General features: G+C 41.1%; 3 protein-coding genes and 8 long non-coding RNA genes across 16 annotated transcripts; 6 read left to right on the top strand and 5 right to left on the bottom strand.

The window, feature by feature from the left end:
* The first annotated feature begins 9,634 nt into the window (after positions 1–9,634).
* LOC146760691 (intestinal mucin-like protein) lies at positions 9,635–11,650 on the top strand. The gene is made up of 3 exons (XM_085550044.1): positions 9,635–9,968; positions 10,846–11,029; positions 11,461–11,650. The coding sequence occupies exons 1-3, from the start codon at positions 9,762–9,764 to the stop codon at positions 11,544–11,546; spliced, it is 477 nt and encodes a 158-aa protein (XP_085406170.1). The 5' UTR covers positions 9,635–9,761; the 3' UTR covers positions 11,547–11,650.
* A 2,496-nt stretch (positions 11,651–14,146) lies between these two features.
* On the top strand, positions 14,147–19,821 carry LOC107314573 (uncharacterized). The gene is made up of 7 exons (XR_014947047.1): positions 14,147–14,246; positions 14,572–14,627; positions 14,723–14,815; positions 15,196–15,324; positions 15,947–16,076; positions 17,885–18,013; positions 18,929–19,821. It is a non-coding gene; the product is annotated as an uncharacterized LOC107314573 (long non-coding RNA).
* Positions 19,822–22,089: 2,268 nt separating this feature from the next.
* LOC146760690 (uncharacterized) lies at positions 22,090–23,215 on the top strand. Of its 3 annotated transcripts, none has more exons than XR_014947041.1 (4): positions 22,090–22,177; positions 22,291–22,344; positions 22,725–22,772; positions 22,880–23,215. It is a non-coding gene; the product is annotated as an uncharacterized LOC146760690 (long non-coding RNA). The 3 variants fall into 3 exon arrangements; XR_014947042.1 differs by having other exon boundaries at positions 22,857–23,215; XR_014947040.1 differs by having other exon boundaries at positions 22,725–23,215.
* A 20-nt stretch (positions 23,216–23,235) lies between these two features.
* LOC146760689 (uncharacterized) lies at positions 23,236–27,360 on the top strand. 2 transcript variants are annotated; one of them, XR_014947043.1, is made up of 5 exons: positions 23,236–23,324; positions 23,476–23,560; positions 23,639–23,768; positions 25,043–25,108; positions 26,898–27,360. It is a non-coding gene; the product is annotated as an uncharacterized LOC146760689 (long non-coding RNA). The 2 variants fall into 2 exon arrangements; XR_014947044.1 differs by having other exon boundaries at positions 25,043–26,070.
* LOC146760688 (uncharacterized) lies at positions 24,852–29,934 on the bottom strand. Of its 2 annotated transcripts, none has more exons than XR_014947046.1 (3): positions 29,734–29,934; positions 25,921–26,056; positions 24,852–25,082 (listed from the first exon to the last, which is right to left on the bottom strand). It is a non-coding gene; the product is annotated as an uncharacterized LOC146760688 (long non-coding RNA). The 2 variants fall into 2 exon arrangements; XR_014947045.1 differs by having other exon boundaries at positions 24,852–25,079; positions 29,734–29,924.
* A 13,046-nt stretch (positions 29,935–42,980) lies between these two features.
* On the bottom strand, positions 42,981–52,733 carry LOC107307926 (uncharacterized). The gene is made up of 6 exons (XR_014947039.1): positions 52,638–52,733; positions 49,797–51,647; positions 47,660–49,612; positions 45,523–47,475; positions 43,343–45,338; positions 42,981–43,164 (listed from the first exon to the last, which is right to left on the bottom strand). It is a non-coding gene; the product is annotated as an uncharacterized LOC107307926 (long non-coding RNA).
* A 5,665-nt stretch (positions 52,734–58,398) lies between these two features.
* Positions 58,399–69,021, bottom strand: LOC146760687 (uncharacterized). Its single transcript, XR_014947038.1, has 4 exons — positions 68,906–69,021; positions 62,929–63,194; positions 61,236–61,326; positions 58,399–59,949 (listed from the first exon to the last, which is right to left on the bottom strand). It is a non-coding gene; the product is annotated as an uncharacterized LOC146760687 (long non-coding RNA).
* Positions 69,022–77,492: 8,471 nt separating this feature from the next.
* LOC107314549 (mucin-5B) lies at positions 77,493–117,355 on the top strand. Of its 2 annotated transcripts, XM_015863887.3 has the most exons (47): positions 77,493–77,645; positions 79,160–79,415; positions 80,529–80,643; positions 81,943–82,030; positions 83,217–83,350; positions 83,682–83,907; positions 84,680–84,805; positions 85,670–85,787; positions 86,758–86,896; positions 87,533–87,634; positions 88,002–88,071; positions 88,330–88,467; positions 89,142–89,306; positions 90,094–90,188; positions 90,965–91,091; positions 93,973–94,225; positions 95,137–95,189; positions 95,570–95,670; positions 95,973–96,124; positions 97,280–97,418; positions 98,477–98,587; positions 99,343–99,522; positions 99,921–100,157; positions 101,050–101,206; positions 101,415–101,543; positions 101,979–102,063; positions 102,287–102,324; positions 103,057–103,212; positions 104,288–104,380; positions 105,102–105,343; positions 105,670–105,847; positions 106,102–106,352; positions 106,745–106,928; positions 107,436–107,628; positions 108,483–108,661; positions 109,173–109,242; positions 109,375–109,496; positions 109,860–109,891; positions 110,333–110,510; positions 111,223–111,327; positions 112,164–112,204; positions 112,772–112,894; positions 113,796–113,891; positions 115,089–115,217; positions 115,690–115,729; positions 116,333–116,456; positions 116,982–117,355. In XM_015863887.3, the coding sequence occupies exons 1-47, from the start codon at positions 77,564–77,566 to the stop codon at positions 117,154–117,156; spliced, it is 6,327 nt and encodes a 2,108-aa protein (XP_015719373.2). In that variant the 5' UTR covers positions 77,493–77,563; the 3' UTR covers positions 117,157–117,355. The 2 variants fall into 2 exon arrangements, with proteins under 2 accessions (XP_015719373.2, XP_015719374.2); XM_015863888.3 differs by lacking the exons at positions 77,493–77,645; positions 79,160–79,415 and having other exon boundaries at positions 80,538–80,656.
* LOC116653475 (uncharacterized) lies at positions 91,064–189,475 on the bottom strand. Its single transcript, XR_004307363.2, has 5 exons — positions 189,284–189,475; positions 169,031–169,175; positions 165,364–165,544; positions 162,635–162,766; positions 91,064–91,183 (listed from the first exon to the last, which is right to left on the bottom strand). It is a non-coding gene; the product is annotated as an uncharacterized LOC116653475 (long non-coding RNA).
* Positions 179,329–223,866, top strand: MUC5AC (mucin 5AC, oligomeric mucus/gel-forming). Its single transcript, XM_085548424.1, is given in 50 exon segments — positions 179,329–179,441; positions 181,240–181,311; positions 182,948–183,019; positions 183,388–183,649; positions 183,932–184,046; positions 184,477–184,567; positions 184,972–185,084; positions 185,620–185,836; positions 186,173–186,298; positions 187,157–187,274; positions 187,858–187,996; positions 188,820–188,930; positions 189,329–189,398; positions 189,815–189,952; positions 190,037–190,201; positions 190,957–191,051; positions 191,902–192,028; positions 192,511–192,766; positions 193,021–193,070; positions 193,730–193,830; positions 193,959–194,110; positions 194,716–194,854; positions 195,351–195,464; positions 195,790–195,969; positions 196,444–196,683; positions 197,266–197,422; positions 197,950–198,078; positions 198,415–198,556; positions 199,938–199,981; positions 200,081–200,281; positions 201,392–212,494; positions 212,968–213,170; positions 213,627–213,801; positions 213,954–214,204; positions 214,488–214,671; positions 214,982–215,177; positions 216,200–216,378; positions 216,605–216,674; positions 216,980–217,080; positions 217,446–217,477; positions 217,755–217,932; positions 218,593–218,697; positions 218,879–218,913; positions 219,282–219,404; positions 219,517–219,615; positions 220,343–220,471; positions 221,205–221,262; positions 221,792–221,894; positions 222,506–222,683; positions 222,685–223,866. Coding segments are annotated over 50 exon segments (17,571 nt in total). The 5' UTR covers positions 179,329–179,368; the 3' UTR covers positions 222,745–223,866.
* Positions 192,518–213,670, bottom strand: LOC146760686 (uncharacterized). The gene is made up of 3 exons (XR_014946431.1): positions 213,583–213,670; positions 193,893–194,107; positions 192,518–192,643 (listed from the first exon to the last, which is right to left on the bottom strand). It is a non-coding gene; the product is annotated as an uncharacterized LOC146760686 (long non-coding RNA).
* Positions 223,867–224,705: the final 839 nt, after the last annotated feature.

The following is a 224,705-nucleotide window of genomic DNA, read 5'->3' as shown; positions in this document are numbered from 1 at the left end:
CATGCTAGGGTTTCATGCACAATGCAGACCTTCAGCCAGTGTTTTAAAATGAGCCCAGAATCCATGGTGAATGCTACTCTTCAAAAGTTGTTGCTTTTTTTTCCTCTGTGTTCAGGGCTTCAAAAAGCAATGTTGTGGGCAAATGAATAGTACTTTTTCTTGCTGATCTAATTTCCTTGAACTCAGTTGTCACAAATATTTTTCAGTATTTGTGTATGCAGACAACAATGAGCTCTTTGTCTGCACATAGGTGGGAAAAGGGTTGCCTCAGTCAGCGTGCTGCTGAAGATGCAGAGACTTTCCTTGAAGACAGCATGGCTGTCACACAAGTTAACTACATCCACCTGCCAGGAGCATTCATGAGAATTAAACCACACTTTGTTTTGAAGGTGGTATTTTCTTTCCTTACAAAACTTCACTCAACTGAATCTTTTCCTTGAAAGTGTTGTGCACCCTCTCGAGGGCAGGATTTGCTGCTGCAGCTGATGTGAATACTGTTATTACACTTAAACGTTTGGTGTGAGTACATCTGCTTGGGCATCAGGAAAGCTTCCTGTGTACCCCAGAATGGTAGCAGAAACAACTGCGTGTGTTTGATTTAAAGCAAAAACAAACCCAAGCCTTGAGGTGTTGATTTGAGAATAATTAACAGTGGTAGGCATTGCAGGGAATTCTAACTAGAAGTCCTTCTCTGATCAGATAGCTGCTTTGAATGCACCAGGCTTCCTTGTTGGATAATCTTCTCTGTGTTCCCATAGAGAATCCCAGAGCTGTTCCTCCAACCCATGCCTGCTTCCCAAGCTGAGCTCGTGAAGCACCGTGAGAATAAGCCTGGTTAAAGGCTTGGGTGAGGGAGCGTGTGCTCCAAGGGACCACAGAGTGTAAACTGTCTATCTCAACTCTCAAGAACCCTGTTACATTTTGCCTTTGGTAGTTGTGAGGCAAGATTTTATGCACACAGAACCCACTTTGTGAACAAATGAGCAGTTGGACTTCTATCAAATATTTTTTTCAGAATACATTATTTCTTAGCAACTGCTTTATGAGTTGAAGGATGCTGCATCTTCAGAATGAAATAAAGCTTTATTTCTGACACATACACAGCATATGATGAAATGATGGAAAACAGTAATGTTTAATTCTGGATCCTGTGTTTTCCATTGAAGGCACAATGTTTAACACCATCTATCTTCAATAGCATCTGCTAGTAACTCCTAGACTCTTCTTACAGAACACTGCAGCATATGTTTTCAAAGCCATCAGCCTCTGAAAATGTAGGAGATGCCAGAATTACAGATGTTCCTACCACAGCAGAGTGACTTTCACCTCCTCTTCCCTATTTTGGCAGGAGAAGCATTCTCATATTTGTTGGATTCTATGAAATCTGCCTCAACTTTTCTTCAGTCTTCCGAAACCAATGGCCGTTAAACACTGCGGAGCATCTTCCAGTGCTTGTGATTCACTGATTAGATGGACCCATTCCCCTGAAATTTTTTCTGTTATGCGACTTGAATTGCTGTATTTCTTTGTTACTCAGTATTTCACAGAGTGACAAGCAGCACTGATGTGAGAAGGCCATCTTTTCCTTCCTAAGTCTCACTTCACGTGCAGCTAGCCATGCCCTGGTTGGTCCTTCAACACAGAAATCATCTAATTTAGGTTGGACTGAATAAATGTCAATTTCCTGCATCTCAGCAGTGACAAAGGCAGCCAGAATCTGTGACTGTTTGAAATTGCACCTTATTTCTATTAGGGATGGAGAATTTAATGAAACCGTTGAGCAGATGAAGCATTAGAGATCTCTTTAGGCAAAATGAATGGCTTTCACTAGTGCTGCTCTTCAGAGATGGAAGGGAACAAGTAAATTGGAAGGCATAGTGCTTAATCTCATCATTTCATAAACTGAAGGTTTTCATGATTTGTTAGGTGAAATTATTTGTGTGGGAAATATGTAAACAACAGAAGAATATTTCAGTCAAGTGTGCTATTTAGTTTTTAGAGGCATTGTTACTTATGATCTTGACGAGAATGATGGATGTGCTCAAAAGGGTTAAGCTGAAGCTACTATAATATGATCCACTTACCGAGATCAAGTTGCACTGGAAATAAGGGAAATGAGTGGAAAGTGGAAATTACTGTGCGCTTGAAAGTATTAGAGTGATCTAACAAACATGCCTTCTGTTGCACTGTCAGGGTCATTTCTTCTGCATCTTCTTTGAGCAGCAGGGAAAACAGGATGGAGTACATGAGCACTTAATGGAAGCTACAAAATCTGCTTTTTGGTTTCAGCAAGCGTGAAACTTCTTTGATTTTTTTTTTACTAAATTTGGCAAGTCAGTGCATCGGTCTAGCACTGCCAGCATCTGTGTCTCCCATTAATGATAAATATAAGATGGTGACTAGTGACAATGGAGAATAAATGTGAGCTACATAGGAGGGCAGGGTGAAGGTGCCCACAGATGAGCTCAGCGTATCTACCTGTGGCAGCATACGCAAATCCTGCCTGCATGGTGATGGATACAGGTTATTAAAGCAAGCCATTAACAGTGGTAGTGTCATGTTAAATTAACTGAGCTGCAGACTGAGCAAAATGTATAGGAGTATATGTTACTTTTTAGAGATACATACTTCAGCAGAAACTGCATGTGGAGCCTGTAGATTTGACTACCTGAAATCTATTAATGCAATCTTGGATTAAAATTATCAGTAGAATAGGATTATGAATATAACAGGAGGAGAAGGGCTGCTATTACAAGGGAAAGAGGACCAGGATGAGATGTTCTGCTATTTAGCAGGATTTTAATATATTTGTATAATGGTGAGAAAGTGAAATGTTTACAGGTTCATATATTCTCTTTATCACAACCCCTTCCTCCTCCTTCCTTGCCTATGCAGCATCTGACTTCTTTGCAACAGTAGACGATTTTACCACAGGCAATGGTAAGCAAAGTAGATGGGTGTAATTCTGCATAAATATGCTGCAAGTCAAACATACAGAGCCATATTTTAGATAAAACTTAATGCATCACAAAAATATTCTACCTACCACTGCAGATCATGTTCTTTTATTGCAGATAACTCAGTTGTGGTTTGTTTTTTTTGGTTTTTTTCAGTAATTCCTAGATATCTTTAGAATTATATTCTTTCTTTACTGATACTGTTCTTTGAAGCAAGTCTCCCTTCTTTTTGCCTACTCCTTTTCTAGAGAAGCATAAATGGTGGCTCTGCTTTTAAGGCACCTAATCTTTCCATTTAAGCATGTGTTATATTTAAAAAGTATGGGATTATTCTCTCCTTTCCCCTCTGATCACATCACAGATGGGTTAAATGCTCTCGTCTTGTATGAAAACTAGTTTAGTTTCATTAATAATGACAAGCACCAGGTTTACAGTAGTTTGTTGCATGGGATCACACAAAAATTATATGTGATGTAGATCTGGTCTCATCTTAGACATACCAGATTAGATCTAAGTGAGGTGTCATGCCTGAGACATCTTTTTGTCACAGTTCCATTGAAAGCAAAATGTCCCCATCACCTCCTTCATTCCAGCTCACACTGAGCGTTTTCTCTGGTATTACTGGTTTTACAGTAAATTACCTTTAGGTTATTGTTTGCTCATAATTTAATGTGGAGAGAAGTATAGAAGTAGATTACAGGAGATGATGATGCTGTCTTTTGAACTGTTAGAACTATATAAGATCAGTGAATCTTGGCATCGTTTGGTTCCCTGTTTGCTTGCAAAATTAAACCATCTCTGTATGAAGTATGTAGCCACCATAATAAAAAAAAGAATTTATAGAAACGTTCAGTCAGATTTGTGATTAACAGTTCTGCTTTTAAGAACTTTTGGGAATATCTGAGTCATCTTTGTTTTTGCCTGTCAAATTACTGGCACATGGAGGATATTAATGATTACATTTATTATGCATTTCCTCTGTTTTCTCCCGCTGTTTAATTTGTTTTGTCACTTCCTTGGCTTCCATGATATTTTATCCCTTTTATTGTCTCTTTCTAACTTTATGGCCAACTAAAACATTAGATTATGGCTGTGGAGATCTAGCACAGATGGTTTAAATCCTGGCTGGAGGGCATGGATGGGGAGTGGAGAGCAGGAAGGCTCGCTCTCAGACAAAAGACTGCTGAGCACCTCCAGGGAAGCGTCTCTTTCCACCCAACCTTATGTAGTCCCAGCCCTTTTCCAGGGCACTGGGAAGAGCAGGACAGGGAGACATACCTCAGTTGTTTTTCCCTCCTTGGGCATTCTGCCTTTTCACTTACAGAAGCACAATTCAGTGCCCTTTCCACCCTTATACAAGCTAATTCAAGTGGTTCTAATGAGAAGAACCTCTTAATGTTGGGAGCAGAGGCAGAGCTTGTATTTATGTAACATCTCCTATTAACTGCTCCTGCAGGTTTGCCCCTCTGGCAGGTGAAGGTGGCTGTGAACTTAGATACAACCTTTTATTGCACATTCAGGGCATCATGCACTCAAAGCTGTGAGGAGAAGTTGACAAAAGTTGCTGATATTTCCTCAAAAAAAAAAAAAAACCCGCAACATTTGTCTTTTCTGATGTGCATTTGGAAAAAGAAAAACCCTTCATGTACCTTAGTTTAAAATCATAGTTCATCATGTTTTTGCTACTGTGAGGTTTGTTTCTTTAGTGAAATAGAGTCTTACTGAATAAGTTAGGAGGCGCGTTTGCTTTTTTGCTGTGATTTTGCCAGCTGTCCTCAGTTAACATCAAGAGAGCTGAGTTACAATCAGCCACGTGTGTGCCACATCATTATGTGTTTTCTGCTCACTTTCTTGCAGCCAGACATCCCCTCAGTTTCCCAGGGCTGTCTGATCAATTTATGTTTCTCTAAGGATTTAAATAAAAAAAATTTAAGAGAGTACTGATTAGTTTCCAAAAGAGAAAAGCAGCTTCAAGGAACGTCTGTTTCTTCTCTTTGGCAGACTGAAATGTTCTCAAAATCAATTGATAATGTGACTTTATCATAGAGTCATGCATAGAGTGTTGTGACTGAGGTTACTGAACTGTATTATGAGAAGAATCCCGAGGTGTTTTTTTTTCTTGAGAAAACTCAAAAACTACCTTGAAAGCCCACTTTGTTTCTTGGTAAGATTCCTGACAACATGTATTTTTCCAGTCCTGAACAGTAGCGTTCTGTAAGTTTTTTTGGAGGAAGGGTTGGAGTATGTTCTGCTGCTGCCTGGCTGAGCTAGCTGTAGTTTTGAAGTGCCAAAATGTGGCAACATCTTCTGCCAGTAATCTGTTTGCGTTGAATTAACAGGGAATATTCTCTGTCAGGAAAAACAAACAAAGTAAAATGCAGCTGTGTGCTGCATTTCAATGCCTCAGAATTGAAATGCTCAACAAAATTGTTCATGTTCCTGTTCGAATGCCATGTTGTTGTTATGGATGCTGGAGGAGATGAATCAGACAGCTATCAGACAGGGTGTTTGTTAGTATGCGAGGTACATTTGACTTTTACATAACTGTTCTTCATGTTGCATGCTGTCTGCCGTGTGTCTGATGGAGCCATAACAAATTGTCCTGTGACAAGCTCAGTTTAAGCCTATTTGTACTGCCCACCTTTGCTTCTGTCCTCGCACAGTAGCATCCAACCCCTCAGCTCCTGCTTTCAACTGAAGCCAGAGCTGTACCCTGAGCGCATCTGCTCCAAAGAAATTTTTGCAACAGCACAACTGGCAAGAAACAAGCTGTGGAAGGTACTACCTTTGGGCCACCGTCCTTTTTTTGCTAGGCAACATTCTGTGGTATGAAACAAAAACCTGGGGAGCTGTTTCAACAGCTAATCATGTTGATCATCAGTGACCTTAACAGTTGCATCTCCCAAAATGAAGTCCATTCTGTGTATAAATCCTTCCAGCTGTGTAAAAATCAGACCTGATCTTCAGTAGCTAAGAAGCTTCTGCTGGCTCTGATATCTGCAGGAACAGCAACAGTGGAAGCACCGAAAAGCCAGAAGAGATGGTTTCACATGCAACAGTAAATCAAGCAGTGATTCCGTCTCCTGAGAAAACACAATGGAACAAAAAGATACAGTTTCAGAAAACGAAATCACAGAAGTATCCACAAAGTGCAGGTTTACAAACCAGCACTTGGAGGGCTGCAGACAGATTTATTCTGTCCTGTAGGTGCAGAACTCTTTCTTCTAGCGCACTGGATGATACAACGGGAAAAGATCTGTAATGGCAAGCATGTGTTTAGATTCTTAAAAGTAAATAGCATTGTACGTACTCATAAAGCATTAAACCACTCTGAGGGTGTGACTGTCAGAGGGTGAGTCTTACATGTGAACTTTTAGCAAATTTTCCCTTCGATGCTGGGGACATTTTCCATCTTCTATTCTTCTTTCCCTTCTGGTGTTTTTTAATGCTTCCATGAATTTCAGATGAAGTCTGCTTAAGTGGTGGACATTTGTAACGTGCATGGGGACAAATGGGGAGTAGCACGATCATTAATCACAAAGCATAAGCCCTGGGCATGGAGTCAAAGTGCGCTGTCTGCCAAACAGGCTTCCACAGATTACTTGATAATGATATTAAGATTGATTTCATAGCGCTGCTCTTGTAAGTGATGTGAGCTGACCTACTTTTAAAGGGGGTTAATTTGCAATTTCACTGTAGCAGATAGAGATGTTGGTTTTGTAATGCAGTTTACTAAAAGGATTCAGAAAATGCACAACCTTAGCCCTCTTTGGGAAAGAAAGTATCATCTGTTTATATTGTCAATCCTGTTTTCTGCAGAGGGAAATAACTGGGGGGGAGATGATGTTTTCAGCCATTATTATTGTTACTGAAGCATTGCCTGAAGAACAGGAAGGGTGGAAAGACCCATTGCACTATGCTACATTACATGCTGTAGGACAGTGCCTGATGCAACCTACTCGCCTAAATGAAAAGCTGGAGGAGAAATGATGCGCCCTTTCGAAATGAGGCACAGAGGCAGGGAGGGAGGGGTGGTCCTCACAGTGATTTCTGCTCTGCAGCCCAACTTGTAGGTGGAAGCCTGGCAGCCGTTCAGAGCAGTACGAGCACGGTGACCTCAGATGGGGCTCCCTGTCCCCCAGCAAGCAGCCTCTGAAATCCAGGCTGGGTCTAAGAGGCTTTTGGAAGAAGCTTTTGGGGGTTAATTCAAGGAAAAAGGAATTAATTTTAATGAATTTTCCAGGAAACAATGTAGCACAAGAATAAGCAGTCTGTTTTAACTAGAGATATGTTCTGTGCTGTCATCTCTTTTTTTGTTGTTGATTTCTTGTTACTTTAGCTAAAAATAGGAAACAAAGATCACTGCTGTGGGACAGAAATGGCTGAGTTGTCCTAAGTCTGAGAAGGGAGTCTGGTTTTGGATCCTGTAGAAATGAGGGGCTCTGAAACGTGCATCTAGGAGCAAGCAGGACTTCAAGAAAGCAAATGACGGCTTGTGCATGCACTTAAGCACATCGTGTATTGGCAGAAGATGGGCATGCAAAGCTCCAGGTACACTTACCTGCTGCCTTAGAACAACTGCTAGGCCACAGCTGGTTGCAGTACTGAAAGGGACAAGCTGGTCTTGCCCACCTGCCCTGTTACACCCGAACTGTAAACCTCAAAGGGAAATGGAGCATTTGGAAGGAACGTTACCACAGCTGGTAGCTGTTTGTCAGGTCTGTATGCTCACAAAAAGAGTAAACAAGCTCACAAAAATGTGTCACTGCTTCATGATGCACATTGCGCTCTTTGTGCATTCTAATTGCAGATGGAACAGTCGTACCTTAATTAGAAGAGCAACGCCTGCTGTAGGTGGGAGTTAGTTTGGTAAACGTTACTTGTAATAGGATGCCTTTTTCACATCCCCAGTGACAGGTGACATTTTGATTTTTAGTTTAATTGGCAAAAGCAAAAATTAAAAATGGTGTAGCATCTCCTTTATTTTGAGAAAGGATGCAGATTGTTCTGCTTCCTTAGGGCATTTTTTTTTTTCCCACTGCATAAGAACAGCCAGATTGCTGCTTTATTGACCTGTCAAACTGCTTTAATTGTAGAATGTATCACAGGGTGAAAAGGGAGAAAAAGATGCTTTTGAAAAGCTCACAGAAAATTAGATGAAATGTTTTATATCTTTAAACTGCAGTGAAAACGTTCCTTAATCTGTATTTCTGTTCAGGTTAAAGCAGTTGGTGGCGTTGGGCATGTAGGCTCTGCTATTCAGCAGGCTTTGGTTATTTTGTATTTTTTTTTAAAGATAAACCATCTTTGTTGGCTTCTAGTGCCATCTGGTGGACTGTAAGTTTATTTCTCTGAGTATGTGAGGTTTGCCGAAAGATTGCAATCCTGTATGCGCATCCACATGCAAATTTTTCAGAATTGCTCTCTGATTTACACTGATTTACGCACCCATCCAACGGTATTTATGGTTGTTTCTGTCATTTCAGGTAGGTAGAAATTAGAGTTTAATGCAAGTTAAACATAAGTAAAGCAGAAGTAGACTGTATGACGAAAGTCTGTAGCTTCCCTTATGGCACAATCCCATATCTAGGTACTCTTTGCTCCAAAACAGTTCTTGTCACTACACCTGCGGTTGCTGACACTGAGGGGAAAGCTTCCACCCACCCCGACAAGTGGTCTACTAATAGTAACAGATACTTGAATCTTCATACATTAGGTTGCTCAGTAAAATCTACTTGTGTGCTCTGGATAGGTCAAGTCCTGCTTCCCTTCTAGCCAGGGGTTATTTTCTCATGGCCTTCCTGTTTACTCACTGAAGTGTTACACAGCTACTGTATATCTGCACATACTTCATACATTAGGGAGAATCCACCGTTCTGCTGACTCCTTCACTTCCAACTCTCTACAAGTTGCTTTCTCTTTCTCACTGAAGATTTGGTTTTCAGGAGGAGGCTTTTTCTCGGGCACCTGTGATAGTTTCATTAACTTTTCTGACTGTAAAGCAGCCTCCCTTGCTTTTTCATCTGCTGTTTGGTTTCCCTATGCTTCTAGGGAATCTCCTTTTTAATATTCCTTTATATGGACTACAGCAATCCTCAAAACCTGTCTGATTCATTCTTCGTGTGCCAGTTCCTTTCCTCTACTGTTTATCAAACCTCTCCCTTCCCAAATTTTTCCAAATGTATGTACCACTCCACATGCATATCTCAAATCTCTATATATACTCCCTTGTTTCCCCTGCAACAGCCTTAGAGGTTGACGTAGGGCAAACAGTTCACAGGTTTGAGCCAACCAAATACTAGGCAACTTTGCATTTTTGCTACTTTCCCTTCTGCTCCTTCTATAACTGCATGAACATTGCACTGCTTTCCCTTTCACACTTTAGATGATCCATCTATAAACAGAATTTCTCCTTCATTCAAGGGTGCATCCTGTAAATCCAACTTTATTTTTGTTTGAAAATTTATTAAGTCTAGGCAGTTCTGTTCCACATCGATGGTGTTTTAACTTTCCTTAATTAAGAAGGAAGCAGGATTTGTGATTGAGCTTATAATTATAGTCAGATTATCTTTTTCAGTCAATACTGTTTCATACTTGGTCATTTTTGGTAAGTTCTAGAAAAGTGCTCGTTCACTGACAGATATACTTTAAATATTTAAATTCTTAGAGTACATGAATCCCACACCTACAGGTTGTGTTTGCAGTCCGATTGGGTTATGGATGTTACTGTAAGTAGCTAACCCGGCTTTATGTTTTTTGCAGGTTACTGCACTGGCTGGGGAGACCCACATTATATGACTTTTGATGGACTATACTACAGCTATTAAGGGAATTGCACGTACGTTCTTGTGGAAGAGATTGAAAAAAACAGTTGACAGCTTTGGTGTCTTCATTGATAGCTACCACTGTGATGCACGGGATGTCTTTTCTTGTCCACGAGCACTTACTGTGAGACAGGAGATTCATGAAGTGCGTGTTGTAACGGTGAAACCAAATACCATGGAAGTAGAGGTACTGGAGAAATTTGCCTCTGAATTCTTGAAAGAAATATTAATAAATGGTCATCTTCATAACTGTAGTCACAGCACTTGGAGAATATTGAAAATTGAATGTGTATTTTAGATTTTAAACCATTTTGGATTATTAACTTGTACTGCCCTGAAGGGATGCTTTTCTGAATCTGAATACTGGGAAAAGTTTCAATAATTCTTTCTTATTATAGATTTTTGCATTATGTTCTCTCTGAGTGAGTGTGGATGAATTGCTAAGAGTTAAAGTTATAAAATAAATTAATTTAAAATTTGTATTAGAAAGGAAAAGATTAGATTTTGATTGGGAAGATACAGTGTAAACTGCAATTAAAGAACTGCACTTAAGCATTTTGGAAAACAACCATTACTACCTTTGATTAGTGTTATTTCTTAAATTTTTCAGACACTCTTAGATGTGTTACTGATAAATATTGTTCACGACTTTGGGGATTCAAATTCGAATGCAAAGTGCTTGTTTTTAGACTTGACTTATCCATTTTTCATTGAACAGTACTGTGTAGGAATAGTACAAATAAGGTTGATGTAAATGCATCATATAAGAAGTTTAATAGTATCCTGGACTGCATTAGGCATTATTTAATGCCCTAGTCACTCTAGTAAATTAGTACAGTGTTGAAACTCCCAAGTATATTCTGATTTATTAATGGCTGACAGGACTTTCTGGCCTGGAGAAGGCAAGTTTGGCTTATCACATTATCACATTTTGAAAAACAGGAACATTTCTTATAAACTGAAGTCTTTTCAATTTTATCCCCGATGCAAAGTAATGAATAGTCGATTGTTTTTTAAAGTCAAATTACATGTTTGTCTCTTTTTTGTTTTCTTTTATTTACCAGGTGACTGTAAAGAAACAGGCTGTGGCTTTGCCTTATAAGAAATTTGGCTTAAGGATCTATGAGTTGGGCATAAATTGTGTAGTGGAAATTCCTGAACTTAAAATGAATGTGACCTTCAATGGCTTGTCATTTTCTATCAGAATGCCCTACACCTTGTTTGGAAACAACCCTCAAGGACAGTGTGGTAAGGCTTATTCTTATGTATTTTTGTGCTTTCAGAAAACTCTGAACATTAAACTGTGAAACCATGGCAGATCATTGGCAAGTTGTTGATCCCTCCAAACCACAGTGTTCTCCAGGCCTAGTTCCTACAAAAGCACCTAGTGTAACAACAGGTCAGCCTTGCAAAGCATCTTCCCTTAGTGAACTTCTTTGGGGAAGGTAGGCATGCATTCCTCTGGTGTTTATAAGCAGTATTGGCAGATGAGAGGAGAATATTTTAAAATTCACTGGAAGGTTACAATCTAGTCAAATGCTCTTTGTGGAAGTCTGTCAGTAATAATCCTTTTTCACATCTCCTAAAGTGTCACTTTTGTCACAATATAATATGCTTAGCACACTGGAGAAATTACATGTATTTCACTAACTAATAATGATGTATGTTTCTGTTTTTAGTGTGTTTGAGAAGTGTCACGATGTTGTTAAGCCTGGTTAGTGCTATACAGCTTGTGTTTTTGATAGCTGTGTACTTCCGGACTTAGACCTGGAATGCTCAAGTCTGCAGATCTACGCAGCTGTCTGTGCCGATCAAAATGTCTCCGCTGATCAAAATGTCTGCATTGACTGGAGAAGTCATACCAGTGGTGTTTGCTGTAAGTGTCTGGTCATTATTGTGAACTGTTATGGAATTGTTCTTGTATTTCAGCTGTTCCAGTTTAAACCACAGGAAGCCAGTGCGAGCAGCAGCGGTAGCTGCTGAAGCTTGCGAGGTGCCTGTGGGGCACAGGAGGAGCTTTCTGAGCCTCTGTGCTCCTCAGGCTGTGCATGCAGAGGGGCTGGCTGGCACACAGCAGGTCTAAGGAGAGGGCTAAGAGTGTGGGAATGTTGGCTTTCCCAGCTGTCAGTTCGCAGGAATCTGCATAGAACCAGCTCCGACCGACGAGGCTTTCCAATAGTATCTTTTGGGATGTCTGTCTTCTTACTGAAGTGTTACGCAAGTAGGAAATGCATAGGCAGTGGAGCTGATGTCACATGCCTTGGGGAGAATACAGGGCCAGTGCCTAGATGGAATTAGGAAAGCTAAGGGATAGTTAGAGCTGAATTTATCAAGGAATGAGGAAAAAGATAAGATGGGCTTCTAAGGTCAGAAAAGTCTCACTTTTTTCTGGTAATCACCCTTGTTGCATTTCTCTAGTCCTTGAACCTCAAGGCAGGGACTGGGGTATCAAAGTCATTCCTATTGTGATAGACAAGCAGGCTTGAGACCATCTGATGAAAATGTATCCCAGAGGGAACTGACTGATGTAGCTGCTAAACCACACTCCCTCAGATTTGAAAAGTCACTGTAGTTAGGTAACGGAACAGTGCTAATCAGTGGTATAGATAGTGGGATTGAATGCACCCTCTGTAAGTTTGCAGGTAATACCAAACTGAGCGGTACAGCTGATGTGCCAGAGGGAAGGGATGCCATCCAGATGGACCCTAACTCGCTTGAGCTGCGGGCCCGTGAAATTCATTGAGGCCAAGTGCAGCATCCCATATCTGGGTCACAACAAAATCTCCAGCATCAGCACAGACTAGGTGATGGAGTGCTATACCTGGAATACTGCATCCAGTCCTGGAGTGCCTTTTATGTGAAAGACATGAGCATGGTAGAGTGCATCCCGAGGAAGGCTGCATAAACGATTGGAGGGTTAGAGCACCTCTTTTTTGTGGAGAGTCTGAGAGAACTGGGGTTGTTCAGCCAGGAGAAGAAGGCAGTGGGTAGATCTTATTGCAGCATTTTAATAAATGAAGAGAGTGACTAAGAAAGATGGGGGAAGACTTTTAACCGAGACCTGTAGTAACAGGACAAGGAACAATAACTTTGTAGAGCTAGATGTAACTGTGAGCAAGTCACCGAAGAGTTTATCAGATTCTTTGATAGCCCTTATCACTGTGAAACCCTGGAAGACCAGACTGTGAGACAAAGAGCAAGCGGTGTCTGTTTGCTTTTAAGGGTGGACAGGAGGTTCCATTGATATGCATTGTTAATCCTGTTACCCTTAACAAACCTTTCATCCTTTATCACTGTTGTTTGGGAGAGGCTGGGACCAATTAACTGATTAGAGGAACTGTTAGAGGTACAGGGATGTCTTGTCTGTAAGTGAATGGTATATAAGATGTATGTTAAACACAGTAAAGACACACGATTTTGGTGCTACAAGAAACTAAGAGAGCTCTCTAACTCGACTGTGCACCGACAAATTTTAAACTGAAAGAGGGGAGCTGTAGAGTGTGTTTAATGAAGAAATGCTTAATGATTAGTATGGCAATATAGTGGATCAGGCTACCCAGAAAAGTAGCGGTTGCACTATTGTTGAAAGTGTTCGAAGCTGGGTTTAACGGGATGACTCGATCTAGTGAAAAATGTGCCTGCCCACGTCAGGGAATTGGACTGCATAATCTTAAAGGGTCCCTCCTTCCCAAACCATTCTATGTTAATGTCATAGTGATAGGATATATTTCTTTCTGAGCTATTAAGATGTCAATAAATCAGACCAAAAAAATATTGTATTCAAGTTACTTTCAGGTGTATTTTTAACAACAGAAGTAATAAATGAGTCTGCAAAAAATATACATCTGTTTACAGTATCAGAAAGACCTGTATTAGATGTGTGTCTCTTTTTCACACAGTCAGCTATGTATTTTGCAGGTATTGGCAGATGACTCATTAATTTAGTGTAATCAGAAGAGAATGGAAGGGTAGGAGTACATTTCTCTTGAAGAAGTTGTACAAAAAAGACATACATTTTGAAAAAAAAAAAAAATAACTGAGATATAGTTTCCTGGCTTTATTTCCTTAAATATCAACAGTGGTGTTACGTGGCAAAATCGCACGAGTCTGATATCTACTTAGCCCCTTTGCTACGTGTGCTATGCAGTATTTCAATAAAGAAATGTGAAGTTTAGTTCAGTATTATTTACCTTCATAAACAGCTAGACAAATATATATTTCCAGTGATGCTCACGGTGGTTTCCTATTCCATTGTTTGGTTTTGAGGTTTTTGGGGAATTCAAAAATGTCTCTCATGTTGTATCTCATTAATTTGTAAGCCTTTGTTTCTGTAAATTTATAGCCTAATTCCTGAGACTTCAATGATAAGTGTCATGATCGCTCCTGCACTAGTGAAGTTAACACCAGCACTCAACTGAATGTCATCTCCTGTCAACATATTCCATGCAACACATATTTTGAACCAGTAAGTGACTAATGGTAAACTAATAAAACTAGCAATCAAACATAATACCCGTGTCCATAAAAGATGCTACGGTCAGTGAGTTGCATATGTTATGTATTGGGGGCAGAAAGCGAGAATCCAGCTACAGCGTGGACACCAACTGTCCTCGAGTGATCTATTTTGTGTAGTTTGATAGTATAACCAACAGTTCAGCTCAGAAGGTGTAGTTAAGAAATGTCTGTTGTAATGCGTGTAATGTCTGTTTTTTGGCGTGCTTACCAAGTGTTTAGTTTTTTCCATTTGTAGCCTGTTTTGTTGGGTTTTTTTTCTTCTTTTTTTTGAGTAGTCTAACCCAAGAAAGCATCATTCCAGAGTATGCTTCGAGGCATAATCTGTTAACAGGTTAGTGTGTTTTCACTTATATTTCCAATTTTCACTTATATTCCACAATTGTATTGGTGCTGTCATTTTTATCTAATTTTAATATCTTTGGATAGGAACGGCAACACATAGAAGGTGAATGTTGTGGTAAATGCACGCAGACTAAGTGTATTATACATACATCCCACAGTTCCAGTCTCATATTGAATGTAAGTATGCTCTACATGTTACCTCTTGAAATTTTGTCTGTTAATTAGTTTTTGTGTACTGAATAATGTTAGAAACACCTGCACGTGAAACAATGTTGTTGCCACTATTTAGCTTTCCCTAGGGCAAATCCATGGGCGTCGATGACTTTGTATTGTTAGTGTGCTTTAAGTGCTCCAGGTGTTTTTTTATTTAGGGGAAATCTCACAAGATTCTCTCTGCTGGTGGCATAATGCAATGTACACAAAATTCTGTATTCAAAATTGCTCTTAACCTAAAAATAATTGACTGGGAAACAATATGGAAATCATTTTCAGAAGTGAGAAACATTTGTCTGAGTTTCCTTCACTTCTTCCTATCGCATTTTGTATTTTACTTGCAGCCTGGAGACTTCATAAGCGATCCTTACAACAACTGCACCATTTATGGCTGTACGCGTCCCGAGTACCAGCTTATCTCTTCCACATCTGAAATTATGTGTCCTGCGTTCAAAGAGGAGAACTGCAAATCTGTAAGTAGAGATGGAAAATATTCCCTGTAGGTAATGCATAAATTGGTTTTGTTTATGTCAATCACCTGATAGAACAATATCTCATTGACTATGACAATTGTCTCCAAAGTTTCCCTGTCCCACTGGTGTAGATTTCTGCTTCACCTATGTGCAGACCTACGGAGCATATTAAATAAGATATTTAACGGAGAGTTTATGATTCTTCTGTCATTTCTGTCTCGTTAGCCAGAAAACTGGTCAGAATTCAGATGAAAGTACTTTCTGATTACTTCGTGAGAGGTTTTTGTGTTCTTTTAGGGAACAGTTACATTCTTACCTAACGGCTGATGCAGAACTTGTAAGTATGTTGCTGTACCTGAAATAACAGTACAGAAAGCTTCTTAAATCAGACCATTCAGAGTATTCTCGCAGAGGCAGATATGTTTGTATTTAAATAGATGCACCCGTGCTTATGTTTGTTACTGTAAGCATTCAGTGCCCAGTCTGACTGGGAGGGTTTAAACTGAAGCAGGAAGACCTCTCGAGACAATTCGTTCAGTGCAGCAGCAAAGCCTAGTGCACTGAACTTCAGGGACAAAATGGAGCTATTTCACTGAAAGTATTTTCTGTTCTTTCCCTTCAGGCATACCTCTGGATAGCCCCGCACCATCCTCTGTCCGTGAGAGAAGAGACTTCATTGTCTATAAGAACTGGCGTTCTCTGGAGAGAATCATCCTGACCGTATGTGAAGGAACGTGTGGAACTTTCTCACCGTAAGTAAACTGACCAGATGCTGAGATTTGAATTCTGCCACTGACCTTGTGTATGTAAAAGGAACAAAAGAATGTTAGACTGCAGAGTAGCGGAAGACTTAAAACTGCCAGCTCCCAAACTCACAGGCACAAAATCATTACATCTCCAACTTGGCAATTGATTCAATTTAACACAAAGCAGAAAATGGTACCGGATCACACTGGAAATAAGATAGATATGGCAAGTTCTATCTGTGTTAAGAGACAAGTTGTCTTTCATTTGTGTCAGATTGTCTTGGATACAAGTAACTGCAAGAGAATATGAATTATTTCCTGTAACGTGAAAGAGACTGGAGAGCAACAGATCTTGATGTTCGTAAGCTGACGAGCTTCCTCTCAAGATTTAGCATATAAAATTATACATTGACGTATAAAATGAAATAGACATGCATCTTTTATAGAAAGTTTCAAACATGCACAATATTTAGAAAGTAAAGAAGTGAGATAGCAAATGCCTTAGGAGTAATGTCAGTGGAGTGATTTCATCGTGTTACATCGTGAAAATCTACAAGTGGCTAATGTGACATGTGATATTGAGCTATTAAAGCACATTAGAATATTATATTTCTAAATCCCCAAACTGTCACTCGGTGCCTGTTGCCGCAAATACCGTTGGGCACCTTACATGATAGAAGACTGGCCTTTACTCAGAGATTGTACCCCAGTTAACAAGAGGAAATACATATCTGCGTTTCCAAAGTAAATGTCAAAGTTTACATGGCCACTCTCTTTGCTGTGCACATCTTGCAGACACTTCTTTCTTGAAAATAATTTATCTCTGTCAGGAAAGGAAATAATGTCACTCCCTCTTCCTGGCATGCAGTAGAGAAGGAATTTGTAGGGGGTGGTGACATTGTGTAATATTGCTTTTGCACAGATAAGTGAGATGGCTTCACGTTATATTGCTGCAGTACTGTAAGCAGAGTCATTATCTTGCCATGAAGATACGGGGCTATTTAGTTTGAGCGAGTCATGTAACTGTACTAACGTCTGTTACAAATTTGCCGGGGCAGAAACTGAAAGCATCATAGCTGCTGTAGTACATTCAGTGCACCTCACTAATGCACCCAGGTAATACACCAGGTCTTCTCACCTTAGCATCTCATAGATGTGAGCCGAGCCTCAGGCTGGCCGTTTGCTTTTATTTCCTCCTGCTATTGCTGTGAACAGTTAATGACGCTGTCTCACCTGGTGGCTGATTTATGTGATATTTCTCCTCTGGTAGCTCTCGAGCTCTGTATCTGCTCTGTTTCATCTTTTCTTTCCTTGAAAATTTATGTTGCGTTTGGCTTCTCTTGTGCTAATTCACAATTTTTAGGCTTCCGCTTAAAAGGCAGTTGCCATGGGGAGGTTTTGCTGTTATCCATTAACCTCTAATACGGAGATTATTTTCCTCTTTCAAACTATTTGCTTTTCTTCCATTTGTTATCAAAAGAAGCTGAAATAGTGTAAAACTGTTTTACTTTTCTTTATATTTAATTCCACCTATATTACCAGATATATGCTGTGGTGTATCTTACCATTTCTGTTCATACCTCTCTATTTATTCTGCCACCAGCTTGTGCTTCTTTCCACATAGGTGACCAGAAAAGGGATTTTGTGGAGGCTTGTAGCGAGCGAGCTGGGTAGATGGGAAATAAACATCTCAACACTATCAGATCGATTCGGGTATCCCAGCCCTTTTACCAAGGACTGCATTACTATTGCATTATTCTGTGTGTGCTGTCTTATTATGTTATGATTTATTTATTCTTACTATTGTTTTTCAGGTTGGAAAGAGTTATAAAGCACCATATGACAACTGTACTCAGTACACACACACTGAATCAGAGGGACAGTTCTCCTGGACTAGTACAGTTAAGGTCTGCCTGCTATTCGAGGAATCAAATTGTGTCCCAGTAAGTATTTCAGAACTTAAAAAAAAAAAGCCTCCTGAAATGAGTTCTGCCTTTGCTCTGTGAGCTTTCTTTACCCTTTCTACACTTCTTCTTGACCTTTTTGAGTCGATCATCCTATTTGAAGAAAATATGCTTTTCCTACTCTCAATGGACCATCCAGGGAAGCATAACAAAAGTATCTGTGAGCAGAGCACACGCTTCTTGTGAAGTAAAGCACTAAACAATTTGAAAGAGATGAGTAGCGGGGCAATGACAAAGCAGGATTTTTCAACAATTAGGAAACATTAGAGTTATAAAATGAAAGTGAACAAATGATAAGTTATCACGGAGCCTCAGGGGAACTGATGAACATTGTCTTGTGCTATGTGTTGTGCCATTAAGCAAAGAAATAGTAGTTAAATGTGCAATAAGGATCATTCATGACATGCCTTTTAGACTATTTTTCTCCCTCCCCTCTTCACTTTCTGGCTTGCAAATGTTTTAACATCTGTAAGTAGTAATGAAGATACAGCTGTTTTGCACGTACAGCAGAGTCACCAATTGTTTTATAATGTAGCTTTTGTAGGTTGCCAGTCACACTATCGATTATACAAAAAGAGATTTGATTCCTTTAAATGATTTTGTAAAATTTCACCTGATTTTAAAGTTTACTATCCCCTTTACTACCTGCCATTGTCAGAGGTAACATAGCACTTCCGTCAGAAGGATGGTCTGTTTACTTAATGTATGAATAATGAATGTTAAGTTGTAATAATAAAGCAATAGAAAAAAATATTAAAAAATGTTAAAGATAGAATCTGAAGTTAGCCATTGCTATATAGATCCCTTTTTTTTTTTTTCTTTTTTTTTTGTATCACAACATTTCATCATTAATTGTCTGCCCTACTTTAAATATTTATTTGAATTTTTCTACAGATTCCTGAAGGTGGCTTGAAGAACTGTGTATCCCAAATATCTCATCTTAGAAGCCAGTTACTCTGATACCTACCGGATATCTTTAGACTTCAGGTTATAAAGTGCAAAAGAGAATGAGAAACAGGAGATCTGGCAGGTGACTACGCCTACGTCAGGTAGCGGACTAATGCCTGGAAATAAAGCGCAGGAAATCACTGCCGACAGTGACTGGAGTTTCTCACTGTGTCGTCAAACGTGTGAGAAATGGCACAGGCTGGCAAAGAGACAAGGGGCTATCTCATCTGGGCTGGACGTCTGTGGTCTGCTCACTGCCACCCAGAAGCGCACTGCTGTGCTGCGCAGCAGTTCTACAGCACTCCGGTGACTTTCATGTGAAGAGCAAACTATATATTTAATGTGTTAATTATGTTGCCTACTGAATTTACAGATATGTGTATTGTGAAATAATATTGTGTATATATATATATACATACATATATATATATATGGTCAGGTTTTAATTCTAACTGTAATATATGGTGCTTTTGTATTGTACTGACAACTTCAAGTACTGATGTGTAAAGAGCAAGATGCCTTGTCAATGTTGCCCCATGTTGCCTTCCTTGCAATTGGATCCTTTACACTGAATTGTCATCATTTCTTTGTGTGTGTTTTTTTTTGTGTGTTTTGTTTTGTGTTGGTTTTTCATGAGTCTGTTCTTTTTTAATGTAGTTTTTGTGTGTGTGTGTGTATGTTTTATATTTACTGAAGTAAAGGTTGTTTTTGTGTAAACATTTAAACTTTTCAAAGGAATAAAATAAAAGCTAATTTTGTTTTCCAAGTTCTCTGTGTTAAAACATACAGTAGCAAGTAATTGGTTTTGTTAAATAAATCAATGAGTTGTTAAATGCGAACGCGTGGCTGTTTTAACGGGGAGGGGAGAAAGCCCTGCTGAAAGCGTATCTGAAATCCCAGTCGCTGAGAGCAGCCGGTGTTTGCAAACCGTGTTGCGTCAGGATGAAGTTTGGGTAGTACTGAATCAGCACTAGTCTGGTTTTAGAGTGTTTTTTTTTAGTTCCATCTTTTCATCAGCTGTCACGTACCTTATGAGGCTGCATGTTTGGGAGAATTGAGATGACGTTGTGAAAAGGCCTGCCGACGGCCACGGGTCGCTTCTTCCATTCCTCATCGCCTCTGCTCTTTCGTTCTCTGGACCGGAGTCAGAAGTGACAAATGATCATCTGGCTTGTGAATGGCAGAAATGAAAGCGGCTGCCAACCGTTTTCATCAGGCTGGGCTGTGTCTTCCTCTACATAGTCATTATTTAAAAGTCAGATCATTTTTTAAAGAGGGGCTCGGGATGGGTAAATTTTATGGAGTGCCGAAGAACCTGTCGTGCCGCAGATGATTTTTCTGGGATATTGTTTCGATAGACAGGGTTGAATCTCGAGTCCCGAGGGTGAACCTCTTTCCGAAAGCGGAGATCGGACGAATTTCCGAGGGGCCGGCTCGGGTTTATTCGAGGATAAATGCGGCAGGGGAGGGGCCGGGGATGCGGGGGGCAGCGGGCGGAAGCGGGACGGAATTAGCGAAGTACGGCGGTGCGGGGAGGCAGCGCTCCGCCAGGGAAGGCGGCGACATCGTCAGTTTCTGGGTGAAATACACGCACGCCCTGCGTGGCGGCCGTGGACCAAAGATGACGTGTTCCTCCCGCCGGGATATTCACTTGTTACGCACGAGTAGCATCGTCCATCCCACTCACTTCAGGCTGTAGCGGTTTCCAGCTTAATTGTTTCGTAAGCACAGATTTAGAGAACGGCAAACCTTACGGTATCGTTTAAGCTTCACGCAGATGTAATTGATATTTTACTACAATATGGCCCAAACTGTCTTTCCTGAGCTCCGAGTAAGAATTAAACTACACAGCAGCTGTGGAAGAACACTCTATCAGCACATCTGTTATGTGAGGGAGCAGTCATCTCAGTATTTCACGTGCCTCACCATAGCGTTCGTTTGGCTACCGCATAACACTTGATCCAAGCATTCCTAAAGTAGTGGGCGGAAACAAATTAAAAAGACGAGGTAGTGAGAGAGAAACTTTGCCGGAGCGAGAGAGCGCGGCCCCGGCCAGGGAGGTTGTGGATGCCCCGTCCTTGGAGGTGTTCAAGACCAGGTTGGACGGGGCCCTGGGCAACCTGATCTAGTAAAGGTGTATGTTCGGTGGCCCTGCCAGGCAGGGGGTTGGAAATACGTGATCCTTGAGGTCCCTTCCAACCCGGGTCATTCCGTGATTCTGTGATTCTGTGAGCGGCCGCAGCCGCCCGGGCCGCTCCGTGCCGGCTCAGCGGTACGCCTGCGCCCACTTCGTCCACCTCCGCCGAGCACCCCCGTTCGCTCAGGTCGTTCGTTTAAAGCTGTGACAGAGCGCTCTGACGGCACTGCTTTATACAATATATTAACTCACAAGTCCACTCTGAAACGTAGCCGAGCAGACGGCCGGTTTGATCTAAGTAACAGGTAGTTCGGCAATAGCTTTGCAACGTATGGCGCGCCCTCAGCGGGATCCGACGTAAAATATACGTGTGTCAGCGTGCAATAAAAACATTCACAGTTTTACCATCGTAAGAACTGAAAATGAGCGGAGTCCAACTTTCAGGAGTTTAAATTAAGAACGAAATGTCACGGAAAGTGAATTTGTTGACAGAAGTCTGTACAGAGTCCATGTGTCTTTAACTGGAGATAACTGACATGTCACCACAAGCATTGCAGTTGGTGTTTGTGACACACGAGCCTAATCCCAAACGACACCGTAGGGAACAGCTCGCAAAGCTGCGCTTCAGATTTTACTTGACAGGAATTTTCTCCAGCACATCACCGACCCACCGGGGAATCCGTCACATCCCCGCTCCCATGTTTCCACTGCTGCCTTCAGCCACATTTTCTGTGTCAGATACCAAGTATTTACTGTTTCAACAAATCTTTGTTTATTTTCTTTTTTCTTTTACTTTTTCAAGTGCAATTCGGATCCTTAGATCAGATCTGTTGTCCACGTGTCGAGCTGTCAATTCCCCCGGCCGGCGCTAACGAGGTAAGTACCGCCAGGTGCCGCGGGGCCGCGGCCGCCCGGGCTCAGCTGCGCCTCGTTGGCGGCCGGGGGCGGGTTCCGGCCCGAACGCCTCTTAAGCTCCTCCCGAGGCCGTAGGGAGCCATCAGACGGCTCCGGGATCTCATAGAGTGCGGACGTCGGCGTGGGCTCCGCTCCTTCGTCAGGTTTGGGCTCTGCTGGGGCTGCGGAGCACCGCGATGGGCTGCTTTTGAAACGGGTCCTTGGGATTGGGATTTTTCTTGTAACGTTCTCTTTGTGTTGTGCCGTTTTGTTTCAGGTTGCGGTGGGACGTTTCCCGGTGAAGATGAACCCGATCCGGTGAGCCGTTCAGGTAGGAACGGGACCGCGGACGCGACGAGCTCCGGGGAGCCGTTCGGGGCCGTCCGGCCGCAGCGGGAGCCCGCCGGGCTCTCCCCGCGCTCCGTCCGGGGTCGGCGCGAAGCTCCCCCGGCTTCTCGGAGCCGGGTTAACGTCGTGGCCCGGCGGCCGCCACGTTTTCGGAGCGGGCCGCCGCTCCGTTCTCCGAGTCGTAGCGGGGTCCCGGGGCGCTTTCAGCCTCCTCCGGCCTTTTTATCGAGGGCTTCGGGTTCTCTCGATGTCATCGGTAGGAGCGAGCGAGACGGGGTCGTATTCTTCCAGCCTCGGGGCGGCTGGGAAGGTGAGGGTGCAGCAACGCAAAGCGCTGCTGAAACAAGTTTTCTTCTCTTTCAGGCCGAGCATCTCGTCAGCCCGAAGCGGCGAGCGTTCAGAAGCCGCTAGGTAAGCTCTTTATTTTGGGGTCTCTTGTCAGGCCGCCTTTCGGCCTTTTTAGTTTCACCCCCTGCCCTTTATTTGTAACTTGAGGAGCGCGATCTCTTTCCCATCAGGGAGACGCGGCGGCACGGCTCGCACGACCGGACCGCCGTTGAGGACCACTGTGCTCTTTTCCGGAACTCTTTAAGCTCTGCCTAAGGATGAAGGAAGAAGTAGGGGAGCCCCGGGGCGCCTCACCCCAGTCGAGGCGCTGCCGGAGCTCGTATTCCCGGTCTAGGAAGGGCTCGCGGGCGATGCGGTGAAGTTTGGGATTAGACCGGGAAGACACAAGGCAGTAAGTATCTTCTATTGGAGCACCACATCCAAAGGGCTTCTAAACAGATCCCAGGGCGTGGAGTCAACCACCTCCCTGGGGAGCCTATTCCAGCGTTGAACTGTCCTTTGGGTAAAGTAGCGTTTTTTGTCTTCCAGCGTAAAGGTACCTCGTGGCAAGAGGAGGTCTTTATTTGTCATCTCGTCACCGGTGAGAAGAGACTAGTCAGTAGCCCTGCCCTCACGGTAAGCACCTCGGAGATAGCAGAAGAGAGAAGTATCCCCTTAGCGTCTTTTTCCCTGGATCGTAATGGGCTAAGCCTAGGCGTGCCGAGGAAGCCGGCAGAAGCGAGTATGGAAGAGCTTCGCGTTCCGTCGTTTGCTGTCTTTGTTCCAGGCCAGGCGGGCGAGGACGGAAGCACAGCGCGAGTGAGAGCGGCCTTCAGGGAGGGCGAGAAGGACAGGCGGCGTGACAGCAGCCGGTAGGCGTCCCCTTCCTTTGGCGGCACGGTGTCGGGACGGCACGTTCCGGATGTCATGTTTTGCTGCTTTTATTACAGGCTGAGCGCTGCAGCGGAGCATTCGGCAGCGAGGACGAGCGAGCCCCGCGGCCCGGCTGTGGCAGCATCCCCTCAGCAGCAGTTTGAGGAGCAGAGTCGGCACGGTCTGGATGCGTCTGCGTGGAGTCAGGTGTGTGTCTTTGAGTAGTTCGGGGTGTGTTGCCTTTGGCTGTCAGGGGATGATGTGGTTTGGTTTTTTTTGTTTTTTTTTTTTTGAGCGTGATGGTTTGGTTTTAAGTTGGTTTTATTTAAGTTTGTGTAGTTGGTTTCTGTAGTTGGTTTTTTAGTAATTTGTTGGTTTTTCGTAGTTGGTTTGTTAAAGCTCTTTTTTTGTGTTTTTTCTTAGTTTTTTAGTAAGTTGTTGGTTTTTGTAGTTTTTCAGTAGTTGGTTTTTTAGTAATGTGTTGGTTTTTCTTAGCAATTGGTTTTCTGTAGTAGGTTTTTTTTAGTAAGTTTGTTTTCTAGTTTTGCTTTTCTCAATTGAGTTCTTGGTGTTTTGTAGTTGGTTTTTTTCTTGGTGTTTTGTAGTTGGTTTTTTTCTTGGTGTTTTGTAGTTGGTTTTTTTCTTGGTGTTTTGTAGTTGGTTTTTTTCTTGGTGTTTTGTAGTTGGTTTTTTTCTTGGTGTTTTGTAGTTGGTTTTTTTCTTGGTGTTTTGTAGTTGGTTTTTTTCTTGGTGTTTTGTAGTTGGTTTTTTTCTTGGTGTTTTGTAGTTGGTTTTTTTCTTGGTGTTTTGTAGTTGGTTTTTTTCTTGGTGTTTTGTAGTTGGTTTTTTTCGTGGTTTTTCTTAGTAAGTTGTGGGTTTTGTAGTTTTTTTTTAGTAACTTGGTTTTTCTTAGGTTTTTGTAGTTTTTCTTGGTTTTTTTTGTGACTTTCTCTGTAGTTTGTTTTTTATAAAGTTGTTTAAGTTTTTCTTGTTTTTTTTTCCTGGGGGAGAACACAACTTGGGCTGAGTCTAGACTCAGCCTGAGTTGTGTTCTCCCCCTTGTAATGGTGCTGGAGGCCGGATTTTGCACTATCTCTAAAGAGATATATTTTTTTTTTTGGCGGGAGGGTGGGCATGTCAGTTGCATTTTTTTTGGGGCCCCGCTTGGGGGCCCCTCCCCCCGGGGCCCCTCCCCTTGCCCCCTTGGGGCCCCTCCCTCAGCCCTCCCCTGCCCCTCTGGGGCCCCTCCCTTGCCCTCCCCTGTCCCTTTAGCCCCTCCCTCGGCCCTCCCCTGCCCCCTTTGAGACTCCCTCCGCCCCCCTGAGTGTGGTGGGAGGCTAAGTCCCCCTGTCCCCCTTGGGGCTCCTCCTGAGTGGGGCTGTGATGGGGTGGCCCATCCATGGTGAAGGGGTCTTCTGTGGGACTTGGAGTGGCTCCTGGGTGGTGATGACTCCTTGGTGGTGGTGGTCTTGGTCCTGCAGGAATGAGCTGGAGAGAGGAGAAGCTGGGTTCTGTATCCTGCTGAAGAAGACTATTACAAGTATCAGGTAAGATCTCTTTGGAATGGCTCTGGCCTTATACATTAGGGGGTACAGGGAATTTCCTGGTTACTAAGGTTTGGGGAAGTGGCTGGAGGTGAGCTAGACTGAGCTGCTTGCCACATATGTTGGTCCTGTGTGTGTGCTATGGGTGGTTTTCACTATCAACACTCTAAGTAGGCTGAGTGATTATGAAGGAGGGAAGCTGCTATTATGTTCTCTAGGGCTTTATTGTCATTTCTTCTTGGCAAGAAAAAATATAACCAAATGGGGAAATAAATAGAAATGCTGGTGAAAGCTGATGAGAGCTCTCTGAGGCCAAATGATTTATATATTAAAAATTTAAACTATCTCTTTGGGCAGAGTTTTACTTGGTATGTAAGAGTGTGCCCCCTGTACAATGTGCTGAATTGCTAGATGGGGGACTTAAAAAGATCTGGATTTAAATAATGAAAAGCTAGCTCTCCCTCAATAGCTTGTCTCCTGCTTCATCTTCTTACTAGAGCAAAACTGTGAAGGACACCTTCAGGATAAAATTCTATTCTTATTTCAATGTGTACCTCTAAAATACTGATAACTAAGCTGATTTCTGTGGTTTGAAAAGTTAGTGATAATTCCCTTTTGCAGAATTATTGGCTCCTGAAGGCTTTTTGGTGGGATTATTTCTGATGCGAGCGCTACTGTTCTGTGTTGCCTGTGGGATCTGAGATGCCTGAGACTATCTGCCCTGTAGTGGAAGGGCTAGGCTTAGCTCACTTGAGGGTTTGTGGTGGAGTGGATACCTGTCTGTCTCTAACTTAAAACAGTAATTCCTTGCATACCTCACAAAGATGTGGATGTGCGGTCTCTTTCTGTGCGTTGGCCTCGCTTGTTTGCCGCTGAAGGTTTTCATCTTGGGGAATGTGAAGAGGAAGAGGGATGATCCCTGAAGCAATTGGCTCTTTGGCACTGCATGCTCTGTAAAAGACAAAGTGAGACTGAAATCATTAACAAATATTTTTACAAGTTACCTATGGCATAGATACTGTGCATCAGACTTGCTTTGTGCAGTGTAATGGCTGACTGTGTTGCCAGTGTTTGTGTTGTTGTAGCTGTATTTCCAGATAGAATTGTTTCTTGAGCTCAGTATGGCTCAGTGGCTGCCTTGTTTTACAATAAATAAAGAAAAAAAAAAACCAAACTTGTTTTATTCTTTTGTTTTAAAAAAGAGCTCACTGAGAACAATCTCTGCTTTCTCACTAGGTAAACTGAGCTAGTGCTTCAATGCGTGACCCTTTAAGTCCAACATTGAAGTTAGTGCCTGTGAACCTTTGTCACATGCTGAGACTTAACTTCAACTATACAAACTTAACTATAGAAATGCATCATGCTCTGCATTGTGTGCTTTAACAAAAGTAATAGAACTGCACTGTGGTTCTGCCATACATGAATATACTACACACAAGCATTTCTATCTCTATGAGAGTATGTAATTATTAATTGGTTTCACTTGCAATTAGTTAAGGATCTATTGCTGCTGCCACTAAAGTGAAACTTGTGGGTAATTCAAGGGAGAAATTTAAGGAAGCAGCATCATATGTAACTCAAACACGAGTGACTAAACTGCAGCACAGTTTTGATGAGTTACAGGGTAATTTTACTCACTAATTCCTTATTATGGTGGTAGGCAATTGTGGTGTTGCTCTCTGATATAAACAGAATGGGGTGTTATTTTAAATAGGGATGTCTAAAATGTATATTACTGAGAGAAACTTTATGGATAAGCAAATCCACTAATTAAATGTCTTTCTGTTTATAGAAATCCAACCTGGTTGGAATGGACATGCGACTCCTACTTCTATGTGAGATTGCCCTGACTTCAACTGTTCAAGAAGAGAGCTGCATCCAAGCGCTTTGTGAAGTGTGTCGGCCCTGGGCTGTGACTGCTGCCTCGAGGAAGCCTGTTCTGATATCTCAGCCTTCCTTAGAGTGAGCTTTTTCTTCATTTCCAACCTGTACCTCCTTTGACCTAAGAAACAAAAGCTGCCTGGGAAAAGAAGGAAACCCCACCTTGCAAATGCTCCCTTTCAGCTAAGTTGAATGGAAGGAGTTTGAGCCCTTCTTTGGATGCTGCCTCAGAGCATTATTGTTGTCTTTTAATTATGTTCTGTTAATATAACAGCCATTTATTGACTTAATGTATTAGACAGCTGAGGTTAATGGATGTATTGTTGTATTGTTCTAATAGTGGAAGGGAATAAAACCTGTTGAATTACCCTGAACTTGAAGAGTTTTACACTGTGTATCATTTCACTGATCACATTTTCTACATACTAACAATATTATTATGCATAATGGCTGAACAACAACTTTGGGTTGCAGCTATACAAGCCTAAAACTGCCAAAAAAAAAACCAAACACACACACAAAAAAAACCACTGAAACACCACCTTTCACACTCCTCTGGGGGGTCATAATATGTTTCTTGAGTGCCCGCATTCATAGAAACCGGTCCTTGCACTGTCTTCCCTTCCAAACAGAGCTACCTGCTCTCCCTACCCAGTCACTTTAACTAGAGGCCCAGACTGTACAATTGTATCCCTCAGCCAGCAAAGACAAAAAGGGACTTCCTTTCTCTTTTTTAATTTTATGATAAATTGGAAACAAAAGCCCTCATCCCTTAGTGCACGGGAGCTAAGCAAGAACAAATGGCATTAGACAGTGAGAAGCTTTAAAAATCTAACCTAACTTTTGTCCTATAATTGTATATGTGGAGTAATAAACCTTCATCAGACAGCGAGAAAAAAAATCTTTTCCACTATCTATGCTCACCTGTGGTAATTACATCCACACTAATCTCCCTTCCACACCAATCTAGGTTACTGAGCAGAGAAGTAAAGCCTTTACCCCCATACCCATGCAATTAATGTCAAACTAAGGGGATTTTTTTTTCTTTAAAATTAGAAGAAGAAGAAAAAAAAAAACCAAAAACAAACAAACAAAAAAACATTACAAGGGCAACAGGAGGTCTTAAACTACTTTACCTGCATTAGGCTTCCTCTGCACTTTGTAGGTTCTTAAGGACTCAATGCACAAAAAAAAAAAAAAAAAAAAAAAAAAAAAGCCAGCAGAAGAAGGAGAAAAAAAGTAAGGGAAGAGCAATGCTTTAGAATTCATCTTTGTAACTGCACCGATCTGCTGCAGAGAACATGATCCTAGAAGAAGAATGCTCATCTGTCTCCAAAGATTATATAGGTTCACACAATAACTCTGCAGAGGAGGAATCTCCCAAAAGAGATCCTTCCTCGGTGGGGGTCAGCCTTTCAATGAGGCTTAAGAGAAGTGGAGCTGAATCCAGCTCCACTCTTCACCTGCGCTCCCGAGCCTGACCCGATCTCTTCTTCCAGGTGCTCTCTGGCTGGTTTGGGCCCTGACTGCAGTTCCCTTACAGTCATGGAAATGTTACTGCTTACAGTATAAGCTATTTAGACTGAGACACACTGTCTTTTTAAATTTTATTAGATGTGCCCCACACTTTCCAGGTCACCAGTCTCAAGACTTCTCAAAATAGCACCATCAGTCACAGTGTGTTGTTTTATGTTTAGTCACACTAAAGCAATATGTTAGCCTCTGTCAAGTCATTTTGAAGGTGTATGTAATTTATTTTGTTCCTAGCTGAGGCATTAAAAAAAAACCTCTTCACAAATCTTCATTCAACAAGTCTTACTTTGGTTTTCTTGTCTTTTTTCTTTTTATTTTTTTTGGCTTATTTTGTATGTGTGTGTGTTTTGTTCTGGCTCTTTCCCACCCCCCACCCCCCCTTTTTTTTTTCTTTTTTTTTAATAATAAACTATTGTGGTTTTTATAAGATGTTGAAATTGTCTTGTTTGCAGACATCAGACAGAACTACTTCCCTGAGGGAAGATAAATTGCTCATCCTTCTTGAACACTACAATAAAGCAACAATAGTAATGTACAGTTGGAAATAGTACAAGAATGGTGGAAAAAAAATAGCCAGAGATTATAGATTATAAACAACTCACCAATTCAGAGGCCTTCGGTCTAGATGGAAAATGTTGAAGCTCGTCACAAAAACACCACGAAGGAGCCATCTCCAAAAGAGATGCTGCCTTAGTGGTGGTCAGCCCTTAAATGAAATCTAGGACAGGTGGAGTCGAGCTGAATTGCCTCCACCCACGTTCCCACAGCTGACCCGACAATTGCCTCGGGTGCTTAATCAAAGGTTCGGGCTGTGAATACCAGTTTCCTATGCACTTCTCAATAAGTTTCCCCTGACATGAAATCCCATAAACTTGTCTAGCTTTGCAAAAACACACAAGAATGGGTCAAACAAATTCTTAGATAGAAAACCTATTTCACCAGTTGGTACTGCCTCTCCTAACAAAAAAAGTTGAGGGAACCGGGTTAATTTATTTCAGAGGGAAAAAGGCCTCATTGCAGGCTTCTAGCACTTGCGAGGAGATTATAAACATGAGAGGGACTTGCCTTTATGTGGTCTGTGTGTGTGTAATGCTACGTGATACAAAGCACAGCAGTAAGAGCGGCACAACAAATTCCTGGGCTGCAACAAACGAGAGCGAGCCCAAACGCGGGAGCTGCCACAGATGCAGAAACAAAGAAAAAAAGCCGCTTACCTTCGCAAAACCTCTACAGAACCACGATCTCAAGTAAGATGCTCTCACCTCCACCGCCGACCCTAAAATGAGCTCTGCGAGGCGGTGGATCCTCGCTCCACCCCTTCCAGTCACTAACCTGTATTGCGTACACCTGAGCTGCCCTGGGTTGGCCCTGCCTTCCCACCAGGTGTTCGATCACGGCTTCCAGCTGAGCCAATTTTTTTTTTCTTTTTTTTTCTTCCTTTTTTTTTTTTTTTTCTTTTCTTTTTCATTTCTTTTTCTTTTTTCTTTTTTTTTTTAAAAAAAACAATCACCGTGTATGACTGCACACACACTGTAAGCCCTTCCTAAGTTAAGAGCGGAGCACTGACGTGGTGTCACGGAGTTCTCTTTACAGCTCGCTCCGTGACAGAGGGAACAAACGCAGGGAAACAAGGAACAAAGGCACCTCCCTTCTCGAACTGCGCGGTGCGGCGCGGCAAGGGAATGATTTGAGAACGAACGGCAGTTTAATAAACCCAATATCACTAAACAATAACGAGAGAGTTTCAACAAGGAGACAACCGAGTCCCAATCTCACCGGCGGGATGTCGGAGGGGGAAAGTTCCGACCGCGCCGACTCCTCGCAGCGAACTGGGCGAATAAAAACCCCGTCCCCGCCCCGACCTCCCCTCCGGTGCAGTCCCCCCCCCGCCCCCCCGGCCCAATTAAGGCGGCCCGCATTAAAAAAAAAAAAAAAAAATCCCCTTAACTCCCGTTATCCCACACGGTGCTCTGATGTCTAATAGCAACATCAACCAAATTACGAAACCCTAAAGTGTGGTTTTTGATCTGGACTGCTTTAACTGCTACCTATTACTTACTCTAACAGACAAATGACAAGAAGCACGGATCTGTTCTATCTGGCAGTACCTAAAAGTGAACTGGCTTGTATCACGACTAGAGCAAATCTCAAACCTGCATTTGGTTGCTCAGTTTCTTTCCAGTGAAGTGGCCGAGTGTCCGTGAATGGTTGCTGATGCTGCGGTGAGTTGGCCGCGGCTAAAGGACGCGCTCCCGTCTGGCCGTTCTCTCGGTGCCCCTCTTCATCGAGAACTAAAGGTGGAAATCTCTGACACCGAAAGAACGCGGAGACAGATCGCTTTATGATTCTGTCCTGAGAAAAACAGACTCGGCTTGTGAACATTATATTTGCTGACAAAATAAACAATTACTGATTTGAGTAGTGGGAAATAATAATTAAAAACATAATAATATTCTTTGGGTAACACTTTTCTTCTCCCTATTTCCTGGGCTGCAGTTCTCACTAAGGACCTTATTATCGTAAGCTATGGGTCGTGGGTTGTGCTGATACCTTTTTGTGACAGAGTAGACAGTGAAGGACTATGTCGTGTTTTCTCTCCATTGTTCCTTCCCTAATTTTGTTTCTCAAGTTCTCTCAGCTAAAACATACAGTAGAAAGAAATTTGTATTGTTAAATAAATCAATGAGTTCAATGCGAACGCGTGTCTGTTTTCACGGGGAGGGGAGAAAGCCCTGCTAGAAACGTAACTGAAATCCCAGTTGCACAGAACATCAGTTGTTTGCAAACCGTTTCCCGTTTTCCTGTGTCGGGATGAAGTTTGAGCACTACCGAATCAGCACGAGTCCTGTTTTACTGCCATTGTCAGTTTCTGGGGGGAAATACACGCACGCCCTGCGTGGCGGCTGTGGAACAAAGATGCCGCTTCCGTACCGCTGGGATATTCACTTGTTACGCACGAGCAGCATCGTCCATCACACTCATTTCAAGCTGTAGCTTTTTTCCAGCTTAATTGCTTCATAAGCACAGATTTAGAGAACTTAAAACCTTACGGTATTTCTTAAGCTTCATGCAGATGCAAGTGATACATATGTAATATGTATGACATGTATAATGTGTATAATATGTATAATATGTATAATGTGTATAATATATAATATGTATAATACATATAATATGTACAATATGCCCCAAATTGTCTTTCCTAAGCACCCAGTAAGAACTAAACTACACAGCAGCTCTGTAAGACCACTCTATCAGCACATCTGTGACGTGAGGGAGCAGTTATCTCAGTATTTCACGTGTGTCACCGTAGTGTTCTTTTGGTTACTGCGTAACATTTGATCCGAAGATTCTTAACGAAACAAATTAAAAAGACGAGGCAGTGAGAGATAAACTTTGCCGGAGCGAGTAGAGAGATGGCAATGGGCACGGCGCTCCGCTTTCGAGACAAAACGGACGGGCCACACGGGGCCAAACTCCTCCGTTGCGGCTGACGCGGGCAGAGCGCGGCCAGGAGAGCCGCTACAGCCGGGAGGAGGCGCGGCCCGGGCCGGACGGAGAGCGTCGGGCGGCGGCTCCGAGCAGCCGCTGGGTGTCAGCGCGGCCCCGGCCAGGGCGGAGGGAGCGGCCGCAGCCGCCCGGGCCGCTCCGTGCCGGCACCGCGCCGCGCTCGGCCGGGAGCCGCCCTATAGCGCCGTGCCGCGGCCGCTTGCGGGACGACGGGCCGAGCCCGGCGGCGTTCCCGGCGGCTGCCGTGTCATGTCCCACGAGCGGGGCCCGTGTGCTCCGGAGTTCCCTTCGCACCCCGCTGCTAGAAGTGAGAAACAGCAACAGCTCGTCGGAAACAACTTGCGACAGGTTATCGGAACCGGCCCCGCGCCGTAACGTCTCACCCTCCTTTTTCCTGCTCCGTTGTCTGTCCCCTGAACGCTGCCGTACCTTTGGGGTGCACCCGATTCGGCGGGCGCTCGTCCGTGGGCGGCGGTCCTTTGGATGAAGTGACTCCTCTCGGGTGAATTATCCGTGTGCGGGTCGCCCGCTCCGCCGTGGCGCGTCTCCGTCTCCGACCTTCACGATCCCCCCGCTCCTTTTCACTCGTGTCCGGTTCTGCCGGCAGAGAAACGCCACCAAACTAAGCGCGGGGAAGCAGGTAGCCGACGCAGTATGAGTGATGAACAAGTTTCCACTTCATTGCCCGAAAAGCCAGACTTTGACAGCACACACACGAGGGTGTTGAAAATCACACTCGCTAATTGCAGGAAAGCTACTGCAATAACAACTATAAAACCCCCCTTCAAAGCTGCGAGCCGTTCATTCTTTTCCTAGAGGTGTCCTCGGTTACTTGGGGTTACTAGAGGTCACCCAATTAGCCCTTTGGGGTCATGAGAGGTCAAATTTGGCCACTTGGGGTTACTAGAGGTCAAACTTCAAAATTTTTGGCTGCTTGGGGTTACTAGAGGTCACCCAATTAGCCCTCTGGGGTCATGTGAGGTCAAATTCGGCCCCTTGGGGTTACTAGAGGTCAAACTCCAGAATTTTTGGCTGCTTGGGGTCACTTGAGTTCACCCAATTAGCCCTTTGGGGTCATGTGAGGTCAAATTCGGCCCCTTGGGGTTACTAGAGGTCAAACTTCAAAATTTTTGGCTGCTCGGGGTCACTCGAGGTCACCCAATTAGCCCTTTGGGGTCATGTGAGGTCAAATTTGACCTGCTTGGGGTTACTAGAGGTCAAACTTCAAAATTTTTGGCTGCTTGGGGTTACTAGAGGTCACCCAATTAGCCCTTTGGGGTCATGTGAGGTCAAATTCGGCCACTTGGGGTTACTAGAGGTCAAACTTCAAAATTTTTGGCTGCTTGGGGTCACTCGAGGTCACCCAATTAGCCCTTTGGGGTCATGTGAGGTCAAATTTGACCTGCTTGGGGTTACTAGAGGTCAAACTTCAAAATTTTTGGCTGCTTGGGGTTACTAGAGGTCACCCAATTAGCCCTTTGGGGTCATGTGAGGTCAAATTTGACCTGCTTGGGGTTACTAGAGGTCAAACTTCAAAATTTTTGGCTGCTTGGGGTCACATAAACCTCAACTGGGACACAAACTCCACTAAGGTACCTCTCGCCTCTGCTGCCGACCCTTGAATGAGATCTCGGAGGCGGTGGATCCTCGCTCCACCCCTTCCAGTCACTAATCTGTATTGCGTACACCTGAGCTCTCCCGGGTTGGCCCTGCCTTCCCACCAGGTGTTCTATCAGGGCTTCCAGCTGAGCCAATTTTTTATTATTTTGATTAACATTTTTTTACGTTAAACAAACAATCACCACGTATGATTGCATACACACTGTAAGCCGTTTCTAAGTGAGGAACGAAGCACTGATGTGGCGTCACGGCGCTCTCTCTAGAGCTCACTCCGTGACACCGGGAACAAACGCAGGGAGACAAGGAACAAAAGCACCTCCCTTCTAGAACGGCACGATGCGACGAGGCCCAGACGCGTGCGCTGCGGGTGAGAGGAAGGGCAGGAAGATTGCGAATGGGTGTAGGAAGGAAAAAAAAAAAAAAAATAAAAAAAAAAAAAATTGCTACGAGAAGGAACGGCAGTTTAATAAACCCAATATCACAAAACAATAGCGAGAGACTCTCAATACGGAGAAAACCGAGTCCCAATCTCAACGCCGGGATGTCGGAGAAGTTCCGACCACGCCGTCTCTTCGCTGGGAACCGGACGAAAAAAAAACCCCGTTCCCGTCCGACCTCCCCTCCGGTACCGCCCCCTCCCCCTCCCACCCCCCCCCCCTAATGCCCATTTAAGGCGGACCGCAAAAGAGAGAGAAAACAATGTCCCCTTCACTCCCGGTATCCCACAAGGTGTTGTGATGTGGAATAGCAATAGCGACCAAATTAAACAACCCTAACGAGCGGTTGTTGATCTGGAGTGCTTTTGATAAAACTTCCCTTTTAGGTTTGGAAAAGTCTCCGTTGTACCAGAAATCCGTCGGATCCTCTGGTGAACACGTCACTTACTTCACGTACAGTTTAATACTCTTCTCCTCACTAACGCTCTACTAAACACGTACAAAACTTCAGACCACTTACTTGCCTTGAAGTACAACACCGCAATTGGCAGGACCCTGCAATGACACAAACAAAAGAAACACAAAACCTAACACACGCTCACTATGGTGACGTTTAGCCAACACGAGGTCTTTAATAGCACATAGGCCACATTACTGATGCGCCGCAGAAAGTAACCATTTACTGTGGAAGTCACATTCTCTGGCTTCGTTGTGAAACAGGATCCAGGTTCATTGGAAGCCTGTAACTGTACACGGCTGCTGAACAGTCACTGTCTTCTTCAGGTATCCTATTATAAAAACAGATTCTCTAGGCAATGGGAAATAATTCTGATTTTGAGGCTGCCATTTTTGTACCACTTCAGTCGAACACAAAATACTATTCTACAAGAACTTCGAAGAATAAAAGCCTATGTCTTTAACTGCTACTTATTACTTACTCTAACAGAGATAGAGGACAAGAAACGCTGATCTATTCTACCTGGCAGTACCTACAAGTGAACTGGCTTGTATCACGACTAGAACAAGTCTCAAACCTACATTTGATCGCTACGTTTCTTTCCAGTGAAGTGGCCGAGTGTCCGCGAATGGTTTCTGATGCTGCGGACAGTTGGCCGCGGCTAAAGGACGCGCCCCCGTCTGGCCGTTCTCTCGGCGCTCCTTTTCATCGCGAACTACAGGTAGAAATCTCTGACACCAAAAGAACGGGGAGATAAATCGCTTACATATTCTGTCCTGAGAAAAACAGGCTCGGCTTGAGAACATTAACTTCCTGTCAATTACAATAAATACTTACTGATTTGAGTAGTGGCAAATAATAACATTAAAAATATATATATTCTTTGGGAAAACACTTTTCTTCACCCTGTTTCCTACGCTGCATTTCTCACTAAGAACGTCCTCATTCATATTAGTTCTGGGTCGTGGGTTGTGCTCAAACTCGTCTGCGGCAGAGTAGACAGTGAAGGACTATGTCGTGTTTTCTCCCCACTTCTCTCCCTCCTTTTTCCTGCTCCGTTGTGTGTCCCCTGTACGCTGCCGTCTCTCTGGGGTGAACCCGATTCGGCGGCCGCTCGTCCGTGGGCGGCGGTCCCTTTGGCGAAGTGACTCCTCTCGGGTGCATTATCTGGGTGCGGGTCGCCCGCTCCGCCGTGGCGCGTCTCCGTCTCCGACCTTCACGATCCCCCCGCTCCTTTTCACTCGTGTCGTATCCCTGTCCGGTTCTGCCGGCGGAGAAACGCCGCCAAACTAAGTACGGGAAAGCGGGTAGCCGACTCAGTAGGAGTGATAAACAAGCTTCCGCTTTATTGCCCGAAAAGCCATAATTTGACAGCAGACAGATGAGGGTGCTTGAAAATCACACTCGCTAATTGGAGGAAAACTACCGCAATAACAATCCTAAAGTCCCCCTTCAAAGCTTCGAGCCGTTCATTCTTTTCCTAGAGGTGCCCTCGGTTCTCACGCTGTTTATCCTGCTCCGCAGCCGCTGCTCTGTGAAGTCCTTATCTCGATCCGTAGCTGCTGCTCTGTACAATCCTGCTTGTACCGCAACGCGGTTCTTTCTGTCCTTTCTTACATTCCTTTTCACCGGCAGCTCCGCTCACAAGATAATCCAGATCCCGGGTCACAGGCTGTTACTCGGTGCTATTCCTAATTCGTGAATGATGACACGGTTTGATCAAGTTGCCGTACAAACGGAAACATTTTAAAACAGAAAAACATTTATATCACATACGGACATCTGAGAAAATATCTCAATATTGATTTAAAAAAAACAACAACAAAAAAAAAACCCCACTTATACCGTAACCCTGACTTTTATAAAAAACATAAATCTGTTTCTTTGTATTTTAAGTGACATTAAAGCCAACTTTCCTGCGCTCTCACCCAGAGTGGAACGCATTTGAATCGATGTAAAACATGTTTATATTTAATGACATAATTCCTTATCATCTCCACAAGATTCTCTGCTAGAATCAAGACACTAAGTGAACCTTTTGGTCCCTCATATTGCCCAGGTGAGGGCCAAAATGTCATAATTTACCATCAAAAATTTCTATTACATTGAGACTTTAAATACAGTGAATTGGAAATTCATGTTGTCCCTGGAAAACCATTAAAAGAGAGATCCCGGGAGAAGTGGAAGCTGGCCCAATTCTCCGATGCTGTGGGATATACGCCCCCGTGTGGCTCTCCAGTCCCGGCTTCCAGGCTCGTGCGGCAATCGGAACTCAAGTGGCTGCTCAACGGGCAGGAGCCCTAATACGAACATAAGGGAATGGGCAGCGGCAGCGGCCGAGCTGCCTGGAAGTGTGCGAGGTGAATATATCCAATAGTTTCCCGGTCTGCGCAGGGCCGGTTATGTGATACGCTGTTCAAACTGAGAGACCTGTTTCTCTGTTGGAAATAGCTCAGAGAAAGCTGGCAATACATGAAGGTACTATCCCTAAGGAAACGAGATGGAATAAGGTACCTTTATTTCAAACAAGGAGAATAAAGTGAAGAATCAGAATTCCCATTTTAGAATAGCCATTGCTTTGGTTTTATTCTCGGTGACAGTAATCTATTTTACTGCTTACTTATTACCATGCCATTTAAAAGAACTGTTGAACAAATGCTCTCTTGTGGCACAGGAGAAAGTCTGCCATTTTCACTCATCTAAAAGACAGGTTGTGAGTGTTTCTGAAAAACAGCTTAGTTAGTCCACAGAAAAATATCACATTGTACAAAATCCAGCCACTTGTGAACTTTGTTGCCAGCATTTAACCACAGGAGAAAAAAAAAAAAAAAAAAAAAAACAGAAGAAAAAACAATGCATAAAATAGGACATGAATGTGAAAAAAAGAGTGACCTGTGATGCTGGAAATCGCTGGAGGCTTCCCCAGTTCTTCATAGGTATGTGACAAAGTGCTTCCCTCCAGACATTTTTATTCTGTCTTTATTTATTTACTCTTAAAGGGAAATTGAGCTGTACTGTATGCATACATAGAACAATAAGGCCAAGTGGTACACAGGTGAACCGGACGACATATCATTTTTCACCATGAAGGCTAATTACAAACATCAAGTTTGGTATTTTATGAAATACGCTGAAAAATGTTCTACTGTTCTGTCAGCCTCCAGCAGAGAGTTACTTCTCCAGTGAAAACAAGATTTTCAGGGTTTTACTCTAACGACAAAATGAAAAACATGAAGGAATGCAACTTTATTGTGGAACACCAAATACATGATCTTCACACGCTGTTTCCTTTGATTTTCCTCATTCTCATGTCTTGCAGAATCAAACTCCAAAGCCTGTAAGGATATAAATCAGGTATGTCTAATAAAGTGAAGTGCATGCAGCCCCAGCATAACACGGCCCTGTGTCCATCTGGGCACGTGCCCCTCTGTCCCTTCTAAATCATTAATTGTCTCCTGTCCTCTTCAGAGTATTTTACAGGTTTTGACTTGGGTTCAGAGATTTTAAGTTAATTACCTGGAATTGAAGCCTTCTTCACCTGCCTGTTCTGCCACCTGATCAATCGTCTAATTTTCTGTTTCATGTACAGTGTTACTTTACCAATGTCCTTTACAACATATAACAGCCATTGGTACATTTACATCGTGATGTTTTCCTTGTGTGTGACCGGCTGGAATGCACAGCTTCAGTTGTTTCAAAGCAGTCGTGTAACACTGGTTGTCCAGGAATGATACTGGGTAGACAATATTAGTGACAAGTATTTCTACATCACCCTGCTCTACCGGGATGGCCTGGTATTTCAGGGATCTTTGGGGTGACAGCCAGTGTCCCCCTTTTGCCTGCAATACAGTAAACGCTGTATGAGATATTAAAACCAGTATCCTTTGGCTTCAGATAAAAGTGCATTAATACATGCAGTCGTGTACAATTTCCTACAAATTTCTAAACACTGTGACTTGTTTTCTTATAGGCTTTTATTTTCAAATGAGTGTTTTCCTGAAGGTGCACCTTTAGCAGGTACTGAAAAGTAACAAGAATACCTGTGCCTCACAATATTCATTGTTGCTTCCCTAATAGAAATAGATCTTTCTAAGGCAGATCACTGTTTTCTTGATGTAACTATCTTGGGGCCATTTTCCCACTATGAGTCAGGATTACATTTAATATTGGGCCTAATGTCTAGTAAATTGACATTTTGGTTTGGAATACATTCAACAGCTTTCTTTTGACACAATATAAGTTTTGTAACATTTGCATATTTTCATTCTTTCTCCTCTACGTCTTAGATACAGAAATGCTATGTTTATATAGCAAGCTTCATTTATATCTAAAGCAAATCGAAGCTTAAGAGCATATACATACGGGCTAACAAATACCTGATACACTTGGTTTTAAGGTAGTTCTTTCTACAGCTATAAGGACTCATTCTTTGGATAAAAGTGGAGGCAGAGATGGTCGCAGAGATTATAATGAATATAATTCAGGTTTCTATAATATTCTCATTTGTGCTTTTAACTTGTACCAAAGCTTAATCCTTCTTTGGTTAGTTGGGCTTCATTAATTCTGGATTCACTGTATATACAGCACATACAAAAAACAAACAAACAAAAAAACCAAATAATTAAAAACCCCACAAAAAGACCTCTTACCTCTTTGCATCAAAACCATCCCATAACTTCTATGAGGAAAACAACTCATCATTCAAAGGGAATGATTTCTTACCATGGTTTTCTTACTGCCATGTTCGCACCAATTAACAGCAGATGGGCTGCCACTACTTCATCTTCTGAGTCTTACACACTCCTTAACACAGAAATACATGTCCAGCAGACAAAAAAAACACTGACTACAGCATTTTTAGTCACCTGTAGGTTCAAGCCAGTTTCAGAAGAGCCCAGTTTCATAAGAGAGTCCTGCTGTTAAAGTACCATAACCAATACGAGAGTTTGCAGAGAGAGAGAAATAGATTCACTTCTAAGAATGTACTGGGGGGGGGGGGGGGGGGGTTGTGGAAGGGGGGAAAATTGCTAAAGTTATTTAAGGAACCAAAGCCAGAAAAGTCTGGATTAATCAAAAAACAATTCACAGATCAGACCCTTGAAAGAACTGCCACGAGGGAGGACAAGAACCAGATAACTGCCAGCTGATCAGCTTTGGCAAACAAGCACAGAATCATAAAATCACCAAGGCTGGAAAAGACCTTAAAGATCATCCAGCCCAACCGTTCACCTATTACCAATAGCTCCCACTAAACCACGTCCCTCAGCCCAACATCCAATTGATCCTTGAAGCAGATCCCTCAGGCACAAACTGGCACAAACTCACAGTCAGAGGCAAGTTCTGGCCTTCCTGCTAAGGACCTTCGCCACCTCAAGTGCCCACGATGGTTCCTCCTTGGTATATTCCAGCTCAGTTTTTGCACTCCCCACAGTTCACTCACAGCAGCTCTTTATCCTTCCATGGCCCTTCCCAAATTCATGATTTACACAGCTCAAAGCAGACGGAGAAACTACCGCTCTGAAGGTGTCTGAAACACCCTCAAATCACATGTCTTTGAAGGCTTAAGAGCAGCAGCAGACAACAAGGCTGTTTTTTTCCTCCTGTCTTTTCCTGTATATAAAGTAACTCGGCCTTAGGGAAAGCTGCTGATGTAGCAACTGTCCTGGCACATAAGCTAGACTTAAGGGAAAAAAAAGCAGCTTCAGTAGTTCTGTAGTGTAGCTTAAGACTTGAACAGCAAGCTGAAAGTAAAGGTGTTACATGCACCTTATTCTTCAAAATATTTTGTAACAAAAGGATGCTACTTATTATCTAGAATTGAACTACTTCTGTGCTGTATCATTAGCTCCACTGAAGGATAAAACCTCTTCTGGTATGATTTCTCTAATGCATTTGAATAACTAACTCATTATTCAGACTTTCAAAAAGACATAATAAAAAACAGAGAAAAAACAGTCTACACATTTACACCATGTATGTGTGTGGCATGATAAGAGGAAAAAGAAAAGTTGACCAATTTTTTTTTTGAAATGTATATAAAAACACATAGATGATATATATGTGTGTATATATACACACATATATACAATCTATATATATATATATACATATCAGAGCACCATAATTAAGTTTCATTACTTATAACAACTCTCTACATTCTTGAGAATATATTCCACTTCAGTCCTTGGGTCGTATCTTTATCACCTTTGATTTCTGTTCACACAGGTTCCAAGCAGCAGCACGCTGTCTTCAGTAAGAACAGCACGCAACTATAGTTGCTTAGGAGAGACAGCTCTACAGGCCAATCCAATACCAGCCTCTCACCAGAGATGAGAGGTTGGTAGGGAGTTAGTTCTCACTGAGTGATTCCTCAGTCAGTTCTATTCAAACAAGTTTGGATTGAGCTAAACAAATTAATAATCAGCTTTTAGAACAAGAATTAGATTTGTCCTTCCTCAGCCTGAGCAGATGTCTAAATCTTCACTGTTCCTTTAAAGACTTCAAACAAATTTCCTCAAGCTTTTCACACAAACACATCCACAACACATAAAACTCAATGCTACTGCCTCTCACCCACCTCTATACTCCTGAAAAATATGTATATAAAGACATATTCTGTCTAAAAGTTGAAGCTATTTTCTTAGCATGGAGTAACTACTACAGCAATTACTAAGGCAAGGAAAAAAAAAAAACAGGCAGGAACAGTTTGTGTCTCAGTGCTTCATGTACTCATTAAGGAAAAAAAGTGCATGTACTCAAGAATATGAAAAAACGCTTCAGCGCTAGCATTTCAAACTAAGCATTTCAAACCTGATGTTGAAACTGGTTATCTCTGCAGTTTCTGTCTTTCTTGGTTTCGTGGTGCTGTTTAGGGTCTTTATCCCTGAGGTGTTAACACTGATTTTCACTCAGTATCGTCCTTTCAATCTTTCCACCTTCAGCAATGACAAAAAGGCACTTCGTTCAGCAGCGTTTATTTACTTACACCTGTAAATTACAGTAACTGTACTTACTGTTGTAGGTCTGCAGAGGTTGGAATTCCCTTAGGCATCAGCTGCTTCCAGTAAAATCTCTTAGCTTAAGAAACAGAGACAGAATAGATCCTTGTGCTTCCACGCTGCATTTTAAAATACAACTAATGAGCTAAACATTTAAAACCCTTTCTTGTTTTTAGCTAAGAAAATACATCCGTGGGATTCATTTCTTCCATTGACCTCAGTGAGGCTGAGTGACCTAAAGCATTAATATGGAAAGTGGTCTAAAAGTAAAATACGGGATGATAATAAATAAAAATCATAAAAGCATTTCAGCAGGGAAACAGCTCGGTGTTCTTTTAGAATAGAAATATAAAAATAATTAAAAATAAATAAAAATAATTAAAAATAATAACCTGTGACACAGTACCTGAAGAGACCTTTTCCTCACCATTTCACACAACGATTCTCTCACCAACTCTGACCTCATCTGCCAACATAACTCAGAAATCATCCTTTTCTTCTTTTACATTAAGTTCAAAAATAGAACTTGCATTTTCTTGACAAGTTTATAATATTGGATTTCTTTCCTGCATACACTGATACTTCTCAAAGAAGCACACAATCCTTCAGAAAGTCAGAAGAAAACCCAATCCCCTCATTGGATTCCAAAGCCGGTCACTCTGCCCCAAGCCTGTAGTGCCGCGTGGTGTTGTCGTGGCCAAACGGCAGCACCCTGCATTTGGTCTCTTGGAACCTCATTCCACTGGCTTCAGCCCAGCTACTCAGCCTGTCCAGATCCCTCTGTAGAGCCTCGCTACCCCCAGGCAGATCCACACTTCCAGCCAACTTGTTGTCATCGGAAAAATTACCGACGGTGCGCTAAGTGCCCTCCTCCAGGTCACCAATAATTAAATTAAATTAAACCGCAACACTTCACAGAAGAAGAATCACCAGCCACATTGATTAGGGCCACATAGCTGCAAAATCTGCAATAAGATAACATTCAAAGGAAAAGAACCAATGAAGCACCAGCAGGGAGAACCACATTAAGAATTGGTGGGGAATCAGGCACATAACCACCCCTGAGCACATCCCATTCATCCCATAAACTCAAAAAAAAATGTCAAGTATTTGCCAGAACACTGAAAAAGTGCAATGGAAGAAGAACTCAGCACAAGAGTTCCTGAAAGCGAGGCAACTTAACTGGCAGAAAACCTTAATCAGAGCCAGCTTGACAGAGAATGAGGGCAGATCATGGGAAGAGCTGGGCCGTATCAGTAACCACTACACCCCAAATATAGGCCACCAAAACCCGCAGCTGACAAAAAAGGATCTTACCTATGCATGGAGGAAAGAAACAAATGGCAGCTGGCAATCCAACCACTAAGAAGCACCTTCATGCAAACAGCTATGGAATGTAATACCAAAATTCAAAGAAGGCAAGAGATTAAAGGCAGATATCATTATAAAAACCAAGCAAACAAATTTTATTCTCAAACGACCATGACAACAATAAGGAGCTAACAAGCAAAACACACATGACAACTGAGTTTACTACAAACAAATTGACAGTTAACAGCAATAACTTCTTGCTCTCTCCTGCCACCCAGATCCCTGTGCCTCTTCTTTCGTCTGCAGCAGCTCCTGAAACATAAGCAGGGTTACCATTAGTTATGCAGAGCAACAGGCCCCCCCACATGAAGGAAAAGGGAAACACTACATTGCAAAGGAACTCAACACCCGACCACCTGGATAAGGAAGGACTTACAAACACAACTCCAAATTCATGACGGCAAAAACTGCTTAGAGCAACCCTTCTCACCTCACTGACTCACGGCGGTCGTCCAGATGGTGCCGCAGGGGATCACGGAGGCGGGCAGACTGGGCAAATGGAGCTGGGCACACAAAAAGCAGCAGCCGAAGGAGTCTGCTTCCCTGCTTACAGGGGACCCCCAGCCACTGCCTCCATTGCAAAGGGCCCAGGACTACGGGGCACGCTCGCTCCCTGAATTACAGGGCAGCCCCCATCCCTACGGCCGAGGGAGGCTCCTTCTCTCCCAGTCCGGCACCCCGCTAACGGGGTGGTCAACCTACACAGGCTGCCAGCAGAGCACTAGCGCTCACACACCCAGAGCCTGATTACAGGCGGGTGGACGACACCCCTGGAGCCACAGAGCCTGGTTTTCCCCCCAGCGGCGGGAACAACTCTCGGAAGCCAGGCAGCGGGGCAAAACGGCCAAAGACCGCAGTCAGAATCCCAGACCCGATTATTCCAGGGAGGGCGCGAGCCCAACCCCACATCTCGCAGCCCCGTGCCTCTGAAAGGCCGGGGCCGCATTCCCACCTGAGTACAGGGGGTCTCTCAGAAAGCATCTCACCAAGCACAGGGGGCACGCACAGCCCTGCCTACAGGACGGCGCCCCACACCTCACCATCATCAGGAAGCCCCGTGGAGCACGCAGCTCCCACCAACGCCTGAGCTACAGGCGGGCCCGCCCGGCAGCACAACATCACAACATCACCACGTCTTTAGCAAACAGGGAACAAAACCTCGACCCACCGAGCGGGGAGGTGACACCGCACAAAAGCAGAACCTCAACCTGCACCCTCTGACGGGACAGGGAGGGGTCATCCCCACCAGCTGGACGACTAAAGCAGCCGGCTGCAACGCCGCAGCCTCCCCACACCTGATTACAGGCGGGGCGGGCCACTTGGGGGTCAGGGGGCTTAGTGGCTTGGGACTCACACAAGGACAGGCTCAAGCCCTGGCTACAGGGCAGCCTCAGCCACTGAACTACCGTGTGGCTCTGATCTGTATTATGTAAAAGGGAGGAAGACAGGACACTCGCTGCCCTCGTGGGACTAAGAGGGAACACCCCTTTTGTGGCATGCACCAAAGTCCTCCGTTCCCCCCTAGGAAGTCAAAGCTAAGCTGCAGCCATCTTTGCGGGGGCCTAAAGGGAAAGCTCACTCGCTCAGTCACTCTGCAAACACAGTCAAGGAAAGGGAAAGGAACACACACACACACATGACTTTCCAGAAAGGAAGAACAACACGGTGCAGCCGACTACTGGGAATAAACCCGCAACCACGAGCAACACACAAGAGCCTGTGACCTTTTCCTAGGCTGCACGGAGGCCACGGACCTCAACGTGCCAAGGGGCTTCCCAGCTATAGACAAGGGCCAAACGCCCTGACGCACACCCCGAGTACGGGGCCGTCGCATTGACGGGCCACCTCCAGGCAACGATGCCGAGGGGCAACGGGAGGAAGAGGGGCAGGGAAGCGGCACTACCCTGATTACAGGGTTGCCGCGGGGTCCGGCGGGCTCCGTTTCCCACTCAGGTGCGGAGAGGTGGCTCTCGCCCTCTGTTACAGGGGGCCACGCTCCCCAGGCAGCCAAGGAGCAGCAAGGCAAAAGGCCAACTACAGCAAAAGACCGCAGCCCTGATTACAGGGAGGTCGCCCAGCACAAAGCCGGCCTGGACACCTATGGCGCCGGCAACGTTCAATTCAAATGTGACTATGCCCCTGCTAACAGGGAGGTGCTTTGCCCAGAATGCCTTTCTCTTTCCCCCCTGCATTTGCAGGCTTCTGCTTCCTCTTCTTCCTCCTCTTCTTCCTCTTCCTCCTCTTCTTCTTCTTCCTCCTCTTCTTCCTCTTCTTCCTCTTCCTCCTCTTCTTCTTCTTCCTCCTCTTCTTCCTCTTCCTCCTCTTCTTCCTCTTCTTCCTCTTCCTCCTCTTCTTCTTCTTCCTCCTCTTCTTCCTCTTCTTCCTATTCCTCCTCAAACCGCGTCTTCTTTCTCCGGCAGCAGATCCTGAAATATGTGGCACGACACCATTAGACCCGAGCAGCAGCAAACCCACCACCTGAAGGAAGCGGGGAAACCCAAAGTACCAAAGAAACGCGGCACAAGACTGCCCAGCCAAGGGGGAAAGTCCGTGCATCGCACCCCTCCCCAGTCCGTTCCAGCCAAAACTACTTAGAGCTGCTTTTCTCACCTCACTGGCACGCTGCAAAGGCTCCAGCCGGTGCCGCAGGGGATCACGGAGGCGGGCAGACTGGGCAAATGGAGCTGGGCACACAAAAAGCAGCAGCCGAAGGAGTCAGCCTCCCTGCTTACAGGGGACCCCCAGCCACTGCCTCCATTGCAAAGGGCCCGGGACTACGGGGCACGCTCGCTCCCTGAATTACAGGGCAGCCCCCATCCCTACGGCCGAGGGAGGCTCCTTCTCTCCCAGTCCGGCACCCCGCTAACGGGGTGGTCAACCTACACAGGCTGCCAGCAGAGCACTAGCGCTCACACACCCAGAGCCTGATTACAGGCGGGTGGACGACACCCCTGGAGCCACAGAGCCTGGTTTTCCCCCCAGCGGCGGGAACAACTCTCGGAAGCCAGGCAGCGGGGCAAAACGGCCAAAGACCGCAGTCAGAATCCCAGACCCGATTATTCCAGGGAGGGCGCGAGCCCAACCCCACATCTCGCAGCCCCGTGCCTCTGAAAGGCCGGGGCCGCATTCCCACCTGAGTACAGGGGGTCTCTCAGAAAGCATCTCACCAAGCACAGGGGGCACGCACAGCCCTGCCTACAGGACGGCGCCCCACACCTCACCATCATCAGGAAGCCCCGTGGAGCACGCAGCTCCCACCAACGCCTGAGCTACAGGCGGGCCCGCCCGGCAGCACAACATCACAACATCACCACGTCTTTAGCACCACAGGGAACAAAACCTCGACCCACCGAGCGGGGAGGTGACACCGCACAAAAGCAGAACCTCAACCTGCACCCTCTGACGGGACAGGGAGGGGTCATCCCCACCAGCTGGACGACTAAAGCAGCCGGCTGCAACGCCGCAGCCTCCCCACACCTGATTACAGGCGGGGCGGGCCACTTGGGGGTCAGGGGGCTTAGTGGCTTGGGACTCACACAAGGACAGGCTCAAGCCCTGGCTACAGGGCAGCCTCAGCCACTGAACTACCGTGTGGCTCTGATCTGTATTATGTAAAAGGGAGGAAGACAGGACACTCGCTGCCCTCGTGGGACTAAGAGGGAACACCCCTTTTGTGGCATGCACCAAAGTCCTCCGTTCCCCCCTAGGAAGTCAAAGCTAAGCTGCAGCCATCTTTGTGGGGGCCTAAAGGGAAAGCTCACTCGCTCAGTCACTCTGCAAACACAGTCAAGGAAAGGGAAAGGAACACACACACACACATGACTTTCCAGAAAGGAAGAACAACACGGTGCAGCCGACTACTGGGAATAAACCCGCAACCACGAGCAACACACAAGAGCCTGTGACCTTTTTCTAGGCTGCACGGAGGCCACGGACCTCAACGTGCCAAGGGGCTTCCCAGCTATAGACAAGGGCCAAACGCCCTGACGCACACCCCGAGTACGGGGCCGTCGCATTGACGGGCCACCTCCAGGCAACGATGCCGAGGGGCAACGGGAGGAAGAGGGGCAGGGAAGCGGCACTACCCTGATTACAGGGTTGCCGCGGGGTCCGGCAGGCTCCGTTTCCCACTCAGGTGCGGAGAGGTGGCTCTCGCCCTCCGTTACAGGGGGCCACGCTCCCCAGGCAGCCAAGGAGCAGCAAGGCAAAAGGCCAACTACAGCAAAAGACCGCAGCCCTGATTACAGGGAGGTCGCCCAGCACAAAGCCGGCCTGGACACCTATGGCGCCGGCAACGTTCAATTCAAATGTGACTATGCCCCTGCTAACAGGGAGGTGCTTTGCCCAGAATGCCTTTCTCTTTCCCCCCTGCATTTGCAGGCTTCTGCTTCCTCTTCTTCCTCTTCTTCTTCCTCTTCCTCCTCTTCTTCTTCTTCCTCCTCTTCTTCCTCTTCTTCCTCTTCCTCCTCTTCTTCTTCTTCCTCCTCTTCTTCCACTTCCTCCTCTTCTTCCTCTTCTTCCTATTCCTCCTCAAACCGCGTCTTCTTTCTCCGGCAGCAGATCCTGAAATATGTGGCACGACACCATTAGACCCGAGCAGCAGCAAACCCACCACCTGAAGGAAGCGGGGAAACCCAAAGTACCAAAGAAACGCGGCACAAGACTGCCCAGCCAAGGGGGAAAGTCCGTGCATCGCACCCCTCCCCAGTCCGTTCCAGCCAAAACTACTTAGAGCTGCTTTTCTCACCTCACTGGCACGCTGCAAAGGCTCCAGCCGGTGCCGCAGGGGATCACGGAGGCGGGCAGACTGGGCAAATGGAGCTGGGCACACAAAAAGCAGCAGCCGAAGGAGTCTGCTTCCCTGCTTACAGGGGACCCCCAGCCACTGCCTCCATTGCAAAGGGCCCAGGACTACGGGGCACGCTCGCTCCCTGAATTACAGGGCAGCCCCCATCCCTACGGCCGAGGGAGGCTCCTTCTCTCCCAGTCCGGCACCCCGCTAACGGGGTGGTCAACCTACACAGGCTGCCAGCAGAGCACTAGCGCTCACACACCCAGAGCCTGATTACAGGCGGGTGGACGACACCCCTGGAGCCACAGAGCCTGGTTTTCCCCCCAGCGGCGGGAACAACTCTCGGAAGCCAGGCAGCGGGGCAAAACGGCCAAAGACCGCAGTCAGAATCCCAGACCCGATTATTCCAGGGAGGGCGCGAGCCCAACCCCACATCTCGCAGCCCCGTGCCTCTGAAAGGCCGGGGCCGCATTCCCACCTGAGTACAGGGGGTCTCTCAGAAAGCATCTCACCAAGCACAGGGGGCACGCACAGCCCTGCCTACAGGACGGCGCCCCACACCTCACCATCATCAGGAAGCCCCGTGGAGCACGCAGCTCCCACCAACGCCTGAGCTACAGGCGGGCCCGCCCGGCAGCACAACATCACAACATCACCACGTCTTTAGCACCACAGGGAACAAAACCTCGACCCACCGAGCGGGGAGGTGACACCGCACAAAAGCAGAACCTCAACCTGCACCCTCTGACGGGACAGGGAGGGGTCATCCCCACCAGCTGGACGACTAAAGCAGCCGGCTGCAACGCCACAGCCTCCCCACACCTGATTACAGGCGGGGTGGGCCACTTGGGGGTCAGGGGGCTTAGTGGCTTGGGACTCACACAAGGACAGGCTCAAGCCCTGGCTACAGGGCAGCCTCAGCCACTGAACTACCGTGTGGCTCTGATCTGTATTATGTAAAAGGGAGGAAGACAGGACACTCACTGCCCTCGTGGGACTAAGAGGGAACACCCCTTTTGTGGCATGCACCAAAGTCCTCCGTTCCCCCCTAGGAAGTCAAAGCTAAGCTGCAGCCATCTTTGTGGGGGCCTAAAGGGAAAGCTCACTCGCTCAGTCACTCTGCAAACACAGTCAAGGAAAGGGAAAGGAACACACACACACACATGACTTTCCAGAAAGGAAGAACAACACGGTGCAGCCGACTACTGGGAATAAACCCGCAACCACGAGCAACACACAAGAGCCTGTGACCTTTTTCTAGGCTGCACGGAGGCCACGGACCTCAACGTGCCAAGGGGCTTCCCAGCTATAGACAAGGGCCAAACGCCCTGACGCACACCCCGAGTACGGGGCCGTCGCATTGACGGGCCACCTCCAGGCAACGATGCCGAGGGGCAACGGGAGGAAGAGGGGCAGGGAAGCGGCACTACCCTGATTACAGGGTTGCCGCGGGGTCCGGCGGGCTCCGTTTCCCACTCAGGTGCGGAGAGGTGGCTCTCGCCCTCCGTTACAGGGGGCCACGCTCCCCAGGCAGCCAAGGAGCAGCAAGGCAAAAGGCCAACTACAGCAAAAGACCGCAGCCCTGATTACAGGGAGGTCGCCCAGCACAAAGCCGGCCTGGACACCTATGGCGCCGGCAACGTTCAATTCAAATGTGACTATGCCCCTGCTAACAGGGAGGTGCTTTGCCCAGAATGCCTTTCTCTTTCCCCCCTGCATTTGCAGGCTTCTGCTTCCTCTTCTTCCTCTTCTTCTTCCTCTTCCTCCTCTTCTTCTTCTTCCTCCTCTTCTTCCTCTTCTTCCTCTTCCTCCTCTTCTTCTTCTTCCTCCTCTTCTTCCTCTTCCTCCTCTTCTTCCTCTTCTTCCTATTCCTCCTCAAACCGCGTCTTCTTTCTCCGGCAGCAGATCCTGAAATATGTGGCACGACACCATTAGACCCGAGCAGCAGCAAACCCACGACCTGAAGGAAGCGGGGAAACCCAAAGTACCAAAGAAACGTGGCACAAGACTGCCCAGCCAAGGGGGAAAGTCCGTGCATCGCACCCCTCCCCAGTCCGTTCCAGCCAAAACTACTTAGAGCTGCTTTTCTCACCTCACTGGCACGCTGCAAAGGCTCCAGCCGGTGCCGCAGGGGATCACGGAGGCGGGCAGACTGGGCAAATGGAGCTGGGCACACAAAAAGCAGCAGCCGAAGGAGTCAGCCTCCCTGCTTACAGGGGACCCCCAGCCACTGCCTCCATTGCAAAGGGCCCGGGACTACGGGGCACGCTCGCTCCCTGAATTACAGGGCAGCCCCCATCCCTACGGCCGAGGGAGGCTCCTTCTCTCCCAGTCCGGCACCCCGCTAACGGGGTGGTCAACCTACACAGGCTGCCAGCAGAGCACTAGCGCTCACACACCCAGAGCCTGATTACAGGCGGGTGGACGACACCCCTGGAGCCACAGAGCCTGGTTTTCCCCCCAGCGGCGGGAACAACTCTCGGAAGCCAGGCAGCGGGGCAAAACGGCCAAAGACCGCAGTCAGAATCCCAGACCCGATTATTCCAGGGAGGGCGCGAGCCCAACCCCACATCTCGCAGCCCCGTGCCTCTGAAAGGCCGGGGCCGCATTCCCACCTGAGTACAGGGGGTCTCTCAGAAAGCATCTCACCAAGCACAGGGGGCACGCACAGCCCTGCCTACAGGACGGCGCCCCACACCTCACCATCATCAGGAAGCCCCGTGGAGCACGCAGCTCCCACCAACGCTTGAGCTACAGGCGGGCCCGCCCGGCAGCACAACATCACAACATCACCACGTCTTTAGCACCACAGGGAACAAAACCTCGACCCACCGAGCGGGGAGGTGACACCGCACAAAAGCAGAACCTCAACCTGCACCCTCTGACGGGACAGGGAGGGGTCATCCCCACCAGCTGGACGACTAAAGCAGCCGGCTGCAACGCCGCAGCCTCCCCACACCTGATTACAGGCGGGGCGGGCCACTTGGGGGTCAGGGGGCTTAGTGGCTTGGGACTCACACAAGGACAGGCTCAAGCCCTGGCTACAGGGCAGCCTCAGCCACTGAACTACCGTGTGGCTCTGATCTGTATTATGTAAAAGGGAGGAAGACAGGACACTCGCTGCCCTCGTGGGACTAAGAGGGAACACCCCTTTTGTGGCATGCACCAAAGTCCTCCGTTCCCCCCTAGGAAGTCAAAGCTAAGCTGCAGCCATCTTTGTGGGGGCCTAAAGGGAAAGCTCACTCGCTCAGTCACTCTGCAAACACAGTCAAGGAAAGGGAAAGGAACACACACACACACATGACTTTCCAGAAAGGAAGAACAACACGGTGCAGCCGACTACTGGGAATAAACCCGCAACCACGAGCAACACACAAGAGCCTGTGACCTTTTCCTAGGCTGCACGGAGGCCACGGACCTCAACGTGCCAAGGGGCTTCCCAGCTATAGACAAGGGCCAAACGCCCTGACGCACACCCCGAGTACGGGGCCGTCGCATTGACGGGCCACCTCCAGGCAACGATGCCGAGGGGCAACGGGAGGAAGAGGGGCAGGGAAGCGGCACTACCCTGATTACAGGGTTGCCGCGGGGTCCGGCGGGCTCCGTTTCCCACTCAGGTGCGGAGAGGTGGCTCTCGCCCTCCGTTACAGGGGGCCACGCTCCCCAGGCAGCCAAGGAGCAGCAAGGCAAAAGGCCAACTACAGCAAAAGACCGCAGCCCTGATTACAGGGAGGTCGCCCAGCACAAAGCCGGCCTGGACACCTATGGCGCCGGCAACGTTCAATTCAAATGTGACTATGCCCCTGCTAACAGGGAGGTGCTTTGCCCAGAATGCCTTTCTCTTTCCCCCCTGCATTTGCAGGCTTCTGCTTCCTCTTCTTGCTCGCTCCTGTCTCCAGGTCTCCCTCACCACCTCTTCTTTTTTCTCCAGCAGCTCCTGAAACTTTAGCAGGGTCACCATTAGTCATGCGGAGACTGACAAAGCAATGGAATTCGGCATGTGACCATCCAGCTAAGGAAGGCTTCGCATCCCCCCCTTGCACTGTTTTTATTGGAAGGACAGGAAACCTGAATACAGGAATTGTTCTGTGCTATGTCAATCACTGTGCCATCTTGGCTCTTCTGAATTGTGATAGTGGCCCTTTTCCAGTCAGAGGTCTCATGTTTCTCTCCTTGTCTGGTTGATTTGAGATTCACATTCACACAAATTCACCTTATTTCTCATTTAGTAGTTCGTAATAACATACCAGCATGAAATTACAAGGAAGATTTATCGCTTGTTGCATCTATTACCATGGGTTGTCTTAAAGTAGTATACAAAATATGACATTCAAGCATCAAGTTTTCTCTGAGCATCCACCCTCTCCCTCCTTTAGAGCTTTTTAAACACATTTATCTTCTTATACCCACGATTACCACTTTAGTGCTTCTTTTCATCACCACTGTATGTCTCATGTCCTCCCCTATTCCTACCACCTCATTACTTAGGACGAAAAAAAAAAAAAAAAAAAAAAAAAAGTTTGTTTCAACACGGCAATAGCAGTTGATATTGCTTTATTATTGCTGCTCACTGTTGCTTCGAAGTATCCGTTCCTCCGTCCTTCCTCTTCAAGCGCTTTCAGAGGTCGCTCCCTCGGAGCCCGCCCAGACGCCCCAGCCCCGGCTCCGTCCGCCCACCCGCCATCAGAGCCCATGAGACGGCCCCGGACCCAGCTCCATCCGCTCACCAGCCATAGGAGCCCTCGGGGCAGCTCCAGCCCAGGCCGCCCGACATCGGAGCCCGCGTAGCTGCTCTGGCTCCGGCTGCCCTCCTTCGGAGCCCACGCGGCAGCGGTAGCGGCGGCTGCCGCAGTCCCGGCCCCGACCCACCTCGGCCCGACCCCGACCCACCTCGGCCCGGCCCCGACCCCGCTGCCTCCCAGCCCCGCCTCACCTCGGCTCTGTAGACCGCTTGCCGCCCGTGCCTCCTCCTCCGCCGCCTGTCCCTCACAGCACCCAGCGCCTTCCCACACTCTGAGGAGAACGCCTCACGCACCTGCCCGCGCGGGCACCTTTTATAGCTGTCCCTAAGCGCCAACCAATCAGAACCCAGAACGCCTCAGTCGCTTCCCGCCGCTGTTCTTCCCGCCTCTTTCTCTCCCCCCTCAGCGTTCCCGCCCTTCCCAGCTGAGGCACCAGCCCGCGCTCACCTGTGGGTCCCGTTGCCGCCCGCCCCTCAGTGCGGAGCAGCCCCACAGCTGGTGAATGCATCCGCAAACATAATTAAAATAAATATATATTTTAATTGAGTTCTTCACCATCACTCCTCCCCCCTCTGCCCCCACAACAAAAACCCCTCAGCTCAGAGACATTGTTACTAAAGGAAAAGGGCACCTGACAGATGAAGGATATTATTTATTTGTTTTGCAGAGAGGCTTGTATCTTTTAACTTCTTCACAGAGCCTGATTGGAAATGCTCACCCGATCTCTGTGCTTTGCACTGCTCCTCTGCTAAATTCCTTTCATTCTCTGCTTGGCTACTTTCTTTCTCATTGTAGCAATGGTACAAAATAAGTTTTTTTCTTTCTTTCACCTGGCATGTTATCCAGTCCGATGGACTGCCCTCAAGAAAGGCACCCAGGACCTGAGGGAACAGGTTATGGTCCAGATGGTGTAACACACCAGCATCCAACCCATTTACACCGCATTGAATGAAGACAAGTTGTCACCGGCCATGTGTATTTTCTCCAAAAGTAATGCTTCCTTTTTATTTTTGTGCAAACTACAACAGGCAAAATGAGCACAGTAACTCTGATAGAGCAAATTCTGAGCTACAGAATGCTGTTTGTCAACATGGTCACCATCATTATCTGAGCATTTTTGCCAGCTATGAACATGAGGTTGCATGCTGTGCACATCAAAATCTGCACCAGCACACATAACCCACAGTCACTATCACCACTGAAGTTCACTACACATCACCTTATCTGTGCTCACACCCACAAGTGTTCAGCAAGCACCAATGAAGGTCAGTGGGTGACATTCCCCCCCACACTCACAGAAGAATGACACACTTTTACTTTATATGCACTTCCTGGATGTCAGGTGCCATTTTGTCAGTGTTCCTCTGCTGTCATCTGTCACACAGCAACAATATGTAATGTTAGACTGGTCGAAGGTTTAACCTCTACTGCCATACCACCAAAATTCACTTCTGATGTTGAGTCAACATTCACTTCTAAACTCCCAGTGTACTACATGATGTGAAATGGAATAACAATCATAAAATGACAACAAGGAATTAATCAGAGAGAGCACATGAGAATAGCAGTAATATAAACACATCAAGGTATTGTTCAGGATCTTCACTCAGTTTTAGATATGGTTTTGCCCTGGGCTAGCCAGAGCGTTTGTCAGGAACTGAATAGTAAGATAAGCAAGGTAATAGAACCGTCATCCCAGAAACCCAAGTGGCAGCAGAACAGCCAGTTCATATTCGCTTAAGGATCATCACGCTCAGACATCTCTAGGAGGATTTAAGTTTGATTGCCCCTTCTAATAGTTTCATTCTAGATTGGATTTGATAACAACTGATAGAACAAACTAACTGATATCTGACATCTGCTATCAATATATATATTTTTTTGTTGATTGTTACTTTAAAAAGTTTCAAAATAACTGAAGGTCAAGATTTTCTGAAGTACCCAAGCAACTTAAAAGCATAAGTTCTTTTTAGGCACCTAGAAAAAAATCTTAGTTTTTATACAAAGAAAGAAAACATATATTAACACTCCTGAGAAAATGCATTCCAAAGCAATGATAAACAGCTCCCATTTTAGAGGATATATGAGCCCTCCTCGATTTCAGTTATTAGCTTAGCAGAGGATGACTCAAATTCTGGATGTGTTTCTAAGTGATTCCAAGACCTAAATGTCTTCCTTGCATTGCTATGAAGAAGCATAAGGAACAGGTACAAACTCTGGACCCAGTGTCAGATGATACCTGGTACAGTCACTTTCATCCTTTTATTTCTGCAGGTATAATTTGACATCACCTACAAGACAGGCGTTGTCTTGTCTGAAATGTGTTGTAAACTGAGATGTAATTTGTCTGAAAACCGAGCTCTTTTAGTAGGGCCTCCAACAGCACATGGATGGGAAACTGTATTTCACTGGTAGCTCACTCGTTTCTGAAAAACAACAAGAAACAATATTTTCCAGTCATTTTTAACATCCTCAAGCAGTCACTAAGTGGATGTGATCAGAAACATAGTGAAAAATGCAAGACATCTTTATGTTGTTGTCTCTAGCATGTACTTCTAAAGCTACAACAACTGCAACTAAAACAACTAAATCCCACTTGTGAGAGCACACTTGTCCCTTGGGAAGAAAGAAAAGAAACAACAGATGACCATATGAACTGAAGGGTCATTCAAGCTGACCCTTTCTTAGATGCACTGGTCTCAACAAAACTTACAACGAGAAAAAATGCCCTGCCAACAGGAGTCAAGATAAATTCCTGATCAAAGGCAACAAGAAAGGGATGGAGTATGCAGACATCTCCTTCCTGAATGGAGAGACTGACAGATACAGATGCTCTAAGGCTGATAGAAAGTTAACTGTCAAATTTTCCACTCTGTGTATCAGCCTTTGCAGTAAGCTTACAACCAGGCAATATGTTTTTACCTATAATAGCTAGTCATACCATAGTATGATAGCACTCGTATCTCAATTAACAGTAATTAAAACAAACAGACAAAAAACAAACAAACAAACAAAAAAAACCAAAAAAAAACCCCACATAGGTATTGCAATTAAATAATTAGTATGACAATGAAAAAAAGGATAGCCCAGGCTTCTACAAACTGCAGAATTGAACAGTTTTCCCACTAACAATACCAATTCTCCCAAGAGGACATAAAAAACAAAATCATCAATTGTCAAAGCCACAGCTATATGAAATCCACACAAATGCTGGGGTTTTGTTTGTTTGTTTTGTTTTTTTCCAAGTAAAATAATTAATAATTAACACTCTGACCTTCGTTGCTCAGGGGGATTACACAGGGCTGGCAAAATCGTGGTACTTCACGGTCTTGATTTAGTAAAACAATAGTAGAATCCACTTGAGTAGCAAGAAATTCAAAAGCCTTTAGTCAGACTGGAACATGGTGCACTGGCTGGTGCATGTTTGGAAAGATACTAAAATGTAACTCTGTGTTAAACACTGTCAAGATAGAATGTGACAGCCAGCTGGATGAGTAGCAAAATGTAAACACTCGGAAGTAACAGAGCCAGGAGAGCACAGCTGGGTTTGGGTTGGGCACTGAGAGAAAGTTCAGACAATATTTATACCTACTTTAAATACTCAAATTAATTTCCATGGGAACATCACTTAATTAAGGTGAGCTGTACAGAAGTCATCTCATTTCCGTTTATGTTCCATCCCATATTTAATATACATTCCCAAGAGACACTGCACTATGCTGCATTGCTTTAATCACTGTCCTTTCCTATTGTATTCAAGACTGTTCAAGTCTATAACTGTCATGTAGATCAGCTTCACTTCAGCCCACATAACTTTTAGAATACCTTAACCCTAACCACAGAGAGACTCTTTGTGAAGGGCATGCCCCAGACTTATTTCCACTAAAAAAAAAAAAGAACAGAGAAACTGACCTCAGAGCTGTGGTATCAATAGTTGATTCAAATGACCCTTACCTGAGCTCAGGTAAAAGAAATTTATGGAAAAAAGAAAAAGCACAGGAAAAGACTGTACTAACCCTTTTTCACCTACAGTTTGATACTGAAGAACAGCAATGATTTATCCTTCTAGTGTCACCCTATCATTCTTCCTATTTGTTTATTGCTCTTCTCTAGATATCTAAACTCTGGAAACGTAGATAAATAGAACCAACAGAACATGGCTGTACTCTGGAGGATGATTTTCTATGCTAATTACACCATAAGAATATTATTGGGAAAACAAATTCATACATTGCCAGGGTTATAGAATCATATGAGTTGAAAGGGACCTTTAAACATTGTCTAGTTGAGCTCCCCTGCAATGAACAGGTATGCCTACAGCTAGATTAGGTCACTCAGTCCAGCCTGAACTTAAAAGGTCTCCAGGAACAGGGCACATCCACCACCTCTCTGGACAACCTGTTCCAGTGCCTCACTACCCTTACTTTAAAAACACCTTTTTCTCATAACTAATCTTTATCTCCTTTCTGTTAGTTTGAAACTATTTCCCCTTCTCCTACCACAACAGACCCTCCTAAAGAGTCTATCTCCTTATTTCTCAGCACCCCACATTAGCAGCCTTTCATTACCTATCAAATCACCTCGGAGCTTTCTCTTCTCCAGGCTTAACAGCCCCAGCTCCCTTAGCCTGTCCTTGTTGTAGAGGTCTTCTATCCCTCAAACTGTTTCTGTGGCCCTTCTCTGGATGTGCTTCAACAGTTTCTTGGCTTTCCCGTACTTAGGATTCCACATCTGGATGCAGAACTCCAAGTGACATCTCACCAGTGCAGAGCAGAGGGGCAGGACCACCTCCCTTGCCCTATGGATCACGCTTCTTTTGATGCAGCCCAGGACACAGTTAAATTTCTGGGCTGTAAGGGCACACTGGTGGCTCACATCCACCTTGCTGTGCAGCAGTACCCCCCAAATTGTTTTCCACAGGGCCGTGCGCAATACTTTTGTCTCCTGGCATGTATTGAAAGCAAGAGCTGGCACGACCACGGTTAAAACCTCGCACTTGATTTGGTTGAACCTCAAGAGGTTCATCCTGTCCAGTTGCCCAAAAGCACAGCAGGACATTGAGCTACATTTCAAAAAGTAACACTTCCCAAAAATTATTTGGCAGGCCACTACACTGTAAGCCTGTATAAAACCAATGTACTCTCAACATCACTGCTTTAAGGGCACCCCTCTCTGAGAAGACCTGAATGATTCTTAGGATGAAAGGTGCTCTAAGGATATGTTCAGCACACCGCATGTACTCAAAATACAGATCTGTGTCTTTAATGTTACTTGTGCACTGACCTGAGAGCATATTGAGATAAACTGCTTCTATTTCAAGGCTTATTTGCAAAGGCAGAAAAAAAAAAAAAAAAAAAAAAAAAAGCTGCACAATACATGGAATGAGCAAATTATCTATAACGAAAAATGAAAAAAATTCAGTCCAAGTTTCCAAATAAAAATCTCACTCATTTGACAATCGTGTAGGTTCAGAAATACCACTGCATGTGTGAAGGAAATATGGAAGGAACACCAATAATTCCAGCAAGTACCAACCAGCATAAAATCCTGACAAAACACAGAAAGAGAACACCATCACTGCATAGAGGTTGCTTGTATTACTATGTGGTCCTCTGCTTAATGTTCATAATCACATTTGTCAAGATGAATGCTACATGACCCAACACATCTCAGTCTCACACATGAGTAGTGTCAATCTCAGCATGACTTCAGCAAGCCGTGGTGTGCATCACTGATGGGAATCCACAACATACCAGTTCTCAGCCCATGTACTGATTTGTAATGACATGAATTGTTTGTTAAGGACTGCAGTGCAGAGGAATCTTCTAAACTTCAGCACTAGCACTTCAACAGCAGAAAGCACATATTGTGAAGCAGCCCTGTGTCAAAATCAGTATAGACAGATTTTCTTCAAGCCGATAATGACTGATTACAAGTATAGGAGTCTGCTGAAGGTTATTCAAACTTATGAAGACTTTATTAACAGAGGCATACAGAAACATGTTGCAAAATACTGGATACAATACTGAATACTGGATGCAAAAACCAAAATGATCTCAATTTGGTTTCAGAAACTTTAGACATACCATGGAAGGAAGCTTTACACTTTATACCATTCATACATGTCACTGTCTCACCTGATGCCTACAATCACAGAACTGCAGGGGTCAGAAGGGACTTATAGAGATCAAAGAATCCAACCCCCCTGCCAAAGCAGGCTGCCTACAGCATTCTGCACAGGTACATCTCCAGAGAAGACTCCACAACCTCTCTGGTTAGCCCATTCCAATGCTCCATCACTCTCCATCTTTTGCTTCTTGGCACAAAACTTCCTATGCTCCAATTAACAGTCATTTCCCCTTGTCCCATTCCCATACCACTAAAAAGAAGCTGGCCATGTCCCTTTGTCTCCCACACTTATAATAGTTATAAACATTAATCACATCCCCTCTCAGTCTTTTCAAGGCTGAACAGACCCACACATAGGGGAGGTGGTGCAGGCACATCCTCCATGGGACTGTTTTCAGGAGATCCCTGTCTTTTTTGTACTGGGGATCCCAGATATGGATGCGGTACTCCAAGTGAGGCCTCAGAAGGGCACAGTAGAGAGGGAGGATCAGCTCTCAACTGGCTGGCCACGCTCCTCTAAGCGCACCCCAGGATTCCATTGGCATTCTTGGCTACAAGGGCACACTGCTGGCTCATGGCCAGCCTTCCATGCACCAGGACCCCCAGGTCCTTCTATGCAGAGCTCCTCTCCAGCAGGTCATGAACCAACCTGCACTGACACTTGTGTTTATTTCTTCCCAGGTTCAAGACTCTACACTTGCTTCTGTTAAACTTCATATGATTTCTCACCACCCAGCTCTCCAACCTGTCCAGGTCTTACCGAACAGTATCACAGCCATCAGGTGTGTCAGCCATTCCTCCCAGCTTTGTATCATTGACATACTTGTGAGAGTGGACACTAACTCCTCATCAGGGTCATCAATGAAGATATTGAACAAGACCAGATCCGTCACAGAGCCCTGGGGGAACACTGCTAGTCACAGGTTTCCAACTGGACTCTGCACCATTGATCACCACCCTCAGAGCTCAGCCAGTCAGTCAGTCCTCAGGCCACCTCACTGTCCACTCATCTATCCCACACTTTATCAGCTTTGTTATCAGAACAACATGAAAGACAATATCTAAAGCTTTGCTGAAGTCAACATAGACAATACCCACTGCTCTCTTCTCATCTACCCAGCCAGAGATGCCATCATAGAAGGCTATGAGGTTGGTTGAGCCTGATTTCCCCTTGATGAATCCACATTGAATATTCCTGATGACCTTCTCTTCCAATTGCTTGGAGATAGCATTCACAACAAGCTGTTCTGTCACTTTCCCAGGAACAGAGGTGAGACTGACTGTCCTGTAGTTTCCCAGATCCTCCTTCTTGCCCTTTCTGTAGTGACACTGGCTATCCTCCAGTCTTCAGGCACCTCTTCTGTTCTCCAAGACCTGTCAAAAAATGACAGAGAGCAATTCAGAAAACACCCATCAGCTCCCTCAGCACAGATGGACATACCTGCACCCGTGACAGCCCCCTCCTTCCTCAGCACTTGAGCGTAAGTCAAGATACCAGAGCTCCCCCACAGTCAACAGTGCTGTTGTTTTAGTGTTCATCATTTTAGAGGATTACAGAGTGAAACTCAATCACTGTTTTTGTTTGTTTTCTCCCCATTATTATCAGACCAACTCTGCGTTCCTCAAGCTCCAGACAGGAAAAGAAAATAGACCTTTGCCTTAGTTCTCCCAGAAATACATATACATGGCAGCATTTAGAACTATCACTTAATGGAGCCACTATCATCTACTTTTATTGCCTATCATTTGATCGTAAAATAATTCATCTATAAGGTGAATATTAGCACACAAACATTTTGGCTATAACTACACTGGGCACTCATTTCTTAAAACAGGAGTTAAGCCTTTTGCAAGATAAAAATCTAAAAGCAATAGTGTGGAGTCATATATGCCTTTAATTTTACAAGACAATATAGTTTAAATTGTTTGAAAAGAAATATAAAATCACATCTTCCTTTCACTATCACAGCAAGAAATACCAAAGAGCGATCTTAGGTCCCTCACTATCTGAAACCAACACTACAACAGCTGGTCATGTACAAAGCAGAAAATCCCTTTTATTCCAAATGCACTTACTACAGATTCCTACCCAAAAGAGCTAAATAATAATAATAATGTAAAATATCAGAAATAAGTGACTGAAAATGAAGTTCAATTGCTAGAAATCTTAGCAGTACTGAAGCTAGACCTAGCACTACTGAAAGCTAAAAGTCACAGGATCACATTTATCTCAATGCTACACATTATAATTCCATTCCGAGATCTATTGTTTAGAGCTCAGCAAGCAAAGCAGCACATGACCAGATGTCAGCAGACAAAGTGTGCGACACGAGAGCATCATACCTATAGGTAAGTAAAAGAACCACAGATGAGAGCAGTTAAGACATTCACTTAATGCACATTACTTCTGACTAACTGCAGTGTCTGTGACTGTCTATCACTTGAAGTCCTGCACAGAAGTTCCCAAACACAGTAGAGAGGAACACAGCTTATTAGAGCTCTGCTTTCAAGTTAGGCCCAAGGCAGAGTGCAAGCCCAAGCCTTGCTTTGCCAGCTGGCAGCATTTTGCCCACACACATTAGATCTGAGATATAAATTTGAAAACTCGCAAATAACTGTTTCTGTACAGCAAAAACATTACTTTTATGTGACTATATTACCTGATCTGGTACTGCTTCGAGAGGGGCCAAAGCATCTTTATTGGAATTTGTACTCTTGATGACAAGAGAAACTACTTAAAATTCTTGTGAGCTGAAGAGAAAGCAAAACAGGTTGCATAAGGACACCTGCAAGATGACCTGCAGAAAACAGAAAAGACCGAGCATCAGTTGGCAACCAGCCCATTAGATCACAATATTCAAATGATGCCACCCAGGCTTATAATGAAAAAAAGTTTCAAATAAAAAGTTTCTAAGCATAAACCCACTTTAAAAACACATTGCATTCTAGAGCTAATCAAGACTTATTGTCTATGGCACTTATCTTACACACTATTTTAAGTACTGAAATGCTGTCCTCACATTTTGTTTTTGTAGAGAAAAATCATGAAATGCACTTGCAAGTACCATGAACAGGTGTTCTAATAAAATATACACTGCTTAAAGGTCATCTTTTTTGTCAGAAGCTTTTGATTTCTTTATTAAGTGTGGTAGGTTTTACTGGAAACAAATGGTGACATTCTGCTATGCTGCCCCATTACCTCTTCAGTTTCAAAGCAGAGACACTTTAAACAAACCTAGAAGGAACATTAATACAATGATATGCCAGCAAAAATCTGCAGCATTCTGGCCTAGCAAAAAGTGAGTCTCCCAGGGCTCTTTACTAAAGAACAGCAACATTCTCCAAACATAAAAGTACGAACAGGAGCTGCTTAATGTGAAATAACCCTCTATGTGGAACAGGCTTTTTTTTTTTATTTTATCCTAGAAAAAAAGGAAGCAGATTTGCAAAACCACAGTGTACCTAAGAGGTATCTGTATATTTTGTTTGATGTATTGTATTTAGGAGAAAAGACAGTTCAATTTAATAGGAAATGTTAAACTCGCTGTACAGACAACTCCAAATTTAAGCTTGAAATCTGTCCAGCACAACAACACCACCTCAGAAAATTCTACAGTTTCTGTCACTATATTTATTGATCTTATTTAAGGGCTGACTACCACTAAGGCAGAATCTCTTCCTCAGGAAATTGTACCTTTGTGGAATTCACTGTGAACCATCAACATCAGTGAGCATTTTCCATTTGTCGTAGATTATCTTTCTATCATAGTAATCTTTCATAAAAAACATCTGTTTAACCTCTGTTTGCCTATCAACTGTATAATTGTAAAACCACACAATGCTAGAGTAACTCCTAAAACAAACAAACAAAACCAACAGCTCCATAGCATAGACGCCTCCAAAAACCCATGTTTATTGTTAAAGTGACTTGGGCTCTGAGCATTTTGGGTTTTTATCTTCTTTTCCTGTAAAACTATGGCATTAGAAAACACATTGTTTATCTCTACACCTTCCCTTAACAATTCTCAGACCTGTTGGCTACCTCCTGCTGAACAGGGCAAGTGAAAAAGGTCACAAGAGCCAGAAGTTCCTACAAACCCAACAAACAAAAAAAAGTGGTTGCTCTACATACAAAAGCCCAAAAAAGCATCTCAAAGAGGAAAGGGAGCATGCTATGAGGTCAGTAATTATTATTAGATAAAGCAGACTCAACCACATTACCAATAACATCAGTACTTGGAAACAGTGAAACTGCTTCTGAGAAGTTCCTTACAGTACCAGGCAAAGCACCATCAGGAACACACACACACACACACAAATAAATAAATCTCATACAGAAAATTGCTGACTCACCTGACTGACAATAGGATCTCTGGCTGTAGAATCTTCCTCACCAGGATACAACCTTCTCCTTGCAGAGACTAGCCCTCAAATGAGCCCGCACACATTGATGGCAGTTGTTTTTAGCCATCTACTTATTTTTACACAAATTCATTGCTGAGCTCCCTACTTCAAAATACACCACTATGATCTCAGTTTAGTTATACTCAAGGACATTCATCATCTTTGTTCCCATCTTCTAGTACTGGATACACAGGCCACTGTTGTTCGAGCTACTGCTGATGTGGGAAAGAGAAGAAGGCATGTGAAAAAGCAGATTCCTTTTTAATATTTAATATTTAGAATATTTAATATTTAGAAAAAAATACAGAGCAAAATGAAAGTCCTTCAAACAATATAGATTGTTTTTAAAATCGGGAACATCCATACCTTTTATTGCTTAAAAAATCCCCAAGACAAAAATCTAATGTGAAGTAGAGAGAAATAAAGGTTATAAAGGATTAAGTAAGAAAACAGGCCATTTTGCAAAGCAATAGAAAAAATTCACAGCCTGCATTATTATTTTTCCAATTCAGATGAGCAGACATGCTAAACTAAGGCATTGTTTCTAAGAGAAAAGCTGTCATGGTTTTTATGCAGCAACTACAAAACCACACACTTAAATTGGTGCAAGAACCTTCCCATATCTTTACTGGCTTAACCGTTTCTTACTGCATAGGATGCCAATGCAAACACAGTCTAGGCAAGTGAGTACTGGGTGCACCCACAAAGTGATCTTAACCAGACTGATGTTTCAATATAGAGCAACTTCCCTGCTAGAAACACGGCCTTGGTAACAAAGTAGTGTGCGAACCCGCATTTTGATCTACTTCCAGAATCTGACATGCCTGGTTTTTAAAATACAGAGAAATGGGGAAAAAAACGCATGTTCCAAAACATAAAGACGAACCCTTCAGCCAACAGGCCTTCCAGGGATTGCAAGTTACCTCTTATTTCCCCAAGAACACAATAAAAAAGGCTAAAATTGTCACCTTACTGTCCATTCTAGCTCATTTTCAGTGTGTACATGCTAAGCCCACAATCTCCCTCCCTTTCTACCTCCCCTCCCAATCCCCAGCTTGCAGCTTATCCATTCACAGTACACAGCAGCATGTATTTCCCCCAGTTATTGAAAGCTTTCCTACAAAAGCTGAAATGATTCCTAAAATGCAGTGGCAACAGTAAAGTACCCTCCCTAAATCAAAGCAATAGGCACAGTTGGCTACTACACACTGTAAGTCAGTATCTCAGTTTCCTCTTCTGTGTAGGTATATACAGGAAACTGTTGTACTGCCACACTCACACACAGGGTGTATAACCTGTTTTCTGGCAGTATATAGAAGTCAGGACCAAAGCACTTAAAAAAAAAAATAAATCAAAGCTTTCATTTGGAAAATTGTGAAGCGTTTCCACTCGAATTATCACACCAAAAAATACCATTAATAAGCATTAAGGACAACTATAAAACCCTGTTTGAAAATGACACCTGCATCTTAAAGTTTTCTGGTAGGGAGACTTATTTTTGAGGTGATAAAAGCATCCTAACCCACCATCTCCACATTTATATACATATAACTTACATATACAACTACATCATCATATATATAACTTACATAGTACAAGTATGTCTTGGACCTCTTCCTCTAAGGGAGGAGGGAAGTCTCAGCTTTATGAGACATACCTTTGTACCCAGTAGGCAGACCCTTCAGTTCATGTGATTCTAAATCTTGCTGTTGAAGCCAGTGTAGACCAGTGGAGGAGGAAGACTGCAGTAATAATCTCTAAACTATCAATAAAAACAGGTGCAATAAGACACGAGGAAGAAAAGCATCCACACTTGATCTGGAAAGAATCATTTAATAAGGTGTAATATTTATGTGCATGAAAGACAGGCAAGATTTGTCTATGAGCATCTGTAAAATTTTGAGAGGAAAGGATTTTTATTTTTCAAGTCAAATCTACAGATTTAATCAAGCACTGCTTTTGTTTGATATGTGATGACCTTTGCAAGAGCAACTCTATCTGAAATCAGCAAAAAGAACTTCAAAAGAGTCACCTAGAAATACAAAAGCTTATAAACAGTTGTGCTGGATGGAATGTCTAGATGTGCTAAATCCTGACTAAAATCAAGAATAAAAGCCCTTGATCAACTGGATGCTAGCCAGGTAACATTAAATTATGTAACAATGATCCTCTATTTTTTTAAATTCAAAGATTTTGACACCTGGAGGGAAAGAGACACATAGGAAACCCTTCAGATAGTGAGACTTTCATCAGTTTTGCCAAAAGCACCAATTATGGCCTCTTCTGTACACAGACAAATGAAGCATGTTAAACAGGAGGAACAACCTTTGTGTTAGAGATGGCTACAAAAGCCCAAATTGGCTACAGCCAGATAAAATGAAGACAAAACCCTAATTCTGTAAATATCAAAAAAGTCATGGATAAAATACACTTTATATGTATAAAATGGATATAATGGATAAAATACCACTGCAATTATTCCACTCCATTTTAGCCACAATCTTTGTGATTATCTTTTTCAGACCTGAAGGTAAAACAGTTCCAAAAATCAAGGGACTGGAAGCATTTAGGTTCTTCTGTTGGATCTATGTTTGGTCAGTGTTTTCAGGGTATTAAATGTGCTATTTTAATAATACAGCAAAACAAATTCAAAATATCTGAGGCAAATAAGAATGGAAAAGGAAGAAAAGGCTTTATGATTCACTTCTACAGAAACATAAGTCAGCACAGATTTCAGGTACTGGGAATCATTTTGGAGATATAAAATGGGTCTTTCAGGCTAGCAAATCTGCTTTCACAATCTTTGGTTGGTCCCTGCAGCTGTGACACATCTCATGGTAAGATATTCCCTCAAACTACTTTGAAAAAGTGTTCTTACTTTTGCTGCTGCTTCAAGACTTTCTCCATCTTACTCATGAAGAATCATAAAGGTAATAAGGATGAGACTATCACTTCGAGAAAAATCCTACAGGCCCATTCTACATTCTGCTCTGCCAGCACAAGACTGGGAAGAACTACAATCAGTACACATTTAATCAGAGAGAGCTCTGATATGAATCACAGAAACACAGAAATACTGATGTTGGAAGGTACCTCTGGAGTTTACTTAATCCTACCCTCAACTTAAAAAAACAATTCAGCTCAATTAAATCAGACAGCTCGGGGCCTTGTCCAAGACACTGAGTAAATGAGGGATTTCAGTCCTGGAAATAAGATTTCATTTGTTCCTTTGCCTAGTCTATCCAGGTGAAATAATTTTCTGGTCTGAGTACTGGCTCTTGAAAGAGAAACTCTGAGACAACTAAAAATAATTGATTCTGGAAACCTGTTAAGCTACTCGTTATAAAATACCCATGATGGTTTTGGTTGCTTTTCTTCTAAGGAAGAAAAAACAGCAGAGCAAGGACACATTATTGTTTCGTTCTAAAGTATAACTAAAATACGTGTGTGATATGAGCAATAACATTTTCCCAGTTCAAGGTAAAAACAATGATGATTGTGTTAGAAAAGACAGATTTTTGTTTGCCAGGCCTCAACCCAGCAGCATAAAAAAAAAAAAAAATTCCATAAACATAATTAATAAATTCAGTAAATCTGATTAGAAAAAAACTTGACACTGGTATTTTCTAAGTGATATTTCAACACTGTTCAATATAAAGTACACCTTCATACAGAATATTCTGTCCAGTTTTGGTCTCTGTACAGTGACAATAATATAAACATAGTAATAAATACCCAAAAGATTATTTACAGGAAAAACTCACCCATCATGGAAGCCCTTGGTCTGCTAGGAAACACTGAGGCAATCTTCACCAAGAAGCAAGCTCCAAGAAAAGCTGCCTTAGTGGTGGTCAGCCCTTAAATGAGGTCTAGAGGAGACCTAAATTACTCTCACCTGTGCTCCCACAGCTGACCTGACACTTGCCTCAGCTGATTAATCAGAGGTTCAGGCTGTGATTACCAATTTCCCATACAGTCTCCGTTCACAAGAAAATTATTGATGTACTGAAGCAAGTCTAGCAGAGCTCCACCGAGGAGATCAGGAGGCAGAACACATGACAGCTGAACAGAGGCTGTGGAACAGAGTTTAATCTTAGAAAAGGGTAGATCTTACAGAGATCGTGGAGAAAATGAAGCCAGACTGTTTGTATTGGTGCACAGTGGAAGAGGCAGCAAACATGGGAACATGGGAAATTCTTACTTGACATACAGATTTATCTTTTATGTGTGTGGCTTTTTTAAACCATTTAAGTGGTCAAATACCAGGCCAGCTTATACAGAGTAGCTGCAGAATTTCCATCCTTGGTAGCGTTCAAAAATTGATTGAACACAGCCCTGAGCACCCAGCTCTAGTTAAATGTTGGCTGAGATGGCCTCTGGAGTCCTGCTTCCACCTGCATTCTCCTGTGATTGATTCTATGCTCTGCTCCAAAATACTATTTACTACTCACAAAAAGTGACATTTCCTCCATGCATACTATTTTCTGTGATATTTGTCTCAATTTATTCTCCTTCTACAGCTCCATGTCCTTGGAAACCACATTTGAATTTCTTCAGAAAAGGCAGAAATACCTGGCTGCTGTTCTGCAAACAGCTATCAATGTTACATGAAGGAAACGATCATAAACTTCTTCTCTCTAGAGCTTGATAAGTTTGTTCTCAGCTGTTACCAAATCATCTCTTTATGGTTTTGCTTCCAAAGACTTATAGAATAGTCTATTTCCTTATTAGCCTATTTCCTTATTAGCCTATTTCTACTCATACTCATAATTTATAAAGAGAGGATACCTATACAACTTTAGCAAGGAGAAACAGGCCCAGAAAGGATCTAGCTATAACACATTACTCAGGTCTGAAGTGTACAGCTTAAAATATCTGCAAGGAAAGAAAAGCTGTCACTGTAAAAAATGACTCTTAGAATGCACCTTTCCAAAATGGAGACTTCTACAAAATACATGCTAAGCTTTGAAATTTTAGTAATGATTAAGACACTTGCAAATAAGAACCCAAAAACTGAAGTGCAGAGACTGACAGAGTACACAACACGTACAGGTGAAAAACACCTTCCTAAGGAAACAGAAAAGATGGTCCCAAAGCCCCAAATTTAGCTTCAGGGTTCAAGACATACAATAGAAAGAGCCTGTTAAGTCTAAAATCTGGTTAAGTCTCTTATCCTCTTTTCTTCTGTTTTTGAAGCTAAATAGATCCAGAATTTAATGTAAGCCTTTCTCCAGAACAAATTAATCAGACATTTCAGCTTTTTTTTTTTTTTTTCCTTTTTCTTTCTTTCTTTTTTTTTTTTTTTTTCCACGGGTCCCTTGTTCTGCCATACTTAAATGAGGTATCAACAAGACCACGAATGAAAACTGGAATAACTGGTACTTAAACCGACACTTAGTAACTATGATTTGTAGACTACTGTTAGCATGTCTAAAGGCAGGTGTGTTTAGAGGTCAAGCAACGATATTTACACAGGTTCCCAGCCAAAGAATACCACAGCAGTGAGTCTGAGAGCACATATTTTAGGATGCTACAGTAATGAAGGCATTAGCTGAGAGCTGGAAGGCTCTGTTGAAGACAGCTGATGTACAATTAGAGTAGCACACACTTGCAGCGTGCAGACATTGTGCTTTGTGTTATTTTTGCCTCTATTGATGAACAGTAGTTGTCTTAACCTTCTGAGAGCTAACAGTAACTCTTCTTGTGCCACCATCTTGAACACAAGCAAATTTGGTACCCGAAGTCCTAGAACTTTTGACCCCGTTCTATGCTGCTACAAGTCCTGCCAAATGTTTTACAGCTTGAAAGACAGAAACCAGTAGGGATGTACTGAAAATAAAACACCAAACATTTTGCATCTTCAGAATACTGTCTATAGAGATATGGGGGGGAAGAGATAGCAGATCTAAGTAAAAAGTTTACTTACTTAAGGTAGCAAGCTCCAACACCAATGAAGCCTGATTTCTACTTCAGCATGGGATTCTAAGGGTTTCTGTTTCTTGATTCACTGTGAGACGTGACTGAGGCTTTTGTTCTATGGCAACAGTTCACTTTCTCTGTTTGTTTGTTTTCTAGAAGCTTCTATGCTGACAATACTCTTCCCTGAGTTGTTTTTAAGACCACTTTTTTTTTTTTAAAAAAAAAAAAACACCTGATTATGTCTGGCAGTCCTCGAGATCTTCATTTTTGCAACTCAATTTGGCTGGAGTCAATAGCTCCAGGAGACAAGCAGATTCATGGCATGAACAGACTAGTCTTGTTTCCTGTGAAAAAGGTAAACTGTACCATTTTGATGCCACTGCAGGGTTTTCTTTCTGTCCCTCCTAGTAATGGGCAAACTCCTAGTTACAGGAGTTAGAAGATCCAGTGAAAACAGTATCCCTGCAGATTTTGGCATTGCCACTGGAGGGCAGTGTAAGACTAAGAATGTAACATGACTTCAGCGGCAGTAAAAAGCCTGCAGCCTGCAACAGGGAGTTTGTATTTTATCAGGTGAAGAGTTTTACTTCTGAAATTAACAGATGCAGATATTTCCCCACTGGACTTGTATACTTTTAGTAGGCATTAAAATAAATTCTTCAGGTGATTGATACATATGCACAACACAGTGTTCTTTACAGCGCTTAGTAATACAGCAGTTCCTTTGGTTTTGCTGTGCTACCTATAAGTAGTTTCCCAAGAGCAGGCACCGTCAGAGAATTCTTACTTACAAGTGCTTTGCAGTTCCAGGTCAAACTGTACGTGTCAAACCTCCTTTCTGCACTCTGTCACCTCAGAACTTTGCAGTTCAGTTCACACCTGTGTTGAACTGGATGACCAAATCAAATCTGGAACAGCTAAAACCTTTTCTAGCAGAGAAATCCACAAGTATCTCTTAGAGGGAGAGGAAGGCAAGAAGCATTACTTCTGCAAAGCTTCAAAGAGAATATTAGTGGCAGTGAGCAGTGATTTTGGCCCTTCCCACAGCCCCCTTGAAAGCAAACAGAGACTTTCCCTTCCTGACCCACAGAGTATTTAACGTCTTAAGCAAGAACTGTGGCATCTGCAGGATACAATCTCAGATGTATTTGAAAAACCCAGGAGAGTAACTGAAGAAACACCTCAGAAAAATTTATTAGCCCCTTAAGGGGCTGCAGAGAAGGTCCCAATCTCCCAAATGAGACATAAAAGGTTACTGACTGCACAAAAAACATTGGTACTAGAAGAGGATGAGCTGTCCTCCAAGAATTTCTCTGTTCTCCAGGAAGTTTTAGAGTTCAGCAAAAAGGAGCAGCAGCAAAAAACTCCAGCAGCATTTGTCTGGGTGGCAGATCAGCTGAAACACAGGCGTGTCTTCAAACCTGAGACCCGTATTCCTCCTATACTTTCTGTCTAGTTTTCCATTTCAGTTGACGGCAAAGAGCTTCTATTAGGTTTGTTTCTTATTTTATTAATCTTAAAACTATTGTTGCCTTCCTAAGTCACAGAATCAGTCATACAATCATAGAATGGTCTGGGTCAGAAGGGACTTCGAGGATCATCGAGTTCAAACCCCTCTGCCACAGGCAGGCTAAGGGAAGGAAGGGCAGATAGTGGCAGGCTGAAATATCCCAAGGACAGATTAGAGCTATAATTTATCCACGGCAAGATCATTGCCTTGATCTCTAGAGGTTGTGGTTTTCAGTCCCTGCCTCAGATGCAGGCTCCTCTGAGGCGATCTGAAGCTCAAGCGAATCCTTCCTAGGCAGCAGCAGTCTTAGAGCCCGGCAAAGGAGACCACTACAGTGTGCTTGAGCAAATCTGAGCACGTTGACTGTAGCTCAGAGAAGGTGCAATCGCCACATGAATAAAGAGCACTGCAGCTGGGGCACAGCTCTGAAACACTCGGCTACTCTAATTTGCTGAGGTTGCCCACAAGTATTCCCTGAGATGCACCCCAAGTCTTCATTTACAATAGGTACATGCTTCACTGGAAGCAAGGTGAAGTATGCACCATGTCTGGAAGTACATGGGTTTTATTTCCAGGTGGTGTCATCTCCAAGGTAATTTAAATCTTGGACAGTTTCTTCCCAATTAACTGGGGCTGCCCTGGAAACTCAGTGCTGTTTATATGAATCTAGCATTAATAGAGGGAGAAATTGTCAGAAGATTTTCTTTTAAAGTGAACACTTCTTTCGCGAACTACTGCTGGACAATTATTTCAAGAGCTCCAAGGCCAGAAAGGCAAATGCGTGTTAGCAGCGTGTAAAAAAACACTGCTGCTATGTGAGCTGAGGAGGATGGGATTCAGAAGCAGAGAAAAAAGCCCCATGCAAAACAAGAACAACCCCCCACAAAGGAACACAAGGAAAAGATTACTGATCTAATTGCTACCTTGTTTCATGATGTAATTTAATATTAGGATATCATAATTTCATGCTATGGGAGAGGAAGGGCAAGATAGAATTTTCCATGTGTTTACTGTTAACTGTACTTTGCTAAACCAAACTTCACCGAACTAAGCACATGGAACTCTGCACATAAACCCCAATCAAAGGACTTCAGCAAAGGCAAAGCCCTGAGTAAATAATCATGTAGTTACGGTGCTTGTTATACACTGTTTGCGCTTGTTTAGCAAAGCAAACTCAGATACTGTGAAAAGAGAAGGCAGAAGTAGATTGGCAATCTCTAAAGTCGTAGGAAAGAAAACTGTAGTGAACTTTAGGTCCTGCAAAAAGCTGAAATGTTGAACAGTTTCTTATATTTCGTCTTCTGGCATCAGTTTTGCAGAGTGGGAGGTATTTTAATGGAAGACAAGTTCAAATTAAGAAGCCTCCTTCCTAAGCCAGATTTCCTAAATTAACTCAGTCTTTTCAGGCTACGGTAAACCTGTGTGCTCCTAAGTGGCAACCTCACAGACTACCTTCCAACTAGACTACATAAGCCATATTCATAGTTGCATTCCTTTCACAAACTTGTCTCTAAAACAGTAAAAAAAAACCAAAACACTTGCATTTTTTTTTCTTATGCCAGGACTTCAACTTTGAGAAAGCTCAAGAAATAGTAGAAATCAAAGTATTTTTGATATTTCTAGTGCAACAACTTCCATATTGAAGCATGTTTCTGTTGCAGGTTGATAAAAAGACAGAAAGCGTTGTATGTCACATTTTGCTATGCTTCTGGCTAGCCCCACTCTCCACATTTGATAAAGAAATGTGTTCTCCCAACTGCTGCCAATCTTCCTTAGTTCCATGAGATCATAGATCTTCCAGTGAGAAGAAATTCCACTTCAACACAAGTGATTTCTTGGAAGATTCTGGTTTCTTTTATGTAGGAGACGAAGAGTACATTCTAAGAATCATCCTGGAAATTTATGCCTGGACATGCTGTAGAATCATCATAGAATCATTAAGGTTGGAAAAGAATTCTGAGACCATCTAGTTCAACTGTCCACCTGCTACTAATATTGTCCACTACACCATGTTTCTAAGTACCACATCTATATGTTTCTTGAACTATGTGGTATATTTGGTATATTCTCATTTGATGTATTCTCATTTGCTTTACAGGCTAAAGGGAAGGACCAGTCATGAGTCAGCCACACAGATGCTGGTTTTCACTTGTAGAAGCAGCAGAAAAACAGACCATCTCCAGGCAGCTAATCTCAGTCTGACTCAATGACAAGAGAAGCACCACAGACTTTCACATTCTGGCAAGAATTGCAAGCATGTGGGGAGGGAGGTGGAAAAGAAAGCTCTTTATTCCAACATAAGTGAAGCAATATATATCTAACTACCCTACTTGGCAGAAATCAAGTAGAGCTGGGGTTGATGTTGCTTCACGCATCTCTCTTTTAAGCAGCAACAAAAGCAACAGGAACTCTGACTGAGGTACACAGCTTTGCACAGTGCCTGTGACCTGGCACAGCAGTGACATTTCAATAGCCTGTCTCTTTGGACTAGTGTAGCTGAGGACTCCTTGCTCTTTGTTTGCAGTATCTGTGGAAGCTGTACACTCCTGCTCCCTCTTAATAAGGCAGACAGCCTGAGGGCCTTGAATAGGAATTTAGTAAGTCAAATGCTGTGTTTCTTTGGGCTTCTAGTAACTTTCAGTGTGGGGGCAGTGGCGACTGCATGTGTAGTTTCATGTAATTTGACAGTTATACTGACTTATTATTAAGAATGCAGTGGCCTTTTCTGCACTGTCTTGGCATCCATGAAGGAAGAAATGCTTTTACAAAAGGGAGAGGGTAGTACCTGCTCTAGCCTGAAACCCATGAATCTGTAATTCTTAAAGAAGAATTTTCATATCCTCCCCCAGATGGTTTGCTTTATTCTGCTGCTCCGCATTTTCCACTAGGGAGGTAATTCAAAGAAAAATCTTTTGGGTAGAACAAACCCAAGGACTCCTGATTAGACGGCTTTCTGTGCAGGAAGTCCTTCTTAAGTGAGGAAGTGCCAATAGGTCAATGAGACCTGTGTGCACAAACACCAATTGGCCATGTCGTCACAATCCTTGGATATGGATTTTGAAAGATCTACATCTTGAAAAAACAGAAAAGGTGCAACTGAATGATTCCTTGCAAATGGGAGTAACTGATGTCCTTGATTAGTTATGGAAAGGTCAAGGAACCTCTGTGATGAGAGGTTACGGAGTTTTTTTGTTTGTTATAAGGTAAAAATGCAAGAAAACACCCACCCATCTCTTAACAAAACTGAGATACCAAAGGCATTCTTCATGTGTTGTGATAGACAACTAACTTTGCCTATTAGAGTTCACCCCATACCTCCAGCCAGTTCAAATTGTGTGGTGGATACTAACTTAATGAACCAAATAAATCTTTGAAGTAAATTCCCTAAATTTTAAGGGATTATACCAAGGATAAGAACATAATCCATGTTGACTCATTCTGGAAGTTAGGAGGGTGCAATACAGTGTTGTAATTATTGCTTATGCAAAATAGTTTGCCAAATTTGTTTCAGATCAGCACAACAGGGCTTGATACCAATTCCTGATTAGTCGTTTTCCTAGTTAACTTTACCTTTTTAATGAAGTAAATAGCATTTCTTTAGTTATCATTTAGACCATGATGGTAAAACACGATTTTACACTGGACATACACTGTAAGAAATAGTACTGTCAGTTTTGCCTGGAAAGGCCTGGAATACTAGAGGATTTCCAAGCTAAACCCTCCAGCAATTGTGTTCACCCAGGACAGAGAATTACAGACATCTTGGTAGCTTTGACAATTACAGTACATATGGGGTCACCCTTTGACAGAGGATGCCATTCAAATGCAACTGCCAGACTTCAGTATAGTTGCTGGGCATGAGCGGTGTTGACCCCTAAGATGCCTCCAGCTTGATTGTCCCTTTACCAAGCTCGTATGGGATGTGAGTCACTGATGTATTACATTACCTTCATGACGGTTTATCTCCAGTGAGTCAGTGGCGATAAAGAAGCTGAGTTAATGTTTGCCAATTGCATTTACTAAAATCACATACCCCTTAGTGGCAAATGATCCATGAAATGTGCTGTAAAGGGGCCAAAAGGAATTGTTCTTTTTGATAGAACAGCTGCAGCTGAGTGAAGGCCTGGTGAGCTGGAGGACCCAATAAGGAAAAGAGATTTTTTCCCAGTGTTTCAATACAGGGGAATTAGTTATAACTTGCATGCTTGCCATAGCAAAAATTCCATGGTAACAGGCTGACATATTCACAAATTTCCCGTTGGTCTGAATTTCCTTCCAAAAAGCTACCATAAATTCCTTCTGGAACCCTCAGTATTGCCACGTTTGCCCACAAAAATTTCATTTGAAAAATGCATGTATCCTCTTCCTATCAGTAGCTCCGAAATGATTACAGTGGATTGGAGCATCCCATGATTTCCAAGGAGTGTAGCCCATGTTCTCTGCAGAGAACCTGGCAGCAGGAGCCCTGATTAGTCACAGGCAGAATCTGTTCTTGCCAAGAAATGGCAAAGGAATGGCAAATTTGATAGAGCAGACAGAGGTAAGAACTGACACATGGCAAAAGGATTGGGTCTCCAGGCTCTTGCAGGACAGATGAGCCAGGTGTCTGATGCTCCTTTCTCTTCTGAATGGAGCAGAAGTGGATGACAGTTCTATATATTGTTTCTTTTATTCTGTCTGTCCCTTGGTCACCATTTTAGCATGTGCTGCTAATGTTCCTCCCAGGTCGGTATGTGCTAACTGGGTCTTGCAGGGGAAAGTCATGCTTTAGCTCATCCCTCCTGCCCACTCTGTCATGCCCCGAACCACATGTAAGAGACAAAGGGCTGGGAGTTGTGGTGGTCAGTCTCACCATGTCTTTGTCATGTAAGGGCCACTGTAATCTGAAGGGTATTTTTGTCAATGGTTTCGTATGTGGCACCTGCTGCTTTTGTGCTGCCCTTCAGGGATAATGGCATTTTGTTCTGAAGTCAGGAATCAGATCTCTGGGTTCTTGTCTTTTTCTTCTGTCATTTCAAAGTGAATGAAATAGATGTATTGATTGCCTGTGTGGGAATTGGAAAGGAAGATGGCCATGATTAAAAATAAATAAATAAATAAATTAAAAAAAAAAAAAAAAGAGCAAAAAAGCTATAGCTATATCTTAACAGAGTTCTTTATTGAAATTTTGAAACTAGCCTTGACGTGGGAAAGTCAAGAAGGAGGCTCCATCAATCAAAACTCAATCTGAAAGTTACGGTAGGATTCTGCTGACTTTGCGTGTTGCACTGTGTGGGATTTCCGATCATCCTCATAACTACAATGTCATATTCTCACAATTTTTGTTATTTTCTAGGTATCCTGAAGTTCTACATCATAACTGTTAGGGTGGAGAAGAGTGGAAAGGACAATTAAAAGGAAAAAAAGTAGAAATCTATTACTTCCATCTGTGGTGCTGTGAAGTCTGTCAGTTTGTACAGCAGCCAAAATGGCATGGCTTCAAGAACAGACTTTACCTTCCAGTTGTGCCCTGCCTCGAGTGTGACTGACAATGGAATTAATGAGGCACAGACAGTGGGAAAGGGGTAACGTGAACTCATGTTTCATGCACTGCACAATGCTCTCACCTGCTACTGCGGGACTTTCTTAAGAGCAGCAGCAGCCGCAAATCTTTGTCTGGCAGACGTTTGCACCTAATGAAGTGGCTCAGAAGCGTGTGAGGGGAACAACTGCAAGAACTGGGGGGCAGTTTTAGGACATTTAACTTTGTTCACACCAGAAAGCTTGGTCAAGCAGCGAGATAGGCACAGTAAGGAAGGCTGGCTCACTGCCTGCCAACAAGATAAAAGTCCATGGTCTGCTCTGGTCTGAAGATCTGCAAAAAGGATGAAACCTAAATCCACTTCAAGCCATGTTCCTGTTCACTTACTGTTGGGCGTCATTCTGGCATTATTGTTTTCCCAAAGAAGCATGAAGCAGTTGAACATTTGGGAATGTCTTTTTTGCTTGTTTGCAAGAATTTTTTCAGCTGGGTGAGAGGCTTCCTGTCCCTCAGGGGTGGTTCCCCCCACAGCACAAGTAGCATGAAGGTCAGCTTGTGCCAACACAGCAAGTAAATGCCCACTAGAGTCACTAAAGTTCCTGGCATCAATGATCTATGACAGGATACTTAAGAACTACCCTTCAGTAAAACATAGATCAGATCATATAATCATAGAATTGTTTGTACTGAAAGGGATCCTTAAAGGACATTTGGTCTAGCTCCCCTGCAATAAACAGGTATACCTATACTACATCAGGCCCTTAGAGCCCCATCTCGCCTGACCTTGAGTGTCTCCAGGGATGGGGCATCCACCACCTCCCTGGGCAACCTGTGCCAGTGCCTCACCACCCTTATTGTAGAATACTTCTTCCTTATATCCAAGCTAAACCTTCTAGTTTGAAATCATTTCTCCATGTCATGTTCCCTTCTCTGGGGAGATCTGATAGCAGCCATTTAGTACATAAAGGAGGGCTGTAAGAAAGGAGGCAGAATCCTTAGCTGGATCTTTGTGACAGGACAAGTGGAAATAGTTTCAAACTAAAAGAGGAAAGATTTTGATTTAGATATCATGACTGAACCTTCTGGATGTTTTATGGTTATGACTCTTTATGACTGTACATAATTCCTGACCTTACAATATCTTTAGTTGTTACCTTCAGAAATATAGCCATCAAGACAGCAGAAGCGACAACACTTCCTTGAGCTGGAGGACTGCGCTGATGTGCAAACCAGAGAAACACTGTAAAAAATGTCAGTGCTTGCTTGCTACTTGCTAAGCCAGTGCTATGGGGAAAAAAAAAAAGAAAAAGAAAAAGAAAAAGAAAGCTATTAGTCAAAGAAAAAGCAACACTGTAATGAAAGTGAAAACAAACACTTCGAAGAAAGGAGATGAGAAAGAGACAACTCTCCATGCCCATAGAGAGAAATGGGTACTTGTCTCTTCCAAAAGACAGAAAGTTGTTGGGTGCTGAACACTGACAACTGAAAGAAAAGTGAGTGAAGCTCCACCTTTCAGCTACTCTGCCATCAATGTTTTGTTCTCATGCCAAATTCCTGGACTATAAAAATCTGCCTTTAAGCCAAGAAAAAAACACTTCCCTGAAAGGATTTTCAAGTTACCACTCCATGGCAAGATGGAAATAAAAAAGGGGAGGTCATTTTGGATTTTCTGCCTCTTTTGGACTTTTTGCAAAGGGAAAGAACCAGTTCAGATAGGTAAGAAAAAAATCTAAGATTCTTTCTTCACATATTGATCCCCGTAGATGACAAGTGGAGTTAAATGAAAAGATGTAACATATTCCTTTAAGAGATGTAGGCATGCCAGATATTGTTATGCATTTTGCTTTCTCATCTTTAAGTCATTTAAATAATTTATTGTTATTTCATTATTTTTCTTCTCCAACACTGTGTGTGGTATATCAATTGCTTTATATCCTAGGTGACTGATCTTAAAAAAGCAGACTCTCTGCATGTAATTTGCATCATAAACAAGTGACGCCCTTTTAAAAACATTTTGCATATGTTTTTTTATATAATGCCAGCTAGGCTTGGTTGGCCAGTGTGAATTACTCCATTGGGAGTAACCACATTGTTGTGCTCTCTTGTACTGTTACCTCCTGGTTTGGCTTTGAATGTCTTATACTTTTCCTAATCACTTGATGCACAGCAATTGATGTGACTGCTTCTGCTGTGTTAGTAATTCTAGCAATTACACTTCCAAGAAGGAGTGAAAATTTCCCATTTCCCTTCATTATTGTGTAAAAAAGTGCTAAATTACACTATCCCACTTCACTGCTGTGAACACCTATAGCAAATTACAGTCTCTTTAACAGGCTGTTCCTGTAAGAGCCTTTCAGCACTTGAGCTTTTGTTGCATGGTTCTGACTTTAAGATGCTGCTTCTTAGATTTGAACATCTCAGAATGCTTTAGAGTTCTCTAAATATACCAGTGGCTGATTTGATCTTGAAGGACACTGCTGGGTTGACATTCCTAAATGTGGTCTGTCAGCAACACAAAGAAATTTGCTCATTTTAATTGCTAGTTAAAGAGGCCCAAAAGAGATGTAGCAAGACTATCTTATTAAATTCTGTGTGTAGCTTTCTTTGATTCCTATTTGCTTTATGCATCAGTGGTATAGAAATTACTTTCTTAAGTGATGTCTTACATGCACTTCAAGTACCCACGTTGCTCGAAAAGCAGTGCTTCCTATTTTTTTACACAGAGAGGGATTCAGTGACACATCTTTGCTTCTTTGCTTCATATGCACTTCCATGTCAGACTGCCTGTCTGCTGCCATCTGTCACGCAGCAGTAAAATGTAACATGGGGATATTGGTGGAAAAGTTCAGCCTCTACTACTGTACCACCAATATCCACTTCTGACATCGTGGGCAACATAGGAGGCATTACTTTCAGAGCAGCCTTCCTATTAACACCATTGGCAGAGCTACAGCTCATCGTCAAGACACAAGTTTGTCTGAGATGAAAAATAAGCAGCTGTGAGCTGATTTTTGAAGCTGGTGTCAATCTCAGCTGCTTAGACTGAAGGCTGCCATTTTGTTACCAACTCGGGTGACCTGTGGTGCATCCTGGCATCTTCCAGGACTTAACATTTTTTGAACTGAGGAATCTTTCCCTTTACAATTTTAAACAGCAGCAATAGAAAAAAAAAACAAAAACATCTAATGCAAGGTGAATCATTAACCTCGATGCTCTGAATCTTTCTTCAGTCCAGGTCTCCACAGTTGGTAGGAGTGAATGTACCACCTGGGGCAATTTCCACTTTCATACATTTGACCACGTTAAGTTCACTTTTCCTGGAACCTGCACATACGTCTTTGCTTCTCACTGCAATGACAGCTACCAGGACTTCAACATCAAAATCAGACGCAGTGACAAAAACAATCACCTGATCTACTTCACTGTCACTACTGATGGAGTGGTCTTGGAGGTGAAAGAGACAGGCATCACAGTGAATGGGAACCAGTAAGTACAGATGCTACTAGTTACTGCTTTCTAGCACTGCGGTTTTATTGCTGTGTATTCGTAAGGGGTGATGTATCTGAAAAGGTATCCCACCTTTATATTTTATATTATTTCTGTGATACTAACCTTAGCATTGTTTGTTGCTACTCAGGAACAGATCATCCTTTTAAAAAAAATTTACCATTTCCAGACTGTGCAGAAATGGCGCTCCATTGCAGATCACAGATTGCCATGGGGTCTTCTACACAAAGGGCTGAATTTCCAGAAATCAAAATTCACATCTTTAATTTCAATCTGAAACAAACCAGAAAGTGATCTGAAAATAAATAAAATATAGATTAAAAATACTCTTTGAGTACTACTGTGTCCTACTCCCAGCATTTGGGGGTGATGGCGTGAGGCAGATGTTGACTCTGGGAAGAACCCTCGCAGTCTTGTTGGAGAGAAAATCAGAAGCATTATGTACTGTCTTGTGTTGATATCCATCCAGAAACAACACTCAGATGTATCTCCTAAATCGAAGGGGCAAAAATCTCGCATGTTCTTGCCATTTTCTGATCCATTTATCAGGCTTCAGGAAAAGTGAGAAGTAATTGGCTTGGTAAGATCAAGAAGTAACACAGGTCTGAGTCACATCAGTGCATCAGTAGCAAAACAGGCAAAAATATCACTGTCACTTCCAAGAGATAAGGCAAAAGCCTGGAGAGATTATGAGAACCCGTGGTATCCTTACACAGAGAGCAATATCCCACTATTGGATCTTGCTCCCTGTAATATTGAGTCAGATCCTCAGTTCATATAAAGCAGTTCATAAAAAGCAGAGAAGCTACTTTGATATTGATAGGTATTACATGGCTAATGTAATACTGACATGCTCATGTGCAAAACTGTGTTGTGGGTCATTAGAATGTCACAGTAGACAAGGTGATAATACTAAGACTTAATGCATTAGCATGGATGCAGGCTGACTTCCATGGCTTATATGCCTCCTTCTGACTCTTATTCTTTTTTCCTGGATCTCCAGGAAGATTTGATTATTACTATTAGTTTTTTAAAATGATTATTTTGTTCTTTTTCCCCAGTATAACCTGTCTTGTTCCCTTCAATTTCCAGGATCCCTCTGCCCTTCAGCTTGAAAAGCATCCTGATTGAGGACACCTGTGCTTACTTCCAAGTCACCTCCAAGTTGGGTCTGACGCTCAAGTGGAACTGGGCTGACACTCTCCTAGTATGAACAGCCAGTTAGTTGTTTTTCTCTTAGTGAACCTCATAAATGATGAAAAGCAGAGCGGAATGCAGGCAACATGTTAATATAAGAAACAGAGGGGCAGTGGTGGTTGGGAAGTATCATGGTATCCACATGTCGATGTGGCCTACCACCATAGGTAATGGTTTCAGAAAACAGAGGAGCGGAGTTGCAATGCCCAGGCCTCCCTAAGCAATTTTACACTACAAAAGATGCCACTGTCAATGCTGCAGACAGCATTTCTATAGTTACCTGCTTCCTACATAGGGTACAGCTGGTGACCCCAGCTCTTTCTCTGTGCACATCTTTTGTGGGAAACTAATCCATGTGGTCATTTGAGAAGACCTTGGCATCTCTCATTCCAAGGCATTGCTTTAGGGCAATTCTCCTAGATACTTTCACTCCAAAATACCCTTTGCAGTGGAGGTGTATTTACACTTTTGAGTGTGAGCATTTATCCTCCTCAGTCAGGAGTAAGATTAAGTAAACAGAAGTTGTTCCGCAGTCCAGAGAGACAGAAAACAATAAGTAGAAAGTGAACAGAGTGTGGGGGGGGGAAAGTATATGTCAGGAAGCAATCAGGTGGTAATTCAGGATCTAATTTAATGAAGAATTTGTCATTTCTTTCCCACTTTGTACTATTTTATACCTGGGATATCATAGGCAACACCCATGGAGTAGATACAGTTTTAGACTGACACATCTCTAGGAAAAGCACTGCCATTTATAACTAGACCAGAGCAATGCCAGTATTACCCTCTAAGTATGTAAAAGGGATATGTTGCAATAGTTCTATCTAGAAAAGTCATACTGTGTTATTCTGTCTCTGTTGCCTCTGAATGAGCAGTACAAGAGGCAGATCCTTCCGTAGAGAGACTATGAAGTATTCCATTTAGCCTATGAACTAAAAAAAAACTTACATATTGCTAAAAGCTGACCGGAAACTGATTCTTTGTAGCTTTCAGCATCAGGATACACTTATCTATCCAGTATTCTGTACTGGGAGGCATGGGTCCAGGGATCAGTCCAGTATTCAGCATTCTTCAGTTGGCTGTTGGATAGGTAGGACTGCCAGTTGTTGAAAAATCATTTTCCTGTTTAAATTCAGCTTGTCTGTCAGTAGGTTTTATGGCAGGACTGTAATGGAAAATGTAACTGCTACAAGCAGGTAACGAGAATTTCTGCCACTGTGCTTTTCTGTGGCAAGCCATGTGGTAATATGCTGCTGGTGGGAGAAGAAACCTTTAAACCCTGAGTTTCCTCTTTGCTTTTCTTTTTTAGCTGGACCTGGAAGAAACATATAAAGAGAAAGTATGTGGTCTGTGTGGGAACTATGACGGCAATAAGAAGAATGATTTAATTATGGATGGTAGGCCATGAACACAGCATGCTGAATGTAGGAGTGTGTTATACATCACATCAAACTTGGCATCTGTTTCCTCTATGTGGGGTTTCAGATTTCTGGACAGACATCTTGAAAAACCCAAACATTTCCAAAGATGGAGCATTTTAAAAGTTTGTGGGATGATTTGAGATTCTCTGCTGCTTGCAAGTGTCTCTCAAACATTACTGACCCAGTTTAATTGCACACTCATCATGCAGCAGCATTGCAAAGTTTCCCACTGATTGTACCAAACTTTAAGGAATTTGCAGTCTCAAATGTGACATGTTTGCACTTCTGCCCTTCTGCTTTCATCACTTTACAGCTGGGTATCAGGTGTTATCAGTTTCGGCTATGTAATGAAAAGAAAGTGCCATGGGTGACCCAGGCAGATTTCACTGAGCATCTTTGCAGAAACCACGGTGCCAACCACTGACACCTTCAGATGCAGTTCTGAACTGCAAGGAGGGCAGCACAGCAAACAAATGAAGCTGCAGTCTTGCAGCAGAGTATGAGAGGCAAGAAGCTCGCACTCCATTGTATTTGCTGCAGGACTGAAGCCAAAATTTTAACATCATCCTTTTGTGTAATATCTGGGCTTTTAAAGTTACAACAAATAATAATATTGTCACCTACCGTTCAGAAAGAATAATTAAATTTCAGACCGTCTCCAAAAGATTTCTCAGATCTAGGATCAAGTGTCTGGTAGTGCTTTGGGAAAATATATCCCTATACTCAGTGTAATACGTAAATTGTGTGCCAGTCTTCCCAGCTTCTTTAGCCTGTACAAAGCAGCAAGTTACTGGATGAATACACACGCATCCAAATTGCACTTTAGGTTGTAATAGTATGACGCAAAATAATCTGTATGACCATTACACATACAAAATTCTGTAAGATCGTATGTACTCATAAAGAACCAAAGTCTTTGAAAGTGATGAGATATAATAGGATGGTCAAGAGTCTTGTGATTATTGTTGCCAAGACTGTCAGCAGTTCTTGATTGAAATATGCCAGATTCCTGATCCTAACCCAAATGGAAGTAACACCAGGAAGTTATATACCGCGTTATGGTATTTTGATAAAGATTTGGTAAGGGTGAGATGCATATTTATAACAAAATAACTGATCTAAAGGACTGTAAAGGATTCAAATGAATCTGGGGGTTTTGCAGGGTATAAAATGCACCCAAGGCAGTTTGGGAACTTTCACAAAGTTGAGGATCCATCAGAAAAGTGTCCTGATGTGAGGCCAGATGAACACACTGGAAGACATCATACAGAGCATAATGACAGATGCGATAAATACGTAAGTATGTGTGGCTAAGAAGTATAAACCTTCCTGAACTATTACAGTCCAGAAGTGACTGTGTTGAAACAAGGGGCTATTTAGAGAACAGAATGTTATCTTATACTTGAAGGACTGTCCTACTATAGTGATAAAGAAATAGATAAGTGGGAAAATATGCAATTTTATGACAGCATCGAGGCCGAGAAAAAGAACCTCGTAACAGAAAGTTAGACTGGATGACCTCTGGAGGCCCATGTGATCATGGACTTGTGTCATCAGAGGTTAGGATCCACATCCATCAGCCTGATAGTTGCTTAAATGTCAATTATTTCTTTTCTTTTCCCCTCAGAAAAAAAAGTGCAAGAAACTTCTGTCCCGGTTTGGAAACTGCCCCAAAATGGTTGCTTTTGATGATTATGTAGATACCTGCGCTGAGGATATGTGCAACTGTGTGGCTCATTCTTCTCATTCTGATTTGGTTCCCAGCTGCATATGCAGCACTTTAAACCAATACTCTCGAGATTGTGTCCTTAGCAAGGGAGACCCTGGGGAATGGAGAACCAAAGAGCTTTGCTGTAAGTAGTACTGCTCTGGAGTTTAGGATGCTGGATGTGTATGCATGAGCCCTAATCCCAGCAGAGCAAAGATAGGAGCTCCTTTAATTACACTGACTCAATCTGTAGAAGTACTTTGACAGAAATGTTGTTAATGGAAAAGCCTCAACAAGTTCAACTTGATTTTGCTCCCCAATTAGAACTTGTATCTTAGCATCTTCTCTCTTCTCCTTTTTTCAGTTCTTTTTTGAGTTTTACAATGCTCATTTAATTCGTAACTAACCTTGTGTGAAGTTTTGATGTCTCGTCTAAAGAAGTGACACAGAAGTCTAACATACCTGTTCTTAGCTGCTCCTTTGCTTTACTTTACTAGTAGTTGCAGCTACTGAGCAGGAAATCCCTGCCAATCTGGGGTGAAGACTACAGGTAGTTCTTCGAAACAGCTGTTGTGGACTAGGATGGAAGATTACTGCCAGAATGAGAGTCGCCTGAGGCAAAAATAAGTTACTGCAGCTCCTGGTGCTGGTATCATCACTTCAGCCAACCTTGAGTTAGCAAAATGGTGTTAAGTAACTAATATTTTCCAGCATTATTACTATTTTCTCCAAAGATTAAGTAAAAGCAATTGGAAGACATTCCTCTAGAGGGTAACAAGACAGGACACATCTGGATAGAAAGTTTTGCAACCAAGATTTGGGGGAAGGGAGGAAGAAGGACTTGGGTAGTGATGCAATGATTTTTAAGCATTAATAAATTCATCATTAACATAACTCATTTTTCTTTGGTTTTGCAGATCAGGAATGCCCAAACAACATGGAGTACATGGAATGTGGAAACTCCTGTGCTGACACGTGCGCTGACCCAGAAAGGAGCAAGATATGCAAAGCCCCATGTACAGACGGTTGCTTCTGTCCTCCTGGTAAGGAAGTTTGCTTCTTCCAATAGGTCACACAACAAGGGACAAAGAAGGAGAATATTTCCTTTCAGTTAGTGGGTTGTTGGGATTTTTTTTCCCATTATGATTTTACACTAAAATCAGTGAATAAGCTGTTTCTTCTAGTATAATTTAACAAATTCCTTCTTCACAGAAATGCAGAATCACTGAACCATAGGGGTTGGAAGGGACCTCTAGCAATCAATAAATCCAAGCCCCTGCTAAAGCAAGTTCCCTACAGCAGGTGGCACAGGAAACTGTCTTGGAAGAACCGAATCTCTAAAGATTCAGGATCTTGATGCTGGACCAGGGGACAGAAAAGACATTTTTTCAGAAGATATGGAAAAAGGAGAGGGATCCTCTAGTTAGTAATGGTATAGGTGAGGATGTCTGATGAAATGCCTCACAGTTAGAAGTCTAGGTGTATGTGTAACCTAGTGGAGAATAAGGCTTACTGTAGGTTGTGTCATATGTAAAATAAATGTATTGACAGGTTCATTCATGAGCAATCTTGCACATGAAGAAGTTGAAGTTTGATCTGTTTCACTGTTAGAAATGGATGGAAACTGGCTGCCTGGCACTTGGTAATCCTGCTCATTGTGTAGAACTCCAATAACAGAGAGATACGCTTTGGGATATTTTATCTTATGTTGCTTTCATTTGAGCTCCAGTGAGAATTCATTCACATCAATTAATGCCTGAGAGGGCCCGGTGTGATGCTTTTGATAAAACATGCCCCACTCATTCATTTGTAGAAATGACACAAGGTTTATTTCTTTATTTTGATCTTCCTTCATGTTGTTTCCCAGACTTACTAAGAAATATTAACCAGCTAATGTGTCTGAACAGGAACTATCCTCGATGACCTCGGTGGCAAAAAATGTGTTCCCAGAGACAGCTGTCCCTGTATGTTTCAAGGCAAAGTCTACTCATCTGGAGGGACTTACTCCACTCCTTGCCAAAACTGGTACTGTTGTGAACTTGATTTAACTGACAAGATAGAGGCATTTATTGGAGAGCATTGATTAGCTGCATTCTATTCTTTAACCCTTTTTGCTGTTCCTAATGTCCTAAGTAATCATGGCACTAATGCAAAAACTGGGATCTGAATAGCAACAGGCATTTGGAAAAACTCTGAGTTAACCTTTAACCACACACTGTTATCACCTTCACTTGGAATTGCCAGCAAGTATTAAGCCTGGGATACCAAACTGCAGAAAAATGAGACTCTTGGCTGATTAGTTTAGAATCATTGGCCTCTGAAGTGTAGCAACTCCATGCTAATGAGTGATTTTACAACCACTGCTAGATCTAAACGGATATTCCAAAGCTTGGACCTCAAAAAATTACTTTGTGGCGCATGGATGGGCAGAGCAGATGTTCTGTGAATCCCTTTGGTTTAACTGTTTCCTACTCATTCTCAAAGGCAGGAAATACTCCCCAAAACCTGAGTTTCGAAGGGCTCTAAGTGGTTTCCATATAGGCATGGGCTCAGTCTTCACAAAATCTGAACACGGCCTGGCTGTTCTCCTCTTGCATTAACAGCTCTAATTTTTACAACTGCTCATTAATTCAGCCTCTGAACAGTTGCAACAGCAACTTGCTGAATCATCAATAGCATAAAGTGATGCAAGATCCTGTTTGAAGAGATTATTTCTTTTAAAAGGTTAAGTAAGCAGGTTAGGACCTAGAAAATATTTCTTGTTTGAGCAACTCGGTGTCTCTGAAGGATATAGCATGAAGTGCAGTGATCTCCCACTGACAGACAAGCGGAGCCTTAGTATAAAATCTTTCTCCCTCACAGATTTAATAAGCAGCTGAAAAACAAGTAGCTGATGAGACAAAAAAAGAGAAATTGATCAGATACAGATCTCAACCTTTGCTCTTTTGCAGCTATATTTATTCTAACTCACTACTCATTTTTGTGTTTTGTACAGTACTTGCAAAGGAGGCCACTGGAGCTGTACCTCTCTGCCTTGTTCTGGAAGCTGCAGTATAGATGGCGGATTCCATATAACAACCTTTGATAACAAGAGGTTCAATTTTCATGGTAACTGCCATTATGTCTTAGCTAAGGTATGAACTATCTCCCATTTCACTTCTGAATCTCTAGAGTAACATGAAGCATTAAGCTGTGCTGGAGCTCAGTATGACTTCATTTGATTAAATGGCCTCAATCCAGCAATTCACTTCAGTACATACTCAGTATTAAACCACATAATTTTTTCTATTTGCAACGGACTTGAAGTTCAACTGTGATGCTAAGCATCAAGCTTTTGCATTTTTAACACAGTTTTACATCCCCCTTACCCCCCTCCTCCTTTTTTTTTTTTTTTTTTTTTTTTTTCCTTTTTTCTTTTGACAAATGTTTTTTCTTACTGGATGCATTAATGTAGATTAAAGCGTTTCTCCTGAAACTTTCATGTGTGACTATAGAAATGAAGTGGATGAGCTGACTCCTTCACAAGAAATTGGCTATTCTATGACTCTGTACAAACACTACAGACTCAGGTTGATGCATGGAAAGAGTAAAGGGGAAAAGCAGTGAACATTATTGGGACTAGAAGTGAAATTCAGCAATTTGCAGTCAGAAATTAAACGCCCCAGATCTTTCATTCTTACATTTTAACCTTTCAGAGAAATATATTGTCTCCTTTTTTAAAAATCATACGCTAATGACTTCTGCACATCCCATTTCTCACCTCTTTTCAGAACACCGATGACACATTTGTGGTGATTGGAGAGATCATCCAGTGTGGGACATCAAAGACAATGACCTGCTTAAAGAATGTCTTAGTCACACTTGGAAGAACAGTAAGTAACTTGCTTTAGCAAGCATAAAGAATGTCACTTTTATTTAAGTTCACAGGGTTCATTTATGTTCTCTCTCTTACTGTAGAATCTTTTTGGTCTGTTGCAGTCCTGGGACTGCAAGCAGATGATGCAGTGCATGTGTTTATTAGTTTTGTTCTACAGGAGTTATTTTCTTCCCAGTTTCTTGGATTCTGGCTTTTCCATTTTCTTCAGAAGTGAATGGCTCAAAATTATCTTCACCATTTTTAGCATCTTTTCCATAACTTCCATTCTGAAGACATTGCTTCTTAATGCTTAAGGAAGCTTGGTTGTTATTGTCTGTCTCATGTGTATTCATTACTACAGGCTTTTTCCTTTTTCTGTACAGACAATAAAGATCTGTTCCTGTGGAAATATCTACATGAACAATTTCATTGTGAAGCTTCCAGTAAGCAAAGGTAAATACCTTTCTCCACAACTCTCTCAGAATAGCCTACATCAATTTACAGTTTGATTCCTGCTCCTGTCTCTGATTATAGGTATCCTGCTCATTATAAGGTCACTGATTTAGGTAGATACACTCTGACTACCTGCAGGATTCCTATGTTATACTGTGCTGGTAAAAGGGAGTTCCTGTTTTCTCAGCCTTATAAAGATTGGTGAAGTACTTTTTCTTTTTTTTTTCTTTTTTTTCCTTTCACTCTTTTCCTCTTTAGATGGCATCACCATCTTCAGACCCTCAACGTTTTTCATCAAAATCTTGAGCTCAACTGGAGTACGGATTCGAGTGCAAATGAAACCTGTAATGCAGCTCTCTATAACAGTTGATCATTCTTACCAGAATCGCACATCTGGTAGGCTGTGTTCACTCTTTAACAACTTTTAGCTGCTTATCTATAAGGGATTAAAATATTTGATTTTATATTGCCTTTTTCATGTTAGAACCCGTGATTCAATCTATACTTTTCTGCAACAAAAGATTGGCCAAAACCTTCTATTTGCTGAAGATAAACTCTGTGATGTTTAGTGTGTGCACAGCTTTTGGGTTCTATTTGTAAGAGCATGCTATCATTACAGTCTTGTGAGATGCAGAGTTCTCAGTTTTTCCACCAATCTCTTGTTAACATCATTTAAGCTTTTTGTGTCTCTGCTTCCTATCTGTGTGACTGGATAACATCTGATCCCTCCAACTCATTTTGGTTTGCTTTTGCCATTTTCTTTGACTGTAAATTTTGGGGAAGGGACTTCTCTGCCTGTTGGTGATTACTGAAGCATATTTATGCAGTTTCCAATTTCCATGCCCTCACTAAGTGCTACTGCAATACAGGAAATAACAATTACGAAGTAAAAACATGGTTCTGTCTGATTTGTGGGGAGATCAGGAAAATGAGCTTCTTACAGGCAAGCACCACTATTGAGATAAGGGTATTTATCGTGAAGTCATTGCTTTTCCCACTTGTATTATGATTTTTTCTTCTTTCTTCTCTTCTTCTTCCTCTTTCCTTATCCCTACTGCCACCAACTCAAGGTCTTTGCGGCAATTTCAATAACATCCAGACCGACGACTTCAGAACAGCCACTGGAGCTGTGGAAGATTCAGCTGCTGCTTTTGGTAACTCTTGGAAAACCAGAGCCAGCTGTTTTGATGTCGAGGACAGCTTTGAAGATCCTTGTTCAAACAGCGTGGATAAAGGTAGCAGGCTTTTCATCCCCGAGTTATCAGTGCTAAATAATTTTCATGTGATAAATAACTGAAAAAGCTTTAGAAGTCTCATAAACATCAGGTGTCTCTGCCTTTGAGGCTATTTCTAGAGAGAGATGTTGCTTTCTCTGTGCCTTCTAAGGTGACAGCTTTGCTGGAAAAAGAGCCAGCACCTTCTTTGCTGATGACTTGAAAAGCACACACATCATCAATGAGAGCAATTTAGGCTTAAGGCAGAGCATAATTGGTTGTCATTATTTGGGCCCAACCTAGGTTGCTACAGCTGTGCTGAGCTTAAAAAGTTATCATCACTACTGAAATCAGCAGGTGTCTGTCCAGCTTCTCATTTTGACTGGATTTGAATATATACAGGATTTACAGTGTAGTCTCCTAGGTATTACCGTATATAGTAAAAGCTCACTTATTATGATTTATTATGCTATGCTTTGTGTAATTCCTTGACTGTATTTCATGAAGAAATAGACAAGTTTAATTGAAAGCAATGAAAATGGGGAGGATTCTTTTCAGATGCTTTGTAAATCCAGCCATTTTAATAGTGTTGGTATTCAGAAGGATGAAACCTTTCTTTCAGAAAAATGAGTGTTCAGTCATCCAACCATGCTTTGCTTAACGTGTTGGTATGTTTATGCCCACTATTTCCTTCCAGCATCATTGGAACACTTCAGAACATTCTAGGACTGTGTGATACCTTGTAAGAAAACAAATTCAAGTAGTAATTTGGTTTAAGTGACTGTGGACAATATTTTTTCCCATTCAGAAAAATTTGCCCAACACTGGTGTGCTCTCCTGTCTAATACAAGCAGTGAGTTTGCTGCCTGCCATTCTGTTGTAGACCCTTCTGTGTACATCAAGGTAAGGCAGCAGCCTAAATCAGTGGTTTGTTCTTATCCAGAAGCTGATCTGCCAGGGAGATGGTCTGGTCTTTGGGAGTTAAATGGGTTAGAGTAATGTGAGTTTCCAAAGTTCATTGATGCTGATAAGAAAAATAAAATGAGAGTTTGTGCAAGATACAATGGGTCTTATTGCCTGCTGTCCTGAAAATACTGATTGACTGTCTTCTATGAGCAGCGCTGCCATCACTGACAGTCCTGTTGCATGATCCTGAAGAAAAGTAGGTAAAATGGGGTTTGCTGGTTTTGAAAACTGTTCAGCCTTTGGAAGGATAAATCGGTGTTTCTGTTTGGAATCAAGCGAAGGGGTTTTGATCTCCTGATTTCATTTAAAATTCACATCCTGTGGGAGTGTATACACTACTTTTAGAGTGTTTGTATTCCATTTATTAGTGTGGAAGGATGTTACTCTATCTGTATTTAAAATGCAGGAAGCTGCCCATAGCTCATGGTGTACAGCTCTATAACATTACTAAGCTAGCAAGTTACCACATTTATATGCATAGTAAAGCAGTTCCTTCAAAAACTGCAGAAAATTCACACAGGGTTTCTGTGAGGTACAGCTTACTGAGAAAATACCTGAACTTGAAATTTTGCATAACATTTAATGTGTCTCCAGGTACTTATAACTATAACTCAGATAACTGTGGCTTACCCTTTACCCCATTAAATTGCTGAATATTTCCATGCTCTTTCTGTAAACCAGACGTAATTCCCATGTCCTTTTCTGTCTCCTAGAGATGTATGCATGACACCTGTAATGCTGAGAAGAGTGAAGTTGCACTGTGTAGTGTGCTCTCTACTTACTCCAGAGACTGTGCTGCAGCAGGCGTGACCCTTGAGGGCTGGAGGCAGGGGATCTGTGGTATGCATCCTGTAATGTCTTGAGTAGGGATGTGGGGGAACTGCAACCTGTGGCAGCCTGTAGCTTCTGAGCTCAGTCAAGATCACAGATCTCTGAAAGATAGGATAGCATACATAAGCTATTTAGAAACCTCTACCTGCCAGTATCACTTCATGACGAGGCTCTTATCACATTAGGTGGGTTCTGTATGGAATCACAAGCTGTCATGATTCAATTAGTTTCAGATCCATGGGCCTCCCATTGCATTGTAATTCTGACATATTTTTTACAGTTCTCTCCAACCTTTCTGTCTCAGGCACTGGCCATGCACATGGTATCATTCTCATCAATTGCATTTTTTCAAGCTATAGCTTGACTGTCTAAGAAAAAATAAATGTTTCTTGGAACATAAGAACATAAGTAAGTGTATATTTGAGCATATTTGCTGTGGGATGCTATTGGACCCGCAAGTAAAACTCATCAGTTGTAGTTTCTGCATATTAGTACATTTTCTATTTTTCTATTAATTACCAGACAGTTCAAGTGAGATTTGCCTGCTCCAACATGAAAATAAATGTATGGGTTTCTTAATAACTTACCTGAATAAGAAATATAACAAGAATGATTTTGATGCAGCTATGATATATGTTATTACCTGAGTTAGAGGCTAGGTGGAATGTTTAATAGAGACAATGCAGCTGGTGCTTTGTAGAAGGCATGGAAGACTGGAGTAAGGACAATTCAACAAGCCTGTGCTGAAATAATTTTGAGGGAACACAGTGCAGTCTACAGCATATTATCCTAGGGTCATACAGACTTGAACACTAGCCAGTCCCTGTCTATCAAGAGATTTGTTGTCAAGATAGATTTACTGACACACTGCACACCGAAGCAAGATGATTTTGCAGCATGGGCCTGCAACCTGACTTATGACATAATAGGCAATATTAACTCAAACAGTGCAGTAACCTCGAATTAAGTACTAATGGCCTAATAATCATGATCATTTTTCATTTTAGCCTTTTTTTTTTTTTTTTTTTTTTTTTTTTTAGAAGGAATAATCTTTTGGGAACATGCCTGTGTTCCCAAAACTGAAAAACTGAAGGTTTTGTTATTCAGCAGTGAAGGAGTAAATGGGCCAGAACAGTCACTCTCAGTGCTACCCCCTGGTGGCAGGTGGGAAGGTTCTTTCGGCTCCTGCAGCTGTGGGCAGCTGTGCTGTGCTGCAGGCACCATCTGAGACAGGTTATATTGCACAGGGTGGTTACAGTGCAGTCAGTAGAGCATATGAAAAAGAAAGGTCCACTAGCTAATGGAAGGCAGTTCATATATACGGCAGTTCTTAATGTAAGCACAAACCATTAGCTGAGCTTCTCATCACTGGGATTAGTAGTCTCTTCTAATTCACAGTGCTTTTATTCTAGTTCTCCTTGTTCAAACTGCATTGAAACTATCATTACTATGCTCATGTGCTCTGCCTCCAGTTGTGAAACCCACATAATCATCTAAGATTACAAATCTGTGACTGTGGGTAATGTAACCAAATAAGCTTCTTCTTACCAGACCTACCTTTACCAAAGTTGGTCTTTTCCCACCAAATAATTAAAGGGAGAAAGTAGACACATTTGTTAGAAATGATATTATTAATAATTAACAATTGAAACACCCAGTCAGATACATCTTTTGGTATATCAGATGGACTGTGATATAAACTCGAGTTCAAGGACTTTATTAATATCTTTCTTACTTGACCTATTGTGATTAATATATACCAGCTGCTGCATCCTTATAGCATTCCTATAAAGTGTGAAAATATGGCCTGCCTAACTGAAACATGAGATATCACATCTGCCCCAGCTGAGAGCAGGAAACCAACTGGCTTTTGTTGGTGGAGGTAGTTTTCCATGTGTACACACACCTAGCACACAAACTAATCTGAGAATGCATACAACGGTCATTGACTGGAAAACCATTCAGAACTTTGTTTAAGCATGGAGCCTATGGTGATAATATTGCTGCAAAGATTAGTGCAGTTGCCCATAAGCAACCCTCCTGTGCCTTCTAGTACCTCCGTGCACGTCTGAAAAACACAGCAGTGGGTCTTATCTTTGGGGATTTGAGTCAAAAAGAGGTCCAAGAGGACTGGGTCCCCAGTTCTCACTGAATTTCAGAGGAATGTGGATGCCAGCCTTTCTTGAAAGTCCCATTCCTGATACCTCCTTACACAACTTGATCCTACTGATTTCCTTACTGTTCCCTTACACAACTTGATCCCTACTGCAGATTTTATGGCAGAGTTTTGAAAGTAATATTTCTTGTTAGCACACAAAGATTAATCAGCTTTTCACTGTCTTACAGGTTTAGTTGAGATCTATAGATTTTTAGTATTTAACTCTTTGATCCACACAACACGGTGCTTAAAAATTTGGTTCCTCATTTCTTTAAAGGATAAAAAGAAGAGGTAACATCAAATGATTATCAGAGTTCCTTATCACTGCCCATTTAATGCCCCAAATTGACCCTATAAAATAGCTCAAGTCTTCTTCATTATTTTTTTTCCCCCTACCCAAATAAATCATTAGTTGGGGACAGAAAACTCATTTTTATCAACATGGATGAAGTGAGAATTTATGGGCTTCAGTTCTTGACATAAGATGGACTTGTAAATTTTACAAATACAAAATGGCACCCACTCTTATTCAGTCAAGATACACCCTGTTGGGCATTTCAGAATTCAATCTCACCTAGTGTTATGCAGGTTTATGTGAGCAGGCTTCTCCCAGACCACTAAAAGACAAAGTGTTCTGGTTAGGAAAATGCACATTCATGGATCTCAACCTGCAGAAAGCTGCATTAACAGCATGAATGATGTTTGCACATCCGTTTCATTTCTCTTGCAAAGATCCCTCAGAGGAGTGTCCTGAGACTATGGTTTATAAGTATAGTGTGAAGCACTGCAACCAGTCTTGCCGCTCGCTGGATGAACCTGATCCACTGTGTAAAGTTCAGATTGCTCCTATGGAGGGCTGTGGTTGCCCTGAAGGGACCTACCTCAATGATGAGGAGGAATGTGTGACTCCAGATGACTGTCCCTGCTACTACAAAGGCAAGATCGTTCAGCCTGGCAACTCTTTCCAAGAAGACAAACTGTTGTGGTAAGCTGCACTAATGATGCAAAGGTTGAACACTTGGGCTTGCTGGGGAAGTCCCTGCTCTAATCCTTAAATGCACTCATTTTACTGTAAGGAATCATGATTAATTTCTGCTTGATTTTACCAAAGTAAATGTTCCCTTGGCAGGAAGGGCAGCCACAGTGAAGATTAAGATCCTATATCCCTGCTAGCAAACAAGAACCTTAAAACATGTAATGTTTGTGACCTATCTCTATGCAAAGTTCACTGTTGTGTAAAAAAACACTCGCTTACAGCGGGAGCAAGATATGGGCTTTGAGAGTGGAGTTTCTGGCTCTGTGATGAAAAGGAGTCAAAAACATCCCCGTAGGCACCATCCTGCAGGCTGTTAAAAAAATATATTGCCCAAGGGAAAAAAAGCAAAATCTCAGTTTTTAAACATAAGGAGAAAACTAGGGGGGCGAATACTATCGGTAAGGTAATTCTCTTGCATCTCCAGTGCAAAACAACTTCCTTTTCCTCATTTCCAACCAGGGTATCAAATACATTTAAACAAATTTCAGGAGAGGAACGAATTATGCAAACAATGTATTTTTATCTTTAGATGTCTGTTTTTTCTCTCTCTCTTGCAACTCTTAGACTTTTCTGTGAAAATTTTAACTTGCTTTGTAGAAACAAATTTGCTTGGTAATTTAGGAAGCCTCTTACTTAAGAAGGTATTACTCCTATCTCATGGAGTGGAAAAGAAATGTTGAGGAAAGACTTGACTTAGGGAAGGCACGCACTAAACAAGTGGCAATTCACATCTGTACCAAACATTAATTTGATGGGAATTTGTTATTTGTGTTAATAGTAAAGCTTTGCAGGGGCTTTCTCTCTAGTGAGACAGACAAGTGTGAAGAGCTGATGTGTTTCGTTTTATGGAATCTCTTTAGCAAATGCATTCAAGGACGATTAGACTGCATTGGAGAAACTGTCCTGGTAAAAGGTGAGATTTTGTTAAATATTAGCATGATGGTGTCAGCTAATGTTTATAATGTTTCTCTCTACACCTCTTTCTTTCTGTAGCATTTTGGTAGTCTGCACATTTTTTTACTTTCTTCCTATAATGTGTGAGTTATTAGTAACAGTTTTCTTTACAAGAATGACCCCAGAGTTGCTGAATTCTTTTAAAGATATCTCCTAAAGCTCAGAGGCTGTCTGCCTCCTTCTTCATCCTGTTGGTAGACAGAACAGAAATCTAATGGAAACTGTAAATGAGAGACAAATGCTGCCCTCTGAAATGCTCTACTCAGTCACACAGAGGGGCTGATGACATCCTTATCACTTTCACCAAATGGCCTTACTACAATGTTCTTCATCCCATAGATTGCCCAGCTCCTATGTACTACTTCAACTGCAGCTCGGCAGGTCCTGGTGCCATTGGATCAGAGTGTCAGAAGAGCTGTAAGACGCAGGACATGCACTGTGTAAGGGTTTCACCTCCTATCACAAGTGTGAGGCAACATGATTGTGCATGTGTGATTGTCCTGAACAAACGCTGGTGGTAACAGATTACACTGTTCACAAGACCAGTTGCTCCACTGATAATACAGCAGCTGCAGCTACCCACCTAGATGTGAGGCTTGTAGCCTGATTGTTACTAAGTTACTGGCACGTCATTTTGAAAGGCAATCTAAAAAGTCTGGAGTCCAGCACTGACACTTCTGTGGGTTCCCTGTACATTCTTTGCATTAATGTATTGCCTTGTATCATGTTTTTATATATGCAGTATGTCACAGAATGTGTCTCTGGCTGCATGTGTCCCGATGGGTTGGTGCTGGATGGCAGTGGGGGATGTATTCCCAAAGACCAATGCCCATGTGTCCACGGAGGGCACTTTTATAAACCTGGTGAAACCATCAGAGTTGACTGCAACACATGGTATGTTATTCCTGGGAGTTTTTTGGAACAAAGGCTGTTAAAAAGAGTGCATAGTATGTCCATGGGGCAGGATGCCTTCGAAGCCTTCCTCTTCACCATCAGGACCATCAAATATCTTGAAGAAGAAAAAAAAAAAAAGAAAAGAAAAAATAAAAAATAAAAAGAAAAAAGGAAGCATTCCCTCTCTGCAGCACAATGCATGAGCTTGTATTTAAGGGAATGGCTACCAAATGTCAAAGAATTTCCATTGTTTTTTTACAAACTGCTTCCACTCCAGCTTTAGAAATCCCAGCCACATCAGAACTGCTTTGTGGCTGCTCATTGTATAACAAAGAATGGAGTCTGTCACTGTGGGGCTCAGCTTACACCCAGAAAAGGGCTGAATGTAGAGTAAGGAGGAACCAGGGTGATCTTCCAGCTACCTGGAGTTCTTCTGGGTGCACAGATCTCCCAGTAAGACAATGAATGGTCCAGTTGTTTCAACTGTGGGTATAACGCTGCTGTAGTTCTCAAAGATATTATTTATCATCGTAGGTAAAATTCTTTGAATCCTTACCCATTATTTAGTGAGAAAATAGGAGAAGATAACAGCTAGAAACACTGGTTTGATTATCACTAGTACAAGCAATGCGTTTAACATGTGAGGCCAAACCCTGATAAGGAGTTGTTCTCCCAGAGGCCATTAAGAGGTTTTATTGCAGTGAGGTCTTTGTTTTCTTATGAGAACAGACTGCACACATGGAAAATAACTGCAGAATATATGTGCTAAGGGAACAACTAAAATGGTCTGTCTATGGTGCCCGTCAGCTGGAGGTGAAGTCTGCCAGGGGAGGGTGAGAGGTAGTGTTGGTTTGCACACTGTGATAAGGAACAGAACAGGCCGCAAGGTATGTTAGCTATCGTTGAATTATCTAGTTTTTCATCTTAAGCTGAGGACTTAAATCCCCACTGTCTGCTGTCAGGCCTTAGTGATAATAATAATAATTTAAAAAAAAATAAAAAATCAAAATACACAACATGTCTTGGTAGAAAACATGAATTTTGTAATTAGTAGTGCATTATACGGCATGGTCTCAGAGCAAATTACTTTGAAGCACTGCAGAGGATTCAACTTTCAGTACGAAGATGGTGACCCTTTGTATTTCACCCCCCCAGCACCTGTAACAAAAGGCAGTGGAACTGCACAGACAACCCCTGCAAGGGAACCTGCACTGTGTATGGCAACGGGCACTACATGAGCTTTGATGGGGAGAAGTTTGATTTCCTGGGAGACTGTGACTATATCCTAGCTCAGGTATCTCAGTTTTTGTATTCTTATCCACAGGCTCTTCACAGATTACACTGCAGGGTTCCATTTGAGAAATGATTTGATAAGACAAGGGAAAATGGTTTTAAACCAAATGAGGGGAGATTTAGACTGGGTTTGAGGAAGAAGTGTTTTACGATAAGGGCAGTGAGACACTGGAACAGACTGTCCAGAGAAGTGGTGGGTGCCCCATTCCTGGAGGCACCCAAGATCAGGCTGGAGGGGCTCTGAGCACCTGACCTAGTGAAAGTATCCCTGTTCATTGCAGGGGAGTTGGACTATGTGGCCTTTAAGGGTCTCCTGCAGCAAAAACGATTCTGATTCTATAAAGACTGTCTTATGTAAAATAATGAACACTGGTGAGTTGAGCTTAACCCTTCTGCTCTAGTACTCAGAGCAGATACTTATCTTCTGTTCAAAACCAAAGCAATTAACCCTCAGAAATGACACAAGAGGGCACTGTGTGATCATAAATGATTAACTCGTGGGCTGGGCTGCCCTTTCCTGTGTAACCACCATCTGCAAAGGAGGGGATTCATGTAGCATTGAAAATTAATATTTCTCTGGACCATTCAAGAGTGACAGTAGGGACAGCAGGCTGACAGAGCATCCTGATGTACCTGCAGGTGTCCCTGTTCATTGCAGGGAAATTGGACCAGATGGCCTTTAGGGTCCCTTCCAATTCTAATGATTGTGTGACTATTATTATTATTATTATTATTGTTATTATTATTCACCAAAAGCTAGCATATGGATCTCAATTTACGTACAACAATCACATGTAATAAGTTAGTACTGAATGAGACATTTTCTCATCTCCAAATCAGGTTTTTTTTTGGTTTTTTTGTTTTTTTTTTGCTAATATTGAGGAAAAAAAGTAATTAAAACTTACTGGCTGTGCAGGACTGGTGTTATGAGAGGCTCATTTTTTTTTTTTTTATTTACCTCAGCTTTTCTCTTTATGTATTTAGAGCTCTTGAAAATGTATAAGACTGGAGTAATTGCATGAAAAGATCTAATACAATGTTATCTTATTTTTTTCTAAGGATTTTTGTCCCAATAACATGGATGCTGGCACCTTCCGAATTGTAATTCAGAACAATGCCTGCGGGAAGTCACTCTCCATCTGCTCCCTAAAGATCACGCTGATTTTTGAGGTTTGTCTAGAATCATCCCAAACTGAGGAGCTGTACTCCTGATTTTGCTGCAGTTAAATCTACTTTATATTCCAACTCCGTTGTTGGTATACAGTAACTACATTAATCAAATAGCTTGAAAGCAAAGGCAGACAAGCTGGGAAGGGTGTAGGTAGTTGATGTTACCAGGGCTGGATACTTCTGCAGGGAATGGGGCAGGTTCAGGGGTCAATAGCACTCTGCATACATATGTGTGTATGTGTGCATCTGTGATATTAGTGGTGCATGGGTGGAAAAAGAAAATTTAGAGGACCATGTTGTATATTTCTGTGCCATGGTTTGTGCACAGGGCAGATGTCAACCACAGAGGGAAGAGTTTCTTCCTTCCAGCTCAGCTTTAGCATTTCCCCAGAGTGAACACAAAAGAACAAAGAAATTTATCCCAGAGTAGGGGGTGAGGGTAGGGTGAAACAAAGTGGCGTGACAAGGAGTGTTCTGGCATGCCCAATTACCCATGCACTCAGGAGATGTTGTGCCAGCGAAATAGATTTCATCTAGAATGAGGACAATTTATGTGACCATGAAGTAAGACTTGTCATGCATGGGCAGATGTTTCCCATTGAACTCAGTGGGTCTTGTCTTTAGCTCACGTGTCCTGGGACAGGCCAAGATGTACTGCAAGAACTACAGAAAAATGAGATGAAGGACAAAAGACAGAATACCAGAGCTGTTATTCTATTTGGCTTCCTTCCATGCAATATATTTGTTCCTTTTAGAGCAGTGAAATCAGGCTTTTGGAAGGAAGAATTCAGGAGATAGCCACTGATCCAGGAGCTGAGAAGAATTATAAGGTGGATCTCAGAGGAGGTTATATTGTGATCGAAACAACTCAAGGGATGAGCTTCATGTGGGACCAGAAGACGACAGTTGTTGTTCATGTGACACCATCTTTCCAGGTAGGCGCAGTACAGACTGAGTTACAATTTCAAACTCAAAGTCAGACAGACACCCAGAACTGAAACCCCAGTTTGAAGTTCAGAGCTTGGAGAAGTGCTTGGTCTCAAGGGCAAGAAGCAGTGAGCAGGCCATGCTTTGTGTTTTGTTTCAATGTCCAGTTGGTATGGAATGCTCCAAAATATTGGGTGCTAGAAGTAAAGCAAGATATTTTGAGTACTGGTGGGCTAAAAGAATGATCATGTCACTTCCAGTACAGCTTTTTCTATAACATATTTCAATGGCTGTTTAGAAATTCGCAGCTACTTTTCCTTGGCTTGTTCTGTAGTTTATTTCTGTCAAAGAGTGGGCTGTACTTAAAATAACCTAACCACTTACTGCGCCTACACAAATTACTCAGGGAAAAGTCTGTGGCCTTTGTGGGGACTTCGATGGCCGCTCAAGGAATGACTTCACGACCAGAGGGCAGTCTGTGGAGATGAGCATCCAGGAGTTTGGAAACAGTTGGAAAATAACAAGCACCTGCTCCAATATAAACATGACGGACCTGTGTGCTGATCAGCCTTTCAAATCTGCCTTGGGACAGAAGCACTGCAGCATCATTAAGAGTAGTGTCTTTGAAGCATGCCACAGTAAGGTAATCCTGTTCTCCCATCATCAGTACTTTCTCACTAGGCATTAGTTGCTATTACACAGCACATTTGTGCACAAACTGTTACTATTAAAGGCTATTACACAACATCCTTGAGAACAGGGGCTACCTCTCTCAAAACCTTTCCTTACTGTGGTGGCAGTTAAATCCTGCTGTTTGGCACTGGGGAAACAGTGGTGCCTGTTTTGGCAACCGAGGACAAAGGATAACAGCTGGCTACCAGACCTAAAAAGCTGGGTATCAGTTTGTAACATCTAGAGATAACAGCATGGGGCTGTTTTTATGAGTATCCTTTGGGAAAGTTTATTCAAATTACCAAAGCAAAGAAGTTATTTTGTTTATTTTAGATGCATCAAATTAATTTAAACTGATACAGAGTTGCTAATTCTTAATGAGACATGCCTATGTGAGGCTTCAGTGCAGTTTAATATGTCACTTAAGGAGTGAAGTTGGCCTAATTTCCTTGGTTAGCTCGTGCTGACACAGGTTAAAGCACAAGAAATGTGAAATGCAGTGGAAATATAATTTCATTTTATACTCCATCCCTACCTGTCAATTAGAAAGCACAGGCACTACAGAGCTGTGGTAACCCAAAGCCAAGTAGTTTAACTCTGCAGACATTATGCTTGGAAAGACAATGATTGTAAATGCCAGTACACAAATAAGAAAGAGAAGATTTAAAAACCACATATATCAGACAGGTGAAAATAGAAAAGCATCTCCTGTAAAACACCCTAGCTCTGTAGTGACAAGATCAGACTGTCACAGACGGTTCTGCTGAAGAAACTGCCAGGGATGGCAGAAATTCAGAGCCCTTTCATTAAAAGTTAGAGCAAGAGGTACAGCTGTGATAACAGACCTGTTGGTATTTTGATAGGTGAATCCAATACCATATTATGAATCTTGTGTTTCTGACTTCTGTGGCTGTGACAGTGTGGGAGACTGTGAGTGCTTTTGTACCTCGGTGGCTGCTTATGCAAGAAGCTGTAACACAGCTGGTGTCTGTATCAACTGGAGAACGCCAGCCATCTGCCGTAAGTATGGCACTGGAAATGCACACAGTAAAGAGGTGCTCCATGTGCTTGGGCACATGGGGAAGGAAGAGCAGAATTCCAGTATCTCAACACGTGTGTGACTTAATAGGATCTTGTTTGCAAGAATTAGAAAATAAATCCTTCCCAGTGTCTGAGACTTGGAGGTTGTTTTTTGTTTGTTTGTTTGTTTGTTTTCCCTCTGTCCCAGCTGTGTTCTGTGATTACTACAATCCACCTGACAAACATGAGTGGTTCTATAAACCCTGTGGAGCACCGTGTCTAAAGACCTGCAGGAACCCACAAGGAAAATGTGGAAACATACTGTACAGCTTAGAAGGTAATTCTTCCTTGACATTGATGCAGTCTGTTGTAGATTTGTCTGATTTTAAATGCCTTAAGCAGCAAGATTGCTGCCTTACCCTGGAGGAATATCTCATTTGCCCTAGAAACTCACTGACCATGCCTCGCGTGAGGCTAATTCTCTGTGCTATAGTAATATTTGCATCAGAATTTGCATGTTACTTTTAAACTGGGCAGAGATACAAGGATACTGAGTCTAAATTCATAAAGAATAATCATCTGTTGATAGAGTTCATTAACACTTTCAGAAGACAGGGATAAAGAGGACATGGAAAAAGGGAAAATGAAGAACATTTATACACGATCATATTCATACTGGGATAAAATCTGCATCTGATAGAGGTGCTTATGTGATTGCCTTGAACCTACGTAAAGCAGACTAAATATGTTTTGTTTACTTTTAACTTTCCAGGCTGTTACCCAGAGTGTAGCCCTGACAAGCCATATTTTGATGAGGAGAGGAGGGAGTGCGTCTCCCTCCCTGACTGCACTTCATGGTAGGTCAGTTGATGGTAAGGGAGATATAATAGCACTGGAGAGCTATGCATTGTATGGTTTATGTTCACAAGAAATCATGGCAGCAATAATCATTAAAACCTAAAGTATCAGGCTTCTTTGTAGAAACAGATACTGTCTGCAGAGAGATACCATTTCACACACATTTCCACATACTGATTCAAGTCAATAAAACAAGTCTTCTCTCCTCCTCTTTATCTCCAGCAATCCTGAAGAGAAGATGTGTACTGAAGACTCCAAAGGTAATATTTGACCACCTTTCATTGAGTGATAATGAGACTGGAACACCCAACATCACATGGTGATAAATCTTCTAGAGGTGCTGTTTTCTGTCCTCTAACTAAGTAAGAAGCCTAGACAGTTAGCTTAAGAGCAGCCTTATGTGGTTCAGGGAAACTCATGTTTAGGAGTTCATTTCCCACATATAGCAGAAGCCACATCCTCAAAATGCAGGATGACTCAGTCAACAACACTTCTTCAATTTCGCTCATTTTTTTACAGTAATATAGATGAATCTCTCTGTGTTTCCTGAATACACATTCTCAAAACATTGCAGCACTTCTTATATACTTAAAGAAAGTTGTTTATTGCTGCACATTCCTCACTAGTGGTAATGGAAGTGCCAGGGTCACAACAGTCATCAAAGCAGCAGTCCCAGCCATATTCCTTGCCAAGAGGGAATATCCCCGTGCTCTAGACTGGATAAGGTCAGTGCTAGTTCTGATACTTTCAACAGCCAATAAGACAACTCCAAGAAGAACCAGCAACAAAAAAATTCCAACTCATTAAAAAATAAAAAGAGGTAGACTCCTAGTGTGACTTCTCAAGTAGAAACGGATAAATGTTTTTCAGGCAGGTAATTCATTTTTGCTTATATGAATGGTAAATCCAGCATTTGATTTTCTTCTCATTTATATTTATATTATGAGGCAGTGTTCTCTGACACCATGGTATTTACTCTTTTACTGCCTCAGATTGTCTTTGTTGCTACAATGGGAAGACCTACGCATTAAATGAAACTATTTATAGCCAGACCAAGGGGACTAACTGTGGTAATGCTTTCTGTGGCCCTAACGGAATGATCATTAAGACATTCATCCCATGCAGTACACCACCCGCACCAGCAAAAGGTACTATCAAATCTTTAATGTTGTGTAATATTTTTAATCCTTATGGTCAGTGTAAAGATGATAGCATTGAGAGATTTAGCTGTTTTTCAACATGGCTTTTCCAGTATCTTTGGGCCTTTTGCAACTGATGCTCTGCTGTTGTTCTCAAAATTTCATAGTTCTACACCTTGTTTTTCTCTTTCTCATCACCTATTATTTCACACTATTGTTCTTACTGTACTGTTTTCTGCATTGGATTAAGTCAGTCTCAAATGACTCATTGGAACAAGATAAAGCTACCTTGTGGTTTAATCTCTTCATAAAATAGAAGCTGCAGGGCAAAAGGGACAGAATAAACAGAAAAACATCATAAGAAAAAATGAAGCTGTTCCATGATTATAGCAAAAAATAAAAATTAAAAAGAAATAAATCAGCGATTAAAAGAAAATATGCTTTGATAGCAAATTGTACAAAACATGGCAATCAAAACTAACAGATAGCTTCTCTATTCACGTGAGTGGATGAACTGAAGACTTGGTAAGCTTATTTGTTTCCTGTTTACTACATTTGGTAACACCCGGAATAAAACATATAATGCTGTAATAGCTAGGAAAGGAAAGGCTATTTGAAGCAGAGTATAGAGTGGCTTCATTAAATGTCTAAATGAGACATACATATTTAAATAAACAGATTCTTCACAACTAGCCTTTACAGAACAAAATGGTGTGCCACTGGAAGTCAACTCTCCAAAGTCAGGTGAAGTCCAACGGGATTAGAAAGTTAAGAAGACCTCAGTTGGGAATAAAATAAGAGACAGCAGAAGGGAGGCTTACTCTCTTCTGTATAAAAATACCTGATGCACACACCTGGAGGAGTGTGTGCATTACACTAGTAGCATACAGCGTGTGTGTGTGGGGGGGGGGGGGGGCATTAAAATATAGGGAATGTTTTCAGTGTGAACCTGTACAGGATGTGGTGAAGGTGTAATAATGACTTTGTTCCTCTTCTTGTAAATGTAGAGACTTTGATAGATGTCATCAATCTTGAATATAGAGTAGCAATAGCTTTGGATATTAATTGGTTTAATTTCCTGCAGAACAACATATGCAACCTGTAACATCCGCACCACAGTTATCAACAGCAGCCACTCCTTGTTTCTGCACTGACAATGGACAATTGATACAAATGGGTGAGAAACCAAGCAATTTACTTTTTCTGCACCACTGATGTGGGAAGATGTACTGTTAGATAAATGCGCTCCAGCAAGTGATGATTCAGACTGCTGCAATTACACATTACCAGAAGTTGTTACATCTATGAACTGTAACTAACACCTCCAAAACTGCTTTTCACCTGCACCCCGTAACATAGTCCTGGTTTGGATACCCCTAGTATAAGTAAGCTTATAAGGTTATGTTAACTCGAATGTACTCCAGCACAGCCCCTGAATCCCATAACCTGATCACAGGTTTGTAATCCACATTCTTACTCCAAAGTTACTGGAGAGAAGGCTCCTCTTCTTCATCTCTTAGTAGCTCCTGTACATGTATTTCACGCTCTTTGTGAAGACCAGATGCACTTAGTGATACACTCAGCATTCTCCCCTTTTGGACCATATTCACTTCCCACCAGTGTACTTACTGATGAGCTGAAAAAATGCAGATTTGTCACCCGTGGCTCTCCCTGAGCCTTTTCCATTTTGGATGAATTGAGACCTGATTCAGCCATTAGATCCAAGGATCAGCAGGCAAACACACTGAATGTGGCCATCAGGTGCAGGCAGACCCAGTTACTTCCATGCAGGTCTGAGAATGTGTCTGAACTTGATGCACAGACATCCAGAGTTCACAGCAAACATCTATCAGTTTCAGGGGCAGTTCAGGGCTAACTGTTTGGTTTTGGCCTTACAGGGGAAAACGTTTCTCTGCCAATGAATGTATCAGGTCATTGTGCTTACTCCATTTGCAATGCATCGTGCCAGATTGAATTAATCTGGGCAGAGTGTAAAGTCGTTCAAATGGAGGCCCTTGAGACTTGTGAACCAAATTCTAAAGCCTGTCCAAGAACAGCTGCTCCCAACGCAACAAGCGTCATTCCTGCTACCATGCTGGCTCCTGTGAGCGACTGTCTTGGGCTCATTCCTCCTAGAAAGGTGAGAGAATTGAAAGAAGATATGATTCTTTAGCTAGAGCATTGTAGGTAGGCAGTTACCCGAGATGAAGAGCAGTTAGGAAACCACATCAGGCCATGTCAGACCTGCAGAAGCAGTCAAGACTTTATTCCTGAGACATGCACAAAATGCTGTAGAAAAGAAGATATCAAAGCTGCATTGATTGCTATATACTTCATATTTTCTGGCTTGTGGAGAGTAGATAGTAAGTAGTACCATACCAGATAGGGATCTGAGTGGAGGGTGGTTGGTGTATGCGATTGTTACATTACTTCGCTCTGGTCCTCTCTCTTTCAATCTATCAATAGTTTAATGAATCGTGGAACTTTGGAAACTGCCAAATTGCCACTTGCCTGGGAGAAGAAAATAATATTAAACTGTCCAGCATCATTTGCCCTCCTCAGCAGCTGAAACTCTGTGTCAATGGTTTCCCATTCATGAAACACCGTGATGAAACTGGTTGCTGTGAAGTCTATGAGTGCCAGTGTAAGTACTGTGGCAAGTGAATTTGTGGAATTTTTGTTGTGAATCTATGTGGCCAACATCTGTATTATGTTTGTATTGATTCAGTAGGGTAGAATGGAGCAGAATTCCCACCTAAAACTAAGAGCAGATAAAAATGTGCTTGCTAAGCTAGCTTTTCTTTACCAAACTAGTCTTTTCAGATCTCACTGAAGAAAGATTAAAAGGATTAAAACCAGCTTGAAGTTGAGAAACTAAACTTGAAGTGTGTCTTCCAGGTATTTGCAGTGGGTGGGGAAATGAACATTACGTGACTTTTGATGGAACGTATTATCACTTCAAAGAAAACTGCACGTATGTCCTCGTGGAGTTAATTCAGCCCAGCTCTCAAAAGTTTTGGATTCACATAGACAACTACTACTGTGGTGCCATCAGTGGAGCAATCTGTTCAATGTCCTTACTCATTTTTCACTCCAATTCTCTTGTTATTCTGACACAAGCGAAGGAACACGGAAAAGAAACAAACTTGGTAAATATTTTGTTAAAATGAGCTCTCATTGCATGACTGTAGCTACATTACTGCCAAATGCCTTGTCAGGTCAAAGGATGAGATTTGAGAAAAACAGAACTGTAGGATATGCAGTTACGTTGCTTCCTTGCTCTTTCTTTTTCTCCCTGACAGCAAAACTTTGTATATTCCAAAAGCTTGAAACTGTCACAGAATTTATTATGTTTTTCTTCCTGATGTAAGTATTTAGGTGTAAATTACAGCCTATTAAAAAGGAATAATCAGGAACTGCCTAAATGAGTGCCTTTTCCAGATTTCATTTTGTGCACCTGAGAGCTGAGAAGTAGCAGTTCTGAGTTATACGAATTGTGTATGTTATTGAACATAAGTTTTTATTGAACTCTTCTTTTTAGGTTTTGTTTAATGATAAGAAAGTTGTTCCAGACATTTCAAAGAATGGTATCAGGATAACCAGCTCTGGCCTTTACGTTATAGTTGAAATACCTGAATTGGAAGTTTATGTCTCTTACAGTCGACTTGCATTTTACATAAAACTCCCTTTCGGAAAGTATTATAACAATACCATGGGACTGTGTGGTGAGTGTGCTCATCAGCTGACACTAAAGAATGCAGTAAATTTTCCTCCTTTCTCTTGTCCCCTTGTAAACATCTCCAAATTCTTGCAACTCCAGTGATTGCTATGTTACACAGATCTTAATGATTTATCTCTTTTTGATGGGAAGACACTATCAGAACAATGTTTTGAGTCATTTCCTTCTACTCTGTACATTTGCTGGAGACATGCTCTTTCTTATGCATGTCTTCTTACTTTTGATCATACCTACTCATTATGGAGGGTCTTGAGCTAGGCAGAGCCATCTCAGTTGCTTTAGCCATTCAGAGGAATTCACTAGGCAACACCTTGGTTCTGGTTTTCATGGCAAACTATTTCCTCTAGCTTTCTCCTACACAGCACTTGTAAGCCCATCTGTGTCATTACTTTCTCATAAGAACTTCCCTCCAGGTATTGCTGTTTTATGTAAAAACAGCTTTATCAGCATCAAACAGCCTTAATCTGTCACTTTGCTTCTATTCTGCAACCAGGTACATGCACCAACCAGAAGTCTGATGATGCTAGGAAGAGGAATGGCGAGGTCATTGAGTCCTTCAAAGAGATGGCATTGGATTGGAAAGTCCCAGTTTCTACCAACAGATACTGTAATCCGCGCATCTCAGAACTAGTTAAGATTGAAAATCATCAGCACTGTGAGCCTTCTGTGCTGTGTAAAATAATCTGGTAAGATAAATCCCAAGGAGGCCAAATAATAAGCTCACAAGATAATTTTTTGCTTAAATACATGACTTGGGTGAGTAGCTTATAGGACACAGTGAAAATGCGAGTTCTAGCATACCTTGCAAAACTGAGCAGTGAACCGCTGTGTGAATGTTTCCAAGTTTGGCAGGTGTTTCTCAGCTGCAGCAGTATCAGAACTCCCTTAACTGTACTGCTTGGCACTCCCTCTACCTGTGGTTTCTTGATAAGTTTAGCAGAAATTGGCAATTGCTCAGCATCTATCTGAATATTCTGGATGAAAAGGAATAGTCAGAATACAGCAGGCAGATGTGTATGACTTTTTAAAATAACATTGTCTGAAATAGGATTGCCAACCGTGTTGATGTTACAGTGTCAGTGTGTAGAATTACAGTCATGAGCTGCTCAGAAGACTCTTCTTTGCATATGTCATTCCAACGTAAAATTGCTTTGTTTCAAATCATTGTAAGGAATGGGAGGTAATGCTCATTCTTAAGTAAACCATAGAATCATTACGGTTGGAAAAGATCTCTAAGAACATCAGATCCAACTGTCCACGTACCACCAATAGTGCTCACTGGGCCATGTCCCTCAGTGCCATGTCTCCACTGTTGCTGAACTCCTCCAGGGATGATGACTCCACCACCACCCCAGGCAGACCATGCCAGCACCCCACCACTCATGTGGGTATATTGCCAATCATAGCAACTTGTCTTTGTATTTTTGCCTTGATGCTTCCTCTGAGTGGGGATCGATTCAGCTGGGAGTAGAAATCTAACCCAAGCAGCTCAAGGAAGTAAAATGCTACATCTGTTTTCCTGTTTCCTTCCTTTGCAAAGGAACCTGACTGAGTGCCACCGCGTGGTCCCTCCGCAGCCCTACTATGAGGCGTGTGTGGCCAGCAGGTGCTCACAGCAGCACCCCAGCACTGAGTGCCAGAGCATACAGACATACGCAGCCTTGTGTGGGCTCCACGGGGTTTGTGTGGACTGGAGGGGGCAGACCAGTGGGCAGTGCGGTAAGTCTAGCAAAGACCTGCTGCAGAAGTGGCTCTGATCAGCTCTTTCCTAACATCATTTTTATTCCTCCGCATCAAAATTTCTTTAGCTGCTGAGGACTCCAAAAAACAAAAAACAGGAACAAATTAAAGAGGGGGGAAAAAAAAAGGTTGCAATCTAGAAATGGTGCAAAACAAGTGAGAAGCAGGTCCGTGGGCTCTTCTGAGAAGCCTGTGGAGGGATGGGTTGGGACATCTCTCATTTTTCTCCTCTTTGTGTTAGCTACAACTTCATCACTAGATGGCAATGCACAGCTTCCCTTCTCACTGCCTGCTCAGGGGCCTTTGGTTCTGGGTAAGCAGCACTGGAATTGCTGCAGACACTTAGGGAATGTATGAAGCCCCACTTGCTGAAGACGCAGGGACCCCTTGCTGGGCAGGAGCTTAGGCTATGTTGGCTGCTTGTCTATTGTGCACTGAAGGCTACAAGTGATCCTGGGCTCTCTAAACCCTGTGTTGTGATGCTCTACAGAGGCTACCTGTGCTCGGGATCAGGTCTACAAGCCATGTGGGGAAGCAAAAAGAAGCACTTGCTTCAGCAGGTGAGTGATTTCCATAACCTGAGAAGTACCGAGGAAGGCTCAAAGATAACATTTCTCTGGGTTTTAGTGTCTGCTTGACCCTGTGCATGTTTCTGCCTCTCACTCATTTCTGTTCAAATTCTAATTGTGTAGAGATGTCATTATGGACACCCACCCCTCCCGTAACAACACACCAGTGTTTGTTGAGGGATGTTACTGCCCTGATGGGAATATTCTGCTGAATGAACATGATGGCACCTGTGTTTCTGTCTGCGGTAAGAAATAATATAGAAATTGGGATGAGGCGAGATGGTAAGACCCTATGTAGAAGTGCACATAAGGGAAATGCTCTGGGTACAGGGGAAATGAGGGAGGCCTTCATATAGACTCTTTCTGGGTGGGCTGGAAATGCTTCTGATTGATAGTTTCCTTCTACTTTTAGACACAAAGTGAAACGTTTGCAAGATCAAAGATAGGGATATTCAAGATGTTTTGGCTACATAACCTGTGAATTTGCACACTTAATCTTTCTCTTTGTATCCATTTCTCAGATTTCAAGAGCCTCCTATTCCTGTCCTGCTACTTCTGTTGTTTTCCTCAGTCCAGTTGTCACTAACGGAATCTGATTTATTTTGTAGGTTGCACTGCGCAAGATGGATCAGTGAAACAGGTAAGGAAAAGGAAAACACTAACTTTATACTAGCTGGGTGCTGTGACCTACTGTAAAATTAACTGCATGAGTTTCTTTTAATTCTAAGCTTAAATACCAATGAACTGTAATGACAGTGGGGAAGAAAACAGCAGATTTTGTTAACACTAGAACTTGATTAATTACTAAACTCTATTAATTACTAAAATATGGAAACAGAATTAGCAGCTTGTGGGAATCACTTTTCTAGTAGGAGTACCACATTTCCCTTCTGGTAACACATAAACCTACAAAGGAAAGTGGCAGAGAGCATTTTTTCTTCTCTTCCTCTGGAATTTGAACTCCAATTATCCTACATATGGAATAGGGCAGCCCAGACCTGTGCATCACAGCAGGAAGGCATCCATTAATCTAATGCTTCTAGTTTTTCTCTTCTAAGGATTCCCTCTATTGTTTTCACAGCCCAGAGAGGCTTGGGAGCACGACTGTCAGTACTGTACTTGTGATGAAGAGACCTTGAATATCTCCTGCTTCCCCCGCCCTTGTGCTAAATCTCCACCTATCGACTGCAATAAAGAGGGCTTTGTACGCAAAATAAAACCGCGTCTGGATGATCCGTGCTGCACAGAGACAGTCTGTGGTACGTCAGTGATTCATGTGCCCTCATGTATGTCATCAAGTAGCATCATTTGCCTCATGCTGACCCAACAGCTAGCAGATTCAAATAAGCATACTGGACTAGTCATTTATGCTTGCCATCAAAAGAGACCTCCTCTAGGTCCGCTTGTATTCTAAACTAGTGCTATACCTCCTCCTCATAGTCTACTCAGGCCCTGGACATTTATTCCTAACATTCATAGGAGGCTGCAGTACAAGGGATCCTGGCAGAAGTGGGATGATTTCCTCTTCCTCATTCCCTCATACTCCCAAAGAAAGATCCACTGAGCTCCTTTGGATGTCCTGTGGGCACTGCTCAGAGCAGGGTGCTATGCCTTGCATTTCCCTACTTTTACATCTCTGACCCTCAACCACCAACCTCTTCATTTTTTCCACTCATTCGCTTTTAATCCAACACTTTTCTGTCATTTCCCTTTTTCTCTGAGATGAGCACGTATATTTTTTTAGAGATTACATCCAGTGGGGGAACAGGAGAAGCATGAGCTAGAACTATATGCTAATGAAAAAGCTTTACAGCAGGTCAAGCTTCAAGAAACTTGCCCTGAACAAATCCCAGCCTTGAAAGATGTTTGTTTTGAGAATCATCTATTTTGTGGATGTTCAAGTTTTAGGCTGCAAGTAAAACTACTGGACAGAATTATTTGGCTTACTTTATCTCCATTTGTCCATTGCAGAATGTGATATAAAAACCTGCATTATCAACAAAACAGCGTGTGACTTAGGTTTCCAGCCAGTGGTAGCTATATCTGAGAATGGTTGTTGTCCTATCTTCTCTTGTAGTAAGTACCACGTTTCACTATGATGCTCTTTTGAAATTTTTCACTGAGAGGGCTTTGAGACCCAGGCCCAGGCTGCCCAGAGAAGCTGTGGATGCCCCATCCCTGAAGGCGCTCACAGCCAGGCTGGATGGGGACTTGGGCAGCCTGACCTGGTAATCAGCAGCCCTGCCCACTGCAGGGGGTTGATATCTTTGAGGTCCCTTCTAACACAGGCCATTCTAGGATTCTATGACTCTATCATTTTTAATTCCTTGAACTATTTCAGTTTTTCTAAATGAGTCACAATCACAAGGACTAGACACACTCCTTCCCTCCCTGATACTTTTGGTAGAGCAAGAGTAAATGCTTTAAGTTCTCCGTAGATAATACTCAGTGAAATATCAGTATGTGATTTATGAAATACTCAATTTGTATTACAGTCAACCTATCCAGAAGTTCTGCTGCCAAATCTTGTGTCTGGAACTGTATACCTCACCCAGCTCCTCATTTACACAGTAACCAGCAAGGTGGCTAACAATAAAGAAAAGCTCAACTAATTTCAAGTATGGGTAAAACTATGTGAAGTAAAATAGTTTTGCCGTATGGAAAATAGCAGTAAATAGAATTACCACAATCTTTGTGCATAATGTTTGAGCAGATATTACATGTGAGCTTCAGGATGACAGTTAGCAATGTGTACTAGCTATGCTTTCCCTTCCATTGTGCAGGCTATGGAGACTTAGCAAATAAATTCAGTTCTACTCTCTGCCTTCTCTAAAACACCAAGAATTCCGAGCTGAGTACTATAACTGGTTATATCATTCATAGCACATCCTTTTCATTTTCTTTTCTTACAGTACCAAAAGGTGTATGTGTTTCTGAAGGAGTTGAATTTAAGGTAGGTCTTTTTCCAGACACTTCTTTCCACGGGTTGATGCAGCCTGAATCAGAATTTTATGAACTTGTTATTGTCAACGGCCACATAAGAAACAAGATTAAAGTGGTCCATAACTGTTCCCTGCCAGTAACCTTAAGTGTCACTGGAAATATTAATAAATGGGTGATCCTAGAGACCAGTAGCTAATTTAGTAAATGATGTAATTAAAGATAATTCGATTTTGGAGTGTAAAAGTAAGAATGGTGACGGAACACAAACTTAAAAGCTCTTACGATGCTGTATGAATAATAAGTAGATCAAGTTGAGGAAGAAATGAAGTATGGAGTTTATGAGATAACATAACTCACACAATATGTTCAGTGCACTTGGGTGTGTCGATCTCATGTGAAATTTGTGATATCGACAGTGTTGGTTTCACAATTAAAGATCTGATTCCAGGAAGTTCTGCCAAAAATAAATATTGAATATAATCATTAATTTTCGATAGTCCGGGGGACATATGTTCCTACACACCCACCAATTTCTTGCCAGTACCTGTTTTCTCTCTGATTTCCTTTCTCTTTTCAGCCTGGGGCAGTGGTGCCAAAAAGCTCTTGTGAAGATTGTGTGTGCACAGATGAACAGGATGCTGTGACGCGAACCAACCGCATCCAGTGTGTCCCAGTGAAATGCCAAACCACCTGCCAGCAGGTCAGTGCTGAACACAGCCCCCGCCACCAACAATGGCTGTTGAGAGGGTGTACTGTAAAGCCGGGGCAGTACAAGTGCTGTCTTGCTGAAGGATGGCAGGATATAATCTTCTGTTCAATTTTTGTAAAGTCCCTTTTACAGTGCTGGCCATTTTTGCAGAAATTACCCTTGCAGGGATACCCTGAAGATGAATGACTGCAGAGCTACTAAGGAGAAGTCTTACTGCTGAAAGATGATGTTTATGCCATTCTGTTGGTGTTGTTTTTAGCTCAAAAATTAAGATCACTGAGAAACCGCGCAGCTGTTTATGTGTTTCCAGACACTACTCAGTACTCATGAGTTGAGAGTCTGAACAAAAACTGCTCAATCTATTTCTGAACATAAGCAAAGAATGGCTCCTCTTTCTCAACCAGATAAGGCTAGACTCTCTACCCATCCTAAACAATAAAAATAAAAATGGATAAAGCCATCATCCTTTATCTTGGAGCAAACCACACCCATGAAAAGACTGATGGATACCTAAAGCACAGGGAAGAAAAAAATTGATGCATGATCTTCATGTGTTTGATAGTGATGACTCTGGTGAATAATCTGATCAAGCACTGGTGGTAGACTTTGCAAATAAACTTATAATGAATTAATTTATTTGCTCTAACTTGTGTTAGCAAAAAGAAGAGTAGCTGAAAGCAGGGTCTACATAGTAAGTAAAGTGCCCCAGAGGTCACTATTAAACATGGGAAAGAAAGTGCCAGCTTTAGTTGTCAGGCTTAAAGTGATTCCAACAGTGTTCTAAAGGAAAACAGAGGTGGGCTCATTTTCCCTGCTATCACCAGTGTTGCTTTGATCCAAAGCTGTTTTGTGAACCAGGTAACACGGCAAAATGGTGACCTTATTCCAACAGGGTTTCCGCTATGTGGAAAAGGAGGGTCAGTGCTGCAGCCAGTGTCAGCAAGTGGCTTGTGTGGCAAACTTCCCATTTGGCACTGTGACCATTGAGGTGAGTGCTGCCTTGCTTTGCATGCCAGCTGAATTGACTTCAGTGCTTTTTGAAGTGGTGTCATACATTTTGAGGCTAGGAAGACCTTTAGGAGATTAGAAAATATCTGCATTTCCAAAGTAAATGTCAAAGTTTATATGGCCACTCTCTTTGCTGTGCGCATCTTGCAGACACTGCTATCTTGAAAATAATTTATCTCTGTCAGGAAAGGAAATAATGTCACTCCCTCTTCCTGGCATGCAGCAGAGAGAAGGAATTTGTAGGGGGTGGTGACATTGTGTAATATTGCTTTTGCACAGATAAGTGAGATGGCTTCACATTATATTGCTCCAGTACTGGAAGCAGAGTCATTATCTTGCCCTGAAGATACAGTACAGGGCTAAATAGTTTGAGCGAGCCATGTAACTGTACTAATGCTTGTTACAAATTTGCTGGGGCAGAAATTGAAGGTGTCATAGCTGCTGTAGTGCATGTAGTGCACCTTACTAATGCACTCAGGTAATACACTAGGTCTTCTCAGCTTAGTGTTCCATAGATGTGAGCTCAGCCTCAGGCTGGCTGTTTGCTTTTATTACCTCCTGCTATTGCTGTGAACAGTTAATGACACTGTCTCACCCAGTGGCTGTCTTATGTGATATTTCTCCTCTGGTAGCTCTCGAGCTCTGCATCTCTTCTGTTTCATCCTTTCTTTCCTTGAAAATTTATGTTGCAATTGGCTTCCCTTGTGCTAATGCACAATTTTTATGCTTCCACTTAAAAGGTGGTTACCATGAGGAGGTTTTCCTTTTATCTATTAACCTCTATTATGAAGATCATTTTCCTCTTTCAAACTATTTGCTTTTCTTCCATCTGTTAACAAAAAAAAGCTGAAATACTGTAGAATTATTTTTCTTTTGTTTATATTTCATTCCACCTATATTACCAGATATATATTGTGGTGTCTCTTAGTATTTCTGCCCATACCTGTATATTTATTCTGCCACCAGCTTGTGCTTCTTTCCACGTAGGTGACCAGAAAAGGAATTTTGTGGAGGCTGGTAGTGAGCGAGCTGGGTAGATGGGAAATCAACACCTCAGAACTATCAGATTGATTTGGACATCCCAGCCCCTCTACCAGGGGCTGCATTACTATTGCATTATTCTGTTTGTGCTGTCATATTATGTTATGATTTAATTATTCTTCCTGTTGTTTTTCAGGTTGGAAAGAGTTATAAGGCACCATATGATAACTGTACTCAGTATACATGCACCGAATCAGGGGGCCAGTTCTCCTTGACTAGTACAGTTAAGGTCTGTCTACCATTCGAGGAATCAAATTGTGTCCCAGTAAGTATTTCAGAACTAAAAAAAAGCCTCCTGAAATGAACTGTGCCATTGCTCTGGAAGATTTCTTTACTCTTTCTACACTTTTTTTGGACCTTTTTGAGTCCATCATCCTATTTGAAGCAAATATGCTTTTCCAACTCTCAATGGACTGTCCCAGGAAGCATAAAAAAAGTATCTGTGAGCAGTGCACACACTTCTTGTGAAGTAAAGCACTAGCCGACAGAACCTAGGTAAGGTCAGGCACATATTGCAGAACATCCCACATGGTTTGTGAGTAGAAAGTTACTCCCTGATGGATTTTTTTAAAGCTGTTCTGCATAAAAAAGGTACAAAGTACATGAATGGGTCCGATGGGGAGTTGGTGTGTTGGTTACAGATGAGGGCATGTTTTTGAATTCCCCTTGTTTCTACCAGCTGCTTAATAATAAGCTAGACTTGAGTATCTGAACTTCTCTGGTTTGCTTTCAAACAGGGGACTGTTGACGTGACTTCAGATGGCTGCTGTAAGACATGTGAGTATGTTAAATCACTGATTCCCTACTCAAATACGGCTGGGTTCTCCACTGCTTGTAGCCTTTCTGCACGCAAAGACAGCTTGCACTTTCCATAGAATGGAAGGCTGTTCATTTATCAGCAGAGCTCTTTTCTAACTGATAGTTGAGGCTCAAAGCTTACTTTGTTCTTGCAATGAGGACACCATAGCATCCACCCTAAAACTGGAGGTTGTCATAGAATCATAAATGTTAACAAGCACCACTTACTTACAGCAATTATAATACAAACTAGCTAACAGAACACTTCATATCTCCCTCTCATCTTCATTCAGCAGCACCTTACATGAACTTCATCATAAGTCTTTACTTGAGCCAGTCCCCAGAGAAGTGTCAAGACAAACTGGGAATTGCTTTGCTGAATTGGTGCCTCCTTGTATTCTCTGTTTTTTCTTGTGTTGTTTTTTGGTTTTGTATGTGTACTGCATGTTTTGTTATGTATTGCTTTTAAACTACAAGATGTTTTAGTAGAACAATCTGCCCTTGGCTTCTCAGCAGATACCTTTCCAAATTTCTTTTACTCCGCCACCTGAAGAAGTCTAACAGCAACGTTCTCCCCCACAGGTATCGACCTGCCACATAAATGCAAACGCAGTGTGAAGGAGCAGCACATTGTTCACAAGCACTGCAAGTCTGCAGCTCCAGTCCCAGTGCCCTTCTGCGAAGGGACGTGTAGTACCTATTCTGTGTAAGTAGGAAACCATTTTCTGTGTCTGGTCTTCCTGGCTTCTTGTTTAAAGAAATTTCTTGGTTGGGAAACTGGGTGTGCAGAGCAGCAGCTGTTAGCAACGTGACAAAATGTCCTTGGTGCGATAGGAGTGCCCTTATCTTAGTCATGAAAATAGGCCCCTCTGAGAAAAGACCATTTAATTTATTAATTTCCTGTTCTTACTCTTTTTCACAGCTCTGGGGTTTGATGGAGGTTTTTTCTGTTCTTTGGTCTCCTCTGCATGAATTGTTCATTTCTATGTTGCCACAAAGGGGTTAAATCCCAAATCCCCCAAGTTTTTGGTGCCTTCCTCACTGATTTCAGAGGATCTGACCCTGCATGGCGAGTAGCATCCTGGGGAAATCTTGTTATGAATATTCAGAACAACAGATAGTAAATTTTGTTCCTTTGCTCATTAGAAGTACCTCTGTTCAGAGTGGTAAATACAGATTGGTTTAGGAAGAAAACAACTGGTGTACTGATGTGCAAATATCATTTCTATAGGTATTCCTTTGAGAACAATGAAATGGAACATAAATGCATTTGCTGCCATGAAAAAAAGAGCCACATAGAGAAGGTGGAACTGGTTTGCTCTGAGCATAAGACACTCAAATTCACATATGTGCACGTGGATGAATGTGGATGTGTAGAAACCAAGTGTCCAAGGAGGAGAACATGAGCATAAACTAAAGGAGGAATTTCAGCTCCCATTTCATGCTTCTCTAGCAAGTGGGTAGTTTAGAAAACAGCCGTGATTAACCTTCAAGTGACTGTACTTCTCTCCTGTGCCTTTTCTTTCTGGTATTTTATGCAATTATGGAAATAAGCTAAAGATTTTGCTCTAAATGCTTGTAGAATAAACCGCATTTCAAAGAGAACTCGTTCTCTTGTTTCAGTGATGCTGCTGAAGGACCTAGGGGGATAATGGCTTTAATCCCACAGTGGTGTATAAACCAAGGTTATCACAAGGCACTCCAGAGAAAGCTCATGCCTTTCAAAAGTCCTGCCTGAAGAAAGTGGACACTGCAAAATCATGATGAGATGCTTCAACTGATTTCCCTTAGAAGGGGAACAACAATCACTTCTACTGGGGTGGTTCAGTTGGAGATGCAGGTCTCAGCACAGGGGCACACTGGTGATCTGCTCCCCTGTGGTCCTGGGCCTACTTTGGCAACAAAATGAAGGTCGGTGGAGGAAAGCAATGCACCTTTTAACTTCTACACAGCAAGCGCTACATCAGGAGTGTAAAAACACACTTTAAGTGCACACTACAGTATTAATATATTCACATCCTCTCACTGTTTTTTTTTTTGTTGTTTGTTTGTTTTTCATTATTAGCCAACACCAAACTTCAAGCTGTGTGTCTGGTGTGAGAGGCTGATGTTCTGATCTATTGCTCCTTGCAAGATTATGACTTATGTTAAAAGCAATTTACTCTCAGCACGTTCTATGAGACAGGTTGTAGGTAACAGTACTTTATCTGGACAGGGGTCAAAATAACTCAGCGATATCTTCAGAGCATGCAGGTTAGGCAGACATTTTTGCTGCTTGAGCAATTTGGGCTTTTTGTGACCTGAAAGAGGACTAAGGACCTGGACTTAAGAGCACACTGACATGCAGCCTGCTGAGCAGGGGTTTGGGTGCTGTTTTGGAGGGCACAGTTTTGAACTGACACAGCAGCTAGCACGTACACTAACTTTTAGTTTTCCATTTTAAAATGCTGCAGCTACTGAGGTCCAATTTCTTATTTAATTTTTTTTTCATAATTAACCGTTGTAGTTGATGTCAGGTTAATTTCAAGCATGCTGTCTCAGTATGGTGTAACCAATCTTAAACTACTGGAATCCTTGACTTTGAATAGGCATAGGAATTGAATGATATAACTTTTTTCTTCATCCCTATGCCATAGGTCCATGCTTATTTGATCATCACAGAGATGAACAGAGCAACCCACATTATGTTTATGTGGGATTAAGCACAGCTGGTTTTAACTAGTAACTACTTAACTAGTTCTCCATCCCCTTTCTGGAATGATGTGTCTCCTCCTGACAATGGTGTGTTAGAAGCCTTAGGAAAGGCACCAATTTTGCAGCACAGGGTATTTTAAGAGCCACTGTAGTCAGACGAAACAGCTGAAGTCAGAGGAGGCCTATTTCATCTTTTGTCTTTCTTTTGTTTCTTTAAAAACAGTGAAAGAGAGTCTGTGTGTTCCTAACAATAGCAGTGGGAACAGTTGATTGCAATGGGAATAACATAGTGCAGGCTTCTCTGGTAAATGTCAGCAAAAAAATTCAGCACGATGTTTGTGCTGGTAACAAATTGCAACTTAATCTTCTGTTCCCAACTTCTGTTGTAGTCAATGGACCAGTTTGAGTATAAATGATAGAAATCCTCAAATAATTCAGATAAACATCAGTGCAATGCAACTCCCTTGGAAGGCATGTGCTGCACTTGCTGGCAACTGAGGCTCATGTATAAATTGCACGTTAGCGCAGATAATGTTCTTACTGATAAAAATCAAGCACAGGCCCACTTTTGCAATGCAAAGAACAGCAGCAAGGAAGAAAACACTCCTTTCCTTCCTCCTTCCCTTTCCCTGAGGGGAAGAAATCATTCTTGAGTGGTTTTGTCACCAGAAGACTAAACAGACATGTAAGTATTCAGATATAAACTCATTTAAGCTCTGGAAACCAATCATTTTCAATAGGACTGCTCAGCTAGAATACAATGAGAAACCCTTTCCCTTTCTGCTTTATCTTCAGATGGGAGAAGGGCGTAAAACACAAATTAATCTTAGGTACACATAGAAGTCCATTCTCCTGGTTTTACTGGTACTGAGACTTTATCCAGAAACTGAGAATGCCATAGGTTGAAAGGCTTATTTTCCTGTTTTTTTTTTTTTTTTTTTTTTTTTTTTTTTTTTTTTTTTTTTTTTTTAACATGCATTTTGCTTTTTAGGTAAGGCAAGTAAATGAAATTATTTTAGCTATTTAGCTACTTTATTTTAGTAGAGTCCTAGTTGGATAAGACGTGGGCAGCAAGGTGAAGTCACTTTAATGAAAATTTTCAGGTTCCTCAGCTCAGGGAGAGTCAATGAGCCAAACACTCCAAAAAAACACCCCAACACCTCACCCCACATGCACAAAGACACAGGAAGAAAAATCAGCCTGAAAGCCCCACTTGGCCTGTGGGGTATGACCAGAATTGACCAAGATATGACCATAGCCGCTCTCCCAGAAAAATCTGTGCAGCTATTTCTCATACGTGCATGCTCAGCCACTCATTTGTAGCCTCAGAAAACCTCATCCAGCTAGTGACCAATCTGCAAGTCAAACATTTCCACAGCATAATGCAAGAAAAATCAATGGCATTGCTCCAAGTACTGTTTCTTCCATTCTGTGTGAACTCTTTGCATTGGCATCCATTTTACTAGGGTAGCCCCAGGAGAAACACCCTTCAGATGAGCCAGTCAAGCCAGGGCTGAACTGGCTTTAGCTTGTATCTGTTCTTTTCTTATTATGAGAGGATGGTACTACTCCCATTTGTTGAGCAGTTCTGAGAAAAAAATACCAGGAAGTGTATTGTCCCATATTACTAAAATAAATATTTGCCAGAGATACTGCCTTGTGTCAGCTGAACAAGTCCAAAGAGACATTATCATGTCACTGATGTGAACTGAGCCATTACAATGTGAACTCTGATTTGCCTATTGGGTAGGTGGCTTGGTAAACTGAATTCCCATTTTCATGTGGTTTAGTTTAGCTAATTTTTTGTTTGGGTTTTGTTAACAGTTGTCAGAGTTTGCAAAGAGGACAAGAGAACTAATGGTCTGCTCTGAATACTTATTTGAGTAGAGGCACTGTTCTTTCACATACTTTTCCATTGAGTGAATCCCTTGCCTGCAGAATCAGACCACTAGTTTTATCTACAGCGAGCTGTATCAATATCAGTCCATTATGGTATCTGTAATCTTGAGTTGAAAACAAAGACCGTGAACTGTACATGCCCTCTAATACAGAGGGGATTGTTTAAAAGAATGCTGCAACTATTTTCTTTCAGTGCAACAGCTTAGCAATTAGAATGAGAAATTTGTAATGTAAATGTGAAAAGGACTGTCTAAAGTATGACTTAGGAAAGTAACCTGATTAGTACCAAACTAGAAAAGAAAGTGGCATGGCAAATTCAGTGGATCACCTTACAAGTACAGGGGAGACAAGCATTGGGAGAGTGTTTTGTCTGACTCTTCTACTGATCTGTGTGCCCAAGTACACGTTCTTGGCCTTGTTTTTATTTTCTTTCTGATCACAGATAAGGATGAAGGTAGGGCCCTCTTTTACCCAACTGTAACAATTCAGTTCATAAAAATTTTTGCACTGGCATATAACATTTCATTTGTGAGTCTGAAGGTGCCACACTTGTGTCTGTCAGGCATCCCAAACATGAACCACAAGAAAGAAGTGTGACAATTTTCCAAAGCCACCAAAATAAAGGTATCACTTGTGAAAATCTTTCTGGTTTTTACACTTCAAAAGATCTGATTATATAATATCTTCAGGGCAACAATGGGTTTTAAGTATCAGTTTACTCTGTACAAGGCCATTCTTACATCAGTTTAATTCTTTGACAACACCAGCTCCTCTCTTAGTAAAGCAACACCCTCAGATGTATGCCCGGCAAATTGGCTCTGTGTCAAAAGCAGACCAATGTTAGAGCAGGAAGCTGCAAAGTTTAAGTTTCTTATAGACTTTATGCTTCTCTAGCTATGAAGACAAACTTTCCATCTCTAGGATAGTTTAATTGATACTGGCTTTAATTAATAAATTAATTTCATTTTTATTTATTTTTTTTTTTTTATTGAGGGAATCTGTTTGGTGGTATCCTGTCAATCTAAGTTGAATGTTCTGTTTACAGAGAGCCCCACTTCACCCAAGCTTCACCTTTGCTTTCTGTGAAGTTCTGTTTTTAAAATAATCTTCTTGTTGGGAAGGAAATTTTTTAACTGTGATCCTCCCGAGGAACCTAACCAGTGAAGTCCCCCACAGATACGACTGGCTGGTAGTAAGACAAGGTAGCTAGAACATAGTTCATCTCACCTACCTTCAGGCAAAATAAATAAGCATCTAAACTGAGACCTGAGGCACTGTAAACTTTCAGTGTAGTTACTGATAATTAATATGCTCTTCACCTATGAGTTCATCTGTCTCCTGGAAGTGCTCTCACCTAACTCTTGACTTCACGGGCAGTCTAAGATAAGTATAGCTCTACACTGTCTAAATCCTCAAAAGCAATGTAAGAAGCTGATTAATAGATACATCAACATATGCATTCCTATTGAGAAGCACCTCAGAAATTTACCTCAAATTCTTACAGCTCTGTGTCCTACCTTGAACATCACAACCATCCTCAGGTCTTTTAGTGAAAGTTTCTTTCACCCATATGTCCACAAGAATGATACTGAGAACAATATCATCATATTCAGTATATTCTTTGGGGTGGGTTTCATCTCACTTACCTTTAGTGTTCATAGTGCTCATGTAACTTTTTTTTTGTGTGTGTTTTATTTTAATGTCGTTTGTTGTAATTGTCCTTATCCTCACACATGCTACAGAGTGAGACATTTTGAACAACCTCAGTGTCTCTTAGTACCACTTCTGCAAATCAAAAAGGGATTACAGGAAGTTTGTTGCCATTTCCATGTGTTTTATATGTCAGTTAATTTGGCTTGAATTTCCAAAGATCACTGAGGAAGTGTTCAAGCTCTGAAATGTCTCGTTTTCTGTGTCACCATCTCTCCCTACACTGCTGTTCAAAGGTAGTCGTGAGGCAAGTCCCTTGCCACTCCTTTACAGCTTCTTGTCCTCATTCCTTTGTGTATCCAGACATTTTTCAGTATTGATCAATCCATTTCCTGCTATACCATAAAATTCTGGCTTAAAACCAGAGTTTAATCTGACCCTTGGGGAGCATTGTTCTACAAACAAAAGGCTACTGCAGTGCCATGTAGCCATGCCAGCAAATCATTGCTCTATGCTGCCACTTAATTGAGTGGAATTTAATTTTCCCTTAGATTTGCTTCTCTTTACTTCCCCAAGTTCTCCAACTTAATTCTAGATCTCCAAGTTCCACTTTCTTTTTTCAGCCTAGGCATGGAAAAGATTTTCCCTGAATGTGGTATAAATCGTAAACTCATCTTTCTTTACTGCTACCCAGGAAAATTCTCAGGAGTTGCCACATTCATCGTGCCCTTCCTACATGAACAGACTTGGGAGACCCTTCAAAGAATCGCTATAGTCTGCTATACTCACTCTGTGTGATGAAGTGCACATCTAGAGGCCACTTAATGAGAACCAGGTCAGCCGTGTCGCATTCCTATAGGTGTTCTTCTTTTCCAGTGCCAAGTGAATATGGTTGGACATCTGTGCACTTCCAGCAACAAGTAGTTAATTCAGTGGCATTTTCTAATCTGTGTTGTTCTGCTCACACTGTATTATAATAGTGATTCTTTAAGCCTTCCTAAAATGAAAAGCAGTTTCAGGCACATTCTCACCCTACATCCACACTTGCATAATTGGATAATTAGGTATTCAATTACTGGTCATACAAAGATTTCTGGCAGAAACAGGAGCTATGCCTATTAGTTCACCTTTCCCTCCTTCAAGATCAATGAGTGGAAAAACATCTGAAAAAAAAAAATAAAATTTCCCAGCAGTCTCATATTTTGCTTTCAGAGCAATGTATAACGAGAATGCTCAACTTCCCTTTTGTTTTTACTATTAACTAATGAATTAAGTGGTTTGCAATTGATTTTTCACTTCAGAGTGAAGACTCGGTGAAAGCATTTTCTTTGCATCCCAGACATGAGTATCATAGGGTCATATGACAACAATGTCCCAAGTTGGAAGGGACCCTCAAGGAGCTTTAAGTCCAACTACTGGCTATACAAAGTACCTTGGGAAATACAAACTCTAAGTCTGAGAGCAGCGTCCAAATGCTCCTTGAACTCCAGCAGCTTGCGGCCATGCCACACATTGCCCCAGGGAGCCTGTTCCATGCCACTGGTTCTCTGATGCAGAACATTTTTCTAACCCCCACCTGACCCTCCCCTGTGGCAGCTCCATGCTGTTCCCTTGGGCCCTGTCACTGTCACTAGAACAGAGATCAGTGCTAATGCCACATAGATCAACCTAGTGGATATCATGGCACTCGACAACAAAATTGTTCTACAAAAATCCTAAAGAAATAGGTCATTGTTTTGTTTGATGAACACATTCATCCCTGTGAAAGAGACTGGGAGTCCCACAGTGTGCTTCTATCACACTGGTACTGAATCACTTTAAATTTTCAATTCAGTATGTATTGAAGAATATGAAGAATATGAATCTAAATTCAATATCTCTGGCCTGATTCTCTTCCTAGCTTCTAGTGTATATATCTGGGATAAATCAGGAACTTTTTAAAAAATTATTTTAACTGCAGTAATACAGGTTTGAAAATGAACTACATTTTTAGTTTTTCATTTTCCTCATTGGGTGGGCTATTTTTGAACCAGAAAGATTCTCCTAAAGACAATAAGTAAAAAAGCTTTCATTACCATCAGCAAAGATAAATATTTTGTACACGGAACAAGTAAAACACCACAGGCTCCAACTATGTGAACAAAACAGACTGTCAATAATGCATGCAAAGGATTATTAGTAATTAAGAACCGTTTCTCCTTGTTCCCACAGTCAAAGCAACAGAGTGAACATTGAAATATATAATCTTTGTTGTTAATGGATCCTAACTGGACTAGCAGGTCGTGCTTCAGCAGCATAGCCTGCCTTGAAGGAAATACAAATTAATTATGTTTTCAGTTCACATCATAGCTGGAGAGATGGGGTGGCTCAGGACAATCCTTAGAGTGAAATTAATGCTTGTACCAGCAGGATTGCAGAGTGAGAAAAGCCTTTTCTCTCCCTGAATCTGGTATTTGGTCTGAGCTGACATGGAAAGTGGTGTGGTGATGTGACAAACATGGTGTGACAGGATCCCCAGCTAACCCATTTGCTGAAGTGGAATGTTTTTAAAGCAAAAAGGGGCTCTCCTGTGCAAAAAACAAGCAAACAAACAAACAAAAAAGCCAACAAAAAAAACCCAGATGCTTGTCTCTCACACGCCTCTAGCTCCATTTGTCCTCCCGAACCTTCTCCCCACCAAGGCTGTGCAGTTACTGTGAGGGAATGAGCCATCTCCTCCTCCAAAGAGGGTTCCCTGCAGCCTTCAGCAAGTGCTTTTTCTCTCTATGGAAGCACAGTCCAACAAACAGGTGTTTGTTCAGCTGATTTTACATACATCTTGGTTTTCTTTGAGAAAAGCTTTGCAATACTGTCTCAGAAAATAACCTTCATCTGAACCATCTGCAGTATTTTTAAATGAGACAAACTGCCAAGATGGAAAAAAATTCCAGAAGTCATTTTCTTTAAAACTGTTTGACTTAGATTAGATTATTATATTGCTGTATTCATAGTATTATTTGTGCTTTGGCTTTGAAATTGTACCAGGGGTACTGTCAACATTCCATAAGTGAAACTTCATAAATCGTTATTTCATTCATTCTGGCAGGCCTTGATCTTTCTTACACAGTATCAAGAGAGAACAATTGTAGCAACACAATCATCAGAACAATTAAAAGCTAAAAATTCATATTACACTTCATAGCGCCAAGACCCATTCTCATGTTTTGATAGAGGCTAAGCCGCAACCACTGATGTGAAACTTGAAGGAAAAAATCCATTGTTCGACCACAGAATTGTTGAATCATTAAGGTTCAAAAAGACGTCTAAGATCACCAAGTCCAATCGTCAGCCCACCTCACCATGCCCACTGAGCCACATCCCTCAGCACCACACTATGGTTCTCAAACACCTCCAGGGATGGTGACTCCACCACCACCCTGAGCAGCCTTTGCCAGTTCCTCACATACTTTCTGAGAAGAAATGTTTCCCAACAGCCAACTTGAACCTCCCCTGGCACAGCCTGAGGCCATTCCCTCTTGTCCTATCACTGTTACCTGGGAGTAGAGGCCAACCATATGTCAGTCCCAGATAAATGTGTTTGTCATTTACCGGAAATGAGTTTTGGATGTAAGGATAACATGGAGAAAAATGAGTTTTAAATTAGTCCTGAAGATAAAATACTCAAAGGCCTTCCATTTCATTAATGGATGTTCAGGACCATAAGAATTTTATTTTAATTATTAAAGCTATACTAAATTACTCTTAAATACTTCTTCATTCTTTTAGACATAATTTCTAATTTCCTCATAGGTTGTGTATTTTTTTTTCTTCTGCTTGCACCAGAGTCTACTGACATCCTCCTCCTAATGCATTTATGCAATTAGTTATGGAATGTCTTATTATCTTTTCATGGTTTTCTTTGCATCAGTTTTAGCATAGCACGTGCATGTGGAGAGAAAATATTAAGTATTGCTCATTATTTTATCCTTAAAGTCCATTTGAAGCAATGTTATATTTCTATTGCAGATGTTACTGGGTGCTTTTCTGTTTTTTCTTAGGCTAGCATAAACTAGGACAAAATTAGCTCAAGTCATTATAACTGTCATGAAGGAAAGAAATAAGAAAACAAAATCCACCTGTGTTAAGAGAGAATTAATCATTTGTTTACAATAAAGCATTACATTCATTAGTAATACGTCCATGTGACTGCATACGAATCATGTTATTTCATGATTTCTTTTTCTAGCTCTTCTAATTCTTACATACAACCATAATCCTCATGACTGTAAATAATAACGTTTGTTGAGAACCAAGAACATCTGGTGTTGAGAGAGCTTTTTTAGGTAAAGGATATAGAGCCAATTTGCATATTTTGGTGCACACATCATCTACACCCAGAAAGTCAACACAATGTGGGTGGAGTGATCAACAGCTTTTGCAAAGGCATTTGCTTTTCTTTTTCCTTAATCTGGAAATCAGATATAAGCCGTCAAACTGAAAGGCTTTGAAACAATTTTTCTTACAGAATGGCAAAGGCAAAAAAACCTATTGGGCTTAGGATGGAGATCAACAGGTTTTTGAGATATTATCAACCATAATTTATTCTGGATGCCAAAAGGGGATCTGGTAGCTTCAGAGTTTGCTTTGTTTGAGGTTCTTAAAAAAATTCACATGTAGACCAGAGACAAGAACTTAAGTGACATAGGTCAGGAGGACCATGTTGATGCTTATTAGTCAAGTCCATCTTCCCTGTTTGAACAACATGTTCTTGACTGCTGACATATTTCTATACGATCAGCCAAGTTAAACTTCATTGTCTTGCCTTTCAATATATGATTTGACATATACCATGGCTGCAAAAGGCATGTCCAGGAGCATTGCCAAACTGGACATTTACACAGCTTACATCCCGTGCTAATGTTCCTTACCCAGCTGCCACACGTTTTTCCAGTGCTAGCTTTATAATTTCTACTCTAATTGAAACAATGTCACTGAATGTCAGCTTATCTTATCCGTGACCTGCTTTTCATCACAACACTGCAGATCTCAAGGTCTGAAGTTAAACCAAATCACTTGGCCTTCTTTTCTGGGCCTGACAAGGAGATGTGGAGGCTTGTACGACCACCTCTATTTTGTGGTTCATCTGTTGTTTGAAATTCAGTCACAAAAACAGAGGCTCCCTTTGTCTATTCATACCGTAAAGGAGATGACTGCATCTCCTTCATCCTAGATTGGCCATATGCTTTTTTCAGGAGAGCACAGCCTGTGTGACCAAGTGCTACTGCAGTGGTATTTTGACATGCTTTGGGAGGTGTCAGAGGAGAACATTAATGAAGCAAATTGCTATGTGCTGCTAATGGTGTTCTTGCAATAGACTGTGTTTGCTTTACAAAACCTGCATTCAATAGATCTAATAAATCATTAAATTGTTTTTCACAGGTCTGCTGCAGCATAGCTAACCTACCTCCTGCCTAACTGGTCAGGCAGACTTCAGCAAACACTGTACTTAGGACAGCTGAAAAGGGGCCCGAACATAATGGCAGTGGTGAATTTGTTCCTCTGTTGACCAAAACACCTATTTCTCCTTAAATCAAATATACTAGCACAATGGAATCACCCCCAAAATACAGTATATTGTGTTGATCTTAGGTTTTAACATGGGATTCTGTGCTCTCATTGTTCTTTCCACCATGCCAGTAAGCAGCGGTGTTTACTGTACAATTTCCATGGGCTCAGTTTCTGTGCTTGGTTAATTATAAAGAAGCAGCTACAGTTTGAAGTCATTGCATTTCTGAATCCAAGGCAAAGTGCTACCAGACAAAACTTTGTTCTCTAACTGAAAAAGTGCTTTTGAACAACTTTTACGGCAATAGAGTATACCCTCTTCCTGTCCCTGTCCAATCCCAAGTCTTTTTCATCATGTGTGAGTGAGCTTGATATCAAAGGTGAATTAATTTAGTTTAGTACACGTGTGGTGTCAGCGTGACAGGAGCTAAATGAGGAGCAGCAGATGATGTACATGAGGCTGAAAAAGTCCTGTTCCTCAAAACACATACAGTGAAAGAAAAAAGGGGCAATACCACAAAAATGTAGTGATCCAAAAGAATTTTCCTGTGTTCATTTGGATTGCTAACAAAGCACAAATGAGACAAACCAGGTCTGATGAAACATGGTAATTCCTGTGAGAATGACCGAGACTTATGGAGCAGCTTCACTGCAGATAACAGACCCATCTCTTCCCTTTTGAAATATGCCTCAGTTTCACAATCTGAATAAGTTCCTGAACAACAAACTTAATAAGGGATAGGCTACATCAAGCTGCCTCCACAGCTGGTCCTCCTGGTGACCTTACTATTGATTTCTTATAGCATTACAAGAATTCACTTTCTTTTGATGATTGACATTGTGTCATCACTGGGCTCTGCAGAGCCAAATGTTAGGATAGCTGCAGGACAGTTTGCCTCTAAGCTTGTCAGATGTATTGCACATCAACCCATACTGATGTGTTCAGTGTTTTTGACACAGCTTTTGACTGTTTACCAACAAATGCTATCTCATTAAAAGAGAAATGTTTCTGATGGAAATTAGTAAAGGAGAACTTCTCTTATTTTACCTTTGACTTAAACCAAATGTATATAATGGAAAATAAACTGAGCAGCAAAATTACACCTCCTGTTCTGCCTTCTCCACTCATACTGGTTGATTAGTAAACTTACTGTAAGCTTATCTCCTCACAGAAGTGAATTTGGATTAAGGGTGTGTGTACGAATTCAAACTGTTGCTTGTCACTGATTGGCTTTCTGGATGATTGCTCTTATCTGCAAATAGAGAGTGGTCTATGGACAAAGCTAACTTGGAAAAAGACACCCTTTCCAGCTTCAGAAAACATTTTTCTATTTACTTTCACCTACAAGTGAATGCTTATTCTGTGGTAACACAGTCACAGAGGGAGTAAGGGTGTCTTATCACGAGATGCTCATAAGAGGCAGGAAGGGAAGGATGGTAAGGGCTGTACTATTGGCCATGTAGAGCATCACAGAATCACAGAATCATCAAGGGTGGAAAAGACCCACAAGATCACCCAGACCAACCACCCACGCATCACCAATAGTTCTCACTAAATCATGTCCCTCAACACAACATCCAAACATTCCTTGACCGCCTCCAGGGTCAGTGACTCCACCACCCCACTGGGCAGCCCACTGCACTGCCTGACCACTCTTTCAGGAAAGTAGTATTTCCTAACGTCCAGCCTAAATCTCCCCTGGATCAGCTTGAAGCTATTCCCTCCAGTCCTATCACCGGATACTCAAGAGAAGAGGCTGACCCTCAGCTCACTACAACCTCCCCTCAGGTACACTCCTACTTTTCCACAACCATAAGAGCTGATAATAGTGGAGATATGTATTTGCTGCTGCTAAGTTTCTTCATACCTCCTGTGAACAGAATAGGATGTCAGGCAGAATTTATCATTCTTCCTTACATGCTGGATGTTACATCATTTAAGCAATTTTAGCAGAGGTAGAAGTATTAACAATTTGGCATCCTGGATAGATGCCAGCATTCATAATTCCATTTTGCTCACTCATATAGACTCAGCTCCTGTAGCCAAAGCATTTGTGTCTAGTTGCCCTGAACTGCAGATAATATCCACATTGTCAGTCTGTGAACTCACAGGAAGGAGTAGTCATATGAATTGTACTGCTACTATATCAACCACACACAAAATGCTATAGCTGACACCATTTTTTCCCCTTATTCTTTTAACTATTGAAACATTTAACTAAGAAATGGGCATTTTTATTTCTTGGCAACAAAAGTTTTGTGTTTTGGTTTGGATTTGCTGGAGAGGTATTTTCTTGACTGCAATTTGACTTCATTCTTTAGCACTGATTTAACATCAGTCTTTCACCTCTCCTTACTTTCTATCTTTAGATTTGGTGAAGAAAGCCAATAAATTTAATTTGCATTCTAACCTTAAGATAATTAATACATAAAAATGTACTTCAAAAAGTAAAGAGATTGATTAAATTTTGACACAAGGCTAAAGAACAGTGCCAATATTCATTACTTCTACTGTCTGTCTTGGCTAGTGATAATATAGTCAGAGATCTTAAAAGGAAAAACACAAATTCTCAGCACTCTCTAGCAGTAGCACAGATTCTGTTCACTTATCCCTGCCATTCTGAGATGTTTCGACATGAAACCAGGTTGGATGGGGTCCTGGGTAGCCTGATCTAGTAGCTCACAACCCTTCTCATGGCAGGGGGCTTGGAACGAGTTGAACTTTGAGATCTCTTCCAATCCAAGTCATTCTATGGTTGTACGATAAAGGCAGTGATGGGGCACTCTCAATTCACCATTGCAAAGAAATGTCATACCTGGTGGGAAGGATTTCACTGCCCCATTTCTAACTCCTCCAAAGCATCCTTGTTTAAACCTTGAGCAGTAAGAGAACCACTCCATTTAAGTTTGTTGCAGAAACTTTTTACTTTTAAATTTAAATAAAGACCGTGATCCTTTAAACAGTTCTTACATTTTAGTTTCTGACATTACTCTTGCAGTGGGACCAAACAAAACTGGAAGCGTTTTGCAAGTTTACTGCATGACGAAGGCCAAAGGTTCTTTATCTAGAAATCAGTGAATATTTAGTTAGACTACAGTCTTTTTTATCCTTCTGAGTTAGATTTAAGACAGCTTTTGTTCATCTACATAAAGAAATAAATGAATAATCCTTACATCTAATTGAGACACCTAGTCTAAGTGCCATTAGTTTCTTAGTGCCATTACACGATTAGGTGTAAGAAACGTGCTATTTAGGGTCTTCTACCCAGAACTGACCTCAGACAGCTTTCTTGGGTAAAAAAAAAAAAAGCAGAAACCTTCCTGCTTCACAAAAGACTAAGCAATGAAGTCTTACCTTGTTTTCTGCACACCCAAAGTGTCAACAGTAATGGCAGAATGAAAGCACTGAAAATATAACTCTACAGTGTTATACAGTGTTCTACAGTGGAATGAGCAGAGTCATACTTTTACAACAGAAAGGGTATTAAAAGTGCAATATTTGGTAGGAAATCTTCCTATGTTTTAACGAATGATTTTCAGGAAGGGTTGTGATGCTGGATGTTTTCAGTTAAGACTGCACATGTACAGCACAGTCTTATTTCACACGTATGTTAGGATTCTTAGTGAAGAAAGGCACTATTATTAATGCAGTACATGATTATCATTATTAATGCATTAACAACAGAAATTACTGCAAAGGAAGTGAGCTGTTTGTTCAAACAGCATCGCTTTATCATCAATTCCTATCTATGTACAATTTAAATGGGATTAAATCCAGCCCACAATAATGTTAAAAGTCCAACTGAATTTCATTTACAGTGCATTAAGCAGGAAAGGAAGATAATTTGGGAAGTGTGGGTTGTTTAGATTTTGCTTACTTTGGCTAGACTCATTCCTGTATAATACATTCCCGGCTCTCCCATTTTTTGCAGTTAAGATTTTCTTCTCCAGTGCTACAAGATTTTTGTGCCTCTTACAAAACAAGGCTGCATACTGCTCCTGGCATGCAAGCCAAGGGGAAAACCCTCTCTGTTCCATGTCCTGTGGTTTTCAAAGGCGGTGATAACATTTTCCCTCTGCTGCCATGTGGCTAGCATTTTCAACTTCCTGCAGGTGAAATAAAGAAAGCAGACCGGCATCTTGGTTGTGCATTTCACAGAAGGAGCAGTTCCCAGCCTGATGCTTTTGGGCACTACATTGAACCCACTTGGCTTTAAGCTTCCCAGGTACACAAGGATTTTACAGCTGGCTTTCCCCTTTGTCCCATAGTTACATCTCCTTGGCACAGCTCCTTTCTCAGAAGCTCTGAAATAGTTCAAGTGCTGCTTTCTCATCACCACCCACAGAGGCACCATCTGCTCTGCAGAACCTCCAGCTCACTGTGTGCTTGGGATTTATGGCAACCTGAGTTAGGTGTAAGACTTGTCAACACATTTCCTTTTTATATACAGCACAAAAAGCTATACATGGTGAGGGCAGGGAGGGAGCTTTGGCAGCAGTGTTTTACAGGTCTGCACACACTGCCCTTTCTCCTTTTCTTCACCAGCTGGGAGCACTCTCTGAGAAAAATTCATGCATTCCAACTGCTTCATAGCCATGTGATAAGAGTGTTTGGTGCATAGTGGGGCTGAAAGAGCAGCCACACAGTGATCCACATTATCCAGGGACCTCATTCCAAGCCATGGATTATTTGCAGATAGACTGAGGCATAAATGAGAAAAGCCACTTCCTGGAGTCCTGACTTTCAGGACTTGCACATCTTCTCTATCCCTCACCAAATCACATTAGGATATCACATTCACATCTGTGAGTCTTATGCAGCCCTGGACAAATCTGGCTAGTCCTACTGATGGGTCACTAAAGGTTGCACCTCTGCTGTAGCATGTACAGGATCTGTTACCTCGTAATCACGGACATTCACCTCTCAATATACACATATTATTTTATCTTTTAGTTTTAGTTTGTAGCAAGAAACAAGCTTCTGCATCACCAAAATTTACTTCTGCTTCGCCTTCTCTATCTGCTGGCTCTCAGTATTACCTAAGACCTCTTCTGCCCATGTCAAGATTTTAGTTCTGTTTTAGGAAAACTCTATTTCTCCAAACTCTAGCAACATTGAGAAAAGTGAAAACTGACTACCATTAAATTTTGGTCATTCCTCAGTCAGGCTTTGGACCATTCACCAACTGATAGCTCTCGACACATGACCTCTTTTAAATCCAGATTCGTATCTGCCACTACTTTGCTTCATAGTAGGAGTCAACAGGAGGCAGTAAAGGCAGTTCTAAGGCAAAAATAAAAGCAGCCCTGCCACACCTGCAGAGAAATTTCTTAGTTCTTTGGAGGGTCATGATGCAGATGGAAACAACTACACTATACATTTCACTCATAAGAGAGAAGTAGGAATACATTCATTGATATAATGCAGTAACTTAGCATCAACTTAATGAGATTCAAGATGGCTGGATAGATTTGATTATTTGTTGCAGAGAGAGTAGGGTTAAACACATACATATAGGAAATCCTCCTGTTGAGTCATAAGATTCAGAGCGTACCCCATTTGTTTCTAAACTCCTTGAACCATGGAATGAAGGATCCCAGGTGTGGCTGGATCCACTTCTTGTCCCAGACTTAGACAATAGTATATGTCTAAACACGCACAATCAATCTAAGATGTAATCTTAGCAAAGCTAACAAGCTTAAAACAAACTATGAGCCACTAACCAAGGATCTGCATTGACAAGGTGTCTTAAAAATATATAAGGGATCTCTGCACAGGCATAGCATCATGAATCATCCCTACTTGAAGGGAGATCCTGTCATGCAGTCTGCTGACAAACAGGAGAGGTTGAGGGGCTTTGGGCTACTCACTATTTACAGGGGTAAGATGGTATGTTCAAAGTCATACTGAGCTTTCAGGCACATGCTTTATTGAACCTCAGCTATTGAACCAAGTATCTGTTATAATTTCTTTCAGCCCCCCAATTGAGATAGATTTGTGGTCATTAATTTGTATTAAGTGAGAGTGGAGGAAGTTGGGGAAAGAAAGGAGAGAGCAGGGAGCATGCTTTCACAGGTCACAGCATGCGGTTTGATGACTTCAAAACACAGTACCAGGAAGTTGGTTTCTATTTTTTGTTGATTCCATATCAGAAGTTTCAAGTGCTTGAAGGACACTATCTGACCTAATAATGATACTTAGTTTGTCAACCTATTGCCTACATAGATCGTAAACATTTATATATTTGAGGGAGAAAAAAAAAAAAAAAGGAGGGAAGGCAACATTTCCTTTAAAAAGAGAAATTACTGTGCTCTTAACTCATCCCCTCTTGACTGAGTTATGTTCAAGAGTCATGGAGGGCTGGCCTTAAGTAAATATCCTAGCGGGCTTATTACGTCAAAGTCATGTTCTCTCCATTGTGTCTAATGCTAAAGGTATTGAGGAAATTCCACCAGTAAAATCATTTTCCAGCCTCTCTGCATTCGTTGCCAAGAACACCATCAGAACAGCTCATAGCCAGAGTTGCTACTGGCCTGTAGCATTTCTTTAAAAGGAAAACAAGTGCAAAAAGAGCGATGTTGCTGAAGTATAATATAAAATGAGAATAAAAAAGCTAAAAACATCACTTTCTGGTTGCCAGTTGAACAAGACTTTCTGTGAAGCAAGTAGAACACAGTATAACGTGAAACAAACACTAAAATATGCACCTTGAATAAAGATCCAGCTCTGACTGGGACCCATCCATCTTTGGTGAAAACTAACCAGTGTAAGGACATTCAAAAATAGTCTGAAGGTTAAAGGCCCCTCAGGGTTCACTGCCTGTCACAACTCATTTCATGCATGGTTACCCTTACACAATATGAGATCTCCCTCCAATTATGGTTCTCCAGCATCTATTCCTGTTGTTTGGGTCACTTCTATCTTTCACAAGAATAAGGAGTCTGGAATGAGCTAGATAATTCCTCCTATCATCTGAGAATTCTCTCCAGGAAAATGAGAGCAACTTATAAAGTTCTGAGTGAGCGTAATCAGAACTGCTTAAAACACACACCATCTTCAGTTACTAAACAGAGGCCTTAAGTAAACACATGCTGTTAACTATATTTCAGGCCAGAACCCATTCTCTCTCTCAAACAAACCAGAAAGATTTCAGATGTTTCTCAAACCAGATCCTCAAAGAAAACCAACCAAGCTTGAAAGTTATTCAGCTTTTGCATTCTGATTTTCCAGATGAGATCCTTTCCTATTCCACTGAAAAAGCATAGAAGAATAAGGATCTCCTACACATTGCAGAGGTCAAGCTCCTTTTGAATTACCTCTCCCATCATTTATCTTCATTTCTTTACTCATTTTTTTTCCCCCACATCTTATGCCTGTGATGCAAATACAGCAACGGCATGTGGCTTGGCATCCCGTGCTCACAGTAGTGGTACTGTAGCCCCAGGAGTACTGCATTTGTGGAGGTAGAGGAGTTAATGAAGAGAAAATAGCAATAAGCAACTTGAGAAGAGGGAGAGATGTTAAGAATTGAGGCATTGTTTTCTGGATTAATGGTTTGTACACAAAGAGGAAAGTAAAAACTTTTCCTGTTATAGGCAGTTGAGATTGGTACATAGTCTGCTCACACTTTAAGAAAAAAAACATTTTAGTAATTTTCTCCAAACAATTCCAAGTAAACTGAAACTTTTCAGTTTGTTTAGTCTTCCTCCTGATATACCATATGGTGACAGTTTAACTCCGGTAATCAGAGCTGTAATGTTTAATGTACATGATCAGATTTGTAGGGCTGTGAATGGAGAAGTGTGCTAGATGGATATATGTAAGTCATCTTGCTCTGCTAACAGTAGAAAAGGACAGTAGGAGATGAGAGGGCTAAGTGTTTAGAAAAGCAGTAACCAAAGGATCTTGGATTATGCGTAGAAAAATCAATCTTAGCAGTGAATCACTAAATATGTCTATCCACTCTGTTAAATCCCTCTTCAAAAAAAAAGGTGTTTTCAGCTCTGTTGGTATAGCAGTAGCTGTTATGCATAACTGTCTTCAAAAGCAGATTTATCTCTAGAAAAGACAATGAGCATAGCTAAAAAGTACCTCCAGAAACAGTGATACAGACTCCCCAGTACCAAATATAACAGTCTGCTCACTGACATGCTGATTACAGCCTCTTTTCTCTCCCACACCACACCTTGTCCTTCCCTAGATGATTGCTTCTTCCTAAAGTCACAATGATGATCTCCAACTACTTACATTCTTCATGAAGGTAGTCAGCAGCTTGGTTGCATGGGAACACTGGTTTAAACTCACTTAATGAGAAAATACAAATTACTGCTTGACCTACCCTGCATAATCGAAGGCTGGCATATGACCAACACTGGACACAAATTTTGTGGAGTCTGAAGTACATTTACATGTAGATTCTTGCTCCATCTGCTCTTAAGTTTATATGAGCCAAGTGCTTAAGAAGAGCTGAAGCACAAGGTTGCTTGACAGAGTTTAAGAAGGGACAGTGTAAAAAAATGCATGAAACACAGGACAACATATTTTAAGTCTATTAATAATGTTCAAGCGTAAAAGAAACTCCTAGGTTTCAGGTCCTAGGTAGTAGTTTACAGCTGCAGATCTCAAGGAGGCTTCTCAAGTTCAATATGATTTTATATAAATACAGACTTTAAGATTTATCAAATTACATTTTGGTTCCTATGATCCCCTTCCAATTTTAATCAGCATAAGTGAGGTCGAAACTTGAATACTTTGAACATCACTCTGAGTTTATACTACCTAATTTCAGTCATTTAGCCATATTAATGAACAATGACCCTCGATGGGGAACAAATCAATATACTACAAAAGCAGCTCAGCGCACCAGAGACACAACTCTCCTTGTATTACTCCACTGGTACAAATCCTAATTTAAATGCTCTCATGTCAAGTGCCCACATTAGACAAAATATACAGCCCTCATATTTTATTGTTTTACAAGTTTTGGCATCTATTAAAACTCAGTAATCATTTAAAGATACTTGGCAAAGCTCCAATCTGACTTGCATAGCACAAAGTATTTCTAAACCTTCAAACCAAATGGCCATGGTCTGCTATTGAGAGGGACTCCATCAGGAGCAGACCCCAAACCTGATCTTCCATTCTTACTCCTGCCTTTTATTTTACAGAAAATGTGCAAATTCCTTTGCATGTTCCCCAGAGAGAACACATGCTTTATAACACCTTTTATTCACATAGCTCATGGTCTAACCTGCACCTACATTCAGTGATACAGCAATAAACACAACAAATCCTGAAATGGGTCTGTTTTGAGATTACAGACTCTGACTAAAGACTGGAAGGACAGCATAAAAATACAAATATCTTCATGATCATGGAAATTTCCCGTAACTCTTGGGAACTAGAGCTCAGTTGTACTGTTAGCAAATGTCAAGTTAAATATTAGTTTGATTTCTGACAATAGTCACTGATGCCATCTCTTAGTCCCACAGAGTTACCCAATCCCAACTTTCATAGCAAGTTTATGCTTACTAGAAGGTTTTGTCAACCTTGTCAGGACACTGAGGATCTTCCTACTCTGCTTCATATTATTTTATAAAGATGAAAAGTCACTTGATGAAGGTTAATTTTAAGTACAGTTCCTTTTAAATACAGCTCCTACCTACTAGGTTACTGTTTTTTCAGCCTGCTTTTGTCCTCTGCCTGTCTACTAACCTTCAAAAAAACTTCTAAGTGCAGTAACAGAGACAGTCAATATTATAAGATCCAGGAAAATGAAACCATTCTTTATCGATTAGATATTCCAACAAATTCTGGGTAATAACAAAGAAAGGTATTGTTAAACTTGGACTTGAAGAACAATATGATTAACTCTCTATCTGGGTAATGTTTGTTGTTTCTTTCAGAAGAGCACTTATTTTCTTTATTTGTTTCTTAGACTAAAAACATCCTGATTAAGTACAGCTTAAGCAAACATTATCATTGTATGTTATGCAAGACTAAATGTGCATTGATGGGTGTTAATCAGCTCCTTTCAGGGGTAGAAGGGGAGATTAAATCATAGATTAATACAGGGATTAGCCACATAAAATTTCCACAGTAATGAAACAATGGCTTGCATATTTACATATCTGTATTCAAACAAAGATGTTTCCTTTGTTGGGAAGTGGAGGTCCAGTGTGGTCAGCTCTACCACTTCTACTCCGTTCACTCTTCTATCCGTGTTCCAGTTCTTCATGAAGATACATCCTCAGCCTTTCTGTCCTGCATATCTCTCTCTTTTTTTTTTCTTTTTTTTTTTTTTTTCCCCCCCATAGATTGAAGAGGAATTAGAGAAAATTTAATGAGCTGTATGTACTAGATTTCTCTCAGCAGAGAATATCCCTATATAGAATTCTTTTCCTGGCAGGTATTTCCTTAAATTTTAAGATCACATTTTTGCTGTCCATAAAGGATACAGCAGCGTTCATAGAATCACAGAATGGCCTGGGCTGAAAAGGACCAGAATGATCATCCAGTTTCAACCCCACTGCTGTGGTCAGGGTTGCCAACCACCAGACCAGGCTTCCCAGACCCACATCAAGACCTGCCCTGAATGCCTCCAGGGAAAGGGCATCCACATTCTCTCTGGACAACCTGTTTCTCTGCATCACTACCCTCTGTGAGAAAAACTTCCTCCTAACATCTAAATCTCCCCTGTCTCAGTTTAAAACCATTTCCCCTTGTCCTGTCACATAACGATAGTGATAGGACCCCATCATCAGATGGACCTCCATTATGAGACGGACATGCAAGGCTTGGACTCTCTTTTGAAGCATCAGGTCAAGGCTAGAAACCCCACTGACACAGAAGGGTTTGAAAAGACTTGAGGAGCATCAGTTAAGATGAATACAGAGCTCACTGTGAGGGACTTCTGCCAAGGAAGAAATCCTTGGCTGCTCCTGCAGTAACCACTTCAAAGCAGGAGGGCTGGAGATGAATGAAAATATGGACAATGATCAGATGTTACTACAAAAATCCATCAAGCACGTGCCCTGAAAAGGAGAAGTGATGGAACGTGATCAATTGTAGGTTAGTGAGGTTGCTGTTTCCCCCAGGGAAACCTGCCCTGTCACCTCAGTAGTTAAGACAGACAGCATATTGTTTGCATTGTAGTCAACGCTTACGTGACAGCTCTCAGGGTCAAGGTACCATAAATCATGTCTTTTTTTTTGGCCAGAATATTTAAAAGTCTGATATAAGGCTCCTGACAAAAATGTTACACCACTGGAATGGCCAGGAGTCCCTTTATTTTATATGTATGCTGCTGTGCTTCCCTGTATTCAAAATAATTTGGTTTACAGCTAAATGTGAGTTGTTACAGGAGCTATTTCAGACTTTGAAAACCAGTTATATTAATGGCTTAATGGTGACAGATTAGCTAGCTATAGAGAACTGAGATGATTATTTCCCATTAAACAATCAAACATTTCATTCAAAACTATTTTTCCAAATATCATACCATTAACCTAAATTGTCCCTTGCTCTAAACTGATCTCAGTGTGTTTTTGAGCTGTCATAGTTCCAGAGCTAAAGGGAGCACTGAATTGGACATAATCTTAAAAAGTTATATTTTAGTATGATAAGAGGTAGCATGCAGATTTCATTCACAAATTGGGAAGTGGTGTTAATTTGCCTAAACTTCAGGTGGCTTACCTGAGTTGGGGGGAATCAGACAGACAAAAAACAGAGAGATGTTGAACAGCCAGCAAAAAAAATACACTGACCTTAATTATGAAAGAAAGATATAATGCTTAGAATATTAAAGTCCCTGGGTATTCCCACTGGGACTCTTGAACATCTGACAACCATGCAAAAAGCTCTCACATTTCCAACAGAAATACACAGATTGCACTCTTTGTCATACTGAGACATCACTGACCTTTACTCACAGCTTTTCTGTATAATAAGAGGCTGAGACAGTTCATACAGCAAAATCACACAAATCCACATAGGCATGTGAATTTAAGTACGGATGGTTTAATTTCTCTTCCCACTCTCATTTAAACCCTCACTCAGTTGATCTACCCAGTCTCCTTTTTTTTCATAAAATGCTTGTATTCTCTCTTGAGCCTCTGTTGCTCAGAAAGATTAAAGAATTTGAAGTAGTTTATTAAAAGTAAGTTAAAAGAGAGTAACTTACTTAGCCAAAGATTCAAAAGGTTGTTATGTTATTGTATATACATAAAAGGTAGGAATCTGAAGAGTGGAGAAGAACAAGGCAAAGAAGAATGATGCAAACTAGAAACTGAAATAGGTGAAACATCAGACAATGGTACAGTGGTCATGACCTTGAGATGACCTGATTTGTTACTGGTTTTACAAAGGGCTATTAGAAACATAAATGACTTGAAGATGGAGATTGATCCCTGCAGAACAGACTAAATAAACTTGGAGGAGAAATTCTGGAAATAGACTTAACAGTTCTGATACATTGTCCCATAGCTTCATAGACAGGGATGATGAAGGGGAGAGTAGGAAGTGATCATTTACTCCATTTCCCTTTATAAATGTTTTGGCTTCAACATGTGGCTTTTCAAACTCAGAAGTACTAACACTGAGCAGAGGTAAGGGTGCAGTAATTCCTCTGTGATTTGGCCAAACCAATTTACACAGCAAAATTACATCCTATTTTTTTTATATCCTTAATGCCACAGGTCCTGGGTAGGCTGTTTTGTTCATGCTTTCCTGATTCATGACTTCTGAATGAACTTTCTCTGGGAAATCAGTTTTTTGAAATGTTGGTTTTACATTAACATCCATTCAAGAGGCAATGAAAATGTTTTCATAAAGTGAAATATTGTAGGGCACAGTGTCATATCAAATTTATCCAATTTCTACTATGCAGCAATAGAGACAGACAAGACATCTACTTCAGCATTGTCATGAGGCCTTCTGCCTATATGGCATTGACGAGCTTACTGACAGTTAATGGTCACTTGAGAGCTTTATCCTGCTATTTCTGCACTAAATGGAAAGTTGAGAGTTTTCATACATTCTCTCAACACTAGCTGTGCTTCCTTTATGACACGCATCAGAAGACTTTAAGGCCTGTTGTGAAGTGAGTGATGGCAAGCCTGACTCTGAGTATACACTCTCCTTCACAGGAGGAAATTTTATGCAAGTATAACCTCTTTTCTCTTTTCATGACATATCTCTGATAGGTTTTCATTACTATTTCTCCTTTCTTGTGTATTGCAGCATTACCTGTATCAAACAGACTAGCCTCTACACATCATTTGCTACATGATCTTGGAAACATATCAAATCTAGAAAGAAGTTTAATTAACCTCTGTAGTCAATCTGATAAGGCACAAACATATTTACAGCATAAACACTGGCTAAATACAGATGGCTAAGCTTGATGAGGACGTGAACCATTAATACGTCCTTTAAGCTTTTATTTCCCCCTTCCACTTTGCTATTTGCCTTTCATGACATATCCCCTGCTATGAACTTCCAGATAGATGCAAATTCCTGAGAAGTCTGTGGCATGCAGTTTAAATCTCTGTATATTTCACCCAAGGAATTAGAAATTATCTGATGCAGTTCTCTGGTTTCATTTGCTGTTTGCTTGTTGATGCTTTCTTGCATAGCTTAATCCTGGTGAGTCCTTTGGGGGATCCTTTTCGATGAAAGAAATCCCAGAAGCTAGGGTGAATGACTGAAGCAAGGAATATACTTGGAAGAGGATCATACCAGGGAACACTTGAGTAAACTTAGATGTTCACAAGTCCATGGGCTACGATAGGATGAGCCCACAAGTGCTAAGGGAGCTGCAAAGGTGATTGCAAGGACATTCTATCATCTTTGCTTGTTTGTGGCAACTGGAAGAAGTGCATGAAGACTGGAGAAAAGGAAATGTCGCTCATACCTTCAACAAGGGGAAGGAGGGGGATTGAGGAAATTAAAGTGTGAGACCAGAACAAGAGGAATTCAGGGAGCACAGAAGTTTTTAACAAATTAACAAACGCAGGCAAAAATTGTCAAGATCTGTAAGAGCTTCCCACCTTTTATCTTCCCCTTTTTTAGGAAAAATAAAAAAGAAAGAGAGAGAGAGGGGACAGAAAAAAAAAACCACAATTGCTTTCACTCAAAGTCTATCAGATTCACAAGAAGTCTTGCTGCTACCATCAACTTTGATTACAGCCTTACATTTCCCATATACTCTTACCTCTCTCTTGGCAACATGACTTCCAGCATTCCCCATCCCCATCAATCCTCGGAGCTAATGCCAGATGAATTCACTCTTTTTGCACTTTTTTTTTTTTTTTTTTTTTTGCACCCCTGAGAACAGGATGCTGCTGCTTCTGCAATGTATTTGAAAAGAACTGTCTAACTTGCTCCCAAAGAGCACTATTGCTACATGCTTAACAGACATATACTTATCTAATCAACACAGGACTAGAAACATTCTGTGTGTCAGAACTATTCAGTCTTATTTTGAAATATCAGAACAGGGTTTCAACGCACACACAATTACTAAAGAATGAAGATCACTCAGAAGATGCTTGTGTTGCTACTGTTATACCAATAAGAGCTGGTTCATTATGCCTCCCACCAGCCACCCTCCCCCATTTATACAAGGCCCTGTATCCTGCATGCACCATATGCTTTTCTTGAGTGAGCACCAATATTCTTGCTGAGGGTCCTAGGATCCCCTGCCACATGTTCTCCAGCTCAGAAAGGAACGTGTCTGCAAAAACTTGCTTCTCTTCCATGCATCTCTCTTTTCCATGCAGAATAGGAGAGAGTATGCAACACGTCAGAAGCTAGGAACAAGAGTTGTGCAATTCCTTTCCATCAGCCTTCCTCGTTAAGATCTACACGTGGGTGAACTCCCAACACTCTGCAGAGAGTGGAAGTCAGAGGCAGCAGGGTCAGTCTGCTACGTGAAGGTGAACCTCCCACCACAGTCATGCAGTTAGGGGTCAAGAGGAAAAGCTTAGGGTTGAAATGCAAGACAGATATTGATCCAGGACCAGCATAAAGGACAACATAACTTTTGCTACACCTACAACTTTAATAGCATAGCAGAACTACGCAAAACCAGGTAAGAACACGTAAGTGGATTCCTCACAGAATGCAATCATTGGATCACCCCACTATTGACAGTCATTAAGATTTAGGGAAAATAGCAAGTGTCAGCTTCCTCTAGAAAACATTTTCTAAGTGAAAACTTCTATTGTTTATTCTATGTCTATTGTGAATCAGAAGATAAGAAGAGTACTACACTTGGTTGAAAATAGTCACCAAGTTTCAAAGTCATGAAAACTACTTCTAACTGGAATCAAGCCTCCATGGGATTAACACCTTCCCCTTTACTGAATTTACCAGTAATCTTCAATTTGGACCTGTCAAATTGTCTTCTAAGCAAAACACCATCTTCCAGTTATACACATAATGGATGAGAATGTCCAAAGCTGAGATAAAAGGTGAATTGCCTACTGAATTATGTCATATCCATGACTGAAAATTCACATCCACACAGACATATCCAAAACAAGGCTCTTAGAGTCTGTTCTTGTCAGAAAATTGCCCAAAGTGAACAGATATTTTAGATACTCGCTCTTGCAGAATCCCTTAAAAACATGCACCATGAGGTCAAGTGGAGCCTTTCCATTGACTCTATTAGCTTTTTCAATGAGATCACCATGCCCAAAATCTTACTGTATTTTTCCTTAGAACAAATCAGAAATCACATTGTTTTGTATTTATGTCAAATCAATTAGTCATTAACCTCTTGATGGAGAGATGGCCACTCCCACATTATTTCTTCAATTTCTTTAGTTGAAAAGTCAAGATACATGTTACTTTTAGTTGTAGCTCTACTTAGAAAAAATCGGGAAAAAACAACAACAACAAAAAAACACAACAAAACAAACAAACAAAAAACCAACAACAAAGTAACAATACTTGTCAGATTGCTCTAGTTTGGACTACTCCAGATTTTTAAAGTATTATTAGCATAGTGAAGGTAGACTTAGGAATGTAGAGGTCATCCTGAAAATATCAAATGCTACCCCACTATCTTTGGTGATTAAGCAGCAGACAGACTAGAGAAGTTTAACATACATAGCTGAAAATTTCTGAATTTCTAAATTCACTTTCCTAAACTCTACTATTGACATTCACTTTGACCAGTACACCCATCAATTAATCTGTATGGATATTAATTTACACCTTGTTGTTGGTTCAGTGTTTTTACCTGGACAACCAGGTTCATGGAAACATTCATGTATTGTAACCTAATCAGAGATGAGATAATGTAAATGAGCATTGCGTGACTATACCAGAGTGGCTCAACAGGTTTTGGTCCATGTCTATTACAAATCTAAGTTCTTTTGATTTACAGTGACACCTCATCAGATTTCCACGCGGAAGGACATTCTAGTATTAATCTGGAAACTTCTTTCAGCAACCAGATCCTAGTTTGCTTCAGCCAATTCCACCAATAATTGCTTTATTTATTTTTTAGTCACACAGAATGTTTTGAAAAATCTGGATGATCTTTATTTTAAAAATTTTATTAAAAAAAAACAAACCAAAAAACAAAAAAAAGAAAGATAGTGATATTATTGTGATGTTTCCATTGATTTTAGTAAATCTGTTGTACGTTATTCATTCTTTGGCCATGTGCTTGTTAATTGATCAGTGCTTTTAATATGATACCAAAACCAATATTTATCAGATATACCAATTTATCAGATATTTAACAATATCCAGAAGGCTGAAACAAGTTAAGGGAAGGCTGGTGCCCTGGATAAACTACTGACATATATTTGAGGAAACGGAAGTTTGAGCCCCTTAGGCAATAATCTAATTTAAAACAAACAAAAAAGAAATGTCATTAAATTAGTCAGAGATATAAGAACTTAAGTCCATAATCACTGATGAAATGAACAGTCTGTACTTTGTGAAACTATTATTTTACCACAGACTGTCAATCATTAAAAAAAAAAAAAAGAGAGAGAGAGAGAGAGAAATAAATGATCAGAATAAACTAGATAATTGTATAAACAGTGAGAGAATTTATAATTATTATATTCAGGTCCAGAGGAGGGCCATGAGGATGCTCAGGGTGCTTGAGCACCTCTTCTACAAAGACAGCCTGAGGGAGCTAGACTTACTTAGCTTGGAGAGGAGAAGGCTCCATGGAAATCTCGTTGCAGTTTTCCAGTACTTAAAGGAAGCTACTTAAAGGAAGCTTATAAACAGTAGGGAAATCAACTTTTTAATGGGTCGATGATGATAAAACAAGGGGTAAGATTTTTAAGCTAAAAAAGAGGAGATTTAGATTAGACATTAAAGGGAACTTTCTCACTGAGAGGGCAGTGAGGCACTGGCACAGGCTATCCAGAGAAGCTGCGGATGCTTCAACCCTGAAGGTGCTCAAGGCCACATTGTATGGGGTCCTGGACAGCCTGAACTGGTGCCTGATTTATGGTTGGCAATCCTGCCTACAGCGGAGGGGGGCTGGAACTGTATGATCTTTGCAACCCAAGCTATTCTACGATTAAGGTAATTCTAGTTTCTCAAAATAGATGGGGAAAAAAGACAAAAGTGTAATAAGATTGAACAATATTTGAGAAGAGCTAGATATACTGCATTACTTTATACAAGTTCTTTTTCACAAGCCTGCAACTCTTACAAAATGGTTCATCTGATCATCTTTCAATACTGTGTTTTGGTTTGTATTGATTTAATAGCACTGTTTCTGTCCAGACACTACCAAGAGAGACAAAGACTTCTTGTACATCCAACAAGGGGCAAGATTAAGTCAAATTTTCCTTTTCCCTAGTTAATCACACTCAGGAAATAGCAGCCATGTCTGTAAAATGTTAATCTTGTCACAGATCTAACTGGGAAGTGATCCTTTACGTCACACATTTTCATTCAATTCTGTTAATGCAAAAACATGCAGTACAATGTAGCGAGGCTTATTGTGATTATTAAAGATAAGGATCTACACATCTAAATTCTGCCTTTTTTGATGCAGCTTTTTCTGCTCTTTTTCATGATGGGGTACAGTATAACTTGGCACCAAGAAGTCAAACATGTAAATACTATGCCCAAAGGAGCATGATCACTCTGAGTGACTTCGAGGATTATGCATAGTCAGAAAAGTAAAAGAGAAACAATACTTCTCATCTGCATGTTTAGATTAATGGATCGCCAGGTCTGAAGCTCACTGATATGTCTGGAACAGTATAGAATTACTTGTAAGTGACCCACATTATATCACTTCACTAGGAAGAATTTTTTATGAGTATCTGAAAGTCTATAATGCACATCATTAATCATCTGGAAGCTGGAACATGGAACACGTTAATGGTGTGGTGCAGAAAGGATTATTAAGAAAGACAAATATTGGATTATGTGAAATATATTCCCCCGGTATAAAGTAAATATTAGGATAACAGAAAAAAACAAAAAAAAACCCAAAAAACAAAAAAAAAAAACAAACACCCAAAAACAACAAAAAAAAAACAAAAAAACCCCCCACAAAACAGTGCCCATCTCTAGTTTTGGAAGATGAGGAGAAAAGATGTGCCAGCTGGCAACTACCTTTGCAAAATAACCTGTAGCCTCTAGGTAACTGAAAATTAATTATTCATAAGTATGTAAAATCATCTGCCTTGTTTATAGTACACTGGCTCATTTGACTTGTGAACAAGATCATGTGGAGAAATACTCCTTATTTCAATTCATAAAATTAATGGGTGATATTGTCCTAAGGCATGATTTACTGTACTGCACCAGTACAGCCTTTAGTGAGACTGTGATTATGGCAGTACAGAGGTATTGCACTGTTCCTTAGCACGGAAATAAACTCTAAATAGCACTCAAAATATATCCATGTCTTATATATTTACCAGAATAAAATATCTGACTTCTTTCTGTAGACAAAGCAAATCTGAAGTAAAAATAACCAACTCTTTGAGCCCCCTGTACCAGAGGGAATTATGTGAAAAAAACATTAAACAAAGGGGAATTGACCAGGGGGCTACCACTGCTCAGGGACCGCTGGTTGGGCATGGGTCAATGGGTGGCAAGCAATTGCTCTGTGCATTGTTTTGGGAGTGTGTATATACATACATATATACATATACATATACACACACATATATATATACATGTATATGTGTGTGTGTGTATATATATTTTTGTTTGTTTGTTTTAACAAAAACACGGATTACTGACATGGAAAAGGTGGAGTTACAGAAATAAATCAGACTCTAAAACTACTCTAACCAACTTCAATGCAATGATATTGCGGAGAATGTTGAATGACAGGTTAGTTAAAAAGCTATTTGTAAAATTAGTATCGTGTTTCAATACACCACAATACTTACTGCAGTTCATTAGGAACTATTTTAAGCAATCCTAATAGTCTAGGCTTCCAGTAATAGCATCACAACTGTTCTTCTCATACTCACAATGATTTCTGCTTAAGCAAGAAGAGCAGATGTTGGAAATGAAGAGCTGATTATTTTTAAAAAATCAAATCTGTTTATAAAGTACTTGCATTGGTTCTGTAATTTGTGCTGCTTATTTTATTGGTTAGCATTACAGTTACATCACTTTCATATTATTGATATCACTAGGTACTTTATGTCAAATATTAACTTGGTAAATGTCCTGCAAATACTGCTCGACTTAAATGGATACTCGGTGCTGAATACCTTTGCTGCATAATTTATAAAGATGTCAGTTGTACCACATGAATGAACTACAGGATTAAACACTCATATTTTTCCTTCTGAGGCAGTCATGTGACTGTTCTTATACTAAAGTAAACCACGATATACTTATTTTAGTCTCACGTTCAATGTTTATACCCTTTTTTTTTTTTTCTTTTTTTTCTCTGTTTGAGCAGTTAGGTAGCTTTTAGGAAAATCACCCAAACCTTAATTGGTTTCTGTTTGCATAGCTCTATGGCCATTAGAGTTAAAAGCTCTAATGTAGTGAATAAATACCTCTGTGCATCCAGCTGACTACCATCGACATTCATATGCTGATGTATTGAAAAGCCTGACACAGGCTTCTAATTTCAGCACCGATTTTATGTGCACAGCATCACGTCAGACAACATCCACCACAAGAATTTTGTTCTTCACAGCGTTGTGCTGGGACCTTCAGTAGTGACACATAGGCCTTAATGGGCTCTTGTGGCACACAGGACACTGTTTTTGCTCCAGTTTGGAGTAACTGAAACAACCACATTGCAAGTGGTTCTTTTCACATCACATTGAGAATATTGTTTGACATGTAAGACTACAAAGGCACCTCAGTTCACCCACATCAAATCACCTGGAGAGAGGAATTGTCTCCTAGACTACAGACAAAGGAAGATCTGTACAAACCCATAAAACCAGAGTTCTTCATGCTGCTCTGGTTAGACAAAAGGGTTCCTCCTGAATGACGCTACCTATCCTTAGAGATTCACCTTATGTAAAAAAGTCCAGATATGTTTAGAAATCTGCTGCAGCAATAAATGCAGATTTACATTCTTTTTACGTAGGTTTTGTGATACATCTTCGTCGTAGTTGGAGTGACAGCAAAATAGACATGCCTCCAGGAAATGGGATGTCAGTTTGGTCAGTGATTCATGCAATGCACTATGAGCATTAAAAACTTGACAGTGAACATGCTGAGAGTATGCTGAGTACTGCCAGGCGTACACCATTTAGTACTACATGAGTGTACAACTTATTCAGTAATTTATAATATGCCTGTCAGCTAATAAAACAAAACAAAGCAAAAAAGCCACAAATGAAACTAGACACTATGTAACAGAACCGATCATTGTTTGTGTTGTTTCTGAAATAATCAGATTTCTCACCAAGAAAAGAAAAATAAAGTACCTAGCTATACAACAGCAGTACCTTCTTTTGTAAGGGTACGTGGCTATGACTTTGACAACCTGTCTTGCACACATACTTCTTCATTTTGGGTACATAAGTAACAGTCATGGGTAAATGATGCTCTCTCTTTCCAGTTTTACTTCCAACTCTCTAAGTGGTAAAGACTGTTTATTGCTGAACATGTCTTGCAGTGATCAGAGATTAGTTCTCTTATGTATGAACTATAGAATATAGAAGGAGTAGAATTTGTTGTAAACTACTTAATGATCTACCAGTCCCTTATGAAATTTATCAGGTTTCCACAACTCCTACATTTTTATGGTGTTCCTCCCATATATCTACCATGTGTAGACATTGTACCAGTCCTTGAAAGGCAAGATGGGAAGCAGTGGTGCAGCGATAAGGTGATGACTCTGAAGAAGCGATCTTTTCATGTGAACAAGATGGGTACATAATAGCAGTAAGGGACAGGAAGCTTAGCAGAAATTTTTCATGTTATGATGGAGTACAGTAGGCATGCAGGACTTGTACAGAAGCCAGACTTCCTACACTGAGGCACCTGGCCCTACAATGAGGGAGTGGGGCACAAAGTACCTAAATATTGCCCTTCTGACAGAACAGCTAAAAAGCTACATAAAACCTTGAAGTCATTGTTTCCCTTTCTTGAGTACTATGCAGCAAGAATTAGAAACCATCCCTGTTTATCTGTCATTTATCTCAAGCCTGCATGAACTACCAAACATAAAAAGAATCTATTTGTAAAGAACAAATATCTGTTTCCTTATCTACTTTTTCTCCAGGCCACTGAATCTTAAATGGCAAACAAAAAATGATTTTGTGACTCTGAGACTTATCAGCCTACATCTAAAGTGTTTATTTACAGCTACGAGCAGTTTTTCAAGGTTGAGTGTATTATGTGGCAAAAATCAAGTGTTGTAAGCTAAGAGTCAGCACTTAAGCAAACTGATAAAAATACCACTTACGTGAACAGTAGCACGTTTATGCTTTTGACCCAACACGTTTACTTACAGCTGAAGTATTAGTCTCAAACTTGTTTCATTACATTACAATATTAGAATTATTTCTGAGACTGACTAACTCAGTCTAGCCCCAGTGTGAAGTATCAGGGATCTCATTGGTTCATCTGAGATACTCACTTGAGATGGTATGAATCATTTCAGTGTATCCCCAGCCTTCTATGTTCTGAGTACAAAGGAATATGAGCAACTTTAACTTCAGGGGCACATAAAGACCAGAAGGCATGCAAAGTTCGGGCTGTTGTTTAACTCAGGTTTTAATGTTTTCTACACAAAGAAACATGCACAACTGTACACAGCATTCATCATTGCTCACTCATCACTGCACATTCCACCAGAAATGCCAGTCTCTGACTCAAGCTTGTTACTACCCATGTCTCCACTGTTCAATTGAATATCCTTTGAAACCATGCATTTTCTCCTTTATGTAGCTCAGCTATGTGGCAGCTACAACATCATCATCCATTCATCAGTAAATATCACATCAACAGCAGTTATCAAAACTTCACAGTCCCCAGTCCCACACACCACGTGGCTATCAGATCTCTCTGTCTGGTAGACAGCTACTGAAAATAATGTTTACAAAAACCTTCAGGCTTCATTGCTTGAGAAAGAATAGGAATAAACACCTCTTATAAATGAGCTATTACTTCACCGTCAGTTGTCAGGTTTCCCACATTTTACTTGGGAGGGACCTACTTGACCAGTCATTGCCAAACGCAACTTACGGGATTTGCAAGTTTGGTTGCCAGAGTTAGTCTGACGCACTCTTCTGCGAATGCGTTCCTGGTGTTTTCCTACAATACATGCAAGCATGACAACAATTCCAAGAAACCTCAGAGGGTTGTCTCAGACTGCCAGCAGCTGAGAAGACTGTACTTGAGAGTTTGCTAGTACCTCTTCCTCGTATTCTGAGGAAGGGCCCTGAGTGACAGAACATGCAGAGAAGTAAAAGCTCTGGTAGTTCACAGTGCAAATGATCAGTGAAATTCTGAATCCCCAATGAAAGACATCTCCCTCTATGAGCACTGAAGATGGCTTCAGAATCAGATTAGGAGCTGTTTTTTTGAACATTCAGTAATGTCTAATTTAGAGAGCTAAATGATTTAAAATATTCCCTTTAATAATACATTGCCTTGAAACATGCAGTTTAAAAGCTCATAGACTGAAATCAGAATATGCAAGTGGGTGCCTTCTAGAAGCATATAGCTTATTATGTGCATAGACCTAAATCTATCCAGACATAGAAAGAAAAAGACATCAAAGAGAGAAAAGGAAAATGCAACTCAAAGAATTAATCTAACAAGAAAGCTTCTTTAAAGCTTCATAGTTTCAGTAGAAAATTTTGTTCAGATTACTTCTTTTTCACCTACAATTCCACATCCCAGCCAAGATTCTGGAGTGCACTAACATTCCCAACTTACTTTGTACATAAATAGTTGATCTTCCTCCATCCATCTCACTGCAGTTATTAATATATTTATATACTTCCTTGATTGTCAGCACCACTTTCTGCCACTTTTGACTGGAGAGATAGATGGCAGAGTTGCTCCCATTTTTCTCAGCATTACAAACCTTATTCAGCTAGTTTGTATAGTTACTGAAGGCATGTGTACAGACTCTGTGCATATCTTCATTTCAGTCATGGTTGAAACTTATCTAAACAGCCCTACAAACTGAAAACTAGAACCAGAAAGAGGAAATAAATTGCACTTTCCTGTTATATATTTATACTACCAGCTGCAAATCTTCATAAAAACTCTTCAGTAAAGAATTAAACTTTGACATAGTGCACATCACAAGGAAATATTTTAATAGACCAGATCCTCCACTAGCTAAAAACTCACAGCAAGTCTAATGAAACGTAAAGAACAAGGGTTGCTGACAACAATTTCAGAGATGGCCTGTTATTCATAGTTTAGATGGCTGCTTTGAGACATATCCATTTTTTCTTGCCTTTATCACAGAAATGAGGTAGAGAAGCAAGATAAGCAGGCAAAGATCTCCAAAGTTCCCACATGCCAAATAATTTTGTTTTACCAAGATAGAAAATAAGTCTAAGGACACTCAGGGTAAGGATTCTAGAGTTGCATCTGGCTGGTGATTGACATCCATATAGTTATGTATTACGTTTACTTCTCTCACATAATTTGTGCAATCTGCATCTGTTCAACATATTTTCAGTTAAGCAATCCATAACAAGTGTTTCCTCCTTAGATAAGTGGATAGATAAAATAAAAGGTTGAGAGAAATAACATAAATAAGGTTATCATTTGATAAATGAGTCATATTTATACGAAATACAGGTGCATGGAGGCATCAGCTATGTATAAGTCTGTAAGACAAATACAGTCATAGACCTCACTACATTAAGAAGAAAAACCATATTAGTCACCTTCCTCCTACCAACAAAATAAAGACACCACTTGGTATCACAATGAACCTTACTTCACTACTGATTTTCTTTATTTTCCTTTTTTAGAAAACCATACTTCTAACTCCTTCACTTCACTAACAATGAGTTATATTTAATGAGACCTTTTCAGTAGGTTAGCATTTTGATGTTTGAATCTCTTGTTGATTTCTCATGCAGTACAGGATAGGTTCACACTTAAGCTTCTATATGGAACAACAGAGATACCTTAGTGAAGTTGCATACTTTTACTTGACTGACTACTCTTCTAGCATTACAGATTCCTTGAGCCATTAGCCATCTGAAATCAGCCAAAGTTCCAGAAAATGTTCTGGAGGGCAGACAGACAAATGTTCACCTCTGGAAACATACCCCTATTTTATAAAAGACATTCTCTAACAAAGACGTCACTACTTGAAAAGTGAATCTCTGCAGGCACAGATCGCCCAGTGTTCATCAACAATACAGCTGTTTTTTAAATGTTTACATGGCTTAACTTTTGTATAGCTGGCAAACAATGTAATGGGGAATAAATTAAGTCATAGAACTTGTAGGAAAAACCAAACTGCAAGAAAAGAAGAGTGTAAGTATAATTTATAAAGATCTCCACAACTGCGGGTCTCCCACCTTCTACCGTTGATTAAGCATTTCCTTACTGTTTAAATCCAAAACCAATAAATACAGCCTCAGTTTTCTATTTGCAGTTTTGAGTATAAATATACATTGACCTCATTTATTTGATAAGAAGGTCCTGACCTGACTCTTTTCTGATGTATACTTCTTGACAAATAGCTTGTTGTGTCTGCAATATTCCTAGTACAGTTTGCACTTGAATACTGGTTTATGTTCTACAGCATATAATAAGTGAAAGGTATGCCATAGGTACCGCATGCAACTCACTGCGCCACAACCATAGAATCATATAAACATAGAAAAACTTAAGTTGGAAGGGATCTTAATTATTAACCAGTTCCAACTCTTCTGTTGTGGAGAGGGTTGCCAACCACCAGATCAGACTGCCCAGGGCCCCAGCTGAATTGGCCTTGAGTACATCCAGGGATGGGGATTCTACAGCTTCTCTATGGATCACTTTCTCAGTAAAGAATTTCCTCCTAACACCTAACCTAAATCTCCCCTCTTTTAGATAAAAACCATTCCCCCTTGTTCTATCACTATCAAACTGTAAAAAAGTTGGGTCTTCCTCCTCCGTGTAAGTTCCATTCAAGTACTGGAAGGCCACAAGGAAGTCTCCCCAAAGCCTTCTATTTTCTAAGCTAAACAAGCCCAGCTCCCTCAAGACTTCATCGTACGAGAGGTGCTCATACATTGATATCATGGGACTGATTTCAGTTTCTGTTATGCTTTGGCCCAGCAGTAGTTGATACTCTCAGCCAGCAGAGGCAATAAACCCCTTGTGAGCAAAAATGTTTCCTTGGTCTGCTCTTCTGCCAGCAAATGGCAAGTGCTTTTTGATCCTTCTTCAAAGTTCAGATGCCCTTGTTCATGGGATTTGTTTGTTAAGGCTGTGGTAAATTTTCTTGTAAATTTGAACCATGTTTTTCCAGCAGTCCTTTTCTTTAGTTGTGAATCTTCAGTATTTTAAGAATTTTGCTTGTTATGCAGTGCTCTGCTCCGTGCTGTAAAATTTATTACCTTTCCTGGATTTTGTTTCCATTAAAAAAATAAAAACTAAAAAAATAGCATCTTGCTACAGGCTTACTGTACATACCATTAAAACACCCAGAACCTCGGTGAGTCCACTGCTGCAGGCATGCTCATCACTTACTGCATCAAACTCACTATTTTTATATTTTAGTGGAGATAATGGAAATGTATTACTTCATTTGCTCACCATTACTAACTGACAGAGCAAGTACATATCGGTTCTTTACACATTATTCCTTGGAGGAACACAGTTCCTTCTTATAGCATTTTATATACATTTTAATGCTGAAAATGTTCTTAAGGGGTAGTTGCCTATCACCTACCTACAGAACAACTGGAAAATGGTGGCACAAAGCTAAAGCCTCATTTATTCTGCTGCACAGCAAACCATTTGTTTTACCTTTTCACAAGGTTAGACGCTTTCACTGTATGTCATAAGAAGTCACCGCTGAAGCAAGGATTTAATATAAAGGGTCTGGAAGCACAGTTTGTAATTGTATATGCACACTGTGTTTTTTTATGTATGATCTACACAGCACTGTTGTTTGTATTTGGCTTCACGCTCTCCAGACTCTACAGAAACTCTTTTGGCACTCTCATCCTTAGAGGCTTGCTAGCAGCATCAGATTTTATACCTTCAGGATCTCTGAAGGTATATTATGTTATTCTGAAGACAACATTATACTGTAAAATTATGAACTGTTTAAATGTTTACTGGGACATGACTGATGTACAAAGACAGAATACTTAAAGATTACTGTATCACAGTTATATCTGTTATATGCCAGATAACTGCTTTTCTGTTATGGTAAGTCAACTAAGATTTTGTGAAAGAAGATTTTAGTGTTGGATTTCAGATATCCATTCCACTTAAGCATTAATTCAAGAAAGCTAAAAATATGAAAGGTACCGTAGAAAAAAAACCAAAGTCTATGATTTAGATGAAGGGCATGACCTAATCCACACTTCATCTAAGCAGTGACGCAAGGACTTGGATTGAAATGGGGAGATTCTGGGAGAGGCTGAGATGAATAAAGCCTCTCACTAAGGGGGGAGATGCTGTCTCTTTGCTTATTGAATAGTTACTAAAGTTCACTGTCAAAGGAAACCCTAAACTGCTTCTCAGCTCACAAAGTAAAACTGCAGCCATCCTTAGAGCAATAGCAACCTCAGAAGGCAGATTTGAAACTGATCGGTTTGAGCATTAAAAAATGAAAAGGAATAGAGGAAAGGGAAAGAGAAAGGGAAAGGGAAGGAAAAGAGAAAAGGGGGAATGGGGAAAAGGAAAAGAAAAAACAGTAGCACAGTGCTTTCTGTCAGGCAGGGTGGAGGCAGGTTATCCCTAGTTCCATTGCCCCACCAATGGCTCCTAGAACCAGGAAGTCCTTCTGCCACCACAAAACACTGATGGTTACCAAGGAGCAAAATCTCACTGCTATCTATAGTAACGCTATCAGGTTTTTTTTGTGTTCAAATTGAAAGAGAAAAAAAGGGACACATCTCCTTTCTACACAGGTGCTTTGTTAAGGGCTATGTTAGCAAAAGTTCAACACTGATCCAAAGATTAGACATCTGAAAGGGAGCAACAGAAGAAGGAGAACCAAACTATGAAGTAAACTAATGGCATTTTCTTCATAGATGTTTCCACCCTTGGAAAAGGGAATAACAGCATGTCTCACAATACATATCAAATTTTCCATTACGCTGTGATAGCAGTGTATGACAACAGTTTCACAGAGAGAAGGTTTTGGCCTTGTTGGGGAAATAACTGATGTATTTTACTGTCTACCGTTACTGGATTACATTAACAATGAAAGCCTTGCTTCCACTTCTGGATTTTGAGATATTTTCTCAAATTTCATACAAATTATTGTCACTTCTGGTCACGGAACTTATAATTATGCATGTAAATCTGTGATCTCAAAGCCCAAGTTTCTATGCTACTGCTCTTTTCTTTTTTTTTTTTTTCCTTCTAAAGATGCTAAAATACAAAAGTCCTAAAAGAACTCAAATGGAAAATGACCCTTCTGATACCAAGTCTTTAGTAAACTGATCCCTACCAGCAGATGGGCCCCACCTTGCAGGAAAGTGAACAAATAAAGAATAATTTATCTTTGAGTGCAATAAGCATCTTTCATACGCAAGTTTGCCAAAGGCTGGATAATTCCACAAAGGTGCTCAACAAGAAGCCAGAATTGATTAGAAATGAAAGGTCCCACAACACCACCCTGAGTACTCAGCTCTTAATCAGGTTATCAGACTTTTCTTAATTGATGTAGTCTTTTATCAAATTAAAGTGTTATCTGCCCAGTGAGGTCATAAAATGAGTCACACAGTCAATAGGATATCTAGCACAAAGGCAATGCTATGCATTATAGAGTCTAAGGATACTGTAGGTGCAGTTTACTTAAAGGTAACTTGGTGAATGCTCTGGCCCTCTTTGACCTTCAGAAAAAGCTGTTTTAACTCCCTTTTAACTTACGGTTACTGTTAGGAGTAGTTTTGCTAATCATGATTTGATATTGTTGCTTTGGTAAGGCAGTGTGACATTTTGAGACCAACATCTAATTCCTCATAATCAGCTATTAATTCCACTGATTTTCAACTGCCACAAAGCCTCAGCTGAAGTTTTCATGTAGCTATGCTGAATGCATTCTCTGAAAGCTAAGCTTGGTGTAGTTAAGCTGCCAAACAAGTTCCCCACATTAAACAAAGAAAAATGAACACTGTGAACAAAGCATTTGGCAAGTACTTTCCTTAGGATTTCTACAAACCAAAGGTGCCAAACTCTTTGATGTTTTAACAGTGTTTTGTTCTGTTAGCTTTTTTTATTTTTTATTTTATTTTTTTCCTTTGGCCTATTAACTAAAATAGATGGAGACTGAGTCCATTAAGAAAACCAAGGAATTCAGCCAATATCTGTGAAAATCCTAGTAAAGGCCACTCAAACATTAATCGGTTAGTTAATATTCCATACTAGTGCTGTCATCTGCACTAGCTGTTAATGCTTTAAGTCAGAGCTGACTGTCATCTATCAAATTCTGACTGCTTCACTGTACAGCGCAACCTAAACCACAGTCCAACAGCTTCCCATTAGGGCAATTGCCTTCAACCCATAGCATTGCAAACAGCCTCGCAGAAAGGCAACTCTTTATATGGTCATGTACAATGACCTAACTTCCAGGTTTCCAAGCCCATTGCCTCAGAGCTCTGATATTTTAGGTACATTATAGGAGCAAGTTACAAGATGTAAATGAAGAACCAATCACAGCATGTAGACAATTTTCTTTCTGAGATTATTTATAAAAACAAAATCAAAATGATTCAGTTGATCAAAACATCTTGTGTGTGCATTAGGGATGTTTTGTTTCACTTTCAAGCTGTTTAAAATTCTATTAAACAAAGAATTACGCAAATGTAATAGTAAAAAAAAAAAAAAAATAGAAAGAAAGAAAGAAAGAAAAACAAGGACGTTTGGCAGCTTCACTGTCCTTGCAAAGTCATTTCAGCAAGGCTGAAAAATCAATTCCCTGCTTCATTCTGTACACATATGGAAAGGAGTTCACTGTGTCAATTTAACCTTTCTTTCCCTTGTTAGGACAAATACAATTCTAAGACGAGAGAAGTTATTTTACTTTCTTTTTTATCTTGTACTTCTGGTTTTGCATTCTGTTTTCTTTTTTGCTGAGTGTTGGCATAGTGATGTGGCACACAAGTTTCATTTTCAGTTTTGAAAGTAAGTTCTAAAAAGTTGTAGTGGCAAATGAAAGGACACAGCAATAGCCCACATACAGTTCACTTTAGAGTTATCAGTGGAAAAGGGCTTGAAATCAGAGGAATTTGAGAATAATTGAAATTGAAATATAGAGGAATTAAAGATTAAAACTCTTAAGTAATGAAATGTTCAGATATTTTGGTAGGAAACAGAACTAATTCTGAAAAAAACAAACTTCAGGTAATACTGAAGTAATACAAGAGAAAACAACCCATTAAATCCTTTCTCACAGATCTGAATTCGTCTTTCTCTATCAGTGGGACAAAAGCAAAAAATAAGCTACTGCTAAAGACAAAGACAACAATGTGCCTTTGCTTGGCTGCATAGCAGTAGCCATCATGAAGTTCTTCATCACACTGAAATAATGCCTGACGTCCACTGTCAGGTTTAAACTTTTCAAGCACACCAAATCTGAAATTCAAATGAATGAATAAAATGAACATTCTCATTAAAGAAAAATACTTTTATACCCTGAACTCTTATTTACACAACAGCTTGCAGGTAACTTACAGAAGAGAACTCAAGCAAAGAAATAGAAGAAGAAAACTAAAGTCTCTCTGGAGAAGAAGCCAAGAACCACCACCTGCTGTTTTGAAAACTGCTGCATTATCATGTTGCTATCTTTTGCCACATCCAGAGGCACTAGAAATATCTACAGTTACATGCTCTGTAAAGGAAAGTGGACCTCAAAAACATCTCCCCCTGTGCCACCTCATGTCTCATGCACTTAATGAAGACTACTCTACCTTTTATGAGTAAGGAAGCATATGTTTCATTACCAGTGAATGCTATGTTTTTGTTCAGAGCAACAAGTTGCCGTAAGGATCTGTAGGATTTCATTTCCATGTTGCTTCAAATGTTTGCTCACGCATTGTTCAAAAGGAAATGGGGATTTCCAGGTATAAAGATACTTATTACAATAAAGAAGACTACTTGTAATGCCTCAGTGTGTTTGTTACCTGGACAAAATTCATCCATGGCTTTGAAAAGCCATTTAAGCCTAAAGACTAATAGGGCTCTGGAGGCCAAAAATAAATTGATGGTAGAAAGTTTGCCAGAGAAGTCAGTGGAAAACAGAAACAGTGCTAAGGCTGAAAAAAACATATTCTCAAGTCTAATTTTTCCAGATCCTTGGTGCCACAAACATGACAAATTAGACATTAGCTCTTCCCTCACAAGAAATTTAATTGAGTTCTACGACTCCATATTCCCTTCTCAGACATGGTTTCGATTGCTTGCTCATACTGCAAGTATGCCAACTTACTCCCAGGCTCTTTTTGGAAACAAACTAACTCCACCCAGGGTAAAATCTGAATTACAGAGATACCCTTTGGGAGTTTCCCTCACAAGGGAGAATGGAGGTGCTAAAGTTAGGACCAGGTTGCTGTGCTCCAGTCTTTTAGTACTATTCAATCAGGCCTTGAATCATCAAATAATGACATGCTCAAGATTCACAACTGGCTCCCTTCTCATTGATTGGTGCTTTTTAGGCTGAAAAAGTCCCAAACCAAACAGAGAATTACGATGTCTTTGGGCCACAGAAACCTCATATAGATCCTAAAGGAAATGCAAATCAACAGATTCCCAGCAGGAATGTCTGCTCCAGAGGAAAAAAACAGTTTGGAAACCAGAGATTGTTTGGGCAATGCCTTCAACTGTGAAGTCATAGCACGATGTGCGTGTCCACAAACTAATTTCACTCTTCCCTGTAATTATCACACTGCTAAAATTTGGCATCTCATATTAGATTCTAGCTTTCTGAATCCAGAAGTTTCATTTTGCTTTTTGAAAGGAAGTTCTGAAAAGTTATAGCGGCAAATGAAAGAAGAGCTTTAACAAGCCCACATTCTGCTCATGTTAGAATTATCAGTGGAAAAGGGCTTAAAATCTTTTTATAGAGAAATTAAAGATTAAAACTCTTAAATAATTAAAATCTTTAGATATTTTTGTAGAAAGTGGAAGTAACTCCGAAAAACAAACCACTTGAAGTTTTCAGGCAAGAAAAACAGCCCCCTTCTTATTTGCTCTGTGGGGCAGCTGCCCAAGAGGTATACATGGCAAGTGGCTCTTCACAGGACTCTCTAATACTGGCAGTAGTAGAGGTCAGATCTCAGCTGTGGGATGTCTCCAGTCTGCCCAAAAGTTATGGCAGCCTTATTTGGTTTCATGTGTAGAACTGACTTCACCATTGCTGTGCATGCCTTTAACCTGGCTGTTTGTGCAGGAGAAAACATTAGATGGTGTGGGCATTGCTTACTTCCTGCACAGCTGTTCTATGTCTCTCCAATGGAAAGTAGCCAAACTGAAACAACCCTTGTTGTAGACTGTGCCAACAGGATGCAAGTGCTCACAAGTTTGTATTTTTCTGCACGGAATTGATGTATGTCAACATTACTGTAAAGGAATATGGCTCAGCACCTGCCATGGGCACAAACATGTTAATCAACAGACCCCAAGAGCTCTGAGTACAATAGCCACGCAGAATAGAGTCCTGTGGTCTCCCAAAAGATTTCTTCCTCCCTTTTAACCCTGAGTGATGGAAGCCATCAGGGGGATCCCCAGAAGTACCAGTGTGAAAAGGCAGACTGCTCGGACAGAGTCCATAGAGACTTTACCTCACTATTTTGGAGTAAATAAGAATAAGTAAGAGTCCAATTATTGACTTTCCCAAGGCCTGTCTCTCTTGAACAAGACAAGTCAATGCTTTAGGGATATGATTATATTTAGCTGATTTTAAAATAAATAAATAAATAAATATTTTAAGTATTTTCCGTAGTATGTTTCATATGTTAAGTATATACTGCTAAAAACTGAACTGGGCGTTTGATTTGGGGCACAGAGAAGACATCTGAAAAATGCTGACTGTTATGTCCAAGCTGTGGCCACATCACCACCCAGCTCTAACTATAACTATTTGATCCTGTGAGGGGTATAGCATAGATCCTCTCCTCTCAAAACAGTATCCCAAAGCGGATCTTTAATATGTCTGAGTGAAGGCTATTACTGATGGTACTCCCATGTTGCTACTTGGCGAAATAGATTGTGGTACCCTTCTCCTTCACCCACCCACGCTGTGAGAAAAAGAATGCATGAAAAACAAAACTACATATGTAGTAATGGGAAGTAAAGGAGGGGGAGGTTAGAAGGGAGAAAATACAGTTTTTTTGACAGCTCATTTAGCCAAGGACATCAGGTAAACATAATCACACACAAAGAATCACACAAAATCTAGTCCAACCCCCTGCTAAACCAGGCACCCTACAGAAGGTCATATGGGTTGTCCGGATATGTCTTGAATATCTCCTGATAAGGAGACTCCACACGGACACAGATTTTGAACATCACATAGACTTGTTCAGAGTAGGAGGAAGTCAGATTGTCTGACCCAATAACTTTGCATGGGTTGTTACTTCTCTGGTTATTAACTACTAAATCAGTAAATTGTTAGCATATCTGAATATGAACGCAACAAGCTTTACTTGCTCATCCAGTTACTGGTGTGCATGCTTTGACATCAGATTCATCAGGGAAGAGGATCTGAACCAGGAACTCCTATAAAAAATTGTTCTTTGAAATCAGATTAGCCAGTCAGAAATGCCAAGTGATAAGAGAAGACTTTCCTTTACAGACTTCCTTCAGCAGTTCTAAGCCAAGGATATCAGGAGGACACAAGACTTCATACCCACCCAAACAGATAAAAAATGCTGGTCCTCACCTCACAAAACATACAGCTGCAGCTTCACTGTGGCAAGTTATGGAATATAATTAGAGATGGATTACAACCAAATAGTTTCTTTCCTAAAAATAACTAAGCAGTTCTCCTTTCTTTCACTCTTTTGAACTTCCATGATAGATCTCAGACTCAACATCTTTTTTTCCCATCTGTTAATGTTATGCAACTTTAGAAGCTGCAGGTATCCAGCCTTTTCCCAGCTGAAGAGAGAATTATTCAGCCTGAGAATTTTTGTACTTTTTCTACCTTTCTCTAAAAAATTTCCCATCTGATGGTCTTCAGACCATCACAATTACAAAAAGTTTAGTTACATTTTCAAACTGCTCATTACATAGCAAAAAATGTGATGACAGTCCTTCCAAAGTGTAGGATACTTTTAGTACAGATATCATGTCAAAATGTCTAGCATCTATAAAACTAGATGAGCAGTATTCCAAAAAGTATTTTACAGAAGGGATTTTACACACATTCTTGCTTACATTGGTCTAGAACAGCCTGTCATTCAAACCAAAATGAAGGCAGACATCACGTGCAGGACTAAAAAAAGCCTAGAGATCCAAAAGCATGTAACTGAGTCTCTTGTATCCAGCAATTGGATTTAAAGCTTCCTGTTCCCTCTCTATTAAGTATGGAGAGAGGTGCCGCCAGGAAGCCATTTGTCTCACTTAGAAGCTGACTGGAACATGCTGTATAGCTATAGCTGCAGTCACTATTTCTGTAGCAAACACCACTGCAACAGCATTCAGAAGTAACTTCTGATACCCAATCCAGGAAACTCAGCGTCATTTCTTTGACTTGATCAATTTTAACGTAAAAGAAAATCTCATTACACTGCTGGAAAATGGAGCTAAGCTCTGTACATCCAGTATTTCCACACACAAGTTGTAGTTAGGGTTCTGATCTGTCATCTGTGTGGTTGGGCATTAGCCACAAGTATGATGTTTTCTGTCAATATTTGTTCAAGTCTGGAAATAAGTCGATTGCCTACCTTCTGCAAAGGTTTGCGTGTTAGATTTGCTGTTATCAGATCACAGAGGGTGTAACACAAATTTAACTACATCCATTTCAAAGTGCTAAGGCTCCTTTCTCACCCTGATGGTTTACCACAGACTTGCCATAGGAATATCATCTCAGAAACAGGGATGTGGTTGACATAAGATAGATGATAATGGGAAGAAAAAATTTTACATTTACTTATCTAGATGTAATATATAAATTGATAGTCAAAGGATATCCCAGATGTAAAATAAAAAATGGCTGTTTGAGTAAATAGCAATTAACTTTACAAAATAAAGAAAAGCCCTCCAAAGGGAATGCGAAGAAAAAATAAGTCAGGACTCTCTCATTTTCATAAACATCTGAAAGGACTGGTAGAATAATGTAAATAAGATGTTTAATTCACACCCCTTATATCCAATGGACACATTTTCTACTCTCTCTACAAATTTTTTTACAGCAGTGGTTCCTACTTGAAAATGAACAGAACTTTAAGGGAAAAGAGTTGCAGGGGTGAACAGAGGATAACAATCTTTTCTACAATGTCCCAGAAACAACCTAAAGCACATACCTTAACCAGCTGTCACGAAAACCAAGATCATGTTGAGGCCACTAAAGCAGCATCTTCCAGTCAATGGGAGAGTATAGGCTTCTGTGAGGTACCTTGTTCAGTGTTTCTCAGACAAATGGTGGAGTTCCCTGGCTTCAAAGAAAACAACAGTTAGTATCCTAAAGCAAAAACCATATATTCCACTACTGGGGCAAATAGTTGCTTGGACTTGACTATGAACACTTACTCTTTTAAATCTATAAAGTGGTCTGAGCCTACATGCTTCCTCAAGCAAACTGTGCTCCAATTCCAAGCAAAAGAATTTGTTGGAGTTACAAGGACACTGAAATGTCACACTCGAAAAGAGCAGCAGGTGAAGACATGCAAGTTCCAGGTGGAAGAAGAAGTTCATTTTTAATTGACTTAAAAACATATAATCATCATATAATCATTGGATGGCCTGGGTTGAAAAGAACCACAATGATCATCTAGTTTCAACCCCCCTGTTATGTGCAGGACCGATAACCACCGGACCAGGCTGCCCAGAGCCACATCCAGCCTGGCCTTGAATGCCTCCAGGGATGGGGCATCCACAGCCTCCTTCGGAAACCTGTTCCAGTGTGTCAGTGTGAGAAAAACTTCCTCCTAATATCTAACCTAAACCTCCCCTGTCTCAGTCAAAAAACATTCCCTCTTGTCCTATCAACAAGCACTACAGCTAGAACTATGCATAGTGGGCACTTGGAGAAACACATGTATGTGATTGTCCAACATTAATATAACATTGAATATTTAAAAAAAAAAAAAATTAAAAAAAAAATTAAAATATATGTTTCAAAATGACCAGGTGAAAGGGGTAGAGGACTGGGAAAATTTTGCAAGTCTAGAAGGGAAGAATTGGGAAGAATTAGTACTATAATCTTTGTTCCTGCATTGTATTTTTATATATTCCCTTAGGGTTTTTTGGTTTTTTTTCAGTTTAATGTTAACATTAAAAGTTTCTTTCACAATTTATTTCCCTTAACTTTCTCCTCAAATGAATTTATTTCATACTAAGCTATATTTCTGTTTCTGCTTCGCATACCCATTTTATTTCTCCACATTTCTTTCTTTTAAAATGAATGAATTTCTGCTTTCTAATTTAGTTTAAGCCAAGTAAGTTTCTGCTTGATGTTTTCTCAATTAATGACAATTGCTTCTCATTTTCCTATATACGTAACATTTTCTTTTAATAATCCTCTGGCTTGCTTTCTTTTGATATACATATACCTACAACAAGTCTTTTATTATGCTGTTTATGGATTTCATATAGGTGTACTCTGCTTTTATACATGTGTACTCAGTTTTCATACCTTTCTTATGTTCTTTTCAAAAGAAAAGTACTTCTCTCTTTACATTTCCACACACCCCTAACATTTTTATTGGTCAGATAAGAGAATATGAGCTCTATTTGCTAATGTGTTAGTATACAAAAAAGTAGAGTAAATGAGTTTGCTTTTGTTTTATTAGCTATTAAAATGGTTTAAATGCTTTCTGGAGAACAGAATGCAGTGCAAGATGTTAGGCCTATGTATGCTATCAAATATAACTCTATTGGGATGTAAAGTATGCAGAGACATAGGAACCTATTTTGACACCTTTATTCTGTTTATGGCACCTACCACATCTCATCATAATTACCTATGAAGTGTCCATGATACCATGGCATAATATTTCTTCTAGTTTACCTATAATTCTAACATGCAAGTGACCAAAAATCGGCTTATTCCCAAAAATCAGGTGCAGTATCTATAGCTAGTAGGCAGTATAACTTCTGTCTTTTCAGAGATCTAGAAAATTATACTGGCTGTGCTAAAATCCTTGGTCCAATGTCAGCATCTCAGCAAAAACAACTCTTCAGTTGTTCTGTTCTGTTGTGCCTTTTTTTTTCCTTTCCTGCTACTAATCCTGCTTCTCTGCACAGTGAAGACAGAAATACAGCACAGCCAGGAATCCTTTAAAAAATCCTTTAAAAGGTAAAGCTGTTTTATGGAATAGCTTTGGGTTATCTGAATTTTTTTGGGAAATGATGGCTAGGAGTATCTAATATTGAAACACAGACTTCAGACATAGTTAAACTACGTGTGTTCATCTGTTATGTTTAATGCATCTTTTCATTCTATTGGAGTCCTGTTTGGGCAAGTGTAATTACAGTAAATTTCCAAAGGGAAGAAACGCTTGGAGATGCTCTGCTTTCTCCCAGAGACCCACCACTCAGCTACATATATACAAGACTAAGGAGGATAGAGGCGTGAGCTGATATAGAGCAGGAACTGTTCTCTTAAAACTCAAACTGATATAGCTTTATTTCTGGAAGCAAATGAGAGAACAAGAATCCCATATGGTTAATTGGTGACCTCTGACTATATCTCTGTGTACAGGTGGAGGTGAATTACTTCTTTATAAATCATTAACATAATTTGTGTTTACCATCATGTGGTATTATGACAGCTGAATGGTCACTAGTGAACAAAGTCACTATGTCTCAAAGAGATGAGGGCAGGATTTGACTCAAATTTAGCTGTGCTAAAACTGTCAAGATATGAAGCCCAGAAATGTTTCAGATGAGATTATTCTATGCTCCAAATCTCATCTTCACTCCCGCATAGAATATTAGTTGGGAACTAGTGATGCATGTGGAACTGTCAAATCTGCTTTCAAGCGCATTACTGAAAAAAAAAGGCAAAAATACCAGTCACTATCAAGAGTACCTTGGATGCTGCCATCTGTTGATGTGGCTGTTGAAGTAGCAATAAACTGTAACTACAAACTGAGAGTCTCTTTCATCACAACAGTACAGTGAATACATGTTGAATTGAGGTTCATGAGGTCCTATCGCCTCATTCATTGAAGAACTGTTTCTACAGAGTCTTGTCTAGCTCAGGTCTGTCTCTAGAGAGAGAAAAGAAGTAGAAATATTAGCTATAGATGACTGACTGAACACATATAACTGGAGGGTAAAGAGGTTTAAAACGCAACTCCTTTCCCTCATTGACCCAGCCCCAGCCTTAACAGTCACATCTCAGAGGTAAATGTTTAGTGGGGGCAGATGTTTTTCCTGCAGGGTATTCTCATTTTGCACGCAGTTTCATGAGTTTGTCCTTTTATGAGGGTCTTGTGCAATGCTGCAAGCCTGGCAGAACAGGCTGTGGCAGGGTGTTTTGGCATTTCAGCCTTGCACTTGCTCCTTCCAGTCAAAGACACGTCTCTAAGAGAACAGGTGTATAGTGGCTGAGCAGATCGGCTGATTTCACACAAATGTCCATTTTCATTGGTCCTGGATAAACATCTGTGGTAATTCTTTGCTAATATTTACTTACAGAATTCTCTGTTACAGGGAACAGCTGCACTATATATCCCGCTTCAATGCATTCTGGTATTTGCATGTATTTTCAAGACCGCTATCTAGTTTCCTTGTAGACTTTTACCTGCCTGTCATCCACAGAACTACTTTGATGTCTGTTGTTTTGTTCCTTGGTTGCAAGACCTTTCTGGAAGACAGGAATCTTTTGCTTTTACATGTCTAGCACAATAGCCTTTTCTTGACTGGTAACTATTCATTAATAGGAAGGACAGCAGTTCATCTGCTCTGTACATGTTCAACTCTTTGTACCTCCTTCCACAAGATGGGCAGTCACTCAGCTCCTTCCTCTCCTGTATTTCTCCATTCATTATCACTGTAGATAATGAATTCTTTCCTGAATTCCCAACACTTCACTTCTATCAGACACATAATCTGAGCCATGCATTGTAAAATAACAAATCTTTGGTAGCCATAAACATACAACAAGCAGAGTCCAGCCTGTAACTAGAGGTAAGAGAAAAGAGCATGATCCAGACCCATACCTTCTCAGGCTTCTGGAAGATGTAAATCATGATTCCAATGCTAATTTTCTGGGCTGAATTTAAATTACCACAGCAGAGGGCAGAGAACCATACTTTTGTATCTCTTCTAAAGGCTAACTGTATGGACAAAATACTCCTCTGTTACAGCACTTCACAGATCAGACTTGTAACTTAAATAAATCACTTAGAGCTAGATTTATGTTAGTAGAAGTGAGACAGCTGACAGTATTTGAAAATTTGTCTCTATTTTTTGTAACAATAAAGAAATTTTCTAGGCAAGTCCTTCCAGATAATGGTTTCCTAAGATATCTGATGTAAACATTTGTTATGGAAGCTCTTCTTGTCAAATTTTGGAGTTTTAGGGACAGTTTATACCTGAAGAGCATTACTAAATTGCAAGACCATCACATTTAAAGATTCTGGCTGAAATTTACTTTTCATGGATGGACTGCAAGAAATACTCTGCTACAATCCTGGCTTAGCCTTAAATGTTTGGAAACGTGAGACCAAAATCTAGCAAAAATTTTGCTCTGTAACCTTATTCAGGTGTCTGATGTGACTGCCAGTTTAGGGAGGTCATATATTAGAAATCCAGGTCTTTTATAGCTAGGTATAGACATCCACTGAATCTGGGTTCAAGGAAGGAGTTCCCATTCATCCTCCAGCACTGTAATTCTTTGAATGGTTTAAAAATAGTCTGATATAATAATTTCTCAACAGAGCCAGAGGGCCCAATTAGGCAGAAAAAGCCAATGTTAGTTGGTCCAAGGCAATGCCTTCCCTGATACAGCTACTTAACGGTCAATCAAACAGCAGATGAAAACAGGAACTATAAGATTCCTGCAGAAAAAATAACTTCCATCACACCCATTCATATAATAGAACCACAGAGCAGGCTGGAAGTTGAAAACCCAGCCATGGGCTGGGCTGCCACTGACCAGATCAGCCTGCCCAGGGTCCCATCCAACCTGGCCTTCAGCACCTCCAGGAATGGGGCATCCACAGCCTCTATGGGCAGCCCGTGCCTCACAAGGGCAGAGAAGAGTGAGACAATCACCTCCCTTCTTCTGATACAGCCAAGGATACAGTCAGCCTTATCGGTTGCAAGCACCTACTACTGGTTTGTGTCCATCTTTTCATCCACCAGGACCTCCAAGTCTTTTTACTCAGGGCTGCTCTCAAGGAGTTCTCCCACTCTGTATACATATCCAGGATTGCTCCTACCAAGGTGCAACACCTTGCACAAGGCCCTGTTGAACCTCCCTTAGTTCATGTGGTCCTACTTCTCATCCTGTCCATGTCCCTCTGGATGGCATCCCTTCCTTCTACTATATCAACCATGCCACTGAGCTTGGTGTCATGAGTAAACTTGCTGTGGATATACTTGATCCCACTGTCTAGGTCATGTGGGACCACGTCAAAGGCCTTACACAAGTCCAAGTATATGACATCAGTTGCTTTTCCTCAGGGAAGTGCAGGGAGAGTGGCTTAGCAACCACACTGGCCAGTTCCTTCAGGACCCTGTCTCCCACAGGCTTGTACTCATCCAGACTCATAAACAGATCTTGTATTTGCTCTGCTCTTGATTTTGCTCCACTGACCTCCACCTAGAAGTCTGGGGATATGACAGGCACGGGAAGTGTGACCGCCAGTGAAAACATGCTCAATACACTTCATAATCCAGATCTTAACCTGACTTAGCATTTTGGATCAAAATAGAGTCAGATTTCCTGAGGGAAAGGTGTTGATCTGCAAGTGAATATAATTATGGAAAGAACATGGGGTATGAGCAGTAGCAAGCCATATTTCCACGGATTCTGTTTATTTCTTGCCACTGCTGTACCACTTCATAGCTATGAGCTAGAACATCTCCTTTCAGGTGTGTTGCTCCCTGGTTAGTCAGTCAGGAAAGAAGCTCAGACTGATGATATTCTAGGTCACTTCCAACTACCTCTGACAGAGACAAAATCATTTGTCTCTTGTGTTGCATAAAAGAAATAAAATGTATATTGGTATGCTCAGCATGTACACTGACTCTCATATTCTGCACAGTGTACTATATATTCCTTATAGGTCCACAGCACACAACCAGGAATAAAAGATTCTTCTATTTGCATCGCATTAACCAGGAAACCCTTTCAGATAAAAGCCCGTCACATAAAACTGCACAATCTTAAGAGAAACAAATGAATTTAACCATGTAATATTAGACACCAGTGAAATTTCGGTTGAATAAGAATTCCAGATTTAGGACCTCCATGGTTATGGGCTATCTGGGTACTATCAAGAGAAAGCCTGGTATTTATTTTGGGTAAAATGAAGTAGGACATTTGTACTTTATTCTGCCACAACCTGACAAATTTCCTTTCATCTATTTGTCTACACAGCACAGTTCTATAAATTAATTATTTATTGAAATAGCATTGAAAGTTTATAACTCAGAAATAACATATTAGTAATAAGGTATTACTAATAATACAATTAAATGAATCTGCAAATCTACATGTCTATATATAAATCTGAAACACTTACCTTAGAATTACAGAGATAATTGTCCTTTAATATATCAAAGCATTTTAGCTCTTTATAGGAAAGTTCTGGTCCAGTTCCAATCAGTTATTCATTCATGATTTGGATATTGATATTTCTTGATGATTCAAGATGGCCAACAGGTACACTGAAAAAAAACAGAACAGGCAACAAAATTATCCAGATAAACTGTAAAAGATAGCTAAAATAAAGACCAGAACATATAAATTATTTGAGCAGTAGTCTGGGGGTCGGTAAAGGAATCTGCAATTGCAGTGGGAATCAGGTACCACAAACCAGCCAGGAAAGTGGTGTACAGTTTGCTATAATTTCCAGTCAGCATGTTAGTAAAATAGCATCGTACCAAGCTCCATTCAGTTATTTCCCCTTTACCACAAAATATATTTGAGACTCTTATGCTTTCAAAGCACTATTGCACAGTCTTATGTATGCAAGCTGTCAGGAATGTACACTGCAGCTTCATCATCCTTATTAGAAAAATTACCAAATTAGACTTCAATCTGTAACTTCCAGTGGTTCTTATGATTACATTTCCTGCTGACAACAATAGTGTCAGAAATCACCATCAGCCTTACAGTTATCCTTAAATAACGCAGTCAAGGATATACTAATGAGACCCAAAGCACTGAGGACATGTGAAACAATTACCAGTAAGCTGGACAACTGCATGACTCTTTACATGCATTATGAATTGTGAAGGTAAGCCTTGGTATTTGTAGGTTAGGGTAGAGACACATGAAAAAAGAAAACATAATATCTTCATATCAGCTTGGCCCTCTTGGCTGCATTTTCAGAAGGTGCTATCTCAGCTCATTTTAACTAATGTTTCTGTACTCTTGAGAAACATTATGCCATATGCAAATCTCTTAAGATAAGCCATAGCTTAACATGCAACATTACTACTCTACCAGATACTTCCTTCCACTTCTTCTCCCTTCTCTCCCAAAATTCCCATGAGGGGCCATAGCAAAATTCTCAGGATGCCTGACAAAGCATGTTCTGAGGCAGTATTTCCATTAAGTATAGTTATTATTCTTCATAGAGTTGGGGACAAAATTAAACAAAATTAAAAAAAAAAAACAAAACCAACAACAAAAAAAACCAAGCAAACAGTCAAACAAAAAAAGCAGTGCTGCAAAGATCTTTATCTGGAGCAGATAAATTATACATTATCTAATGCACAGTACCACAATATTTCATTCATGGTTTGAATCAGCATGTGTCAAGGAGGCTGTAATAAAAGCAGTTTCAGACTTCCAGCATTTCATTAAAACAATAGAGTTCTCACACTACACTATCTGGATCTGAGATTTAGGACACTTTTTTCTTTTTTCTCTTCTCTTCTCTTCTCTTCTCTTCTCTTCTCTTCTCTTCTCTTCTCTTCTCTTCTCTTCTCTTCTCTTCTCTTCTCTTCTCTTCTCTTCTCTTCTCTTCCCTTTCTTTTCTTTCTTTCTTTTTTATTTATTTTTCAGGGAGTATCCCATGGAAGAGAGACTGAATTGTATACCCAGAGTATGGGCACTTAAAATCTTCATCATGCCAAAATTTCTTGCTTCCACCCATCTTTAGCACTTAACCTGCTACTCTGGGTTATCAAATGCTGAATTTTCTTAAGCAGTGGCCCAGACAGTGGCTAGGGCTTGATGTATATTTAAGATTTTAATGAGATTTTTCCTGGTTAATCTTACACATTGGAACTGTAAAGTGTAAAACATTTATTTACTTCTTAATTTGCAAGTCTGGCTCTGACCACATTTCTCTGGTGTCTCCCCTCTATCCCTTTATCTTCCAATACAAATCACCATCCCTTCAATGCCTCCAAATTTTAAGCTTCTGAACAAGAAACAAATTCTGCAAATCTGTTTTTATTTAACACACAACTCCTCCATCAACACCCTGTACTTTTGCAGCTAAGAGGTTAAGAAGGCTCATACTACAAGCCCACGGAATTTTTCTCTTGTTTCTCTCATGGAAAAGTAAGCTATCAAATTCTACTGCCAAGGCAGATCATCTCCCAGGACCACTAGGTTTATTTGGCAGTCAAATCATCTTTAGCCAAATCTCGACATCAGTCTTCTAGCAAACTGTTTTTAGTACCACTCAGCTGTGCAACTCTTCAATGGCTGATGAATGCATACTTCTTCAGCTCAACTCTTCCTTCAGAAAAATTAGACTGTGTTTCAGCAACGTTGTATTCATAACTGCCAGAACAGCTTATCAACAGATGGAGACAACTGTCTGCAATCGGGAATCTTTGAGTTAAGAAGGGACACTGGCTTAAAAGATATGCCCTAAATCAAATGTAAGTTGGTAACATGGAAAATAAATAAATAAATAAATAAAATAAAGCATGTAAGAATGTATGAGGGTTTCAGGGGGATTGGAGCTCCATGATCCTCGAGGTCCTTTCCAACCCAGGTCATTCAGTGATTCTGTGTGACTCTGTGGTGTAGTCTGAGTTATAGATGCACTCTGGTTCAGTAAAAATTATCACAATGATCTCTGATGGCTTTACATCTTTGAGCCTTGAAATGCATTAGGAGATGTTTTGAATATCAATGAAATACTGTGGCTCAAGTTTACTTCTATGCAGCTCCACAGAGCTCTGCTGAAGTGTTCTGAAAGTACACCAGCACAGAAGACCTGCGTTTCCAGGAGTCTTGAACTCAATCCAAAAACTGTAAGAAAAGAAAGTGCTCTCCACCCTTTTGCATGAATGATTCAGAGAAAACAAATGAGCATACAAAGGAGTTCCAAAACTGCAGGATCCACACCATAAAAGCAAACTTACTTCTCCTGTTTCTCTTCTGGTTGGCCAGAAAGAGAACACAGAGATGGACAGCTTCCCAAATTGCAGCTGTTTCAGAAAGCTATCTGAGTCTACCATGAAACATACAGCAATATTTTCTCTCTCTCTTTGGGGATAGTAGTAGACTTATTTTTCCTACTTGTAATGACAGAAAAAATGATTCCTCATTTTCTCTATCAAAAATGTAATTGCGTTGATAATGAGGGAAGACAACCCTCTGTGTCAATATTAATCTGAGATAAACATTATTAAGAAGTCTAATCCACTTTCAATTTCAAAAAAAAAAAGTCAGCCTCTTAGTAAAGTCTGCTCTGTAGTCTTTTTCATGAACTTCTAATAAATCCCACTGTAGACAAGCTAATAATAGTGTTGAGCTTAGTTTGAATCAACAATTAAAAACTTGCTTCCACAGAATTACTTTACTAGACATTAAAGTTCAGTTGTTTCAGCAATAAGCAATATCTGCTATTATTTCAGTCATGAAATTGAAACATATGCAAATGGTATATTTCAGTGAAGAAGTTAAATACATTCTAGCACGAACTATCCTTGTTCTATCACATACTATATCATAAAAAGATGGGAAAAGCACTGAAGACACATGAACAACTGCAAGATATGTCCCCAAAGCAAGCTGTGGGGCAATATAAACAAGAGGCTCTTCAATTCTGTACCTGTACAATGGCTCCACTCCACAAGCATGTATCAGAACTATACAAACACAGTAAGTCTTAAGATAACGTAATGCAGGACAAAAGTATCAGGAAGATTAAAAAAAAACAAAAAAATTCCACATATTTCTCCTTACCGAAATGATTACTAAATCAACAGACAGATGAGATATGGAAGAAAATCAAGAATTTGAAAACCTGGAGAATAAAATGAAAAGGTACATTTTTCCTCCGGGAAGTAAGTAATCTGTTATGAAAATTCAGTGACTTTGACATTATTTAAGGTATTTAGAAATGCTGCTGTTTCCGTTTTTTAGGGTGATCACAAATAGTTTGTAATTCATTCTTAATTTCCTAATTTGCATCTCACTAAGCCTCCCCATATCTCTGAAGTCTATGTGGGCTTCTCTCAGTTCACTTGATAATAATGCAGACTCTACCTCCATTATTTGGAAATATTAACAGCATTCATAAGAGCTGAAGTTATACTCTGTCAAAACCAGACAATGGAGATAGCCATCACTATCAGCTTACACCATTATATTCCTGCTTAAGACTGACAGTCACGTTGCCATCAATAAAGCTTTCCCGATTATAAGAATATAAAGAGCAGATTCATTTACTCATACATCTTTGTCAGGCATTTCAGGTCATGGGAAGCAAATTCACTCAGTGCTGTTCTGAAATACAAAATGTGAACACGGAACACCAGTTTTCATTTGCTTGCAGCAACAAATCAAAGCAGATAAGGATTTTCATAGTTTTCTGAACAATAAAATCCCAAACTAACTATAAAAAAGGTCAGTAGACAATTCACCCAATGACGTATTTGATGTTCAATACAGTGCAAGTCTAGCTGTTCACGTTTGACAGCATTTTTGTTTTATATCATACTTTGTCATTCCAAAATGATAAGCATGCTGACAGCTTGCCTTAGCAAAACATGAACACCAATTAGTCACCTCCATGATGCGTATTTGGAGAAAATATCAAAAAACCACAGACTATGATAAGTGACAACGTAGAGCCCAGAGAAATTAGGATTTCTCATGAGAAATTCCCTTCGACTTACTCAGACTCACTGGGGAAGTAGCATCTAAATGAATAAAGACTTCAGGCTATCTCAAGCCATAACGTGCTCTCTTTGTGCATATGCAGTATTACACAACCTACAATTACATGACTGGATCTCACAATTCTCCACAGGGTCTCTATTTCACTGAATGCACAGCATGAACCTGTAGTATGGAGGATGAACCTGAATGTGTGAATGTGATGGTTATCCACTGACCAACCTAACATTGCCTGGAGAAGATGACTCCTAAGAAATGAATGTGGCAAGCAGACATTGCCAGGCAGGAAGAGACTTAGTTTTAGACATACTGAAAAGATGGCACATGGCAAGATCCTCAGATATTTCTCACAACCCTGCAAAAATACGTAAGTGAAGCCAATAAAGCAAACCAAACAAGCCTACTGGCTCAATATTGTTGCTGACAATCCTGTGACGAATAGTGACAAATGCAGTCTCATTGTCTGAGACTCTGCTAACATCCTGCTGCCAAAATAAGCTATTAAGGAGGAAAAAGAAAGGAGGAATTTTTATGAGTGCAAAAGAACAGGTGTTTTACAGAAGGTATGAAGTGGGAAAAATTCAAAGGAAGAGGGAAACTTCGGCACTTTGGGAAGCAGTTGTGTAATTAATTGTATCAATAATGTATAAGTAAGTACATATAGTGGTAATGCTGTAGATGTACATATATATATATATATGTGTGTGTGTATATATATGTATATATATATATACATATATATACACACATACACATATAAATTAATATGGCCAGTTTTAACACCATGTGTTCCTACTAGTATTACAAACATATCAGAATGATGTCCACTAGTTCCAATATAAAGACTTCTTCAAGGTTGTGCATCACTACTGCTCCTTCCAGGGTTTTGTGCTGCTCAGCTCAGACACTCCTTTCACCAACGTACATTTGTACTAGTCATTCTGCTAAGTTCTCTATTTCTGTTGAGACTGTAAACATTACCACCTGCTTCTAAAGACTGAGTTTTTTAATTTTTTGGACACAGCACTGGTCCAGTTTTCAGTGGTTTTCAGCACTGTCACTACAAGCATATAGTCCTATTCAGAGATATCATCTCAGATCCCAATGCTGCAGTGTCACTGATTCAGACAAAGATAAAATCACTTAGCTGCAACTTCATGTCCCTATTTAGTACTATAAATTTATCTTGGCTGTTGTTAGCAGTAGGATGTCTACAACATGCACCACTGCACAATGTAAACCTGTCCTCAAGAATGTGTGTACACATGCAGATTCTAGTCTATAAAATCAATTGCAAACATCAGTATGCACAGTTGTAATGTTTGTGTTTACAAGCTGAAGAGAGGATTAGGTGTTGATCCCCTCTGTACACAGAGATATCCTGGATGTTTGCAGGTGACATGACAACCTTACTGTCACTTGTTTTCATACTCCTCTTGATGCAGGATGCACATGTTTCTTCTACAGTCCCTTCTATTATTCAGTGCAGTGTAGGGATTTTTTGGTAAAGAATTAAATACAAAAGAAGAATATAGTCTGAAAGATTTCCTACTTAGTTTCCTTGTTGCACAGCTTAACATTGAAGTGACTGAATGAGGGAAATGCCGGAAAGAGCGAGGACGGGATGCTTGAATGTCATAAACTTCATTTGTGATATCAGCAAAAGATTTGTATCAAATTATAGTTATGATTCTTAACTGTACTTTCTTCATTTTCTGGACATTTTCTTCACAGTCAGACAGTGTGTGCAGAAATGCTGAGCATTCAACTACTGCCAAAAACAGTGCAAGCCACGCTACATGGTATGTAATACCAAATACTCTGAAAAAAATGTATTAAGTTGTCTTCAACCATGCACCCAAACTTAGTGGTACTACTGACCATACTTCAGTTGCATTTCCTCATCTGCCAGAATTTTGTATAAGTACACTTGGTAACAGCAATTTGTGAAGAAGTCAGTTGCTACAGTGATAGCATTTTAGAGACTTATTTAAGGAAATTGGTCATTCTGTTACCAGAGAATGGTGCGAATAGGAACCACTAAATAAGATCTGGTCCAGTACTGAATATTATGAAATTACAGCATTGCTGTTCATTAACAGGGAAGTGGAAATCACAGAGGTTCAGCTGTGCAAGAGTCTTCTGGAGAAGTTGTGTGCCATTACATAACTCGTATTTTATCAGAAAACTTAATTCTTGATCATAGTTCATTTGCCCAACAGAGAATAATCTGTTAGGCCAAATCTAAATTCTGGTATTGTCTGATTTTGAACAATTGCAATCGTAGACTATAGCTACATAAACCTAAAAGAACAATGTTGCTCGCATACTCTATCTCCTGTACTTCTGGACATATGGGAGGTAACATTAAAAAATGCCTGCATTAAAAACTGCATTCTGGACACCTTTGTGGAAACACTGCCATAAAAAATCATGGGCACTGAACAGTACCATGGATTCAGAGAACAACCCAAGCAGATAAATGAATCCTGATTTCAGAATACAAGCACACAAAAGGCACTAAGTCTTTGCAGAAAATAACCTTTTTCCCTGTCCTTTCCTGTTTTAAAGAAGCATTTCTGTATTTCATCATGCCTACTAGCATATCTTAACTCTGAACAAGAAACATAAACATTAAAGTTTTCTACAGAGGAAAACAGAACAGAATAGAACAAAACAGTTCTATTAGAAGGAACCTTCAAACTTCATCAAGTCCAATAGCCTGACCACAACAGGGCCAATCAAAAGTTCAAATGTATCACTGAGGACATTATCTAAATGCCTTTTGATCACTGACAGGCCCAGGGCATCAACCACCTGCCTTGCAAGCCTGTTCCAGTGTCTGACCACCTTCACAGTAAGTTAAGCTTTACTTAATGTCCAGTCAGAACCTCCCAGGCTCCTGAAAGACATTTCTCTCCATTTTCCATGCACTGTAGGAGACAAAAAAAGCAGGACAATTTTTATGAAAGCAAAAGCTAGAAGGAGAGTGGCTATGTCAAGAAGAGGAAGTTAATGGATACTAGAGGAAGAAGAAAAGTAAGGAAGACTGAAGAGCAGTATTATTAATTCAAAGTAGAGCTGATCAAAGAACTAGTTGGCAGAAGCAGCCAGTCACTAGAAGGGTTATTCTGCATGCAAAAATCCTGAGAGTGACAACCTGGGTTTATGAAAAAGGTCTGAAGAAAGAAATGGGCTAAAACAGTGCTGTTCAACTCCTGAGTGCATTATGACAAGAAAAGCACCTCTACTAGTTACTAGCAAGGTTACACTGGGAACTTGTGGTAATGTCACATTATTGTGCTAATGCTAACATTATTGTTCACTTGACCCAGCCAACATCAGTCACAGCATTTCAGACCTCTCCCAGGAAACAACATCTAGTTACTTTATGAGCATAGATCTATTTGAATTATACAGTATTTAAGTGTTTTTCCTTGAATACGAAGAACTAAAAAATACTCTTCCATGTTGCCTGTGTAAGTCTATTGAATGAATGGAGGTGAAATACAACCTAAAGAGGAAGTATTCATTTGAATAATTAGTAATACTACTAAATTAATTTATCACAAGTACTGGGAAATTATTTTCACAAGTCTCATATATTTTGATGCATTTCATTATAATTTCTGAAAAGTCTCAGTACCAGATAATGAAAGTTAACTTGGCAGGAAGACTAATCGAGGTAGTAATGGAGTGTGGGAATAATGTGATCTGTAACAAAAACACAGACATATGCAAATGCTTCTGATGGTGTCTTACAGGTCAAAATAATTAAATGTAAGTATAAATTTGTTTAGGCTTTACTTGTGGTGGCTTACAAAGGGAATAATCAGTAATGACAAGTCTGGGGCTTCGGAGAGGTCATAACACTTCCCTGAACATGCAGGAAATGTTAACCTGTGTATTTGAAACCGCAGCATAGCAACTGTTGATAGTAATTGATTTTTCAGTGGTAATGATTCACAAAGCATATTTTCCCTCTCACTATGATGTGTTACTCCATCAGAATCACTTAATAAACTTACGTTTGTTAGCCAGATGAGTTTATCTTATTTTTTTTCTTTCATCATGACTTTAATTATGCACCAGGTACCTCTGTTAAAATTTTTCTTTTCTCATCTTATAATAACTGAGATGATAACATTTGCCTTAATTTTGTACTGCATGTATTTCCATACATGCAAGTATTTTGTAGCCACCTTCTTTCCTCATTCAGATAATACTAAGGTTAATTCTACACTGATGTATGTGTCAGGGAAATTGCCAGAGGTACTAATGACTGAAAGTGACCAATTCTTTTCTTCAAAACTTCCAATTTCACTTAGTTATGTCACTTCTATTTGTAATTTTAAAATATTTGATAAAAATAGGATCATTTCTTGCTTTTCCATGACTTACCAAAAAAAAAAAAAAAGTGCCTTTTAATTCTCCCTTCTTAATAATAAAGTTAATTATTCAAATATAACTGCTCCCAAAGAGAGAATACAATAATGTATAATTTTTTTTCAGAAATAAAAGTGTGTTCAAAGGAATCTAAAATGGCCATTTTTTCCATTCCCTGCCCCACTATACTGTCAGTTACACTGATGCCATGCACAGACAGGTGTTAGTCTAATCTGCTCTTAAACAATATAAGTGATGGAAATCCAGGAGTCTTCTCAAACAACCTCTCAAACATGCGCTTCACCACATGCGTAAAAATAATTTATTTTCTCCATTGTCTAACCCAAAAGCCGCTCCTGGCTTTACACATTATTACGTCTTGTCCTGTTCTCAGTGAATATGGAAAACATCTTAGTACTTCCTTCTTTACAGGAACTGTTCAGTCAATCCCCCTTCTGAAAAACTGTTTATCTATGGCCCAGGGAAAGACATTCTAAAAGGTTAGTTCACCATAGTAACATATCTTTAAAACCATATTTTAACATATTCACAAAACCCTGTTCATTCTCTCATTGTTCCTAAAACACTGACCACTACAAAGGATATTCCTGTAAATTCATTTTTTTGTGTGTCTCTAGGTAAAGCAATAATCAAAAATGCATCTAGTTTGATTGTAAAATGAATACATATTTTTAACTCTAAAAATCAATCTAATTTATTATGGTGAGATCATGTTCACAAAGAGAAGGAACTGCTAAACTAGCAATAAAATTGCACATGTGAGAAGGAATCTTCAAGAAAGGATTTATACTACCAGCTCTCCAAAGCTGAAGGATTTTCACTATGTCATCCTGTAGATAAATGTCCTTAAATGGCTTTTGTTCTTTCCCATTTTCACAGGCAAAGTAGCTACAAAGTAGCTACTCATGAAAAATTTGTGTCAGATAGAACTTTAATTTTTTTGAGAAGTTGCCATCTTTAACTATAAGGAGGAAAAATATAAAACTGTGGAGTTCCAGGGTTCTGCTTAAATGTGACTCAGAAGTCCCCTAGATTACATTTACCTTACAATATTAACACATTTGGAGGACTAAGGCTGAGCAAAAATTTTTCCTGTTCACCTTTTGACATTTCATCTGCAAGACTTGTAGAAAGAAGACTCCTCCTAGAGTGCAAATACAGTAGGGAAGTCAGAGCATCCTCTATTTACCTGTGCACCTGCAAAGGAAAAGTAAAACGTCTGAAGCCCCACCTTTTAAGGACGTTGTGAAGCAATCTGGGAGCCGAGCCAAAACTTGCTCTCTCACTATATAAAACTCAGGAGCAGACCAGTACTTTCTCAGAGCAGGTTGTTCGGTAGTTTCTACCGGACTTCCAGAAGATGGGCACAGGTAGTGGGACACGAATACCTCTATGGATATCAATACTAGCACTTGCCTACATACAGATCAAAGGTAGGAGGATTTACTTGCTTGGCATTTTTACAGTTTTAAAGAATTTATGACCTGTTTCAGAGTTTGAAACCTTCTTCTTGGCTTTGAGGAACTAATGTATGCCTTTATGCAAAATTTTCTTCTCTGTTACAAATACTTTCCTTCCTAAAAAGGGGAAAATAAATGTCTTCAATGTTCATATTCTAGTTCATGTTCTTAACACATTTGAAATCTGGAATAATTCATACTTTTACCACTGTACCTCAAGACTGGCATTTAACTTTTGATGTGAGTCTCTGAAAGTATATCTTTTATAAATGCACAAAACAATAGGTGCAAAAACACATTTAAGACAGAACAAACTAGCAGAATCTGTTTGCATTCTCAAATACTTTTTTGTTGTTGTTTTATCAGGATTTTTCTTGAAAAATGTTGTATGTTATATTTTAAATGTCATTTATCCTTAAGCATGAGATTATACAAAAGCTTAGAGCAATTGTTTGTTTCAGGGTGTGAAAACAAATAGATTTGCCTTAAATATTATAAAAAGGCACTTAATACTTAGAGATGGGTAGAAATCTGTTTTATTCATATTCCACCTGTCAGTTTCCTTTAAAGATTAAGGTGAGAACAGTGTTAGTTTTTAGTGTGTTTCAGTTTCAGACATAAATCTTAGTGAATTTCTTTATATTTTTCTTGCATCAGATAATTCCACACTAACTTATGTTAAAAAAGTATTGCTAAGAATAGCTTATCAGAAGGCTACCTGTAGTATTACCATACAACGCAATGGAAATGGGAAACAGGGAAGCATGTGGCACTGGGCAGAGTGTTGGGCCATACTAGGCATCTAAAAAGAAGGAAAAGTACTCTGAGGATAGGGAATGGAGGAGAGGAACCCAGAACCACTCCAAAAGGGATACAACACATCTTTCCGATCCTAGATGCAGATTCCTATCCAATGCAAGAAAGGAAGAATTTATGGAGCTCCCTTCAGCTCTAATTTCAGTATTAGCCCCTCTAGTGGTGCTACCCATGGACTGCCCTGCTGTGGGACATAGCAAACACTCAGCCTGGCCTGCCTTTGTAGTTTTCTACAGCTACCATGGCCTCCCCTGCAACCTGCCCTGTATCTGACAAACTCTCAGCAAGTTGAAATGCCTCTTGGGTCCTACAGATTTTGTGTGTATCCCTACTTTGAAGCTGAAGGGGAATGGACTGAAAAACAATTTCACTGGTAGAAAGAGAGTGCTTTGATCGGGGTCTTATTTCTTTCTGTATAGCTGGTGGGTTTATTTTTCTTCTGCTGCTTATTATAAAACAGTAAAATAAGTAGTAACTTTGGCTTTCAGTAAGAGAAGAGAGATTGCTCCTCCACTTCAAAAATGAGTCCTGTAAAAATCTGAACTATTTTTAAAGCCCCTTAGATAGACAAAGGATTTTACTTATGACTAAAGGGCATAACAATCATAAAATAGAAAATTAAGTCATTTATTGGAAAAACGTAACAAAATATTGAGGAGATATTACAACAATTAATTGCATATGAATCTGCTCATATTCTCACTAGCACATTTTCAATAGCTTCCTTGAAGTAGTGCTTCATTAGCCTGCAGAAAATAATAGTTTGAGGAGTGGTATAGGGCCATCATGGAACACAAGCCCTGATGTAAGTTTGGCTCCTAGCACACAAACATAACTGCCAGTTTTTATACACTGATTCATTCAAGTTTAAAGAAATGTAGTTGGGAAAGAAAAAAAAAAGGAACTAATGTAAATTAAACATTAACACTTTCTTTTTTCACTCTCCTTGGTGCAGCTCAAGCTCAGGGCAATGAGCAAGAATCACAATCGAGCTATGACTCTCCACCATTCCTGCAGAGAAAAAACAGTGAGTATTTTTATGCTGGGATATTTCTAACATTTTATCCCAAGTTTAAATGATAAAAATCCAGATTCACAGACTGGGCCTAGAATAGCTTAAACCCACTTTACCTTTACAAATAAATGAGCAAACATAAATAAATAAATCAAATAGAGAGAGAGAAAAATATATATGTCTACAAAATATCCAAGTCTCAGCAGTTACCGGGTGAACTAACTTCTTCTGAGATCTACCCAGTAGATCTGGTCAACTGACGTGATACAGTTATCTAATCTTTAACTTCATGAAAGGTACATACTTTCTATCAAAAAGTGTATTTTCAGAAGGGGGTGTGTATACATATATATCACCAAGGTATTTGATAAAAGGTAATAAAAGATACATTTTTTAATGCTGTGTCAATATGATCGCATCACTCACAAGTGAGAATAACAGAACTGTAGCTACCTTAAAGATTAGAATGATTAAACACTAAATCATCATGTATGCGAAATGGTTTTATGACACATACTGGAACACAGTAACAGTACACAGCAAAATAAGGGTGAAAAGATAAAATGCCAACTGGCGATGACGCTGCAGTAATTAACCATTTAGCCTGCACTGCTATTGGCAATTTGTGAAATCATTAGCTGGGAATTAAAAACATACTGAACACAAATTGGAAGTATATTTCAAATTATTTCATAAGAGTGCATTTAGTTACTGGAATAGATTATCAAATAAGGTAGTATATGTGCTTTCCCTTAAAATCCTTACAACAAGACTGAATGCCTTTCTAAAATCATGGATTTCTCCTACTGCTGTTTTAGTCTAAACAGATAAGTAAGCTACTGATATTCCACAGCCTACAATTTGAAAGTTATTCTGTTCTACAATTTTAATCTGTCAAGGGAGAAACTGCAGCAAATCCTCAAACTTTAACGTCAAGAAAATATATAGTAGATTCTCTGTTCTCCTTTGTTGCTGGAGCTATAGAGAAAACATTGGATTTGGACATAAAAAAAAAATTAAGGCAGGATCCTACGAATGGAAGTCTTTGCAAGAAGAGCAAATTATTAAAGCTTTAAAGAATTTAAACAGCTTTTCTTTTAGAAACAAAGGAAAATAAAAAATCAAAACCTTTTCACAGAGGGTTGTGCAAAGTTGCATCCTCACCAGAGAGAAAGAGACTAGGTTCAAAAAAAAAAAAAAAAAAAAAAAAAAAAAAAAGCTGTTGTTTCTCATCCTCTAAGGTTCTTCAGTAGCCTTTTGCTTCTAAGTGGACTGAAAGGTGAAGGCTCAGATACAGACATTAGCGTGGCCATTTCTCCACTACTATTACAACACAGCAATCTAAGGATTACACCACTGTCTTTGAGCTCAGATCGGCAAGGCCAGCATTAGATGAGAGTCTTGAACGAATAATGGAAATAAGAACTACAGCCAAAGACCACTGTCTTTGAGATTCGGTTGCTAGTAAAACACATGGAAAGACAGAATACAAAGGACCACACAAAAAGCAACAATAAAACCTTGTGGAAATTCTCAGTAGGGTGTGAGTAGTACTAGAAAATGTTATACCACTAAACATCTTAAGCAATCTCTAGCTGTTTTTCAGGATTTCTCACAAGATTATACTTGACCATCTTTTTTGTCCTAGATCTTTCACCAGTTTCCAAATCCAATGGAGTGACGATCATCCCACCTCTTCCAAACACACTGAAAGTAAAGGGTGAGTGCAACAAATGTCATGGTTCAGATATGTGTGTATTAGTACCACACAAAACCTGGATTGAACTAAACAGATTCATAAAATTTATAAAATCCTTCAACCTGATAAAATAAAACAGAAACCAGAAAAATAATCAAATAATAGGGATAATCTACAAGCAGTGTGACCTCCAGCCTATATTTTGTTAATATGACGGAACCGGGGAAAAATATTATATATGAAATACTGGGATAAATCATACGTGCTTTTTCCAGGAAAGAAAGTTAAATGTGTTCAAAACATTGGTGAGATGTCTCACCTAAAGAACTCAATGGAGGGTATCTACAGCAAACTGCAGGAAATTCTTATGGCTCATTTTGAATCCACAGCTGGCAACCCCTCTCACAATGGCCGTGTATGCAGCACATGGGGTAACTTCCACTTCAAGAACTTTGATGGGGACATCTTTTACTTCCCTGGGGTCTGCAATTACATCTTCGCATCCAACTGCAAATCTCCCTATGAGGACTTCAATATCCAGATTAGGCGTACCATGGTGGAAAATGCTACTGTGATCACTCACGTCATCATGAGGCTGGAAGGAGCAGTGGTTGAACTGACCCGCACCTCTGTCCTAGTCAATAGCAAACAGTATGTTCACATCTTCTACTATGAACTGAAATTGTTGGGACTGCTTTCACTCCCAGAAGGCTCATTGAGCAAGCATCCCTTTTTTTCATCTGATCTGATACTGCTCCCAGACAGCTGAAGGGCTCTGGTCCTTCCTGAGGCACCAACAAAAAAAAGAGTGCCTGACAGTGAGCTACATGAAACTTCTGCAGATTATCCTTGTGTGCATTTTGTTTAGAGGAGCTATATATTCAATGGATATTCTGTCCCTACTCCCGCTGAATTATGGTGATCTCTTCCCAGGATTCAGATGCCCTACAGCCATATGGGAGTCTTGATAGAGAGAAGCAACAGCTATCTGAAAGTTGCTGCCAAATTAGGACTGACCTTCCTTTGGAATGAAGAGGATGCCCTCCTGGTAAGAAAATATCCAAAATGTGACTGAAAGCCTGTAGTTAGAAGATATTCCATTTAAATTTTTGCAATTTAAAATAGTCAAGCAGACATTAATTCTTTGCGAATTTGTACCTATATTTAGTATGGATACAAATCTATATTACAGCCTTTCCCTGGTTTTTCTATTTTTCCCACTGGGAATCAATATATAACCGCATTACAGTGTTCCTACATCATGCTGGAATACCAGATTCTAGACTTGGCAGTACTCAGATCTTCACTGTCCTAGGTCTAGACAAAGATGAAGTTTTTCTTCATGATCATTGACCTTCCACATCCTACAGTGTGCACCAGCATACCCATGTCAAATTCTGACTACATGAGGACAGTGTTTATAACCATCAGGGTTGACATTACTGTGAACCTAAACTTGCTTTCCTCACTTCTTTTAGGTGGAACTAGATAAGAAATATGCCAACCAAACTTGTGGACTCTGTGGGGACTTCAATGGAATTCCAACTAACAACGAGTTTATTTCACAAAGTAAGTAATAAAAAGCATTATTATGTCTTGGAACTTTTTTTCTCATTTTAGCAGTACAGGACACAGGTTATATTAACTGCAAAACTAATGATACATCTTCTAGTTGATATTTTTATGATGTCAGTTTTAACATTTAATAGAGTCACAGCTTTCAGATATATTCAGGTGTTTCCACAGCTGTTAGATCTTTCAAAACTACGTAACTTTCCACTTTTTTTTTTTTTTTTCAGTTGCTACGTCCCATTCCCTTATATGCCTTCTTTGTCTCCTTTTGCCTTTTGTACTATAATGATAGAATTTGGTAGTCACTGTTTTTAATGGGTAGTATCTCAAAAGAAAACACCTCCATGCAGAAGCTAGTAAAGCAGTAAATATCATTCTAATACTTTGTCTACTTTATACAGATGTAAAACTGACTGCTGTACAGTTTGGGAATAGGCAGAAGATAGACGGACCCACAGAGCAGTGTGATGATCCTATTCCTTCTGCTGTTCTGATGAACTGTTCATCTGAATTTGTAAGAACCTCTCCTTCAGAATTTGTTTTTTCAATGTAACATACATTATCCTTTTCTCTCTTTGTTTGGAGAATAGCTGCTAAGTTTGGTAAAAATACAGCATGAATATGGCCAGACATGGGTCTGGAAATAAAAGATTCCCAAATTTAGAATTTAATCCTTTGCTAAAGTGAATTAAAAAAATAAAAAAATAAAAAAAATTACATGCATTCAAGAGAAGACTGGACATTTTTAAATGAAAAAGGAATTTACTGAGGATGTCTAAACACAAGGAAACTATGCAGTGCTTGCAAAGTCACCTGAGAAACTAACTCGACATATGGGAACTATCAAGGGAGTTCCATGAGTCCTAGTGTGATAACATCTTTTTCTGAGCTTCTAAATAGATCTTTCCCTAAACATTTGCCTATGGACAGGGTTGACTGGTGGGCAGAGTTTTGTTCCAGATGAATTTTTTATTTGTTTTGCTTCATGTCTTAAATGAAAAAACTTTTTCCATGTTTTCTAAACACTATTTCACTGTTTTCCTTTCCAGGCTTCTATCTGCAAGACAGTATTAACCAGTGAAGCATTCACAAGCTGTAATGCACTTGTGGATGTCAAGGACTACATTGAAACTTGCATACAAGACCTATGCCACTGTGATACTTCTATGGCTGACTTCTGCATGTGCAACACCTTTGCCGAATATTCCCGGCAGTGTGCTCATGCAGGTGGACAGCCTCTGAACTGGAGAACCTCAGAATTATGTCGTAAGTATCCCTGGAAGAGACTTCCAGTTATGCTGCCTACTTATATATAGTAAGCTTCTATTATCTACCTTTTTCCTGAAGAAGACAGCCATTTAAAGGTACATATAGTTTCCATGAAATCAGCTTACACTTGAGTACACTCAAGATTTCAGGGATATGAAAGTTTAGAGGATTTTGAATTATCGTTTTCAACATATATCAAAAGGCCTAAAACGTTGCAATCTACACTTGGATGTTGTCCGTTACAACTTGATAGAAAACATCCTTGATATTAAATACTCTTTTCTCAAAACCTTAAAGGAAAAGCCAGCATCATATTACTCTTTCTTCTTTCAGCCAAGTCATGTCCTTTCAACATGCAACACCAGGAGTGTGGCTCCCCCTGCTCTGACACCTGCAGCAACCCAGAAAGATCTGCACTTTGTGAAGATCACTGTACAGATGGCTGCACCTGTCCTCCAGGCAAGTTACTTCCTACCCTTCATTAATAGCCAAAACCATTAAAACCTTCTTACTCTATCCATTCATGCTATGTCATTGTTGTTGTTATCTTCCTTGATATGCATACATCGGTTCTATGCTGGTTATAAAAACACCCTTTAAAACACCGAATGGTCCTAAAACATGTATACAATGACTGAACTGTGTATAAGACACTTTACTACTAATGATAAGAGGATGTTCTTAGCATCCACATGCAGTTAACTGAATGTGCAGAATGTTTTATTACATTCTGTCCACAAACATAAGCCCTACTTTTAGCAAAGCTGGGTCTGTTTACCCAGAGTACCATACCCAACAAATGTGTAGTTTACTTTCCCCATGCTGACTTTGTGCCTGAGAATTGTTGGCATTGTGAGTGATGATCATCTTCTCCCATTGTAGATCTTTTGCACATCTTCAGTGATGTCTCATAGAATTCACCACCACTTGTTTATACAATAACACTGACACCTCTTAGCTAATCCTCTGACTATACATATATATATATAGTACAAACATGTCCCCTGGCAGTATTATAAATGGTTCATCTACTCCACTTTACTCTCTAGTAGTTTTAATCCTAATTCCAATCTAACAGGGCCTATAACAGAAAAGACTTTACTTAGAAGTTCCTTATGACCATCCTAGGATTTTAGATAGGCTTCAATGGAATATAGCTCCTTCATTTCCTCTATAGCTGGCATTCTATTATTTTAAGGAGCTTTACATTTTCCCTGTGCAGGAGAAATGCTAAACACTTCATACATTTGACAGATATGTAGACAAAAACAGATTCTGTAGTACACAGAATGACTAACAGACTGTTTCTTTCCCTAGGAATGGTATTTGATGACATTAATGGTGCTGGCTGTATTCCCCGTAAGGAATGCCACTGTACCTATGAAGGCGAAACTTATGCTCCTGGTACCTCCTTCTCATCTAAATGCAGATCATGGTAACATAGCTCCTTTCTCATACTTCTTTTTTTCAGGGTGCTATCTAAACATTTTGGAGACAGGGAAAAATTACTGATTACTCCTTAAGAAGAAATGAACTACTTATTAATTAAAGTTCCTCAATTTCTTTTTAAGAGGATTTTCACTTCTGTTTTCTCCTCAGGCTCAGAAGCATAATTTTAAGTTTAGATATAAATTCTTCATTGGCAAGACTAACCATTTATAGGGAATAATCAAACTCAAATTGTGGAGGCTGAAAAGCGATTTGTAGTTGCAAATTACCATGTCACATTCTTCACAGCTCTGTGTTACACTAGAAATATACTAATAGTAATGAGGGACAATCTTTCATATTCAGCAGAATGGATACCAGGTTCAAAAGAATTTAGGTCTGCCGAATGACTGGAAATAGAAAAACATTATGTTAATAATCTTGAGATTTCAAAGAAACGTGGTTTCTTTGTAAGTACTATTTTCTCCAGAAGGCAGCATGATCAGCAATAAGGAAAATTAAGGTGCCCTTATGTCTAATTTCATTTATACATGCACTAGCAAGGTTACAGAATGCCTTCTTTATTTCAGTACTTGCGCTGGAGGTGAATGGACTTGCGTCACTCAGTCATGTCCAGGGACTTGCAGCATTGAGGGAGGCTCCCACATTACAACATTTGATGAAAAACACTATTCCTTCTATGGAGATTGTAGCTACGTCCTAACCAAGGTAAAAAGGAGTCACATTCCTTGCTTTAGTAATATGCTAAAGGAAAACACTTTTATTAAATACAAGGATGTTTAATTTAAATTACTGGTAATTACAGCAATGTTCTGAAACTTAAAGGAAAAGTGGAACCTTAAATAGATCCCAATGGGCTTACTGATAGTTCTGTAGAAAATAAATACACTTTAGAATTCTTGTCTGTTTGATCAGTGTTTAAGAGTTGCACTGAGTTTTTAAGTTTCCATTAAACAGCCTCAACACTTTTTTTAAATTGAATATTTGGCTGTTGATTTGTGCTGAGTATTGCAAAATCAATTTCATAATGACTTTATACTAATTAAAACCTGCTCTGAAAAAACTCATGCGGAATGTTACCAGGAAAGTGAACCATAAACACTTAAGAAATGAGCTAGAATGACAAAATTTAGAAATAGATTAGATCAATGAAAATTTTCAGTGAAAATCCCAAGCACAGGGCTGGATCAACAATGTGAGCATATGTGTTAAACTCCCTTTTTTGGCACCAGCATGTAAAATTAGATTCATGGGGCCCTGGAAGTACACCAAAACCCTCAACTTGGACAGATAATATCTAAAAAGCCCTAAATTTGAACATTCCATTTTCCTGTTGCTATAATTCCACATCTCAGCTGTCCTCAGTTTAGTATTGTTAACACCAAGAATATGAGTTCTGTGTGTTTCTCTGTAATAACTTGGCCATTAAGCACACTTCAAATACATCTCACAGAACACAGTCTGTGAAAAATAACAAAGACTGAGTGTGATCTTTCTAGTACAATGGACTTGTTTGGTTTTCTTCTACCAGCTCTGTGACAGCAATGAATTCACTGTTCTGGGTGATATCCACAAGTGTGGTCTGACTGACACGGAGACATGCCTCAAGGGTGTAGCCATCAGTCTAAGTGGAGGACAAACTGTAAGTAGCAAGTGCAAACAGCTAATATTCTGCAGTGATGTTTTCCAGCCTCAAAAAGCAAGTAGCAGGCAAATGTCATTACAGCACTGACTGATTTCTGTTTTATCTGATTTGAAAATGAATCCAATTTTTGAAAAAAACAAAGCAGATACAACGGAAGGCAAAATCCTCTTAGTTTTCTGTCATTAGTTGTGTTTTAGGCGTCAATGGATCTCTATAATAAAGATTAAAGAAATAGTAAGGGAATATGAAAATCATGATAGCTTGAGTCCACCAGCTTCCTTCTTCCCTTCCCCCCCCCACTCCTTCATCTTAAATAATGCTAGATAAACTACATTTGGAGAATGTTTTACCTTTCCTAAACATGCTTGTTAATCATTGCCTTTTCTTGCGGGCAGAACATTGTGATCCAGCCTTCTGGCAGTGTATTTGTGAATATGATCTACACGCAGCTGCCCTTCTCTGCAGGTAAGATCCTGTGGAAGACTTCCCTGATGTTTTTCATTAGAGAGTATCCTACCAGTTCTTCTCAGACACTGCTGCACCTGAACAGAAAGAAAACCATTAAATGACAGAATAGCTTTGTGTTGGAGTCTACCACTAAATCATGCTAAACATTTTCATTAAGCAAATGTGGTCTTTTAGATAGGAACAGAAACGTATGCCTTTCGCTCCACTTTAAAACAGCTGATGGAAAAGAGAAGTTTTAATGCATATTTATTCTTTAAAGTAAAGACAGCCCATTTTGGTGCAGGATTTGAAATCCTTTTTTTTTTTTTTTTCCTTCAAAAACTAGGATCACACACAGCTGTGTAATCCTCCTATACAGTGAAAAGTTGTTTCAACTGTTTATCTTAAATGAAATTATTCCTCTTTGTCTACAGCAAATGTCACCATTTTCAGACCATCATCATTCTTCATCGTTTTACAAACAACTTTTGGTCTTCAGCTGCAAATTCAAATTGTACCTCTCATGCAACTTTTTATAAACTTAGATCCATCACAGAAAGGGCAGACCTGTGGTAAGTGATCTTATTCTAACAACTGCCTTCATCAGCATGCTTGATTCTGTAGGAGACTTTCACAGCCTATCTACTTCCCTTTAGGTCTCTGCGGAAACTTCAATGACGTCCAGGCAGATGACTTCAAAACCACAAGTGGTGTAATAGAGGGTACTTCAGCTGCCTTTGGCAATACTTGGAAAACTCGGGCTGATTGTCCTGATGCCAAAATTACCTTTGAGAATCCCTGCACACTCAGCATCGAAAATGGTAAGCTCAGGATATAGTAAAGTTTTCTGTTCTCTTTTAAGACAGAAAGAAGAAATAAGCTGATCAACCACAAAGCGTTTAGCCAAAGTAACAGTGAACTATTTGCATACACATGCTATTTTCTTCAGCAGACACTAGAAATTTTCAATTAATAAGTAGTAAGTGGTTCAATATTTTGGATCTTCAAAAATATTCTTTTGGCTAAAGAAAGCCAGTGTTGCTTTTGCCAATTTATCTAAAGGGAACTGGAAACATACAGCATATAAGGAATCTATTCCTGGAAAGCACTAGTTGTCAACCAGGAAAGCAAATTGTGCACAGCTCAACTGAAGGCTGGAGGACTCACTGTGGTGCTTCCACTATCAAACTGTCAACCAGACTTACAGTTCCTGACTGACTTCATGGCTCTCTGAATCTTAAGAATTTCAACCAAAGAAACACTTAAGTTTTCAGCATCCACAGACACTCTTCAGTTTTTTAAGAACTACTGTATTTTCAATTCTCAATGTGATACTTCTTTATCATCTAAGCCATTTTAGTTTATTCCACAACAACTACCATAAATTAAGAGCACTGAGTTTATGAAGAGTTATTATTTTTGCACAGATGATGCAGAATACTGTTAATATTTGAGGAAACAATTGAATTCTGTAAAGGTAAAACCTCTCCAATTTCACTGCAGGAAATAATGTTATGTAGAAGCAAGAATTTAGGCAATGAAATGCAATATTAATGTGCATGTTTCAAATTCACAGATAAGTATGCTCAGCACTGGTGTGGCTTGCTCTCTGATACCATGGGACCTTTTGCTGAATGTCACTCAACAGTGAATCCAGAAGTTTACCAGAAGGTACTTGGCTCTTAACATTTTCACGCTTAAAAGAACAAGACTTGGACTACTTATGCTAACACCTGAGAGAATAAGATGCCAATCAGGAGAAGACACATTTACAACAGTTCTTTCCAAGGATTCATTTTATCTATTCATCTTAATATTTACTCCTTTATAAAAGTAATCTTTCTTTTCACTCAATGGTAGATAAATTTACAGGCATTTTCCTGCTGCTAAATGCCTAATCTAGGAGATCCAACTGTCTGGATTCTTTATCAAGTCCAATAACAGAAGGCACCTTTCCGGAATTAAAAGGAGTACAAGTAGTACTTTGCCTAGTTGCTCTCAGCTTGCACCTTTCTGCACATTTCTAAGGAGAAAGCAAGAAGTGAAAGTACAAAGCAACAAATGTTAAAAAACATTCCAAGATTTCAACCTATGGTCCTACTGGCTTAGTAACAAATTGAATGACTCCCACCCCCTTTATTCCTCTGAATCAGAGAGCCTAGCAAAGATGCAAAAGTCAGGTGGAATTAAGTACTTACTACTTGTTCCACTGTCTATCATACCATGGCTACAAATTGGAAGCAGCTGGGAAACCTGTCATCACCCGCAAAAGTAAAGAAAAACAACATAAAGGAAAAATAAGTTAAAACCGTGGGCCACTGATCACTATCTTTCTTTGCAAATCATCTTTTCTGAAAAGGCTCAAGGAAATCTTCAAATGAAAAACAGGCATGTGCTTACTTACATGCATTCGAATTACATTTGCTTTTAGTTGTAATGAACATGACGCTTCAAATAAAGTCTAAAGAGCCATGGTTTTGAAATGATAATCTGATGATCTCACATCATCCTCTTTCCTTAGAACTGCATATTTGATACATGTAACTGTGAGAATACTGAGGACTGCATGTGCGCTGCCCTTTCCAGCTACGTCAGAGCCTGCGCTGCTAAAGGAATACTCCTCAGTGGATGGAGGAACAAAGTCTGCAGTAAGTGGTACACCTCTTTGGCTCTTGAAAACAATTACCCAAAAGACCCTACAAACAAGCTTTTAGAACATATGGGATTTCCAGGGTAAATTGTGTTAAATTATGTTTTAAGTATAGCATTTGCTTCCAGGAATTTGGGGAAGAGAGAAATACCATAAAAGACAAGCAGCATACAGGGGGAAATATGAACAACAGACTTTGTTTACTTGCTCAGAAAATAGCAATAACGGAAAAACACACAATGTATCAATATATTTGAGTTTTTTTCCTTTTTTAATTCTGACAAAATAGTTGTATTTATGACACATTTACAGAGGAAAAATTTGCTTTGGCAGTTAAAAACAAAGCACCACACCAATGAGGACATCAGAAAAGCACATCTACTGTAATGCCATTTTTTACCACATGTATTTTACCTCAAATACTGTATTTATATCTACACTGATCCTTAAATTTAACTCACCTTGTTTTACTCTCTCAAGCAAAATACACCAACACTTGTCCAAAATCCTTGGAGTACACTTACAACGTTGATTCCTGTCAACCCACTTGTCGCTCTCTGAGTGAGCCTGATGTCACATGCAACATCAAGTTTGTCCCAGTTGATGGCTGCACCTGTGTAAATGGAACCTACATGGATGAAAGTGGCAAATGTGTGCCTGCTTCTAGCTGTCCTTGTTACTACAAAGGGATGCCTCTGTCTATTGGGGAAGTTATTCACGATAATGGCATTGTCTGGTAAGAGATTCTCCTTACTAGGATTAACCTTACAAATGAAATGGAATGTTCTGAAAGACAATTTTTAATTAGACAAATGGACAGAGCAAACTTTTCCACATATAGAATATAATGGTATTTTGGATGAAAAATAAGTATTCTGATGAAAAATAAGTTTTCTCCACGCAGTGTTTGTTTCATTATTTCAAATTAATTAGGAGACAAATTGAAACTCAGCAAGAGAAGCAAACATAACACCTTTCTCCTTTTTGTAGCACTTGCAGTTATGGAAAGTTGAGCTGTATTGGAGAGAAACCACCACCAGGTAACATACTACTTAAGATTTTATTTAATTTTCCCTTTATGCCTTCAACCTTTTCAATTCTGTTTTTGTTATAATGATACAAATTCTACAAGTGTGAAATCCACAGGAAAACAAACCAATGATTCTATAACACACCATAACTGTAAAAAAAAAACAACCAAAAAACACTGTTTTCACTTTCAAATGGTATAAACATCAAGCTATCACCTATTGGATTACCCAGGGGAAAAGAATACTTGCTCACTTTGGTGAAATTCAGGAGAAAAATGACTACTTTTCATATATTTTGTTTAAAATTAAAGAACTAAAAGCCAGTCACTTCAAACATGCAAAGTAAAACAGGTTCTTTGTTTTCTTATTTTTCCTTTGCTGAGAAGAGGTGTTTAATGAAGCTAACTGGACATTATTCTCTATGAACAGTCCAAGCATATACATAAAACCAGAATGGACATGACTTCAGAACATTTATTTCTATCTCTGGTTGAATGCGTTCTCTTAAGGTGCATGTATCTGAAACATATATTTGGTTTTGTTGGTATTGTTTTTTTGTTATTGTTGTTGTTGTTTGTTGTTTTGTTTGTTTTTGAATTTTTAAGGAAACACGAAGATACAAATACATGATTCACTTCACACTTCTCGTTCTTTTTTCTCTCTTCCAGTCTGTGCACCTCCCATGATCTATGTTGACTGTGGCAACGCTACTGCAGGTGTCACAGGAGCAGAATGCCAGAAGAGCTGTCAGACTCTAGACATGGAATGTGTAAGTATAGAATCTGTACACCCAATTGAAAGCATAAGAAAACAGATCTCTTTTATGCTTACCAGTTATAGATGGACTCTTCCATCAGGGCTATGTTTCAAGTCACATCTTATACATGGTCTTTACAGTACAAAACCCACTGTGTCTCTGGCTGCGTATGTCCTCCTAACTACGTATCAGATGGCAAAGGTGGCTGCATAGCTGCTGAAGAATGCCCATGTATTCACAATGGGGAGTCCTACCGTCCAGGAGACTCAATCAGAGTTGGCTGTAACAACTGGTAAGAGCATAATGAAACATTATTTTCAAGCACCTAAAAGGAAACAGTTTAAATTCTAGTAGAATTACAGCTTTTCCCTCCAGCAGTATCAAAATTTGTAGGAAAGAATCCTAAATAAGTTTATAAACTAAGCAAAAAAATAAGGCTAATTTGGCCCATTTGTGACCATTTTACATAAAAAGCAAACCACTTCTGTTTTGAAAGTGACACACACAACAGAAATTGCATGTGGTCAGAATAAAAACGTGGTTTAGATGCTGTCATATTCATTACAGTTAAGACAGCTTTCTTTTATTCTTCTCAGGCAATACCTATAATTCAATACACCCAACAAGATTTAGAAATGTGGAACATCTAAGTTTTTTCTAACCCAAATTATTCATGTCATCATGAAATAACATTGTCTTTGGGTAACTTTGGGTAAATTGGGACTCTGGAGCTTTGCTGCATTTCTGAAAATAAACAAACCTTAATTTTGCACTGTAGGGTTAATATTAAAAAAATAAATAAAAACAGAAGAATGTACATATAGAAATGTAAATACAAATTGGTATGATATGTGCATATCTGTTTTTTACATTTTTATTTCTTTTCATCTTACGTAGCACGTGTAGAAACAGAAAGTGGCACTGCTCTGAGGAACCATGCCTGGAAACCTGTTCAGTTTACGGAGATGGGCATTACACTACCTTTGATGGCAAACGCTTTGATTTTGAAGGAGACTGTGAATATGTTCTAATCCAGGTAAAAGATTCTTTCTCTACAACTATCTGAAAGGATGTTGCAGTGAGGTGGGAGCTGGTCTCTCTTTCTGGATGTTGAAGATCCTGCCTGCAGCCGGGGGGGGTGGAACTTGATGGCCCTAAGGGTCTTTTCCAACCCAAGCCATTCTGTGATTCTAGGATTCTCCAAGTAACAGGATGATAGGAAATGACCTTAAGTTGCATTAGGAAAGGTTTACGTTGGATATTAGGAAAAATTTCTTCACTGAAAGAGTGGTCAGACTCTGGAATGGGCTGCTCAGAGAGGTGGTGGAGTCACCGTCCCTGGAGGTGTTCAAAAAACATTTAGATGTGGTACTAAGGGGTGTGGTTTAATAGGGAAGTATTAGTGGTAAGTAGACAGTTGGACCAGATGACCTTGGGGGTCTTTTCCAACCATAGCAATTCTGTGGTTCTTTAATTCTTGTACACTGCATCACAGAGCATCACTAACACAGAATATTATTCCTCTGTTTCAGAACTACTGTGGCAGGAAAGGTCAGAATCAGGGAACCTTCAGAGTCATCACTGAGAACATTCCATGTGGCACAACAGGAACCACCTGCTCCAAGTCAATTAAAGTTTTCATGGAGGTAAGTATTTATTCTTCAGTAAGTTTCACCCCAAGCCTAATCTGCTGGAAGGACTGCTGGGTTGTCCCAGACAGACTGTATCATTAAAGTGTCCCCCAAGACAGTAAAAATGTTATCACGCTTCCATGCTCACTGCCAACAATTCTCCTGGGGAAAGCAATGGAGGGATTTTTTATGAGAAACAGATTAAGAGGATAATCTTAACATTTTTATGATGATGATTATTATAATTACTATTTCAAAAATGGTTACTAGCAATATAAGAAACTGGATCTAATGGGTGACTTTTAAAATCAGTCTCTAACTTTTTCATTTCTCATCCCAGAACTATGAGCTGGTACTCAGTGATGGACATTCTGATGTCATCCAAAGGTCACCTGGAGGAGTAATGCCATTCCAAATCCGTTCCATGGGCATTTACACAGTCGTTGACACTACTGTTGGTCTGATACTCATGTGGGACAAGAAAACAAGTATATTCATCAAACTCAGCCCAAGTTTTCAGGTACATTTTAAAGTCCAAACCCTGGAGTGAACACTCCTTGACCCATTTTCATGGTCTATCTCATATGGAAATATGGAAATTTAGGCTGCAACTGAAATAGCAGTTATTACCTATTATCTTTGTAACATTGACTCAGATTCTATACACACTTTTCCCATAAATTATGTTATTCAACCATGACAGAACAGCAGCTGTATCAGTAGTTTCCTTCAAGAAATTGCACTTTGCTGAAGAGGTACATTTAATATTAATCTTAAGAACAAAAACAACAAGTCTACTCTGCTTCTTTCCCTATCACTCCTAAGAATGAATTAGAGACATCTCTTCAGAAAGCTATTTTATGGGAATGTCCAAGACTGTTGCTGAAGAGGCCCAGCCCATCTTAAATAAGATTAATCCTGGAGTACGTTCCTCACAGATACTGAGAATCTGTACCTTGCTGATCTTCATTATTTTGTGTTTATCCCCACACAGGGACATGTCTGTGGCCTTTGTGGAAACTACGATGGCAATGGAAACAATGACTTTACTACACGCAGTCAGTCTGTGGTAGGAAATGTGCTGGAGTTTGCCAATAGCTGGAAAGTGTCTTCTACTTGCCCAAATGCCAATCAAACCAAAGACCCGTGCACCGCAAACCCATACAGGAAATCCTGGGCACAGAAGCAATGCAGCATCATTACCAGTGAAGTATTTGCAAAGTGTCACTCCCAGGTATGATAAAGCTTGAATCTGAAGTTCTTTTAAGCCAGAGATTACATAAATTTTTACGTGGGGTAGGTGAAAACACACTAGGATATGGACTTAATCACAAATTAAAAAAGTCAGATCATGCTCTAGATTAAGGAGAAAGGATATACACTTCCACTCCCTCAGCTTATGCCATTTGCTAACACAACACAAAAATTCATAGGACTTGTTTTCTTGTGTTATAGACAGTTACAAATAAATAGCAGGATACATTTTAATTGTGACGGTGTCATTTTCTATTAATATAAATATCAGCTGCATGGTATCTAGAATTGTGTGCAAGCATGCAGTAATGTAGCAATACTCCTTTTGCAATTGTGTCATTAACACCAAATTGTTCCTATTGGTTATGACTTAGTACTAATAGCTGTCCTCAACATTTTTCTCTTAATTTTTCAAAATATTATCATAATTTTTAAATATATTATCTTTCTCAAATATACAGAGTGTCCAATTTCAGATATTTTCTAATTTTTTGTACTACAGAAAACACCTTTTAAAAGTGAACAAGTGCAGGAAACAAAACTCAAATGTTTTTTCCAACAGGTTGAACCAAATGAATATTATCAAGCATGTGTGGATGATGCTTGTGCTTGTGACACTGGAGGAGACTGTGAATGTTTCTGTACAGCAGTAGCTGCCTATGCTCAAGCATGTAATGAGCTGGACATCTGCATTTCATGGAGGACTCCATCCATTTGCCGTAAGTCTCACCCCACTTCTTTCTTAAAAAGTTCAGAGGGAAAGAAAGCAACAGACAAGAAACAAACAAAAACAAACAAAGAAACAAACAACAAAAACAGAATAGGAAGAAGAAAGGATAAAACTATATTTGTAAGAGACACTGTTGTATCCTAAAAATGGGCAGAAAAAAAACCAAACAGTGCGGTAATAACAAAAAACCCAAAGCAATTTGAGTAAATCACTGGAAGTCAATTTACTTAAAAAGAAACTATCTGCCAGTAACTCTACCAGAGTATTATTAGGGTCCTATTTACTTGTCACTCATTATTTTGCATGCTTAAAGTGCAACTCTGTTCACTGCTTTATAACTTTACTGGCTTCCAAATGTTGTACAAATATAACAATAGTATTAAAAAAGAAATTTAAGACAACATGCTGCTCACCACTTACATGATTATGCTGATGACATGGGACTTTCACCCAGCAAAATAACACCTATGAAAATAAATAAAATTGAATCTTTTCTGTCATTTCTCCTTCCTATAGCTCTGTTCTGCGATTACTACAATCCACAGGGAGAATGTGAGTGGCACTACAAGCCCTGCGGAGCCCCTTGTATGAAGACCTGCAATAATCCAAGTGGGAAGTGCCTTCATGAGTTGAGAGGTTTGGAAGGTAAGTACAGTTATGCATATCTCATTCTACTTCTAAAAAACAAACGAACAAAAAACCGAGTAAGATTAACAAAATTTAGATCACTCAGCATTTGAAATGTTTATAGCAGAAATTTGAAGACAATCTAACTCCCCGATGAATCATACACTAGTTTGTAGTGAAGATGAGGACAAAATTCTTCCAAAGATTAATCTCTAATCAATGAAATTGGAGTAATGGAAGGTGAAATTCCAATTACCATGTGGAATAATTTCACAAGATCAAATATTAGCAGAGTATAGAGTTACATCTAATTGTGAAAGATCAGCATCAATATGACTCTCTATTTTATTGCAGGCTGTTATCCACACTGTCCAAAGAATAAGCCCTATTTTGATGAAGAAACCATGGCTTGTGTTTCTAATTGCGGCTGCTATGAGAACGGAAAACATTACAAGCCAGGAATGCAGATGCCGTCAAAGAAGAACTGCCAAACATGGTAGGATTAACAAAGATTTTTAAATGTCAAGCCTAAAGTTGCAGAACTTAATTCATCAGACATTTGGTTTTTTTGTTTGCTAGCAAAAACACAGCCAACCAGGCTGCTGAATAATGTCAGATTTTATTCTGTTCCCACAAATGCAAAATGATGAAACATTTTACTTTACGGAGATTAATATATTACTCACTTTGCATTCTTATTACAAACATTATTAAGTAAAAACAAATTAAATTAATAATAATTTTGTAAGTAATCTGAGGACTTACATTAAGATATCCCCATGTCAAACTTTCTATCAAACAGAACAAAGTTAGCAGAACCATTTTTGAAGCAGTTAACACTGTTCTGAGACATCTTGGGGAGGGACTCCCTGAGACTGCAGCAATAGGACAAGGGTAAAAGTTTGAAGCTAAAACAGGGTAGGTTTAGATTAAACATTAGGAAGAAATTCTTCACTATGAGTGTGGGGAGACACTGGAACAGGTTGCCCAGAAGAAGCTGTGGATGCCCCATCCCTGAAAGTGTTTAAGGACAAGTTTGATGGGGCTTTGAGCAACCTCGTCTAGTGGGAATGTCCCTACCCATGGCAGGGGGTTCAACTAAACAATCTTTAAGGTCCCTTCAAACCCAAATCACTCTACAATTTTATGATTCTATGATCTTTAAAATAGCTATAAATGAATAGTGCAAGCAGTGCAGCCAGAGCGGCAAAGAGTCTAGTACAAAGCCCATCTGACTATTTACTCAACTTTATGTTACACTTTGCAACTCATAGATAGCTTTGATTGCCTCACCTATGTCATCAACAGTACTAAATGTAAACTGTTAAATACGTATCTGTATTTGCTTAAGTTTATGAAGTGTACTTATGCCTTTAGTCATATAAATGTAAATAAATATATCAGGATTCAATTCTTAACAGATAATAGATAAATTCTCTTTAAAAACTACATTCCCTGAAGCGGTTTGTCGGAAATCTGATGAAAATTCTCTGTATGGAAAGTATTAACATCTGTAACACAATGATCCTTTCTCAACTGATATTTTCACTGCACTTTCCCTACCAAAAATGTCTCCTATCAAGGAGACAAGAACATTCCTAATCACACCTCCCCATATCTTTGCCTTGCCTCTAAAGGCACCATCGAGAATATCCTGCGTTTAGTATAATGCTATATAAGAATTTATTTTCTTGCCACAAAATGGAGTGATCCTATCTAACCTGAATTTGTAAGGCAGAACTGAACACCTGACTTAGAGAAATCAGTCTCCTTGTACACTGCAACATGCAATGAACAAAAGACAACAAAAAAAGAAATAGTAAAATGATACTACTAACCAATACATTCAGATTCATCATCTTTTTTCTCTTTTCCAGTGAATGCACGCATGATGGCAAAATATGCAAATACGATGAACATGGTATGTTGAAAAAGCTGTTTTCATAAGAGTATAATGCATTTAAAACACCCTGCTCTGTGTTTTAGATATTAAAGAATACTATCCTCTTTCGTTTTACAGAATGTGTCTGCATTTATGAAGGACGGACATATAACTATACAGACATTATCTACAATACTACAGATGGCATAGGAGGATGTATTGTGGCAACCTGTGGTCCCAATGGAACACTTCAAAGAGTTGTGTACGACTGTCCAATCTCAACATCACCCACAACACCGTTTCACTTCAGCACTACACCGCCTGCCACTGTTTCCACAGGTAAAATCTTATAGCTCATAGGAACTTATTCTATGTATTACTGGGTAAAATACAGCCACCACATATCACTTTTATTAGTGTTGGGTTTCAGTCAATATTTGGTAATCAAATTAATACAGTACAGAAAACAGAAATGCTTCCAAAACACCAACATAGAAATAACTGCACACTATTTTGATACAATTATTTTGTTTGTTTTCACAGCAAACTATAAGAAAACTGTATGAGATCTATTACCTCTCATTGTAACTATTTTGATGCCTGGAATAATCTTTACTAAATAAACAGATCACTCACCATTTTTCCTATTAAACCATAGAATGATTACATTCTATAGATTTCCTGATAGGGTTCATGATATGTATAATTACAGTACTAAGTAGACTGCTTAGATAATACTCACTTATAGAATTCTTCTCCAGAATACTAAAGGTTGGTAATCTCTAATTACTGTGACCACAAGTTTAACAAAATACATATTTTGAATTACGAGATTTCAAATCTCAGAAACCATCAGCACAACTGGAATTTGTTCGCCATTTTCCAGCCATTTCATATGAATAATTTGTCTGCAAAATCTTATGGATTCCTCCCCACTCAATAAATAATTTCTTAAGAGCAGAACTAAAGAGCAAAGTGTTGAGGTGCTAATGATGATGTTGCATCAGGGATATCTTAACTTCAAATGAAGAATAATGGCATCGCCATGCATTTCATGAGGAATAAATTCATTAGGAATGAAAATTAAATATACCAGTGAAATAAATGCTATTCTTTCCGTCACACTTGACACTAAAGAGGGACTACTAAATAATGAAACAAGACACAAAACCAAAGAATTGCACTGAATCAAATGTTAAAAAAACAAAAAAAAGGCTTTTTCCTTCAAAACAGATAAAATATGTCAAACATGTCAGTAAGTTAAAATGCTAAGTAATGGATTTTCTATTCTAGTTGATATTCAATTATGAGCATCCCAAAATAATATATTAGAAGGCTCACAATGCAACCAGTGATGTTTAAAAAAATACAGCCCATTTAATATAATGAAAAAAAAAAGGGGGGGGGAAATTATTCTAAGTTTCAAAGTATTTTCTTTCACTCTTTCAGTTACATCATCACCAACGACATCAGTATGCGTTCATGAAGTCTGTCAGTGGTCAGAATGGTATGATGGAAGTTCACTAATACCTGGATTTGATGGTGGAGATTTTGAAACATTCAGTGATTTGAGAGCTAAAGGTTATGAAGTCTGCAGAGATCCAAAGGCTGTTCAATGCAGGGCAGAGAAATTTCCTAACATACCACTGAAGGACCTTGGCCAAAGAGTAGAATGTAATACAAAAGCTGGGCTTATATGTTACAACAAAGATCAAATTTCAACTATGTGCTACAATTACGAAATCAGAATCTTATGTTGTGTTTTTGTACCGTGCTCTTCCACTCCAACCACCACAACACCTTACGAAATTTCAACACGGACCACACATACCCCAGTTCCAGAAATGACAACCACAACAGCAAGTACCATTATTACAACTTCATCTACAATCACAGAAACAGGAAGTCCTACTGTCACAAGTACTTCATCAGAAACAACAAGTACCTCTGAAGAGACAACAGGTACAACACCTTGCCAACCGAAGTGCAAATGGTCCAAATGGTATGATGTCCATTTCCCAACTTTGCACAACAAAGGAGATTATGAAACCTACCAGGACATTAGATCTGCTGGAAAAGCAATCTGTAGAAACCCTGAAAAAATACAATGCAGAGCAGAGAAATACCCACATAAACCTATTGAAGAAATAGGCCAGGTTGTCCATTGCAATCTCACATATGGACTTATCTGCAGAAATGAAGATCAAAAAGGAGAACTGCATATATGTCTTAATTATCAGATAAAAGTATTCTGTTGTGATGACTACAGCCACTGTCAAACAAGAGTGACGCCTACGGTACCAGAAGAAATTACTACCACCTCTACACAATCACCAGTTACTACAACCACAGAAACGTCAACATTTACAACTAAAATAACATCACCAGTCACCACATCTCCTTCAACAGCAGAAATCTGCGTAAAAGAAGAATGTAGCTGGTCAACTTGGTATGATGTAAGCTATCCAGAGTCAGGATACAATGATGGAGACTTCGATACGGTTCAGAATATAAGAAAACAGGGGTATAAAGTCTGTGCTAACAGAAAGGCTGTAGAATGCAGAGCGGTAAGATTCCCTAATACACCATATCAACTCCTGGAGCAGCATATTACATGCAACACTGAAGAAGGTTTAATATGCTACAATAAAGACCAGCTACCACCGATTTGCTACAACTATGAAGTACGATTTAAATGCTGTAAAAATGTATCAGTACCATGCAAAACACCACAAACAACATCTTCAACTGCCAAACAATCAACAACTGGGACAATCTCAACAACAAAAATTACACCATACACAGAAGTATCAACAACGACATACACACCAATTATACAAACAAAACATAAGACAACAACAACAGAAACAATACCACCAAGAACAGAAAATATTCACAGTGAAACAACAACAACAAAACAAAGCACAGAAACAGAAACAGTCTCCACCACAACAGCAACAACAACAACGATAGGCTGCACATCGACCGGTGTAACAATTACTTCCACCAGCTCACCTTCCACCACGCACCACGTTACCGCCTGCACACCTGAACTCTGCTCCTGGACGGACTGGTTTGACGTTGACTTCCCCTCCTCGGGGACAAGCCAGGGAGACTTCGAAACCTACCAGCACATCCGCGCTGCTGGGAAGGAAGTCTGTCGACAGCCAAAACAAATTGAGTGCCAGGCCGAGGACTACCCCGAGATTTCCATCGAACAAGTCGGACAGGTTGTGCAGTGTGACGTCCACTACGGACTGGTGTGCAAGAACCAGGACCAGCACGGCAGTTTTAAGATGTGCCTCAACTACAGGATCCGTGTCCTCTGCTGCCGGCCTAACCCCGAATGCGTACAGACCATTACTCCTACCACCAGTCCCACCACCACCACCTTCTCCACAGGAACCTCTTCCACTACACCCTTCATCACCGTCACAACCTCCACCTCCACCGCTACACCCACCTCCTCGGAAACAACACCAATAACCTCCACCAGCACCAGCACCCTCTCGCCGACCCCCACTCTCATCTCTTCCACCAGCTCACCTTCCACCACGCACCACGTTACCGCCTGCACACCTGAACTCTGCTCCTGGACGGACTGGTTTGACGTTGACTTCCCCTCCTCGGGGACAAGCCAGGGAGACTTCGAAACCTACCAGCACATCCGCGCTGCCGGGAAGGAAGTCTGTCGACAGCCAAAACAAATTGAGTGCCAGGCCGAGGACTACCCCGAGATTTCCATCGAACAAGTCGGACAGGTTGTGCAGTGTGACGTCCACTATGGACTGGTGTGCAAGAACCAGGACCAGCACGACAATTTTAAGATGTGCCTCAACTACAGGATCCGTGTCCTCTGCTGCCGGCCTAACCCCGAATGCGTACAGACCATTACTCCTACCACCAGTCCCACCACCACCACCTTCTCCACAGGAACCTCTTCCACTACACCCTTCATCACCGTCACAACCTCCACCTCCACCGCTACGCCCACCTCCTCGGAAACAACACCAATAACCTCCACCAGCACCAGCACCCTCTCGCCGACCCCCACTCTCATCTCTTCCACCAGCTCACCTTCCACCACGCACCACGTTACTGCCTGCACACCTGAACTCTGCTCCTGGACGGACTGGTTTGACGTTGACTTCCCCTCCTCGGGGACAAGCCAGGGAGACTTCGAAACCTACCAGCACATCCGCGCTGCCGGGAAGGAAGTCTGTCGACAGCCAAAACAAATTGAGTGCCAGGCCGAGGACTACCCCGAGATTTCCATCGAACAAGTCGGACAGGTTGTGCAGTGTGACGTCCACTACGGACTGGTGTGCAAGAACCAGGACCAGCACGGCAGTTTTAAGATGTGCCTCAACTACAGGATCCGTGTCCTCTGCTGCCGGCCTAACCCCGAATGCGTACAGACCATTACTCCTACCACCAGTCCCACCACCACCACCTTCTCCACAGCAACCTCTTCCACTACACCCTTCATCACCGTCACAACCTCCACCTCCACCGCTACGCCCACCTCCTCAGAAACAACACCAATAACCTCCACCAGCACCAGCACCCTCTCGCCGACCCCCACTCTCATCTCTTCCACCAGCTCACCTTCCACCACGCACCACGTTACCGCCTGCACACCTGAACTCTGCTCCTGGACGGACTGGTTTGACGTTGACTTCCCCTCCTCGGGGACAAGCCAGGGAGACTTCGAAACCTACCAGCACATCCGCGCTGCCGGGAAGGAAGTCTGTCGACAGCCAAAACAAATTGAGTGCCAGGCCGAGGACTACCCCGAGATTTCCATCGAACAAGTCGGACAGGTTGTGCAGTGTGACGTCCACTACGGACTGGTGTGCAAGAACCAGGACCAGCACGACAATTTTAAGATGTGCCTCAACTACAGGATCCGTGTCCTCTGCTGCCGGCCTAACCCCGAATGCGTACAGACCATTACTCCTACCACCAGTCCCACCACCACCACCTTCTCCACAGGAACCTCTTCCACTACACCCTTCATCACCGTCACAACCTCCACCTCCACCGCTACGCCCACCTCCTCGGAAACAACACCAATAACCTCCACCAGCACCAGCACCCTCTCGCCGACCCCCACTCTCATCTCTTCCACCAGCTCACCTTCCACCACGCACCACGTTACCGCCTGCACACCTGAACTCTGCTCCTGGACGGACTGGTTTGACGTTGACTTCCCCTCCTCGGGGACAAGCCAGGGAGACTTCGAAACCTACCAGCACATCCGCGCTGCCGGGAAGGAAGTCTGTCGACAGCCAAAACAAATTGAGTGCCAGGCCGAGGACTACCCCGAGATTTCCATCGAACAAGTCGGACAGGTTGTGCAGTGTGACGTCCACTACGGACTGGTGTGCAAGAACCAGGACCAGCACGGCAGTTTTAAGATGTGCCTCAACTACAGGATCCGTGTCCTCTGCTGCCGGCCTAACCCCGAATGCGTACAGACCATTACTCCTACCACCAGTCCCACCACCACCACCTTCTCCACAGGAACCTCTTCCACTACACCCTTCATCACCGTCACAACCTCCACCTCCACCGCTACACCCACCTCCTCGGAAACAACACCAATAACCTCCACCAGCACCAGCACCCTCTCGCCGACCCCCACTCTCATCTCTTCCACCAGCTCACCTTCCACCACGCACCACGTTACCGCCTGCACACCTGAACTCTGCTCCTGGACGGACTGGTTTGACGTTGACTTCCCCTCCTCGGGGACAAGCCAGGGAGACTTCGAAACCTACCAGCACATCCGCGCTGCCGGGAAGGAAGTCTGTCGACAGCCAAAACAAATTGAGTGCCAGGCCGAGGACTACCCCGAGATTTCCATCGAACAAGTCGGACAGGTTGTGCAGTGTGACGTCCACTATGGACTGGTGTGCAAGAACCAGGACCAGCACGACAATTTTAAGATGTGCCTCAACTACAGGATCCGTGTCCTCTGCTGCCGGCCTAACCCCGAATGCGTACAGACCATTACTCCTACCACCAGTCCCACCACCACCACCTTCTCCACAGGAACCTCTTCCACTACACCCTTCATCACCGTCACAACCTCCACCTCCACCGCTACGCCCACCTCCTCGGAAACAACACCAATAACCTCCACCAGCACCAGCACCCTCTCGCCGACCCCCACTCTCATCTCTTCCACCAGCTCACCTTCCACCACGCACCACGTTACTGCCTGCACACCTGAACTCTGCTCCTGGACGGACTGGTTTGACGTTGACTTCCCCTCCTCGGGGACAAGCCAGGGAGACTTCGAAACCTACCAGCACATCCGCGCTGCCGGGAAGGAAGTCTGTCGACAGCCAAAACAAATTGAGTGCCAGGCCGAGGACTACCCCGAGATTTCCATCGAACAAGTCGGACAGGTTGTGCAGTGTGACGTCCACTACGGACTGGTGTGCAAGAACCAGGACCAGCACGGCAGTTTTAAGATGTGCCTCAACTACAGGATCCGTGTCCTCTGCTGCCGGCCTAACCCCGAATGCGTACAGACCATTACTCCTACCACCAGTCCCACCACCACCACCTTCTCCACAGCAACCTCTTCCACTACACCCTTCATCACCGTCACAACCTCCACCTCCACCGCTACGCCCACCTCCTCAGAAACAACACCAATAACCTCCACCAGCACCAGCACCCTCTCGCCGACCCCCACTCTCATCTCTTCCACCAGCTCACCTTCCACCACGCACCACGTTACCGCCTGCACACCTGAACTCTGCTCCTGGACGGACTGGTTTGACGTTGACTTCCCCTCCTCGGGGACAAGCCAGGGAGACTTCGAAACCTACCAGCACATCCGCGCTGCCGGGAAGGAAGTCTGTCGACAGCCAAAACAAATTGAGTGCCAGGCCGAGGACTACCCCGAGATTTCCATCGAACAAGTCGGACAGGTTGTGCAGTGTGACGTCCACTACGGACTGGTGTGCAAGAACCAGGACCAGCACGACAATTTTAAGATGTGCCTCAACTACAGGATCCGTGTCCTCTGCTGCCGGCCTAACCCCGAATGCGTACAGACCATTACTCCTACCACCAGTCCCACCACCACCACCTTCTCCACAGGAACCTCTTCCACTACACCCTTCATCACCGTCACAACCTCCACCTCCACCGCTACGCCCACCTCCTCGGAAACAACACCAATAACCTCCACCAGCACCAGCACCCTCTCGCCGACCCCCACTCTCATCTCTTCCACCAGCTCACCTTCCACCACGCACCACGTTACCGCCTGCACACCTGAACTCTGCTCCTGGACGGACTGGTTTGACGTTGACTTCCCCTCCTCGGGGACAAGCCAGGGAGACTTCGAAACCTACCAGCACATCCGCGCTGCCGGGAAGGAAGTCTGTCGACAGCCAAAACAAATTGAGTGCCAGGCCGAGGACTACCCCGAGATTTCCATCGAACAAGTCGGACAGGTTGTGCAGTGTGACGTCCACTACGGACTGGTGTGCAAGAACCAGGACCAGCACGGCAGTTTTAAGATGTGCCTCAACTACAGGATCCGTGTCCTCTGCTGCCGGCCTAACCCCGAATGCGTACAGACCATTACTCCTACCACCAGTCCCACCACCACCACCTTCTCCACAGGAACCTCTTCCACTACACCCTTCATCACCGTCACAACCTCCACCTCCACCGCTACGCCCACCTCCTCGGAAACAACACCAATAACCTCCACCAGCACCAGCACCCTCTCGCCGACCCCCACTCTCATCTCTTCCACCAGCTCACCTTCCACCACGCACCACGTTACCGCCTGCACACCTGAACTCTGCTCCTGGACGGACTGGTTTGACGTTGACTTCCCCTCCTCGGGGACAAGCCAGGGAGACTTCGAAACCTACCAGCACATCCGCGCTGCCGGGAAGGAAGTCTGTCGACAGCCAAAACAAATTGAGTGCCAGGCCGAGGACTACCCCGAGATTTCCATCGAACAAGTCGGACAGGTTGTGCAGTGTGACGTCCACTACGGACTGGTGTGCAAGAACCAGGACCAGCACGACAATTTTAAGATGTGCCTCAACTACAGGATCCGTGTCCTCTGCTGCCGGCCTAACCCCGAATGTGTACAGACCATTACTCCTACCACCAGTCCCACCACCACCACCTTCTCCACAGGAACCTCTTCCACTACACCCTTCATCACCGTCACAACCTCCACCTCCACCGCTACGCCCACCTCCTCGGAAACAACACCAATAACCTCCACCAGCACCAGCACCCTCTCGCCGACCCCCACTCTCATCTCTTCCACCAGCTCACCTTCCACCACGCACCACGTTACCGCCTGCACACCTGAACTCTGCTCCTGGACGGACTGGTTTGACGTTGACTTCCCCTCCTCGGGGACAAGCCAGGGAGACTTCGAAACCTACCAGCACATCCGCGCTGCCGGGAAGGAAGTCTGTCAACAGCCAAAACAAATTGAGTGCCAGGCCGAGGACTACCCCGAGATTTCCATCGAACAAGTCGGACAGGTTGTGCAGTGTGACGTCCACTATGGACTGGTGTGCAAGAACCAGGACCAGCACGGCAGTTTTAAGATGTGCCTCAACTACAGGATCCGTGTCCTCTGCTGCCGGCCTAACCCCGAATGCGTACAGACCATTACTCCTACCACCAGTCCCACCACCACCACCTTCTCCACAGGAACCTCTTCCACTACACCCTTCATCACCGTCACAACCTCCACCTCCACCGCTACGCCCACCTCCTCGGAAACAACACCAATAACCTCCACCAGCACCAGCACCCTCTCGCCGACCCCCACTCTCATCTCTTCCACCAGCTCACCTTCCACCACGCACCACGTTACCGCCTGCACACCTGAACTCTGCTCCTGGACGGACTGGTTTGACGTTGACTTCCCCTCCTCGGGGACAAGCCAGGGAGACTTCGAAACCTACCAGCACATCCGCGCTGCCGGGAAGGAAGTCTGTCGACAGCCAAAACAAATTGAGTGCCAGGCCGAGGACTACCCCGAGATTTCCATCGAACAAGTCGGACAGGTTGTGCAGTGTGACGTCCACTACGGACTGGTGTGCAAGAACCAGGACCAGCACGGCAGTTTTAAGATGTGCCTCAACTACAGGATCCGTGTCCTCTGCTGCCGGCCTAACCCCGAATGCGTACAGACCATTACTCCTACCACCAGTCCCACCACCACCACCTTCTCCACAGGAACCTCTTCCACTACACCCTTCATCACCGTCACAACCTCCACCTCCACCGCTACGCCCACCTCCTCGGAAACAACACCAATAACCTCCACCAGCACCAGCACCCTCTCGCCGACCCCCACTCTCATCTCTTCCACCAGCTCACCTTCCACCACGCACCACGTTACCGCCTGCACACCTGAACTCTGCTCCTGGACGGACTGGTTTGACGTTGACTTCCCCTCCTCGGGGACAAGCCAGGGAGACTTCGAAACCTACCAGCACATCCGCGCTGCCGGGAAGGAAGTCTGTCGACAGCCAAAACAAATTGAGTGCCAGGCCGAGGACTACCCCGAGATTTCCATCGAACAAGTCGGACAGGTTGTGCAGTGTGACGTCCACTACGGACTGGTGTGCAAGAACCAGGACCAGCACGGCAGTTTTAAGATGTGCCTCAACTACAGGATCCGTGTCCTCTGCTGCCGGCCTAACCCCGAATGCGTACAGACCATTACTCCTACCACCAGTCCCACCACCACCACCTTCTCCACAGGAACCTCTTCCACTACACCCTTCATCACCGTCACAACCTCCACCTCCACCGCTACGCCCACCTCCTCGGAAACAACACCAATAACCTCCACCAGCACCAGCACCCTCTCGCCGACCCCCACTCTCATCTCTTCCACCAGCTCACCTTCCACCACGCACCACGTTACCGCCTGCACACCTGAACTCTGCTCCTGGACGGACTGGTTTGACGTTGACTTCCCCTCCTCGGGGACAAGCCAGGGAGACTTCGAAACCTACCAGCACATCCGCGCTGCCGGGAAGGAAGTCTGTCGACAGCCAAAACAAATTGAGTGCCAGGCCGAGGACTACCCCGAGATTTCCATCGAACAAGTCGGACAGGTTGTGCAGTGTGACGTCCACTACGGACTGGTGTGCAAGAACCAGGACCAGCACGGCAGTTTTAAGATGTGCCTCAACTACAGGATCCGTGTCCTCTGCTGCCGGCCTAACCCCGAATGCGTACAGACCATTACTCCTACCACCAGTCCCACCACCACCACCTTCTCCACAGGAACCTCTTCCACTACACCCTTCATCACCGTCACAACCTCCACCTCCACCGCTACGCCCACCTCCTCGGAAACAACACCAATAACCTCCACCAGCACCAGCACCCTCTCGCCGACCCCCACTCTCATCTCTTCCACCAGCTCACCTTCCACCACGCACCACGTTACCGCCTGCACACCTGAACTCTGCTCCTGGACGGACTGGTTTGACGTTGACTTCCCCTCCTCGGGGACAAGCCAGGGAGACTTCGAAACCTACCAGCACATCCGCGCTGCCGGGAAGGAAGTCTGTCGACAGCCAAAACAAATTGAGTGCCAGGCCGAGGACTACCCCGAGATTTCCATCGAACAAGTCGGACAGGTTGTGCAGTGTGACGTCCACTACGGACTGGTGTGCAAGAACCAGGACCAGCACGACAATTTTAAGATGTGCCTCAACTACAGGATCCGTGTCCTCTGCTGCCGGCCTAACCCCGAATGCGTACAGACCATTACTCCTACCACCAGTCCCACCACCACCACCTTCTCCACAGGAACCTCTTCCACTACACCCTTCATCACCGTCACAACCTCCACCTCCACCGCTACGCCCACCTCCTCGGAAACAACACCAATAACCTCCACCAGCACCAGCACCCTCTCGCCGACCCCCACTCTCATCTCTTCCACCAGCTCACCTTCCACCACGCACCACGTTACCGCCTGCACACCTGAACTCTGCTCCTGGACGGACTGGTTTGACGTTGACTTCCCCTCCTCGGGGACAAGCCAGGGAGACTTCGAAACCTACCAGCACATCCGCGCTGCCGGGAAGGAAGTCTGTCGACAGCCAAAACAAATTGAGTGCCAGGCCGAGGACTACCCCGAGATTTCCATCGAACAAGTCGGACAGGTTGTGCAGTGTGACGTCCACTACGGACTGGTGTGCAAGAACCAGGACCAGCACGGCAGTTTTAAGATGTGCCTCAACTACAGGATCCGTGTCCTCTGCTGCCGGCCTAACCCCGAATGCGTACAGACCATTACTCCTACCACCAGTCCCACCACCACCACCTTCTCCACAGGAACCTCTTCCACTACACCCTTCATCACCGTCACAACCTCCACCTCCACCGCTACGCCCACCTCCTCGGAAACAACACCAATAACCTCCACCAGCACCAGCACCCTCTCGCCGACCCCCACTCTCATCTCTTCCACCAGCTCACCTTCCACCACGCACCACGTTACCGCCTGCACACCTGAACTCTGCTCCTGGACGGACTGGTTTGACGTTGACTTCCCCTCCTCGGGGACAAGCCAGGGAGACTTCGAAACCTACCAGCACATCCGCGCTGCCGGGAAGGAAGTCTGTCGACAGCCAAAACAAATTGAGTGCCAGGCCGAGGACTACCCCGAGATTTCCATCGAACAAGTCGGACAGGTTGTGCAGTGTGACGTCCACTACGGACTGGTGTGCAAGAACCAGGACCAGCACGACAATTTTAAGATGTGCCTCAACTACAGGATCCGTGTCCTCTGCTGCCGGCCTAACCCCGAATGCGTACAGACCATTACTCCTACCACCAGTCCCACCACCACCACCTTCTCCACAGGAACCTCTTCCACTACACCCTTCATCACCGTCACAACCTCCACTTCCACCGCTACGCCCACCTCCTCAGAAACAACACCAATAACCTCCACCAGCACCAGCACCCTCTCGCCGACCCCCACTCTCATCTCTTCCACCAGCTCAGCTTCCACCACGCAAACCTTTCCCACCTGCACACCTGAACTCTGCTCCTGGACGGACTGGTTTGACGTTGACTTCCCCTCCTCGGGGACAAGCCAGGGAGACTTCGAAACCTACCAGCACATCCGTGCTGCTGGGAAGGAAGTCTGTCGACAGCCAAAACAAATTGAGTGCCAGGCCGAGGACTACCCCGAGATTTCCATCGAACAAGTCGGACAGGTTGTGCAGTGTGACGTCCACTACGGACTGGTGTGCAAGAACCAGGACCAGCATGGAAGTTTTAAGATGTGCCTCAACTACAGGATCCGTGTCCTCTGCTGCCGGCCCAACCCCGACTGTGTACAGACCATTACTCCTACCACCAGTCCCACCACCACCACCTTCTCCACAGGAACCTCCTCCACTACACCCTTCATCACGGTCACAGGTTCTTCAACTTCCAGCAGCTACAGCACTATTACCTCTTTATCAACACCATGTTACTGTAAAATTGGAAACAACATTTATTCTCCTGGTGAGTGATAGTATTTTTTTCTCTTTACATATATCTTTTTTTTTCCTATGTTTTAAAATATTTTTTTTCAAAGTTATTTTTATATTTATTTTTTTAATTACACACCTTTTTTTTTTTTTCATATTACCTTTGAATTTGACATACGAATGTCAATTGGATTTTTACTTACCTCTCTCCCTTTTAGAGCTACTGTTGTAATCTTTAGATATAATCGCCTGAGCCTTATTTTTGAGTGTTTAATAATAATGATTAAATTCTGAATAAATAGATCTGTGACAGATATTATAAACTAAACAACTGATTACCAATCAAATTTCTCATTACCATCTTATATGTATCATAACAGTGTATTTGAAAAAAACATTTCGTTCACTATATTTGAAATCAGAACACTCAGAAATGTAATGCTTTGTTAAGTTTTAAATAATTTTCTTTTCTCTCTGTTTTTGAATTTTTTTCCCCCCCTTCTTCAGGTCAACTGATTTATAGCACGATGGATAGTGATGGATGTACATTTTATGCTAGATGTAGTGAAACATGTACAGTTGTACGCTATACTGGAGACTGTAATTTTACTAGTCCAGTAACCACTACATCCACTCAGATGCCTACCGTAACAACATCACACCCAATTCTTCCTCCAGGTTGTGTTTCTGCTACGCACCCTCCCCTTCAGGTATGTCATTTCTCTGTTATGATTTTTGAAATAACATCAGTGTTAGTTTTATACTAGAAAGGTATAGAAAAGGAACAGTTGCCTATCTTATATATTTTGCTTGTCAGAATAACTCTTGCTGCCTGTCAATATATGACATAAATTTTCTATGTGTCTTCTTTCAATTTTTTATTTTATTTTTTATTTTTTTTTTAATTAAGAAAGAAAAATGCAGTGATTTTTTTTTTTTTTATGATTCCACTGCTGGTTAAACATACTTTTTAATGCACTGCATTGTGTATGTAACAAACCTTCCTTCTCAATGAAATAGAAAAGCAAGTTTTCTTGTGCTTTTTGTCTCTTCACTGAACAGAAAAATTAAAGCTAGTATAGAGGCTTACTCATCTCATAACAATACTAGTAAAATTCATACCTGTTTGCAAATAATTGTGACAGCAATTTCTGTTCATTTTGCAGCCTGGCCAGAGATTCAAATTATCCAACTGTACAGAACTCATCTGTGAGGGAAACAACAAAGTTGTAGTAAATCAAACAGTGTGTCCACCTATAAAAGAAATTACCTGTGCAAACAAATATCCAGCAGTATTGGTACCTGATGAAAATGGATGTTGTTACCACTATGAGTGTCAATGTAAGTGTAAATTAAGGAATTACATTTTTGAAAATAAGCAAAAGTTTGCACAGAATATAAGGAAATTATATTTTCCTAAGGTTGCATTTGAAATTGTAGTATATTCTTCTACATTTACTTTCGTGTTAACATAAATATTTTCTCTATGCCAGGTGTGTGCAGTGGATGGGGTGATCCTCATTATATTACTTTTGATGGAACCTACTACACTTTCCTTGAAAACTGCACTTATGTTCTGGTGAAACAGATTGTGCCTAAATATGACAACTTCCGTGTTCACATTGAAAATTACTACTGTGATTCAAAAGATGGACTTTCCTGTCCTAAATCCATTATTATTTACTACAAATCTGCAACAGTGAAGCTGACCCGTGAACTCCTGGATGGTGTGATGACTAATGTGGTAAAAAAAAATTATTTTTACTTCTCTGCTATTGAAAAAGAGAAATAAGGTCCACAGGCCTTATGGTTTTTCACTTGAAATACAGTTTATTAGAATATCAGATTATAAAGGTGACAAGAGCATTGTATGTTGCTACTGCTATCAAACAGGAGTTGGATATGATGCACGAGAATACAAAGTTATGCATGATTATGAAGATTAGAAAATACATTATTTTAACCAATCAGACAGAAGCAGAAGCTTATTCTGAAGTTGTGTTTTGTTTTTTAAACTCTTCATTCAGATGTACTTCAACAATAAGATTGTCCAACCAGGCTTTCACAAAGATGGCATTTATTTCTCCACGCTTGGTATCAACATGATTGTAGAAATACCAGAGATTGGTGCAACCATCACCTTCAGTGGGCTGATTTTTTCTGTGAAACTTCCGTACAGCAAATTTGGCAACAACACTGAAGGACAATGTGGTAAGACAGATGCACTTATCATATTTTGCCCACCCTCCATGGCTATCATTACCCACTCTGGCTATGCAAGATCATGACATGCACATATACTTTGAACTGTTTTCTGATGTCAGGTTTGGGTTTTGGATTTTGATTGTTTTTTTTCATAAACTAAATTAAAACTCATAAGACCGTAAAGAATCCTTGTGAAGTAGAGAATTATACATTTCACGAGCACATCACATCTAAACTTAGTATCAGCACACTAATGTACTGCGCATCGTGGATGTGGCATACGAAGCTAACATAACTTGTCTCTGTTATCTTCCAGGAACATGTACGAATAACAAAAGAGATGAATGTCGCTTGCCGAGTGGTAAGATCATTTCTTCATGTCCCCAAATGGCTCATCACTGGCTTGTTGGTAACGACACATCATGCACTGGAGTACCACCAGTACCAGTAACTACACCTCCTGCAAGGCCACAGTGTCCCGTTCCTGAACTCTGCAAGCTTATCAAGAGCAAGTAAGAAAAAAACCCCAAACAACCAGAATCAAGTTGCTCTTTATATATAGAAATGTCTCAGCATTTTATGAAATGGTATGAACTACAGTCCTATAAGGGATTACTGCTGAAAATATCAGCCCAATGTAAGGATATATACAATAAAAGGCCTTTGATAAAGAAACTGGTCTTCTTAAAGGACTTGCATTGCTAAGATAGCTGAGCAAGAAGTGAAATTAGAAAATGAGAGAGATAGCAAGCACTAAAGTCCATACACCTTGGGTTGTTACCATATCGTTTCTGTTATCTTTTTCCCTCCCTGCCTTCCAGGGCACACTTACTCACTCTTTGTCACGCTATTAAGATAAGGATGAAACTTTACTGTGAAGTGATCCCTTAGTTCTGAAGGGAAAGAATCTGGTTACCAACCAGAATAAAAGAACAGACAGAAACATCTCAGCCAAAAGAGTCCCTCGCTTTCTAAATTTTATGTAAATTAGGGAATTCCAAAACCAAACCAAACCAGAACAAATAAAAAACAACAAAAAACAGTACCAACAAAGGCTGTTTCCTGAAATATTTCTTACACTTGTGTGAACTCTAGCAGAGGTTTTTTTTCAGCTGTGTCATTTATAAAGACCTTCATCTGCATGTTTGCTGTAGTGTCTAGTAAATTACCGGCTATTCTGTCCTAGGTTTCTGTTTCTCAGGTACTTGTAGCATTCTTTCTTCATCTACCTGATGCAATTGCCTTCTACAAGAAATTTCTAGTGTCAGATTGATGAAATATTGTGTACACTTACGCAAACATTGTAACCACGAGAGTCTTTAGGAAAAAAAAAAAAAATAGAGCTTCAAATTTCTAAATATTTCCATTTCTGAATCTATCTCCCACAGTAGTGGCCGCTCATATAGCTAACTCTCTTTCTCATAATACACTCCTCTTGAAGCAGAGAGTAACATGCCATTAATTGGGAAAATGCCACACGTGATCAGATTTTATATAATGACCAGTTTTTTTCTGGTTTCTTTTCTGTCTGTAGAGTTTTTGCAGATTGCCATGACGTGATACCGCCAGAACCATTTTTCAAAGGATGTGTTTTTGATGGATGTCGTATAACTGATGAATCCATGCAGTGTTCCAGTTTAGAGATATATGCTACAGAGTGTGCTGCAAGAGGTGTCTGCATTGACTGGAGAGGAAAGACAAACAATACCTGCCGTAAGTACTGCAGAACTCAAAATGTCTGAGTACACCAGCAGCAGTTAGGATTTTATTGAGAAAGGATATCTTGCATCTTACACTTGACTATAGCGTTTTACCTACAAAAATACAGAAATGTCCTTACTGTCATAAACCACAGATGTAGGCAGTAAAGACAGGGTCACTTTTGCCATAAAAATACCTACTATCAGTTTCTGATCATTTTCCATCTTTTGTCATACAGCATACAGTTGTCCAGCAAACATGGTATACAAGCCATGTGGGTCCATTAATCCTGCTACCTGCAGCCAAAGGTATGTAAAGACCAAACAAATGCTTGTCTTTTTTTTTTTCCTAGTGTTTTTAGCTTCCCATTTTCCTTACAAAACTGAACTATTTCATAATTAAATCTCATGAATTTTCATAGTTTATTCAAATTTCATAGATATTGGTCACTGCTACGAATACAAACATCCTGTTCCATTCAGCAAAATACAAATTCATTTGTCTCCCTTGTATCTGACACAATGACTCTCTTTACACACCTGTCTCTCCAGCTTCACTGCAAAAATATGGTACTCAAATACACATATATAAACATATATTTCTCTCACTCCAGCCTTGTTGACCATCCCGGCTATGGAGTAACCGAAGGCTGTTTCTGTCCTGAAGGAAAGACGCTCCTGAGTGAAGACAGCAACATTTGTGTCTCTGAATGCTGTAAGTACTCTATAACTAGTTTGGGCAATGGAGGTCTGTATTGTTAAAGAGGAGACCTGATTAACAATGGCAGGAGACTTGCCATCTTTTACATACTCAGATTGCAGGCAAATCAACTTATTTGAGTTCCTTTAGTCTCCCCATCTAAAAACAGAATAATAATAAAATACCCTAGTTTTTCCCCATCTTTCTTACTTAAATGAGACTGGGCAAGATGGAAGAATTCTATCATTTCATATGAACTAGTCTGTATGTTCATTTTCTTGCTATATTTATGTTCACGGTGTTTTTATTTGAAGCTGCACAAACTTACTCCTCCTGTCAGGTGTCAGTAGTATAAATCTCCATTATTATTTTTTTTCCAGCTTGCAGAGAACCAAACGGAGTATCCAGATGGGTGAGTATCAATGTAATTTATCAAATACATGCAGCTGAAGCAAGAGGACATTCGTTGTTTGCGTTTCACAGGAGCAAATGAACGTCCTCAGAACCTTTAGTGGCCTCTAGGATCTTCTCCTAATTTGTTTCACTTTAAGGGTTTCTTAATAAATCTAAAAATACTAGGACCATGAAAAGGTTGACGTAATTAGCTATCACTGTATTTACGAATAAAACAATTAGAAGAAAAATTAGAAGGGAAAAAAAAAAGATTATTTATTTTTCTTTTTCTATAGCCAGGAGAAAAATGGACACAAAATTGCCAGGAATGCATCTGTGACAAATTTACTCTCAGAGTGCACTGCACAAAACACGAATGTCCTCTGCCACAGCAAGTGTCTTGTTCTGAACCAGGATACATGCCTGTTCAGACACAGATACCAGAAGATCCATGCTGTACCAGGACTGAGTGCTGTAAGTACTGTCTCAGTTCTTCATTGTGCATAATACACTATATTTGTTTTGGGAAACTACAACAGTAATTTTATTTTATTTTTTTGATTATATAGTTTGCATTGATCTCATAACATTTTTCTCCTTCATACTGCTTCTTAGAGCCTTGTTGCAAAGCATCTACTGGATGCTTGAAGAGAAAACATTTAAAGAAGAATTGATTTTACACTCGTAGACAAAGGAATGAAATCTGTAAATTCATGTTCAAAAGGAAAAAAAGAAAACCTGTAACACTGCCACCACCTAAAACAATAATGAACAGCTATTCAATACCTCTTATTTACAAAGACCAGCATACACATTTTATCTAATCTTAATGTATCTCTTGAACTTTAGAAAATGTTCAATAGACTGTCTGAAACTCATACAGCCATCAGATTTTCTGATTAGCTGATATGCCTTTTCAAGCAATCATCACTCTACTCTTCTCTTGCTTTGTTTTGCAAAGGTTACAGAAAAGCTCTTTCGCTTTAAAAATAGAGGGGAAAATATACTGAAATAGTTATTAAACTAACTGGTTTTTACCTACAAAACTATAATTGCCTCACTTTTGAAGTTCATGCAAAACAAAATTGCTAATTTAAAATTTCACGATTTGCTGCCTTCTGTTACATTACACAGACTGCAACACGAGCCTCTGCCCTAAGGTCACACACCAATGCTTAGAGGGACAGGAAGTAATTACAGTAGCACAGCCTGGAAAATGCTGCCCTACCTTTGAATGCAGTAAGTACTGTGCAACTTTTTCAATGTGTTACTCAGAGCTACGAATACAAAATCCTTAAAAGAAAAAAGATGTAATTAATCAGTGTGGTCACATTGGGCCAACAAAGTAGCAATTTTTTCACATACTTCTGCTTCTTCAGTTTTATACCTTGGTGACACTATCTTTCTTCCTTCTTTCCAGGACATGGCTGTGTAGTCAATGAAACCTACTATGCAGTAAGTACACAGGGTAACTCAGTATAAAAATACAACTTTACATTAGATTCACAATGAAACATTATTGAGACCCTTATTATAGAGCCTATTTTGTGAAAAAGATATTAAATGAGGTTAGCATATCTGCACCCTTCCTACATGCAGAAGTATTATCTGCTCACCTTTCACATTAGCATAATCTCCTTTCACAGTGAGAAGCAGCATGCACATAGCCAACAACAGAAACTCAGAAATTCTGCTTAAATTAAACAGCCAAAATTGAATTTAAGGATAGCTTAGCCTACAGATAGTTCAGCCTTGAATTGTCTGTGATGTACATACACATACTAACTTGCTATGGCTAATAATGATCTTCTATTTTTCCCTAGCCTGGAACTGTGATCCCATCAGGCCCCTGTGAAAGCTGCACCTGCTCCAGATCCCTTTATTCAAGCCGTCAGAAGTTTGCTGTCAAGTGCCAGCCTGTTATCTGTGACACCCACTGTCCAGTGGTGAGTGTCATTTTGCACTCAGTAATGCCTATCCTGCTCAGTTCAAAAAATCTGTCGCTTAAGCTCAGTGTCTTGACTCAACAATATTCCCTCTCTGTTTCTTTCAAAATAGGGTTACAGGTACACAAAGGAACCTGGAAAGTGCTGTGGCACATGCAAACCTGTGGCCTGCATAGTGGTCATGGAAGACAACACTACACACGTGCTTAAGGTAACTAGCCCTTCTGCAGTTCGCTTTTGGTCAACTCTGCTTGCCTTTTAACTCTTTCCTTTCCTTGCCTCTACCACTTTTACCTGCAGTGTCTTTCCACATATTAGAATACTGCTTATTTAGATGGGGAAGGATTATCTCACATGGCTTGAACAGAACCTTGAGTCACAAGGCTAAATGAGGCTTCTGGAGCCAACTGTGATACTGAACAATGGCTTTTAGAAGTTGAAATAGAAAAATATATGAAAGCAACGCCATCTTGTTTGCCTTCAGCTAGAAAACATAGCATCAATTTTGCTCAGTTTTGTCTTTCTATGTGTGGAGGCAGTTTCTGCTCCAAATATCCAATCTCAAGTTAACTGTGAACTCAAGAACAGGATGAGTTGGTGAAATCACCTGGAATTCTGCCATGTATCTCAATAGGATTAGGGCACATCATAAATTCTGACACAAATCCACTGAAACACAAATCAGTCTTCACTTATCCCACGCATGCCAAAAACCACAACCATAGCCACCTAAAATCACAGCATCTTCACTTGGTTAATTAAAAAGACAGTAGGATAATTATACGATAAGCAACTACCAGCTGCAATTCAAGGACATAATTCAGAATAAGCACTCTGCAGTGCGCAGCAATGATAGAACATCAGCTGTTTGGGTATTTTTGCTTCGCTTTCATGCAAGAAGCTTTTTATTCACCTTTATTTAATTTACCTGCTTTCAGGTTGGAAAATTCTGGAGCCCACCTGGTAATAACTGTACAACTTACACATGTGAAAAATACAACGGCCAGTTCATTACAGTCATCTCAAAGAAAAGCTGTCCCGCCTTCAACCCTGATCTCTGTGAACCTGTAAGTATTTGTCTACCAGCAATCATGTTGGTTTGAAAAGACTGCAGCGATTAGCACCAGTAATAGAAAGATCATGGTGCCCTAGGACCATACCTAGCAGGACCATCACACAGGATGTAACTCTGATTTTATCCCCTCTGAAACAGTCCCCCATCAAATTTAACTTGAAAAAAAAAAAAAAAATCAAAATTAAAAATGGCAATATATCCTCTCTGAGGAAAGAAGATAGCACAGGGTACCAGAGAAAAGGGCACAGTATAATGCTTCACATTCCTAAAAGTACCAGGTGTTTAGGAACAAGAATATTACCAGAAAAAATAATGGAATTTTTTTTCCTAAATTATTCAGACTTATGATTTCATTTTTGGAAATCAATCATTTAGAAAGTGAAGGAAAACAAGCTACTTCCGTTTACTTAACACACCTCAAGACAGATCAGAACCAGGACCAGACATCTGGAGAGTCAGTAGTTCATTAACTGTGTTACACTGTCTGACATAACCCTTAATCTACACTGCAATTCAAGTCCCTTCAATATATGCTTCCAAAAAAGTCTTAGTAAATACTACAGCAGTACTTACATGCCTTTAATATTTAGAGCTGCTTGAAATTAGATTCCATGCCAATACAAAGAACTTTCTGGCACCAGAGAACCCTACAAGGCAGGGAAAGTCTCTGCTTTATCATGCATATTTGAAACCTGAATTATCTTTTTCTTTTTTCCCTACTAAAGGACAACATCAGGCTATCAGATGATGGCTGCTGTAGAGTGTGCTCAATCCCACCATCAGGTAAGCAATGGTAATTTTGGGTTTAAGCACAACATGTGCCTTGTTAGCTGTATTAGTCCAACTTGCATGGCAAGAGACCAAGACAGAAGAGGTGAAAACAGAACAGAACACTTAGGGCCTTTGAAAACACAGATATGGTGTACTTTCCCACCCCACACTGTTCAATATTAGCCTTTAGTGAAATAGAGAGTACTGTGTCTATTCTGCAACTTCTACAGACACATTCTCTTTAAGGATGAAAGTGAAGCTGGTCCTGGGATGTGCTTTGAACAGTTGCCACGGCACTGCTCTGTATTTTTGCATCCTGCACACCAATGCAGCATAAGAGGAATCTTCCATTCAGTGCTAAGACAAGTAGCAAGATCTATCATTTAGCCATAAGCAATTAAAACAGAAACACACTGTGACATAATTTCCTATTTTAGCTCTATCCACCTCAGTTTTCAGCTAAGGATTGTCTATCATATACAGGTGCCTATCTATATACATGTATTTTAATCTATTTTCTCTTGGTTTGTGGCGACATCAGGTTGCAAGAAGTACAACACTACTACTGTCATCAAATACCGTGGATGTGTTTCTGCACCTGTTGAGATGACATACTGTGAAGGCAGCTGTGATGCTTACTCAAAGTAAGTGGTGTAAAAGATAACTGTAGTCTCCTGTCTTCTATTTGTTACGATAGTGGCAGAAAACAAATTGCTAGTAATTTTGTACAATGTCTAACACTCATCAAGCCATCAACTGTTCCCATTAGGTTAACCAGATTTTTTAACAGACATGGTGCTACATTAGCTTAATTACCTCAAGACTAACCAGGTCTTAATAGACTGTTAAGTGACTGGTCCCAAGTTTTGATCTTGCCTATGTAAAAGTGATGTTGTTTCATACCGGTCTCTCTCGCTTTGGACTGGCTTGATAAGTTATCTGGATTAGTTTTTTCACTTTTCTTTTGTCTTAATGAATCATAGAATTATAGAATGGTTTGAGCTTTAAAATGATCTAGTTCTAAACCCCCTCCCATGAGAAGGGATGTCTGCCACTAGATCAGGACAAAGGCTTACCCATTTTTACAATGAAGAAGAAATTCTGCATCACTAAACTACTGGAAGAATGCTAATGTTAAGACAAATTACCACATGTAAACACACAACTTATAGTTATATTTAGCGATGTGTGAAAGAGGCAGCGGTATTTCTCACGTCATTTCTGAATATTTCTCTTTCATTGGTTTTGAAAACAGGTACTCTCAAGAAGCAAACATGATGGAACACAAATGCTCATGCTGTCAGGAAATCCAGACTAGTGTAAGAAAGGTGACTTTGACATGCAGTGATGGAACCAGTCTTGACCACTCATACACCTATGTGGACCAATGCAGCTGTGTGGGTGCTGAATGTGTTCCCCAAGACACTGTCAACCAACAACAGCAAACAGGCAACATATGAGATGAAGCCCTCTCAAGAAAAAGGGAATGCCTAAAATTAAAACTAAAGAGAAGCCAAATGAGTTGAATATAGATGAAAATAAACATTTGAAAAAATTGTCAAAAGCAGCTAATATTTTTGACGAGCAGATTATATTTTCTGCATACAATCTCAATATGTCTGTCCACACTATTTCAGCTTTCCTTACCATTATATCTCATACTGTTTTTCATGACTTTTATTTACACCTTGAGGGATACAGTATAAGATCATTTTTCTATTTCTGGTTACTTTGTCTTATGAGAAGTGCTAAACCTGAGATCACACAAAGTCTTTGATTAGAATGACATTCTACTGTGCATCTAGGCTTTCCTTTGGTGGCACAACATAAACTGCAATGGTGCAGAGTAAACATTACTCTGTAGGAAATCAAGTTTTGCTGGTCATTACATTCTGCAACTACTCGACAATATCTAAGATTTCCATTGATATACTGAACTATTACAGAACATTTTAATTTCAGTTCATTGAGACAGATCAAAAGCTAAAGTCCAAGAAAAAGAAAACTGTACCTCTCTTTTTCTATCTTTTTGCATTATGGAAAACTTAGATTGCAAAAAGCTGTATCTTCTCAAAGCCACAAAATTGAATGTTATAGACAATTTTTAGGGCATTTCCCTATCTATTATCAGGAGAAAGAAAAGAAAGAAGAAAGAAGGAAAAAAAAAAAGAGAGAGAACAGAAGATACTATAACGATAAGCTGCTGCATCTACTCTTTGTTTACATAACATCATCAGCATAGTAACTGCATGAAAATTTGGAATTTTTTTTCTTTGTGGTGAACTGTTTACAGAAGAAGTATATACATATATATATATATAAATATTGCCAATGGGGCATATGAAGGACTTTTGTAAACAAAAGTAATAATAATATTATATGTAAATTCTTTCCTAGAAAGCTTTTAAAAAGTTGTACTGTTGCTATTTATTTTGTTTTTTGGAGAACTGATTTATTGGGCCATTTCTTTCAGGATTAATGTTACCCCATTTGTTAGTCTTAGTCATATTATCTGGGTGTGGTATATTTTCTTCTTCCGTTTTGTTTTGGAATGTTGTTTTATTTTTGTTCTTTATGAAAAAAAGTAATGATGATTAATAAATTTTAAGCATTTTACTACATGGCTCCTCAGTCTTTTCCCTGAAACACTCCCTGCTGGCCCTATAAAATATTTGCTTCCCACTCTACCACAGCCTTCTTTGAATAGCTCCACAGAATGGCTGAAGTGGGAAGCTCTCTTGAGCTGCTGACAATCACAGAATCAGAAGGTTGGAAAGGACCTCTAAGATCATCAAGTCCAACCGTCCTCACTCTACCATACCTACAGAAAACCCCTAAACCGTATCTATTAGCTCCCTATTCAGACGCCAATATATTATGCATTAGGCACAATACCGTGCCTAATACAGCCAAGAATACCAGCTGCCTTCTTAGCAACAAAGGCACACTGCTGACTCGTTCAACTTGGTACCTACCAAGACTCCTACGTCCTTTTCTCCAGAGCTGCTTTCTAGTTGAGCAGCTAATATGCCCTTGTGCCTGGGGTTCTCCATCCCAAGGTGCAGAACTCTGAAATTCTCCTTGTTGAGCTTCATAAGATTATTGTGAAGCTGGAAGACTGCACAAGTCAGCCACTTCCCCGAGTTTCATGTCAGCTGTGACATACTTCTGACCTCCAGATACAAGTCAATACAGACTGTAGTACCTAACTCCCTACAGAGCTTCTATACTGCTTTGAATGAGGAAAATAAAAAAAAAAAAAAAAAAAAAAAAGCAGATTCTGAAAGTGTTCCAAGTATATCCATTTTGATGCCATCAGTAAGTGAGATTTCAGTAAGCAACCATGTTTTGGGTCCTCCAAATCCATTAAGCTTCCCAATGCAGTACTACTCATGCATCTGTGACCAATTTGGTGAGTAACAAATTCTCTGAACTTCCCTCCCAGGTAAACTGGG

This window comes from Coturnix japonica, chromosome 5 (genome assembly GCF_054131305.1).
Source record: "Coturnix japonica strain WE chromosome 5, WE-NBRP24, whole genome shotgun sequence".
In the NCBI taxonomy this organism is placed as follows: Eukaryota; Metazoa; Chordata; class Aves; order Galliformes; family Phasianidae; genus Coturnix; species Coturnix japonica.
Note: the sequence above shows the minus strand (reverse complement) of the source record. Positions and strands in the feature narration are given on the sequence as shown.

Excerpts from the sequence above, each read along its gene's own strand:
- LOC146760691 (XM_085550044.1), top strand. The coding sequence starts at position 9,762 with ATGGACTATACTACAGCTATTAAGGGAATTGCACGTACGTTCTTGTGG. Across the intron at positions 9,969-10,845 it reads CAAATACCATGGAAGTAGAG|GTGACTGTAAAGAAACAGGC; the intron begins GTACTGGAGAAA and ends TTTATTTACCAG. Across the intron at positions 11,030-11,460 it reads CAACCCTCAAGGACAGTGTG|TGTGTTTGAGAAGTGTCACG; the intron begins GTAAGGCTTATT and ends TTCTGTTTTTAG.
- LOC107314549 (XM_015863887.3), top strand. The coding sequence starts at position 77,564 with ATGGAAATAAAAAAGGGGAGGTCATTTTGGATTTTCTGCCTCTTTTGG. Across the intron at positions 98,588-99,342 it reads AGATCACGCTGATTTTTGAG|AGCAGTGAAATCAGGCTTTT; the intron begins GTTTGTCTAGAA and ends TGTTCCTTTTAG. Across the intron at positions 99,523-99,920 it reads ATGTGACACCATCTTTCCAG|GGAAAAGTCTGTGGCCTTTG; the intron begins GTAGGCGCAGTA and ends CAAATTACTCAG.